Source organism: Ctenopharyngodon idella, chromosome 16, assembly GCF_019924925.1.
Source record: "Ctenopharyngodon idella isolate HZGC_01 chromosome 16, HZGC01, whole genome shotgun sequence".
Lineage (NCBI taxonomy): Eukaryota > Metazoa > Chordata > Actinopteri > Cypriniformes > Xenocyprididae > Ctenopharyngodon > Ctenopharyngodon idella.
This window is the reverse complement of record NC_067235.1, coordinates 26,344,457-26,632,814: the sequence shown is the minus strand read 5'-3', so window position 1 is coordinate 26,632,814 and position 288,358 is coordinate 26,344,457. Positions and strand designations below refer to the sequence as shown.

At 37.0% G+C, this 288,358-nt stretch overlaps 14 protein-coding genes and 1 long non-coding RNA gene across 22 annotated transcripts; 11 read left to right on the top strand and 4 right to left on the bottom strand.

Moving 5' to 3' along the window:
- Positions 1 to 19,991: 19,991 nt before the first annotated feature.
- Positions 19,992 to 31,487, top strand: LOC127497944 (ictacalcin-like). Of its 3 annotated transcripts, none has more exons than XM_051866789.1 (3): positions 19,992 to 20,158; positions 20,733 to 20,863; positions 21,146 to 21,392. In XM_051866789.1, the coding sequence occupies exons 1-3, from the start codon at positions 20,152 to 20,154 to the stop codon at positions 21,284 to 21,286; spliced, it is 279 nt and encodes a 92-aa protein (XP_051722749.1). In that variant the 5' UTR covers positions 19,992 to 20,151; the 3' UTR covers positions 21,287 to 21,392. The 3 variants fall into 3 exon arrangements, with proteins under 3 accessions (XP_051722749.1, XP_051722748.1, XP_051722747.1); XM_051866788.1 differs by lacking the exons at positions 20,733 to 20,863; positions 21,146 to 21,392 and adding exons at positions 30,838 to 30,965; positions 31,248 to 31,487 and having other exon boundaries at positions 20,001 to 20,158; XM_051866787.1 differs by lacking the exons at positions 19,992 to 20,158; positions 20,733 to 20,863; positions 21,146 to 21,392 and adding exons at positions 30,102 to 30,259; positions 30,838 to 30,965; positions 31,248 to 31,487.
- A 2,111-nt stretch (positions 31,488 to 33,598) lies between these two features.
- On the bottom strand, positions 33,599 to 36,542 carry LOC127497948 (uncharacterized). Its single transcript, XR_007925712.1, has 2 exons — positions 34,421 to 36,542; positions 33,599 to 34,294 (listed from the first exon to the last, which is right to left on the bottom strand). It is a non-coding gene; the product is annotated as an uncharacterized LOC127497948 (long non-coding RNA).
- A 7,297-nt stretch (positions 36,543 to 43,839) lies between these two features.
- snx27b (sorting nexin 27b) lies at positions 43,840 to 62,219 on the top strand. Of its 2 annotated transcripts, none has more exons than XM_051866766.1 (13): positions 43,840 to 44,308; positions 48,792 to 49,023; positions 49,135 to 49,327; positions 49,447 to 49,511; positions 53,360 to 53,464; positions 53,556 to 53,634; positions 56,343 to 56,506; positions 56,594 to 56,683; positions 57,592 to 57,741; positions 57,891 to 58,019; positions 58,095 to 58,154; positions 58,229 to 58,291; positions 58,931 to 62,219. In XM_051866766.1, the coding sequence occupies exons 1-13, from the start codon at positions 43,983 to 43,985 to the stop codon at positions 58,973 to 58,975; spliced, it is 1,701 nt and encodes a 566-aa protein (XP_051722726.1). In that variant the 5' UTR covers positions 43,840 to 43,982; the 3' UTR covers positions 58,976 to 62,219. The 2 variants fall into 2 exon arrangements, with proteins under 2 accessions (XP_051722726.1, XP_051722725.1); XM_051866765.1 differs by having other exon boundaries at positions 43,842 to 44,308; positions 58,229 to 58,277.
- Positions 62,220 to 63,425: 1,206 nt separating this feature from the next.
- adar (adenosine deaminase RNA specific) lies at positions 63,426 to 81,341 on the top strand. Of its 2 annotated transcripts, none has more exons than XM_051866736.1 (15): positions 63,426 to 63,572; positions 68,473 to 70,601; positions 70,875 to 71,073; positions 71,335 to 71,483; positions 73,849 to 73,984; positions 74,067 to 74,305; positions 74,455 to 74,608; positions 74,938 to 75,109; positions 75,196 to 75,289; positions 75,926 to 76,045; positions 76,148 to 76,278; positions 77,878 to 78,060; positions 78,888 to 79,000; positions 79,088 to 79,215; positions 79,348 to 81,341. In XM_051866736.1, exons 2-15 carry the CDS (start codon positions 68,593 to 68,595, stop codon positions 79,697 to 79,699), a joined length of 4,179 nt encoding a protein of 1,392 aa, XP_051722696.1. In that variant the 5' UTR covers positions 63,426 to 63,572; positions 68,473 to 68,592; the 3' UTR covers positions 79,700 to 81,341. The 2 variants fall into 2 exon arrangements, with proteins under 2 accessions (XP_051722696.1, XP_051722695.1); XM_051866735.1 differs by lacking the exon at positions 63,426 to 63,572 and adding an exon at positions 65,078 to 65,395.
- Positions 81,342 to 93,768: 12,427 nt separating this feature from the next.
- kcnn3 (potassium intermediate/small conductance calcium-activated channel, subfamily N, member 3) lies at positions 93,769 to 164,724 on the top strand. Of its 2 annotated transcripts, XM_051866744.1 has the most exons (10): positions 93,769 to 94,277; positions 94,907 to 95,977; positions 113,144 to 113,239; positions 131,463 to 131,759; positions 139,493 to 139,614; positions 142,583 to 142,724; positions 150,659 to 150,769; positions 156,962 to 157,089; positions 160,179 to 160,248; positions 163,364 to 164,724. In XM_051866744.1, the coding sequence occupies exons 2-10, from the start codon at positions 94,952 to 94,954 to the stop codon at positions 163,688 to 163,690; spliced, it is 2,319 nt and encodes a 772-aa protein (XP_051722704.1). In that variant the 5' UTR covers positions 93,769 to 94,277; positions 94,907 to 94,951; the 3' UTR covers positions 163,691 to 164,724. The 2 variants fall into 2 exon arrangements, with proteins under 2 accessions (XP_051722704.1, XP_051722705.1); XM_051866745.1 differs by lacking the exon at positions 94,907 to 95,977 and having other exon boundaries at positions 93,774 to 94,277.
- Positions 164,725 to 171,432: 6,708 nt separating this feature from the next.
- On the top strand, positions 171,433 to 177,580 carry LOC127497930 (nuclear pore membrane glycoprotein 210-like). The gene is made up of 6 exons (XM_051866771.1): positions 171,433 to 171,733; positions 171,815 to 171,924; positions 172,007 to 172,144; positions 176,310 to 176,447; positions 176,527 to 176,682; positions 176,772 to 177,580. Exons 1-6 carry the CDS (start codon positions 171,682 to 171,684, stop codon positions 177,024 to 177,026), a joined length of 849 nt encoding a protein of 282 aa, XP_051722731.1. The 5' UTR covers positions 171,433 to 171,681; the 3' UTR covers positions 177,027 to 177,580.
- Positions 176,971 to 185,848, top strand: LOC127497929 (nuclear pore membrane glycoprotein 210-like). Its single transcript, XM_051866769.1, has 7 exons — positions 176,971 to 177,098; positions 178,663 to 178,808; positions 179,216 to 179,428; positions 181,314 to 181,523; positions 183,670 to 183,859; positions 185,377 to 185,447; positions 185,546 to 185,848. The coding sequence occupies exons 2-7, from the start codon at positions 178,704 to 178,706 to the stop codon at positions 185,705 to 185,707; spliced, it is 951 nt and encodes a 316-aa protein (XP_051722729.1). The 5' UTR covers positions 176,971 to 177,098; positions 178,663 to 178,703; the 3' UTR covers positions 185,708 to 185,848.
- Positions 185,849 to 185,962: 114 nt separating this feature from the next.
- LOC127497918 (nuclear pore membrane glycoprotein 210-like) lies at positions 185,963 to 197,194 on the top strand. The gene is made up of 19 exons (XM_051866738.1): positions 185,963 to 186,085; positions 186,191 to 186,318; positions 186,833 to 187,028; positions 187,110 to 187,283; positions 190,452 to 190,532; positions 190,615 to 190,746; positions 190,818 to 190,973; positions 191,627 to 191,712; positions 192,019 to 192,193; positions 192,269 to 192,444; positions 192,520 to 192,740; positions 193,260 to 193,396; positions 193,505 to 193,628; positions 194,118 to 194,270; positions 194,548 to 194,831; positions 194,947 to 195,148; positions 195,579 to 195,665; positions 195,810 to 195,875; positions 196,264 to 197,194. The coding sequence occupies exons 2-19, from the start codon at positions 186,275 to 186,277 to the stop codon at positions 196,356 to 196,358; spliced, it is 2,589 nt and encodes an 862-aa protein (XP_051722698.1). The 5' UTR covers positions 185,963 to 186,085; positions 186,191 to 186,274; the 3' UTR covers positions 196,359 to 197,194.
- rps27.2 (ribosomal protein S27, isoform 2) lies at positions 197,083 to 202,934 on the bottom strand. Its single transcript, XM_051866790.1, has 4 exons — positions 202,817 to 202,934; positions 201,818 to 201,926; positions 198,446 to 198,556; positions 197,083 to 197,375 (listed from the first exon to the last, which is right to left on the bottom strand). The coding sequence occupies exons 1-4, from the start codon at positions 202,820 to 202,822 to the stop codon at positions 197,347 to 197,349; spliced, it is 255 nt and encodes an 84-aa protein (XP_051722750.1). The 5' UTR covers positions 202,823 to 202,934; the 3' UTR covers positions 197,083 to 197,346.
- A 928-nt stretch (positions 202,935 to 203,862) lies between these two features.
- On the top strand, positions 203,863 to 210,024 carry rab13 (RAB13, member RAS oncogene family). Its single transcript, XM_051866778.1, has 8 exons — positions 203,863 to 204,477; positions 205,081 to 205,141; positions 205,592 to 205,652; positions 207,264 to 207,341; positions 207,909 to 207,998; positions 208,396 to 208,461; positions 208,828 to 208,878; positions 209,131 to 210,024. Exons 1-8 carry the CDS (start codon positions 204,354 to 204,356, stop codon positions 209,200 to 209,202), a joined length of 603 nt encoding a protein of 200 aa, XP_051722738.1. The 5' UTR covers positions 203,863 to 204,353; the 3' UTR covers positions 209,203 to 210,024.
- A 708-nt stretch (positions 210,025 to 210,732) lies between these two features.
- On the top strand, positions 210,733 to 223,759 carry fam189b (family with sequence similarity 189 member B). 3 transcript variants are annotated; one of them, XM_051866748.1, is made up of 14 exons: positions 210,733 to 211,881; positions 212,786 to 212,842; positions 212,944 to 213,051; positions 213,223 to 213,339; positions 214,654 to 214,761; positions 214,873 to 215,033; positions 215,663 to 215,762; positions 216,427 to 216,499; positions 216,729 to 217,005; positions 217,084 to 217,409; positions 217,664 to 217,732; positions 220,358 to 220,440; positions 221,528 to 221,662; positions 221,776 to 223,759. In XM_051866748.1, the coding sequence occupies exons 1-14, from the start codon at positions 211,654 to 211,656 to the stop codon at positions 222,025 to 222,027; spliced, it is 2,094 nt and encodes a 697-aa protein (XP_051722708.1). In that variant the 5' UTR covers positions 210,733 to 211,653; the 3' UTR covers positions 222,028 to 223,759. The 3 variants fall into 3 exon arrangements, with proteins under 3 accessions (XP_051722708.1, XP_051722707.1, XP_051722706.1); XM_051866747.1 differs by having other exon boundaries at positions 210,734 to 211,881; positions 216,780 to 217,005; positions 220,358 to 220,527; XM_051866746.1 differs by having other exon boundaries at positions 210,734 to 211,881; positions 220,358 to 220,527.
- Positions 223,760 to 224,497: 738 nt separating this feature from the next.
- Positions 224,498 to 240,419, top strand: nbn (nibrin). The gene is made up of 16 exons (XM_051866739.1): positions 224,498 to 224,662; positions 225,584 to 225,705; positions 227,236 to 227,363; positions 227,970 to 228,129; positions 228,260 to 228,363; positions 228,492 to 228,609; positions 231,249 to 231,439; positions 231,882 to 231,976; positions 232,246 to 232,384; positions 234,258 to 234,599; positions 235,101 to 235,755; positions 235,847 to 235,909; positions 236,069 to 236,230; positions 236,335 to 236,448; positions 238,075 to 238,124; positions 240,256 to 240,419. The coding sequence occupies exons 1-16, from the start codon at positions 224,632 to 224,634 to the stop codon at positions 240,284 to 240,286; spliced, it is 2,505 nt and encodes an 834-aa protein (XP_051722699.1). The 5' UTR covers positions 224,498 to 224,631; the 3' UTR covers positions 240,287 to 240,419.
- Positions 240,338 to 250,100, bottom strand: osgin2 (oxidative stress induced growth inhibitor family member 2). The gene is made up of 6 exons (XM_051866764.1): positions 249,674 to 250,100; positions 246,822 to 246,914; positions 246,507 to 246,643; positions 246,220 to 246,411; positions 244,317 to 244,408; positions 240,338 to 243,945 (listed from the first exon to the last, which is right to left on the bottom strand). The coding sequence occupies exons 2-6, from the start codon at positions 246,886 to 246,888 to the stop codon at positions 242,661 to 242,663; spliced, it is 1,773 nt and encodes a 590-aa protein (XP_051722724.1). The 5' UTR covers positions 246,889 to 246,914; positions 249,674 to 250,100; the 3' UTR covers positions 240,338 to 242,660.
- Positions 250,101 to 255,165: 5,065 nt separating this feature from the next.
- Positions 255,166 to 266,075, top strand: gtpbp10 (GTP-binding protein 10 (putative)). The gene is made up of 10 exons (XM_051866273.1): positions 255,166 to 255,333; positions 256,572 to 256,765; positions 259,940 to 260,031; positions 260,242 to 260,386; positions 260,697 to 260,770; positions 261,672 to 261,724; positions 262,100 to 262,207; positions 262,841 to 262,918; positions 263,580 to 263,703; positions 264,128 to 266,075. The coding sequence occupies exons 1-10, from the start codon at positions 255,301 to 255,303 to the stop codon at positions 264,367 to 264,369; spliced, it is 1,143 nt and encodes a 380-aa protein (XP_051722233.1). The 5' UTR covers positions 255,166 to 255,300; the 3' UTR covers positions 264,370 to 266,075.
- A 5,416-nt stretch (positions 266,076 to 271,491) lies between these two features.
- Positions 271,492 to 281,991, bottom strand: LOC127497448 (meprin A subunit beta-like). Its single transcript, XM_051865927.1, has 15 exons — positions 281,551 to 281,991; positions 281,310 to 281,377; positions 281,175 to 281,193; positions 280,900 to 280,938; positions 280,394 to 280,425; positions 280,222 to 280,294; positions 279,998 to 280,115; positions 279,638 to 279,816; positions 279,258 to 279,476; positions 278,964 to 279,119; positions 278,250 to 278,474; positions 277,701 to 278,132; positions 277,402 to 277,575; positions 277,008 to 277,116; positions 271,492 to 272,119 (listed from the first exon to the last, which is right to left on the bottom strand). The coding sequence occupies exons 2-15, from the start codon at positions 281,370 to 281,372 to the stop codon at positions 272,029 to 272,031; spliced, it is 1,929 nt and encodes a 642-aa protein (XP_051721887.1). The 5' UTR covers positions 281,373 to 281,377; positions 281,551 to 281,991; the 3' UTR covers positions 271,492 to 272,028.
- Between the last annotated feature and the right edge of the window lie 6,367 nt (positions 281,992 to 288,358).

Genomic DNA, 288,358 nt, shown 5'->3' with positions numbered 1-288,358 from the left:
ACATAGTAATATTCTTACCAGATTCGAAGAATCGCAATCAGTCAAAACAGTCCCTGAAGACGAAAAGATACTGACTGCTTCTCTCTAACTAACATGCTATGGTCATTATGGCTTTCCTGTTACATGACATATTGTTTGCAAGCTGTATTATCGACCTCTTTCCACAGATGGAACACTGGTTGAGCGATTACATGAGACACGATACATTTCGGTAAGTTGTACTGTATCCTTCAACATACCTTCTAATGTCCATTCATGTTTATTTACTATTAACTAGTAGCCTAGTAAAGAAGAAGAGATGATCGGTTCACATGCCACTTGAACTAAGGTGCTACAGCGATCTGTCACGTCACATTTAAGCGGCAAAACAATATTTATTGTTTGAATTTCGTACTAATATTGACAGAATTTGAAAGCTAAGATTTTGTTTCATATCATAGTAACCTGCTCTGTCTTGTCTGTCAGTGTCAAGTGTCCTCTTTGCTTCACGTGAGATGTATGTGTGTGTAGCGTGAGAGCAATGTCAATTGAGTGAGTGAGTATCACGCTGAATGCTTGACAGCTGGCAGCCCTGTATGAACACATTCACGTTATGCTCTTGCACTTTCCATGCTTTGAATGAGCGGTTTTTATGCATGTTGAACTGACGTAAATCAGCTATGAGTGACAGGGCAGGGGCATTTCAGTGGGCAAACAGATTTTTAGCAGTTCCCTCTGGCCCCACCCCTGAATCCGCCAGTGCTATCCTTGGACCACTTTTGATAGATACTACAGACCACTGATACACAATCAGTGTTTCGACTGTGGAAAGACATCACTGAAACAGCTTCTAAACAGTGTCACGTAATGTTACATTTACATAGCATTTTGCAAAAAAAAAAAAAAAACCTGCACTGTTACATTACATATTTAGGTGGTGCTACAACGATCAAAAATGCAAACTGCTCATAACTCCTAAACGGTTTGTCGTACACTCCTTGTATCATTGGAATCCTTGGATCAAGACCAAGCGCAACCGGAATTGACTTAAACTGCAATTCATCGACTGGCCGCTAGAGACAGGCTCCAAAAAGGGAGTCAATCCCATAGACCCCCCATTAATATTTTAGATAGTATCTAAGATAGATAGATCCTTAGCCTGAGCTAACTTGATCACGTCAAGGTAGGCGGGCATGACTTCAGCAACCAGGCACCTCAGCTCCACCCACGTCCCGCCTCTTTGCCCATTTTCGGTTATCCGGGAGTGACGTGCTGCCAAGATGATGACGGCCGGCTCCGCCCACTTTGGGCTTCAAAAATCGTCTTCGGAAACCTATAGGTGACATCACAGACACTACATCCATGTTTTATACAGTCTATGATCAAGGCAGACAATCTCCGATTTCATTACCACCTGGAAAAAATTTTCACCATTTTGAATTTTGTCCAAAACCTACTTTTGTGAACTAGTCCTAGGTTTCCGATCGGAACCAAACCAGTGCAGAAATGTTCTCTGGAGACTGAATATCAAAAGTTATAAAAAAAAAAAGTTGAAATTTTCACTCGCTAGGTCTGAACTGTCGCTAAGGGTCACCAAAACGTTCGAAGTGGGCATGGCCACTTTTACTATAATGACTATAACTCTTAAACGCAATGAGATATTTTCACAGTAAACGTGTATGGTCGCAATCTGGATCAGAGTAAAAAATTGAGGTGAATGGACACTTAGTGGTGCTATAACATGAAAAAAACTTGAAAACAGCTATAACTACGCAACTGGTAGACAAACTGACTTGAAAATTGGCATGCAGTGTCTTGGTCCAATAAGCCATGATCGTCTATAAGGACATTGTATCTTTAAAAACATGAAATGAAATTTGAGCACCTAATAGATAAGGTTATGGGCATGTTCAATCTCATGGTAAGGAGTTTTATGCCTCTGTAATCATGTGGTGTTTCACACATCAACACAATATTCATATAATTTGTTAGATCTCCTCATGCTGAACAACTTCTGCCTCAAGAACCATTGCTGTCAAACAAATTGTTCATTAAATATTCTCAATTATGTAAAAAAAAAATACTTTTGCAAACTAGTCCTAGGTTTTTCGTTCGATCGGAACCAAACTAGTGCAGTACAATTCTCTGAACTCTCTAGATCAATAATTATCAAAAAAAAAAGTTGAACTTTACCCTTTGGGTGGCTATAACAGGATCATTTAGAAAATGGGCATGGCAAAATATACTCAAAAGCCTATAAATCCTAAACGAAAACTCGGAACTTCACGAAAATAGGTGAGCACATGCAGCATATGACTCTAAAGAAGCATGCAAACTTTTATGGAGATCAGACTATAGGTGGTGTTATAATTGTTAAAAATCTTTAAAAAAAACACACATATATTTCCAAAGTTAAATTGCCTGTATTGGCTGTAAATGGTCTTTTCCTTCTATGAGTTAAGTGGTTACATGCCTGCTAAATAAAATGTAATATCTCTTTGTGCAAGTGCTTAAAGGCTTGCAGCTATATTTAAAAATATTATTATAACCTCATTGTAAAACGGGCTTATATGCAGTTGTACACAAATCAGTTAATCTTAACCTTTAATAATAACGTACCAGCTGACAGGGTTCCCTGTATAGTTTACAACATTATTTAAGAAAGTTTGAGTATAGTATAGTATAATATCATGTACCATATAGTATACTATACAGTATTTAGTCTAGTATTTTTCCTTGAGAAATAAGTAGGCTATAAATCCATGTATATATCCAAATGAATCAATATTGAATTAAGATGGAAATTAAGCTTACGAATCAAATTAATAAATTTCGCACTCCAAGCTGAACTCAAAAGTTGGCAGTCCTGGGCTTATAATTTGAAACATGTAAGTCACTTGGCCAACTACTCTAACTAATAAATGTGCTCTATTATTAGGCGCATAACAGCGGAAACAACTTAAAATACTCAATTTTTGGTAAAATACTCCAACATTTGGCTACTTTTATTTGTGTAAACTCACAGTAACAACAAAATATTGTGCTTCTGTAAAATAAAGAAAAGTTTAGTATTCCCCCCAGTATATATTTAAGTTATTAAGGGAAGTTGTGGCCTAATTTTTAGAGAGTTATACTGGTAGCCCGAATGTTGTGGGTTCAATTGTCAATATACTGACAGGAAACTTAAGCAAGGCACCTAACCTCCATGGTCGCCACAGCAAAATGGCTGCCCACTGCTGTGTGTGTTTGTGTTCATGGTTTGCAGTGTGTATGTTCACTACTTACTACTCCTAATGTGTGTTTAGTGTCTTGGATAGGTTAAATGCAGTTAAATGCAGAGGACAAATTCCAAGTATTGGTTACCATATACTTGGCCTTCATATTTTTTTCACATTTAAAAAATTATAATAAATTATAATAAATAATTATAATATATAAACATGTGATTAGTTGAGTAATGGCTTAAATGAACGACGATCTTTAGTCGAGGACAGCCCTATAAAAACATGAATAGAAATTAAATAAATAAAAAAAAAAAAAAAATTATATATATATAATTAATATTATATATATATTATGAGTATAACAACTTGATTGAAAAATGTAAAAATGATCATTTTTAGTGTGTCCTATTATTTAATTTGTTTTCCTTTTACTTTAAAGGAAGCAGCACTTGGACGAGTTTGTGCAAGAACCTGATGATCAAGTTCTTCTGCATGATTTGAAATGATTGAAAGAGCATCAAGAACACGTGACCATTAGTGGTGTGCGGTGGTGTTTTAAGATGAGGAGGCAACGTCCTCATTTATGTCCGTTACACAATTTTCCTGCATTACATAAAAAGAGAGACCAAATACAATTCTATTTTGTATTTTTACACTATGTAATGTTCTAAAACCAAGTATACATTTCATCAAGTTAGTGTTTTTACGCATTTTTACATGTATTCCAAAATAATAACTAAAGGCAGTCACAATTTAAACAATATATATTATTTATATTATTATTAACTAATATTCAGCTTTTCATTTTAATAGTCAATTTATTTTCAGCAGTCATCAAGCTTGTACGTAGCGTCAGTGTTCACAGACACAAAGATGTACCTTTAATTTCACCACGCTGATTGCTCACTAAAAACCCCCGCAGGCATCATGTTTTCAGGCCATTTCGAGTTACAGTAGATTTTGACATGAAATAAAGCAGTGATATCTAAGTGACAGTTGTTTACTTACTTTTTAAATTAGTCTTCACATTAACGCCATCACCACAACAGGCGGGATTTATCGCACGAACCAATCATGTCCAATCGTAACCGATCATATCCAATCATAGCGCGATGGAGGCACTGCCTCCTCTCACGTGACTTTCCCCCATTCATTCTCAATTACCCCCCACTAAACCCACCGCACACTTTGGGGGCTCTGCTTTGTTTCTATGAGCTGAGGGAGGCACAAGAGACGCGGAATCCCTGCTGTAACTTCACCTGCGGGTGTCGCTGTTTCACAGTGTTTCTTTAGAAAAACAAGCGACTTTTACACTTTTTAATGTCAAATTTTGTAACCTTTGCGTTGTTTTATTTTTGTAATATCGATTATTTTCTCATCCAGTTTTTTTGAGGAGGCACTGCCTTCCTTGCCTCCTCAGAGGAAACGCCCCTGGTGACCATCTGTACAAAAGAATTAACATAATCAGTGTCACTAATTTATTTTATTTATTCAAAAAGTGCAATTTTACGCTATAATGTTTATTTCTTTCACTTTCTGTTTATTTACAAATATTAGGCCGCACATGTATTATTAATAAATTCATGAGACATGCTGCATGGAAGCTTCCTGCACCTGTCTCTCTGCAGCATATATTGTTTTTCCCAGAGTGCAGTCCCTGTCCTCTGCACCTGTACAGCAGTCTATTGTAAGAGCGAACACACCCACATGTTCCTAAACACACACAAAGCACACATCTCGATTAGGCTTGTTTACATGGAACAGATGGCATTTGCTTGGAAGAAATACTCTGCACCCCACATGATGTAACCTGGAAAAAAGTCATAATGTGAGGAAAATTGCACCTAATTAGCACCATAACAGTACAGTTGTATTACACTTACAGATTTGAAAGTATATTCTTAGCAAATGCATGAGTGCATTTACTGCGTTGTCGGTGGCGAGAATAAGTAGGTGTGTCTAATGCTTCGACTTGTAGTCTACAGTACATTGCATAATCAATTATTAAGGTTAAGTCAATAATCTCTTACTGGAAGGTCATTTGCTGTAACTCAATGTCAGAACACACTGGGTTTGCAAGTGATTGAGCGTTTTAAATTTGAAACAGTCTAGATGATTTCATGGCATGACTTTAAACCGCATTCAAATACGGGCTGGTGGTGACTCATTTTTTGCCTGTTCAGATGTCTGATAACTTGTGGGAAATAATTTCCCTTTGGCGCATTTCCATAAATCAATCATTTAAATTAGGAAGGGAGCAAAATTCAGAGCTTAAATGCAGTCACTGAAGACTTGATCTTTACAATACTGTCCCACCCTTTCATTCCTGCGGCATGATTTAGGTGTGGTTTACGTGGTGACAGTTTCAACTGTTCAACTTAAAGAATGAAAGAAAACCAGCCAAGCGCAAACAAATACACAGACAAATATACTACACGCATAAAATCACATATATTCAGAGGTGATAAATATATGCAAGAGTATAAAATGCACATTTACATATATTCATGTAGCAAAAAAACATAAACCTGCTACAACAAAAGCGATTTACCCTAGAAAGACTGTCACTGTAATATGAGAAATGCTGTAATATGAAGTTTCAGAGCTGCAATGAGAAAAGTATGACAGTACAGGCCAAACACTGACTGCAGGCTTCTGAATGGAACATGGATTTGGAGAAGTGAATGGTAATTGGTGCACATCCAGTGACTGTTCAAGCAGGGCCGCATTAAGACTAACAGAGACCCCAGGGCTTTAAGTCTCAGAGGGGTCTGACACACCTTCATTATGCAGACTCTTCAAAGACCTACACTACACCTACATCTAATCAGATTCCAAAAATCAAGTACTTGTAATTAGAGTAAACTACTTTTTAAAATACTCGTAATCAGACTACAGTTACTTTTTTATGGATTACATGATTACATATTATTTACACAATGACAGTAAGTTGTTCACAATTCATTGATTCTCCTAATTTTTCATTTTTTTAATGTTTATATTTTTTTCATAATAAACCTGCCAATTATATACGTTTGTGATTCTTCGAGTTTTTCCGGCGGTGAGGGGGAAATATAGATAATATATATATATTTGATGTAGCAGTGATATTGCTGTGAATTTCATGTTTTTTAATATTTGTTTTTGTAATGTTGCTGTTTTCTAAATTTACTTAATTTTAAGTAAATCTGTTTTAAAATCATAAGATGTGACTTTGTTTTATTCAGTGTTACTATCAGCAAACACTAACAGGTACATTAGTGTTATTATTTGAAGTATTAAAGGTGCAATATGTAATATTTTCTGTCCGCTAGAGGCCTATTCAAAACAAAGGCGTAGCTTGATGACGCCAAGTTTGAGTGCGCAATCTTGGGACATGTGGCCTTCACCTCAACGGATGGTGGAATAGAACTGTGATAGGACTCGGGAAGAAATCATGTTCATGGATGCGATTATTAACGTTATTGTAGTATGAAGCAGAGCAGGACCAAGTGTTGTGGGAGCTGAACGAGGCCGCTGGAGCGATTGCGCAACACACGCCTCACGAGCAGCGCAACTTTTATTATGCCACAATCGCCGACGCCGCTTCCGCTTTTCCGGTCATGACTATGAGGTAACACAGCTCTGTTTATCATATACATTTGAGTGCGTTGAAAATGTTATAATGTTACTCTGTGCGTTCACTCGCTGGCTGCTGTGAGACACTTGTTGCACACTGCAGTAAGCTAGATCGATTTTAGAATATCATATTAAATGCTGGATGGCTTGTGTTGATAAATATCATGCAATTAATTTGCATGAAATTGATACTGCATGTATGATGGAGAAAATGCTGTATTACTGTTACTAAAAATAAAGCTGTATCTGATTGTGCTATGTTAGTTACTTCACAAAATAGTTTTTTTTCTCTGAGGCATGGTAAAATTGTGGTACTCGCAAAAAATCAAGAAAATTAGATTTGGCCTAAACAATAAGACTAAACGTGTTGAGCTATATAACAATAATTAGTTTTCTGTCTATAAATATATCAAAACAGTTGTTCCCTTGTCTATTAAAACATGTAAATATTAAAGTGTCTTTGGTGTTTCCATGGTTTCTACAAAATAAAACTGTAAACCGAGGGTAACGCGGGTATGACGCAATTGACAGGCAACTCCTCACACGTCCCGGAGCCTTGGCTAAAATTGCAATTTTCTCACAATTTACAAATAGTTGCAAACATTTGGGATATTGTAAGTACTCAACTGAACAAAATATATAACACTGGCCTAGTGGTTTTTGCAAAATTCTTACATATTGCACCTTTAACTATCCATACATTGCACTTTAAAAAGAATCTGTTGAGGCTGTTGTTGGTGAATAGAATATATTTTTTGGAATACATTTTTTATTTGTATCTGTCAAAATAGTACAAGATTATCCTACAATATCAAATAAGGGTTAGCACAAAAGTAATCTAAATGTAATCCAAAAGTAGTCAGATTACGTTACCAAAAATGTGTAATCTAAGAGATTATATTAATGAACTGAACCGAATCAACACTAAACTGACCACAGCTGAACAATAACACAATTGTCTTTTTTAGAGCTGCGTTACAGAAGAATTGAAATCTGTTTGCAACATTGATCATTATTTTCCTGTTTATTAAAGCTGCATTGAAACAATCTGTATTGAAAGTGCTATATGAATGAAGATGACTTGTCAATGTCAGCATTCTTTAAAAACATACTGACTTTCACTGTGTACAAATGGCTCACATGGTATAGCAAGCCAAAAAAAAACTATACATCCTGTGGAAAATAGGTTGAGGACATTGTGGTTTTAGTGTTTAGTGAGAGATGACTGGATAGTTAACTTAGACAGGGACCATGGTGGAGGTGAAAGAGCACAGAGAAACCTCAATACCACTAACTCAGTCACACACACAACAAATTCACTCAAACTTTTGGCTGTTCTGTTAATAGCATGCTTGGTAGTCAACTGCTAGTGTGTCTTAAATGTGATATTAATTTCATTTGTTTGGGGCAAATTGGACAGTGGGTTACAGGTAAATGTTTCTGAACAAAGGTAATTAAACAGTCCTCCTTCCAACTGATTAGCATGTTATTCAATATTCTTTATCACCATAGTGCAGAACAGTTTCCGTTTGTGTCTAGTTGACATGGTTACAGTTTGTATTTCCAGTGTGGTGCTACAAAATCAGGATTAGTCTCTACGTAACCTTGGTGACGCAAGATTTTGGAGGATGAGCACGCTATGAAGGATAATCGCATTATATATAAAGGTAAAAGTTCAAAGACTAGCTACAAAAGACATTTACTGGCATGATGTCATATGAGTCATGTGTTAATATGAGTTTATCCCCCGGTTTCACAGACAAGGCTTAAGCCTAGTCCCAGACTAAAATGCATGTTTGAGCTGTTTTAATTTAAAGTAACTTGCACTTACATATCTTAAAATATGCCAGTGCCATTGTTGTGTCTCAAGATGCACACCAGTAATGTTTTTTTTAGTGAACATTTATAAAAGCTACTTAAATGCCCTAATTGAACTAAGGCCTAATCCTAGCTTAGGCTAAGCCCTGTCTGTGAAACCGGGCCTTAATTAGTTAACTACCTTGCTGATGACAATCATCTTCAGGCGTTCCACAAGAACAGTATATAGGACAAGTGTGTAATTGTAGCGTGCTAAACCGTGCTCACATGGAAATATAACTGGAACCGGTCCTCACCGTGTGATTAAAAAAAATGTGTGAGGAAGTTCTGTGTGCTTGCTAGGGCTCAGGTCTTAATAGGATTTTTTCTCAAAAGTAAGAGTCGACTCTGAGTGAATTAAACGAGCCGATTGTAAAACAAATCCCAAGCCGTTTCGTTGTGACGTCAAGACGAAACATTAGCATATTGCCCGCCCACTTATTGTGCGTGCAGATGCCAGGGAAAAATCATTTTTTCAACAATACCACAGCAGTATAATCTTTTGTTGTATTCCTGTCATTTTACTGACAACTGCTTCTCAAACATCGGGGAGTTTAACGCAGGATTCACAAAATGCTTGGTCTTAAAATATGGATCAGTGCCCAGTTTATTTGGACCAGCTTGCTCCTCTGAATCTCAACCTGTAAGTATGATTAATAATTGATGTTTATATTTTCTAGTGATCGTTCAAAATTCGTAATTTATGTTGTATAATGTACACCCTAGTCTGTATGTCTCCTGCTAACCGGCTAACTCTCGTTTCTGTAGTTCTGCTATTCAGATGTGGGTCCAATATTGTCTAAAAAATGTATCAATTAATGCAGCTTGTCTGTCTTATTACTTGGAGTAATGATCAAGGATGGAGCAAGACTTGTGTAATGCATTATCAGCTATTCACCTTTGTGCTCGCTAACGTGGGAGTTTACAACATACAAAACAAACTGTTTTTTTCCTCTGTGTTTTTATTATTACAGTAGTATGGAGCTCTATCTGTATTGTAATAGGATGTTAAGATGCTAGTCGGCGCTAACTAGTTGAAGTATTCTCTCTGTAAACAGTAAACACTCATTGTAATGTCAAACAATGATATAGCCATTTTTTACTTTGTTAATAGTTATGGCGAAAAACTCTGTGCACACATCTGGCCTAAACGTTTATGTTTAACGTTAGAGGTTTTCAGCTTCGCTTGGCATTCTGTGCACCTACATAATGTATAACAGTGACGCTGCTATCACGTCTTATAAATAAACTAAGGTGACACTAACCATAGAGAAACTTCCTGCTCCAGTCAGTTTCTGGTTGATCGACTACTTAAACGTTTCGGACTTGGGCTCGAATTGATACGGTAAAGTAAATGCCATCTTTTCTGTCCATACACTATATACAATGTCTTGCGAATTGATAGCTGTCATTCAGTTATGGCAATGGGCGTTATGTTTCCGGCACGCGGTGCACACAGTAGACCAATCACAAAGGATTGGGCCATCTGACCAGTCAGAGCAGAACTGCTTCTAACGAATCGTTTACGAATCATTGAGAACTGAAATGAAATGAAATGTATATTATGAGAAAACGAAAGGGTTTTTTGACCTTGCATGAATGTAAACCTGCTGTAGGAGGCTCCCAAAACAATATTAGGAACCTTAAAAAAGAAATAATAGGGGCACTTTAATATGATGAATTAGTGTTGAGAGAAATTATAAATTAAAAAAGATTCATTTATTCTCCTGTTTAAAATAGCCTACTTGATTTATTTTATATAGATAGATATGTGTCTTATGTGTCAATATACTCTGTACAGTATGTAACTGTTCTATTTGTCTTAATCTGATTGTAATGCAGCATTTCAGTTCCAGGCAGTGTACCCTGTATATGCTATGCAAATTGCAACTAAACAAAACTTTATTTGACTTTACTTCACTTGAGATAAACATAATTTTTAGTGTACTCAAAAGCAGAGAAAACATAATGGAAGCACACAAGAGAATAGAAAACAGCAAGCAACTGAAAACTGGAGGATTTCCTCTGTAAAGTTTACTATGCCAGTGTGCTATAGTGAAGAAGCTGGCAGCAGGAAAACATTTTCTTTTATCAGCCCACAGAGAGAGAGAGAGTCAGAGAGAAAGGGTGGGAGAGGAGGAAACACAGAGAGACATAGAGAGACATGAGAGGTGGAGGCCAGTGTGATGATTGTGTGTGATTTTCCATTATGAGGTACAAAAGAATAGAAGTGCAATAACAAAACACAAAGCAATTCCTACAGGAAACTCACACAATTAACACAAACAATACCCATCTAACAAAAATACATTCTAGGAATGTTTTGTCCCATAAAGTTATTTCTCTCATGACAATACGGATATGACAATATATGCTTGGTTTTGGCGGAATAGATCTGCTGCCGCTGCAGAGCAAGTATGGGACTTGCTACTGCCAATGCATACACAACACGCTGCTAAGAGCAAGTAAGACATCCTGCCAGGGGCGTGTAGCATACATGAATTACCCATAGCAGATCTATACAGGTGGAGCTGGGGAAAGTGGAGAGTTTCTAAAAGCGCACTTCAACTGCTAAAGAAAATGCTGACCGAGTATTTGAAGGTGGAGCAGCAAGCTCATTGGCTACTGATACAGCAGGAACCAATCAGCTGTGCCCTATAGAGAATGATGTGATTGCAAGCAGATAAGGACCTATCAGCCTGCACCATCTTTCATGACAGAACTTTGTATGAAAAAGTTAATACTGAATATTCTCAGTTCAAAACGTCCAGTTTTTTTTTTAGGTTATATGAACATTAGAGAAAACATTAAAGGAATGTTTTCTTTTATCATTTTGTGAGTATTATGGGAATGTTACTTTTGAATGTTCTCTGAACCATCTGAAAAAATGTAATAACATTTAAAAAAAAAAGACTAACATCCAGAAAAACATTCCATGAATGATATATAAATAACATTTTTGTGCTAATGTTTTGATGAAGTTATTAAAGACCAGATAACTTTGAACGAACATTCTATTAACGTTACAAGAAGAACGTTTGTTCAAAACTTTGAAAGAACCTTGCCAAGAATGTTCTGAGAATGTACCACTCACATCAGTCTAGGCCTCATCACACACACACACACACACACACACACACACACACACACACACACACACACACACACAACCTCAGCTGCGTGACAGGGTTGGATGCTTCCCTTCTATATTAGAAATATTTTAGATTACTGCCTGAGTCACACAAACAGGCCCTCTGTAATTAAATTGTGGTGAAAGAAATCACTTAGTGCTTCCCTTTGTAGCTGATCAGATGGTAGTGTATTTTTTCCTTTGGCAATCACAGTTTAGATTTTTGGGCTAATCTGAATTCATGCCATGTTTTCCTTATAGTTGGCACTTTGAGAAATGGCTATTATTAAAGAGAACTACAGGTTAAGAAAGGGAAGTGCAGACTAGTTGTCACACTGAATATTTGTCAAGGTAGGTTTATGTTTAGGCAAAAACCTTATTTCATGCTGGGTTGTAAAATATAACGCCCGCACACCCAGGGCCACCACCACCCGGTGGCATTAGGAAAACAGTGAATAGTGGATGACATGCATATAAGCGAGTAAATACAGGAGAGATATGGCAAAGTAATTTCGACGTCCCACACTTCCTGCTTCCAACAGGTGGGCTTTGACTATTACTGAATATTGCCAAGTAGATGTCTTCAGGCCAGGACTATTATCAAACATATGAAGTTTGGAGCAGATCGGACATTGTATGCCTGAGTTACAACAACTTCCCGTTTTGTGGCGTTAATTGCATACTTTAGCACTTAGCCAAGTGTTTCATGATTTAACGTGTTTCTAGTATGTTTGGTACTTTATGGCATATACAAATGTGTTTCTGGGAGTTAATTACAGTGCAAAGCATGCCATTTCCTGTTGCCAGCAGGTGGAGCTATGACTAACTGAATATTGGCATATAGATGTCTTTAAGCCAGGACTCTTATCACACATGAAGTTTGGGGCAGATCGGACACTGTATGCCTGACTTACAACAGCTTCCAGTTTCATGGCAAAACATCAGACTTTGTCAGGCCGCCACGGATACGCTCTCCAACGAAAACTCAAGATCTTCGCAATGTAACATTGCTAAGGCCTTTACCAAATATGATGTTTATCTGATAAAAGCTCTAGGAGGAGTTCGCTAAAGTGCAATGTTTGCAAAAAATTTTGCAGAGAAAATTCAAAATATCTCACTTCCTGTTGGGTTTTCAGATTTTGTGCGCAATAACTTTTTTGAAGGTATTGGGCTACCGAATTTCATACCTGTAAATGAAACGTAGCGCGAAGGGTGCTTAATTGAATTTTGGAGGTGGCGCTATCGAGCCATTTTGCCACACCTAATTCTGAAACCCATATCAGACGTGAATCGTCACCACTTCTGACACGTGTGCAAAGTTTCAGTTTTCGAGCATGCTTAGGCCCTCAAAATTACGATTCATTTCGGAGAAGAAGAACAATTGACTGTGCAATTACAATAGGGTCCTCACACCATCGGTGCTCGGGCCCTAAATATAAGGATTTTAGCGCAGCAGTATATTCTTTCATTCAGAAAACCTGAATGAATCATGAAACACTTCATACTCATGAAACAAAACACGGGTAACATAACACCAAATAATGACAAAAACAGACAAAGGCCAACTGAAACACAGGGCGATAATCAAAGGAACTCAGATCATGTGTGACTCAAATCAGTAACCAGGGCAACAAACACGGCAACAAAAACTGGAACAAAGGAAAAATACACAAAACACAAAAAAACAGAACATAAGCCTTACACCTTAGTCTTCACAACAGAAAACCTATTGAATATTGCCCAGGAAAAAAGGCACCGTTCATTAAACACGTGTTGACCAATAGCGGGGCATGTTGTCATTCTGTAAGTTGCCATTAAAGGTGGGGTAAGCCATATTTCAAAAACACTGTTTGGAAGTTAGTCGGCCGACACCAACAACAAACGTGTAACCAATCAGCATTAGGGGGCATATGACAGTCAAGGAGACAGAATGAGCAAGAGGGAGATTTGATGAAAGACTGCAGAAAGAGAGATGAGACAATACAAAAGAGCTCAGAGGAATATCACTGGAATAACTACTTTACATATCACTGGAATGACTGGGCAAGTGCTTTAGGACCCACATTACTATTAGAAAAGCTTTCCAGCGCTGGAGAGAGCTAATCGGGAAGGCCTGAAAACAGACAGGGAGGCTGGTTTGATTCCGCTTCACATGTGAGTAACACTGGGTTTGAGTGTCATTGATTGTCTGGAGCTGCTGTGTTGTTGGCGGCTAACAACAAACTCTTGTTTGTATTTACTCTTGTGTACTGTAGGTTCATTTTTTGTGATTCCTTGTCATTCGTTCATCATCTGCGCTTTATTTTTCGTGAAGCATTATTTTGTTGCCGGTCAGCTGTGATAAACGGACATCCACTCTCGCATTGTATGTGTAACAGAGGCCAGCTAGTAAGAAATGTGCAAGTAAACATATCTAGAGAATGTGGTGTTTTAGCGTCATTGTTAGTGCACTCACCTCACCTCGTTAGTGCACTCGCCTCGGGGTTTGATCGACCGACATTTTTTACAACTTTCCTCAACCCGACCTTTATGAAAAAGGCCTTTTGTCAACTTCCCTGTTTGACAATTTGTCCTGGACTACATCTGAAATCGTATATGTAGCAAGGTTAGTAGATCAGGGAAGGAGGAGGCGGGAACCGGCAAACGATTTACACACTTTAATAATCATAAAATAAACAAACACAAAACGAAAGTAAAAGCGGCAGCCCCTCATGGACGACTGCCGCACACACATAAACAAAACATAAATAGTCCTGGCCTGGTCCTCTCTCGTCCTTCACTGTCGTTGCTCCTCCTTTTATGCTTTCGATCTCCTCCGTGAGATACAAGATCGGTGCAGCGCGCAGGTGGCACTCATTATTGTGCCGTTCTCACAGCCCTCAGCCTCGTCCTGCTTGCCACAGCATACTTCCCTACTATATAGTGGGCGAAAAACAGTATGTGACAAAAGAATTATGTCTGAATTCACAGTATTCAAGAGTAGGCAAAAAGTACTAGGATGACCTACTACTTCCGGTGAGATTCTGAAGTGTGCATAGGATGACATTGGACACTTTACTATCCCATTAAAGGGGTGGTTCATTGCGATTTCACTTTTTTAACTTTAGTTAGTGTGTAATTTTTCTGCCTGAGCATAAACAGTATCTGCAACGTTACAGCGCTGAAAGTTCAATGCAAACGGAGATATTGTCTTTTAAAGAATTCTTTGTTTAAGGACTACAACAAATGGCTGGTAGGGACTACAACAAGCTTCTTCCCGGGTTAGTGACATCACTAACCCTGAAATTTACATAAACCCCGCCCCCAAGAACACGCAACAAAGGGGTGAGGCCATGTTACTGCATTACAGTACGTAACATAAATACAATAGCATGTCATAAAAGCAAGATGACAAAATGACAAATTATAACTGTAATTAAACTAAACTATATCTGTTCAGTCTTCATGCAGCATATATTCTCAGGCTCTGTAGGCATCTTACAACAGTTCCCACAGGAGCAATTTATAGATTATCATGACAGAATATGCGAATCAATGACTTTAGGATAGTTAACTCCACATCAGCTACATAAATTCATCAACTAACCATTCAGAAGTGTCCTGTTGCATTCCAAATGTTGTCACTTCTTCTTGAGTGTCTCCATCATTGTCCGACTCTGTTTTGAACATAAAAGGCTGAACAGTTTCTGACATTTTCAGTGAGTCTGCGTGAGGTAATGTGAAGCACTGCTAAGTGCTAACATGAGCTCCTGAAACTCCGCCCCCTTTTGAGAGCAGCAGCTCATTTGCATTTAAAGGGACACGCACAAAAACGGAGCGTTTTTGCTCACCCTCAAAAAATGACAAACATGCTATAAAAAACGATCTGTAGGGTATTTTGAGCTAAAACTTCACATTCTGAGGACATCACAGACTTACTTTACATCTTGTAAAAGTGGCATACCACCCCTTTAAGCCAAGAGAGAGGATTTGTGAATGGCGGTGACACGACGCAACTGACACTGGTAGGTCACGTGATAAGGGTTCAAAATGGCGAATGTAGTATGTCCAGATTACATTCATATTACACACATTCATACTATATAGAACATACTTTTTTAGCCATCAGGAAGTAATTGCTTCTTCAAAATAAGTACTCAAGAGATTTCGGAGGGAGCCTCAGTCTCCCTTATTACTACAGGAAGCTTTAGAATTATGCAAATTAGTGTTCTGTTGTGTATGACATTATCACGGTTTAGTCCAGATGATGATGAGCAGAGGCGAAGATCAATTAGAAGTAATTTTATTAAACAAAGTAAAACTCAAGTAATTTAAGCAAGAAACCGAAACGAAACACAAACAATACCAAACAAAGAACTGAATGAAATGAGGATCTTAAATAGCCTACACAGAGTGAATGAACTCAATGACAAACAGGTGACAACTAATTAATCAAAAACCATGGTAACAAATGAAGAGTGAGAAAATGGAACAAAAGAAAACAGGTAACTGCCAGAAACAAACCTAGGGGCTGTTTACACGACACCGTTTTCAACTAAAAATGAAAAACTTTTCATTTACACGACAACGGCGTTTCAGTGGCCTGAAAACGCCAACTTTTAAAAATGGGTTTCAAAGTGTAAGTTTTTGAAAACGGTCTCCGTGTAAACAACAAAAACGTGAATCTGTGAAAACGTGGACGTTATGCACATGCGCATTACATGTTCAGTCTATAGTGTTTCATCGCCATCTAATGGCCTGCCAGCAGAATACAGCGTTTGTAGTCATTTTCACGGATTCGAATGAATGGGGGTCGTTTTGCCAATGGCGTCGTCTGTACGCGGTAAACTCGTTTAAGCATATCGTTGTCATGTAAATGTACCCTAAATGTCCTTGAAAACGAAAACAAACAGGCAGTCTGTGGCATATAGCAACAAGGTTTAAATGAATGCTTGTTCATTATGGCAGAAAAGAAGAAAAATGTGTCTTCTGTTAAACTAACATCTTTTTCCAATTTTGCTTGAAGTTCTCGTTAGTGATGCAGCTGTCTGTATTTAACATTTGGAATGGAATGTTGTTTCTCATGATGTTTTGTGTGCTAGCTTTGCCATCAGCAGTGCTTGAAATGGGCCGGTACACAGTACAGGCACTTCTCTATTTTTACCTTTAGTGTACCGCCAGTTTTCCTTGCGTACTGGCACTTCCGACATGTTGCACGTACGGAAGCCCACCGCGTCCGCCCTTCTTCAGGAGTGAGTTTTGAACCGAGCATCAGGAGTAACAACACTTTTATTTTTTCCACTTCAAGCACTGGTCAGCAGTACAATACGTGGTTCATATCAACTGTAGCTAATTAGAGCAAAGATAATCCTTGCGTCTCAATCAGCTATCTAGGTCGGGAATCAGTATTGCGTAAATGAATGTGGCCGACTCCCTGATCAGTGCCCTGACTACTGAACTAGGGAGCTGGTTGAGAATCAGGTGTCTTTGGACAGGAATGTCTTGTTTTCATATCTATACACAATAACGTTCTTGTTTGTTTTGATATGAAAAGTGAATGTGCCATGCTTTTGTGCACGTTTATTCATAACAACATGCATATCTGCAAAGAAAGGCCAACCTCCTGCCACAACTAGTATTTCTGCCATGTCCTGTCCTCTCATGTTCTCAACCACCCACGTCACATTATGATACACTGAGGATCTGAAGCCGATCCAAACTAACACTCGTGGTCAAAATGGCGCCAGGGAGGTCCCACTAACTCAGAGATTGTTTTGGATGGTGACTCATGAGGAAACTGGCCACAGAGTGCATGAGATTTAATCATGAGCTCTTGTTTGTCTTCTCACTGCTGCTGCATCAAACTTGCCATTGTATGAACACACAGCTGTGCATGTGTGTATGTTTCTCACCCATTTAAAGGTACAGATCACCTTTGAAATTCTTTATTAACTCATTCTTGTGTAGTCTCAAACTTGTATGACTTTTTTTTATAAAGAATGGTGAGTAGATGATGATGGAATTGCCTGTTTTTAGTGGACTATCCCTTTAAGGGAAATAAACAGCGCAAAAAAAGTAGAAAAGTGATCAATTTAAATGCATTAACGTGCACAAAGAACAACTGTGGTAAAAAATAAATAAATAAATAAGAAGAAGCTGAAATTCTACTCGAATGAGTCACCAGCACTGTATTACATAAAGACAGAGGTTAAATGAGGCCAGTCATCTCTTCCGCCCCCTTTTTTTCCCCTTTTCTCCCTCCCCTGACTTCTCTCATTTCTAGCTCTGCCTTTAAATCGGTCACTGGTCCTGAAATACAAGTACTTTTGAATGCTTTTCACATGTTCTTTCACTGTTGGTTTGACATGTGAAGTCCCTCCCTTTTTCCCTTTATTCTCTCTGTTCCCATCTATTTCTTTACTTGCTTTTTCAACAGTGTGTTGCTATTAATAAAAGCTGCAACTTGTGTACAACTAGTGTAAGCGCACCCTTCTGCATCACGGCCATAAACAGGACACAGATTATATATATATTTTTTTTTTATATATACAGTATTCCCGATTTCTCCTTTTATGGAATATTTTCTGTGACTAGTTTTGTTTGGTTGTGCACTGTCAAAAAAGTAAAATATTGTCTCTTTAGGGATACAACATCTTGTTACTAGGGCAGTACCCCCAAAGAAACACATTTGTACCTTATCTACTCCTAAAGTGTTGATACTTTGCATATTGTGAAGATATTTTTTTGTTCATTCCATGAAAGTCCAAAACAACATTCGACCTACTGACTTTCATTGTATGTAGAAAAAAAGAAAAAAAAAATAGTAAAATATATTTTCTTTTGTGTTCTGCAGAAGAAAGAAAGTCATACAATTTTGGAACAACATGAAGGTGAGTAAATTATGACAGAATTTTCATTTTTGGATGTACTGTCCCTTTAAGAATCTAATGTGCACACTTTAGGAGCAGATTAGGTACGAAAGTGTACATTTCAGGATACTACCCCCAGTGACAATTAAAAAAAAAAAAAAAAAAAAAATCCACTTTAAGATGCAGATTGAATCTCTTCTAATCTAAAATGCTCTTGCAAAATGGACTTCACAAAATAACATTAATAAAAAAAATAATAAAAAAAAACACTGTTTTGTGGCATAGCAATCACTGCAATGTCAGAAATGCATGACAGGTTCGCAAGAATGCAAAAAGGTTTTTTTTTTTTCTTTTGGTCTTCCACAACATTTAGTGCAGATATAAGCAGCTTTTCAGTTTTTCTAACAAACAATGAATGACTGCAATAAGCAGACATATAGTCTCTTTGTGTTACTGCCTCTGAGCATTTCTTAGAATAATAGATTATAATCCTGTGCTTTTAAACCATGCAGGACTGGTTAAGACTGCTGGAGCAGCTCCATTATGATTGCAACACAACTCAGAGCAGTATATTCAGGGCATCTTTTTCTGATTAATGACAAATACAGTGTGCGGTTTCATTACCTAATAATGGTTTCAATTTATGCCCTTTAGCTACATGTGAAAAATTACACTAGGCCAGTTAAACACAACCGTTATGTTAAGACTGTGTCTTAAGAACTAGTCTGACTAACTAGCAGTTAGGCAAGGGCTAATAAGCCTTACTTTTCGGATTCAAATTAGACCAATCTATCTTTTTATGTAAAACTTATGACCAGTCTTAAAGAATTAAACAATTTTGGACATTGCCATTTTGATGAATACAGATGGCATCTTTTTCATTTAGCAAAAGACTACTTTACATTTTCATTCAACTTGAGCACTTTTGTATAACAGCAAACATACAAAAGCACGCATAAGCAAGTATGCCTTAAAAGTGATTTTCACAACTGAAGTTTCAACATAACCACTATCAGATATACTTAGAATAAGATTATGTCAGTGATTGCAGTTTCACTAAAGTGGTTCTCAGCTACACCCATCTTATACTGACAGTCAGGGGCAGGTATTGACAATGGATTTGCCCAAAGGCTCAAGTATAAGGTTTTGGCTGTTTGTGTGCAGTTAGGAGCTGGTTTAACCGGGTCAGTTAGAGACTTCACAAGGACGAGAGATGCCAAGCCCATCTGCTTCATTTTTTTGTAAACACAATAATTAAGTAAACAGGAGTTTCAATGGTTTAAGGGGATGAACAATAAGAGAGAGAGAGGGCATAGTAAACAAGAGAGGGATGTGAATGTAGGTGCGTTTGTGTGTGAAGGGTTGGGATGGTGGGAGGGAGTGAATTCGGGGGGTGTGGCCTTTCACTGCATATAACACTCAGTCTGTCCCTTCAGTCCTCACTCCCTCGCTCATTTTCTTTCACTTCTTGCTCGCTGTAAACTTCTAGAACACCATGTCTGGTAAGAGACTTTATATTTTTTAACTTACTGTTTTACTATCTGCTTAAAGTGAACTAATGTTCTGCACGGGAATGTAGCGCACTGCTGCACTACTGCTGTATTTGATGGGTTAAGCATTCTTGCAGCCTTCACTTTCTGATATTGAATTGAAGGCTAGTTCAGTTTACATATCTGTTATAATGTTTTTCAACCATTATTTGGTATATATGTCTTTTGTCAGTTTTAACACAACAGTTTAAGAGTCTGTGTGTTGGGAAGAGTTCTTTCTTTCTTTCTTTTACTTCTGCTTTAATTAAACGGTATGTTCAGGGTGTTGGCTGTAATTAAAACTGTCGTTTTTAATCCCTCCTTTTCTGAAAACTCCCACGCTTCAGACAAGTACAGGTCCATCCCTTCTCTCCTCCTTCTTCCATGCCTTATGTTCGACTGTTCCGTGTGTTATGCTGTTGCTGGGCGTGACATTTCATGTGTATTTCTGACATCTCCACTACTAATAATTTTGGATGTTGTGGACACATAGCCTTTGTTTGATTATTATTAATAATGACACACCTATTTTATTCTAATTTCACAGACATTCAGAAAGCAATGGCTCTGCTGGTTGCAGCTTTTCACAAATACTCAGGAAAGGAGGGAGACAAATTAACCCTGAGTAAAGGCGAGCTCAAGGACCTGCTCAATGCAGAGCTAGGAGATCTATTAGGGGTGAGAGTCATTGCTGATTTGTTTCATACATTGACCATTTCAAATACAATTTCTCTTTTCATTATGACATTTTTGTTAAAAATGTTGTTTAAAAATTAGGTATTAAAATAGCTTGTTTATAATTAAATTAATTTTTAAAATAAAAATAAATAATACGGTTAATTCTTTTGTATTCATTCTCATAATGAATATATTTTGATCTAATAAATATGGGCCGTGTGATTCTTCACTGTACTGATTGTGTCTCTGATTATGCTTTTGTGTGTGTTGTGCTTATTAAAGAAAAGCCAAGACAAGGCAGCTCTGGACAAGATATTTAAGGATCTGGATGCAAACGCTGATGGCGCTGTGGACTTCCAGGAGTACGTCACCCTGATCGCCTGCATCACTATGCTTTGCAATGATTTTTTTACTAAAAAATAACTTTGTCCTTACAGAAAGTTTTTGTCTGTAAAGTTATGGTACATCTGGAAAAAATAAAATAAAATAAAGGTTTTTAATGTTTTGAATTAAAACTGTATTCTTACAATATGTGGGTGTGAGTTTTCTTATCAGTAAATGTGTGTTTATGGTGTTTGTGGCTGCAGTTTAATTAAACGGTTAAATCCTATAGATATATTAAAACTATGCTTCATTTTCATATCGAAACATTCACCTTCACTGACACTGCTAACATAATAGCATACAATGAATTGTCAAATTACATCCTAGGAAATGTGAAAACAATACCATCTTGAGATAAACATGGCATTGACATGTTTTAAGGTATGTCAATGCAAGTGGCTTTCAGTTAAAACAGCTTAAACATGTATTTTAATCTGGGACTAGGCTTAAGCCTTGTCAGTGGAACTGGCCACCAGTCTTTGTGCATCATTCCTGAATCTCAGCCCACTGCCTCTGAACTGACTGCTATGTGGTCTGCTGCTGTTGAGAGCAGTGCCAGGGAATGCTGAAGCCAAACTCATGTCTTTCTCCCACTCCCCTATAACGGCCTCAGTAGAAAAATGTGATTGTGACCCTCTGTAATTGTATTCCTTGTGGTCACTACCTTTCATAGTTGTAAACAATGCTAAGGCAATTTGATCAATAATGGAAGATTAGTGAGCTTATATTATATTATATGGGTGAGGTAGGCTTTTCCCTTCTGTTTATCTCCTTTTCAAAATGGCATGTTAATTGCATTACAACTCCAGAAATATTATGCAAGTGTTCAATGACTCTTTTATTTGTCCCAGTTCTATTAAAATTTCAGTATTAGAATGTTTTAAATTAATAATAAGTAATAATCTTTTACTGAAAAACCGGTGACATCTTTCTATGCTTTATTACATTTTACTGCATAAGTCTTTATATAACCTTGACGAGATGGGTGTAAGGTTTGAGATTCAATAATACAATTATAATACAAGTTTTTTTTTGTTTTTGTTTTTTTGTTTTTTTTTCAGGATGTATTAAAAATCAAAAGCTCTTGTGCATGAGAAAAATGCTGAGAAAAAGAAATCACGTTCTTATTATAAAAAACATCCCTCAGGGCTTTAGTCCACAACTGTGAATAGACTAGTTAGCAGCATTTTAGAGTCTCCTATAAACAAAATTATATTTCATGAAACTCTTTTTACATATTCAGATCATTCTCTTTTACTGTTGTTATTATGATGTTGAAATTATATTGTGTGTGTTTCTGGGGATTTTATAGACTTCGTTTGGTGTAAAAAAGCATAAGTTTCCCAATTCAATGATCACACAAGTTGTAACTACTAAATATACTAAACATTAATCTTCACTGCCGCTCATGAAATGTAAATTATCATGTAAATGTCTCCATCTTGTGGACGGTGGCCTTTATAAGGGCTCTTTGAACTAATAGCTTACTTTGGCACTCTGAGCCATAAAGAATTAACTTTATCTCAAGTTCAGATCTTTAGAAAGATCTGAAGAACAAACAATAAAATTATTGTTATAACATTCAAATGTTGTATTCATTTCGGTTTCATTATTTGTGTATTATTAACCAAGTAGACACACCACATTGTTTTAAAGCTGATTTACAAAGAATAGTGCACAGTGCCTAAAATTGGTATATTTTAGACACATTTTTTTCCACTCGATGTGTGTTTTGCATTTTTTTTTTTTTTTTAAAGAAGCCTTACAAACATGTCAATAAACAAACCAAAGGTGACACATTATGCTCCGTTCTGGAAATGAAATTAATTAGCGCCTAAACAAAATCTCACAGAACCTCAAATTTAGAAAGCAGAAAAAATATCAAAAATTAATTTTTAAGCAAGTACATAACCAGCCAGTGTTCAAAACCATCTCCTTACCTTGTAAAGTGACCTGTATCTGATAAAATAAGCCACTCCCCCTGTATCTCTCACTCCAAATTAAATCAGTTTATAGTGAAAAAATTTTAGAGACAAAATTGCTCATCTTTTGCTGTTAATTATTTATTATATTTATATTAAATAAATTAAAATTCTGTATAATTCATATGACATATTCATATAATTATATTAATTGACAATATTAAACTTTGCTTTTAAAATAAATATAGTACATGCATTAATGTATAAAGCTTTAAAACAGGTTAAGCTTACATGTATTCTTTTGAGCTCTTTGTGAAGCTATAGGCTATAAATTATTTGGCCTATTTGTTTGATTCACATGCATTGATATAGTCAAATATTTTCATGCAGTTGCCTTCTCAAACTTTCACTGCAGCAGCAATGTTTATTCCTGCTTTGTAAATGCGTTTAATTTCATGATATTTTTCATAACAATCTTTTAAAGGGGTGGTTCATTGCGATTTCACTTTTTTAACTTTAGTTAGTGTGTAATGTTGCTGCTTGAGCATAAACATATCTGCAAAGTTACAGTGCTGAAAGTTCAATGCAAACGGAGATAAGAATTCTTTGTTTAAGGACTACAACAAACGGCTGGTAGGGACTACAACAAGCTTCTTCCCGGGTTGGTGACATCACTAACCCTAAAATTTACATAAACCCTGCCCCCGAGAACACGCAACAAAGGGGTGAGGCCATGTTACTGCATTACAGAACATAACACAAATGCAATAGCGTGTCATAAAAGCAAGATGACAAAATGACAACCGTATTTAAACTAAACTATACCTGTTCTATCTTAATGCAACATATTCTCTGTAAGCATCTTACAACAGTTCCCACACGAGCGATTTATAGATCATCATGACAGAATATGTTAATCAATGACTTTAAGATAGTTAACTCCACATTAGCTACATAAATTCATCAACTAACCGTTCAGAAGCGTCCCATTGCATTCAAAATGTTGTCACTTCTTCTTGAATCTCTCCATCATTGTCTGACTCAGTTTTGAACATAAAAGGCTGAACAGTTTCTGACATTTTCAGTGAGTCTGCGTCTGAGAGAAACTCCGCCCCCTTTTGAGAGCAGCAGCTCATTTGCATTTAAAGGGACACACACAAAAACGGAGCGTTTTTGCTCACCCTCAATAAGTGACAAATTTAACATGCTATAAAAAATTATCTGTAGGGTATTTTGAGCTAAAACTTCAAATACACATTCTGGGGACATCAGAGACTAATTTTACATCTTATACCACCCTTTTAATCTTCAGAAGAGGCGTGAATTGCGCGGCTCTCTCGTGAGAAGTGAATCAACTGGACGTTCTCCATGATTGGCTGTTTGCTGCACGCGTCACACTTTCAGGCGCACGCAATTCAGAGTTACTTGCAAAACTCGGTAAAGACTAGGGCTGCGTTCCAGTTCGTTTTTTAAATGCCCTTCCCTCGCTAACTTCCCTCAGTCTCGTTGACTCGGATGTACGTCATTGCTTACATTACATGAGTGCCCACTACTGGCGGAACCTTTGCAGTGGGCTGAATTGGAACGTCTTAAGCCCTTGATCACTTGGAACCCGCAATGGAGCTGATTTATTATTTTTTCCCTTTACAAAATTGTTTAATACTTTCTAACCTCTTAGCACAATCTCTCGTCCACGTAGGCCTCCGTTGTCGCTGTAGCTTGCATACGTTCCAGTCTGTTCTGTTTTTTCAATTTTTCTTTGACTACCTTGTGAATCAAAGAATTTAACTTCCAGAATCTGGCAGTAAGTTTTGGAAGATCATTTTTAGTCCATCTCTGCAAGATGGACTTCAGGAAGATAAATTCTTCAAACAGTGGTACAAGAGGATGCGGTGCTGGTCCTTCAAGAGTCACTCTCAATCTGTCTGTCTATAAAGCCTATAAAAAAAACAGTATTCATGTACACTTCACTTGTGATTCTCATTAATTAATTAGGATTCTTATAATTAATTAGTATTCTTTAATTAGGATTCTTATAATTAATTAATGCTGGGTACACACTACAAGATAACCGGGCTGATTTTGGGCCGATCTCTCCCCTCCCGACAATCCTAGGTAATGTCCTGATTATCTTGATGGTTCTACAGATTATCTTATTAGATTTTCCTGTCGTGTGAGGTGTGTTAAGAGTGACTGAATGTGCTCGGAAGAACGTCGGAGGCGCCCCGACCGCGAATATTTACATGTTGAATATTTACTATCAGAAATCCTGATGTGTGGGGGGAACCCCGAGGACAAACGCGCGCACACTCTGGAGATTATCATGCGAAACGAAACAATATCCAATCGGAAAGCGAGCTGACAGAAGACGGAAGCATAACAAACGCAGTCATGGCGCAGCACAAAGTTAAATGGATTTGGGCTGCAGGGATGGAGGATCAGCTTGTCAAGTTGTGGCAACAGCACGAGTGTTTATACAACGTGTCCTGTAAAACACACCAAAATCATTCCAAACACTATCAACGCAATTTCTTCCTACCTATCGTCCGTCATGTTTATTCTGAAGTCTCGAGAGACTTTGCGAGATTTCCCGTGTTCACAGTCGGGACTCTTGTTGAAAATCTGTTTGTGTGTGGTGTGCTGTGTTTGTCTCATATGGCACACCACACACTATAGGAGCAAAACGGTTAAATCTAGGATTTTTTTGTCCTCATGTTTGTGGTCTCTCACATTTTGAAAATCTTATACGTTTTCAAAAATCTTTTAGTGTGTGCCCAGCATTAGTCTCTGAGATCCTGACACCTTGCACTTCTGGAGACTCCAGGTAGGTTGCAGTTCTGGAAAATGGTGGTGCTGGAGACTAAAGGGTTCCTGATGGTCTCACACTTAATTCTTCAACTTAATTCTTTTGCAGTTAACATGTGTCTTTTGTTCTCCACCTGTTTTTGTCTGACCCTGCTGACCCAATGAGCATTTCACTGTCCAATGGTCATGCCTTAACTTTGCAATTTCTAGTATTGCATTAGTATTGCATCCTTCTCATGAGCATTTAATAATTTTTGACTTTTCAGTCTGAGTTAAATCTCTTTTTTTGGCTAATTTTGCCTGTAAAAGCTAATAATTATGCATACCTGAATATAAGGCGTTTTTCATTTCCAGCCTTCATGAACAATTATATATCACTTATAATTGAATAAATACAAAATTAATAGTAGTTATTAAAATTGATGTGGTTTGGAATTGGTGCTTCGAGAAAAAAAATATGATTAGAAAATCAACTTGCCTAATAATTCTGCACATGGCGTATTACATTTCTTCCGCCCTGTTTTTTTCTACTTTTCTCCCTCCCTGACTTCTCTCATTTTTAGCTCTGCATTTAAATAGGTCACTGGTCCTGAAATACAAGTACTTTTGAATGTTTTTCACATGTTCTTTCACTGTTGGTTTGACATGTGATGTCCCTCCCTTTTTCCCTTTAATCTCTCTGTTCCCATCTATTTCATTACTTGCTTTTACAGCAGTGCATTGCTATTAATAAAAGCTGCAACTTGTGTACAACTAGTATAAGCGCACCCTTCTGCATCACGGCCATATTTTACTGTGCCATCTGGCATTCAAATCAGAATGAATGCTATTTTTACTTTTTAAAAAAAAAATTTTATACAGCATTCCTGATTTCTCCTCTTATGGAGTATTTCTGTGACTAGTTTTGTTTGGTTTTGCACTTTCAAAAAAAGTAAAATATAGTCTCTTTAGGGATATAACTTCTTGTTACTAGGGCAGTACCCACAAAGAAACACATTTGTACCTTATCTACTCCTAAAGTGTTGATACCTTGCATATTGTAAAGATATTTTGAAAAAAAAAGTCCAAAGTCCAAAACAAAATTGGACCCACTGACTTTCATTGTATCTAGAAAAAAAAAAAAGACAGATATTAAAATATATTTTCTTTTGTGTTCTGCAGAAGAAAGAAAGTCATACAATTTTGGAACAACATGAGGGTGAGTAAATTATGACAGAATTTTCATTTTTTGATGTACGGTCCCTTTAAGAATCTAATGTGCACACTTTAGGAGCAGATTAAGTACAAAGATGTACATTTGAGGATACTGCCCCCAGTGACAATTGTTTAAGCACTTTTTTAAAATAAATATTCCACTTTAAGATGCAGATTGAATCTCTACTAAGAATCTAAAATGTTCTTGTAAAATGGACTTCACAAAATAACATTTAAAAAAAAAAAATCACTGTTTTGTGGCATAGCATGCCTCGCATTAATTACTGCAATATCAGATATGCATGACAGGCTTGCAAACATGCAAATAGGATTTTTTTTTTCAACATTTAGTGCAGATATAAGCAGCTTTTAGTTTTTCTAACAAACAATGAATGACTGCAATAAGCAGACATATAGTCGCTTTGTGTTATTGCCTCTGAGTATTTCTTAGAATAATAGATTATAATCCTGTGCTTTTAAACCATGCAGGACTGGTTAAGACTGCTGAAGCAGCTCCATTATGATTGCAACACAACTCAGAGCAGTATATTCAGGGCATCTTTTTCTGATTAATGACAAATACAGTGTGTGGTTTCATTACCTAATAATGGTTTACATTAATGCCCTTTAGCTACATGTGAAAAATTACACTAGGCCAGTTAAACACAGCCATTATGTCTTAAGAACTAGTCTGACTAACTAGCAGTTAGGCAAGGGCTAATAAGCCTTATGTTTCAATTCAAATTAGACCAATCTATGTTTTTATGTAAAACTTATGACCAGTCTTAAAGAATTAAACAATTTTGGACATTGCCATTTTGATGAATACAGATGGCATCTGTATTCATTTAGCAAAAGACTACTTACATTTTGTGCATACCAGCAAACATGTATAAGCATGCATAAGCAAGTATGCCTTAAAAGTGATTTTCACAACTGAAGTTTCAACATAACCACTATCAGATATACTTAGAAATATAGCTGCAAGCAGCAATTACGGGGCCAAGCACAAAAGCAGCACAAGAAGCCAGCCAACATGTTTGGGAGCATCAGACCAACTGCAACAGTGAGCAATTAAAGACCTATTATGATCATTGTAGGCAAAAGAGCTGAAAAATGATATATACTGTCAATAGTAAATATTTACTAGTTTATCACTTTTGACCAATAGGTGGCGCTGTGACTAAATTAACTCGCATTCATGTTTTGTTCAAATATAGTGCCACCAAGAGGCACAATCCCACCAATGTTTTTGTGTGTCCTCAGGGTGACCCCATACATGTGTGTGTGTCAAATTTGGTGCAAATATCTCATTTCGTTTTGGAGTTATAGACATTTATATGTATGAGATCATAAAAAATGACCCATGGATGAATTTGTTTTGATTTTTTTGCCACTTCCTATCAAAATTTTGACATTTGGGTTGTGACATTATGTAACCAGCTTAGGTTCCATGTTTCCTTCGCTGGTTTGGTCTCGATCGGACTAACGGTTTTGAAGATATTCGCAATCGTTTTTTAAGCGCAATCACCACGCCGCACAAACCGTAAGTCGAAACCTAGCATGTTTCGTATCGTTGGACTCGGGAAGGATTCAGGATTCTAAGGATATGACTCCCGTGAAAATAAGTCAACCAGATCAAAAGTTATAAGCATATGAAAAAACAATTCTCCACTAGGTGGCGCTGGTCCGAAACTTCTCAGGCTCCTTTAGGGACCCATACTGAGTTTCGTAATGATACGCTAATGCGTTCATAAAATACAGCATTTTAGCACAAAATTTAAAATGGCTGATGGCCAAAATGGCAGATATGGGAAAATTGGATATCATTCGACTCAGCATGATGCCCCAAATCCAACGAGACCAAATTTATGATTTTTGGACAAACCCATTAGAAATTATAAGGAAAAATATCCATTTTTCGTATCTCCGGACCAGTAGGTGGCGCTGCGCCGAAACTCTGCGCGTTGCCTCTGGTCATGCTTGTGATGAGATGTACCAAGTTTGGTCTGAATACGATAAAGCGTTGCAAAGATACAGCATTATGTCTATTTTCGCAAGCACTACGTAAAATTTGTTCACGTGTATTTCGAAAATGGTTTGAGAAATTAACTTGAATTCCATAACTTTTTGTCGGCATGGTCTGAAGATGATCTGGTTTAATTTTCGTGAAAATCGGAGTAACGGCCTAGGAGGAGTTCGAAAAAGTAGGTTTTTCAGAAAATTCAAAATGGCAGAAAAATTTTCATGACGGAAAATGACTTCATAGGGTGCAATCGATTCGTCTTGACCCAAGGAATCAGAGGAAAAAATTTGCTTCTAACCCTTTCGGTTCAAAAGTTATTAACATAAACATGAGTGCAAATTTGGACAGCTGGTGGCGCTAGAGGGATTGAGTTAGAGACTCCAAATTTGCTATGGACACAGATCAGACTGTCCTCTAACTGTGTGCCAAATTTCACAACTTTCCCGCAAGTGGTTCTATTGGCTGCCATAGACTTCCAGAGCAGAAGAAGAAGAAGAAGAAGAAGAAGAAGAAGAAACAGAAGAATAATAATTAAAAAGAATGCCAACGATTACAATAGTTGCCTACGCACCTTCGGTGCTTGGCCCCAAATAAGATTATGTCAGTGATTGCAGTTTCACTAAAGTGGTTCTCAGCTACACCCATCTTATACTGACAGTCCAGGGGCAGGTATTGACAATGGATTTGCCCAAAGGCTCAATTATAAAATTTTGGCATTTTGTGTGCAGTTAGGAACTGGTTTAACCGGGTGAGTTAGAGACTTCACAAGGACGAGAGATGCCAAGATCACCTGCTTCATTTTTTTGGCAAACACAATAATAACGTAAACAGGAATTTCAATGGTTTAAGGGGATGAACAATAAGAGAGAGAGGGCATAGTAAACAAGAGAGGGATGTGAATGTAGGTGCGTTTGTGTGTGAAGGGTTGGGATGGTGGGAGGGAGTGAATTCGGGGGGTGTGGCCTTTCACTGCATATAACACTCAGTCTGTCCCTTCAGTCCTCACTCCCTCGCTCATTTTCTTTCACTTCTTGCTCGCTGTAAACTTCTAGAACACCATGTCTGGTAAGAGACTTTATATTTTTTAACTTACTGTTTTACTATCTGCTTAAAGTGAACTAATGTTCTGCACGGGAATGTAGCGCACTGCTGCACTACTGCTGTATTTGATGGGTTAAGCATTCTTGCAGCCTTCACTTTCTGATATTGAATTGAAGGCTAGTTCAGTTTACATATCTGTTATAATGTTTTTCAACCATTAATTATTTGGTATATATGTCTTTTGTCAGTTTTAACACAACAGTTTAAGAGTCTGTGTGTTGGGAAGAGTTCTTTCTTTCTTGCTTTTATTTCTGCTTTAATTAAACGGTATGTTCAGGGTGTTGGCTGTAATTAAAACTGTCGTTTTTAATCCCTACTTTTCTGAAAACTCCCACTCTTCAGACAAGTACAGGTCCATCCCTTCTCTCCTCCTTCTTCCATGCCTTATGTTCGACTGTTCCGTGTGTTATGCTGTTGCTGGGCGTGACATTTCATGTGTATTTCTGACATCTCCACTACTAATAATTTTGGATGTTGTGGACACATAGCCTTTGTTTGATTATTATTAATAATGACACACCTATTTTATTCTAATTTCACAGACATTCAGAAAGCAATGGCTCTGCTGATTGCCACTTTTCACAAATACTCAGGAAAGGAGGGAGACAAATTAACCCTGAGTAAAGGCGAGCTCAAGGACCTGCTCACTGCAGAGCTAGATGTATTTGGGGTGAGAGTCATTGCTGATTTGTTTCATACATTGACCATTTCAAATACAATTTCTCTTCTCATTATGACATTTTTGTTAAAAATGTTGTTTAAAAATTAGGTATTAAAATAGCTTGTTTATAATTAAATTAATTTTTAAAATAAAAATAAATAATACGGTTAATTCTTTTGTATTCATTCTCATAATGAATATATTTTGATCTAATAAATATGGGCCGTGTGATTCTTCACTGTACTGATTGTGTCTCTGATTATGCTTTTGTGTGTGTTGTGCTTATTAAAGAAAAGCCAAGACAAGGCAGCTCTGGACAAGATATTTAAGGATCTGGATGCAAACGCTGATGGCGCTGTGGACTTCCAGGAGTACGTCACCCTGGTCGCCTGCATCACTATGCTTTGCAATGATTCTTTAAAAAAAGGGTATATAACCTAACAGAAATGTTTTATCTGTAAAGTTATGGTATATCTAAAAAAAAAAAAAAGTTTTTTTTTAATGTTTTGAATTAAAACTATTCTTACAATATGTGGGTGTGAGTTTTCTTATCTGTAAATGTGTGTTTATGGTGTTTTTGGCTGCAGTTTAATTAAACTGTTAAATCCTACAGATATATTTTAAAATATACCCATCATTCTCTTTTACTGTTGTTATTGAAATTATATTATATTGTGTGTGTGTGTGCGCGTCTCTGCACTGTAAAAAATCTTTTGTTGACTTAACTCAATATATTTTGTTAAGTTTTACTTATTTGGATAAGTTTCTGACAAATTAGTAAAGTGATCTGAACTGATTAAACTTAGTAATCATGAAAACATTACTTTAGTTATCTGAACTTATATTTTATAGTCATGAAAACTTCACTTTAGTTAGCTGCAAAGCTGCTTTAATCAGTAATGAATGCATTACTATATTCTAGGGATGTAACAATATCAAAATCTCACGGTATGATAATACCTTGCGATATTTAAAAAAAAAAAAAAAAAAAAAAAAGACAAATGAAGACTTGGAAAAAAGTGCCATAAGTGTTAAACAATGATTGAACATTACAATGATGTACAAATTAACCATGCAATATTCTGTCCTCTTTTCAAGCGTCTTTCTCAAATGTATTGCTCGTGGTTAGTTCATGTTAGTTAATACATTAACTAATGTTAACAAATGAACCTTATTATAAAGTGTTACCACAAATTCAACACAAATTAGATGCTTGAACACACATGTAAGATCCAGACAGGTGAAACCTTGTAAGTTGGATTCATATGGACTTCACTTGTTTCTGAAAGAATGATTTGGTGATAGATACATTTTTAACAGTAATTTGTTGCCACCTAGTGGCGTAACAATGCAATCAATACAGTCGTTATTTGAAGCACCAAGTTACTTTCAAAAGATGATTTATTATATTTTCATCGGTAACATAGATATCAGCGAATAATAAACTTTTGTATACTTCTGTAATAATTGGAATATTTGTAACACAGAAATAATGATACTGTGTGGTTGAAAAGACCGTTTGTGAAGCTGTTTATATCTAAACATGAAATTCCCTCTAGATCAACAGCAGCGCGAACGCATATTTGAATGTCACGATTTTATTTTTGTCAAAAGTTTAATATACACGGGCGAATTGTTGTCATTTAGAAATTAGATCATGTGGGTGATGAAATTGAGAACGCAGTCTTTTAAAGATTAATCATGCAGCTTTGTGCATCTCTCTCTCACTCTGCATTGTGTGATATTCCCCTGACTTAAAAATTCGCACCTGACTTAAAAAAAGGCCCAGTAAAAAAAAAAAAAAAAAACGTTTACTGAAGTTCACTGAACCAATATGTTGCATTATTCAAATGCAAAAAAAAGCAATGAAAACAGCAACATTAAAAACCACAGGTATATTAATAGTTACTCATTTTACCTGTATCAATTCAAACTGACATTTAATCATTTTCAAGGATTTTCATGACACTTTCCTGTATCTGATGGCGATCTGCGAGAGAGACCATGCAATGAAGTGAGATGTAGTTTCGTCCAGTCCATAAACCAGTTTAGTTTTTTGTCGAGGAGCAATATGATCCTAAAAATAAAATTTCATTAGGTTTATAGACATCATGTTGCAATGTTTTCATGGTACAATGACTATACTGTGTTTTAATTAGGGCTGAGTATTTGACACATTTCACAATTTGATTCGATTTCAGTTCATAAGGGTCTCATTTGATTCTGATCTAGATTCAATTAGATTCATTTGGATAAATATTATGTAAAGTACATGATCATTTTTCAAGGAAAAATAATCTCTCAACTAATGCTGTAAACTATACTGGGATATATTCTGTCAGCTAGCACTTAGTCAAGTAAAAAATTGACAACTAGTTTGTATACACTTGATTAAAAATGAAAAATATAATGAATATGCAATATAGTTATTCATGCAAAACGCTTTTTTTTTTTTCGAACAAGTTTAAGGACATTGAATAGCCTCCGAGGACAGAGGAATTGAATGAAGTGAAATGATAGATCCTCGCTCCCTTTAGCATCACTTCAAAGCGTCATCAGCAGGGATCTACCCATATGTTGTTAAAGTTTGGTTATTTTAAAAAATTATAATAAATATTAATAAAGCAAATGCCCCGTTGAAATATGAGATGTAAAGTTTATTTAAACTGCAAAAGTAAAGCATACATTTAAATTATTGTGACAGATATATTTTAATATATCTTCTATATTTTTAGAATTTATACGTGCGTCAGGTTTTTTGACGAGAAAGACTTCCGCAAAGGATACATCTGTGGCTGAATCCCCAATGGCACCCTAAACCCTCAAGGTCTTCCTCTGAGTCCGCACTTTCGTGACGTAACGGCGCTTTGATTGCCGGGTGAAGTCCTCTGCGTAGCTCGCAAACTTGTGGGTTCAGCCAAGCAGCAATCTCCCCCAGTTTCTCTTGAAGCCAATAAGGAAGTGACTTAAACTGCGATTCATCGACTGGCCGCTAGGGACAGGCTCCAAAAGAAAGCAGAATCTCATTGAGTCCCATGTTAAAATGCCCAACTTTACAGCAGAAAAAAACATGTTTACAGCCTGGATCAAATTGTGGTTTTGGTCTATACAGCTAATTTTGCCCTGTGTATCCTCGCTCATGACTCCTCAGGAAGCTTTCTCACTCCTCGTTCCTCGCCTCCTCGTGGTGTAATTAGAGAACTGAGATGTCCTTCAAGATGGCTGAGTTCAATCGGTTTCCGGGTCATAGGATGGAGGACGGAGGAGCGAGGAAACGAGGAGGGATATTGAGAAGTAGCCCGTGTCTGCACCACATGGCGAGTCATAGGAAATGTCGTCTAGAGAGTAAAGTTTTGGCTCGTTTAAATGCGCACAGCATGTCGTTATAAATCAATACATTAAATGGTTAATGAGATAATAATGTGTTGAATAAATAAAGTGTTTAATAATAATAAAACACTTACTGTAGGTATTTCCTTGTAAAAGAGTTTTCTCTCGTCTGCTCCGCACCACGGGTCAAAGAATATATCTCTGAGGAAAGTTTAGGCGCGCACACACAGCACATATACCAACCTAAAACAAAAACCTTAATACTGTAAATCAAATATAAAACACTTTATCTCTGTGCTTCCCATCCTCGTTTGCTCAGCATCGCGGGTGAGCGAAAATGGCATCAGTGAAAAAGGTTTCTGTCAGCCCTTTAGGTGCGCACAGCACGTAAATGTCCTGGATGTACTGTATGTACCCCGTTAGAAATTTTACGTTGCCAAAATGTTTTCAGAATATCCCCACTGGATGTTGCCTAGTACGTTCCGAGACGGTCTTTTAAGAGACGTTCTTCTTTTAAGAAGTTTGAAGTCACCATTATAGAGGTAAGCGATTGCTTTATTTGGGCTCTTGATCCTTGACATTTTAACTTTACTTTTTCTGTAATTGTTATAAAGTGCATTTGTTATAACAAAAATTGTGGAAAAAAAATTTAATCAGATGAACTTGATTGCTTATTGATATCACCATCATGCAGTGACTTGGTTCACTGATCTATATAGTATTTCTTTCATGTTATTATAATACCGCATAAAATTCTGCTCTGTTTCTATAATTTGAAAGTTCTTAAGTCATTATGCAGAAATTATTCAAACAGGGTCATGTAGACTAACACAGACATCAAGATTCAGCGTATGAACTTCAACAATGGTGACAAAATTTTCAGATAAACAGATTAACTCTGAGCAACACAAAATAAGCTACTAAAGTTACAAAATAAAAAAAAAATGTTTTTTGTCACCATTGTTGAGGTTCATACGCTGATTCATTAAGTCTGTGGAAGTCTGAAGTACACTGCTCAAAACTCTGTATAATGAATTTTAAAATCAGAACATTTGACTGTCACAAAAGAGACACAAATAATGCAAAACTAACAGTCAGAATTTAGACTCTGGAGAGAATCAGTCAACCAGGACACACCATGATGATTAAATCACCATCATTAAATAACCAAATTCATCTGATCAGAATTTCTCTTGCAATTTTTGCTGTAATAAGCTAGTTTTGAAACACAGTTACAGCAACAAGAGAAAATCTAAGGTTAAAATGTCAAGAATCAAGAGCCCATCTACAGCAAATGCTCACCTCCATAACGGTGACTTCAAACTTGATTATGTTCAATAAAACATCAACATCTAAACCTCTGTTAATTCTCATTAAGAAGTTTTGTATGAAAGAAATAAAGTCATACTGGTTTGAAATAAGTGTGGATGCTGAGATCTAGAGCAGTGGTTCTCAAACCTGTCCTGGAGGAGCAGCAGCCATCCAGGATTCAAACTATCGGTTTTGTTTAATTACGAGATTTCAATGATGGTCAGTTTTGTTCAGTTACAAGATTTCAAGGACGGTCGGTTTCGTTTCGTTACAAGATTTCAGTGATGGTTGGTTTTGGCCCGTTATGAGATTTCAATGACGGTCGGTCTTGTTCTTTTAGCCGCTTTTCCACCGTCAGGCCGAAAGGTTCTTAGAATGGTAAGAAACGATTCCAGTTGTGTTTCCACTGGAGCCTGGTACGGCACGGCACGATTAGGCCTATAAACCGTTCTCGGCCCGGAATTCTCAGCACGGTTAGACAATCGTGCTGGTAGAATCCGTGAAGTGATGTCGACACTCAGGACTGGTCACTTGTCTGTTGCCTGGCTACCAATTTCTCCATAGCTTGGTAAGCGCTCTATTTGAGTGACGTAAACACAAATAGGTTGTTTGCACATGACGTCATTGCTGCATGCGAAATGCGGCTGGAGGGCAAGGAGTGATTTTTCTATATCCTATCACAAACTCAAAATTCCTATGTTTTGCGTCGTTTATGGTTGCTCAAATCTATCAAACCGAGAAACCACGGTCCGTGTATCTTTTGGTCATTCGTTTTTTGATTTAATATTGAAATCGGAAAATGAAAAAACGGCACCTTTTTCGTTTTTCATTTTTTTCAAACAAAACAAAAAACAAGAATTCGGCTTTTTTTTTTGTTTGTTTTTCGTTCAGGGGTAGAAAATTAATAACTTGAATATTTGATCTCTACATGTAGGCGTAAATGAAACACCCCTTTCCGCTGATTGGTCAACCAAACATTAAACGGTGCTGTCATCAGGGGCACGTTCAAGCTCAAACCGGTGCGCAACGTTTTGCTACGGTTTCCGGGTTGAACGACATGTTTCCTGGAAATGGTGTGCAACAGGTTTGAGATACGTTTTCTCCAGAGCCGTTATCTTGTTTGGTGGGTGTGTCAAAAATGTTAGCCCAATCAGCAACAACATGTATATAAACCACGCAGTATTAAAGAGACAGCTCGCACGATGGGTCCATGTAAAGTGATAACTGTAACATAAAAATACTATACATATTTATATATTTTGCTATTGTATTTTGGAATGACACTTTCATAAACTTTTCTATTCTTATCTGATTATATAATGGTAAATATTACAATATCATAGCACAACAGTGATAATCAATAATGATAAGCCTAATACTCACAAAAATAATAAGGTCATATAGATCATAACACAGTCTCGGAGGTAAGAAGTGGATTATCCTTCAATGTTTGTCTTTTCATAATAGCCAACACTTTTGGCACACTGACTGTTTTATTATTGCTGACCACCTATCAAAATATCAATTTTGTATCAATTTAAAATATCAGTATCAATTTAAGTCATCATACACAGATGTCATAACTTTTGTTTTAGGCAATACGCTGAGATTATTTAATTAATATTAAGTATTGGCCGGCTAACTGATGGCATACCGAACGGTTATTTTCTCTATTTTCTATTTTCAACTAAACTTCCAAAGCAAATAAAGTCACAGAACCGTTGTGTGACTGACTCGCAGTAAGGCAACAGAGTTGTTTCATTCCTGAATGAATAAGTCTTTGAACGACCCATTAATGTAGATGATTCAATAACCAATTAATATAGACAGCCACTTGATTTCATTCCTGAATGAATCAGCGTTTTGAACGAATCGACAAATGAATAAATGACTCCTTCCTTAACACAATGACTTACCGCCACCTAGTGGCGATATTACTTTCATAATCCAAGTATCATTTCATTTTGTCATTTCATATTTCTGAATAAAATCGTTGTTTAAAATATTAATCTCATTATTTTATACAGTTGTAATTAATGTGTAAATGTATTTACTGTAAATAGCTACATCTGAAAGCATCATGCAGTTGGTTGATACTGATTGATAACCTATAGTGTCATATTATTCTAGTTTATTTGACTAAATTTAAGAATTTAACATTATAGATAGCACGCATATTTAATAAGTTTAGGAAAGAAATTCTATATAAAGGTAAAAAAAAAAAAATACCCCTGAAAATCATTTGTCCCATATGGGAAAGTTAATTTCTGACACTGTAGATGGCATTAAAAATGAAAACCCTTCATCTCTGGTTTATTGTTTAGTGTTATTTCAGGGTTTCATTCATATGACTCAAATGAGTTCACCTTAATTCATTATGTCAAATTCATATTTCACTAAAGTCAATCACTGAAACAATCATTCTGTGGGATAACGGCATTATGATATCCATCTGTTGTATGAATAAGTCATAATAGAACTATAATAGATGTGCTGTGAACATTAACTACGATACGATGTCATTTCTTTTCATATCTGTCAGAATGATTTCTGAAGGATCATGTGACACTGAAGAGTGGAGTAATGATGCTGAAAATTCAGCTTTGATCACAGGAATAAATTACAAATTGTAATACTAGTTATTTTAAATTGTAATAATTTAAATATTACTGTTAATATTGTATTTTTGATAAAACAATGATTGTACCCTTGGAAAGTAAGTGAATTCTTTCAAAAACATTAAAAAAATCTTACAGACCCAAACTTACGAACGGTAGTGTATGTTATGCACTCAACATTATAATCATGTAAATCTTTGCTAGGGTTGAAATAAAGCAATTATTCTTATATTCTTATATTTTCTTTTATTTCTTTACTCAACAGGCTATTTTCTGACTCATAGTTTTCAGTCAGGCGACTGGAGCAGAGGTCTGGAGGGCAAAACATCCATAGAACCTGCAGGACAGGCCTGTCAATTTTCCATCTGTTTCAAACAACAAATATTACATCTCGTCTCAAAAAAAGGTGAACAAAACATGTGAGTAAAATGCACGTTTTGGGCGCTTGTGATCCATATACAGCACCTGCTGCAGTATTTCAATCACTAACAACACTAGAATTGTGCCTTAAAGTAATAAAACAGTGACATTAAAAGATCAAATTCTTTATACTGCTTATTTATGATGCATACTTTACAGGTGAGCAGATGAGCCCAGAATATGAACGCCACACACTAACTGGGCAAGCAGATGAGCCTAGAACATAACTGGAATGCTTAACAACAAACTGTGCATTGCATTTATGTTCTAGGCTCATCTGCTTGCCCGACTGTATAGTATGCATCATCAATAAGGTGTATATTGAATTTGGCCTTGTTTTACCCTCCAGGTGGGTGTTCCTATAAAAACTAGCAATGAAGGTAAGCATACGCTATTTTAAGTATTTTCTTGTAAACAATCAAATGGGTCTATTAATGAATCTATTAAATTTAATACAATTAAAGATTGAGTAACAATAAAAAAGTAAGTAACACTTTCAGAATATTTTCATTTGTGAGATTCACCTCAGATCAGTGTAGATTTAATTCCTGATGCATGGATGCATTAGATAAAGTAATTACTGTGTGAAAGTGTTGTTAGATACAAAAATCTTTTTCAAAAAAATTTTTTTTTTTTTAGGCAATATCAACACCATACAGCAGGCCCTGCTCACCTCACTAAGAACAAGTAAGAATTTATCTAAAAAGATTTTTATTTTATTTATTTTTTTACTGTGAACTATAACGTTGTTGTCATTTGTCTGTAACAGCAGATAGTAGTGTTATTAACTATATGATTCTGCATACTATTTTCAGCACCCGAGCCATCACAGACATGGAAAGGTCTTGACACCTTGCCAAGAGCTGGATTTTTTGGTAAACATAAATAGATACGCAGATTTACACAATACACTATATATCAAAACTGGTTGTAATTTAGTAATACTGTATGTCATTGATCCAGAGATGCTAGGGAGGACTACGGAGCAACTATACACACATTCAGCGATGCCACAGCAACATTTAGGTCATTTCTCTTTTAAGGTAACCTTTCTTTTGGTAACACTTTAAAGGGTTAGTTCACCCAAAAATGAAATTTCTGTCATTAATTACTCACCCTCATGTCGTTCCAAACCCTTAAGACCTTCGTTCATCTTCAGAACACAAATTAAGATATTTCTGATGAAATCCAAGGGTATCTGATCCACACATAGGCAGCAACGTCAGTGCACCTTTTGAGGTCTAGAAAGGTAGTTAAACACATGGTTAAAATAGTCAACGTGACTACAGTGGTTTAACCTTAATGTGAGCAGCATGACGTATGTGTGCGATGCTGACGCAGAAGCCCACATTCGGATGTAAACACTGAAGATCTGCAATGAAAATAACGTAGCAGAATGACAGGGGACAGATGAATTTGTTGAATAAAGTTGTTATTTTTGTTTTGTTTTTGCACACAAAAAGTATTCTCGTCGCTTTATAAAATTAAGGTTGAACCACTGCAGTCACATTGACTTTTTAAACCATGTTTTCAACTACCTTTCTGGACCTCAAAAGGTGCAATGACGTTGCTGCCTATGTGTGGATCAGATAACCTCGGATTTCATCTAAAATATCTTAATTTGTGTTCTGAAGATGAACGAAGGTCTTATGGGTTTGGAACAACATGAGAGTGAGTAATAAATGACAATTTCATTTTTGAGTGAAGTAACCCTTTAAAGTCTCATTTGTTAACATTAGTTTATGTAAAGTAACTAACATAAACAATGAGCAATACATTTGATACAGTTTTTATTATTCATCTTTACAAATGTTAGTTAATAATAGCATGACTGTTCGTTGTTTTTTCTTCTGTTTGTTGTTTGTTCACAGAGCATTAACTCATGTTAATAAGTACACCAATTGATTTTAAACATGAATTTGTAATTGTTGAACTTAAGATTAACATAAAAATGTTGCACAAGTATTGTTCATTGTTGCTTTATTTTAACTCATTTAGTTAACCAGTGTTATCTAATGAAACATTAGATAACATTGGTTAAATAATTGATTAACATTTTTTAAGAATGGTATACAATTTTACAAAGTATTAACACTCAATAGCAGTCAGTTTCATTACAAGATTTAAATGACGGTCGGTTTTGTTTCATTACAAGATGTTAGGCCTAATGACGGTTGGTTTTTGGTGTTGGTTTTATTTGGTTACAAGATTTCAATGACAGTTTTTTTCCGTTACGAGATTTTAATGATGATCAGCTTTGCTCCATTATGAGATTTCAACGACGGTCGGTTTTGTTTCTTTGTGCTTTTACGAGATTTCAATGACATTTGGTTTCTTTTCATTACGAGATCTCAATGACAGTCAGTTTTGCTCGTTTATGAGATTTCAATGATGGATGGTTATGTTCCTTTATGAGATTTCAGTGACAGCCTGTTTTGTTCCATTACGACATTTCAAAGATGGTCGATTTCGTTCCATTATGAGATCGCAATGATTGTCGGTTTTGTTCCTTTGTTCCTTTACAAGATTTCAAAGATGGTTGGTTTTGTTTCATTGCGAAATTTCAATGATGGTTGGTTTTGTTCCTTTACTAGATCTCAATGACAGTCAGTTTTGTTCGATTACGAGATCTCAATGACAGTCGGTTTTGTTCCGTTATGAGATTTCAATGATGGTTGAATTTGAAACAGTTCAAACTGTCGGTTTTGTTTGTAAATAATACTTTAAAGTATTAAAATAGAAAACTGTTATTTTAAATTGTTTGGTTAAATTATGCACAACCCCTATAGTAAGTATATGTAGTTAATACAAAAATACTAAACAAATAAAGCACTTTTTGCAGTGTAATACATGTACATTACAAACCCTGTTACTGCAACATGAGATCAGGATATATACTATTTTGCAGAAAATTGTTAAAAAAAACAAACAAAACAAAAACCAAAACATAAAAACTCTAAGCTGACACACAAAGACATCAAGAATCAGCACATGAATCTCAACAATGGTGACAATCAAAAGTGTCATGCCGCAATGCATGCTGGGAACAATAGTACAAAACTCCCAGCATGCATCACAGCATGAATAAATTATGCAGCTGAATTGTCCTTATATTTTCTTTAATTCTAACTATTTTCTTTTATTTTTTTGCTGTGGATTTTGTTCAGTCTTTTAGTAGCTTTTTGTGATGTCCAGAGTTGATCTGATTGTTTGAATATTATCTTGTTACCATTGTTGAGATTCATACGCTGATTGTTCATATCTGTATTTGTCATTGTATTTTGTCATATTTTGCTCATATATGTATTTTTTTTCTTCAGTCTTCTAACTGAGTTCTACAATACAGTGTGATTTACTGTTTCAGTACAACAGACTTTGTAATTTAAATGTATTGAGGGCAACGCACAATTATAAATTTTCAAATGATATTAGTAATTCATGCTATTTCACAATGATTATGAGAGAAACATGTTAAGAGTTAAGAGCCCAACTAATGGAAACACCAGTCACCATTATGGTGACTACAAATGAAACAAACATGAGTGTTAAACTTCTGTACATGAATGACAGAAATAAAGTCAATTTGGTAAGTAATATGTGAAGCTGTAATGCTGTTTGTGGAGTTGTTTAATCCTCCTCTGGAGAGATCTGGGGCCTCATTTATAAAATGTTCCACAGAAACCGTCCTAAATTTCTCATGTGCGTACGTGTGATTCATAGAATAAACATACACAGAAAATGAGCGTAAGCCTCTCTTTCAGATGTGAAATCTATAAATTGCAAATGATCTTGAACTTGCACGCAGCTGAATGGTTTCAGTTCTTCGCGCTGTAAATGACACCTAATTAATGTCATTCTAAGATCAAACTCTAAGATCAAATCTGTGCGTTGGCACACTTTGTAGATGAGGCCCTTAATGTCTTCTTTTTTCTTGAGTTGATTTCATCTAAGACTGTGGCTGAAGTCAGTTGTAGCTCTTGTGTTTTTTGTTTGTCTCTTTTTTTTCTGTTCTCTTCTTTCCTTTAGTGATTTTGCTTGTTAATGCTAAGATGATTCTATATTAGGGGTGCCCAACCATGTTCCTGGAGATCTACCTTCCTGCAGAATTCAGCTCCAGCCCTGCTCAACACACCTGTCTGTAATTATCAAGTGCTCCTGAAGATCTTAATTAGCTGATTCAGGTGTTTTATCAGGTTTGGAGCTAAACTTTGCAGGTAGGTAGATCTCCAGGAACAGGGTTGGGTACCCCTGCTATAAATAATATAAAGATTTTGTGGTCCAGTTCTGGTTTATTTCTTTGCTTTTGGCTGACATATGGCATTGATATGGCCTGCTTGTGGCTCAGATCTGGTAACAGGAGTGGTCCGCCCAAATGCCATCAATCCACGCCACATGTGGCCCAGATCGTCATACCACTTGTGGCAGATGTGGGACAGATTTGGGCCGGCACAAAGTTGCTATCTGGGGAGTGTCATTTGGAACTCATTTATAGAGTTATTTTTATTAAAAAATATATGTTGATAATGATTAAACACTTCAGTGCCCTCCAAAGGCACCATTTTAGGTAGCCTATATAAAGGGATGGATTGTGTGTGTGTGTGTGTGTGTGTGTTCTTGTATACATGGTTTATGAGGACACAAATGTGTATAATGACATGGGTATTACAATGTAAACATGGTTTATGAGGACACTTCCTGTGTCCTCGTAAACCAAATGGCTTTAAAAACATACTAAATGGTGTTTTATTGAAATTCAAAAAATGCAGAATGTTTTCTGTGATGGGTAGGTTTAGGAGTAGGGGTAGTGTATGGGGTAGTGTAGTGTACTCTTTAAAACAAATAAATAAAAATGTTTAAGGAACAGTAGAAAAAAATTAACTGTTGACATATCTAGTATGGAATACTTTTTAATATTTCGTAAAAATAACAACTTAACAAATTTAGTTTTATTGGCTAGTTGTAAATTTGAGTAATTGACTAGGCTAATTAAATAAAAATATTATATTTTTTAGAAGTATATATTCTACATAAAATATATTTTCTATTATTAATAGAACTAGAATCTATGCAAAACATGCAGTGAAATGAAAAGTCAAAAACATCTAAATGTCCTCATTGTCCAGTAACCGCCATACATATTCCGCACTACATGTCCCATGGTGCACTGTTTTGTTGTTACGTGCTAGAAGTAACTTTCAAGGCACGCAAATGCAGCAGTGTCTCGTGATGGGGGCGGTTTGGCGTCAGTCTTTCCCGTCTGGAGTCTGACGCACTCCGCCAGCCAATAAGCTCATGTAGCACTTCGGCGCCCGAACCCGCTGTGGAGGCAGGATTTCTTCAAATAAAGATGGCAGATGTTGTCGAAGGAGAAGGCACTCGCTCCGCTGCCCCTTCCACGCTTCACTCGGCGGCTCGCAACGGCTCTGGTATGAGCTCGGGGACTTGCGCCGGCGGCCTCGTCGCGACCACGGTCACCTCCGGGCCTCGGCTGGTCCGCATCGTCAAGTCGGACTCGGGCTACGGCTTCAATGTCCGCGGGCAAGTGAGCGAAGGAGGGCAGTTGAGGAGCATCAACGGCGAACTTTACGCCCCGCTGCAGCACGTCAGCGCCGTGTTACCGGGCGGCGCGGCAGATCGAGCTGGAATCTCAAAGGGCGACCGTATTCTTGAAGTGTAAGTTTATATGTAAATAATCTGTGGACACCTCCACCGTCGTCCCTTATTAAACAGAAAGGGACCTAATTTGGTCCTAAACACCAGAGGCGAGAGGCAACAGTGTTTCTGAGTCACTTAAAGGCTTACTATAAGAGAAATTACGCTGTAATCCAGTACAACTGCAAACCTGGGTAATAAGTGGGTTGATATATATTGGAGTAGCTGAAAGTTAGCCAGCCATGTCACTGCAGTACAACATATCATCTGTTAAGTCGCGAAATATACTGTATATTCAAAATACATAACATTTATATGGCATACAAAAATGTGAATGTTGCTTCACTGAAAACATATCTGTCCACTTGGTTACAGTTTATGTGAAGGATTTCATATTCTAAACACATCAGAGCTTGTCATTCAACATCTAGCATCACAATCATCCCATATAGTTGTTTAACAAATATTATTTTTAGAAGCTGATTTTATAGACTAATTTAATAGACACCTAATTGCAGTCAGTCACAGAATTTGGCTCATTCATGATGTCATCATTCACTGACCCTCATGTTTTTCCAAACCTGTATGACTTTTTTTCATAGACCAGAATGACCGCTTCACTTTCATTTATTGTATGGAAAAAGATTAATTGAAAGTGAATGGAGGCTGTCACATTCAGGCAAATCTCTTTTATTACATTCCTCCGAAGATAGTAAGTCATATGGGTTTGGAAAAACATGAGGGTGAGTAAACGATGACATGCTTTTCATTTATGGCTAAACTATCCCTTTAACATCTCTTTGCACACAGTGTCTCTGCCTGTCATATGCATCGGTGTATGTCTCTGCGTGAATGGCTGCTTCATTTCCACCAGATAAAGGAGGTTTGTGTTTGGACGTGTTTGTCTTCATTGCAGATTCAGGTCACATACAGCACCGTGAACAGACAAGCTCTCTCATTCCTTCTCATCTTGACTGCGCACTGTTCTGAGCAATACTGGGTCAAAATCAAAATAAATCTCAATGGACAATTGGGCAAACAATAGCTTTTATTCGCAGACTCCTCAGTGATCGGCACATCCTTTTTATAACCGTGGTGATCTCAAACATTTGCAGCATGATTATGTAACTGCAGACTTGTTGTCTGTGGACTACATTATAGGATGTTAGAAGGAATGTCTGGGTTATATTTTGTTGCGATTTAATATTTGTTGATGTTATTGTGTCTCAAATCTGCACTGGAGCGGTTCCGGTTTTGCATGTTAATATTCACAGGGCACCTCATTGATGCTGGCATAGGTTGCTATGGTGACAAGTGGTTTCCGTGGCGTTGAAGGTGACAGAGCTCAGCATCAGCATCAGTCAGTGTAAACTCAGGACAGAAAAGCAGACAAAACATTGCTCATCCATCTTATAATCTCCAACTCAGATACGTGCACCTCAAATTGATAGGACTGGGTAAAAGTATACATTTTCTTCATTTGAATAATCCTGATATCTATTTGTAAACTCCAAAGAGCAAACTTTTAAACTATGCTTGCTTTTAGTGGCTGTACAGTATTTGTACAAGATGTCTCTTTGTTCCACTGAAATAATTAACTTAACTGCATAGTTTGGGCCTTATTTCATTAATAGTTTTGTAATGTGTGTGTGTGTGTGTATATATATATATATATATATATATATATTAGTTGTGAATGTGAGTTTGCATTCTCTATTTAATGGGATGCAAAAAAAAGACTGTACCTTGAAATAATCACAAGAAATGATTTGCGTATTTTGTCTGCTGATTCACAAACAAACTCTTATGAGACAATTCTTTCAATGATTTCAAAAGGCCAAGTTAAAAAATCTGAAAAAAAAAAAAAAGTAAAATCTGCATGGAGAAATTATTTGCCCTTACTTGAAATTGCAGATCCCATGGATTCCTATTGAAACAACTGTATTTAGTCTGCGAAGATTCACTGAACAATGGGAAATGTGACTGCGCCTTTAGCAGAGAGAGAAAAAACTTCAAATACACCTGACTGAATCAGAATCAATATTGAATCTGAAAACCTCTATCAATACCCAGACCTTCAAATTGCTCCCTGGTTGCTGTGTTATAAACACACACACACACACACACATATATAATATATATATATATATATATATATATTAAACTGAAACAAAGTGTTGCCATCTGCCATATCACCCTGTAGCCCAAGACTGGATTCCCACTGAAGCTAAGCAGGGCTAAGCCTGGTTAGTACCTGGGTGGGAGGCCTCCTGGGAAAACTAGGTTGCTGCTGGAAGAGGTGTTAGTGAAGCCAGCAGGGGGTGCTCACCCTGTGGTCTGTGTGGGTCCTAACGCCCCAGTATAGTGACGGGGACACTACTGTCAAAAAGCACCGTCCTTCGGATGAGACGTTAAACCAAGGTCCTGACTCTCTGTGGTCATTAAAAATCCCAGGATGTCCTTCGAAAAGAGTAGGGGTGTAACCCTGACATCCTGGCCCAATTAGCTCATTGTCCTCTGTCAATCATGGCCTCCTAATCATCCCCATATACTGATTGGCTTCATCACTCGGTCTCCACCAGTAAGCTGGTGTGTGGTGGGCGTTCTGGCGCAATATGGCTGCCGTTGCATATCATCCAGGTGGATGCTGCACGTTGGTGGTGGTTGAGGAGATTCCCCCTTCCATATGTAAAGTGCTTTGAGTACCCAGAAAAGCGTTATATAAATGTAACGAATTATTATTATTATTGGCCAGAGTTGAGAATCCCTGTTATAGAGTGGTAAAAAGAGGGAGATGCTGTAAGGACAAACTGTAGGTTGGAGCCACGGTTGAGATGCTTCCATGGGCAACACAAAACTATGATTCATTGGCGTGATATTTACCGCTCTTTTATGTACAGTAAGGAGGAAAAGTGAGCGCTCAGTGGAGCTCTTTGAGTGGCTGACTTCGAGCGTATTTGAGTGTCTACGAGAAACAGACGAGTGAGAGAGTATGTCAATGCACTGCTGATTGCTGTTGAGTAACTCTTAAGTACTTTGTTGTAGTGATTTTACTGCATTGTTTTTGCTGAAACCCTTCGGCTCACTTTGGACCACATGTTCGCTTTGGGGTATCAGTGTTTGTTTTCTGCCCTGAACGATGTCTGAAACCTGCATTACAGTCAGACCGATATCTTGCACGCATCAACCACATAGAATAGAGATTTTGAGGTCAAACTCAGGTTATCAGGGCAGAAGATGTGAGACTTTGAGTAAGTGAGACCTGCTCAGTCATCTCTTGAGAACTTTTTTTTTTTTTTTTTTTTTTTTAATCAAACTTGACTTTTAGCAGAGCTGAAATATATAGTGTTGTTGTTTTTTTTTTTTTTTTTTTTTTTTTTTTTTACTACTAATCAGTTGGGCCAGTAGTTCATATTTCTATTTGACCTGCCAACATTTTCTCTGGCCACAAAGGAAGGATTAGTTTTATTTTTAGTTTTATTAAAATGACATATTTTTATTTTCTCAGAGTATTCTTTTATTCAGAATATTGTGAAATATTATTCCAATTTAAAATATCTATTCTATTTGAATACATTTTAAAATGTTATTTATTTCTTTGATGGCAAAGCTGAATTTTCAGCATCATTACGCCAGTCTTCAGTGTCACATGATCCTTCAGAAACATACTAATGTGCTGATTTACTAATTTTGTTCTCAAGAAAAATTTCTTCTTATTATCCATGTTGAAAACAGTTGTGCTGCTAAATATTTTTGTGGAAACATTTTTTCAGGATTCTTTAAATAGAAGAACAAATAGACATTTTTTGTAACAATGTAAACGTCTTAACTGTCACTTTCAATCAGTTAAATGCATCCTTGCTGAATAAAATTATTAATTAATCTTACTGGCCCCAAACTTTTGAACAGTAATACATTTTTACAAAAATAAAACTTGTAACAAACTGGATATTATACAGTTGTAATGTAATTCTATATTGGTAAATACACTTGCTGAAAAATGGCATAGGATGCAAATTTTGGTTAGTATTTTTTTAACACTTTCTTACTGATGCTTTTTTTTTTTTTTTAAAGTAATTTTTAAAAAAAAAAGAAAAAAAAATCTACGTTAACCAGCTAGATTGATGCTAATTGAAATGTTTGGTTTTCTTGCTGGCAAGGCATAAAATGGTTGTACAGGATCAACGAATGTAAAATTTTCAGTGGCATCACAGCACTGGCTTGAAAGGGCAAGTAACTGTTCCGTCAACTGAACCAAAACTCTCCCACATCCTTATTGTTGAGTCTTGAAAAGATTAGACCATAAAATAGGAGCTCCAGAAACTCCACCTAAGTAGTAATTCAGGATTAAGAGATATCTGATCTGACCTTAACCTTCTAATAGGTCCTGGTAAGGCAAGATTTATAGCATTAACCACTGAATGTCACATTGGTATAAAGTACTGACTGAGAGTAAAAGCTTAATTCTGTAACCAGATCCTTCTCTCTTCTTTTCGATCTGCAGAAATGGGGTAAATGTGGAAGGGGCCACTCATAAGCAGGTGGTGGATCTCATCCGAGCAGGAGAGAAAGAGTTGGTCTTGGCCGTCCTGTCGGTTCCTCAGCCAGAGACGGACAGTCTTGATCCTGGGGACGATGGCTCTTCGCAGTCTTGCTATGACTACAGTGACAAGCAGGCCGTGCCCATCTCCGTGCCCACCTACAAACATGTGGAGCAGAATGGGGAGAAGTTTGTTGTGAGTGTTTTATCCACTGTGCCTGCTTACGCTTCTTGTTCAGTCTGATATTTTTTTTCTGTGGTAATTTCAGGATCATTTTTAAAAGGGTTGTGTGTGTGTGTGTGTCAGGTCTACAATGTGTACATGGCAGGCAGGCAGTTGTGCTCGAAGCGCTATCGAGAGTTTGCCATCTTGCATCAGAATCTGAAGAGGGAGTTTGCTAACTTTGCATTTCCCAAGCTCCCAGGGAAATGGCCTTTCTCCCTGTCTGAGCAACAGCTAGACGCTCGCAGACGGGGGCTGGAGGAATACTTGGAGAAAGGTAAGGGGGGACGACAGGAAGGAGATGAAAATCTAGAAAATAACTGTTTACAGATGTTTCCAACATTCTCTGTCTATTTTTTTTTTTTTTTTTTTGCTGTTCCCTCTTCATCTCACCAGTATGTTCTGTTCGGGTAATCGGGGAGAGCGACATCATGCAGGAGTTTTTGTCAGAGTCTGATGAGGTAAGGCATTGTGTATATTAGGGCTGTCAAGTTATCAGATCACAGTAATTGTAGTATTGCTATAGAGTTTGTAACTATAACTGTATAAAAGCGTACAAAAAGAACTTACTGTTGATCGTTACGTCCTGCAGACTGGGGTGTATCTCATGTATAAAAGGCAAACCGTGACTTTCCATCTGATATTTATCCAAAGTCTACCCAAAGTTTGCCCTTAGGGTCATCTGATATAGGAGGATGGATAGCTTAGAGGTTGTTTGGTGTGGTTATACTCATTGGGTGATTGAAAACAGAAATGGGAAGTATCTGTGTACCATGGGGAATGTCTGGTGCCATTCATCCTCAGTCATCACATGACCACTCTGTCTGGACATGCAGAGTTTGTCCTCTGGGGTAGGAAGGCCTGATTTTAAGCATCTTATGATGATAAAAAGGTTTTATGCCCTGTTTTATTTTATTCCATTTTTCCCTGTTTGTGCTATTTCATGCCCAACAGACTAAAAGACAAGGAGCACTGCAGTGATGTGTTTTTATAGGCCAACCCAGAAGTTAGCATCACGCTGGTTCCCTCGACAAAAATTCAATAGGATTTTTCCATTGGCTTTTGGATTAGTGTGACCATCAAAAACAACACATTTATGATTCTTACACATTTTGTTTATCATGATAATCTTCATAAATGAACACAACTTTTATGAATTTTAAAGCTTAAATACAATCGGCAGAAGTAAAAGCTAAATGTAGGCTATAAACGAACTACACTGTGGTCGCACGATTTCAACGTCACTATCATTAAGCTTCCGACAACTGTTCCAGTCTTTATTTAAAAAACATTTTCCCTGGAAGTTTGAGTTAGGATAGTTTGCAAGGCTTGTCTTTTTTTCCCCTAACCAGTTCAGCGCAAATCCCTCCCTGCAGCCAGTTTCACTGGGAAGGGTTAGAGTTTAGTGTTCAGCGTAAATGAGTACACCCCCTTTGAAAAGTAACATTTTAAACAATATCTCAATGAACACGAAAACAATTTCCAAAATGTTGACAAGACTAAGTTTAATATAACATCTGTTTAACTTATAACATGAAAGCAAGGTTAATAATATAACTTGGAGAACAAAATTTTTACTCAAATTAGGTTGATGCAAAAATGAGTACACCCCACTGAAAGTCTCTGGAGCAAAGCTAAATTTTAGACAACAAATGTCTAATTTAACAAGAATTCAACCACAGGTGAGTTTAATTATTCATTACACAGGTGTGCATAATAATAATATTGATAATAATAATATATATATATTTTTAAATTGTTAGGCTATCAGATAGCTAGCTGTGGTGGTGTAGGCCTACTATCTAGCTTTAATAACATAATCACTTAGGCCGTGTGTCCACCAAAACATTTTTGGCCAGCTGAAAACTCCTAGCTGCGGGCACTTGAGAGCTCTTTGGCAGCAAAGTGTTTTTTTTTTTCTTTCTTTTTTTAAGTTGAGACGCTTTGCTTGCTATACGGAATATCCACAGAAGTGTTACTAGTATCTCATTTCACGCATAGTTTGCTTCTGTATTGTTTCTATATAAAAATGTTGATACAATGCATTTGATACAATTGCTCTGGCTCTTGTTTTAAATTATTTTGTTCCAATTTTTGCTTGTTGCCTGTTGCAGCAGGATGTGGCGGTTGGTCGATGTGGCATTTGTCCCGCCCCTCTTCCACTGTGATTGGGTAAAAAGTGACAGTGATGAGTGCTGCGTTTTACCCAAAGTTGAACATTCTTCAACTCTCGGCGACTGCTTAAAAATGCAGAGCGTTCAGCGTGAAATAGATGCTCAGTGCCTCGTCACGCTGCTGCCGTTTTAAAAATGCTCTGCTCCCATTGAAAACTACGGAGCCCTGCACGTGACATGCAGGGAAAAAAGTAAATTGTGTGCATGCTTTACTAAGTCATTCCCTCGATTTACTAAATCGTACGCATGACTTACTGTTTCGTTCCCTCAATTTGCTAAATCGTGTACATGATCTAGCAAATCGAGGGAACGAATTAGTAAGTCATGTGCATGATTTATAAATCGAGGGAACGACTTAGTAAAGCGTGCGCATGATTTAGTAAATCGAGGGAATGACTTAGTAAAGCCTGCGCACCATTTAGCCTACTATTTCTTTTTTTCCTGCATGTCATGTGAGGGGCTCCGTAGATAACAATTGGAAAAATTTGCTAGCATTTGGGGAAAAAAAGCTTTGGTGGACACACCAAAATCTTGTGAGCAATCCATAGCAAAACAAATACTTGCCTAATATAAGTAAAATGTTCTCAAATAATCAAGTAAACAGTCAGTAATAAAATAAAAACAAAGAAACAAGTGACAATAGCAGAAATAAATACAGCATAAAGATTCAGATACAAACAGTGCTTTAAGTTTAAGTGCTGTTTTTTTTTTTTTTTTTTTTTTCCTGTTATTGTTTAACATTAACGACACAGACAGCAGCGGGTATATTAGGTTACCGTCACTTTAAGACCTACAATGTGCGGATCCAATACTGACCATATGGACATAATTATGTGTGTATTTAACCATTCAAGCACAATGAGCATAGAAAGAGAACACCATTCGGTACACACTCTCTGACAGGCGGCAAAAGCGCACAGAAATCCGCAGCCAGTCTGACATCGGTCAGTATGTCAGTACCTAATTGAGTTCTCTTTCATGGTATACTGCGCTTTTAATAACTATTTTAAGTACTATCAAGCATATCATACTTTTATTTGGTCATTCATCCATGTTTCTTAATAGCTTCGACTAGACCATGGCAGGTGAGAAAGGTTCGCTTTTGCTGTTTCACACAGATTACTCACTGACATAACGTACGCAGCATTTGTATCCTCGTCCAAATAATGCATTACAACTTGGATATGCATTATGATTATGCATATAATTCGATTAGATAATTTATTGTTTGTGAGATTGTTTAATATTTGCAGTTTATTTTGTGGTGAAATGGCGAATTATGCAAGATCGCAAAAAATGCGACATTTTGTTGATTTCGTGTTGTTTTCAGCATTCACGTAATCGCGGAAAACTGGAGGGACTGATTAGAAAACAGAAAAGTAATAAGTAATGTAAATTCATTGGTAATAAAAAGTGTAAAGCATGACTTTTACTTTCTATAAATAAAAACGTTGAAAATGAATAGCTATGCCATTATAACAGAAGTATAAGAATATCTTGAGAGGCCTTCAAATATTGCTTTTGACAGTGGGGGGCCTTGAAGTCAAAAAGGTTAAGAACCACTGCCTTCAAATGATCTTACTCCCCCTAATGGCCCCGAAACTAATAAGTCTGTCTGTCTGTCAGTCTATCCATTCATCCATCCATCCAGCTATCCTGTCAGAGAGTCACTTTTCTCGCCCTCTCTGTCTTTCATATGCATGGCTTTATTGACATGACAGCAACTCTACATTTATAATACCAAAGCATTAGCAGGTCAGCTGCAGGCAATAATAGAACATTGTTTAAAAAAAAAAAAAAGAGAGAGAGAAATTAAAGTATGAAATAAGAAAATAAAATTTCAAGGAAAAAAGTTATTCTGAACAGTCCTCCCGGGGCTTAAAAATGCCTGTATGTCTTTCCAAAACAGATGAATCTGGTCTTTTATCTGTTTAATTTGTTGAGGATCTTCATGTATTTATTCAGCATGAAAAAGCAGCATTTAAAAATGTGGCAGTCATGTTGTTATTTGTGAACCCATTTGCATGTTCTATTGCTCAGCTGTGAGTGTGAGTCTGTACTTTGTCAGGGTGTCTCTCAGGCACACAATGGACAAGCAGTACTGTATTTTTAGGTCCCTCTCTCATTTCTCCTAGAACTATAATGGTGTTTCTGATGTGGAGCTAAGGATAGCCATGCCAGACAAAACTACAGTTACAGTCCGGGTGCGAAAGAATTGCACAACAGACCAGGTCTACCAGGTACTGTATTTAATTCATTTGACAATATAGCAAATGCATCAGTTTCCAAATCCAAATATTTAATTTATTCTCCGTCTCTCTCTTTTTTCAGGCTGTAGTAACAAAGATTGGGATGGACAGCATTACTGCAAGTTATTTTGCTCTGTTTGAAGTCATTAACCACTCCTTTGGTAAGAGCTCCTCTTTATCATTTCTCCTGCATGAGTGTTATATGCCTGTTTAGTAATACTAGTAACTAGGTGTGTAATGGTTCAGATTTTTTTAATTTTGGTCAATAAAAATATTTGAACACCATGATCAGCTGGTTCCAAAGAGCACATTGTACACACTTCTAAAGGTGTTAAGCCATGTGTGGCAACAAAATGGAATGCTCTGTGAAATTGCTGACAAACATTTATGTCAATGTTAACATTTATTGCAATTTAAATAAAACAGATATGAACATGTTGTCACAAAGATCATTATGACAAACTAGTAAACACCATGAAGGTTCAGAATCACATGGCAGAAATGAGAGATGTATTTAATACTAACTCAAATCATTATTGTCTGATTAGTTTTCCCTGTGTAGGTAAAGTGTAGGTTTGATGATAAAGTGCCCCTATTATGCTATTTAAAGGTTCCTAATTTTGTTTTGGAGGTCTCGTATAATAGATTTACATGCATCAAAGGTCAAAAAAACACTTTAATATTTTCATAAAATACATTGCACAGCACCTAATTTCTCAAAAACTCTGAAAACAGTTTGTTCGAAGATTCAGTCTCACTAAACCCCTCCTTACCACAAAGCTGCTCTGATTGGCCAGATGGCCCAGTCTGTTGTGATTGGTCGACTGCTTTCAGCACGTGTCTGAAATGAAACGCCTATTACCATATTTAATTTTCAGCTCCGGTGGCTTCCTCAGTGCTTGGTACACAGAGAAAGGAACAGAAAAAATTACGTCTGTTTTTTCCTTATCAATTCCAATACGAGTCCTCATCCTTTGAAACTGCATGCAAAGTGAATTCAAAGCGTCTTTAAGGCCTCAGCAACAACTACAGTGTTTGAGGGCGGGTCAAAGTAGATGTGGGCAGCCAATGAAAACCACAGGCTGGTATTATGCTAATGTGTTATGTTGTGACATAGGTAAGTAACATCAAACTGGCATTACTGACGACTCGTTTTTTCAGTTCAGAATAGATTTTTTATTTTAGGAGAAAACTTTTTTTTTTTTTTTTTTGTCATACAGACTTTGCAGACCTTTTACATTCACAAACAGCTACATTACACATTGGATGAAAGGTTATATTAGAAAGAGCATAAAGGGGGCACTTTAAGTAAAGCAAATCACAAAAAAATGAAGCTTTTGTCAGTCAAAATAATTAAGCAATTTTTTCTTGCTCTCCTCAAGTTATATCAAGTGTACTTTAATTCATTGTTAAACAGATTTGTTGTTTCTTTTTCTTCTATCTAAATGTACACCAATTCACTGATGCAGATTTACCATAATTACCCTTGAAAATGGACACCTCGCAATTCATTCACATTTAATATTCATACTTTTAGGTGCATCCTAAGATATGAGATGAAATGCAATACAAACATGCATCGAACTGTGTGTGGCAGATCTTTTTTTATTTTTTTTAACACGAACCATTTTACCCCAAGTAGAACTGTTTCTGTCATCATTTCTTGTAACGAACTGGGTATGTTCAAGTTTTGTAGTTTTTCATATCTTTTTCATGTAACTAGGATTTTTATGGAAACCTATTTAAAAGATTAAGAAATAAATGTAAATTTTAACTTTAAATCTCACATTTGTGACTTTATTTCCCAGACTGTAAATGTATTTTGGTAACACTTCATAATGTATTCGTAATTGTATGATGAAATGCATTATATATTTTCATAAATAATTGTAACCAGTTAAAATGCATTATAATATTTACAGATTCATTGTTACATCTGAAATTGGTTGTCTTTCTAAAGCTGTATTATATGCTTTTAATATCTCATTAATCATGAGACCACACAATGCATTACATGGAATAATTAATGCATTTTAAAATACTTTAATAATGCATTATACAAGGCTTTAATTATAATTGTATTTCTTATTTTAATCCTTTATCAATTACCTTTTTATTCTGAAGCATAACCAGCCTTTGTTTTATAGTTGTTGTTTTTTTAATTATATTTAATCTTACATGTATTTAAATCAAATACACTTTTCAACATCACACACACACACACACACACACACACACACACACACACACACACTAAGTCCTTCATTGTCTTGTCTGCGCTCTGCATGTATGGGGTTTGTTAGCTCACGGCTCTTAAATTATACAAGCCTCTTTGTTTACTAATCTTCTTATCCAGTCTCTTAATGAAGGCAAAATGTGCTCGGCCAGTATGTTTGAGTTTGTGATTCATGTCAAAATAACTTCAAAGTCCCATCCACATTTTAAGATTTGATGTTTCACAAAATTTCTGTATTTGTATCTGTAATTGCTCCCAAAATATCCAAGCAGTTAGTTAGTGTTTATAGGAGGGTTTGTGGGTGCTGTGTATTTGGTGTTTTATAGAGCAGCTTCGAACATGTTTCACCAGGATGTCTCAACTCATGTGTTTAAGTAGCAGGGTCTTGTGTTCACATCAAGCTCAATTTTTAATGGTTTAGTTTTATATATATATATATAATTTCATATCTAAATATATAATATTAATGATATAAAGTTAAGTAATATATAATAATAAATGAAGTACATAATAAAATCCTTACAACTTTATTACTTTATTAAATATTCTAGAATCTTCATCTTTCATACTTTCTCTGTCCCGGTTTCTTACTGCTTATCTACGCCTATATTTCTGTCTCTCTCGATCTCTCAGCACGCAAGCTGGCCCCTAATGAGTTTCCACATAAGCTGTATGTGCAGAACTACACATCTGCTGTCCCAGGCACCTGCCTCACGCTCCGCAAGTGGCTCTTCACCACAGAGGAAGAGATTCTACTCAATGACAACGAGCTGGCTATCAACTATTGCTTCCATCAGGTCTGTGTGTGTGTTTTCAAGAAAATGTGTGTTTGTGGCAATGCGTTTTCAGCCTGTGCTAGTGTTTACTTGTGTCCTCTCTCTCAGGCTTTGGATGATGTGAAAAAGGGATTCATCAAAGTGGGAGAAAAATCCTACCAGCTCCAAAAGCTCACTGAACAGAGGAAAATGACCATGGTCAGTCACCAAACAATGCAAATTCACAGTTATTGGAGGCATTAGTGGAGGTCTGTGGGTTAAAGGAATAGTTCATCCAAATATGAAAACTGTCATCATTTACTCACCATTGTGTCATTCCAAACTGGAGTGCTGTTATGTTTTCTGTGGAAGGCAAAAAGAAAGTTTTCTTGGTATCCTTTAAATTTCGAATTATCCAGCTCTCAAATCAAATATTGCACATATGGTGAAGGTTAAATCTCATGACGTTTAAACATTTGGTTTGAGAGTGAATGTTAACTTTAAATTACGGTCTGTTTATCACACATCTATCGTAAGGATTCAGAAGACTTTAAATGCCAAACACAAGTCATGTGGACTATTTTTCTGTTTCCATAGAAAAAATAACAGCGTACAGGTTTGGAACGACATTAGAAATATATGACTGAATTTCTTTTTGAAGCGGCTTGAAGAAAAAAAGGATGCACAATATATAGGTTAACAGCAAATATTCTATTTTTGTAAGATTAGATTATTTTTTATTAGATTTTTTAAAAATAGAATGTTATTGTCACTTTGTCTATTATTACTATTAGATTATATTTGCCATCATCTAACACTCACTTAAAGTTAATCTTTAATAGCTGTAATAATTTAATTAACACTGTTAAATGTAAGATTTGCAAATCTATAAAACTAGTTTTTTTTTATACATTGCATTGTTATAAAGACATTTAAAATGCTACTAAATATTTCTAAACATTTATAATTCAAATAAATGTTGTTGTTTTTTTTAAAAAAATAATATGAAGCAGCACAACTGTTTTCAACATTGATAATAATAAAAACTTTTAATATCAGTGCATCCCTAATTGAAAAGTGATTGTGAAAAATTAATCTTAATCTTCCTGTACCTTCTTCCTCTGTAGTATTTAAGTATTCTGAGGACATGCGAGGGCTACAATGAGATCACTTTCCCGCATTGCTCCTGTGACTCACGTAGGAAAGGTCACGTCATCACGGCGATAAGCATCCGCCACTTTAAGCTCCATGCGTGCACAGAGGATGGCACTCTAGAGGTGAATGTGTTTGCTTTGAAGGAGTGAAAAGTTGCTTACTTGGTGTAATGATTATAGTATATGTTGTTGATACCACTCAGTAACTTACTTTTATAAGTTCAGATGACAGTTTTATATTGCTTAATGATTTGCCATTTGTGTCGTTACAGAATCAGGTGATAGCGTTCGAATGGTCCGAGATGCAGAGATGGGACACGGATGAAGAGGGAATGGCTTTCTGTTTCGAGTACGCACGAGGGGAGAAGAAGCCTCGCTGGGTCAAAATCTTCACTCCTTATGTGAGTCTCGTATGTCCATGTGATCTTGCAATCTGCATTTATTCTTGTGCACTAAAGATGCCTTCTCTTTTCTAGTTCAACTACATGCACGAGTGCTTTGAGAGAGTCTTCTGTGAGCTCAAATGGAGAAAAGAGGTGCGTACTTAAGTTCTAAATCAGTGTTTGCTTGCCTTTCGCTCTGTTATTATAAGATTGATATATTTTTTCAGGTTGAAGAGGAGGCCACGGACAAGGACAATAAAAACTGCAGTAAAGATGGTATGTGCGGTAAGGTAAGGCTTTGCCTGCCTCCATATTGAATTGTGGACTTTAAAGGGTTAGTTCACCCAAAAATGAAATTTCTGTCATTAATTACTCACCCTCATGATGTTCCACACCCGTAAGAACTTCGTTTATCTTCGGAATCACAAATAAGATATTTTTGGTTAAATCCAAGAGGTTTTTTTGATCCCCCATAGAAAGCAACATAATTACATATTTCAAGGTCCAGAAAAGTAGACATCGTTAAAATAGTCAACGTGACTACAGTGGTTCAACCTTAATGTTATGAAGCGAAGAGAATACTTTTTGTGCACAAAAACAAAACAAAAATAATGACTTTATTCAACAAATTCGTCTCTACTACGCAGTTTACATGACTATTTTAACAATGTCTTTACTACTTTTCTGGACCTTGAATGACGTCATTACATTGCTTTCTATGGGGGATAAAAAAAATTAAAAAAAAAAAACTCTTGGATTTAATCAAAAATATCAAAATAATTTGTGTTCCGAAGATGAACGAAGGTCTTACAGGATTGGAACTACATGAGGGTGAGTAATTAATGACAGAAATTTCATTTTTGGGTGAACTAACACTTTAATGTCCATCCATAATGTGTGCTCTTCTGAATCCTGTCTATCTTTAACAGAATATCTTCCAGCTGTTGAGACACAGAAGGGATGGAGGCACATGAATGAAGAGATCATCTCCTCTTGAATTTTCAAATACATGCACACGTACACTAAAAGCCACATACAGAGACATTTCAAACCAGTCCCATATGCTTACTTGTACTCCACCACTGATACACACATACTGAAATACGAAGATATGAAACAGGAAATGACACAACTACAGTGCAATGATGAAAATAAGAAACTACAAGAGACTTTTAAAGACTTAGGCCATCATTCCATTTCATTGGACTGGACAGAATTATGTTGGACGTACTGGAGTTGACCGCCAGCTCAGGACAGGAGAGACGACACTGAAAGGCTGCTCCAGGAGACGGACGTGGTCATTGACATGGCACCAGCATTGTGACTAATTCATGTCATGTGACTGGTCACAAGACGAGGTCTTCAGACGCAGACAACTGAGAGACTGAACTGTGCTTCTGGGGCGTGCGTCAATTTAAAGGCGTGGAAACTAATGCATCATGATGACACTAACACATGCACCTGTGAGGGCAGAGATGCTCTCTCAGAATGTATCAATTTAAAGGTACACTATGTAACTTTTGGCGCTCTAGCGGTTAGAAAACAAAACCGCATGCATCTTGCGGAAGAACATTGTGGCCGGAGCTACTTCTCTCTGTATATGTCTATAATGAGTCACACAGGTATTGGGCTACTAATAGTCTGAATATAAACGCTTATTATAGGCGTACCGTAGTGATTCAGGATAAGACAAAAACACAGTTTGGAAGATGGATTTCGCTCATTATATAAATTTTGTACATTTTCAAAAGAAGTTACATAGTGCACCTTTAAAAAAAAAAAGGAATATAAAACAAAAACATTACTTCATTTTCCACTTGGACAATCAGAGTGAGAGAGGGAAAGAGAAAAAGCTTTTCAAGCGAGTAGAAACGAGGGCAAGAGAGACAGATCAATACTTTCCATGCTTTTCCACATTAATTTGTCTCTTACCTCACTATTGCCACAGTGTTGGTAGTAGGTTTGTACAGATTTTCAGCCCTTTAGCTGAACTGAGGTTTTTAATTTAATTGTTTTTCGTGCTCTCATTTGTCTTTTATTCTCCAAAGCAGTATTTGGTTGCATTGGCCATCGCCAGGCCCAGATGGAATTTCTGTGCAGATTTTAATGGGATTTTCTCCTGGTAAAAATGTGTTAAACGGGTCAATGATGTGACACTCATTTTAAATCTGTTATTTATTCAAAATATGTTAAAAAATGCGACTCATATATACATAACTTTTTTTTTTTTTTTTTGGTTCAGGATTTAAAATGTCATGTGATGTGACTCCCTCCGAAACATAATGATAATTCATTTGAAAATGTCATAAATCAGTGGTTCTCAACCTTTTTGACAATATTCAGAAGCCCCTTGTATTTGCTATATAGGTTTTTTTTTTTTTTTTTTGCTGTAATTACAAAGCCCATATTTTGATTTCAATTTTTTTTTGTCAAAACTGGGAATGTCCGTATGTTAAATAAGTTAACCAGAATAATCTAACAATGTTAGATTATTTTAATAGGCTCATCTTGCAAACTAATTAATATATATATATAATATATATATTTTTTTTTTTTCATGGACATTCTTGCATGTCATTGACCTAAACACAGCTGAAAGTGCTTTTAGTAGCTAATTTATGATTAAATTAGGCAAAATATTTAGCAAGTGAACACTTAAGGGCTGGGTAATATGAATTATAAATGTTGTAAATCTGCAGAGAGTCTGTGTGGGTCTGGCCACCGATCTTAAACACCTGCCCACTAATCATCTGTAACAGTTCTGTGTGGGTGTTCACTCTGCTCATATATAACTTCAGCTGTATTAACAGTGTTATAAATGTGAAGCACTGAATTGGCTGCTTGGTTGTGGATGCCATGCCTTCATCCAGCAGTAGGTGGCTCTGACCACACAGGAAGCCATCTGCATCAAACCATGTGTGAGTGTGTGAGCATTTGATTTTTTCCTCTTTTCTTATTCCCCCCCCCCCCCCCCCCACCCCATTTTACTTATTGTAGCGCAGGCGCATACAAATCTGTCACTTCAGACCAGACCAGTCAGGACATGTTTTGCACTTTTTAAATGACGTATGTATGTGTGATGTGTGTTAAAAGACTGATAGCATGCCATTTCTGTCCTGCATTGTTCCATTAGTTTCATCACGTTCATTGACTTAAAAGGAATATTCCTGGTTCAATACAATGCCACAATGTTAATTACCACAAAAAGTAATTTAAAAAATCTGGGTTACAGTGAAGCACTTATAATGGAAATGAATGGGGCCAGTCTGGAAATACTGACTGTTTTAATAGTCACAAGACAAATAATGTGTATTAACACAATTTTTGTGTGTCAAATTGTTTACGCTTTCTGTGTAATTTTATATCCAGCTATACAATGTCGTAGCTATTACAACATAACTTTTAAACTCTAAAACGACTGTGATGAACAACTTCACAGTTCAAATAATACACAAGTTTGATCAGAGAAATCAATGTTTTATAAGCTTTGTATTTCTGCTTTTAAATCCTCTAAATATTAGCCCCACCATAACCTTGACTTTAGCTTTGTTTTCTGTTGTTTTTTTAAAGACCTGAATCACAATGAATTAGCTAGTATTCAACCAGGATTATTCCTTTAAAAGACAAACTGAGTGAGCAACGCCTTTGAACAGAAAAATCAGTGGATTTATGTTGTGTTGAATTACAACAGATGTCTTATATAACGGTTATGCTGGTTATCATGGGATTCATGCAAAGCCTCTGCGTAAGCGTACAGATCAAATATCTCTTCTTTCTTGTCAGATGGCTTGTCATAGACTTTAAGATGAGACTTTTAGCTTCGTCTGTGTTTATCTCTCCCCCTCTCTCATTCTTTACTCTTTCATTCTCTCCGTTTGTTTGCTCTGGTTGTTTTTCTCTATTGGTTAAAACTTTAATTTATTTGAATATGGAATTCAAACACAAATATCTCTGTGTACAGTATTTTCAGCGCTGTGAGTTTTTGGGTAACCTTTTCAAAAACAAGGCACAAGTACATTTACAAAGTGACTGTAGTAAAAAAAATAAGCAATGTAGGGCACATACTGCAAATAAAACAAAACAAACGGTATACCTGGAGGAGGTTTTGAAATCGAAATCTCAAGTTGACATGAATTAATGTAAAAGCAAAATGTTTGGTCATAGCATTATAATAAATTGTAACATATTCTTTTAAATAAATTGATTTATTGACCCAAAGCTGACCTTTTGGTGGCCTCTCTGTATGGTGAGAAACAGCTTTTCTGAACCAGTGACAGACAATATCAGAGGTGCAGGGGAATAATCAAGTACATGAAAAAGATGTGGGGACGAGGTGCCAACGAAGGAATAATTTAGCAGCCGCATAAATTGTGAATGGGATTAGTAACATTAGTGTTGCTCTCTGTGGGTCATGTCACTGACCTTCACCCCAATGATTTTATCAGGCATTTAACAATTAAAGAACAAATAGGGCCTGAAACACAAGACGGCTTGTGTCACTTCAGCAGCAGCGTGAGCGTAGGCCTAGTACAGGTTCTATTGCCTTTGCCAGCTGAGGAAGTTCAACCTGCCACTGAAGCTGCTGATACGGGTCTATCAAGTAGTCACAGAATCTGTCATGTACACCTTTAGAACTGTCTGGTTAGGTTTGCTCACCAAATCAGACAAAACAAGTCTGGACATATACCTCCAGAGCAAGGGCTTTTTAATCTTTTAGATGCCATGAACTGCCAAATATGATTAAACTCCTGCAATCCCTAGGGATGCTCATCCAAAAATTGTAAAGGCAGCTTTGTATTTTCATGTAAAAGACCCAATTAATACTGTTTAAAAAAGTATATTTTAAATAGCCTATGTGCAAAATATTATTTGTAAAATAATAAGTTTGTATGTTACATCATTGCATTTTTTTTATACTCACTATAGTTAATCAAATTTTATTTTAATCAAAATGTATTTATCTAAATTTATGTACTATTTTAATAATTTTATTTATTTTAATCAAACGTTTGTTTGTTTAGTTATTTATTTAATGTGGGCTAATTTATTTATTTATTTTAATCAATTTTGATTTACTTTAAATGTATTTATATATTTAGCTAGTTGGTTATTTTTACAGTTTTTACACTGCTTTTCTCTAAACTTGTCCACGGACCCCCCCCAACACTTCATTGGAGCCCTCCGGTTTGAAAACCCCTGCTCCAGAGTGAGGAAAAGTACAGTAAAATCAGACAAATGAATATTATTAGGCCTATTTATATTATAATATCACGTTATATTATTTCATACTCATCGACATTGGGAATACTGCTAGGTATAAACCATAACGAGCGCTATTTACAATTTCAAGTCGTGCAGCATTACACAAATCGCTATTTAATTTCATTAATAACCGAAAGTGTTTTCAGGATCACATTGCGGGTTCTTGCGAAATCCTACGTCATCAGAGAGCGTCAAAAACACCGTCGCAGCTACGCGCCACATTTCATTGTCATTCATCAGCGTTGTGTTTTCAATCTGCATGTGGCCTCTTGCAGGGACGTTGCAGAACTGTTTACGTCGTCTGCGCATGTAAGTATATTTACTCCTTGTAACTTACATAGCTGTATGTTTCTTTATGATATAAATGCGTTTCCGGAACTAGATTGTCCTGGAGGGATCGAGATGCTTCAAAGCTTCTCCTATCGCTGTTTGCCGTTGGCTGTCGCATTAAATCGCGTATCCATTGAGTCTTTCCGCCCTAGTTACCTCTAATTTTATGTTGCATGCTTGCAATTGAATTAAAGACTAGGAAATTATTTATAGTGGGTTGTATTTGCTTTCTTGCCCAGGCAGCGATGTTTTCATTTAAACCTAACATCAACCTCCGATGTCCTTGTAATTAGTTGTCGGTTTTCAGAACTTAAAGGGCTTGTTGAAACTGGACCAAGACGATCATTTTGGGGTTAGTTTAAAAAGATGTGTTTTTGTTGAGCAAGAACAAAAATAATATCATGGTATTACCATACCACTAAACCATAATACCACGATGCTCTTAAAATGTACTAATTTGCATGATGTATTTATCGCTGCGGTTAATTACTAAATACAATGTTAAAAATCAAACTATTCTAATAGAGATACCGGAAAATAACAAAAAAAAGTACCGTATGATTATTAATACAATCACTTTAAACTGTTACCACCACAATACTCCTGTATGAAGACATTTTAATTAAAAATGTGGGTTATAATTAGTAGTTTCACAGCCTAAATTTTCAAGTCAATACACACAATAAATGCAGTGACACAGAATATTAATAATAAAAAAGATAGCAGTAATATTAATAATAGATTAACATGACTTTTAAAGAATACTGTTATACATCTACTCCTGAATATGGTGATGAAAGCAGTTGTTGTCATTCTGTCTATGATGCTCTGTAGTCTGCAGCCCTGAGCTACAACTTTGCGTGACTGTGTAAATTGGATAAACTGGGTTATTAAGCGCCTCCTGGAGACATTTGTCTACACATGATCCGTATTCTTTCGGACTTTGTCTTTTAGAGAAGTGAAGTCGAGGCACGCGCTCCCTCCACGCTCACGAGCTTCTGAAGATGTTTCGGCACCTCAGGCTTTGGCGGGAGGTTATAAACTGCAGTGCAGTTTCATGTCGGTCACAGTACTGTAACCTCATGTATTATTCATCTGGGAGGGTCGCAGGTGGAGGTTTGCTTTCCGTCTGCTGGCTGGTGAAATCTGAAACGAAACCAATAGTTCAACGGCTATGATAAAATGAGTAGTGCGATGCAGTATTAATATGTCGCACTGTTAACTGATATGCAGTAATATGAATACAGTCGTCCCGCACGAGTTGTTTCACAGTTTATTCACTTAGGAATGATTTCTTGGTATTTATGTGTTTTCTGATACGTTTTTTTATTGGGATGTTATAACTCAATGGTGTAATTACCGTTTGTGAAACTGTAAAATAGGCCTATTGGTGAAACTTTCAAGCGCTTCCGACTAATGGCGCCCCCTGCTGTCATTTGGAGAAATGCGTGTTATGAGTGAATTTGCAGACACTAGTTTGAGAGCTTGGGGAAGAATAGAAAACGAAACCTAAAGAGATCTGTGCCTAGTTCGCAACATCCCGCGTTTATGCGTGCTTTCTCTTTTCTTTTATTTCTGATAGTATTTTTCCAACACACTTTCCAAAAGTGTAGACAAGTCTCTGGATCATCAAGTTTGTGGATCTAAACCATTTGCAGAGGCAAACCGCGGAAAACGCTGGAGTGCATAATCCGTCTATTTCATTTTTCATGCGGAACAGCGTTTAGTCAGTGCACGAGTCTGGGCCTTATCTAGTTTGTCTTGTCAAGTTCATCTGTCTTTTGCCTTCAGTTGTTTTTGTGGTATGTATAAGTTTTTGGGTTCGTCTGAATAGATTTGTTCTTATGTAGGTTATATTCTTGTGTCAAAGTGACTGAACCATTACTGTAGAATCTGTGCTAGAACACTGAGTGTTGTAATAAACACCCTATTATTTTCATGCTTTTGGGTGATATACTAAATTTGTTCTATAATTTGTCCCATCTTTCCATGGAGCATCTAGAACTATCAGAGAATAGTTAAAACTGTGAGTTACAGAATCCAGACCACTTTCCGAAGTCATGGGAATGTACACTGTTTAAAAAAAAAAAAAAAAAAAAAAAAAAAAAATCCTGGCAGCTATGGTTGCCAGAATAATTATGTACAAAACACATAAAAAAATGTAAACATACAGAACAACCTGTAAATTTTACAATATAAAACTGTGATTTACAAAGATTTTAACCAGTAAAACCAACAGCACACACTGCTACTAAAATCTATTTTGTACTGGCAACCACCATAATGCAGGTGGTAAAAGAGGAAGCCACGTGAAGAATCATGAATAAGTTCATCACAAATAGCCTTTCCACAAACTGAATGATACTAGTATATAGAAGGCGCACAGAGTCATTCATGCAAACACAGAACACCGTCATGGTAACACACGTGACACTAAAATGATGCAATAAACAATCAGTAACCAACAGAAGATTTAACATAAAACCCAAATGTGCATAACTGATAACAAAAACTATTAAGAAACATAATTATTTAAACAAAATACAAATGTAAAATGTCACACAGGGAATTCTGGGAATATCAGTTTACAGTCGTCCTGTATAAGTCATTTGTGTCCGGCATATGCAGTTGTTTTTTGTGTTAGTTGCTTTTTGGGAATGCAATCTCTATAAAATGTTTTTAAACTCCTTATAATGAAAATGTGGAAATTCATTGGTTAAAAGGTTAAATTTAACAGTTAAATGTAATGGTTCCTATTTTTTATAAAATAGTCATTTTCCAATATTTTCAATTTACATAAATGATTAATAACCTATCTACCTCAGCTCTCAGTTTTAAAATAGACATGTGCCGATATTCAGTAATACGATATATCACGATAATGAATATGCACAATGTTGTTATTGTGGACACTTCAAAATACCGTGAATAATTATTTATTATGAATTATTAATTTTTATAATACATTTTAAGAATACTTTACCCATCAACCGTATAAAATGCACAACACCGCTGTATGCTGCATCAAAGGGACACGCACACTCAGATGTAAACAAGCCCAATGTGCACGAGAAGCATATGGCTGAAGGAGTGAAGGAGACGTGCTGAAAGAAAGTGCACGTTCACTCTCTGACAGCAGAGGGCGCTGATGGAACAGCAGAAATGCAGCGGTTACCCCGGAAACCCAGTAAACAAAGCTGCTGTGCTAACTGTATTTAAAATGCTTCAAACAGCCATCCACTTTTCTTTTTTTTTTTTTTGAATTCGCAATGGTGTTCATCACAGCACTTAATACTTAAAGACTTAATAGGCTTATTATTTTTAAACTTAAATATTTTTATATTTTAATCTGGACTACAACATGCCCTATAATATTTGAAAATGTTCTGATTATTTGTTATTGTTCAGTAACACTTAGTGACATAAGGCTTCATTAGTTAACATGTTAATTCATTATTTAACTATTATTTATTTTTTGGACCTGAGCTAAAACTAACAATGATCAGTTGTATTAACTAACATTAACAACAACAACAAAAAAAAACCTTCCGTAACAAATGTAGTTATCGCTCATTCTTAATCTTAGTTAATGCATTAACTAACATTAAATAATGAAACCTTATTGTAAAGTGATACCTGTTGATCTTTATAATTCTTTTGCACTTTCATCTGTTTGAAACATTTTACTTTATCATTTTTATGTCCAGAGTTCTTTTTGTTATAAGAAAAAGAGTACTTAACCTTAAACCTGTTATACTATGACAACACTTTTTTTTAAACTTATTTCACTATAGTGATAATACCGTATACCGTGATAAAAGCTCCAGCAATTATCGCAACATGAAAATTTGGTACCGACATGCCTAGCTTGAAGAGTTAATTTATTTGAATGGCTAATTGGCTAAGCGTTCTACCCTTCTATCAGGCTTTTTCCAATCTATTTTGTAAGGGATGGCCACTAAAATTCCAGATTTGTATTGGGGATGTCAAAACATTAAAGTTACAAGTGTAACTTCAGCAAGCACATGGAAAGTGATTGAGCATAATCACTTTCCATCTCACTTAAGTTTATTTATAGAGTGAGCTATTATGTCTGAAGTTAAATGTGAAGCTGGACAAAGGTGCTGAATTATCTCTTGTCCATGCTAGTGTTTGATAGGAGGCTGTGAGTTTAGGCATGTCATTTTTTTTTAAATATTCATTTTAAAAATATTCATAACAAAAAGTAACATGCAAAAAGTATGTGGTTAGAAATGTAGCTCTGACATTCAGTTTTTTGCTGTGCGTCTTATGTAATGTGTGATAACTGATAACCTTTATTTTTCCGAGCTTTTGTTTCCTGAATCCATTAAAAAAATAATAAATTTGCTGGTTAAGTACGGTCTATTGATTTGCTGTATTGTGAGGACTGTAGAGTCTTAATAAGCAACTTATTTTAAACTCTCACAACAATTCACACCAGACCTACACTATGCTGTAGAGTACTGCATTTGATAAACAAGTGTTAAGTTCACTGACTTTTTTTTTTTCTGTCTTCCAATGTTTTGTCAGTCTCTTAAAACAGCTTTACTCATTGTGCTTTAGCTACTATAGTTGCTCACATTGGCAGAGAATGTCTTTCTGAAAGTGCTTTCCTCTAATACCCATGACCACTTTCCCTCACCATAAGGATCTGCAAATTACTCGCTAAGCCAGAAATAAATTGATTGTGTCACAATAAGCATGAATAATTAATCAGTGAGCCTTTTACCAAGTGTTCAAATTACAGTCCGCTGTGTTGCCAAGAAATGTGCCGACAGAATTTGTGTGTCTGCACAGTGACCTGCATTCACTTTGCATTCTTTAATCGATTTTTCTGTTGTTCTCTGTCTCTCTGCAGAAGCAGTGCACAGATTAAGCCTTTGCTATCATTGTGAAATTACATCCAGACAGTTGAGTCTCATCCTAACACGTCCACTAAGCCCAGCGCTACTCCCTCCTCACCCCCGACCCCTGCGCTATGAGCAGAGGTAGAGGAGGGTTTAACAAAGATTGTCAGCGATCCTTCCTCCCTCCCCCACAGGGAAAACCTCAGTTTCATTACTACACAACCACTGGTCATCCACGGGGCCCTCGTGTCCCAAGCCCCGGCTCTGTATCTGGCAGCTATCAGCACCCTTCTCTTTACTCCTCTTACCCGGGTGCTCCTGGCGTACCTCCACATGGTCGTCCTTTTCCCCCTAGTCCCTCTGAACCACCCCTGTGGGCATCCCCCCAGCACAGCAGTGATCAGATCTCTGACTCAAATGGTGTAAGCTTCCGACAACACCAGGTGCAGTTCCTCAGGGGGCAGAGTGCACACGCTCCACAGTTCAGAGGACCCCAACAGCGAGGGTCCCAAACCTCCAGCCAAGGGGAAGAGGTCTCAACTGGGCCTCTACATTACCAGACAGGTTATCGCGACTTCAAAACAAGCGGTAACAGTTTTGGAAGAAGAGACTGCTACAGCAGAGGCCGAGGAAACTGGCAAAGGGAGCATAACTTTGGACCTAAGAAAAAGTCAGGGTGGAATCACCCTCAACAGAAGGGACAGTATTATCCGAATCAACACACTAAGCATTACTGGAATACACAGGTTGATGATGTGTCCTTTGGCCTTCATAGTCTGAGTTTAGGTGACCGGATAACAAGGGTAGACAACTCTGACGCTTTGTCTTGCAGTAGCAGTGCCAGCAAGGTTTCCAGTTCTCCCGACTCGGTCAGAGAGTCTCTTTATTTGACCCCTGAGATCCAGCAACAAGTCTTTGCTTTTTTGAAGTCACTCGGGCCAGACGAGACCGTTCACGCAAGGGCCTTGGGCAAAAAGCTGAATCTCCCCAAGACGATTGTTAATAAGGCTTTATATGCCCTCTTAAGGACAAACCAAGCGGTGAAGCAAGGTGAGATTCCTCCTCTGTGGAGACTCTGTAAGGTAGAGGACAGTGAGCCCATCAAAGGGAGAGACCAATCGCTGTCTTCAAAGGATTTGGAGAAAGAGCCAGGTCAGAGTTCATCCATAAACCAAGAGTCTAGAGAGCATCCCACCAGCACCGGCGCTCCCTCTGCATCCCAGATCCTCTTTGAGGCTGACGGCAATATCAGTGACCAATCAGAGGATTCTGAAGGTGACGATACCTCTGACACGTTGTTTCCTGTCCAGGATCAACAGATTCTTTTACCTGCAGTGCAGTTGGAAACCTTGTCAACAATGGCCGAGTCTAAAGATAGCAAAGAGAAGATCCTACAGTACCTCTATGAAGTGGGTACGGGTAATGCGCTTGTGATCGCCAAGAACCTCGGCCTGCGCAGTGCCAAGCAGGTTAATCCCACACTCTATGCCATGGAGAAACAAGGTGATGTAAGGCGCAACACCGAAGTTACTCCACCTACCTGGGCACTTAGTGCGCACCGGCAGGAAAAGATGGACCGCCAACGTAAAGTTGCTGCGACTGCAAGACAGGACGTGAACAATGCTGAGATGTTGAACTTGGCAGCTGAAGGGATTGCAGACGAAACTTCGGTCAAGTTGGAAGCAGACGATGAATTTGATTTTGGACCAGTTCCGATGGAAGGGGGTGAAAATCCATTGGTGGACATGTTAGACAACAACAACATTTTTGGTAACACAGAGCTTGATATGCCTGGCCTTGAGCCAATACCCCCCAAACCCAGTGAGCTTTCCACCTCCACCTACCAACCTCCTCCCCATCAGTTCTCATACTATCAGGATATGGCCAGTAATGGAGGAGAACGTTTACAGTGGGCATCTGATGATATTCCAGAATTCCTGAACACGATCCGCTCCGAGGTCGCTGTTTCATTAGCTGCTCCCCCTCCCCCATCCCAAAGCCTGGAGTCAAGCAGATTCCAGAAACTGAAAGAGGCCCGTAGTAAGAACCCAGTTAGTGGGCTGATGGAGTTTGCTCAGCATCTTGGACACACTTGTGAATTCCTACTTCTGGACCAGTCTGGACCCTCACATGACCCCCGGTTAGTAGATGAAAATTTTGTTTATAGTGCATTTGTTAAGACAGTCTTTGCCTCTGGCTTTTTGGAAGTGTATGTGTTTGGAAGGCTGATACACAGCTGTGATTAATTTAAGAATTTGTGAAACAGCCAATAGTTTTTTTTGGTGATGTTACAGAAGTAATGTTCTCTTGTTAGTGAATTTTGGTGAAATGAGATTGCATGATTAAGAATTAGACACACACTGTGTTTACATGGATTTATAGCTTGAGTTTTTTCCCCCCTTTTTGTCTCCAGGTTCCGGATGCAGGTCATGTTAGATGGCCGCAGGTTTCCACCAGCTGAGGGTTCAAACAAAAAAGTGGCCAAAAAAGATGCTGCAGCCACAACCCTGAGGATTCTTTGGAGGGAGATGAAGGGAGCAGGTGGAGATGAAGAGGAAGAACCGAGCTTTGAGGGAGCTGAGTCAACTACTGACCTGGCAGAAGATATGCCAGTATGCTTGTTTTCTGTTTCTGTGTCAAAGTTGCATGAAACCTGATTATTTAGTCTCCCATAGATAATCTCTTTGATGTCTTATTTTACCTTTCATTAACTTCATAATTTATGTATGTTTTTAAAATATATTTGTTGTATATAAAATATAATATAAAAATCTTAATTTAAATATAATGTTAATTTAGTTTAATATAAAATGTTTTTGTTTGGTTGTTTGCTTATTTATTTTCTCTCTCTCTCTTTCAAATAATTTCTAAAGAGTGGCACAGATACTCCGCCCCAGGCTCTGTCTCGGTCTCTACCTGGAGGAAAAAATCCTGTTTCTGTCCTGATGGAGCACAGTCAGCGCAGTGGGAATGCCATCCAGTTTATCAAGACAGGACAGGAAGGGCCTCCCCATGATCCACGGTAAAATACATCCCACAGTAAAGGGCTTTAGGTTACACCCCTTTAATCCTGCTACAGAAAGTCACATGCTTTTTGTCCTGATGTGTCTCTATTTTCCAGGCTCTTCTGTCCCCTTGTTGTTCTCACATTCTCCACATCTCCACACCCTCTTTATTATCTCCTCTCATTCTTGCTATTCCTCTCAAATTCCTCAACTCTCTCTCTTTTTTTTTTTTTTTTTTTTTTTTTTTCTTTTACTATGACATGAACGCCAAGTATGGTAACCAATACTCAGAATTTGTCCTGTCCATTTAACCCATCCTAGTTAGTGCACACACATTAGGAGTAGTGAGTAGTGAACGCACACACAGTGGGCAACCATTTTGCTGTGGCGCCTGGGGAGTGATTGGGGGTTAGGTGCCTTGCTTAAGGCACCTCAGTCAGCTCCTGCTGGTATTGAGAATCAAACCCACAACCTTCGGGTTACCAGTCTGACTCTAATGATTAGGACACGACTGCCCCAAACATAGTGAATTATTTATTTATTTATTTTATTTTTTAAATAAGTCTCTTCACCATTTCCACTTGTTGCCGTTTCCCCTTACTGAGCTTTTATGTTGTCATTTTGGTAGCGCTATTCTTATCCCTCTCTCTTTTTCTGTTCCACTTTTTCTCGCTGGATGTTTTTCTGTGTCCTTTATTACCTTTGCCCCTACAGTGTGATTTTGCTGGCTGTGAAACACAATGCTTGACTGCTTTGTCTGATCCTGGCCCGAAATGTTGTTTTATCTGCGTATTTCTTTCTTTTCCTGGTTTTTGCTCATCTTCCTTTTACTGCTCATCTTACTTTCGATGTTTCCCCAAATTGAATTTGCTTCTTAAAAAAGTATTCGATGTGGTAAGAAGCTCTTGTCCATTAGCATTTAATCGAGTCTGCATCAAAGGAATTTGCATTGAAAAAATGAAATCATGATATGGCCTAGTGTGATTATTAAACTGAATATTTAATGAAATTAATATATAGTCTGCATGTGTGCTTCAGAGTGTTTTCATTGATCTCAGAGTGCTCCACACAAACCCCATGTTAGGAACTGGTCTAAGTCAGATTTGAAATGAAGTGCTTATTGAAAATGAGAAATTTCTGTTGCAATGTAATCCCAATGTAATTTCAGTCTGATTTTATACCTTCTGTCGTTTTTACCCTTGATATGTAAGCAGCAGCAATATGAGATGTTAAATGTGTGTTATATCACATTTCAAAACACAATTTGATTTAAAAACAAATCGTGCATCTCTAGAAGTTGTGCAAGTGTGAAAGAAAAACCTTCAGGCACACTCTAACAACAGAAAACCGATAGATCAGAGAAACTTAATCTCTGTTGAGGAAAAAAGCTTTATTTTACTTTAGGACTGAGCAGTAAGTTACAGTTCTTTAGATTATGTAGCTGTATTTTTGCAGATATCATACAAGTATAATATCTTGATGAAGTTGATGAATGTAGTTTCTTTTCATTTCTTGTTTAACTTATTAAATGAGAAATCTTAGTATGGGTTTGGTTCAGGACAGCCTACACAAACATTTATATATAATTCTGCCATGTGCCAGTGGATATTCATGGCCTTTAGCAAAAGAGCGACTCTAATTACTGGCCTTGATGTAAATGTAGCACTGCCTGCCAAATTAGTCTGGTTACTAGACAATTTTTTGGCTCTAGTAGGCAAAAGCATGATTTGACAGCATGCTTGTCTGCATAATTGCATATTTTTGTTTCTCTATCATTCTCAGTTTCAGTGTGCTTTATTGGTGTAACAAATATTGGTACATTTGAATAGCTGAAGAAGTAGAGGTAGTTTGTTGTAGTTGGGTCATAAGATTTTTAATGTTTTTGAAAGAAGTCTTTTGCTCATGCTCACCAAGGCTGCATTAACTTGATTCAAAATAGAGTAAAAACAGATATTACAAAATTAAGACAATTATTTTCTATTTTAAAGTGTATTATAAAATGGTAAGTTCCAGTCCTTGATTCTGATTGGTCAATAGCTGTTTTGTTTTATTTATGATATTTTATATAGAATACAAATAAAAAATATCATAAAATATAAAGCATATATTTAAGTCTTTTGTAAGTCAGTAGTTTGAGTCTTTTGATCAATTTAATGCATCCTTGCTAAATAAAAATATTAATTTCTTGAAAAAAAAAACAAAAAAACATGACCAATTCTGTTCTGTGCGATTTTGTAAAAACTGATTCGAGCTCAATGGAATAGAACTGCCTCAATAGATTTGAAAATACTGTGTGCACTGACTGATTTGTCTTTTTTTTTTTTTTTTTTTTCACTTCTTTCTCCCACAATCTTTCTTGTTTTTTCTTTCTTCCTGTGTCAGGTTTATGTTCCGTGTAAAGGTTGGGGACCGTCTCTTCCAAGAAGCCTCAGCACCCAGTAAGAAAGCAGCGAAGCAGCTGGCAGCAGAGGAGGCTGTGAAAGAGCTAATGGGAGATGGACTACTACATCTTAACAAGGTAAAGAGAGATTTGCAGACAGTACAAGATGAAAAAGAGAATTTTGTTTGCTGGTAGACTAAACACAATCTTTCTCTTCCAGCCTCCAGGTACTTTCCATTCTCTGGGCGACAACGAGTCTCAGCCAGCGATTCCTGCATGCCCCTCGCTACCCCCACTGACGGCATCTGAGCTCCAGGCGGCCCATGAAGCAGGTGTGGGTGACCTCATCAACCACCTGAACAACAACGCAGTGTCCGGCCTCCTCGAGTACGCCCGTGCTCGAGGCTTTGCTGCTGAAATCCGCCTGGTGGGCCAGTCCGGACTCTCACACGAGCCCAAGTAAACTTGCACTCCTACTTGGTCACGTTTTCGAGATCTTTGTCTTTATTACAGAATCAGCAGGATTCTCATCTTTGTGTCTGTCTCCCCTCTGCTCTGTCACACAATAAAAAGATCAGGTCACACAATTTTATCTCCCTTTTTTACAGGTTTACATACCAGGCTAAACTGGGAGGGCGGTGGTTTCCTGCAGTGTGTGCTAGTAATAAGAAGCAGGGGAAGCAGGAGGCAGCGGATGCTGCACTACGAGTGCTCATCGGAGAAGCAGAGAAAGCAGCACGTACTGGAGAGCTCACGCCAGAGGTATTAAACGCAGAAACTTTAATAAAAGTTCATAATAAAATTAGCAGTAACTTTTAACTATGCATTAACTTCTCATTAACAAAGTACCATTAAATATTGAGGGTCATAATATTTGAAAGCAGTACAAAATTAACTTTTTGGTGGTTTTTTGCTACATGTGTCCCTATGTTTAAAAAACTTTCTAGGTAAACTTCTGATGCTAAATTTCATTATTCAGAAGTATTTGACTGGTGAATGCTGTATTTGACCAATCTCTCTCTTTAAGATAGTGATGTGTAGTATAAATTTGTATATAGTAATAGTAGTAATATAGTTTTTTTTTGTTTCAGTTGCCGGTATCAGGCAGTACGATGCATGATCAGATCGCCATGCTAAGCCATCAGCGCTTTAATGCACTCACAGCACGCATCCAGCACAGCCTTCTGGGTAGGAAGATTCTTGCTACCATCGTTATGAGAAATGGATCAGATACTCTTGGAACAGTTGTCAGCCTTGGGACAGGTACATAGACTTGAACACAGACAGAGCCAACATGATGTGTGCACTGTAATTAGAGATGTGCTGTAATTGTTGTCTTTCGCCTGTAGGAAACCGCTGTGTTAAGGGAGAGGAGCTTAGTCTTCGAGGGGACACCGTTAATGACTGCCATGCAGAAATCATCTCCAGGAGAGGCTTTATCCGGTATCAGCTTGCAGCAGAACTTTCTCTCTCCCTCACTGTCAATCCCATAATTCATTTTTCTTCTCATTCTACAGCTTTTTCCGTCTCATTCTTCAAGATGAAGGAGTCTTATTTCACAGCAGCTCATAAATATATTGACTTTATATTCGCTGTTCTGAAGATGTTACTGTGAGACCGACAGAGCGTCTGCTCACATGCCTGCTGTCTTTCTCTTTCTCTGTCTTTCTCAATAAAATTAATTATTTAATATTATTTAAAACAGCCATTTATTCTCATATGGCAATAAATAAATGCATATATTAATTAATAATAAATTAAATTATATATTTAAATATAGGATTTTTTTTATATATATATATATATACACACACACACACACACATTTATTATAGTAGTGTTATTGTTACATATTCAAAAATAAATTATTTTATATATGTAACTTATTTTTTTTTTTTTGCACAGTTAACAGTTTAATCTAGACTTTAAAAAAAAAAAAAAGGTTATACAAATGCACAAAAAGGCACCATCCTTTAACTATTGCACAAATTTGTTTCATTTTTATCAGCCCTAGTTTTAAAATAATAAAAAAAACAATGTACTAACAAAACTCTTGTTTGTAAAATCTGTATGGCTCAGGTTTTTGTACGGTCAGCTGATGAAGCATTGGGAAAGCCCTGGTGATGAGAGTATTTTTGAGGTTGCAGACGATGGTAAGCTGAAGATCAAATCTGACATCACCTTTCATCTCTATATTAGGTGAGACATGCACTTCCTCTTATCCGAGCTAGTTTTAGAACAGAGATTCGTCTGCAAAAATGGATAACGCTGCTTTCATGTACCTTTTTCTTTGTTTCAAAGCACTGCTCCATGTGGCGATGGCGCTCTGTTCGATAAGTCGTGCAGCGAGGCCGCTGAAGAAAATGTGTCTGGACACATGCCTCTCTTCGAGAACGTAAAACAGGGCAAGCTCAGAACCAAGGTGGAGAACGGTAAGATACCGAAAAAAAACTGTAAATAACGGCATCAATGGGGTAAAAAAAAATATACAAACACAGATTTTCAGATTAATCAAGATCTGAATGATTTGATATTTATACTTAAAAATTCAAAGATCAGTCTATTAATCTGTGCCTTAATGCAGAAACTTCTGAAAAAAAGCTGTTACATGCTGTCATAGTTTCTGTTTGAAATTACTGATCTTAAAAGTTAGTTCACCCAAAAATGAGAATTGTCATTAAGTGTTCACCATCATGTCGTTCCAAACCTGTAAGACCTTTATTCATCTTCAGAACACAAATTAAGATATTTTTGATGAAATCCAAGAGCTCTCTGACCCCTCCATAGACAGCAATTTAATTACCACATTCAAGGCCCAGAAAGGTAGTAAAGACATTGTTAAAATAGTCCATGTGACTACAGTGGAGAAGAATACTGCAAAAACAAAACAAAAATAACGACTTTAAGACAACAAATGTCTTTTCTGACTTGAACTGAAGCGCCACAGTGATCTGTCACGCCACATTTAAGAGCACCAAAACAGTATATATTGGTTAAATTTTGTAATAAAATTGACAGACTTTGAAAGCTGAGACTTTTTCATCTCAGAAGTAACAAAGCTTATTGAGATTTATTGGATGGGAGGCACGCACGCTACAATGTTTGGTTCATTCATCAGCTGAAAACAGCATAGACTGAAAGATCGATTCTTGGGATTTAAGAATCGATATCGGTTTTTCAAAATAATTTTATTTTATTTATTTATGTATTTTTTTTTTTTTTTTTTTACCCAGTCTTAATGTAATCAGAGAGGAGAAGAGATGTCGTTGGGAGGGAAAGTTACTTTGATTAAAGATTGAGGGCACATGAATTAAAAAAAAAAAAAATGGTACTCATGGATAAATTATTTATAATAAATACTACAACATTAAATTAAAAAACAAGAATTGTCAGTTTTGATTTCATGGTGACTTTAAATGGCCAACTACTGTATGCACATGCTGTGGCGTAATTCCAGGACCTCAGGTACACAACTCTAGTGCGCTAACTGTCGGATTAAATAAGATGCACTCAGCAGTGTTTGTCGTGCCATCTGGTCTCTGTTATCTCGCCAAAGAGGTTCTCTATAGCCACGTGAACGTGGCCTTTTGCCAGGCAAAACAGCCATTGTCTAGTGGGATAGAAGAAAAGCAATTACAAGGCAAAAGCGGTTGGCAGGTAAGCGGAAGTATGTCTGTGAATTCAACTTGACAATTCGGCACATGATGTTGGCAGTTGTGCTTGATTAGCTGTTGTGCCGACCCTGACACTGCTGCCAAGGAAGTTAAAAAAAACAGCCTCATGATATATTGTGACAGACATTTTTCTGACAGTCCTGCGATAAGCCAGATTATGCTTCCAGCTAATGCTATTTGTCTAGTTAGCTAGTTTTCTAGAGCTACCGTAGACAGTGTTACAGTCTTCTCTTTTGGTTCTCTACTGTACATTCTATTTACATGTCTGTCACTTCATGAATTCTTGCATATTATTGAATTAACTAAGATTCCCCACCTTTTCCTTTTTCTCTTCTCATTAACCTTACCTTTTCTTAGGTGAAGGCACCATCCCAGTGGAGTCCAGTGATATTGTGCCCACCTGGGATGGCATTCAGCATGGTGAGCGCCTGAGGACCATGAGCTGCAGTGACAAGATCCTGCGCTGGAATGTGCTCGGCCTACAGGGGGCGCTCCTTAGCCACTTCATCCACCCCGTTTATTTGCGCTCCATCACTCTTGGTAAACACTGCTACCATGCTTTGAGTAATGATATCCAATGTTTTCAAGCCTGTGTGTTTGTTTGTTTTTTTTAATTTAATTTTATTTACAATAAAGGCTTTACATAGGAAGTCCTAAAGGTATTTAAAACTGATTGAAAAATTTATAATAATAATAAATTATATAAAATTGAGACAATTATATTAAAATTAGCATTTAAAATTCATTATAAAAATTATTATTATTAAATAATTATTAAAAATGTTTAAAACTTTGTTTAAAATGTTTAAAATTATGTAATGAAATTATTAAAATGAATGTATTTTTATTTATTATTAATAGTACTAATAGCAAATTATATAAATTATATATAAAACGTATAATTATATATAATATTAAAATTCAAAAGTTTGTATTATTATTATTTTTATATTATATATTTATATTATAATATATTTTATGAAGTATATTACATTTTATATTATTATTATTATTATTATTATTATTATTATAAATTGTTATTATTTATTAATAGTACTAATAGCAAATTATATAAATTATATATAAAACTTATATATAATTTTATATATATATATATATATATATATATATATATATATATATATATATATATATATATATATATATATATATATATATATATATATATATTAAAATTCAAAAGTTTGTATTATTATTATTTATTATTATTATTATTATTATTATATATTTATAATATATAATGTTTTATGAAAGTATATTAAGTTTTATATTATTATTATTATTATTATTATGCGTCAAACTTAGAGCTTCATTCATGGATTATATTTTGATATGCGTTTGTTCAGGGTATCTCTACAGCCATGGTCACCTGACTCGAGCTGTATGTTGCCGATTGGCTAGAGATGGTGATGCATTCAAAAAGAGTTTACCAGCAAACTTCACTCTCAACCACCCTGAGGTAAACACACACAACACAATGCATTTAGTACTATGAAACTTTTGTTTTTACTTGGATTTAATTGAATTTCTGTATTGTTCTCTGCAGGTGGGACGGGTGAGTGTGTATGACTCCGCACGCCACACAAGTAAGACCAAAGAGTCCAGCGTTAACTGGAGTCAGCCAGACCAGCTCAGCGTTGAGGTACTGGATGGCACCAAGGGCAAAGTGGACAGGTGAGAGACAGACCCATCCGTCATTGTAAAAAGGAAATCCAGCTTATCTAGCTAATTGAATATTTATCTGAAGCACTTCAAGACCTAGACACCTGCTTTTGTTCATGATCCATCCTTCTCTTTTCATGCCAGTCTCAAGATGGAGGTATCACGGGTTTCCAAGTCCAATCTGTTCCGTCTCTTCCAAGCTTTGTGCCAGCGTGCGGGCCGAGCCGATCTGCTGGCACTGCCGTCCTATGCCCACGCTAAGATGGCTGCCACTTCATTCCAGGATGCCAAGAGGCTGTTCTTCCTGGCGCTGAACCAACATGGATATGGCGCCTGGATCGGGAAGCCCTTGGAAGAAAAAAGTTTTGAGGGAGAAGCCAGAGGCTCCGAGCTAAGGGCAGGAAGCGGGGACGTTCGTGCTCCGTGTTGCGCAGTTGACCCCAATAGCTGCTCGAGCTCAAACAACAATTTACAGTCTGCAGCACAGGGCTTTTAGGGATAGAGAGAGATGAAGAGAGAACAGATTAAGGGATGGATGGAGTGGAAGAGTGGCCGGCGGTTAAAAGAGAGCGAGAATTGAGGAGGTACAGAGAGGGAGGAACAGGGTAAGCCTGTGGCTTTGGATTTGAACTTTAACCATCATGACAAAGCAGAAACGGGTGCTGCTATGGCAACAGAGCTGTAAACCCAAGGCAAATTGGACTTGATGAGACATGAAGTAGAATCTTGCCTTTTTTTTTTTTTTTTTTTTTTTTTTTTAGAAAGCTATTACTACAGGGTTGCATTTGTTTTAGCGGGTTTTTTTCTTATTTGCGACCATCACAATACTTTGTTGTGTGACTGCGTGGCCACATAGCTGAAGAATAATTCTGTTTCTTTCTCTCTCGTAGTCTTTTTGATTCAAAATTATACATTTAGGTATTTCTCATTTAATAAAAAGATTTTTAATGACCGCTGTATACACATTTACTGACATTCACCTCTTTTATCTGAGTTGGGTTGCAAAGGGTCATTTGTGACTTGAGGAGGTTTAAAGTGTTAGTTCACTCAAAAATGAAAATTCTCATTTACTCGCCCTCAGTGTTCCAAACCTGTATGACTTTTTTTTTTCTTCTGTAAAAGATAACATAAAAGAAAGATATTTTGTGTGTGTTGTTTTTGTATGTACATTAGAAGTCAGCTGTAACCACAAAAATACCTTCTACAAAATATCATCTTTTGTGTTCAAAAGAAAGAAATGTATATAGGTTTGAAATGTCATGAGGGTAAATTAAAAGAATTTTCATTTTTGGGTGAACTATCACTTTAAGCTGCTCGTCATGTACCAATTTGTCATTAACCCACCATTTTTTTTTTTTTTAATTCATAAAAATGCTCTGTTTGCTTTAAAACTGCGTGGAATAAACTAATAAAGTAATACTTCTGTATTACTTAAATTCAATATATATATATAATTTTTTTTTTTTTTTTGCAAGTTCCACATACCAACACTTGACTAGACTGCTTGAAATATATACATAATGTACATACAGATACATATGCACACAGATGTATATATAAGGTCTGTTGAACGAGTTTATACATATGCGTGTGTGTTTATGTATGTGTATATATTGTATGTATATATTTTGTAATGATTCGTAACTTTGAAATCCAATTTATTTTCTATCTTTTAATTTTTAGGATGTAATTTTATATGAGGTGTGTATGTTCTGTTTTGACTATCGTTGATGTGCATTTTGTTATACATGGGGGGGACTTGTGGTAGATAATGCATGCAGCCAAACACAGTCTACATTTTGAGTGGTGAAAGCTATAGCGGGTGGTTGAACGGCACAAACCAATCATATGCGCATTTGTGTGTGTGTGTGTGTGTGTACTTTTGTGGATCTGAACTGTTTCTTGGAATATTATTTTACTCTTTATATTGTAAGCTCAAGTCTGCATTGCTTGTTTAATGTGTTCAGACACTGCTAATTGATGAACTGCTTCAAGACTAAAGCAATACTAACATTCTGTTTTCTTCTTCCAGCAAATGTGAATCTGTATGCCTCCAAACATTTGTCATCAAACCATTGAAGTCTACTCCCAAATTCTTTTAAGACAAGTTCTGTTCTATTAAAAAAAGTAAAAAAGCATTTTCTTTCCATGAGCTGCAGATTAATGTCTTATGGTTTGCATTTCACTGAACGTGCGCTGGTTATAGTATAACTGTGATGGTATGTCTTTTCCCAGGATAGGTGGAAGGGAATATTTAGGTCAGAGTGTTGCTATTTACTTACATTTTCCTCTAATCAAGGAGAAAAAAGTTAAAATTAATATCTATATATGTGTATTTACACATACCCTGAAATATTAAATAATTATATAAATAATAATGTCAGACTGAAGTGGATAGCAGAATATATAATTGAAAATAAATAGGAAAAAAGTGTTCCATGATTTATTAGGAATATGTGTATGATTTGCATTTTTAAATAACTAATTTATGGTAAATACAGCATTCATTAATACTACTATCTCTTATTTTCCTGCACATTATTCATTTAAATGTAGTGGGGGGAAAAAAAACAATATATTAGATAAACTAAATAAATAACCATGTATAAAAAGTTTTTTATTGGACTAAAAATGAGACATTATTTCGCATTCCAACCCTCAAGATTGCAGCGAAACAAAATATTGTTCCTGTTCTCTCAGTCTCAGAGTACTCAAGTTTATGAGGAAAATCCTTGATTTTCTTGGAATGACGGGTTTCTCTTGACCAAAGTATCCTCAGGTTTTATTCACCTTTGGTAAATAGGCCCCTATATACATTTAATTTGAAACAAGTACTATATATTATAGGGTGGGTGTGTTTATTTTCCTCATAGGCCGTGTGGATATGATTGGACACCTAACTACACATTTCATCAAATTTCAACTAATTTAACTCATAATATCAGGCAGTTTTGTAATTAATGCATTGTATGAAATAACATTTAAAAAAGGGTGACTGTCTGCTTTGGCCTATCAATTTAATAAAGGAAATGTATGAAATACTTGCCTGAATGTACGCCAGTGACGTTATTGTTTACCCAACAGCTAGGCTAGGCTAGGCTATAGCATAAATATGAATATAAACAGCGTAAATGTGATATTGTATTTTTTAATTCCACTTTCAATCTCAAAACTTGTCACAACACACACTGTAATTTTTAAACGGTTTTATTACCGCTGGATGGCGACCTTTCCCTGTTTCGTGTAGTTCACAGGTGACAGGTTTGAGAATGATCAAACCCGTGGACGAGATTGCTGCAAAAGAGAGAACATTAGTGTGAAATTTTTCATTTTCCCCTCACTAATTTCACTGGCAAGTCTGCTGATTCGGTCTGAGAGCATTTTTATAGGATGGATAATGAGTAAAATACCACCAGCTGTGGTAGTTAACTTTATTGATAATTTCACACTTTATTAAAAAAGCATGTGGAGTCTCGATATTAACCTGAGTTGAAAACGCAGACTGACAGCTGACACGTCCACAAAAAGCTTTCATACACCGTGTCTTGTCGGACGCATGCAGTATAAACGGGTCTGTCAGACTCAAAAAAAAAAAAAAAAAAAGTCATTATACTCCGGGTCCGCGCGAATATTTCGACGGATATGTCAAACAAGCGCACAGCGTGTACATGAAATATTAGTTTGGTCTATACACCGTGTAAATGAGGTGATCGATGCTTCAGAGAAGAATGAATGAGAAGAGGGAATACGTGAGGGGAAAGTGTGGGTAGCAGGAAAGCCTCGGTGAAAAGAACAGGGAAACGCAAGCTAACTGCCATTGGTAAATGAGTATACTAAAGTAAAGGGCACAAATCGCTAGTAGGCTACTGTGTGTGTTTATGGGTGTTGCTCCCAGTGCTCGTGGCATCCAAGTGATGCATCGCAACAGCTGACACTGTTTTGAGCCCTGAAACAAAACATTTAAGACAGCTAGCACATTGTAGGTCATCACACAGCTTTTACCCTCCCATGAAAAACACACACGGTCCTTCCACCAGCTGAGTCAGTAGAATCAAAGTTGTTAGGCCTGCCTAGGCTAAAATGACAAATGCACTAATGTAATGTGAAATGTGTGTCTGTTAGAGAGTGTGTGTGAGAGATCAACTTCTGAGGGCTTTCCCTTCTAACTTCCACCTACACACCAACTGTCGCGGCACAAGTGTTATTACTGTATTTAGAATTCTGTGCATATCTGTGTCTTACATAATGAGGTTATAATGTGCTGCTATACACAGCGCATGCCAAATATATGGAGTTTCTTTCATAAATTAACCGATTTTATATTGACTTTACCTTAATTCGGGTGTCACAGAAACATAGCTACCAAAAGATTTGATGGTAACACTTCACAACATAACATTTAGTCAGTCTATTAGGTATCATGAACTATTAAGTAATATACTGTATATTTTAAATATTATAAATACAACCCGAATTCCAGAAATGTTGGGATGTTTTTTTAAATTTGAATAAAATGAAAACTAAAAGACTTTCAAATTACATGAGCCAATATTTTATTCAATATAATAGAACATAGATAACATAACAAATGTACCATTTTATGCACAAAATAAGCTCATTTCAAATTTGATGCCTGCTACAGGTCTCAAAATAGTTGGGACGGGGGCATGTTTACCATGGTGTAGCATCTCCTCTTCTTTTCAAAACAGTTTGAAGTTTCTGGAGTTTTGGTGTTGAAATTTGGTCCCATTCTTGCCTGATATAGGTTTCCAGCTGCTGAAGAGTTTGTGGTCGTCTTTGCTGTATTTTTCAATTAATTTCGTTTAATTTTGTTTGTATTTTTCGTTTCGTTGCCTAATGTTCTCTGTAGGTGAAAGATCTGGACTGCAGGCAGGCCAATTCAGCACCCGGACTCTTCTACAATGAAGCCTTGCTGTTGTAATAGCTGCAGTATGTGGTTTTGCACTGTCCTGCTGAAATACACAAGGCCTTCCCTGAAATAGACGTCGTCTGGAGGGGAGCATATGTTGCTCTAAAACCCTTTCAGCATTCATAGTGCCTTCCAAAACATGCAAGCTGCCCATACCGTATGCACTTATGCACCCCCATACCATCAGAGATGATGGCTTTTGAACTGAATGCTGATAACATGATGGAAGGTCTCCCTCCTCTTTAGCCTGGAGGACACGGCGCCCGTGATTTCCCACAAGAATGTCAAATTTGGACTCGTCTGACCATAGAACACTTTTCCACTTTGAAACAGTCCATTTTAAATGAGCCTTGGACCACAGGACACGACGGCGCTTCTGGACCATGTTCACATATGGCTTCCTTTTTGCATGATAGAGCTTTAGTTGGCATCTGCAGATGGCACGGCGGATTGTGTTTACCGACAGTGGATTCTGGAAGTATTCCTGGGCCCATTTAGTAATGTCATTGACACAATCATGCCGATGAGTGATGCAGTGTCGTCTGAGGGCTCGAAGACCTTTATTGGATGCCCATGGTCTTCGGCCTTGTCCCTTATGCACAGAGATTTCTCCAGTTTCTCTGAATCTTTTGATGATGTTATGCACTGTAGATGATGAGATTTGCAAAGCCTTTGCAATTTGACATTGAGGAACATTGTTTTTAAAGTATTCCACAATCTTTTTAAGCACTCTTTCACAGATTGGAGAGCCTCCGCCCATCTTTACTTCTGAGAGACTCTGCCTCTCTAAGACATCCCTTTTATAGCTAATCATGTTACAGACCTGATATCAGTTAACTTAATTAGTTGCTAGATGTTCTCCCAGCTGAATCTTTTCAAAATTTCTTGCTTTTTCAGCCATTTGTTGCCCCCGTGCCAACTTTTTTGAGACCTGTAGCAGGCATCAAATTTGAAATGAGCTCATTTAGTGGATAAAAGTGTAACATTTCTCTGTTTAAACATTTGTTATGTTATCTATGTTCTATTGTGAATAAAATATTGGCTCATGTGATTTGAAAATCTTTTAGTTTTCATTTTATTAAAATTAAAAAAAAAAACGTCCCAACATTTCCGGAATTCGGGTTATATGCCCTATATTATTTTAAAACATTAATGTTAATTTATACTTGTTAAACTTGGATAGTTCACCCAAAATGTCTTGCTTTTTTTTTCCAAACAATGAAACGCCATTTGCTTCCAAAACAACACTGACTAAGTCATTCGGTTTGGAACAACATGAGGGTGAGTAAATGATCATTTTACATGTACATGTATTTGACGGATGCTTTTTTCAAAAGTGACATACATTTCATTAAAGATACACATTTACATTTGATCAGTTCTCACTTTCCCTGAGTCGAACTCGTCAGCACCTTGCCGTTGTTAGCGCCATGCTCTGATGTTTTAGCTGCATTTTTTATTTTTTGTGTCAACTATCCTTTTAACATGAATAAATCATGTAAAGGTTTTATTAATTGATGATACTTAATGAATTAACTGATGTTAATGACTTGAATCTTATAATAAAATACTTTTTTGATGTTGTGACACTGATAAGGTGAGAAAAGAGATTGAGTTTACAATGAGGCTCAATAAAAAAACTAGAATTAGAACAGAGAATATGTATGCAAATGAAAAAATATGATTTGTAGGCATAATGCAGGAGCAAATGAAAGACAACATTTAATAGAGGTTGAAAGCAAAAGTAAGTGGCTGAAAAAGAGGAGCACTGAAATGGAGAGAGCGGGGAATGAAAAGGTGAGTAGAAGGTGAGAGTAGAGGGTAGGGATGATGGACTGGTATTTAGGTAGTAATCTGTTTATAGTAGGCTAACCCTGACCGGCTTCGCCTTTAGTTTAGGGAATTTTCCAGGGGCTGCAGGTGGTATGTGTGTAATGAGAAAGCTTTAAAGGTTTCCAGTCCTCACAAATAAGGCAGAGAGAGAACAGAGTAAATGTCCTCACACACGCCAAAGAACAGCTGGCAGTGTTCAAATTGTGGCAAGGGTTATGGTGGAGTCCCTGGTTTATTTTCTTTTAAACCTTGAAGGGGGTCAGGAGTGAAGAGCCTCAAAACGTATGATAGACAGAGTCTAATTGCTTTCGTTTTTTTTTTTAATTTCCCATTTTTTGTCTGCTTCAGTATAGGCTAAAACATAAAAATACTCAAGGCGTTTACTGCAGTGAACCTTCCCACAAAAACGTGGTTTAGCCTTTAAGCTGCCGTATTACAAGACCACAATAACAGGCAGAAAACAATTGTTATAGAATTATAATGTGATTTTCATTGCTTTTACTTTTAGTGAGTGGTTGAAAATCCTGACAGATATTTTCTGCCTAACATGTGTTGACTATGTTAACTCATTTATTCCAGTATTAGTACATCTTATTGGAATGTACATTCAATTAGAATGTCTGTAATATTTAATTAGAGTGAAGAATAACAGTCAGCTCAATGCTGAGACTCAAGCACAATGTTTGCAATATATGCTCATTTCAGAAACAAAATGCAGTCAGGCAGCTGTCATACATCTGATTTTCTAAATCATATGCAGGTCGGCAAACACAGTTTAAGTTACAAAAATGATTTGTTGTAGATCTGATTTAAAATTTTTGGGGGTGAGTATATTCATTAATACTGGTCTATAAATTTTTTTTAGAAGTCATCTGCTTCAGAGATAAAATGTGCTATTTATTATGTATTTTGATGTGCTGAATTCAAAAATTTATGTTTTTACATTCATCTGTGTATATTGTGTAAATAATACCTGTCTAAGTAACACATTAAAATCAGCAAAAGGGTTATATACTTAATAGTCTGGAAGCATTGATGGGCTTCCATTTGAAGTTATCTGCACTGTTCACGCAAGGCATCTTTGCTCACTTTGGCTCAACAGAAATGTGCCCCTTTGCAAAATCAAACCCTGACAAATAAGAGAGCATGAAGCTGTATGACAGGGGTGCAAAATTCAGTTTCTGAAGGGAGACAGCATGCGCTTTAACTTCAACCCTAATTAAACACCTGATCCATCTTATCAAGTCCTTCAGGCTTATTTGAAAACTACAGGTATGTGTGTTGGAGCAGGGTTGGAACTAAACTCTGCAGGGCTGTGGCTCTCCAGGAATTGGGTTTTGCACCCCTGCGTTATGATTTCTATAGCTGATATAGGGCAATTTGTTTAGCAGAGGGATGTAAATTTCTTTATGATGGCATCATCCAGGACTTCTAGCATGCCATGATGCAATTGACTGTTCGCAAAGACCTGACCCTTTAGTTACTGTTGCTACATCTGACAAGCCATGCCACGAAAAACACTGACACTGACAACGCGTCGACAAACAAGACAGAGCAGGTTACTTTTCATATGAAACAAAGTCTCAAATTTCAAATTTTGTAATTTTTAAAGAAATTTAAACAGTAAATACCGTTTTGTGGCTCTTTAGATCGATAGATCGCTGTAGTGCCTCAGTTCAAGCGGCTCGTGAACCGATCATCTCGTCCTACTAGTTAATTTATAGCATCAAATAAACATGAATGAACATCAGCAATGTTGTTTCAACCGCGGAAAGATGTCAGTACACACCATTTTTCAAGTTCAAGTCCACCTACATTAATCTACTAACTCCCCTAACTGCTTTGTCAGACAAAACGAGAAAACAGCGGATTCGGCATTATAATTGGTTAGATTGCCGGTCAACCAAACTCCCGGCGAAGGGTCAATTCATATCATGTATGACACAATACCAGCTTCAGACCGCATCATTCATTGTTTTGCCTAAAAAGCAAGTAGGCCTACTGTCCAAAACCAGTCATCGATTTATTCATAGATCCAGTCAAAGATGTATTGTAGTCATTTCTGTTTTAAATTGAGATCCATTCCCTTTATAACTCACTTATCCTCTGCCATTCCCAAGTCAAGGTTCGTATACTGACCCAATAGCATATCTTGAAAACTAGAGCCAATCAACAATTTTAAGCATCATTTTTGTTCTCAGTGACACAGAATTAGTAAAGTTTGACTACATTTATTTCAGAAGCATTTTGGCTGTAGACCAGTTTAATCATGAATTAGATAATATGGATAGCAGCAGTTATTAGGCTGATTGTTACATCACCATCATTTAAAACAAAAAACTAAAAAAACTAAAAAAAAAAAGATAAATAATGCAACACTGTGTCAGAATATGCGTACTTCCATACTATATAGTAGGTGAAAAACAGTATGTGAGCCGAGTAGTATGTCCGATATCACAGTATTCATTAAACAGTAAAGGAAAAGTATGACCTACTACTTCTGGCGAGAATCTGAAGTACTCATTCAATGGCACTTTATCCCATGAGGCCACGGGAGAGGATTTGTGAATGGATTTGAAGCAACTGATGCCCTAGGTCACACTGACAACATGGCGGATGTAGTACATGCACTCAATTTTTCAAACCAAATGGAATACCTACTATATACAGTATGTGATTTCAGATGCAGCAAAGGATCCAACATAATTTTTCGTGACACACACACAAAAAGAAAACAAACTTGCAAACAAAACAATACTCAACTTGAAAACAAAATCAAAACAAACAAAAAATATTGCAATAGTCATACATTATAGAGAAATTGTATATTCACTCTTATTAGTACAAGACAAGGATCCAAGATAATTTGTTGCAAAACAAAACAAAAAACTTAAAAAATACATAACAAAACTTGCAGCAGTCAGACATCAAAGATGAATTGTATCTTATAAGCTCTGTAAATCCCTGCTTTGTACTCTTGGGCATGTTTAGAACATTCTGATTGAAAAAAGTTGGATCTTTTTTTGAAAACTGGGACAAAAGTCAAGTTGTGTCAATATTTAGACAAAAGAGTCTAGCTTTTGCTCTTATTGGGGCAACAAAAGTGATACCGGCAAAGATGCCAATGACCATCAATCATTCAGTGAGCGCATCACAAATTGAGAGCATCTTTATATTGCCAGACATTGATCGAATTCTCCAGCGTCACAGAGCCACGTTCCCAACTTCTACTCTTTTGTTACTCTGTCCATTCAAAATTGTCTTTCAAAACACTTAAGACATGTCTCATCATTTAGCCCAGCCAAGTTGGAACAGTAGGGGAACATTGACCAAACCCTGCTAGAACATTAGGGCCAGATGGGATGCTGTAGAGTGCTGATGTAGCGCTGAGCCTGAACGTGTGGGCAGTAAGGAAGTCCATTAGTGAACATGAAGAATACTTCTATCTGAGTGTGTTTGTTTCGAGAGCGAGGACGTCACCGCGATTGTGTTGCATTTGTCTGTGTGGATTATTTAGACTTGCACCTGCTGTTTTAGAAGCCTGCTACTTATTTATTTATTTTTTTTTGGCCATGTATATTTTTAGTCCAACTGTGCGTGTGTGTTTTCTCTATGTCTTTCCATTAAAGGTTACAGTTATTTGTTTGGAAAAGGGATATATGGTGTGTGTGTGTGTGTTCATACTTGTATGGGATCTAAAGCAAAGTGTTTGACGTAACGCCAGACTGTTACTGTGGCACCCCTCTCACTTTCTGTTTACTTGTCTCTGTTTGTCCATCTGTCTCTCTTCTCTTTCTCCCTCTGCCCCCCATCACTCACACTCTCTAATGTCTGTCATTTCTTCTCCTTATCTTCTTCCATTCTCTTATTATTCCTTGTTTCTCTCCTTGCTTCGTCCTTCTCCCACTCTCACCTCTTTTATCTCGCTCTCAAATTTCTCTGCCTCTGTCAGTCCCGCGAACCCTTTTTGTTCATTACCATCAAACAGTGTGGAAGTATGCGACTGCAGGAGCAAGAGTCGTTGAATGGCTGGAAGGAGGAAAGATTATGGGCCGTGACTCAATTTGATGGATCGTTTCATGAGTTTAGCATGTCCACTGAATCATAGGGGTCACCAACGCCTCCCACTGACTTCGAGAACACGGTGTGTTTTGAACGAACCGGCGGATGATGCATAGCTCAAGTGTAGTATTGCTGAGTTCACATTAGCAGTAAATAAGGTGGGTTTGTTTTTGCCCCGCTGCCCACTGAGTGATGCTGTTCTGCTATTGATTAGCATCCATGGGTGTGTGTGAGTGTGTTTCACTCCAGGTGGAGATGATGGGAATTTTACGGCCTGTTTAGATGCGTGGACGCGGTCATCCCCTCCGCGCACTCGTAAATCAAACGCACTGGGCCTACACGTCTATTAGCGAGAAGTGCAATTTAAAATAAAACAAGATCAAGGCGAGATGGAGAGCTCCTCCTCCTGTGTCGATGCAGACTGTATGGCATTTAGACAGAATGGTTTCATCCAACAGGGGAAAAAAGAGAAGACAACTGTCTGTGTACTCTGGTGTTGGCATGGTAACCACTCTGCCTGTGCTCATTCTGTTGTTCGGTCATATATATATATATTTATCAGACCAGTGTTTTTCCAGCATTTATCATTCTCTCTCAAACTTTCACGCTGTAATACACCACTTCATAGGTGTCCTTCAGGAACGAGCTGACCTTTTCTCTTCAGAAAAGGAACAAAAGCACTTGTTTGGTGTCACTCTCCCCATCTCTTCGCATTCATAACCTTCCTTGTCGTAGAGACTGAATTCGGCATGATGAATTTCTCCCTTTCTTTTTCTTTTTCGTGTCCTCTGAGCTGTGCTCTTAGCTGTCATGTCCGTCATCTTCTCCAGTTAGAACTGGACAGCTGTGTCCCATTTTGTCACTGTCCTCGCATGGTCACCTTTGACCTTTCCAGTGGACCGCTAGCTTTCTGCTGTATCTTTCCTTTCTCTGGAGTTCCCTTTCAAATGTGGGCGGTTTGATTTTTCACTTATTTCTTAAAAGGTTAGTTCACCCATTAAGTACTCACCCTCATGCTGTTTCCAACCCCCCAAGACCTTCGTTCATCTTCAGAACACAAACTGTAAGATATTTTTGATGAAATCCGAGTTTTTTTTTTTTTAATCTCCCATAGAAAGCAATGAAATTACCACATTCAAGGTCCAGAAAAGTACTAAAGACATCAGTAAAAAAGTCGACGTGACTGCAGTGGTTCATCCTTAGTGTTATGAAGCGATGAGAATACTTTTTGTGCACAAGAACAAAACAAAAATAACGACTTTATTCAACAATTTTTCCTCTGTCATTCTCCTACGCAGTTGGCGCAGTGAACGCATTGCAACCTCTCGGATTTCATCAAAAATATCTTAATTTGTGTTCTGAAGATGAACGAAGGTCTTGCAGGTTTGGAACGACATGAGGGTGAGTAGTTAATGACAGAAATTTCATTTTTGGGTGAACTAACCCTTTGAGTCTGCCCACTTTCCACTCTTGTTTTAATATCTGCTGGATTGGCCGCTGGGGAATTAAGCCTGTGTCATGCCCCTAGATTATATGATACCGGATACATGTACGGAAATAGCGTGACCTTGCATCATCACCATGGCTACCGCACGGGACCACAATGACTGAGCTTGCTGCCGATGATGATGTCACTGGGCGACATATGGCTTATGCTGTAATAGTCACTAAATCTGCGGAAATCGCCTTTCCAGCTGACATGAGTATTTAATTTATTCGTACCTGTCAAGTAAAATATTCTTTGTCCACGTTGATGGAGCGCCATCCTGCTATATCCGGTTTAGGGAGCCTGAAATGTTGGATTTTACATGGTAATTACCGGAGCCAGAACATAATGACATGATGGAGAGGACGCTGTTGCCGTGAGATAGCAAAGTGATGAGCCACTTTCACCTGGAAGCTCATTTAAACTGCTTTTTTTTTTTTTTTTAATCCCTTTATTTCTAGATCTACCATGCATTAGCAAGGGTCAGCATCCTGTGCGGTGGACATATGCGCTGAATGGGCAGCTGTGGTTTGTGCTCATAAAAAGCGGATGTCAACATTGGCAATGTGATCACTTAAAGGTTTGCCTGAAAGGATATCTTAAAGGGATACTTCTCCCAAAAAGTTCACAAAGAATGTTGAAGAATATTTTGAAGAATGTTGGAGACTAAACAGTTTTGGTTACCATTGACTGTGGAAACAAACAAACAAAAAAAATCGCTGTGACATTGCTCAAAATATCTTTTGTTTTCCACAGAATAAAGAAAGTCATATGGGTTTGGAAAGACATGAGGGTGAATAAATGATTTTCATTTTTGGGTGAACCATCCCTTTAATGAATACAAAATTGTCAGTTTAAGGGATGCCTTTTAGACCGGCATCAGCAGCAGTGTATTTTCCGGTGACAGGTGTTGTTTCTGGAGACAAAGGGTCAGTTAGGTCTACTTTTGTGGGAAAATGGCTAGCAACTGTGCCCTTGGCCACCTGTTGGTGGGATTTCGACCTGTTGTGGCAGCTGTGTGTTTATACCCCTATGTTGATGAGACATTGACAAGATATGTCATGATTCGGGGACCTGAAGCAAGAGTGCAGACTACACTGCAAAAATGGCAACCCACTGAAATTGAAATCTTAAGTTTAATTGCTGCCTTAAATTTTTGAAGTGAAAAGTTAATGGAACTTTTTTAACAACTTGAATTTAATCACTGATGAAGAAACCAAGATGAATCTCTCTCTCTCTTTCAAAAAAAAAAAAAAAAAAAAAAAAATCGAGTAGAAAACGACATATTAATGATGACAAATTAAAATTATAGCTCAAACAGTTATTGTTACTGTAACTTGGTTGTGACTTGGTATTATATTAGCTACAAGTGTCTTAATTGCATTTGTTTGTTTGTTTGTTTAAAAGGGCACTTTTATGTGAATTAGCCTACCTGAGTCTGTGCGTCTCTCGCGGCAGCAGTGTCTCTACTAATAGCGAAACTACAAGTTTATCTACCTCAAGAACCGCACAGTTATTACCTCGCTGGTGAGAAATATCATGCAGCTTTTAAGTTGATAAACTATTTTACTGATTATTTCGTCAGAGCAGCGCTGACAACATTTCTGTGCGAGTGTGTGTCTGTACTATAGCTACAGTTTGTGTGCGTTTGAAAGAGAGAGAGAGAGAGCGACACAATAAAACGTATTTTCTGGCAAACACCATGACAATAATTTGTCGTTTACATCCTATTGTTTACTATATTTATTTGCTTGGTCAGTGTCATTGTGGGTTTTGTTTCTTTTGCGGTTGTAGGCTGTAGGACCTATTGAAATAACTGAAATCATTTGGCGAAGTGATATGGAACTGCAACGCGGTCAAGACCTGCCTAGAACTACTTTAGCCGCCATCTCGTGCATTTACCTAAAAATAATTGAGAAAATCAGATTCGAGCATTCAGCAGCCCCCGTAGTATAATTAATCATTAATTATTCTTTATCAATATTTAATTATACAATAATACAAATTCTATTTATTATTATCATTATTAAAAACTATAATAATAATTATTATTATTATTTATTTAGTCCTATTTATTTTCAAATGTTATGTTTTCTTGAAAAATCTTTGTGCTAGGAAAGCAGGAAGAGGAGTGGAGGAGGCAGGTGTTTTTTCTAAATTAAATGTTCTTCTCTAGTTTTTCCAGAGCTTATTTGCTTGGTTCAGCGATGTGTGTCCAATGAGAGGAGCAGAGAGGAGGGACTGGGGCGGAGAGACGGAGCCCAAAAGAGAAGTTGAGAGGGAGAGAGAGAGAGAGAATGAGAGACGTGCTGTCAGAGTGAGAGCTGGAGGACATGCATCCATTTCCACACAATATCAGACTATCGCTACTTTCACCTTTCCTCATATCCAGATGCTACTTTAAAGCGCTTTTCTTCACAGGAGGCTAATAATGCTAATTAACGCAACGGTTGGATATATTTCCTGAAATATTTAACAGCGCGCTAAATCCTTTCCCCGCAATTTATTTTCCGCTTTTATTTCGATCATTGTTCAGGTGTTCAACGCAACAGCTTTCGTCCGTAGGAGTCTCGTTTAAATAAATAACGCTTTATACTTCTTGTCATTTAGAAACCTTCAGTCTGGAATCACAGCTTGACAACGAGCCTTAGAAGAAATGATGGCATGATTGTGACAACATGAAAAAGAAAAAGTGTGGAGGAATATTGTTGCACTGCTTTTGAAATCACCATATGAAGGTGGAGAGAGACTGACAGGAGAGAGGTAAGTGACAGAGAGAAAGATGTCTGATGGAATCAAAATCAAACTATAGTATATCTTCACTGTAATTATTCATACATGATTATAAATGTACTAAATGATAAAAATGATGCTCTCCAGTGTGTATTTTAGAGGCAATACAAATGCCCAAATAGTGCAGAGCAGTGATGGTAATATGATGAGTTTTGGATTTGTCACAGGTCAGTCTAGAGGCCACAATTTGACTATTGCATAAGTTTCTTAAAAATACAGAGACTCTTGCATGCATTTATGTGACAGATATTGCTGGAAGGAGCGAGAGGAGAGGAGGGGGTGTCAGAGAGAGGGAGGAAGAGAGAAGGCGATGGAGAGAGAGAAAGCTCAGAGCGATTAGTAGATATGGATGGGTTCATAGGTTCATCGGTTTTCTCTATTTTGACTCACAAAGATCTTCCATGTAAACTCCTCGAGCACAATGCAACAACTCAGTTTCACCGAACACTTTCAATCCATCCTTTGTTTATTAATATAAGGGGAGTCCCCCATTTAATCCAGCCTCCTTTTGCACCTGCTAATTTTATTCGGTTATAAATAACGTAATGATCCGTTCTTCACTCTCTCTCTTCCTTTCTCTCCCTCCAACTAAACTCCAGAGTTGAGGAGCAGAGCACAAACAAACCTGCTGGAGCCTGGTTGCCATGGATCCCCCTCCCTCTCTGAGTCTGGCCCTTCTCAGCGGGAGCGAAGACGAAGAGCAACGTCTGCCCCTCCCTCTCGGTGGTATCTCCCATGCTTCCCTTTCTGGCAACTACCCTGGGACCAACCACTCAAATCATACGGGAGGCAACAGCAGCCTGGAGCGTCTTAATGGCACCCCTTCTCCCACCACGCCGAACCTTCCCCCGGCATCGCTGCCCAAGTTGCCCCTGTCCACGACGCCTCAGCTGTCCACGCCAATCCCCAACGCGCTCCACCCCACTAGCACGCCGCTCTCCTCCTGCTTGGGTAGCCAACACAGCCTGAGCGGGGAGACGTCGCCTGTCTACAATGCGCTATTCTATTCCTCACATTCACCTTCCACTGAGCGAGATCGGGAGCGGGAGAGGGAGCGAGAGAGGGGATGTAAGCACAGGCAGGCCAGTCCCCTGGTGCACAGGCGGGACAGTAACCCCTTTACAGAGATCGCCATGAGTTCGTGCAAGTACAGCGGTGGCGTGATGAAGCCGCTCAGCCGCCTCAGTGCCTCCCGTCGGAACCTCATCGAGTCCGACAGTGGAAGCGACACCAAAGAGGGCCAGGCGAGTGCGGGCCAGGTGACCACGGCCTCCTCTCAGCACAGTCAATCCCAATCTCAGAACCCCCCAGAGATCGTTATCTCCTCGAAAGAGGATCCGCCTTACGGACACGCTTACGAACTAGAGGCCTCGGCCAATCAAATGTCCATCTACCACCAGAACCACGCCCTCTCCGAGAGCAGGGGCATGCTGGGTGGAGCGGCAGGGGGCGGGACTAATGGAAGGAGGGGCGGTGCTGTGGGAGGGCCAGGGAGGACCGCTTCTAAAGCCCCTAAACGTAAGAATCAGAACATTGGCTACAAACTAGGCCACAGGAGGGCACTGTTCGAAAAGAGGAAGAGACTTAGTGACTATGCGCTCATATTCGGCATGTTTGGCATTGTTGTCATGGTGATTGAGACCGAGCTGTCCTGGGGTGTCTACAATAAGGTGAGGACTTTGTGTACCGGGGACTTGGGTGAATGGTCGGGCACGAGGACACATCCTGCTGGTTCTGCTCTGTCTGTGTGAATAAGAATGAGAGTGCATGTGCTTCCCATATTATGTTCCTGTAATAACGGTGGTAAAACTTGGATTCAGCCATACATATAGTAGTGCAGACTATTAAATAAAGCAGTATACAAGTTATGTAATGACATTCAACAAACAAGAACATATGCTTGACCAAACAAAAATCACTTAAAGTGATAGTTCACACAAAAATGAAATTCTGTCATCATTTATTCACTCTCAATTTTGTCCATCCACGCATCAAAAAGCATGCATCAAAAAGTATAAAATGAGATCAGAAAAGTAATTCCCATGAATCCAGCAGTTTAATCCAAGTCTTCTGATGAAACATGATCGTTTTATATTTATATTTATAAAAATTGATCAATGCACATACATTGAGCACATCAAATATGGTAAACACGGCAGCCTAAGGGGCTTATCACACAGAACGCGTTTTTCTATTCCAATGCGCTACTTTCCCATTGTTTTTGACGGACGTGCATGACCTTTACGCTCGCGTCTTTTGCAGCGCCTCGCACATGAGCGCCGTGTTTTTAAAACGCCGTGTCAAGTTAAAAGAATTTCAACTTTTACACGCAGCGCCGCTCATCAATGTCAGTTCCAAAACAGTGGACCAATCAGAAGAACTCGGAGGCGGGGCAAGCGTTGCGAGCTTCTGTTTACAGTAGCAAGTTCGCATGACAACTGTTTTATTTTATGGCAACATGGCGGAAGAGGCGCTCATCATTATCTTATTTTCTTTTTTTCCATGTCAAAACTCGTATCTATCAATTCTGCTGTTTGCCTACTTCCGTTATTAACGTTACTGCATCATGTCTCAAAAGTGCGTCTCGAGACCCTCGCATGCTTTTTTAAAAAACGTTCCTGAGCGCTGCGTCTCACGTTTTTAGACACAAAGACGCATTCTGTGTGAATGGCCCCTAACAGTGCTTGCTTGACACGTGAAAATAAACCTCACTGGTTCTTGCATCCCAAGTTTCTGTGCTTCCGCATTTACCCGTATAACAACATTGTTCAATTTATAATTGTAAAAGAGTGGTCACATTTTCACAGATTTTTTGTGGGTGAAATCCAGTAATTTCAGTAGGAATCCATACAATTTACGATTGGGAATTTCATGTGATGGCAAAACATTTAAATCATGCATATTTTGCATCGACTTCATGGGGACCAACAGAAAGCTTCTTGATTTGAAAGTGACTTCTGTGTGAATGGTGATTCATACATTGCTACACTATTGACAATAGACCTTCCTCACAAAATTTTACAGAAATGTGACAGCACCATGCCATAGTTTCTGTTTAGTGTTGTTGTTTATTTTTTTTAAATAAACGAAGCTAATTTTTTAACTGACTTTCAAAGCCAATGATCATGTGCATATTCGTTTTATGAAAAATAGCAGCTTTGACCTTTATTATAGTAACCGCTCATGTGTTCCACTGGAAAAAGTCACAGGTTTCGAGGGACGTGAGGGTGGATAGATGATGACAGAATTTTGTTTAAGCAAATGATCTGCGAAAAGTGTGACTCATTTGGAGTGACCAAATTTAGATGTGCAATGTGAATGCGTGATTTTTTGCCACAAACACCAACAATAATCCTGCAACTTAATCATCAGAGATATAAATAAATGTTTTTCGGAAGTTGCGTTCAAAGCCGTCTCAGTTTGAATGGGCACGAAGTGTGTGATCACAGGGACCCATCACAGGAACTTCTGTTATTTAGAGGGTGCAAAGCCATATCATGTTACACAAGCTAAACTGAAAATCAACTCTCAAAACAAACATCCATGGAGAATTGCTATGGCATTTGTCACCTTTTTGGAACAGAGGACAGTAATGATGCACCTGTGTATATGGCGTGAGCATGAATGTTTTAAATAGTTGTCTATCTATCTTAGTAAACATACACATGTGCAGTAGACATTCAAGGTTCGTAATGCTGCTGCGGTCAGAAAAGGACTGACAGGATCAGATGTCTGTAGGCTCAGGAAGAATTTTGGACAGCTGAGATTTTTTAAATGGAGTAGAGATCAGTAATGTTTGTGTGAATAAGAAATGATTAGAAACTTTCTTCAAAGAAAAGAAACAAGATCCAAAACAAGTTCCCAGAAGAATATTTTGAATCATCCCTCACAAACGCAGGCAAAAAATGTTTATGCAGAAAAAAATAGATATCGTGACCAGTGCTGGGTAGATTACTCACAAATTGTAGTCAGTTACTGATTTGAAACGACTGAAATTTTAGTTAGTTACTTACTGTAACCCATTACATTACACATTTAAGGTAATGTAATCTGACTACTTTTTGATTACTTTTAGATTACTTTTGACCTACTTTTATCACATTGATTTGAATGGGATTATCTTGTAACATATTGATATAAAAATACAAAGAGAATATATTCCATTCTTTGTTATCAACAATATTAAGTGCATTAAATAATACTTTACGTCAGGGCAAGAGGGTTTGTGAGTTTAATGAAAAGCTATTAAGTAATTAAATCATAAAAAATTAAATCAAAATAGATAATTTTAAAATGAAAACAATCAAAATAAAACACTAAAAAAAGAAAAAAATATTTAAAATATTTTATTAATAAAAACTACTACTTTATTTGCATGTCATGTGACCATTAACCAACATCAGAGAACCGTGAAGTTAATTTTATTTATCAATTAATTTATTATTATTATTATTATTATTATTATTATTATTGACTTAATTTTATTACTAACCCAACTTATTGACTTTAAATCTAAGGGCTTTAAGTAAATATATTTGGTTAAAGAGGTTCAGCTGACAAAAAAGTTGGGGAATCCCTGCATTGAATGTAAATATGACATGACATAAATTTGTACATTTTAATGTATTTGAAAGACAAAAGCCTTCCAAAGACAGTAATACATGGTTAAATGACTCACTGAGTGATAATTCAAATAATAATCAATGTGTTCATCAGGACTTGATTAAATATGCAATGTTGAGAAAACACTTCTTAAAAGTGAAATGATTTCTGTAAATCCAGTGATCAAATGCTGTGTGGGTCTCTGTTTTCACTGATTGGCTCATGATTAGAGGCTGGCCTGTGTGTGCAATTCAACAAACCTGGAAGACCTTCTGAACATATAGAAGCAGTGGGCTATTTTAAAAGAGAAAATTTAAATTATTAAAAGGAAGTAGTAGAGATAATCAATGAATTATAAATAATTTACTGCCGTTGTGAGAATAAAAAAGTAACTGTAGTCTGATTACGAGTATTTTAAAATGTAATGTAATCTAATTACAAGTACTTAATTTTTTTAATCTGATTACGTAATCCAGATTACATGTAATCAGTTACTACCCTGCACTGATCGTGGCCATGCATGAATTAAGAATTTGTTCACATAATGTTCTACTAATTTGTTCCCTCATTTTATTTCAATCGTGGCCATGTTGTACTTATTCGTTCTTTCATTTTAGTTCAATCGTGGCCATGTTCATCCTCCTGGAACAGTATTACGATGCTAAAATGATGATTAGGACATTAATGTTGTACAGAATAATTCATATAATTGGTGTAACCAACATTTGAGCTACACATTTCTGCTTTTAAACCCTCCACATTGCCTAGAGTTACATTGTGTTTCACTGTAAAGACTGTAAAGAACTGAGAGATGAGTCAAAATTGTTTGAGGAAACAGACAGCTTGTTAAGAGGATAGAGCTTAATAAACCCAAAACTGAAACTGTTTAATACAGAAAGTGGTGTGGGTTGAGTGAATATGTTTAGCTTCCCTAAAACAGATTTATACATTTTGGAGGAATATACCATCTCTTTATTTATGCATAACAAACCTCCATTTTGCTCTGCATAAGTTTTGAACCCATGGGAGGCGAGAACACACATTCTTGCAGTCTGCTCTTTTGCTAAAAATCAAGTGTTGCTTGATGATCAAAGTAACTGCCATTACAGCCTACAGAGTGTTACTCAAGAACTGACGTTTACTTCAGCTGAATTACAGACTAGTAACATTTTATATAAAGCCAAAGTCTCAAAATCATTGTGAGGCTAAAGTTAGGTAAGTGACTGATTCTTGTGCTGTTACGTTAAAAGGATTGAATGTAACTGACACATCATGTCAGGGTGAAATATTTTCCACTGTGAAAGCCACAGTCTCAGATTGAAGGCTGAATGTGTGTGCGGGTGAGTAAGAAATGGACAGAAAGAGCTGAGCTCATTGTCAACTTATTTAGCTTTGGTGTCAGTTGCCTGGTTTTTGTTGATGACAGGAAGCTAATATGCTAATATTAGCTAATATAATCATTATTGAACCTTATAAGTGACTGATTTGGCATCTTAAACGTACAGTAGGCAAACTCAACTCTCAATTGATTCAGTTTGAAGTTAGTATGTTAACAGCTGGATACTCTTAAAAGCCTAAAAACACACAGATGTTACATCATGCATGATTTGGGGCGCTAAATGTTGGCATACTCAACTCTAAATTGCGTCCAATAGAGTTTGACATTAGCATGTTGCTAAGCTAACAGCTGGACACTCTAGTGAGCTTAAAAACACAACACATAAATATTGGGTAAAATTGTACATTTTAATGACACTGTAAGGTTTTTATTGATCATTTTTCATTATTATAATCGATAGTTATTTTGCATCATCCACCATCTTGAATTTATTTTTTGCTGAGCTTGCTGCAGTGTATTCTGGGATTACATTTACTTTGAAGGCTACATGCGTTGAAATTTGTCTAAAATGAGGTATCTTAGGAGGCAGAAAAACCGTGTGGCATATTTTTCGTAAAAGCCTTTGTGTTGCTTAAAATGCTCAGGAGGTTTTGGAACAGCACCGTCGTCTGAAGTGTGTGTCTGTGCGCGAGTGGGTTTGTGTGAGCGTTATGAGGTGTTCTCTTGCATCTGGCACTGTTCTGAATGGATCTGTCTCAGCATGTATTCTGGAAATCCCTTGTACGTGTGGTTGTGGTCCTTGTTCTGCACAGGTGCTTGTGATATGGCAGATATATAGGAAATTTGTTATGTCTCAGTATCTCTCTTTCGCTGCCTGTCTTCCCTGTGGTTTTCTCTTTTGTCTCTCCCTCTTTTCCACTTATGCTTTATTTTTATTTCTCTCTCTGTCTCTCATACACGGTTTCTCCTACTTTCTTGTTCTTTCACTCTCTCTTGTACTCTTTTTCCTTTTCCTCTCTCTGGCGATTCCTTTCCTCTTCTCTCCTGGTAATTATTCTGGGTCTGGAAATCTTTTTCTTTCTTTCTTGTACTCTCTATCCTTAGTGCTCTTTCTCTCTTTCTCTCTCTCTGTTATTGTAGTGGGCGGTGAACGGGGGAGTGTTATTGGAGAGGGAGAGAAAAGCGAGTGAGTGTTAGGAGAGATGAAATGAAAGGCTGTAATAAAATCTCTTTATTTGAGATGGAAAACGGGTGAGTGAGTCAAGTTTGTACATGAATAATGGCCATGCTGATTGTATACCATTATAGCCATTATAAAACAGCACAATAGAAGCCTGTTAGTGCTGCATCGCCCCTCAGAGCAATTAAAGGGCTTTTCTCTCAGTGCATTACTGTTGAAGGTCCAGAGGCATGAGATACTGATGCTCTTCCACATCCTCCAGACTGCTTCAATTTGATTTGACTCATCTAATGGGGAATTACCTTTCCTCAAACCCCATATATAGACAATGGTAACTCCCATATGAAACAAGTTTATTTGAATGGACAATTGAGTTATGGCGGAGGGAATAAATAAGGAAAGTGACTACTTAGATGCTGCCGGGCTATATCGATTATTGATAATCACCTTTGCACACCATCAAGCGCCTATTGATGGCTTTACTGCACTGCTTGAGCTCTGTGTGTGTGTGTGTGTGTGTGTGTGTGTGTGTGTGTGTGTGTGTGTGTGTGTGTGTGTGTGTCTGTGTGTGACAGCTGCTTTTGAAAGGATGAAATCAGCAGGAAATTCCTGATGAGGCATCATTATGTCCAAAACATTTTCCTAACCTCTTAACGCTCTCGTCTCTTTTGAAATGGCAGTCGTGTGTACACATTGATGCAAAGAAACTGAAGAATGCTGCCTATGTTTGAGCATATGAAAATGAAGATTTCACTAGTTTGGTTTGGTATGTGAAGTGTTTGTGCTGATCTGGATGGGGATATACAGTATGTGCATATTATGGCTGTTGATTTAATATATTGATTTAGTGCATTACTCATCTAAAAAATGCAATAAAAAAGAATGCAGAAAATTAAAAAAGAATTAATTTAAAGAATTAAAAAAGAATTAATCACAACTCCTGAACCATACACTGATTGGGAAGTCAGCATAAAACGTAAGTTGTGATTAGTCTTTAATTCTCTATTGTGACATATGTCTGAGTGAAACAGCTTCTCGAACAAGAAAAAAATGTTGGACGGGACTTGATTTTGCCCATCAGGAATTGATTGGATGGCTGTGGTTTGCTATTGCTGTGATCTCATTTGAGTGACAGGTTGTCCGGCCCTCCTGCCAAAAACGTCTTCAGAGAACACTGTAAACCCTAACGCTCAAAATAATTAATTGTTCTGAGTAGGACAAACTTAAATTAAACAAATTAGTTCAATCAAATTAACTTTTATGAGTATTTATAACTTTCTTTTTCTTTCAAGTTCATAGAAGTGATATATTTTAAGTAAACTGAACTGTTTCATTGTTTTGACTTTTATGAACTTATTTCTTTTAATTTAGATGAACTTAAAGGGTTAGTTCACCCAAAAATGAAAATTCTGTCATTTATTACTCACCCTCATGCCGTTCCACACCCGTAAGACCTTCATTCATCTTCGGAACACAAATTAAGATATTTTTGTTGAAATCCGATGGCTCAGTGATGACATTTCCTCTCTCAAGATCCATTAATGTACTAAAAACATATTTAAATCAGTTCATGTGAGTACAGTGGTTCAATATTAATATTATAAAGCGACAAGAATATTTTTGGTGCGGCAAAAAAACAAAATAACGACTTATATAGTGATGGCCGATTTCAAAACGCTGCTTCCTGAAGCTTCGGAGCGTTATGAATCAGCGTGTCAAATCATAATTCGGATCGCATGTCAAACCGCCAAACTGCTGAAATCACGTGACTTTGGCGGTCCGAACCGCTGATTCGACAGGCTGATTCATAATGCTTCGAAGCTTCAGTAAGCAGTGTTTTGAAATCGGCCATCGCTATATATTTTGGTTTTTTGCCGCACCAAAAATATTCTCGTCTCTTTATAATATTAATATTAAACCACTGTACTCACATGAACTGATTTAAATATGTTTTTAGTACATTAATGGATCTTGAGAGAGGAAATGTCATTGCTGGCTATGGAGGCCTCACTGAGCCATCGGATTTCAACAAAAATATCTTAATTTGCGTTCCGAAGATTAACGAAGGTTTTACGGGTGTGGAACGGCATGAGGGTGAGTAACAAATGACATTATTTTAATTTCCTGGGTGAACTAACCCTTTAAGTTTAACTGAAACTGGGCTGGGATTTCTATTTCTCAGCATGCTTTGCCCATGGCACTCGAAAGGGAGAGGAAATGCTAAAATTAAGCGTTATATAATGTTTTTTGTGCAAGATTAATGTTAAGTGGTAGATTTAGTAGTAATTAATGTTTTGTTATGCTAATTTAGAAGAGTTTCTGTACCATCATTGTGACAAGTGGTGAATGCGGCTTGGTTTGAGAGCAAGCATGTTAAATGCTTTATGTTGCTGTTCTCATTCAGCAAGTGCTATACCATGCTATTGTTAACATGTTAACAAATTAGCAAGTTAGCATTTTTTTGAATTAGCTGTTGTAGCTAGCTAATTTTACACTAATAAAAATATTTACATTGGGGTTACATGATAATTTTAAGTTAAATTAATGTGTACTCCAACATTTTAAAATAAGAACAATTAACATGTATGAGTAGTACAAAATAAAATTATGCCAGTTCTGCTTACTTAAATTTTGAATTTCTTAACTTAAAAATGTTGAGGCAACTGATTGCCTCAGTTTTTTTGAGTTTTGCCAACTTATTCGGTTTTACAGTGAAGAGATGTTGTTGCAAGAGGAAGAAGTTTTTTTGATTAAAGATTATGAGGGCACATAATTTAAAAATAATATTAAATAATTATTTTCACTACACGGATAAATCATTTATAATAAATACTGCAATATTCCATAAAAAATAAGAGTTTTGATTTCATGGTGACTACTATCGAACATTCCTTATATTCATAAATGAAATGAGATAAAACACAATTGACTTTATTGTTTGCTTATTCAGTGGTCCGGTCTGCCACAATTATGTCTTTCACTTATCTTTGTTTGGGGGCTTTTCTCTGAAAATATTGATATGCAATTAATTGCAATTATTTTAATTAATTAATCCTCAAATCATGTATATATCATTTATACAACTGTGCAAAGGTATTGATGTTGCATGCAAATGTTGTGGATGTGTATAGGTGTTTGTATGTGTGTGTTCCTTACACACTCAGCTGTGATTTCTCAGGAGATGTCTGGTCCATTTACACTCCGTACACATCCTTCCTTCCTTAAATAGACAGGTAAAAGGAACAGGAGAGAGCGAGAGCTGATAAGAACAGCACGAAAGAGTGCAGTGTGAAATTGGAGCCATTGTGTGTTACTAGCATTGTTGTATTTCATCATATATTTGCTCTTTCATATTGACTTTTTATTTGCCTTCTGCGTTAATTAGTTCCACATGCAAAACAACTATATTGTTGTCCTTTGACTAGAAGTAGAGCAGAATATCCAATATTTTGATTTCTTTTATTAGGTCATAGCATTTAAGTCGTTTAAGTTGTATTTTGAGGCATTTTGAGTGTTCAGTGTGGTCAGATTGGTCAGTATTTGGGTCCCAAACATGAAGAGGTCATTTTAGGGCTTGGTAAAACTGTTCAATAGCATGTAGAGTTGCACGAGGCAGCATGCATTAAATCCATCCTTCTCTTGCCTCACACACCTGCTCGACCCTTAACAGCCCTAAATACCTGGAAAAAGCTTCTGTCAAATCAATACTTAATTTTCACACTCTCCTCACTCTGTCACACGTCCCTGGGGAACATCTTAGCTTGGACTTGTTTATTAGATGCAAGGAAGCGTGCAGATGCCTTGGCTGATCAACCTGTTGCCAGTGCACAAGGTCGTGGGGCACTGTGTGTGTGTGTATAAATATCTTGATTTTTATTCAGGAAAAAGGGCCGTGTGTACAGACGACAAAGTTAGAAATTCAACTGTAATTATAAGAAATGTTTCTTGAGCAGCAAACCATCATATAAGTATGATTTCTGAAGGATCATGTGACTGAAGACTAAAGCAATGACTGCTGAAAACTCTGCTTTGCCATCACAGGAATAAATTACATAAAATATATTAAAATAAAATTCTGACCCCAAACACACACACATACACACAAAGTTTCCTGTGAGGATTAGATTTACTTGAAGAGGGGATAGAAAATGTATTTTGCTCATTATTAAAACAATACGAGTCAATGGAAAGTCCACACTATGTTAGAAAAAAACGAACCTGTGTTTATGTGTAATCCATCTCTAAGACATATATAAGGGGTGATCCAGTGGGCTGCTGGACCCTAATCCCACTCCTGCCACAATAACGCTTTTACAGCACTCTCACAGGAGCAATAATCATCAGTACATAGAGAAAAAAGAGAGAGCGAGGGGGAAGAGGAAAAGAAACAAGAGAAGAGATGGACAGCCTGAGAAGGGGTCAGTTAAAAAGAGAGAGGGGAACAACAGTGCACTGTATTAAAAGGACCTTCAAATGGCCATTAATGCTAAGCTTAATGTATGTGTGTGTGTATAACTGTGTGCATGTAGGTGAGGCTCTGTGTGTTTCCATTTTTTCCTTGGCCTCCAAGTATGTAATTGGGTTTTCAGGGGTGTAATGGTGTATGTCAGTGTGTAATCAAGTGTGTGTGTGTGCCACTCGGTGTGTAATTGGGCTTATCTGTGTGTGTGTTTTTCATTAAGTGAGATACATTACTGTTTTTGTAACATTCGGTTTTGGTGGTGGTGTGTGTTTTTGTAGCATTTTTGTTTTGTGGTTTAATAAGACAGTTTGGTTGGTAACGCTGAGGAATATGGCAAGCCAGTTTAACATTTATTCATTTGCCGGAAATGATTTATAGCAGAGGTGTGCGGTGGTGTTTTAAAATGAGGCAAAAATTTTAGGAGAACACAGTTGATACTTTAAAAAAATAATAAATAAAAACTCCAAGTATCTGGGCAAGCAATGAGCAACCTCTGAGCAATAAAGTTCCTCTTGTAAAGGCGACACAGATCATGTTCTCATATTACCAGCTGGGGTTGGGTGTGTGTGTGTGTGTTGGTGTTGTATTTATTGGCTTATGTGTGTGTTTATAGAGGTTGATTGTGGTTTATTTGCTGTGTGTTTCTGTATGGGGTGAGTGTAGGTCTCATGGTGAATGATAAAGTGTGGCGTGTGTGCGATTGGTTTGGCCAGAAGGTTCAGATCATTAGACTGCTTGACTTAGACAAAGTGCTCTGAATGAAGGGTCACACACGCAACACTGCACATACAGTGACATTAATCATCTGAAAATCTGTGTTTGTCCAGGACAAAGTCCCTTTTAGGGACAGTCCACACGGCGGCCATCTTGGTAGCAGCTATTTTCTATGTCAGTAGAAGGATATGAATACATTTTCTGTCTAATTGAAAGACAGAAAAACTGATATCTTCATTTCAGTAACACATTTCAAATCAGCAATGAGATCTGATACTGATGGTATCAAAATTTAGCTTCTTTAGTGCAAATCATGCTAAAATGGCTGGTTAAGCCTATGCAGAGATGCAAACATACTTTATCAAAAAGGAGATTAGCCTATACGTGTGGTCCATCTCCTCCCCTTTTATACTTTCTCTGGTCTTGGATGTCAAAATATTCTTGAAGGATTTTTGTGTCATACTTGTTTCCTTCCCAGGGTTGCCAGGTTTTCACAACAAAACCCATCCAATTGCTACTCAAAACTAGCCCAAATCTAGCCCAGCCGCGTTTCAAAGGGGTCCCCCAGTAAAAATCACTTTCCGGGGGGGTAAAATCTGCATTTTTGGTGGGGTTCCCTGGTAAAATTTGCATACCAGGGCCTAAATATCATGTTATTTGAGGTCGCTTCAACCCGCGGACATGAAAAACAACCCGCGGCAACAGTATTAAAGTATCCCAATTCCGACTGAAAACCGGGAAAGTAACTTGCCCTCCCTTTTTACAATGAGTTGTGTTCTCTGATGACGTGTTTACTGATGCGAGGGCGGGACATCCCGTCACACGAGATCAGGAGCAAACCATAGCGATGCAAAAATCCAATTAATTCCCGATAGACAAAAAGTCCCACCCTACATTTTTTCTTGTTCAAGAAGCCTCGGATATAAGTTACAATAGGGAAGAAATGACTATCGCAACTTTCGTTTCATGCCGACTTTAAGCTGTGAGTCTTGTTTGTGTTTCAGGATCTGAAAAAATCTCACGTTGTGTGTGTGCATGTTGTATATGGCTTGTATTTGAGATTTTTCAAGTGAGTCACTTCATCCAACATCAGCGGTAAAAGAAGAAATCGAAACAAGAGGAAGTAATTACATTAGAATCACAGATGACTGTGTGCATTTGTGGCGGTACATTCAACTGTGAATGTGTGCGTGCGTTTGTGCGCGAATGTGTTTGTGTAACTGCGTGACAGACAGAAGGCTCGAAGATGACTGTGTATTCAGACGTCAGAGCCGATTTGCTCGGTGTTTATAAAAGGACCAAGGAGAAGTAAAGAGAGGATGCTGAATAGATGGATGAGAAATGAAAAAAAGAAAAGCAGATGGGAGATTTTGAGCGTGTGAGAGAATGCTGATGGAGTTAATGGAGCTCGGAAAGCCTATTAGCTCTGCATGGTGTCCATCATGACCTGGATCAATAACTGCTAATCTAGCCATGAGTCTGTTCGTCATACTCACTGTTCACACGCTCGTATATAACATGAGATCTGATAGTCATGTCACAGACACTGAGGACTTACTTAGGAGGATGGTAACACATCATCAAAAAAAAAAAAAAAACTCAATCACAGGCAGGCAGAGCGAGTGGAGACGGTTGGGAAAAGTGAGAAGAGAGCGGAATTAAAATTCTGACCTTCATGACCGCATATGCATTAAATATAGTTAGCATGCTCAACAAGCCTCTAGTAAAGATCTCTCTCAATTTTGTGTGATATCTGACATGGCATGTTTTAACTTCTAGGCTCACAGTGTTCATTTTTAGGCATTTTGTTGTTGTTGTTGTTGTTGCTGTTGTAGTTTTTAGAAATTTCCTTTACATTTAGAAAATTATTAAAATTATTAGGGATGCACCAAGCTCGTGTACTTGTACTCGTAAAAATACCCCCGATACCAAAGACCGATACCTCACGTGATGTAACTGACAGAATTTTCCGTGCACAGAGACACCGACGGCAGCAGCAGAAACAATGTCAGCTTCAGGGGTGTGGAAATACTTCAAATTAATGACGACAACACACACATTGCGAACTGCATGCTTTCAATAAAAATTCGTTATCGATTAGTGAAAGCGGGATAGGCGGAATCGCGCTGGATGACACAGACCGGAAGCGCTCTCTCTCGTTCTTGCGTGCGATCCCAGTTCTCTCAGACAGCGGGCGATCAGTTCTCCTCAAGCCTGAATGGTCAACTGCACACATAGTTGTCAAAATGTCCATCGTGTGGAGTATCTCACGTAAATACAGTCGGTTATGGCTTAAGTGGACGTAAACATTTGGGTGAAAACAGGATATGTGTCAGTATCCATGGATTCGGTCTTAAAGGGACCGTAGCCTGTATTTGTCATTAATGTTAATAAAACAACAAAAGATGTTAAATAAATGTATACATGGCAAATAAACCTACTGTATCTGAAAAACAAGTTTATTTAATTTGTATCTCTATAGTATTTGTTGTATTGTTTGTAATGTGTTTGTAAATTTCTTTATATATAGCAACAATTATATATATTGGTAATTATGCCCTTTGAAGGTTATTGGACACTGTGAAATTTTTGTTCTTTAAGTTTGTGACAAGCACATAAAAATTATTACTTTTTTCATTAGAGTAATAATAAAAAAGCTGTCCTACATTCATTAGTCTCACTGTGTTGTGCTTGGAAAACTGCAACGTCAACAAAAAAAAAAAAAAGAGAGAGAGAGAGAAATTAATAAACGTATAGTCATCGGTATCGGCGAGTACCAGAAAAAAAGTATTGTACTTAAAAATTATAATATATTATTTAACATAATTAATAAAGGCAAAACTATTTGTTTATTATATTATATTATAATATAATAATATAGAAAAGTATATAGGGTAGCACTTTATTTTACAGTCCTGTTCCCCAAGTACATACTATGTACTTATTATAGTAATTACTATAACTGGGTAATAACTACTAACCCTGAATCTACCCCTAAATCTAACCTTAACCCATGTAGTTACCTTATATTAACCAATACTTTCTTGGGTAAGTACACTGTAAGTACACGTAAGTGTGCGTACTGTAAAATAAAGTGCAACCGAATAGAGTATAATATATTATAATTATCAGTTAGTTTTGCCTTTATTATTTGTTAAAAATATTATAATTTATATTGTGTCATATTATATTATAGGCTATAAATAATTACATTTTAGTCCATTTTACTTAATTTTTATTTTTATTGGCATATAATTTTAGTGGACAAAAACTATAACACCACATTTTTAAACATTTTGAAAAATGTATCAAACATATGGGTCAATGACGTGACGGGTCATTTTTTTTTTGTCCAAAGGCCTTAATAATAATGAAAAACAAAGATATGACATCCAAAGTATGTAAGGTAGTACAACTAGATCTCTTTTACTGAATCCAAAAGTTTTTAATTATATTTTGCACATATAAAGGTATTTTAAAGATTTTGAAGTGTCAAAAGGTTATTCGGTTTAACCATCCAAAGGCCAATACAGCCATTTCAATTGTGATTAAAATATCTTAAAATGTAATAGATGCATATATATATATATATATATTTTTTTTTTTATTCTGGCATGATTTTATAACATCATATATCAACATAGTGCAAAATGGTATTTAAATTATGTGTAAAAGTCGTTACTTTGTTATGAGAAAGAATGTCCGGAAAAATTAATTTCATTGATGTCATTCGGAGTAACCAATATAAAGGGACCATTTTGGATCAAGTCATGTGTTCAATATGTGACAGGATGTGACATCATTCAGACATCTGCAAAGGACCAAATGAAGCAAAGTAACTAACTCTCGCTTAACTATTTGAAAAATTCATGTTTTCACTTGCTCATACGCATGTCCTGAAACATCGTCATTCGGTTCAACTGCTATAAAACATGGAAAATGTTGTAATATTTTAAAAACTTACTAAATATAAAAAGGTTTGATTGTCCTTTTGCTAGCTAGCTAGCAAGCTAACTAGCTAGTTAGCTAGATATCAGCATGTAAGCGTTGTTTGAAAATATTGTCATTCGGTAAAACCAAAAGTGTCATTCGGTAAAACCGAAATTTTAGTTAAACCGAATTACTTTTTTGGAGACAAATTTTGTCCATCTTGTAAAAAATGACAAAAGCAGTGTTAATTGATTATAAAAACCACATAATCTCATTGTTAACACTTCATAAAACTTCAAAATTAATTATATCTCCATTATGTTTTTTACACTTTTAAAAACCTTATTCGTCAATGACCAATAAACACAAAAATGGTCCTTATTGCTCCTGAAATAATAGCATATAATGAGCATACTGAAGAATTAGCTACTTTTTTTATAAGGAATTCTTCATGCACGTGATTTTTTAGAGATTGTTGAGGACACTGCATTGTATGTGTTGTATGTTTTTAGGGCAACAGCTTATTCACAATGTGAGTTATACATTTTGACTGGTGTGTAACTTTAGTACAAGTTTACCTGTGCATATTTGTATGTTTTGGGTGCGTTTAAATGAGTTTGGGTGCGTTTAAAAGAGTTTCCACCCAGACAGTCATAGCTTTAGCCATAATAACCCTAACCAACATCTCCAGAATCCCTGATGTGGTTCCAGGACCAACATTAGGGTTGATGAAGGAACATCTACTCGGATAAATCACGTTGAGCATATAGGGCCAATTTCCGCCTATCAGAGAAAATCATCTTTAGGACTTGTTTGGAAGCCTGACAGAGAAGGAAACACAACAGTTGTTGTATCGATAAGCTGTTAGCTCCTGGATGGGTACAGTGTGTATGTGCTCCAGTTAGGAGCCCTGTGTATTTATATATATGTGTGTGTGGGTGTGTGTCAGTGTGAGAGTGAGAGACTGAAGAACCGTTGGTCCCCCAGACACCACTGTCTGTCTGTCCATGTAGAATAATGCTTCCAGTATGGAGCCTTAAATTAGACCCACGGGTGGCCAATCTAATAATGTGTGTGGTTCAGCTGGACAGCATCGAGGCTCAGGCTGGAAATGATTTAGAACTTTTGCTTTTCAGTCAAGGGAGAGTTTAAGCAAGCTGTGTGTGTTAATTAAACTAAATCTGTGCAGCAGGCAGTAGTATATAGTATATCTAGGTGTCAAGGTGAGATCCCTGCAGAAACACATTTGAGTAACCATGACATTGTGTGTTTGTGTGTGGTGTGGTGAGATTTGAAGTGCATGTAATCCATAGATTATGAAAAGACACTAAAAATGTCTTGGCAGACTATATGGCACAGATGCACATGGTGTGATTGTGCTGTTCATTTTTTATTTAAAGAGATAGTTGACCTAAAAATGAAAATTCTTTCATCATTTACTCATCCTCATGTCTTTCCAAACCGGTAGGATTATTTGGCTTCCATGGAACACAAAAGGTGAATTTTTGAAAGATATCATATTTTTTTCATTATAATGATAGTGAATGAGGACTGAGGCTGTCAGGCTTCAAAGAGGTTGGAAAAGGCCTGTGGAGGAATCATGAAAGTGGTTCATACATCTCATGAGGTGAAAAGTTTGTGGTTGGTAAGAATTTTTAATGTTTTTGAAAGAAGTGTCTTATGCTTAACAAGGCTGCATCTATTTGATCAAAAACAGTAAAAAGTGTAATATTGTGAAATATTATTACAATTTACATTTCTGTTTTAAATATAATTTATTTCAGCCATGGCAAAGCTGAATTTTCAGCATCATTACTTATTAGTCTTTAGTGTCACAAAAGTCATTCTAATATGCCGATTTGGTGCTCAAGAAACATTTCCGATTATTATCAATGTTGAAAACAGTTGTGCTGCTTAATATTTTTGTTAAAACAGTGATGCTTTTTTTCCAGGATTCTTTGATGAATGGAAAGTTCAAAAGAACAGCATTTATTTGAAATAGAAATCTTTTGTAACATGATAAATGTTTTACTGCATCTTTGATCAATTTAATGCATCCTTGCTTAATAAAAGTATTCCTTTCTTTAAAAAAAAATCTTACTGACCCCAAACCACTGAACAGTAGTGTATATTCCAAATCTTCTGATGAAATATGATAGTTTTGCATGAGAAATGGATTAAAATTCCAGTTGTTATTCATGAGAAAAGTAACATCTGACAGACTCTGATCTGATGTCATTGCAGGGAATTTTATCACATAATTAAAAACTTCCATCTGTTCGTCACACAGATCTATCGTATGACTTCAGAAGATCTGAAATGTAGTGCACGAGTCATTTAAACCACTTTTATGATACTTCTATAGTACTTTTGCATCCTTCTGGAGCTTGAAAAAAAACAGTCTTCATTCATTGAAAAAACAAAAACATTCTTCAGAATTTCTAATTTTGTAGCTCACATTAAATCAGTCACATGAGTTTGTAATGACATGATGCGAGACATTGTGATTTTTTTTTTTCCATATACACAGGGTTAGCACCTGTAAGTGAATATTTCTCTGTGAAATAATAATGGTGTGTGTACTGACACAATTTGCATGTGTTTTACAGAGCTCCATGTATTCTCTGGCGTTGAAGTGTCTTATCAGCCTTTCCACCGTCATCCTTCTTGGACTAATCATCGCTTACCATGCTCGAGAAGTGCAGGTAAACACACAAGTAATGTTCTCACATTAGTATCAATTGTTAGGGTGTGAACACATTCACTATTGTTCTACAAATTTTCGTGGGCAAAATCCAATTATTTCAAGTGGAATCCATGTGATCGGGAATTTTGTGGGAGGGCTTAAGATTTCCCAACGCAGATTTCACAACAGGTTCAAGTTGGTCACACAAATTCGCTGCGTTGACCAACAGAAATCTTTTGGTATGAAAGTGACTTTTGTGTGAGCTGTGCTTCGTACTGTACATCACTACATTATTTTTTGTGTACAAAAATAAGTTTTTGTTTATAGTCAGTATAGTCAGCTATCTATCACCATGAATCTTTTCAAATTATGTTAAAGCACACAAAGAACGATAACTTTAATGATAGTGATAAAGATTTTTAAAAATCATTATAAATGTAAAAGAATAGCAGAGTCCACATCAAAACTTTAACGATGATGGCATTGTTATTCTATGCCATCAGTTATTGTTATAGTTACTTTATAGTTATTGTTCTTGGTGTGAATGTTGCTTTACACTGTGAAGGCATTAAGGAGAAAATTGAGGAAAAATCACATTCAACATTCTTCTGTTTTTTTGTTTGTTTGTTTACAACAAACAACCCCCCCCCCCCCCCCCCCCACACACACACACTTTTAGTGTCGTGTAAAGAACAGATGAGTAATGTTGTTTTAGGCTGTTGCCCTCAGCAAGGGGAGCTGAACTCAACCGCTCATTAGCATTATGCTAATAGGAAGGTTAGCAGTGGAAAGTCGCTCACAACAGCCTCTGTAGCCAAATACACACACACACACACACACCACACAAACAACACTTTCAAATCCTTTTAAACTCTCTGTCTTTCTCTTCTCTTTCTCACAAACTTCTTTTAGACATGTAGCAGATATTTTTGGGTCCATTTCTGTTTGTGAATGAGTCATTTTGTGACTGTTTGACAGTTACTTGATAAAAGAACTTGTCTGCCCTTTTATCAATGAATACATTTCCAACGCATTTCCAATGGTATCATACACACACACGCGCGCACACACACACACACACACACACACACACACACACACACACACACACACACACACACACACATTTGTTTTTGTGAATTGTGGGGACATTCCATAGGCGTAATGGTTCTTATACTGTACAAACCGTATTTTCTATCGCCCTACACTACCCCTACCCCTAAACCTACCCATAACAGGAAACTGTGCACATTTTTACTTTCTCAAAAAAACTCATTCTGTATGATTTATAAGCCTTTTGAAAAATGGAGACATGGGGTAATGTCCTCATAACCCTCTCCTTGTAATATCTATGTCATACCCATGTCATTATACAAAATTGTGTCCTGATATGTCACAAAAACACGCGCACACACACACACACACACAGGTTTGTTTTGCTATCAAAGTGAGGACATTCCATAGGGGTAATGGTTTTTATACTGTACAAACTGTACATTCTCTCCCCCTACACTACCCCTACCCCTAAACCTACCCATCACAGAAAACATTCTGCAGTTTTACATTTTTAATAAAACATTGTTTAGTATGTTTTTAAAGCTATTTTAAATATGAGGACTCATAAAATGTCCTCATATTTCATGTTTACATTGTAATATCAGTGTAATACCCATGTCATTATACAAATGTGTCCTCATAAATCACAAACACACACACACACACACACACACACACACACACACACACACACACAACATGCCTTAGAAAAAAACATTACTGATGTGCATCTTGAGACAAAACAATGGCACTGACATATTTTAAGATATGTCAGTACAAGTTGCTTTCAGTTAGAACAGTTCAAACGTGCATTTTAGTCTGGGACTAGGCTTAAGCCTTGTGTGTGAAGCCGGGGGATATTTGGAATGTATTATGGTTTCCACAAAAAAATATTAAGCAGCACAAGTGTTTTCAACATTGAAAATAATAAAAAAAAATGTTTCTCGAGAACCAGATCAGCATATTAGAATGATTTCTGAAGGATCATGTGACACTGAAGACTGGAGTAATGATGCTGAAAATTCAGCTTTGCCATCACAAGAATAAATTACATTTTAAAATATATTCAAATAGAAAACATTATTACAATTTCTTTTTAAATTATAATAATAATTTGCAAAATTACTGTTTTTACTCTATTTTTATTAATTAAATGCAGCCTTTGTGAGCATAAGAGACTTCTTTCAAAGACATTTAAAAACTCTTACCACCCCCAAACTTTTGAATGGTAGTGTTTGATTTGTATGTTATATGTGCATTATATTTCGATATGTATATCATAAAGTTAATTGATGTATTATAGGTGTAGTTAGGTGTATTTTTGCAGTGTCAAAAATTTTCACTGTCAAAATTATCCCTATTTGCTTGGATCTTGGCAGGGTTAGCTGTACAGGGAGGCCTTGGGGGGCTGTGATTTCTCTTCCAGACCACTGTGCTCTCCCAGCCCAAATGTGATATTTGACCAAACCATTATATCTTTCCATTTGTTTCACTCTGTTTAACAGCCACAATATGCAACTCCATCATAAAATGAGTAGTTAATTAATAATTAAAATATTTGCTTAGAGCAGTGGTGAATCATGGCACGTGGGCATTCGAGGGCAGTAGCGTTCTTGAGGGACGGCACGGGGACGCTGTGCACAGAGATCTCTCTCAGTCCCGCGGACCATGTTAGGGACAGTTTTATGTGATTGCGTCTGCTATCCGTTCCGCTTGCCCCCATCATTGAAAATGAGCAGTGATGTAGCAGGAAACATTTTCCGAGGGATGTTCTGTGCTTTTACTTTTCCTGTCTCACTTTGGCTGCTATCTGTCTGCACCATAGGAATAAGATAAGCTGCCCATGAAAAAAGTCTCCTTATCTGCTAGAGGCCAAAAATGAGGGATGGATGATAATAGCGATGTACAGCTACAGGTTAAGTTAATCAAATCACAAAACATACACTACTGCTCAAAAGTTTTAGGGTTAGTGGAATTTTATAATTTATTTACTAATATTTACAATAATATTTACAAAATATTTAGTTTACTATTTACTATTTTAGTTAAATGCTATTTTCTATTGATCATAAAAATCCATCATAAAATAATTTCTACGAAATGTTAAGCAGTACAATTGTTTTCAACACTGATGATAATAAGAAATGTTTCTTGAGCAGCAAATCAGCATATTAGAATGATTTCTGAAGGATCATGTGACACTGAAAACTGGAGTAATGATACTGAAAATTCAGCTTTGCCATCACAGGAATAAATTACATTTTAAAATATATATTATAATAGAACAGTTATTTTAAATTGTAATAAATAGAGAAAAACATTAAAATATTTTGATCAAAGAAATGTGTCTTTAATGAGCATAAGAGAATTCTTTGAAAAACATTAAAAAATCTTCCCGACCCCAAAATTTTGAACGGTGGTGTACCTTTTGCTTTTTCTTAAAAAATTTAAAATGATAGATTTAAATGTCCATTTATACATATATTTTGCTTCTTATTTTTAAGTTGATTTTGAGCGAGATACAAAGATATATGCACTGTTTATTTGGAACATTTAGTATGTTTTTAGGTTTATGCATGTCTGATAAAGCTGTTTATCATCTGTCATTCCCTCCATTTTAGCAGCATTACATTTAATAAGGTTAAACATGTGCCCCCTCTGAAAAATACAATTGTCCCTTTAAGTAATTCGTCATTGTGAATGATTCAGAATGAATTGAACTTGTAATAATTGCTAAATGTCACAAATATCTTCCATTTTTTTAAACTCCACCTCTCTAACCTTCTCCATTCTGGTATGTAATGCCCACTTTTCACAATTCAATCAATTCCCAATGAATATGATCTAATCCTACCCTTCTTTTTCATTGAATATCCTGTTTCACCTTTAAATACTACACATTATGGAAGAAAAATAGGCTGTGAATGGTCAATGTTGACTTTAAGCTTACAGTTTGTTGATTATTTTGGGACTAGCACACGTGTGTTTCTTTACATGGTGAAATCAGTTCACACATCTATCCAACAGAATATTATTACATGCTCACACATGCAAACAGCATGTTCTCCCTTGTTTTCACTTAATCGCTGTGTATTCCGCCCACTTTGTAATTTCCCTCATCACTCGCCATCTAACACTCTCTTCTCTATCAAATTATGCCTGTTCCTCTCTCTCTCTCTCTCTCTCTCTCTCTCTCTCTCTGCTCAAATCAATTCATTGTGTGCTTTCTCTCACGCCGTGTTATGTTTTCCTCTCCTTCCCTCCATCCCCCTGCTTCCCTCTGGTTTTCCTCTCTCTCTTTCTCGCTCCCACCTTAGTTGCATGTTTAGTTGCTCAGTCTCTCTCTCTGGTTGTATTTTTACCTTCATTCAACCTTCCCTTGCCCCCTCTGTCTGTGAGTCTGTGAATTATTCGTCTGCTTCATGCTCTTTTAAGATGCTGCTGTTGAACACATGCACAGATATACAGCGTCGGCACTCGTTTTGCTCTCCGTTTCAGGCCAATGTGTGTGTGGTTGTGTAAAGGTGCAGACGGTGTTTCATTCATTTCGCTGGATTGAGAAGTTTCTCATGTACGCTCGGCGTTATGCAAGTGTTTTCGTGGTGATGAGACTCTCTTCCTGTGTGTGAGTCAGACTTCAGCAGCTCTTTCCTTGACAGAGACTGTCTGTGTGTGTGTGTGTGTGTGTGTGTGTGTGTGTGTGTGTGTGTGTGTATGAATGTGTGTATTTTTGTGTATCAACGTGGTTTAACGGAGATAAAAACATGATGTGAGTAGGTGTTGATTAAGGATGTTTTTGAGGAGAGGGACAGAAAGGAATAAGACTGGAACGACTGTTTCTTCTTCATCCCTACATTCCCAAATTTACAAAGGTAGCAATACTGATAAATTATCTGCCACATTAAAGGGATAGTTCACCTAAAAAAGAAAACGTTGTTCCAAACCTGTATGGCTTTCTTCTGTGGAACACAAAAAAGATACATTATTTTGAAGAATGCTTTTGCCCCATACAATGAAAGTCAATGGATTCCAAAACAAACAACATTGAACCCCACTGACTTTCACTGTATGGAAGAAAAAAAAAAAACCTGAAACAGTTTTTTAATATCTTCTTTTGTGTTCCACAGAAGATACACTGTAAAAACGAACAGTGAAATTAATCAGTGAAATGAGTTTGTTTCACTCAAATAATAATGAAAGTTCATTGTACTTAATAGAAAAAAGTTTAGTGAACTCAAAATTGAGTATTCTGAACTTACTGAGTTTTACAGTGCAGTCATAATGATTTTGAAATGAGGGTGGTTAAATGATGAATATATTTTTTTTCTTTTTGGGTGAACTATCCTTTTAAGTCCTGCGAATCTCTTAACAGATCCGATTTTTATTTTCAGTTCAGTCAAAATACACTTTACCCCGTATGTTTGAAAGCGCCTCTAAGGTAACGTTTGAACTCAAGTGTACCTGTTAAAGTGAGTGCATCTCTTCCTGAGAGCCAACAGGCTTCATCCTTGGCAAAAGTTTGTAAACTGCTTGGCTCATCTAGAGCCACATTAAAATGATTCATGGCTGTACAGCTTCAGCTAAGATCCATTAAAGAATTTGGTGAATCACCAGTATTACATGAAGCCAATTTTATAATTATCTTTAGTTCAAGGTTGGACTGATTCTAGAAACGTTTTGCTTGAGTGGTTTTTATGATGAGCTTTTGGAAGCTGTTTGGCCCTTAGAGACTTAACATGCAGCGCTTTTTTGTTAATGTATTAGGTCGGCGACACAACATGAGACTCTGTGAAAGACTATGTAAAAGGATAAATCATTGATGTGGAATTTCACAGGTATTTACAGGAATAAAACATTGATTAGCCATTGGAAATTTACTGTGGAAACCATATTGTCAATGGTAAATTTACAGGCGTTTACAGTTATTTGTTGCTACAACAAAACTGTGGTAACTTGGTATTATCATTGCTACATCATGATCAAAATAAAAGAAATTGACAATGACAGAAATGGCATGACTAAAGAGTTCTGAAAAAAAAAAAAATGATAGAAAGAATAACAGTATTTTGGTATATTTTAGCTATATTGTGGCAGAAACTAAAGTATGGTAGTTGACATGTTAAATGTTGTCCTATTGTATAACATGTTCTACACTTTTGCTTAGTTATATAAAGGCTAGTTGCCACGCTATTTATTCAGTTAATAGTACTCAGGGTAAGGGTTATTTTTTTTAAAACATTTACTGTATCTTAGAGTCTATTAAACATTTTCACTGTTACTGACCAGGAAAAAAGATACAGTTCATATAATGTGACAACATGCCCCAATAGCTATATGGAGTAAGTGGTCACAAAACTGCAATTAAACTGCCTGTTAGAAGCTTTCAGCTAAATTTAAACTGTAATATAACATTTACAGGGTTCCCACGGGTCATGGAATTTCTGGAATATCATGGAATTTTAAAAGGTCTATTCCAGACATTGAAAGTCAGGGAATTCTATATTTTTTTTTGTCCAAGTCATGGAATATCAGGGATTTTTATTTGTCGCTTTAAATTTTAGTTTCCATTTATTAAAATGTAATTTTTCGATACCGTATTTTTTATTGCGTTTTTTCATGTATTTTGCATATTGTTATGGTTAGGCTATTTTTCAGCGGCATTTTATTCCCTTCCCGCTCGTCAACTTAAGTCAAATGCAGTCACCTGTACCTGTTAACTAAGGCAAACATGCCAGGAAAATGTAAATTTCAAGAGCTTTGGCTACAAAATGACCACTTCAAAGACTGTCCTTTTGAAAATGGTTTCTATATTTCTGGGATTTTTAACTCCTGAAAGCATGAAAACTATAAATTAATTTCTGTAGAAATAGTACAGAAAAATATCAAAGTGCATTTAACTGGTAAAAGCGCAAAAAAAAATGTGTTTAACTTAGTTTTGTACTAAAAACGTCTGTAAAACAAGTAAATAAAGCTTGCAAATGGATGGATTTAAAATACTGTCTGTGGCTGCTCAGTGCTCAGCACAACAGCAGCCTGTTTTTCCGTTCATTAGGTCATGGAAATTCAGCTTTTTAGTCAGTGAAAGTCAGGGAAAAGTCAGGGAATTTGACATTTGGCTTAGATTGGGAACCCTGCATTTAAATATACAATTAAAAATGTAATATTCAAAAGAAAAAAAAAAAATGTAATCAATAAATTGAAATAAATTAAAAAAAAAAAAAAAAACCATTTAAAACATGTCCTAATTTTACATTTATGACATGTTAAAATTGCCCAGACATGACATTTATGAAACATACCAAGTCTTAAGAACTAACAATTCTTTTTTACCAGCTAACTTATCATAATAACAATTAGTATCACATTACCTTTATTATTGTATGGTCCATCATTATTGTAGGGGCTTTTATTTTGTATTAATTATTTAAAGTTTATTATGGTATTTTATTCTAAAAAATAACATAGCATTGCATGCAATGTAGTTTTTACAGGAGACTTTGTAAATCTTTTCCTCCATTGTCCTGCGTTGTTTCATTCTGTGTGAACCTCACCTGAACTCATGCCAATGCTAAATCTGAACCGCAAGCGCTGCTCCACAGCTGACTTCAGCTCAAGTACTGAAATACTTGGATATATACTTTGTCACAACTTCCCTGTGTGACAGCTAGCCTTGTACTACCATAATAACCTACGATCTTGATGTTGAAAGAAAAAAATCCATTATATTTGTCAGCTATCCAGTTACGATACAAAAATTTTGAAAGGGAGTAGCAAAATATTGTGCTGTATGTTAATAGGCTAGAAAGAAAAGGCATTAGTTAGCAAAGCGTAAGCAGAATGCTAATGTAGAGTAGGTCACCTCAGGGTTCTGGAAAAGGAATGAGGTGTCAGTGACAGTCCTGTACTTAGAGCTGAGAGGTTACTGTAGTATTAACCACGCAGTACAGCTCCCCTGCTCTGACATGAAGGAGCTAATGCACAGGGAAGGCTTTTAACTGACAGCATGGATAGTGCTGACAATGGAACGACAAGGAAACGTTTCCAGAACATTGCAAAAGCACCATGACAGCACATCTCGTCTCTCAGGTTCATTGTGTGAGAGTTGTAGCTTGGTGGTAACTAAAGGGGTTTCCTGCTGTTTTTGCTACTGGCTACACACATGGGAGATTGTGTGTATGTGCGAGAGAGAAAGTGCGCCTATAAATGTATTTATTTTAAAAAGAGAGAATTCCAAGCAGATTCCGCTGCTTTTAAAAACACTGGAGGCAGATTTCCTAACTTATTTAGCCTGTGTGTGTGTGTGCAGTGTTTTGGGCCTGCCTCAGTGGTAATTTGAGTTACCTGCTGTTCTCTTCATTTTTCCTATAGGCTGCCTTAAGCCATTTTTTTTATGTATATATATTTGCCACTATTTTGTTCTGTAACACATTTCAAGGATTATAATAGATTCACCATAAGGCAGAAGGATCATTATGCGTGACATACTTACAGACAGCCGATTAATTGCCTTTACGATTAATTTCTGCCTCTGATGAAGTTGATCAGACTTTTTGGATTGCAGTCTTACAGTGTGATTGCTGCTATGATGCCTGGTGACTTTAACTTGTCTATGGGGCATTTACATTTACACTTTTTTTTCTACCAATTTGGTGCTTACCCAAATCATGTAATTGAGTTAAAGTACATATCCTAATGAAGTTTTCCTCAAGTAAAAGTACAAAAGTACTTATTTTTAAATGTATAATAATCTTCACAGGGGATTTATTATGCCCCTTTTCACAAGATGTAATATAAGTCTCTGGTGTCCCCCAAATGTGTCTGTGAAGTTTCAGCCCACATAATTTATTATAGCTTGTCAAATTTGCCCCTATTTGAGTGTGAGCAAAAACGTATAGTGTCATAATGTGTCCCTTTAAAGGGAACCCCGGGAATTAAGACTTGTATGGCTTAATATAATGTAAATTATGTCTCTTACTGAAATATGTAGTAGAAAACCCATGAAAGATTTATGTTATATAAAAAATCCACAACATATTTTGGACAATGGGGGGCGCCATTTTGTTTAGGTGCACAGTGTGTTCTACGTTGATGACATTAAATGACGTTAAATTTTTACCGCAACACAACTCGGAGTATAATATACGATGCCCATTTTTGCAGCTTTTGGTTGTAATTTCCAGTCACTGAGCCACAAGAGAAGCGATGTAAGTCTTCACTGCTTTACTTAGCAATAAGAGGAGAAAAGAATGGGAAGTTGGAAGAATGTGGACGAATAAAACTTCCTAACTGCGTCTTTGTTCTCTCCACTTTAGCCCTGGTGCCTTTGATACTTTTCATCTGTATGTTTTGGGGCAACGGTAATCTAGTAACGCACACAAGTCTTAATATCCGCGGGGTTCCTTTTAAAACCCGATCAGCCTTTTCAATATGAGCCAGAGCGCAAAATTAATGAGGATGAAAACATTGAAGACGTGCGATGTCTCTGTGGCTATTCGAACTGTTGTATGATTGACATGTAAAAATCGTCTGATATGTCACCTGAATGCATACACACAGTTAAACATGCTGAGAAGATGGTACCGTTTTATGCTATCACAGATATCCCGTGCATCACAGCGCAAGCTTTGAGGCAGTCTGTCTCAATTGAGATGTGTTATAGGCTGCCCTCGTCAGCCTCCACGACAGGCGCGGCATTTGGTTAAAGCATACACTTATATCCATCGGCAACTGTAAGCTCTTTCAGTAGCTGTGGTCTATTAAAAGCCTCAAAGGCATCAGGCTAAAGTGAAGAGAACACAGACGCGGTTCTTTAGGAAGTTTTATTCATCCACATTCTGCACAACTTTTCTCCTCTTATCGCTAGTAAAGGAGTGAAGACTTACATCGCTTCTCTTGTTGCCCATCAACTGAAAATTACAACCAAAAGCTGCACAATGTGGCATTGTTTATTATACTCCGAGTTGTGTTGTGGTAAAAATAGCAATAGGACAGTGTCAGTAGCTCACCGACTGCAACCATTTGACGTCATCGATGTAGAACGCACTGTGCGGCTAAACAAAATGGCGCCCCCCATTGTCCAAATATGTCATGGATTTTTTAAATAACGTAAATCTTTCATGGGTTTTCTACTACATATTTCAGTAAGAGACATAATGTATGTTATATTAAGCCTTACAAGTCTTAATACCAGGGGTTCCCTTTAAATGCAAATGAGCTGCTGCTCCCAGTTCCCTTTCCAGAAGAGGGCAGAGCTTTATCAGCTCATGCTTCAGATACTCAACAACAACAAAACTGGAGAATATCACGCAGCCAAAATGTTGATTGCCAGTAATGGTGTTCAGCCTTACTTTGTTCGAACAGGAGTCGGACACTAATGGAGAGATTTAGGAAGAAGTTACAACTTTTAGAATGCAACTGGACGTTTCTGAATGGTTAGTGGATAGTCAGTAAAGACAAGCGTCTGAGTATAAATGAAGAGTTTGGTTCGAAAACGCGATAAATGCCATTTAAAAAAAAATTGAGTTTCCGCCAAAATCAGTATTGTATCTGGTCGGTATTGAAAAGTCATTTATTAATTTAATCCGTTGTGTTATTCTGTCATGTTTTCTCCCTTTCTTTCCAAAACATGACAAACGCCAGTCTCCCTTCTCTGCAGAATGCGATATATCCGCTCAACTAATCACAGCGCACCATTCCACGAACTGTAAACAGTAATGGCGGTGCTCTGAATACACCCGGCATCCTAGTTTTCCTTATCTACTATGTAATTTGTGATCAACACAAACAGAAAACACCTTTTTACTCAAATTAATCAAAATGGAGTTATAGCGTTTTGGAATCAAACTCTTCAAATATACATAAATGTTGTTAAATAAATTGTTGATAAACGTGTTATTATATATATATATATATATATATATATATATATAATATTATTTATTTTATGACTTATTATTTTGAATTAGATTTTATTTCAATATTTTCAGTTTTCATTTCAATTTAAGTTTAAGTGTTGTAATTTTGTTAAATGATTTTGTCATTTTTTATTAGTTTTTTTTATATTTATTTAGCTTTAATTTTATTTCAGTTTTGGTTTGAATGATTTTAATACTTATTTTATTTCAGTTAGTTTAAGGTAACATTTCCAATTTTCATTTTAGTTTAAGTTTTTTTTAATCTAATATTTATAGTTTATTTTATGTCAGCTTTATTTCAATTGACAAAACAATTTGTAATAATCTAGTTTTAGTTAACAAAAACAACACTGGTTGTCAGTTAGCATTGCCCTCACATTATGACACTATAGTGTTACGATTAAAAATTACCATGAGTTTGCTCAGAAGAATAAGCAGTCTACATTTTTTTTCTTTCCAAGGCAAAATATAGCCAACATTGCGGGTCTGCCAGGGTTTGTGCACTTCAGTTTTTTTGTTTGTGAGTGAGAATGTCAGAACAGACTCAGACTGCCCAGTCAAAGCTGTCAGTTGTGACAAAAGTCTGCAGAACTGTGCATCACACAGTCTGACATAAAGACAGTTGATGTCTGCCTTGACTTCTACTTAAGATCTCACTTGGGTCATATGCAATCTGACAAGCAACAATGATAAAAGACAGAAAGAAAAAAAATTGCACAATATTATCCGGGACTTCCGTGATTGTGAGTAAGGGTGGTGATCTGAATTAAGCATTTGTTTGTGTGCGGTGTGTATGTGTGCAACTTATAATGCTATTATCATAACAAAGGTGTTCATCTCTGACAGGACAAAACAACACAACAGACACTATTATTCTCGCTTGGCTTCACTCTTTCCCTCTCTCTCCTCTTTCAACTTCTGTCTTCCTCCTGGATTTCCCTTTTTTTCTAACCTCTGCATTTTTCTCTTTCTCTCGTCCTTCATTCGTCTGCTCTCCTATTCATCCTTCCTTCCTTTCCTAATTTTTCCTAATTGGCTCTGGCCCTCATTTGTTGGGAGGTTCTGGGTTTCTCTCTCTCTCGTCTTCTCTCTCTTTCTGATGGGTTTAGAGAGGCTGCTCGGTTCAGTCACTCATGTTGACTGATTACCTTAACTAATGGAATTTAATTATTCAGCATATCCTGGTGGCGATTTAGCCCAAAAAAGAACGACAGGATGGGTTGGGGGGCGAGGTAGTGGAAAGATGAATTAGGAGTAACGTGCGGAGGAGGAAAGGGAGAGATGATGATGGAGAAAAAGGAGATTTCAGTGCTTTTAATTAATTTTTTCCCCCCTCAGTTACATGGAACATTCCCACGATTACTCATAAACGCAAAGCTTTACAGAAATAAGAACCATTTTTATGCAGATAAAGATTATGATGATTTTCAGGCAATATCAGAAATATGGAAGGAGCCATATAATGAAAGAGATATATGATATTTGGCTGTTTTGAGCTGATATGTATTTGTAATGAACTGATATATGGACATTTTAAGCCGATATTTGTCTAAATATGTTGAGCGTAACCAGGGTTATTAGTTAACTAACTTAAACTAGAGAAAACACTTTTCATTACTTGTTGAAATAAAACTAGTAAAAATGACAAAACACTCAACAAAATTACTAAAACTTTAACTAAAATCAAATTGAAAACAGAAAATATAAAAAATGAAAACTAATTCAAAATATTTATAAAAAACTAGTGATGCACCAATGTATCAGCCAATAATCGGTATCTCCCGATAAAAGCAATTATTTTCACGATCGGCCATCAGCTGATTATTTAAAAACAACCGATGATCTGCTGATGAATTCAGGGTTGCCAGGTCTGTGATTTTTCCCTATACACCAAACATTATTTGTTGCACGTGTCCCATCTATAATCTCAAAGAGCTTTGTGCTTTGTTACTTGTAATAAGAAACAAAGTCTCTGCTTTCAAATTTTCAAATTTCAAAACAATAAATGGCATTTTGACGCTCTTAAATGTGACGTGACAGATTGCTGTAGTGCCTCAGTTCAAGCGGCAGCTCGAAGCACAAAAGTCTTCTTTCACTTTAATACAAGTTATAGCTCGAAATAACATGCATGAACATCAGAAGGTATGCTGAAAGATACAGTCCATCGTAACGAAATTAATCATGTCTTGTGTAATCACTCAATGACTCAATCACTGTTGTTAATTTTAACCTCTAATATTATATTAATGTACCAAATGAGAAGGTTCCCTGTATAGTTTGCAGCATTTAATTTGGGAAAATCAAATGAGAAAATTGCAGCATTTAATTTGGGAAAATCGGTTTCGGCAGATATCATTCTGAATAATCGGCAGTATTCGCTGAGAAATAAAGTATTGGTGCATATTAATAAAAACTAAAATAGTATCTAAGTGACACTAAAATAACACTGAGTGTAAGATTACTAAACATTGTTTTTTTAATTAATTTTATTGTTTATTATTATGTTATTAAATGTTTAAACATTTTACGTTTTAAAAACACCGTTTTCAAATAAATGTTGATTTGATTAATTTAATGTTCATAAAATGTTTAAACATTTTAACATTTATTAAACGTTAACTTTTTCAAATATTTTTGTTAATTTTGTTTAAATATATGAAATGTGTTTTATTTAATTTAATCAATTTAATGTTTTTAATAATGTCAATTTAAATTTTAATAAACATTCTAACAATAAACAATATTTTCAGATGTTTTTAGAGAATTTTGAATAAATATTGTGTGAATTAAGTTTATCATCAATTTAATGTTTATCATCGCTGTTTATTAAATGTTTAAATACTTAATATGTATAATTTTAAAATATTTTATAGTGAATTTTGCATAAATATATTCTGAACAAGTGTTCATAAAATGTTTAAACATTTAACATATAATAATCAATGTATCATTTTAAAATATTTGCAGTGAATTTTGTGTAATATTATGTTAAATAAATGTTTAATTTAAGTTCATCAGTATTCTATATCTCAATCTCCTGGATTATTTAGAAATAAACCAACAATGAATCAGCCGCAGTTCAGATGTCAATGGCATCAGTCATTAAGACCCATATTGGTCAACCATTATTCATAAGTCATACAGCCATCCATACAAGCCTCTCACAGATTCACATGCACTCTCATACACACACTCACACATTCTCTTTCATTCTCCTTCCACCCACCCACACGCATGTATTTTTCCCGCACATTCATTCTCTTTCTCAGCTTCTTTCCCTGCCTTCCACCTCCTTTCTATCTCGCTCCCTCTCACTTTCCTCACGCTCTCTCTCTTTTGCGATCGTGTACACACACACACACATACAAACACACAGTCATTCTCTCCCTCTCTCACCAGGGGACCCTAATTAAGCTTGGCTGGTCTTTGATGTTGTCGCCTAGGCAACAGTCACCATGACGAGGCTGGCTTTTCCAGAAAAAAAACCATGCGCATTTTACAGCCATACGACATGCACGGTGCCCTTCGCACACACAGAGTCAGATATGCCACACATGCACGAGCAATTAGACAAACAAAGCAATTTCGTCGGATGCCAGAAAGACCTGTTGCACCGCGACACAACCTCGCGATGAATATAGGCGAGCGCGATATATCGCGGAAGAGATATACGACTTCATTCATGAGTTCTCAGGATTCCCGTATAATCATTTGCAGCCCTCCTGTGGGTGTGTGTGTGTGGATGTGTGTATGTCTCAGTGGGGAAAACCCTGCTTGCCTTCTGCTTATCAATTAAACAAACCTCGCCAATCTAACACTTACAATTAACATTAAACACATCTAACACCGCCAGCCAGCACAATTAGCTTCCCGTTCCGTCGTTAGGCTCTGCTGATATACCGCCTGACATGAAGTTGCATTGGGAGAGAGAACGAGAGAAAGAGAGAGAGTCATATAACTGTCAGTGCACATTATGCCAGCGGAATTCTGTTTGCTTATTGCTCTGTCTGTTTGGCGTTCCTGGCAGGATAAAATGACTATCTGAGCGTGTTCTCATTGTGGGGCTCATCAATCTGTTTCCCTCTCATTTTGCCTCCTGCGCTGCATTTGAGAACACACTTTACTCATTCAGTTAGTCGAACAGCAGCTCTATTTATTAGTTGTTCTAATGAGCTAATCTGAATTATTAATTTGAAATTGAAGTTTTTGATTAAATAGATGATGAATGGTTGGTCTTGAGTGGTTACGCAACTAGACTTTATTTTTTTCGTTCCGTTTGCTATGATGGTCTCGCACGTACTAAGAGGTGCAACGTGACAAGCAATTTGTCTTTCAACGCTAAAAGCAAAAATGCTTTGCAACGTAAAACAATTTTACCCAATCAGAGCATTTTTTTTATTTATTTAATAGAGCTGTTTGGTCCTAAAATCAGGAAGAGAATTTTACATATTTTGGTGCCTCTGGAAATTCTAATGAGTTTTTAGATTAGCACTTTTTGATTTATGAATACATTTGTGATTTGAATTGATTGTTTATGAGTACTTTCTTGTTTTGTTGACTATAAATTTTCACACAGACATGTCTCACATAAAAAAACTCATTATAAATTTCTGAGGGAACACATGGCAATGTGAATTCTCTTATGGGTTTTAGAGGTAATATGTGGAGCAGGATTTTTGACCAATGAGATTTTACTGTGGACAGGGCTGTGCTGCAGAAGTGGAAACCAAGGACAGACAAAATGTTCTGTCCCTACGTTATGTCTAGATATTAAAGGGTTCGTTCACCCTGTCATTAAGTACTCACCCTCATGTCGTAAGACCTTCGTTTGTCTTCGGAACACAAATTAAGATATTTTCGATGAAATCCGAGGTAGGGGTGCACGATTAATCAGACGATTAAGTTCAAGTTCAAGTTATGAACAAAATCAAGTTATTAGAAAAAAAAACATTGAAATCGCGCTTAAATGATTTGGCTTAGTGTGATTATGTAATCGCAAAGCTGCGATTATTTTTTTTTTTTATGTACGGCTTGTCAATGAACTATGACTCCAAATGCTAATCCATCTGAAAGCACTGCGAGTTTGAATCGCTTATAATGTGCATTTGAAAAAGCAACATGCGTCAAACATCTTTCCAGACACGAGAAGCATATATTAACATCTTTTCCAACAAAAGACAACATTTAATAACATGTTTTTACTCCAAACTCATAACGACAGTTGAGCGTCCTTCTGTGAGATGATGTGGCTTCTTACACAGAATAAAGCAGTTGTGTGTTTATTAGTCATGTTTAATCAATCAAAACGTTTCAGTCTTCTGTTTATTCAGCTACAGCGATAGTATGGGATTTCGGCAGCAGGGCATATTTGCAGTTTCTGCACGAGAGCACCCTCTGGCTTTCAGATAGAGAAGCATTTACTACTGATCACAGAGCCATACAGGTCTGACAAGCTGCGCATAAAATAATCGCAGTCTTTGCCAAATTGTGTGCGATAAAATTGCGATAAATCGTGCAGCCCTAATCTGAGGGCATCTGATCCACACAGATGGCATTGCACCTTTTGAGGTCCAGAAAGGTACTAAAGACATTGTTAAAACTGTTGACGTGACTACAGTGGTTCAACCTTAATGTTATGAAGTGAGGAAAATACTTTTGTGCGCAAAAACAAAACAAAAATAATGACTTTATTCAACAAATTCGTCTGTCCCCTTTCATATTGCTACTCTATTTTCATTGCAGAGCTTCAGTGTTTACATCCGAATGGCGGCTCAGTATTGGTCGTTCAGACCTACATAAACACTGAAGCTCTGCAACGAAAATAGCGTAGCAGTATGACGGGACAGATGAATTTGTTGAATAAAGTCGTTATTTTTGTTTTGTTTTTTCGCACAAAATGTATTTTTGTCACTTCATAATATTAAGGTTGAACCACTGTAGTCACGTTGACTGTTTTAATCGATGTCTTTAGTACCTTTCTGGACGTCAAAAGGTGCAATGATGTTGCTGCCTAGAGTATGTGTGGATCAGATACCCTTGGATTTCATCAAAAATATCCTAATTTGTGTTCCGAAGACAAAGGAAGGTCTTACAGGTTTGGAACGACATGAGGGTGAGTAATTAATCACAGAAATTTCATTTTTGGGTGAACTAACACTTTAAGCCAAGTTGTGAGTTGTATAATTATAAATAATTAAATAATACATTTAAGTATTTTTTAGAAACTTTTAGATACTATTTTATTTTGTTTTGCCCAGAAGAGTATTTGCCTTTTTGAGACATAGTTTTCCTCTGGAATTTTGAAAGATGTTTTTTTTTTTAGCAACTTTAAATTATGATTTATGAGGGTTAAGTTAAGTTGCAATAAATTAAAAAAAAAAAAGAAACATGACTCCCCGCCCAGTTGTCAGACCAAGAAAAAAGAAAATAAATTCACATAAACAAAAAAGTTTTATTCAGAGTAACAAAAGAAAGACCAGTGGGTGCATAAACTTTCAGGGTGACCCACGGCCCAAAACAACAAGCAAAAAAAAAGACAAAATAACTTCCCTCGAAAAATCCAATTAATTAACCTTACGTATAACAATCATGTAACAGTAACATTGTTGGTCTGGCGGCTGGTGGGGAGACAGGAGAAGTGCGATCGGCCTGAAGTCGCAGCAGCTCCTTGAAGAGCGGAAGAGATGGTTTTAAACCTGCCGTAATCAGTGCTATCCAATCCAATGAAGACAGGCAGAGCCATCAATTAGCTGCTTAATGTGTCCTACTCGAGACAAACAGCGAAAACAGCATAGACACACACACTCAATTCAAGAATAAATGCATAATATAAAAGAACGCAAAAAACATACATCCGTAACAGTACTTTACTTCAACACATATTACACATAGTCATACCTTGATACATTTATTAGAAGTTCCTGAGGTCATTTTTGGATTTTAGCAGGATTCTGGATTTTATTTTATTTTTCTATCTGTATTTTTTTTCACTCTCGTGTAAAATTAATAAAAAAGAAATGTTGGGGCAAAACTCAAATGTGCATGTTTAATTATTTAATGACGTGAGATTAAAAGAACAGTTTTTATGGGGGCTGAGTTTTATTTTGTGTTATGATGTCACTGTTACAGACGGTGACTGCTGTGTTCCCTTGAGCACTTCTTTACATTTCAATACAAATTTGATATCCATTATGCAAATTGAAACTTTGCTGGCCCTGGGAAACTGCTCAATTTGCATTGTTTAACATTCCCATTCTGACTTTTTCCCTTCAGCTCTTCGTTATTGACAATGGTGCGGACGACTGGCGGATCGCCATGACCATGGAGCGAGTGCTGCTTATCGCTCTGGAGCTGATCGTTTCGGCGGTTCACCCGGTGCCGGGGGACTTCAAGTTTATGTGGCGGGCGCGGCTGGCCTTCTCCTATGCTCCCTCGCAGGCGGAGGCAGATCTAGACATGGTGCTGTCCGTACCCATGTTCCTTAGACTCTACCTCATCGCCCGAGTCATGCTGCTACATAGCAAGCTCTTCACTGACGCCTCCTCTCGCAGCATAGGGGCACTCAACAAGGTCAGAGGTCAACACAACAATTCAAAACAGAGAATTTGGGGTGTTAATTATATATGTGTAGCATTTATTCCTGAGTGTGGTTTTCATTTTCTTGCCTTTTACATTAGCTAGTTAACATAGTCCCATTAGCCACTGCTGGTTGATAGCAGTGTATTCTGACTAAATAATATTTTTGCAAGTAACACACTTCGCCTGATTCCTGTTCAAAGGTCTTTTAAAAGTGTGAAATCACATACTTCTGGAGGGTTCTGTGCTAGCCAAGCAACTGCCATTGAGATGAATGGGAATGCTAACCGCTAGTTTTCTTCAGGTATTATAGACCAACTAGTCCAAACCTCATCAACTGACCAGCTTTTCCCTTTCTGTCTGGCTTCAATGGCCCACTTGCGCCCAGATTCAATAAACACATCCTCTCTACAAAATGTGGCTTATGGCAGTAAAGTTCACTTTTATGTGGACGGTCATGAGCATTGAGGCCTGTGGTTTTCTGCGCTGGAGGAAGAGGTTTTGTGTGGATTTATGTGTGTTTATTCTCTTGAGAAAGATGAACCTTTCAGCTTTACTGACAGTTTAAAGATTCTACATTTATAGGCTGGTTCACACTGAACCACCAAACAGCAACAGGTTTCACACACTGATCCAGCCAGTGTTGGGGAAGATATTTTAAAATGGCTACAAGCTACTAAAAATGAAAACTAGTTAAACTGCAGTCTAGTCTAATAGTCAGCTAAACTGTTAGCTGTATAAACGTGAAGAGAAACAAAACTAGGGCTGTTTATAGAATAAAATATTTGTGATTATTCTTATGATTTATGACTAGTCTTTAGAAATCATTATAAAACCGTAATAATGTCAAATTGTGTACATTTTTGCTTATTTTAACATATTTTGTTTGTTTGTTTGTTTGTACATTTTTTTTTTATGCAATTTTTCTTTAAACATTTTGGTGGACTCCCAAGCACCATTTTGTAAACCTTAGTTTCAAGACTCATAAGCAAAACTATTAATATGAAGTAACTGACAACATCGAAAATGTTTAAAGAGATAGTTCACTCAAACATGAAAATTCTGTCATCATTTACTCACCCTGAAGTTGTTCCTGTATGAGTTTCTTCATTCTGTGTAACACAAAAGAAGATATTTTGAAAAATATGGGTAACCAAACAGTTGCTTGTCCCCATTGACATCCATTGTATGAAAAAAACATATACTATGGAAGTCGATGGGGACCAGAAACTGTTTGGTTACCCAATATCTTCTTTTGTGTTCAACAGAACAAAGAAACTCATACAGGTTTAGAACAATTTGAGGGTGAGTAAATAATCACCCCTTTAAAGGGGTGGTTCATTGCGAATTCACTTTTTTAACTTTAGTTAGTGTGTAATGTTGCTGCCTGAGCATAAACAGTATCTGCAAAGTTACAGCGCTGAAAGTTCAATGCAAACAGAGATATTTTCTTTTAAAGGGGACCGATTATGCCCCCTTTTACAAAATGTAAAATTAGTCTCTGATGTCCCCAGAGTGTGTATGTGAAGTTTTAGCTCAAAATACCCCACAGATAATTTTTTATACCATGTTAAAATTGCCACTTTTTGGGGTTGAGCAAAAACGCGCCGTTTCAGTGTGGGCCCTTTAAATGCAAATGAGCTGCTGTGCTTGGCATAAGAGGGCGGAGCTTCAAGAGCTCGTTCTCCCCTGTCGGGATTCAGTCAGGACGCACTATAATGTCAGTAACTGCGAATATATGCTGCATGGAGATAGAACAGGTATAGTTTAGTTCAATTACGGTTATAATTTATATTGTCGTTTTTATCCACTATATGAAGCGCCTGTTTTCACTCTAGAAAATCACTGTAAGAGCTTAAAACACAGTGCAAGTGTGCATTAAAATATTATCCATAAACTCTCTCTCTCTCTCCCTTGCATTATCATCAACATACATAGCGAAATACACAGAAACACTCGTTACAACTAACAGTAAACAAATATATAAAGACCTTATGCCTTTTTGGGTGGTGCTTAATAAACTGGTAAACTTTATATCCGTAAATCAACTCCGATGAACTGTAATAAAGTGCTCTCACCTTCATTACTGCTGTATCCAGTATCACTCTGGAGACTGTAATTACAGCTTAAGCTGGATCACGAACAGTTACTGATCTATCCTTGAGGAACAACTTTTTAGCACAACCTCTGTTTTGTATTGTCCCTTTGTATTGACATTCGTTCACAAAGCAGTCCGATGTGAAATGATTTGCGCAGACATAAACGAATTTCGGTAGAGTTGAGGGAGTATTTTCTTCGAAAGCAAAATTAATCCACCTTGTCTTCAGCGGCTCAGATTTCAGGAGTAAATGGAGAGAGCTATGTGGATTAATCCATCCAGCTACAGAACACCTAAAACGCTTGGGAGACGTTCTAATCAGTGGAGCAACGGCGGACTGTACAACTGGCTGTGAACTCGCTCAGGGCCGTTCTATGTCTGTCAACATTCGTGGGCGGGGCCTGTGGCTAATGTGACGTCACATTGCCAGGGATCTGGAAACGGCTTGTTCTGAGACACTGCTTATGATTTATGGGGATTAAAAAAAAGGAGTGGTTGTGTACACACACTGCCAACACAAATTTATGTCCAAACACCATGCAAAAGTGAATTTTGCATAATAGGTCCCCTTTAAAGAATTCTCTGTTTAAGGACTACAACAAACAGCTGGTAGGGACTAACAAGCTTCTTCCCGGGTTGGTGACATCACTAACCCTAGAATTTACATAAACCCTGCCCCTGAGAACACGTAACAAAGGGGTGAGGCCATGTTACTGCATTACAGTATGTAACACATATACAATAGCATGTCATAAAAGCAAGATGACAAAATGACAAATTATAACCGTAATTAAACTAAACTATACCTGTTCTATCTTCATGCAGCATATATTTTCTGGCTCTGTAAGCTTCTTACAACAGTTCCCACAGGAGCGATTTATAGATTATCATGACAGAATATGCTAATCAATGACTTTAAGATAGTTAACTCCACATCAGCTACATAAATTCATTAACTAACCTTCAGAAACATCCTGTTGCATTCAAAATGTTGTCACTTCTTCTTGAGTGTCTCCATCATTGTCCGACTCTGTTTTGAACATAAAAGGCTGAACATTTTCTGACATTTTCAGTGAGTCTGCGTGAGGTAACGTGAGATGATGCTAAGTGCTAACATGAGCTCCTGAAACTCCTCCCCATTTTGAGAGCAGCAGCTCATTTGCATTTAAAGGGACACGCACAAAAACAGAGCGTTTTTGCTCACCCTCAAAAAGTGACATTTTTAACATGCTATAAAAAATTATCTGTAGGGTATTTTGAGCTAAAACTTCAAATAAACACTCTGGGGACATCAGAGACTTATTTTACATCTTGTAAAAGTGGCATTATACCACCCCTTTAAGGTGACAGAATCTTTTAAAATATAATATAATTTTTCGATCATTCTTAATTTTATCAGACAAAATTTCTCAAAAACAATGAGTGGTTTTAACTGAATCTTGATTACAAGGTAAATTAACAGGTAAATTTGCCATAAATAAACAACAATATAAATGAGTTGAAAACAGCAGCAGATTTCATTATAAAAAAGACACAAAGGCTGGAATTGCCCTTTGGCACAAGAGAGACTTGAATCTGTGAATAGTTTCTTTTGGAACCGATTGATTTACATGCACCTTATGACTAAACTGTACAACACAATGTGACATAAAATGTGACAATATGACTGCTACTTATTGGAAAAAGTGGCTTGTTACTGGAAAACTACATTATTATGTAAACAGCCAAGCTACTGTCATGCTACTAAAAATAATGTTAGTAATGTTGCTACTTTTACTTAGTTACTCCCCTGGATCCAACAAAACCCATTTGCTGTTTGGTGTGTATGTTGGCATTTGTTGGGTCAGAGTGAACTAGCGGTAAGACGTAGCTTCATTTGAAGGTCAGTGTTGGACAGGAGCTTAATCTAATTGTTTTTGCATTGTTAGGATGCAGCATCACAGCTCGGTGTCAGTTGATGTGACTGATGAATATTCTGCTGTAATGGATTTTATGATCGATGGCTGTTCGTTTTTCAAGCAGGTTTATCTCTGCTCCCCTTTAGATGGCTGATTGATGTCTCTGAATATTGTGTATCTCTTAAGAGAGGCTGAAGAATGACTGCCGTGGCTGTCAAGTGTTTGATAATAGTTCAAAGTTTGAGTTTTGTCCTTTAGTGCCATTGAAATAACCCAAAACAGGTGAAAAGAGTCCTGATGTACTTTAATTTGAATGGCTGATTGGAGAGGGTAATCACTTTGTCCTTTGAGAGAAGCTCTTGTTTCAAAGAGATGTAAATGCAAATTCTCTTTCCTCTCATGTGCTGTTTTATCATTAATGATCGTGTGGCCCATCTTAGCTCAGAGATCTCCGCCTTCCCTCTGGAGAGCTGCCCTTTATGTGACTTTTCAGTAACACAAATCAATAGTAATGATGATGATGATGAACATTGTTGTTTTCAATGAAGTATAGATAAAATTGTGTACAAACCGACAATGGCAACACATCTATTCTTCAGACGCTTCAGAAAAGAGCTGCATTAGATTCAAACTGAGCTGAAAATGAAAATAAAATAAAATAAAAAAAAACTGTTGATACTAATACTAAATGAAATTTGGGCTTCTTGTAAATTTCAGTCAGGATAGCCAGTATTTCACATGGATTTCAGATCAGGTCACAGTCTTTACTTTTGCACAAAGACACTGAACAACCTTTGATCTCAAACAGCTGTTTTAATTTCCAAGTGCAACCGGTGGGATAAATATAAGGTCAGACATGATCTTTTGATGGTCTTAATTTGAATACGACCACCATAGGGACCTATTTCACCACCACAGCAGCTTTACTGTCTGTTTTTGAGAGAAAATGCATATAAAAACATTCACTACAATGCAAGAATAAATCTATTTGAAAAAAAGCAGGGCTATATATATATGTATACACAGTGCTCAGCGTAAATGAGTACACCCCCTTTGAAAAGTAACATTTTAAACAATATCTCAATGAACACAAAAACTATTTCCAAAATGTTGACAAGACTAAGTTTAATATAACATCTGTTTAACTTATAACATGAAAGTAAGGTTAATAATATAGTTTCAGTTTTACTCAAATTAGGGTGATGCAAAAATGAGTACACCCCACAACAAAAACTACTACATCTAGTACTTTGTATGGCCTCCATGATTTTTAATGACAGCACTTCTAAGCATGGAATGAACAAGTTGGCAACATTTTGCAACATCTATCTTTTTCCATTCTTCAAGAATGACCTCTTTTAGAGACTGGATGCTGGATGGAGAGTGATGCTCAACTTGTCTCTTCAGAATTCCCCATAGGTGTTCGATTGGGTTCAGATCAGGAGCCAATGAATCACTTTCACCCTGTTCTTCTTCAGAAATCCAACAGTGGCCTTAGATGTGTGTTTAGGATCATTGTCATGTTGGAAAAGTGCACGACGACCAAGGGCATGGAGTGATGGTAGCATCTTCTCTTTCAGTATAGAGCAGTACATCTGTGAATTCATGATGCCATCAATGAAATGCAGCTCCCCGACACCAGCAGCACTCATGCAGCTCCACATAAGGACACTGCCACCACCATGTTTCACTGTAGGCACCATGCATTTTTCTTTGTACTCCTCACGTTTGTCACACCATACAGTTTTGAAGCCATCAGTTCCAAAAACATTTATCTTGGTCTCATCACTCCAGAGTATAGAGTCCCAGTAGTCTTCATCTTTGTCAGCATGGGCCCTGGCAAACTCTAGGCAGGCTTTTTTGTGCCTGGGCTTTAGGAGAGGCTTCTTTCGTGGACGGCACCCATGCATGCCATTCCTCTGCAGTGTACGCCGTATTGAGTCACAGGAAATAGTCGCCCCAGTTTGGCTTTCTACTTCTTTAGATAGCAGCAGTGAACCTGCATGCCGATTTTCTTCAACCCTTCTCATCAGAAGACGCTCCTGTCGAGGTGTTAACTTCCGTGGACGACCTGGACGTCTCTGTGAGATGATTTCAGTTCCATCTTTTTTAAATTTTTGTACCACTTTTGCTACAGTATTCTGACTGATAAGTAAAGCTTTGCTGATCTTCTTGTAGCCTTCACCTTTCTGGTGTAAAGAAATTATTTTCTGTCTCAGGTCTTGTGACATTTCTCTTTCATGTGGTGCCATTGCTGACAGTATGAATTGGGAAGGGGTTTTAACACCCTTTTATATTCAACTGTCTGCTGGACACCTGTGTAATGAAGAATTAAACTCACCTGTGGTTGAATTCTTGTTAAATTAGACATTTGTAGTCTAAAATTTAGCTTTGCTCCAGAGACTTTGAGGTGAATTGTACTCATTTTTGCATCATGCCAATTTGAGTAAAACGGAAAATTTTGTTCTCTAAGTTATATTATTAACCTTACTTTCATGTTATAAGTTAAACAAATGTTATATAAAACTTAGTCTTGTCAACATTTTGGAAATTATTTTTGTGTTCATTGAGATATTGTTTAAAATGTTACTTTTCAAAGGGGGTGTACTCATTTATGCTGAGCACTGTATATGTATGTATGTATATTTAATTATATATAATTAAAATTTAAATGAAGTCATTTTAAAATTAAAACAATCAAAAAAAGATTAAATGTTTTATTTGTTTTACTTCATGTCATGTGACCAATAAGCGACATCAGAAAACTGTGAACAAACAAGTTTGGGAATCCCTGCTATAAACCATAGCTATACTTTTTAACATTCATGGTATAATGCTTAAAGGGTTAGTTCACCCAAAATTGAAATTTCTGTGATTAATTACTCACCCTCATGTCATTCCACACCCGTAAGACCTTCGTTCATCTTCGGAAAACAAATTAAGATATTTTTGATGAAATCTAAGGGCATCTGATCCACACATAGGCAGCAATGTCATTGCATCTTTTGACATCCAGAAAGGTAGTTAAAAACATGGTTAAAATAGTCAACGTGACTACAGTGGTTCAACCTTAATGTTATGAAGTGACGAGAATACTTTTTGTGCGCAAAAACAAAACAAAAATAACAACTTTATTCAACAATTTGAACCGTTGTCATAAGTAGTGAACTCAGTACGGGCTTCCTTGTGTACGTCTGAACGGCAACTCAGTATTGGCCTAAGCTGAACACGTGAGCAGCATGACGCATGCATGTGATGCTAACACAGGATCTGGCCAATAAGGAGCCGGCATTCGAACGTAAACAAGGAAGCCTGCACTGAGTTCACTAGGTATGACAACAGTTCAAATTGTTGAATAAAGTTGTTATTTTTGTTTTGTTTTTTGCTCACAAAAAGTATTCTCGTCACTTCATAACATTTCTGGACGTCAAAAGGTGCAACAATGTTGCTGACTATGTATGGATCAGATACCCTCGGATTTAATCAAAAATATCTTTATTTGTGTTCCGAAGATGAACGAAGGTCTTACGGATGTGGAACAACATGAGGGTGAGCAATTAATGACAGAAATTTCATTTTTGGGTGAACTATCCCTTTAACTGATCATTAGAAGCTGCTCATATCCATCAGTAAAAGCATCTTGCAGCTTGCTGTTTGTTTAACTTCATCTACTGTGACAGTGAAATCCAGACTGAAAGTAATCACACAACTGCTTGTTTTTCTCTTATCAGGTGCACTTTAACACACGGTTTGTGATGAAGACCCTGATGACCATATGCCCAGGCACAGTGCTGCTAGTCTTCAGCATCTCCCTGTGGATCATCGCTGCCTGGACCGTAAGAGTGTGTGAGAGGTGAGAGAGAGAACGAGCATGAGGAAGAATGAACAAATGAATCATTGTGTTTCGAACTGCACCATTCTGTCTAGACGCTGTCAAGTTTCTTATGCTTAATGAGGACTCACCTGAATTCCCACCAATAAGTGGCACTGCCTGGATGACAACACACCACATGAGGTGTGCAAACACTCACTCTACACATCCGCTGTTCTGTGAGCAGGAAAAGAGACCAGAGAGAGAGACAGAAAAAGAGCACTTTCATTCACACCCTTGTTTCCAAAACCCCAGACCTGTCTATCTAAACAGCGTTCCCCTTTTTCCAGACACATAGGCACTCCGGGTAGCAGCCAATCACGAGGTGCATCAACAGATTTCCCATGTTGCATCTTAAAAGGGTCGCGGGATAAACTAGGCCCTCAGGCCAGTGAGTGGGTGTTACCGAATCTACCAGGCGTGTTGTCATGGTTACAAACTCTGGATGTGTGTTAGTCTCGGGGTATACGCTTTAAAATATTGAGGGTTCCCCAGATTGGGGACCTGAGGTTTGATGATTGTTTTGATTGCGGCAGGCTCGAGCAGTGTGATATGAGTGACGGTTTGCGCGTTTGAATTGCCACATGTGATCAGGGCAGCATCGTTGTGAGAGGAGCCTACAGGGATCTGCTCTATTTTTATGCACTGCACTCAAAGTCATCATGTTAAAGGCCCTTTCCAGAGGAGGAGTCTCCCTGCAGGCTGTATGCTGCTCTTACTCAGTCCAGCACGCACACAGTGGGATTTAGACCTCCCCCTGACTGGATGAACTTGTTTTGTAAACTACATTCTTGGGAAGTTGCTATGATGCCTTAAGAGGACTTCACAGAAACTGACTGATGCTGCTGTACAAATAACAAAGAAGGCTTTGATTTTCTTCTGTTGTTGTCAACATGAAATTGGCCCTATTTATGTTCTTAATACACATCCTTGGTCTTATTATGGCCATTTCATTACTTCAAGTTAATCACAAAAAAAAAAATCACATTATTTACAATTTTATTTTTTAGTTTTTGGGTTTTCTGGGAATCAAACCTACGACCTTGATGTTGCTAGTGTCATATTGAGCTTCAGGGAGTCCTTAATGTATGCCTGCTCTCTTGCTCTCAAAATGCTCTGTAGAGAATTTGTGAAAGCATTTCTTTCCAAATGGAAAAAATATGTGTCTTATCAAAATAGTCTGAAATGTCATACCTTTTTTTAAAGGTACTGCATGTAATTTTTTGACTGTACTAAAGCATAAAATACCATAATATGTTTGCAGAGATTTAGGAAACATGCTAAGTTCAAATACTTGTTTCTCTAAAAAAAACAATGATACAGACAGTTATTCTACTTTGAAATGTGTGTTCCGTGTCGGAATGTCGTTTTTTTTTTTTTTTTTTTTTGGTCTATGTGATCCCGCTCACTGCCAATTTACCTAATAGTATTTTGACACCCCAGGTTGCCAGTTGGCGGAAAACACAGCATATTGTTTGCAGCCATTGAAGCCAGCAAATGAACTGGGTCAGAGATCGCAGATTTTACCTGACCTAAAAAGCCTTGGCAAAAAAAAAAAAAAAATGAAAAAAAAAGTATACATTAGCTGATTAACTTACACTGTAAGGCTCGCCACTTTTCATTGCCAATTGTGCTTGTTCATATTGTGTGTTATTAATCTGGCAACCCACGTGAGCGTTAAGTCTGAGGAGGATGTGTAGGGGAAACAACTCTCCAATATTTCGAATTTGGACTGCAGTACCTATTTCAACCACTAGCTGTCAATATTACATACTGCACCTTTAAAGGGTTAGTTCGCCCAAAAATGAAAATTCTGTCATTAATTACTCACTCTCATGTCGTTCCACACCCGTAAGACCTTTCTTCTTCTTCGGAACACAAATTAAGATACTTTATTCAACAATATCTAGTGATGGGCGATTTCAAAACACTGCTTCATGAAGCTTCGAAGCTTTCCGAATCTTTTGTTTTGAATCAGTGGTTCGGAGCACGTATCAAACTTCCAAAGTCATGTGATTTCAGTAAACGAGGCTTCGTTACATCATAAGTGTTTCGAAATTTCAGTGGTTCACCACTGGGGGGTGTGACTTTGGCAGTTTGATACAAGCTCCGAACCACTGATTCGAAACAAAATATTCGTAAAGCTTCGAAGCTTCATGAAGCAGTGTTTTAAAATCACTCATCACTAGATATTGTTGAATAAAGTCGTTATTTTGTTTTTTTGGCGCACAAAAAGTATTCTCGAAGCTTCATAACATTATAGTTGAACCACTGTAGTCACATGAACTGTTTTAAATACGTCTTTAGTAGCTTTCTGGGCATCTGAAAGTGTTAATTATCTTGCTGGCAATAGAGGCCTCACTGAGCCATTGAATTTTATCAAAAATATCTTAATTTGTGTTCCGAAGATGAACAAAGGTCTTACGGGGACATGAGGGTGAGTAATTAGAATTTTCATTTTTGGGTGAACTAACCCTTTGATGTTACCTTGACTGAACACTTGGATATGAGCGGGATCGTTTGCAAACATAATGTTTTTTTTTTTATTTAAGTTTGTTTTATTTTATTTAGTTAAATCTTATTTTATTAAGTTTTATTTTATTTAGTTTTATTTTTTATTTTTATTTTTTGGTTTTGTTTTTGTATTGTTTTGCCTTTAGGCTATATTAAGATGTTCTCAAGGATGATAAGTAAAGTTTTTTTTTTTTTTTTTTTTTTTTTGCATCAAAGGTATAACAAACATTTAAGAACCTTCTCAAAGTTTCTCGACAAGCCTCTGGGCAAACACTTGACGTATGAAAGAATTTGATGTGAAAACGATGTGATATTTGTGCCTATTTCACATCCAGTTATTGCTTCTCCATACCTTTCACAGCCAGAACCTGTTCAAAGTTGCCTTCAAAAATCAAATCTTTCCAGACTTAACTTGGCTTCTTTATTTCTCTCTCAGGTACCATGATGCTCAGGATGTGACCAGTAATTTTTTGGGTGCCATGTGGCTCATCTCCATCACCTTCCTCTCCATTGGATATGGAGACATGGTGCCTCACACCTACTGTGGCAAGGGAGTGTGTTTGCTCACAGGAATTATGGTACAAACACACACACAAACATAGTTTCACACCCACAGTGACAGGGGACAGTCTAAAGATGTTTCTACTCGTTATCTTATCTAAAGATATGTTTTTCTACTTGTTATCATATTTCTAGGAACCCAAACATGCACATCAACCACATTCCCAACAACCATGTCTGTTAGCAAACACCAGGACACACCAGCTCGCAAACATTCAGTGTTTTTAGGACGAATCCCCTTGTGTATTCTGGGACGGCACATTTGTTCAGCTTTGAGGCTGTTGAGGGCTGCCATTGTTTTGCCTGATTACCTTATGATGGTGATAGCTTAATGTAAACCCCAGGTATTTCTTGTTGTAATCTCGCTCTCATCAAGCCTTTATGTCTCTGCTTGAGGAATGCTTGACAGGTGGTGCAGAGCAATGGTTTAGCAGTGTGTTTATTTTGATATTGTGAGTTTGCAGATGTAAATATCTGTTAGTAAAGGTCACTTTCTCTTGTTTCTCTCCTCTATCTGTTGTTCTTTTTGGAGCATTTGTTCTTCCTGTTCACATGCTGTCAGTTTCTGTGTCTCTAAATATCCTACCAGAGAAACTACAGAGAAGAAGCGTGGTTAACTTGACGTGACAGTTCTTTTTCTGTTTATTTTAGTTTTAGGAGTTTTTTTGAGATCTTCATCTCTCTCTCGATTGTACACAAACAAACACATACAATAACATAACAGGTGTGTCAATGACAAATAAGTGTGTCAATGATAAAGAAAAGGAAACATCTTTTAAAGTTCCCCTATTATGCTTTTTCAAATATTACCTTTCATGCAGTGTGTAATATAGCTGTCTGTGAATTTAAACGGTCTGCAAAGTTGTAAAGTCGAAAGTGCACTATAAATAAAGTTATTGTCTCCCAAAGGAATATATGTACAGTATCTCACAGAAGTGAGTACACCCCTCACATTTTTGTAAATATTTTATTATATCTTTTCATGTGACAACACTGAAGAAATGACAATTTGCTACAATGTAAAGTAGTGAGTGTACAGCTTGTATAACAGTGTAAATTTGCTGTCCCCTCAAAATAACTCAACACACAGCCATTAATGTCTAAACCGCTGGCCACAAAAGTGAGTACACCCCTAAGTGAAAATGTCCAAATTGGGCCCAAAGTGTCAATATTTTGTGTGGCCACCATTATTTTCCAGCACTGCCTTAACCCTCTTGGGCATGGAGTTCACCAGAGCTTCACAGGTTGCCACTGGAGTCCTCTTCCACTCCTCCATGACGACATCACGGAGCTAGTGGATGTTAGAGACCTTGCGCTTCTCCACCTTCCGTTTGAGGATGCCCCACAGATGCTCAATAGGGTTTAGGTCTGGAGACATTCTTTAGCAAGGCAGTGGTCGTCTTGGAGGTGTGTTATGGTCGTTATCATGTTGGAATACTGCCCTGCGGCCCAGTCTCCGAAGGGAGGGGTTCATGCTCTGCTTCAGTATGTCACAGTACATGTTGGCATTCATGGTTGGCATTCGGTACGGATTCGGTACAGCAGGAGGGAGAAAACTAAACATAAAATTGCTTTTTTTCTAAACTGGTTTAGTGAACAAATTGTGTCTCTGTCTTTAGTTTAAATAAATTCAATTATAATTACAGTTTTCTTAAGGAAAAAAAATATATCTCTGCTAATGCTGTAAACTATATATAGGGAGCACTTTCTAGCACATTACTATATATTCGATGTTAAAATGTGTTCTATTACACAGTGGCCGTCATAACTTATTTTCATGACAGATTTATTTAAACATTAAACATATACATGAAATAATCAAGACACGTTAAGTAAAATATAGCCTAATGAATATAGCTAGATAATATAGTGCATATATGTAGCGAAAGAGTGAATTTCTCTAGCGAACTAACAAGCTGTAGAAACTGAATGGCATTTCTAAAATAAATGCTACTGTAGCTACGTGACATATTGTTTACAAGCTGTTTCACTGATGTCTTTCCGTGGTTGAAACACTGATTGAGTGATTACACAAGATACATTTCAGTAAGTTGTACTGTATCTTTCAACATACCTTCAGATGTTCATTTAAGTTTATTTTGTAACTAGTATTAAAGAGGAAGAGATGATCGCGTTCACTCGTGCTCCGCCTCTGCGCTGCCGCTTGAAATGAGGCGCCTGTACAGTGATCTGTAATACCACATCAAAGAGTGTCAAAATGGCATTTATTGTTTGAATTTCATGATAATGAATGAATGCCAACATTTGGCATAATGGACAGAATTTGAGGGATGACACTTTGTTTCTTATCGAAAGTAACAAAACACAGAGCTTATTTCGATTATTGGTGGTTAATGGTGATTAAAAGTGGGTAATGGGCTATTCACATCTGTTTTCGTCGTTAGACGCGTACCGAAAATTTTCAGTACAAATACGTGTACCGTTACACCCCTAATATATATATATATATATACGCAAAGCTGCTCAGTAATGATTTCTTTATTTTAATGAGGCTTTTTTCTTCATTATGATATCAGTAGACTTGTATCATCTTGACATTTTTGGCTCTATGCTCCCCAAAATGAATTTTAATTAAAACCTGCTTATCATAGAACAGGTGTATTCAAGTCATTGTATGTTTGAACTGCATTTTTTAATATGTTTTGAATATTTATGAGATTCGACCAAAAAATAAAGAATAATAATAATAACAATATGTCATTGACCCAGATAACACTGATATTTTGTCACATTCTTAACTGTTTGAAAGGGCAGCTAATGCTTGTGTTCCTTCTGTTTTTGAGCTGCTGAAGAGATAAAAATTCTACAGAATAGGAATTCTAGAAGGAGAGAGAGAGAGAAAGAGTGTTGGATGTGATTTCTTTTACTATTGAGAGTGATTGTAATGACTTTCTATAGGCAGAATTATGGGACTTGTTGCTATGACAACATCGAAGGCCAACTCTGTTAGACTGTACCACTGCCCTGCGGGAGCAGGAGTGTTTGGGCAGGGCTTTAGTTTGCCAGTCGCTTGGTGCAGCTCGAGGATTTGGGGATGCAGCAAGCACCTGTCTATCCTGTCTGCAAATGTAGATGTGGAATGGACAACATTATCTATGGTCATAGTGTCTTAAAAAACTTGCTTTTTCATTTAAACACCAGCTTAAGTATTACAACAGCTGAGTATTAGCCTTTCTCTCACATCATAACAGTGAAGATTCTGCGTTTTAAACTGGAGCTCTGACACTATGGCCTGGTTTCACAGACAGGGCTTAGATTAAGCCAGGATTAGGCCTTAGTTCAATTAGGGTGTTTAAGTAAAAAAAAGAAAAAAAAAAACATTACTGGTGTCCATCTTGAGACAAAACTTAATTTTAAGATTTGTATGTGCAAGTTGCTTTCAGTTAAAACAGCTCAAACATGCATTTTAGTCTGGGACTAGGTTTAAGCCTTGTCTGTGAAACCGGGGGAATATATTTTGGTCTGAGGCCAGGTGGTTTTTCTTATTTTCTCATGATATCAATAACCGTCAGATCTGGAAAAAGGGCAAAATATAAACTGCAATGGAGGACGTTTGCAGATAAATAGATCATTGTGACACTCTTCTGTCACTTTAAGAGATTAATGTTTTGTTTTTTTGTCTGGGAATAGTTTTATACAAGTTGCCATATGGAAACACACATGCACATTTTGTCAATGTCCTAGAGGGGTTTTCCGTGGATGCTCGTCATGTTTTATTAAGTGGTGAATATGGGCAACAAAAGTGCTTCTAGAAAATGGGCTTTTTTGTTTTATTTTTATGTCTTGTGAAATGGCTCTAGAGTATTTTTGGGCTGTATGTTTCTCTTCTGTAAGTCCTACAAGTGGGTTTAAAAACATTCCATTAGCGTCTCTCTCACACACACATACACTATACACATATACTCCACATACACAGTCATAGGAAGCACACACACACTTTCATTAGTCACTTTTTAATTCCAATTCATTTCTTATTAGTAGTTCTCTGACCTCATTAACACTTCCCCTCCTCTTCTCGTCACTTTACACTCCATTCTTTTTTTCCAGACCTCTTCTCTTTCTGCATTCAAGCTATTGTGTTTCTCTCCCCTTGATCTGAAATTGTATTCCTCTCTCCCTGTTTTCCTCACTCTACCTCTTCACCTCTAAATGGGCTTATTTCTTCATTTTCCCTCAACCTGCATCAGTCTCTTTTCTCTGTGTACCTCTACCACTTCAGTGTAGTCACTGGTGATATCTTCAGTTTACACGTCTGTGATGTGTAAATGGGAGTAAACCTTTGTGTGTGTGTGTGTGTGTGTGTGTGTGTGTGTTTTTGTTTGTTTTTTTGTATCATACTAGTCTCTCCAGTGATGTCTACACTGTTAATGATTCCTAGTCTAATTCAGTACATGGATGAATCTCAGGAATCTCAGGTCAGGGTCATATTTCTTCCCAGTATCAAAATTTTTTTTAAATGTAAATTATTTAAAATTATATTTGGTTACTCTGATTAAATTCACATTACTTTTATACAGTAATGGCAATCATACTCATTATCATACTGATTTTTCATCTATATAAATTAGGAAAAGGCAGTACAACAATATGAATACTTATTTTATTTGCATATCATGAATGAGAGAACCACATTATGGTTCATTCAAATGTTTGTGGTCAGTAAGATTTGTTTTTTAAGAAATACTTTTATTTAGCAAGAAATCAATTAAAGTGACAGTAAAGATATTTATAATATATTTATATATATATATATTTATATTTATATTTGAGCATCAAATCAGCATATTAGAATGATTTCTGAAGGATCATGTGACACTGAAGATGAGTAATGATGCTGAAAATTCAGCTTGGTCATGACAGGAAAAAAATTACATTTCAAAATAAATTAAAATAGAAAACAGTTATTTTAAATTGTAATATTTCATAATATTGGTGTTTTTTTTATATTTAAAATCAATGCAGCCTGGGTGAGCATAGGGACTTTTCAAAATCTTCCCCTCGACCCCAAACTTTTGAACAGTATCTCAAAAGGAGATATTATTAAAACATAATGTTCATTTCATCAGCTATTTTTTAATTTAGTCTTAATCTCAGTCCTGTATCAAATGTACTTTTTTGTTTTTATCATATTTAGTATATTTTATCATATTTAAAAGCTACTTAAATGTCCTAATTGAACTAAGGTATAATCCTGGCTTAATCTAAGCCTTGTCTTGTCCTTGTCCCTAATTTATTATAAGCTATTTATCATATGAATTAACACACTCTCTACATTATGAAAACTGGTAAAACAAGAAACTTCTCTCAAAAATTAAAGCAGTGAAATTCTTATAATTCCAAATTACGTTTATGTTTTTCTATTAAAACAACAACAAAAAAGACTTTGTATCGTCACACAGAGGTTAAGTGTGTTTATTCAGCATGGATAGTCGAGATCCATGTTTGGATTTATTATAGTTCATCACTGTGGCCCTGTTTACACCTGGTATTAAAGGGCTAGTTCACCCAAAACTGAAAATTCTGTCATTAATTACTCACCCTCATGTTGTTCCAAACCCATAAGACTTTCATTCATCTTCGAAACTCTGAAATCTGAGAGCTTTCTGTCCCTCCATAGACAGCCTAGGCAACTAAAAATTTGACGCTTCAAAAAGTTCGTAAAAGGACTTTTCACACTGCGCTTAACCCTGGTTATTGTCGTTCTAAACACCGTTTATGAATACCCACACTGCAAAAAAATGCTTTTCTTACGTTTCTTAGAGTTTTTGTCTTGTTTCTAGTCCAAATATCTAAAAATTCTTAAATCAAGAAGCATTTTCTAGACAAGTAAAAATTATTGTCTTGTTTTCAGAAAAAGTCAAAATTAAGTGAGTGTTTCCTTAAAACAATCAAAATAACCTGCCAATGGGGTAAGCAAAACAATCTTTTTTCAAGCTAAAAACAATGCACTAGTATGCACTGTAAAAAATAAAAAAATAAGTTGAGAAAACTTAAAAGTTTAAGGCAACCAGCTACAGGAAATTTTTGAGTTTTCTCAACTTTTTGTTGTATAAAAAGTTCAATTTACATCAAGTTGAGAAAACTCAAAAATCTCCTGCAGCTGGTTGCCTTAAACTTTAAAGTTTTCTCAACTTTTGATTTTTTACAGTGTGGGCTGCTGCTGGTGCTTGAGACTTTTTTTGGTCATTTTGTGTTCATGTAAAAAAAAATAATAATAAAAAAAATAACAATAATGTGGTCCAGAATTAAGAATATACTAAAAGTTACCTAAGCTAAATTCAATTTTCATTTTTCTGTAATTAATCACGATTAATCACACATTAAAGTTTTATATTTTTGTTATAATATATATAAATATATATGTAAGCAGTCAAGTCTAATACTTAAGGCAGCTGAGGGATGCTAGACGGTGCTTGTTAATGGACGCGCACGCCCTGCTGATATTTACTGCAATGTCCACACAGAAGTTAATATGCTCAGTCGTAGATTTATTTTACTGTAACTGGTCTTCTTTTCATGTAAGCAAGAATCCAAAACAAACAATAAATCCACAGTTCCAATACTTCAATACAGATTTCTTAGTTGTATAGCGTGGTATAGTATAGTGTTAGCTTAGCGTAGCGGTCAAAAAACTGTGTGCACCTTCCCTCCAGCAACACCTGTTCCCACCTATATTCTGTACCCCATTACCTAAGAGTGAACAGACAGAAACCTACATAACAAACCTTCATAACCTACATAACTACTGGACCGAAACCTACATAACAAAGCTTAAACTAGACAATATGGCTCTAACAATATAATATAAATAATGTAGAAACAATGTAAAGATTGTATATTTTAAATATTTGTTTAATGGCATCTTTTTACTAAGCACAGTGAATGAATGCCAAAAAGTGGCAATTTTAACATGCTATAAAAAATTATCTGTGGGGTATTTTGAGCTAAAACTTCACATACACACTGGGTACATCAGAGACTTATTTTAAATCTTGTAAAAAGGGACATAATAGGTGCCCTTTAGGAGAACTTAAAATAATCTTCACATGAACCCATTGCAATAAATGTCACATTTAGTTCTGATTTTTACTTGCCCTGCTAAAATGCACAAAAAACACTTTTTAACTCATTTAAGACTGTGCTTACAAGGACACTCGACAAAATGGGAATTTTGACATAATTTTGTGTGTTTGTGTCCGTTCAAGCGCAAAAGAGAACTCTGCGGCGCTGGCGTGCTGTCTGAAGTGGCTTTCTGTGCGCGCGTTTCGGGTGTTTGTTCACAGAGAGCCGCTTCACAGACAGCGTGCAAGTACAGATTTGAGTTCTTTTTTTGCATCTTATTATGCTTGAATGGTTTAATAGCACTTGAATGACCACTTTAAAATTTTAACATACACACAGAGATATATATATACTTTCACACTGAATAAAAAAACTGTACCTCTAGAGACAGTTTTTTTTCTTTTGGTCGTGCCTTGACTCCCCTAGGGCACCAAGTAAACAGAAATGCCACTGGTTCCTCTTGAAAGAAATAGCTGCATGACGCCACAGAATGTAACACTGCAAGAATCCTAATAGTGCTAAAACTGTTTTCATTTTCCTGAAGCAACATATACATTTTTATAATTCCATTTTTTTCTCTTGATTTTGCGTGAAATATTAGTAAATTATGTCTTTTTGCTCAAAATACTTCACATCCGCCGTCTTTGTGTTTGTTTTGTTTCTTTCTCTTTCTAATGCTCTCATGTACTGGGGTTAATGTTTACCTGATCCATCCATGGATCTCCCTTTATCAATCATCATTTATTATCAGTCATGCTCCCCTGTTGCTCTGCTAATGATACCTGACCTCTGCTAATGATACAAGTATGAAGTATTTTTATGCTTCTGTGTGTTTTCACACCTTGACCTCGTTTCTTGTCTCTCGCAGGGAGCAGGTTGCACTGCATTGGTTGTTGCCGTGGTAGCCAGAAAGCTTGAGCTGACAAAGGCGGAGAAGCATGTGCACAACTTTATGATGGACACACAGCTCACCAAACGGGTAAACACACTTACACACACGCTTCAATAAATGGGCACGTAGGCACAGCTTTATATTTAGAGAACCATATACATATGCCAGTTTTCTTTCTCCGTAGTTCCTTTTTAATTTTTCATGCACTTGAAGGACTCAGAAATAGCTCTCTGTATCAAATATGTAGGCAGCATCATGGCTGACATTAGTGACTAGAAGGCTGGTGATCAATAATTGCAACACAGATTAAAAAAAAGTCACTTTAGCTGTGGAGTGCTTCTTCAGATGAGCAGCTATAGTAAATGCCTTCCTCGAGTGAGGGAGCAAGACAGAGGATGGAAAACGAGCCTCTTTTTGTTAAGTTTATTACCTCAAGCTTACTCAATTGCCTCAGCTTAACAGGCTGTTGGGGGACAAGAGAAAGAGAGATTGATAAACGCTGTAGCGTTAGCGTGCCGGTCATCCTCATACATTGAATTTGCCGCTACTATGGTTACAAACCTCTACAAAAAGCAGAAAAATGTTCTCGCAACTTTGACCTCACAAACCTGTTGCCGTGGAGACACGGTGACAAAAGGTTTACCTTCAACTGGATGGAAGGGTGCAGGTTGTTCCTCCGTCTTCTCATCAGGAGGAACTGACAGTGCAGTGAAGATGGACAGGTTTCTCAGGCCAGAATTGTTTATCACAAACTGTCCTTGAATAGAAATGCTAATGTGCTCTTTCTAAAGTATTCCAGTTTTCTAATCACGTCGGTACCATTTTCACAATTTTTCATAAGTGGTAAATAAATTCTTCTGAACTGATTACACTTGTAACAGCCAGTCTTCAAGAATTAATGTACATTCATGAGGGTTGTAAATGTTTTCTTTCATGCAATTATTGTTTTTAAAGGTTACTGTGTAATGAACACAAAACAGAATGATCTGCTTTCAATTTAGTCATCTATTCAGTAGACTCTTAAAACAAATGTCCTTTATTGGCATCCTGTTCCATGTTGATCCTTTAACATCCATGGAACTATTGCGTTGCACAAAAGATTCTTTATAGTGGAAATTTGGTTCTTCAGATTAATACAATTTTCTTCACACTAAGAAATAAAAATGGTTCTTTTAGGAAATGTTCACTGAAAGGTTCTTTCGGGAACCCAAAATGGATCTTCTATAGCGTCACTGTGACCCCCCCTCCTTTTAAAACCTTTATTTTTAAGACTGTAGCAAATAATGCAAGATACAAGTTTCAAATCATCCATACACATTTAAAAATAAAGGCTTTTATTGGCATTTATGATTCCATAAATAACCTTTAACACCCATTGAACCTTTCTATTGTGCCGGTGTTTTGTATGGCATGGTGTTTTCGTTCGGCCAATCAACGTACACTTACATCACTGGTAGTCCTTATTGTGCTGGGCCTACTCTGACCCTACTCTAAAGTCTGAAGTAGGAGCTAATTTAGTTCCCCCAAAAGGCGTTCCTATTACTAAAATAGGAGTATAGAGTAGGCCCAGAGCAGAGTCCTGCACGGGTCCTGTTTGATAAACCCGCACCTGCCCTGTACCCGCAGTTATTAACAGCACACCCGATCCGATGTCCGACAGAAACACTAATTTTAGCCCGTACCCGACCCGTTTGACATAAAAACCACGACCTGTACCCGCATTAAATCTCCTACGTGAGGTAGACAAAAATAATTTTCTCATGTAGCCTATAGCCTAACACAAGCAACCAACATTAGGCATTCTATGTTGCTGCATTAAACAACACAAGTAAAATGATAAAACAAAGAATGTTTTAGTAGGCCCTAACTGTAAGTTTAAAGCTAGTAAATATTTTAGCAGATTCACTCGGCATTGAAACATGGTTGTCTCTTCTGAAACTCAGCAGTGGCCGCTGGTCCTCTTTGTAGCAGAGCGAAAAATATTCTAAAACATTTATTCAAATTGTGAATAGCCTATATTAAATACATAACGCGAGCAAAGCGTGCTCCCTTTAATGTAATCGCTATAGCTTTCAATCAGATGCAGCGATTGGCTACAATGCTCAGCGCTGCAAATCCTGCTGTAAGTAGAAGAGCACGGGACCATTTGAAAGCATCTGTCAAATGCACCGAATTGAGTTGTTATAGTCTTGGCTATTGGACCCGCAGTCCGCCCGTACCTACCGCGCGTCCGACCCGCACCCGCACCGCACATGTAAATATTATTCTACCCGTTACATAAAATTTGGCGGGACTCTGGCCGAGGGTAGGCCCAGCCTGTTAAGCTGAGGCAATTGAGTAGGCCCAGCACAATAAGAACTACCAGTGATGTGAGTATACGTTGATTGGCCAAATGCATGCCATGCGAAACACCGGCGCCCACCCTTTTTAAAAAGCCCGGCATATGTTAGTGGATAAAGGTTCTTTAAATTTTTAATATGTTGTTCACACTAAGAAAACATTTTTATTTTAAGAAATGTTTACAGAAAGTTTCTTTGGGGAACCAAAAAGTGTTCTTCTATGGATGCTGGAACTGAGAACAATTTTAGTAATAGGAACGCCTTTTGGGAGGGACTAAATCAGCTCCTACTTCAGACTTCAGAGTAGGGTCAGAGTAGGTCCAGCACAATAAGAACTACCAGTGATGTAAGTGTACGTTGATATGCATGCCATACTAAACACCGGCTCTCGCCATTTTTAAAAAGCCATTTAAACAGTTTACATATGCCTACTCCACGAACATGAAAAACAATGATAAGACATAAACATACAGAAAACCACAACACACAGCAAAACACACACTGTCCTCCAGTTGACACTGTCGAATGCCGCGCTTAAATGACGTCTCTGTCAGCCAGCTTATGTCACTTCAGAGTCTCTACTGGTGGTGCGAATGCAACCAGGAAAATGGCCCTAGGGGAACATTTAGTCCTCTGGGGACCGCCCTGGTGGCTAGTTCTTATAATTGAGTTCCTATAACTACCTGGTTCGAAAGCTCCTATAGTGCATATCCCATACGCCTTTTTGAACGAAATGTTCTATGATTGAATTGACAGTTGTAGATTGAGGTGAGCTAGTCTGGCAGCTGTTATAATGGTAAGGCTTCAGTTTACCACATAATCAACAATGATGGCCCAGACTTCATTACAGTTCCCTGCCCTCTGCCTTCTCCTTTCTGACGTCCACTTGCAACTGCTTCGACCTCTCTGACAGTCTCTTTCTCTCGGCCTCTTGTCTTTGATTGATTGTACAGTACCTAGTAGTGACTGCCATGTGAAAAAATGCTGTATGGCAATACTGTAAGAAAGAGGGCATTTTCGATTAAATCAGTGGTTCTCAATCAGGGGCCTCAGCAAACTTCAAGAATAATGTTATTTAAAATAAGACAAAACAAACAATAAAATAAGCTAAAACAACTAAAAAAAAAAAAAAATTTAAAAAAAAATCTTAGGAAACCTGTATATATAAGGTACTTTCAGGACCTGGAAAAGTCATGTATATTCATAAAAACTTAAAAATCCACGTGGATTTTGCGTTTTATATAATGAATATACAATTTTCTAGTTATGCCAAGCTCTAAAATATTTTATAAGGTAGAAAGGGAGTACAAAAATATTTTTTTAAAAACCCTTATCCTCAATCCAGTAAGTCACAAACAACTGGAAAAGTCATTGGGCCTTTGAATATTGTTGTAGACTTTGGGGGGCCTAAAGTCATAAAGGTTCAGAACCACTGGATTAAATGATGATGGTCATATGTTTTAAAATATACAATGCTAATTAAGAAGCTAATTAAATGGGCAATTTCTTAAATTAAATACTGCATACAGAAATGCTGGATGTGATTTTTCAATTTAAAATATGCTTAAATAATCAGTTCAGAAATTAGTACTTAGAGTTTTGAAAATTAACCACTTTTGAAAATGGTACAAAAGTGATTAAAAGACTATACATTGAGACACTGTACACAATGATTGCATTTTTATCATTTAATGCATTTTAAATAAGTTTTATTAGTTCTTTAATTATTTAGGATTTTATCACTTGTTTTATTTTTATGTGGGGAACAACAACAACAACAACAAAAAGCTTTGCTGTGGTATTAAAAAATACTGTCCTTAAAAAATGGTACAAAAAATATATAATAAAGTGTTCTGTTCACATTTGGAAAAACAATCAAAAGGCTCTAATATTTGGAAAAAACATAAAATTTTCATCACTCAAAATCTGCAAAACTTTCATCTCTAAAAAATCTCAGATATGCTGAACCATGACAACCAGTGTACCAAGGGACTGCATGCTGAAAAGAAAACCTACTTACACAAGTACACAAGTTGGGGAATAATTTCAGTAATTGAAAAACTTTTGAATATAATTTGAAAACTATCACATCAGTGCTTAAAAAAGTGGACAATGAGGATCTTGCCATGGGCGCCAAAATAGTCAGAAATGGCCCTGTCTATGTGAATAAGTCTACTTTGTATATTTAGGAGATATACTGGAGCTGTTCTGAACCCAGTATTTATAATCACTTTAATACTCTTTCATTGTCATTTGGATTCCAGATTCCAGAAAACTCCACTTGTAGTCTGCTATGAGCATCCCTGCCCAAATTATATCTGGTATTATCGTTCTCCCTCTCTCATTCTCTAATTTGCCCCATCTCTGGCTCTTCTCATAAGTGAGACCTGCATTGAGGTTGGGCCAGAGCTCCTACTCTTGTATTATTAAATACACTGACCACTGTTAATTAATCAGAGCTGTGCAGTGCTAAATCCAGACACAGCACTTAAAAAAAGAGCCTGGTGCTGCCCTATGGGTGGAGGAATACTGTCAAATCAGGAGCTTATTAAAAGCGGGAAGGTTCTATCATCCCTCCGTTGCCCACAGAGGATGTAATTGTTCTTTCCACCGAAGCGGTGCCCCTTTGAAGTCTCCTCATTCATTTTTCTTCAGCAGATTTTCTTATTCAATTTTGTCCTTTATTTGCTCTCCCTCTCCCTTTTCTGGTGCCATATGTGAGATTTACAGAGTATTCGTTGTTTCAAGACCTCACAAATGAATTTTTCGATGCACAAGGAGGTCTTCAAGAGTCAAGAGTTAAAAATACTAAAAATATTTGAAACTCAAAACATTCTGTTGTGCCCCTCTCAGTGCAAAAACTTGCATCTTAATTGCTAACCACCTGCAACCCTCTTTAACCAGGTGCTAAATGCGCTAGCATAGCCCTGCGCTGTATTTAAATAGGAAAATATAGTGAATCAAGTGCTAAAAAATGCAACACTAACTAAATGCATTATCATTTAATAAAATATACAGTCAAACCAAAAATTATTCAGACATTTTTGATATTTTTGATATATTTTTACTAGTGGGTGCAGGACACTATAGTTCATTTATGTAAGTGAGGATAGCAAAATAAAGTAAACTGTGACACATTATACCCAAAAATTCTTCATACAGTGGACTACCAGTAAAATTGATAAAAATTTGGAACCAAAAATTTTTTGGACACTTTGACCTGACCATGTTTTGCTTAAGTGTTAACTGACATAATTAAGATTATTTTTTTCTGACACAGTTTAACTCTGAGATCTTGTCATATTTTATTACCATTTTTTTAAACTATAGTGAATAAACTGTATTAATGAATGAAATGTTCAAGGTGTCTGAATAAATTTTGGTTTGTACATTTGACAAAAGTGGTCCTGACTGAAATATTGGTAACTCTCAACTTACACTGATTGTTTTAATTAGAATACATCACATCCATTCGAGTGGTCACATATGATCTTGCCGTTTGAAATATTTTTAGCACATTCGAAGCTCAAATCAGATCCAAAAAAATCCATATTCACAGATGATTGCAACTCCACGCAGCTGCAGTACTACTCCCCAACTTCCGGTCTGTTGTTTTTTGGGGATATTTAAAAGGTGGCTGTATTTCAACTAATATTGCCCTTCAAAACTTTACCACAAAGACATAAAGATGTCTTGTAACAGCTTTAAAGTTGACTCTCTCTTATTGGACATCACTTGTCTGGAGCCAGATGACAGAATTATGGGCTACAATGTCCGTTGTCAGGTCACTCTGGAATATTTCCCAAAAAGACCTTTAATTTGGCAACCATTTGGGGTTGTGTGCGTGTATTGGCAAAGCAGAGCTTATACTTGTCATTACTTTCTTCTGAGGTGTTTTTCCTGTTGCTAACATTGTTGTTATGGCGACATGTCCCCTCAGATAAAGAACGCAGCAGCGAATGTTCTACGAGAGACTTGGCTGATATACAAGCACACCAAGCTGATGAAGAAAATTGACCACTCCCGTGTACGCAAGCATCAGAGGAAGTTCCTTCAAGCCATTCACCAGTAAGAAAAACAGCCTCCCTTCACAGATGCACAGCTTTACACCACAATTTCACTTAAGCCCTCATCGATGCACTTTTTACTTTAAACACACACATAGACCAATAAACAACAAGAGTACTTAGTGAGCTTTAGTGATGTAAGCTAAAACTGCACAAAAAGCATTTGGAGTGCTTCACATTTGGGCTGAGTGGCCAGTTGTGCGATGAGTGTGATTGTGGCAGTTAGCATGTCTGACCTGCCCATGGACATGATACCTGAGAGAAAACATGACAAATACATACATGAACTGATAATGGTTACCTGTAAGTGCTAATTTATCAATCTTCACGTTTTTTTTAAATCTGTGTACAAGTGTAGTGATGGTTTTCTGTACCATTCATCTCTCCAGAGTCAGACCTGTTTAGAAACCTAGAAACGTGGAAATTGAACTTAAGCTTTTTGTTTTAATTCAGTATTTTGTATCATCCAAATACTAATTTCTTGACATTTTAGTATTTCCATGCCTTATCAATGATCTTGATCCTACTGACCATAAATGCAACCATTGTACAACCCAAATTCCGGAAATGTTGGGGCGTTTTTTAAATTTGAATAAAATGTAAACTAAAAGACTTTCAAATCACATGAGCCAATATTTTATTCACAATAGAACATCGATAACATAACAAATGTTTAAACAGAGAAATTTTACACTTTTATCCACTAAATGAGCTCATTTCAAATTTGATGCCTGCTACAGGTCTCAAAAAAGTTGGCACGGGGGCAACAATTGGCTGAAAAAGCAAGACATTTTGAAAAGATTCAGCTGGGAGAACATCTAGCAACTAATTAAGTTAATTGATATCAGGTCTGTAACATGATTAGCTATAAAAGGGATGTCTTAGAGAGGCAGAGTCTCTCAGAAGTAAAGATGGGCAGAGCTGTGAAAGAGTGCATAAAAAGATTGTTGAATACTTTAATAACAATGTTCCTCAACGTCAAATTGCAAAGGCTTTGCAAATCTCATCATCTACAGTGCATAACATCATCAAAAGATTCAAGGGACCTTTATTGGATGCCCATCGTCTTCGGGCCCTCAGACGACACTGCATCACTCATCGGCATGATTGTGTCAATGACATTACTAAATGGGCCCAGGAATACTTCCAGAAACCACTGTCAGTAAACACAATCCGCCATGCCATCTGCAGATGCCAACTAAAGCTCTATCATGCAAAAAGGAAGGCATATGTGAACATGGTCCAGAAGCGCCGCCGTGTCCTGTGGGCCAAAATGGACTGTTTCAAAGTGGAAAAGTGTTCTATGGTCAGACGAGTCCAAATTTGACATTCTTGTTGGAAATCACGGACGCCGTGTCCTCCGGGCTAAAGAGGAGGGAGACCTTCCAGCATGTTATCAGCGTTCAGTTCAAAAGCCAGTATCTCTGATGGTATGGGGGTGCATAAGTGCATACGGTATAGGCAGCTTGCATGTTTTGCAAGGCGCTATGAATGCTGAAAGGGTTTTAGAGCAACATATGCTCCCCTCCAGACGACGTCTATTTGAGGGAAGGCCTTGTGTATTTCAGCAGGACAATGCAAAACCACATACTGCAGCTATTACAACAGCATAGCTTCGTCGTAGAAGGGTCCGGGTGCTGAATTGGCCTGCCTGCAGTCCAGATCTTTCACCTATAGAAAAAAATACGTCAAAGACGACCACAAACTCTTTAGCAGATGGAAACCTATATCAGGCAAGAATGGGACCAAATTCCAACACCAAAACTCCAGAAACTCGTAACCTCGATGCCCAGACATCTTCAAACTGTTTTGAAAAGAAGAGGAGATGCTACACCATGGTAAACAAGCCTACGTCCAAACTATTTTGAGACCTGTAGCAAGCATCAAATTTGAAATTTCTCCGTTTAAACATTTGTTATGTTATCTATGTTCTATTGTGAATAAAATATTGGCTCATGTGATTTGAAAGTCTTTTAGTTTTCATTTTATTCAAATTTAAAAAACGTACCAATATTTCCGGAATTCGGGTTGTAAAGGGCCATTCACATGAACGATGTTATCTATAACAAAACGGTCTTAATAATCGTTCTATTTTTATTTTTTTTTAAATACTGACATCCAATCAGAATCCACCTGGCTTTAAAGTGCTTGAGCACTTAAAGAGGCAGACTTATTATAAACAGAACGTTATTGTCTATTGGTGTATAGTAATCTTTATATATATCGATCTTTAACAGGCCTTAACTTACACTTTTAGAAATTTCAAACTTTGCCCTCCAGTGCTTATTGCATTTTTAGTGGTGCAAATTAAATTTGTGAATATAATTATTAAAACAGCTTTAAAGGGATAGTTCACCCAAAAATTAAAATTCTGTCATCATTTACTCATCCTAATGTCCTAAACTTGTATGACTGTTCATTTTTTAGTTAACTATCCCTTCAAGACCAATCAGAAGCCTCTGCCAAACAGTTGTTTTGCCAGTGGACTGGACAAATACGCAAGCACTAATGCTAATATGGCTAGAGCCCTCTTGCCTTTTAGCAAATTAGTTTAAACTACTGAGCAAATGTTACGTCACCTAATTCAAATTCATAAGCCAGCCCAATTTGGTTATGTCACTCTAACTTTTCAGATCGTCGTCATGCAACTGAAGTGACCAGGTTCATTCGTTTGGCCAAACTGTGACTGCTGTATCAGCTTCTTTGACTGTTAGCTCGCTAGGGCTAATGCTATCCTCTGTCTCTGTGTGGGTGCCCACCACACACATACTCATCATTTTAAGAACTCTAATCCTCCTGTCACTGTTTTGTCGTGGCCCTGGCCGCCAATTTTAAGGCCTCCATTCAAACCGAAGCCTTTCTTTTAAAGAAATCCCACACTTATGGAATCCTTTTAAGTCTGAAGCTTTTAGGAATCACGCCATAATTGCTTATTCATCTTGGGGGATTCTCATCAACAACAAACAAATAAAGAAAACAAGCTGATTAAGTTAATTAGCTAGTTGAGGTTTACAATTGAGGGCCGTTGGTGCTAGTGAGATCAGGAGGAGGTCTAATGGGCTGTGTGTGCATTTGTCCCTGTTTTTGTAGATTGCGAAGTGTTAAAATGGAGCAGAGAAAACTCAGTGATCAAGCCAATACTCTGGTGGACTTATCAAAGGTAAGACTACTGTCCATGCACACACATCAACACAAATCACAGACATGGTCGCACATCAGAGCCCACGCATATGCACGTTACATCTGTTAGGAAACAGTAGACACCCACACACACTTTCATTGACATTGTGTTCCCTTTCCTGCAATTTTGCCATGCCCACATACACACAAACACTTTATAATGCCCAAGGCTGCAAGTACGTCGATGGCAACACATAATACCCGGTGACACACACATACCTTTGCTTTCCCAAATATATCTCAGCATTCAACTGTTTCCATGCTGACCCGTTTGTTTCTGTGGCTTTGTGTCTCCTAGCAACCTGAACAAGTGTTAAAGCAGGGATGACAGTGGGAGCGAGGAGATGGGGAGAGGGAGAGGGTGGGAGGGGAGAGAGACAGGAAGCTAAAGAATGACAGAAAATGTGTGCAATTCAAGATATTTTTCGTGATGGCGGTGTGTGCCTGTTTGGGCTTTTTTTTCTGAATGTAACTAGTGTTTTTATTTATTTTGTGCTTTTTTTGTGAAAGAGAGTTGTGTGTTCCTGGACTGTGCACCATTTTCTTTAGAAATGTGAAGATGTAGTACAGTGTACATGTCATGTGGCGGTATCTAGTTGCATAAGATATTAACACTTGTTTTCGGTAAACTTGTCTGGTAGGTTTTTTTCTTACTCTATTGGCAAATTGTTTTTTCTTATTATTCCTCACTAAATTTTACTAGACTCATGCCTAAAGACAGAAAAAAAATTCCAATGGAGCAAGAAAAATAAACTTCACTCAAGACATGTTCTCTGAAAACAAGTCTTAAAGGGTTAGTTCAACCAAAATTGAAAATTCTGTCATTAATGCTGTCATGTCGTTCCACACCCGTAAGACCTTCGTTCATTTTCGGAACACAAATTAAGATATTTTTGATAAAAACCGATGGCTCAGTAAGGCCTGCATCACCAGCAATAACATTCCCTTTTTCAATGTGCAGAAAGCTACTAAAAACATATTTAAAATATGTTGCGTTCATGTGACTACAGTGGTTCAAACTTAATATTATAAAGTGAAGAGAATACTTTTTGTGCGCCAAAAATAACAAAAAATCGCCCATCACTAGATATTGTTGAATAAAGTCGTTATTTTGTTATTTTTGGCGCACAAAAAGTATTCTCGTCGCTTTATAAAATTAAGGTTGAACCACTGTAGTCACATGAACTGTTTTAAATATGTTTTTAGTAGCTTTCTGGGCATTGAAAAAGGGAGTGTTATCGCTGGCGATGCAGGCCTCACTGAGCCATCGGATTTCATCAAAAATATCTTAATTTGTGTTCCGAAAATGAACGAAGGTCCTACAGGTGTGGAATGACATGAGGGTGAGTAATTAATGACATAATTTTCATTTTTGGGTGAACTAACCCTTTAATATTTTCTTAAAATTTTGGTTCTGAAGTAACAATATTTAATGTATTAAGGTTCTAAAGATTTTAACTCATGTTTAGACTTTTTTTTTTTTTTGTAAATACAATCCAAAAATAGTGAAATAGTTTTTATTATTTATTTTTACCTATTATAGTATTTCAAGTATAATTTCTCTAGACTACTGTAAGTTCTCTCCTTCCCCAGAGGATATTTTTTTTTTGTCAGATGGTGCCCTTTCAAAGCTTGGGAGACCTCTTGGAGATCTCAGTTACATTTTATTCAGGAATCAACTTTGTCTCAGATGTTTTTCTTAAAATTCCAGAGAATAAACAGAAAATGGCACACAAATGAGACAGTTGTTGATACACAGTATGACGTTAGAGCTATGAAATGAATAAGAATTTCATAGTTTAGATGATTTGGTCTTGGAAAAATATTTGATTGCAGACTTTGTGCACAGTTTGATCTTGTTGAGAATCTCAAAAGGAGAAACAGGGAGATTACTGGAGTCTTTTTCTCGTAAGAAAAATTGGAGAAGCTGGAGACTCAAGCAAAACTCTCCATTTAATCTCCATTTAGTTTTATTGCAGTCTAGCCAAAGAAACCAAGACATTACAGATGAGATCAAAATTGACCCCATTTACTTAATGCACTTGATGCACATTCCTGGTTCTATTATACAAAATTGTTTGTCATCGTAATCTTTCATCAAAATGTAATAACTCGCTCTTCTTCTGCTTTCCTTTTCCATTAATGACACTATTTAATAATGCTAGCCAATAACCAAATAGCTACTTTTTTTTTTTAGCAAACTCCATTCTGGAGTGTAACACCCACTGTTCACAATCCGATCAATTTCTGATGGATAAAAGCCCATTCACACCAAGAACGATAACTATGAAGATTACCATACCAACATACGATAACATTCTGTTTGTTATCTACCTCCTTAAATGCTCGAGCTCTTTAAAGTCAGATGGATACTGATTGGCTGTCAGTAAAGTTTTTGGTGTTCATCAGCTGGAAAAAATCATTCTGAAAGTGTTTCCAATGATATATTTCTTTTGTGTCGTTACAGTTACTGTTATAATTGTGGTGTGAACTTCCATGTTTTCATAGATTTTATGCTCGTTCACACCAAGAACGATAACTATAAAGATAACAATAACGATAAATATATTTGCATCCACACCAACGCACGATAACGGTCTGTTTATATTGTTTCTCTATATCATTAACGTTATAGCTGTGGTGTGGACAATGCTATTCTTTTATATCTAGAATGATTTTTAGAACTATATCTTTATCGTTATCTTTATGGTTATCATTCTTGGTGGTCTTTAAATGATTATTAAAACTTTATAGTTATCATTATAAGTGTGAACAAGGGACCTTGATTCCCATCAAAGTCCCATCCAACATTTTTTTAATCACTGAAGATCCTGTTTCCCTCGAAAACATATGACATTAAGAAGTAAAATGGATTATGTACACCATGTTGACTTTAAAGAGATCTCATTTGGGATTTTTATTTCTTAAGGGTATTTATTGCTCCATTTGTTATCTCTACTCTTTCTATTTAATGATTCTTATGGTCTTGTTTAGTATTTGTATTCCTTTTCCATTCGTTTGACCGTTTTGCATCCCTCCCTTTATTTTACAACAGTATTTTTGTCTAACTACGCTGTCATTCTCTCTCCACATAGATGCAGAGCGTCATGTATGAACTGATGTCTGAGCTGAACGACCGCAGTGAGGATCTGGAGAGGCAGATGTTAAGTCTGGAGCAGCGGGTGGAGCAGCTGACGGCCGGCTTTAACGCTCTGCCCGCTCATTTGTCGGCCACGCTCAGCGCCCAGCATACCGCACTCATTCAACTGCTGCGTGAGCGTGATGCCAAGGTCCTGAGCCCCACTGTGCCCTCTGTGCTCTCACCCACCGCTGCCAGCCTGCCTCTAGCCAACCCCCCCTCCGGCTCCGTCCCGGCTCAGCCCACCGAGGACAGTCCCAACACCAGCAGCTCCAGCTGCTGAGAGCACTGGTGCGGGAAGTTCCCTCCAGGGCGGAGAGTTGGATGATTAGTCATAACGAAGAGAAGAGATGACATAACCATATACACGCATATACATACGATGCACTGTAACTACGAGCATTACGCAGCTTAACGCCACAGAATATATCACAATGGAGGAGACGCTAACATTTGCACAAAAACCCTATGAAGAAACTGCCATATTTCATGTAGTCCAAACAAAGGACGTACTTTACTGTTACCATGAATGTATACATTTTAGAAGACACTGACTCAGACATGTTAACATGCATGGACACTCATAAACACACTTTCTCTAATTCCCTCTTTGCTACCAAAGTGCTTTGTCTATAGTTGACTGAAAAGGACTAAGGTGTGTGTTGCAAAACAAGTGATCGGGGTGGCTGGGATTAGAGAGAGTATAAATAATCAGCGCCCGAGAATGTTATGATGGCGAATCATCATAGAGATCTGGACAGCACTTTTTTACAGAGACTAACAGCCATTTGAGCAAAGTATTATTTCGAAGAGCGACGCTGACGCCAGTCGATACATTATAAAAACCACCCGATCAAGGTGGAACAGCTGCTCACACAGAAATAACTGTAGAATGAGTGATTATAGTCATTTTCTTAGTGGAATTGCTTCTATTATAATGGTGTTGGAATAAGAGACTATTTTACTTCTGACCCCATTTCAATGGAGAGACCATTTTGAAAACTGACTAATAGTGACATCCTGTGGCCGGAATACTGAATTACATCCGCTTGGAATATTGTACAGTATGCTATTACTGAAACTTAGCTTTGTATCGCTCAGTTTTTTACCATTAATTATTACTAACGCAGTTATAGCTCATATTTATTATAATTATACGATAGCATTCTTCTCATTCGTCATGGAAATTATGATTGCTGTATAAATAACGATTTTATTAATATTAATTATAGATAAGGGAGGTGCCGTTTGAGGTTGAAATTATTTTGTAATTTTATTTTACCAGAGAGAATTAATAAAGTATATATCTATACTTGACTGTGTCTGTGTGTGAGTGTCATTGTGTGACTGACAAAACCAAATGGTGTTTGTTTTTGTGTAACTGGTGCAGCATTCGCGCGCAGCCTTGAACGTTCTTGTTGTAGGGTATAGATTTCATAATGTATAGTTTATTTTTTTTTAATTATTATTATAATTTTATCTTCTTATATTCCTAATAAAGAATTAACACCATAAAGGAAGTCAAAGGTTGGGGTCTTAGTACAAGTTTTTTTCTCTCTCTATCCATACAAGTGTATGGGTATATATTGAAAAGGGCTTCAAATGTTTTAGTAGGCTAATTATAAATCTTAAATGCGCGGTAGACTAACGAACAGACGTTGCGGTCGGTAGAAAAGGAACGGTACAGTATATGCTACTCCTTCGCTATCTATTAGCTATTTCGGGCGGTATACAAGCCTATGTCGATTAAAGCACCTCCATTATAGATTTATTGTAACTTCAGGCCTATATATTACAAGCGTATCACCAAAGAAAAAGTATTTGGATATAAATCCACAGTGCGTTGTCGTAGACATGTAAATACGTAACGTGGTCCTCTGGTACAAAATCGCTGGGGTTATTTTCGTAGCGACTGCTAATTTTATGAGTAGGCTATCGGTCGCGCGAGACGAACTTCGAGTGCGCCACGAAAATTACTTGTTTACTTTTACATTTAATAACTTAGCGGACGTTTAAATGATTAAAAAAAAAAAAAAACTATATAATTGCCCCCCCCCCCCTGTCGACTTTAATAATCCTCACAGCTCCATTATTTTTTTATTAGGCCTATACTTTTTTTTGAAAACAGATGACAATCAAATATATCCTGCCTATATTGTTTCAAAAATCAACATCGACAGGCGTCGTTGTAACGACTAGTGCTGTTTACCAGTGCCTAGCAAAACTCTTAATTTAGTTCTTACAAATGAGATTAACTGATTTGTCTTGGCTTCGATGTCAAAATAATTACTTAGCCACCAGCAGTATTCAGTTGTGTATTGTAGTTGATTTTAGAGCTGCAGTTTCAGCATGCCTATGATGGAGAGAGCATTTTGGGTGATTTTGCTAATGGGCTCATTGATTACACTCAGTAAGTCGACTAAACTGAGCGTTCCCAAACTGCTGTTACCTCTCAGCATTCATGTCCCTGTGAACATCACACTGACAGCACAGAGAGGATGCTACAAATGGTGAGTGACAGGGGCTGTGGAGCATACTCAGCTTAACATGCCATTCTGTCTTATTAGGAGCTGCCATGTCTGAAACGTAATTAATTCAATCAGTTCGTTTCTCCTTGCTGAATAACAAAATTCAAACAATCTTGTTATGAAATCATCTCCAGGGTGAAGTCTGTTTTGCCTAGCCATATAGACAGTAACTAGCCTCGCTGCCCTGCAAATCAGACTAGTAGTAGTATGATGCATTTACTGAACGATACAGTGTTTACATATTTGCACAAGAAGAATGTTAAAGCTGGTTAAAGTAGTGTGCTGTTTTGGTGTGGTAATGATAGTGTGAAAAGCTGAATATAGATTGAGGGAGAAAAGGGAAAGTGAATGATTGACTGAGGGACCCCAATAATGGTTCACTGGCCTTTCCCTTTATAAATGGAAAAATAAGGAAAAATGTAGTCTGATAATGACAATTCAGAGTGCAATTTACAATTAGTAAATATTACAATCTGTATACACATATCAAAATAACTTAAGTTAGATTGGATTTTGAATTCCTCTTAATAGACATGAGATGAAACGTCCCACAAATGTACCTGTTTATTCATTAATTAATTAATTTATTTTTAAATGTGAAATGATACGCTTTACTTTGGAAATGAGGAATGATCACTATAATGTCCTTAAAGGGATAGTTGACCCAAAAATGAAAATTCTATCATCATTTACTCACCCTCAGGTTGTTCCAAACCTGTATGAATTTCTTTGTTCTGCTAAACACAAAGGAAGATATTTTGAAGAAAGTTTGTAACCAGGCCGCTTTGGGGCACCATTGACTTCCATAGTAGGAAAAAAAATACTATGGAAGTCAATGGTGCCCCAGAATTGTTCAGTTTCCCACATTCTTCAAAATATCTTCCTTTATGTTTAAAAGAACAAAAAAATGTTTGGAACAACCTGAGGGTGAGTAAATGATGACAGAAGTTCCATTTTTGGGTGAACTATCCCTTTAAATGTCCTTAATGTAATGTCATCCTTAAAAATGAAGACATTACATTATGGACACATTCAAAAGTTTGCGATCGGTTTGATTTTTAAATGTTTTTCAAAGAAGTCTCTTATGCTCACCAAGGCTGCATATATTTGATAAAAAATACACTGAAAATAGTAATATTGTGAAATATTATTGCAATTTAGTATAACTGTTTTCTCTTGTACTATATTTATGGCAAAGCTGAATTTTCAGCATCATTACTTCAGTCTTCAGTGTCACATGATCCTTCAGAATCATTCTAATATGCTGATTGGTACTCAAGAAACATTATCATCAATGTTGAAAATAGTTGTTCTGCTTTATATTTTTGTAGGAACTTTAATACATTTATTTTAACACATTTATTTGAAATAAAAATATGTTGTTACAATATAAATTTTTACTGTCACTTTTATTTAGTCACTAGCCTCATTTTGTCCTAAAAGTGTTTCATATTCTAATCATATTCTTCACATTTAAAGTATTTGTTTTAAAAGAAACGCATGCCTGAATTATTTCCATAAAAGTATAAAAAGAATAATATAGGCAATAGAGTGCTTTACTTGCAGTCATATGTCTAACTCTATTGCTGCCTGTCTGACTTTAGGGTGTCCTCTAAGCCTGAGACTGTCAGGGTGTATCCTCTCTCTGCACTCAGCCCTCCGGCTCTGCTGCCCCTCTCCTCCTGCAGTCAGCAGTGCTTGGTGTCAGCTCTGTCCTCCCCCCAGGCTGTCCCTATCCGTACTGCCGTTCAGGCACAAGACCCTGGTGAGCGAGAGGAGGGGACAGTAATAAATAGACATGCATTTTCTTTCTACAGAAGGACATACAGAGCCATTACAGCAGTATAGGTTATTTTTCCGCAAGCAGTTCAAATGAAATATATAAATCATGAAATCATTTTCCATATTTTAATTAACAAATAAATGCTGAATGCAGTCAGCCTGCTCAGTCTTTGCCTCACTGACTGCTTGAATTAAAATGCAGTGCACACTATTTAAAACTCATTATTGTTCTTAATCTATTAAAGGGATAGTCCACCCAAAAATGAAAATTCTGTCATCATTTACTCACCCTCATGTCGTTCCAGACCTGTAAGACTTGTGAAACATAAAATAATTATTTTTGAAGGATGTTGGTAAACCAGAATGTTTTGGTTCCCATTGACTTCCATTGGATTTCTGTCATGACAACTTTCAGAGTGTTTGACATGTTAAAATGACAATGTTGATATGTTTGGTCTTGGCCGAATAGATCTGCTATGCTGCTGCTTCTGAGCAAGTACAGGACTTGCTACTGCCAATAAATACACAACATACAAAAAAGTAAGACATGCTGCTGCTGTACAATATATCGTACATTAATTACCCGTAGCAGATCTATACAGGTGGAGCTGGGGAAGGTGGAGGGATTCTGAAAGCACGCTGTAACTGCTATAGAAAATTCTGACCAGTATTTGAAGGCTGAGTAGCGAGCTCATTGGTTACTGATACAGCAGGAACCAATCAGCTGTGCCCTATAGAGAATGATGCGATTGCAAGCCCATCAGCCTGCACCATCTAGAGTTTCATGACAGAACTTTGTATGGACAAAAAATACCATAGAAGTCCATGGGAACTAAAATTGTTTGGTTACCAACATCAAATAATCAACTATCTTCTTCTATGTTCCACAGAAGAAAGAAATTCATACAGGTTTTGGACAACATGAGGTTAATTTTAGATGAAAATGATACTGTTTTTATGTTTGGGATCCTAAATAACACATGAAGGGTTCCAAAGCGTGACTTCACCCATTCCCATTTTAGTGACAGGACACATTTTGCGCTGTGACGTCATCATTGATCGGATTGAAAGAATTAAGATCATCACAACTGCTCGCCAAATTTTTACTGACGACCCCCCACTGCAGTTATCTGTCCAGGCATTTGACTCTGAAGGTACTTTTCATTTCACAAATTTCACTGGGACACTAAAGATGCATTTCATTGAGAATGAGAAGGTTATGACTGTGCTCTGTTCTTGGCTTGATCCACAGGAAATACTTTTAGCAGTCTGGCTGGCTTGAAATTTAATTGGCGGCTGGCAAAGGAGTCTGATGCAGTACAGGCAGTGAGGTGAACAAGGGTCTTTAAGTGAAGAGACCGGGAGAGAGATCGGGTAAACACATCAACATAAAGCATGTCTTGTTTTCTGTAATTATCATAGGTTTGTGCGTCACCATGATGCCGGGTACGTTCCCCCACCTCATATTCAGTCTCTAGAGGATGTTGGTCAGAGGGGTGAGAGTGTCCTACTGTATGGGATTCACAGTGGTTTAGGACTTATAAAAGCGTCTTTTCTACACCCTGAACATAAGGTATGAAAGCACATAAAACACTAGGCAGAATTATTAAATATTACAATAAATAAAATTATGGCAGATGCAGATAAGCCAATAATAGTGGCTGGTAACCATTTAATGGCTGATATTAAAATTTTATACTATATTGTCTAAAAGGCTGTTTACACAACACCGTTTTCATCTAAAAACGGAAAACTTTTTATTTCATTTTGGCCGTTCATTTACATAACAACAACGTTTTTGTGGCCTGAAAACGCAAACTTTTGAAAACGGGTTTCAAAGAGCAAGTTTTTGAAAATAGTCTCCGTGTAAACAACAAAAACGCGAATGTGTGAAAACGATGACATCATGCACATGCGTATTACATGTTCAGTCTATAGTGTTTCATCTAATGGCCTGCCAGCAGAATACAGCGTTTTAGTCGTTTTCACGGATTCGTATGAATGGGGATCGTTTTGACAAAGGCGTCGTCTGTACGCGGAAAACTCAAAGGAAAAACTTCTCTGTTTTAAGCATATCATTGTCGTGTAAACGTACCCTAGGAAAAAATGAAATAAAGTATACTAGAGATAAAACTAATAGTTTAAATACAATGTTTAAAAAGCGAATTTAGGCATCACAACATAATATTAGGTACTGATGCCGCACAGGTCATCTTAATGTAAAAATGGAAAAGAATGTGCAAAATTACATATCAGATATCAAAAGTGAGAGTAAAGACATTTATAATATAGCAAAAGATGTCTATTTCAAATAAATGCTGTTCTTTTGAACTTTCTATTCATCAAATAATCCTGAAAAAAATGTATCACTGTTTCCACAAAAATATTAAGCAGCACAACTGTTTTCAGTACTAATAATAATAAGATATGTTTCTCAAGCAGCATATTAAAATTATTTCTGAAGGATCGTATGACACTGAAAACTGGAGCAATGATGCTGAAAATTCAGCTTTGCCATCACAGGAATAAATTACATTATACAATATATTAAAATAGTAAACAGTTATTTTATATTGTAATACAGTACTTACACTATATACTGTTTAACTGTATTTTTAATAAAATAAATGCAACCTTGGTGAGCATAAGAGATTTATTTTAAAGACATTAAAAAATCTCAATGACCCTAGACTTTTGAGCAAAATATTAATATGTATACAGATAAAATAAATAAATAAAACGATATGGTACTGACATATTTTGCATCCCTAGAGACACGTTGTCCATAGACAACAAAACATGTAGAAATTGTTTTGTTATGTATGGGCTGATCAATCAAATATCATGATGGTAATGATAATAAATTCTAATTTGTGTATTTTGTGTGTATGTGTGTGTGTGAATGGGTGGGTGTTCAGCATGTAGAAGCAGCCAGTGTGACTTTGTTTGTGATAGACAGACTACATTTGAGTCCAGCGGGAGATACATATCTGCTACAGGGATCCACTATCAGATACAGTCTGTGGAAAACAGAGCAAGAAGGAGAGACTGGTACAAATCAAATCTGGTTCAAGCTGTTTTAGTGCTGGTTTATCATAGCCATGTTGTTCACTAGCAAAAATGCTGATGAAACTGGTGAAACTGATTGACCAAGGGCAACTTGCTCATCATAAAAAAGCAACCCATCTCTCTCTAATAAGGACACAAGCATACCAGCATCCAAAACCAGCAATGCTGGTCTTTTTTTATCATGACATACTGATTCAGATACAATATTGTGCTTTGTAAGACTTGATATTAAAGTTCAGGACTCAACTCTTTGTCATTGACAGAGAAATGTTAAAAATGTATGCATGATGTTTATTATTCAAGTGCTGTGTGATTGTTGTTAAGGTCATGGAAAGGTTAAGCTCTGGACTGTGTTGAACTTTCCTTTAAAGCCAACTGAATGCAAGAATCTCAAATGTCTTCAACACCTCTTCACATAAACACACACCCGAGATTACCAATATGCCAGTAGCTTTTATATGCTTATACCAATATGGCTTTTAAATGGCATGTTAACACTTTAACACCCTAACCAAATGGCTTCACACTTCTAGACTGATTATATACCATCGCATGAACACATTATTGCATATGTCAAGAGAGATATGTTAAATTTTTTACACCTGCATCTAATGACTCACTCTCCTGTCTGTTTGTAGAGGTCACTTTCTCTGAGGAGGGATACCGTCTGGTTGTGGATGGATACAGGGGCAGAATGTACCATCATGACATCATCTGTGTTGAGCAGGAAACAGCTACTGTCACCGCCCTCAAGCCGGGTCATGCGACACTAACAGTTGCACACAACAGTATCCGACGCAACTGTGTTTTTCATTGAAACATTGTGTTGTAGGGCATATGAGTATATTGTTATGGCTCCAAGCTCAAATGTGACTCAGATCTGCCCCCTGAAATAATGTCCCAACTCCCTTGCACTTCTGTGTATGTGGTGAAGCCCAGCTATATGAGTGAGTTACACATATTAAATATCTTAAACCGCTCACATGTATGAGAGTTTATGTTTATTTGCATTTGTCTGTGTGTTTCAGCAGTGAGTGTTGAGGAGGAAGAGGACAGATGGGTGTTGGAGACAGGGCGGCAGTATTATTTGACTGTTCGTATCCATGACAGCAAGGGCCATGTGGTTCACCTGTCACAGGTTGTGCTTCATAGTTTCTGCACTGTTTGCTCCACTGCATCTCTTGACAGGAGCATAACGTCTGAACTTTAACCCTGCGCAGAATGTGGTGATTGTTGTGGAGGAGACTGAGGGGTTAGTGACACTCGAGTCTTCATCTGATCCATCCTGCCATCTCTTGCAGACCATCATGAAAGGAAAGACTTTAATACAGGCCTCACTTTATAGCATCTTCTCCAAGGTAACATACTTACGCACATAAACACACTAAAATTTGACAATCGATCGGTGTACAGCGTTATTCCAAGGAAAAAATGTGTTTGTTTTTGTAATCTTCAAAATGTAATAGCTTGTTCGTCCTTCCTTCCTTTTGCAATGGTGTCCGTTCTGGAAAATGTAAAAGTGCCCCTAATATGCTATTTTAAATGGTTAGTTCACCCAAAAATGAAAATTCAGTCATTAATTAATCACCCTCATGTCGTCCCACACCCGTAAGACCTTCGTTCATCTTCAGAACACAAATTAAGATATTTTTGATAAAATCCAATGGCTCAGTGAGGCCTGCATTGCCAGCAAGATCATTTCCTTTTTCAATGCCCAGAAAGGTACTAAAAACATATAGTATTTAAAACAGTTCATGTGACTACAGTGGTTCAACCTTAATGTTATGAAGTGATGAGAATACTTTTTGTGCGCCAAAAATAAACAAAATAGCGACTTTATTCAACAATATCCAGTGATGGGCGATTTCAAAACACTGCTTCATGAAGCTTCGAAGCTTTACGAATCTTTTATTTCGAATCATTGGCTCAGAGCGCCAAAATCACATGATTTCAGTAAACGAGGCTTCGTTACGTAAGTATTTCGATATTTCAATAGTTCACGTGACTTTGGCAGTTTGATACGTGCTCCGATCCACTGATTCGAAACAAAAGATTCGTAAAGCTTCGAAGCTTCATGAAGCAGTGTTTTGAAATCGCCCATTACTAGATATTGTTGAATATCTAGTATCGAATATCATTTTTTTTATTTTTTTGGCGCACAAAAAGTATTCTCGTCGCTTCATAACATTAAGGTTGAACCACTATAGTCACATGAACTGTTTTAAATATGTTTTTAGCACCTTTCTGGGTATTGAAAAAGGAAATGATCTTGCTGGCAATGCAGGCCTTACTGAGCCATCGGATTTTATCAAAAATATCTTCATTTGTGTTCAGAAGATGAACGAAGGTCTTACGGGTGTGGAACGACATGAGGGTGATTAATAAATGACATAATTTTCATTTTTGGGTGAACTAACCCTTTAAATGTTCCCAATTTTTTTCTTTGGACGTCTCCTACAATAGGTTTACATGCATCCAAGGTCAAAAAACATGTATTTTTTTTTTTACAGTTTGTTGTGATTGGTCTGGAAAAGGTTTGTAGACCTTTTATATTCACAAACACCTATATTACACACTGCATGAAAGGTAATACTCGAAAAGCATCATAGGGGCACTTTAATCAACAGTCAAATAGCTGATTGGGCATTATGTAACAGCCACTTTTCAACTTCATGATGGATAAAATTACATTTTCTCTTGTTGAATATCAACTCCTACCTTAGCAACTTTTGCCATCTGTAATTATCTTTAACTAATGTAGTTAACTAATGAACCTTATTGTAAAGTGTTACCAAAATAACTTATCTCTGAAGCAGACGACTTTGTTATTAGAAAAATAATGCACATGCAAAATAATGCGGTCACGACACGAAGCCTTCGTTGCTAGTTTTAAAATGTAATTGTAGAGCTAGTGACTGAGGATTAAGCCATCGATATGCAGTTAGAGTTAGAGAGAATTTAAGTGTTTGTAAATGAGTCTGTGCATCACTCAACAGTGTTTGGCAACAGCGTCTCTACTAAATAGCGAAGTTTACCTTCTTCAACGATGTTACCATCTCACTATAGAGAAACGTCATGTAGCTTTTGAGTTCTGAAACTATTGTATCGATAAAATCACGGGCCAGCGCTGACTCCAGTTCACTCCTGTGGGATGTTCTGCAAACCTTTTCTGAGCAAGCAATTGTAACTCTGAAGGATAAATCTTAGCAAGTTGTCTATTTGTCATGGTGACCTGAATGTGTACAAGGATGGTTATATACTTTCACATAGACATCAATATCAATGTTTACTACATTACCAGTACCTTAAAAAAATGGTTTACTGAAACCATTATTTTTGTGCTGGTCTTTGTTCCCTGTTGGCCCATGGGTTTAATTACACAATACCACTGTCATCAGCAACATAACATGTCAAATATCCTACTTCTGGGATTTTGTTCAGTTCATTGCTCAGTTTGAGGGGTTCAGTAGGGGTTATTTCACAAAAGTGCAGTTCAGTCTTATTTGAGTAAATGGCACAAGCTGTTTGCAGATCTAGAGGGGAGCCCCACCTGAGGGGGCATGATAGGACAGAGAGCAGGAAATGAGGACACACACAGTGTGAAGTGTGAAGAGAGGCATGGGGTTTGTTGGGAAACCCATTGTTTAAAAAGGAAAAGACAGCATGTTCCATCTGTGGGAGGCACTGTGGTGGCAGAAGATGAAACACGTCTAAGAGGGGGGCAGTTTTATCCGATCGTCATGCAGCCGTTATGGGTTTGTAAGATGAGCTACGGGGGAAACGTTGCTCATTAGTTTCAGTCTGCAACTTCCTGTCGATCCCTGCTCACTTATAAGGATCATCCATTAGATTAATGGGACAAAAAAGGAGGGAAAACCTTCCAAACTGCCTCCAAGGGAAATCATCCTTTAGGCAGGCGTAAATTTTCCTGTCAGACCTTCACTGCGTACGCTGTGGTGCTGCTTTGTGGTTTGGCTGACTATTGAGCTGATTAGTATCAGCTACATCAAGTTGGGATTTCCCAGCCTTCTTAATATGATATTTACCTAGAGTTTGTGTCTGTGACATGTTCTGTTATATTATTGTAAAAGTACATTTACATGATAGTCAAGGAAAAGGTCAGTGAGAGTGATTTTGTGCCTCTTTGGGATGGCACCACAAGGCGCCGTTCACTCGCAGAACACAAGCTTCTGGAGGGTGCATAAGTCTGAAGTAGTGAGTTTAGGTATAGGAGCCAGTGGTTGTCTTGTAGGCAAACATCAGAACCTTGAATTTAATATGAGTGGCTATTGGCAGCGAGTGCAAACCGACGAAGACAATTGTGACGTGCACTCTCTTCGGCTTGTTAAAGACCACTCTTGCTGCTGCATTCTGGATCAGTTGCATGCTGGAAGGCCTGCCAAGAGAGCATTAAAATAGTCCAGTCTGGACAGAACAAGAGCTTGGACAAGGAGTTTTGTATCATGCTCGGAGAGGAAGAGTCTTATCTTCCTAATGTTGTATAAGGCAAATCTGCAGGACCGGGCCATTGTAGCAATACGAAACAGTAGCATGTGTATATAAGGTCCAATTGGTTATCTGATTTGTGAGTAGCCGCAGTGGACACTTGCTTGAGTTCATACGAGGCAAGCAGAGTGTGGAAGTCAGCAGCCTGAGGTTTTCTAGATGGATGTTGAAGGCTCCAAGTACTACCAGAGTAGTACCATCCTCTGATAGTAGTTACTTAAAGTCTTTCTTTCTTCAGTCGAAAAGAAATTAAGGTTTTTGAGGAAAACATTCCAGGATTTTTCTCCATATAATGGACTTCAGTGGGGTACAACAGGGTTGAAGGTCCAAATTGTAGTTTAAATGCAGCTTCAAAGGGCTCTACACGATCCCAGACGAGGAATAAAGGTCTTGTCTAGCGAAACAATCGTCCATTTTCTAAAAAAAATAAAAATTTATATACTTTTTAACCACAAATGCTTGTCTTGCACTGCTTTGTGATCCGCCACGCATTACGTAATCATGTTGGAAAGGTCACGCGTGATTTAAGCAGAAGTACTGTGGTAGGGCGAAAAACTGCAACTGACGCGAATCTGTACTTTCACCTACGTCACGCGTGACCTTTTCTAACATGATTACGTCAAGCGTGGCGTATCGCAGAGCTGTGCAAGACGAGCATTTGTGGTTATAAAGTATATACATTTTTTATTTTTTTTAGAATTTTTTTTTAGATAAGACCCTTATTCCTCGTCTGGGATCATGTAGAGCCCTTTGAAGCTGCATTGAAACTGCAATTTGGACTTTCCACCCGTTGTACCCCAGTGAAGTCCACTTTATGGAGAAAAATCCTGTAATATTTTCCTCAAAAACCTTAATTTCTTTTCGACTGAAAAAAAAAAGACATGAACATCTTGGATGACATGGGGGTGAGTATATTATCAGGAAATTTTAATTCAGAAGTGAACTAATAGTTTAAAATAACTTTCATGTGTTAGATTTTTTATTTTATTTTATTTTAACAACAGTCTTATGTAACAGGGTGGTGAAGAGTGGCCTGTCATCCCACCAATCAGAGTGCGACAGGAAGTCAAAATCTACAACCCCCTTACCCTGCAGCCCTCTGTGATTGTGTTTCCATGGCAACCCCACAATAAGCTGTATCAACACAATATTCAGGTGGCGTTAAAATCAATATTGTTATCTATATATGTTGGAGCATAATGACTGTTTGCTATTATTGACTGTGTGTTTCCAGGTGGAGGGAGGAAGTGGCTCTGTGAAATGGGAAGTGTCTGATAGTGAAATTGCCACAGTTACAGTAAAAGGGGTGGTCCTAGCAGGAAAGAGGAGGGGCCAGGCTGAAATTCTGGTTTCAGATTCCAAAAACATCCTACATAAAGTAGTCGGGAAGGTAAAATTTGTGCAGACTATCACACAAACATATATATATATATATATATATATACTCATGTGTCAGTGTTTCTTGTTATGTGTGTGTAGGTGATGGTTGTGAGGCCTGGCCGGTTGCAGCTGATTCCTCAGAGGGGCGATTGTCATGTGGGGGACAGGATAGACATTCCCTTGGCTCTTTGGGGCATTCAGGACCCACCAAACATTTGCTCTCAGACACATTATGTCTTTGATGCACATTCATACACTCACAGAACACCAGTACAAATTCTCAGGCAAACTTCTTCTCCAATACACACAATCCTCAGTGTGGAGAGCCCTTACTGGAGGACACAAATCTTGTAGCAGTCACAGACTGCTCTCAGCTCTCTCTACACGTCCACACTGAACCTTCCGGCATCTTTACACGCATATCAGGTGCAGCATCTTCGCCCCCTCTCCATCTCTACAATTGCACATAGTTCATCCATTCACACTCTACTGATTCCTTCAATATTATCTTGCTCTGATGGCCCTTTCATTCACCCTCCTGCTCTAATTGTTTACCTAGGGGCATATCGAACATGAGGAATAAGTGATATACTCCCAGTCACACACAGAGACCCCCTCCCAGCTTACTTTTTCTTTTTGTCTCCCATCCCCCCCTCCCTATTTAGGACTTCCTCTCCACTGCACGCACAAATTAAAATAGGATTAATTAGTTCATTTCTCTTGGTTTAATTTAAAGCACTAGGAAAATCAATACGTGCTCTCTCCGTGTAATCCGGTTAGTACATTAGCCCGTAAACATCAAGTTGATGGAGTGTATGCATCTTTGTGTTTGACACAGGATTTATGTACAGATAACTTGCACAGCTGTCCAGCACGTGAAGCCAATACTTGGATTGTGGAAATGTGAATCAAGGCAAACATTCTTAGAGTAAAACTTTAGCGTATATTCACAACAGAGACTGCGTTTGTTCCACTAGAATAACAACTACCAGTAACATCACAGTTTAGATTTGTTCTGAATAGCTTTTTTCTTTTTCTTTTTTATTAGTCGTTTGCTTTCAGTCATTAGCATAGTTGGAGCAACTAATTCCACTACACTGTATAAATAAATAAAATAATTAATTTGTGAGATGTCTACAAAAATATATGTAAAACAGTGTTACTTTTTTACTTTATTTATATACTATTATAGTATTTATTAATATTTTAAGCTAGCTTTTGTTTTTATGTTCACTTTTCATTTTAATTTTAGCAATTTCTTTTTTTTTTTTTTTTTAATATTTCTATTTATTTAGATTTAATTTATTTTTATTTCAGTTTTAGTTTTTGTAATTTTAATACTTCAACCTAAACTTATTTTAGTTTCCAAGGCAACATTTCTAATTTTCGATTAGGTTTAAAAGTTGAAGTTTAAGTCTAAAATTTTTATTTTTTATTTTATTTTATTTTTCTTCATTTTATTTTATTTTATTTTATCTTATTTCAGCTTTATTTCAATTAACAAAAAGAAAAAAAAGTATTATTCTTACCCCATTTTCAATAAAAAATTATGATATAACAAAAACAATTTGTCAACTGGGATATTTAAGGCTATATTTAGATATACTTGAATACTAGAAACAAGATCAAAATTTAGATTTAGCTCCCTGAGATGTTACATTCCATCTCAAAAGCAAACCAAAATTATTTTGATTTATTTTAAATTATTTTAATTCTTTCCTGTTTTCACTGTAAAATTTGTTGGATTTAATGAACTCAATATTTCATGAAATGAAATCAAATATGCTAAAGCAAAATGTACTCATACAGTATGGATATGCCATATTAGTTATGGTGGTTTTCCCGAACCTACTAATGTATCTACCTTATTTAAACCAGCAAGAACATCACATAAATATTCCTTATCTGTTTCTACATTTCTCTCTCTCTCTCTCTCTCTCTCTCTCTCTCTCTCTCTCTCTCTCTCTCTCTCTCTCTCTCTGTCTCACAGGATCTTTGTCTCCAGGTGCTGAATTCTGTGGAGGGGTCCGTATGGAGGCTCTTTCACAGGGACACACTGTTGTTACAATCACAGTTGTAACGGAGGCATGCAACATCAGTGAGACGACAACACTGGTGGCCTACAGCCCTCTTAAAGTATGCTGTATGTGTGTGTATGTGTACAATTGTGTGTGCTCGTATGATTTGTGGTAAGTGTCATGTCTGTATAAAGGGTGATTTATCAGCCTTATGGTGGCTATTTATTAAGATAATGAACTGTTTGGATGTAGCAGAAGATTAATGTGAAACTGAGCGCTCCTGATCACTGATGTATGACTCTGTAGCATGTCAGGGACATAGAGAGCAGTGGAGCTCTCTGGTCCAGGGCAAATGCTGCCAAGTACACTCATGAGAGTTTAACAGGACATTGTGATGGATCAGTGCTTTGCATTTGTCAGTCAAACACTAATGAAAGACAACAATACCTTTAACAAGGACATTATCGTCAGCTTTGGATTCCACTTAGCCTCTCAGTGACATTGTTCTCTCCTTCTTTCCCTCAGTCGCTTGCTTCTGAGGTTCTTCTCTCAGTGGGCTCATCTCGTGTGGTTATATTCGAGGGGGGGCCTCAGCCCTGGCCCTCGGCCCCCTTCCATTTCTATAGTGACATTGAGGTGCATCCAATAGGGAGTGTTACCGTGGAGGCACTGAGTCCGACCGAATCAAGGACACCTCGACATGCGTATCGGGTCGTGTGCACCGCCGTGGGAAAACAGGTTAGGAAATGTCCTCAACTGCAAAGTATCACTCATATGTACTGCATATGTACACTAAATACTAGGGATGCTACCAGTATCGGTATCGGGCCCGATACCAAGCTCATGTACTTGTACTCGTGCTCATAAAAATACCCCCGATACCAAAGACCGATACCTCACTATTGTGCTTGGAAAACTGACACATCACCAAAAAAAGCTAAATAAATAAATAAAAAATAATAGAAATTAATAAATGTATAGGCATCGGTATCAGTATCGGCGACTACCAGAAAAACTATTGGTACTCGGCCCCTAAAAATTTTTATCGGTGCATCCCTACTAAATACTGTTTTTTTTCCCCCCTTTATATTTATTAAATACACTTTGTTTTTTTTTTTTTTGTTTTTTTATGAAATCAGTACTTTAATTTAGCAAAGATGCATTAAGTTGATCAAAACTGACAGTAAAGACTTTTACAATGTTAAAAAAAAAAAACTGTAAAAAAAAAATGCTTTCCACAAAAAATATTAAGCAGCACAACCATTTTTACATTGATAATAATAAGAAATGATTCTTGAGCACCAAATCAGCATAGTAGAATGATTTCTGAAGGATCATGTGACACTGATGACAGAATGATGCTGAAAATTCAGCTTTGCCATCACAGGAATAAATTACATTTTAAAATATATTGTACAAGACGGTTATTTTAAATTGTAATAATGTTTTTAAATATTACTATTTTTACAGTATTTTTTTATCAAATAAATGCAGTATTGGTGAGCATAAAGCCCAGAACACACCAAGCTTTTTGTTCGTCGGCCGACTAAGTTTTCTCAGTGTGTTCCACACCGTCGGCGGAAGTTGGTCCTCGTCTGCTTTTTTTCGGCCGATTCGACATGTTGAATCGCCGTCGGAGCTCGTCGGTCAGTCAGGCCATCTGATCGTTGATTGGCTGTTCAGCTACTGCCACCTGCTGGTATGGAAAGGCATTTCTTCTTACACAGGCTCAGAACGGACGTGCTACTTGGCCGTCGGGTGTCGAGCGTTGGTTTGGTGTGTCAGGACAACTTTGGACTCAGTCACAGCCAACGTGAGCCAACCCCGCAGTCTGCTTTCGTCGCCACTAGTTCGTCGGCGTCAGCTTGGTGTGTTCCGGGCTTAAGGGACTTCTTTCAAAAACATTAAAAATCTCTCTCACTCTCTCTCCTCTCTCTAAATATATATATATATATATATATATATATATATATATAGTGCTCAGCGTAAATGAGTACACCCCCTTTGAGAAGTAACATTTTAAACAATATCTCAATGAACAAAAAAACAATTTCCAAGAGATAGATGTTGCAAAATGTAGCCAACTTGTTCATTCCATGCCTAGAAGACTTGGTGCTGTCATTAAAAATCATGGAGGCCATACAAAGTACTAGATGTAGTAGTTTTTGTTGTGGGGTGTACTCATTTTTGCATCACCGTAATTTGAGTAAAACTGAAAATTTTGTTCTCTAAATTATATTATTAACCTTACTTTCATGTTATAAGTTAAACAGATGTTATATAAAACTTAGTCTTGTCAACATTTTGAAAATTGTTTTTGGATATTGTTTAAAATGTTACTTTTCAATGGGGGTGTACTCATTTACGCTGAGCACTGTATATATATTGATGTCAGTATTTATTTTTCTAATGTTGTCTGAAAACAACTTGGTGGATATTTTGTGAGTTTGTATGCCAAAAATAAAACCAATTGAGATGTATTCTTCATATGAAAGAATAATGAAATAATTCTAAATTTGAAATTTCTTTGCTGCACAACTTCTTTATGCTTTGAGTGGTGAAGTGCTGTAGCCTTGCAGTCATGTAGTCATGTTTTTTTTCACGTGTGTGTTTATGTGTGCAGTGGTTGGTCTTCAGGTGTGGTAATACTCCAGGTCCGTTCAACAAGATTCCCGCAGTCGAGGAGAGCAGAGTTCAGGTGGCATGTGGCATTCCCGCTAGTCTCTCTCTCTCTCTTCTCTCGTCGACCACTTCCTCCCCATCCTCACCTTCATCCATCCCTCTGTACTCCCATCACTATTCCTGCACTCAGCCTCAGTACCCCTGTGGACTGGTGAGTAATGCCCACTTTATCCTCTCTCTTTCTCTTCTTGCCCCTTCCTGGTGTTATGTCCTCTCACAAACTCTTTTATGATTCACTCATTTTCCTCTTTTCCCTTCACCTGCCCAGACCTCTCTTTTTTCGTTTCATCTTTTCATTTTCTCGCCCTCCAGGTGTTTCTCTTTCTTTCTGTTTCACCCCTACACCCACACTAGACCTCCGTCTCTCTCCTTCCCTCTTTTCGCTGCTCTCATTTGCCATGCAATTATGTGAGATATGCAGGGTGAAGTGTTATGGCAGTTTCCATAGTAACCACATGCATGGGCCCTCAGTGTGTGTGTGTGTGTGTGTTAAGGTTGTGTGAGGGCTTTTCCTCTCCTGACATAGATGCTCTAGAAACCAAGTCTTTGATCAATGTCAAACCCTTGCAATCAATATACCTTCAGTAATATACTAAAACCTTTTCTGAGAATGAAACATCACATCATATCTCTAATTGAAACTGAAGAGCACCCATGAGTGATGAGGAAAACTTGAATTTGTGGTCATAAATATTTCTTTTTTGGTCACAGCACACTGAGAGAGGCAGAAATTGCATTAGATTTACCAATTTAATGAAGCATATCATTAGTCAAAGTGAAACACACACACAAAATGGAAAGAATAATTACAGGCAGGCAGAATGCCAATAATTGCATGCTCACTTATTTACACACATTTCTACAAACCATGATGAGTTTAAAGGGTTAGTTCACCCAAAAATGAAAATTCTGTCATTAATTACTCACCCTCATGTTGTTTCACACTCGTAAGACCTTCGTTCATCTTCGGAACACAAATTAAGATATTTTTGATAAAATCCGATGGCTCAGTGAGGCCTGCATTGACAGCAAGATAATTAACACTTTCAATGCGCAGAAAGCTACGAAAGACATATTTAAAACAGTCCATGTGACTACAGTGGTTCAACCTTAATGTTATGAAGCGACGAGAATACTTTTTGTGCACCAAAAAAAGCAAAATAACTACTTTATTCAACAATATCTAGCGATGGGCGATTTCAAAACACTGCTTCATGAAGCTTCAAAGCTTTACGAATCTTTTGTTTCAAATCAGTGGTTCGGAGCGTGTATCAAACTGCCAAAGTCACGCCCACCAGTGGTAAACCATTGAAATTTTAATACACTTATGACGTAACGAAGCCTCGTTTGCTGAAATCACGTGACTTTGGCAGTTTGATACACGCTCCGAACCACTGATTAGAAACAAAAGATTCATAAAGCTTCAAAGCTTTCTTTTCATTTGAAAGTGTTAATGATCTTGCTGTCAATGGAGACCTCACTAAGCCATCGGATTTTATAAAAAATATCTTAATTTGTGTTCCAAAGATGAATGAAGATGAAACGACATGAGGGTGAGTAATTAATGACAACATTTTCATTTTTGGGTGAACTGAACCTTTAAGTGTGTGCAGACACCAAAATGGTTATATGTTAAGGACTAACTGACAAGTTGGCAAAGAAAAGAGTACATGTGTGTATACTTTTTTTTTTTTTTTTTTGAAACCATGAAACATTTTTTCAGGATTCTTTGATGTATAGAATGTTTGATGAAAAGAACAGCATTTGTTTGAAATAAAAATCTTTTGTAACATTATGAATGTCTTTACTGTCACTTTGAATCAAATTACTGCATTCTTGTTGAATAGAAGTTTTATTTTTATTCCAAAAAACAAAAAAACATAACATCTTCATATAAACATCTTACATAAATCTTACATAAATAAATAATGTGACTGATATGGTCATGAACTGACGTATGGCAAAGAAGGACTATTACTGCACATTCCTGTGACTGATATCTCTGCTACCTTTTGTTCAAAGATTCATTCACGCATTAAGTTCCCAGTTTCATTTTTGTGATTATAGAGCACCAAATCAATAATTTATTGCTTTTCTGCTCTATTTGAAGAATTTTTTCTTGCGTGCCTTCTATAGTGAGATAGGTTAAGCATGATTTTATCATTATTTATTTAACGAGGTCACGCTTTATCTCTTTCAGTGTTTGGACTTCCTTTATTCTCTTAGAATTACTCTGATGTAATTGAATATCACATTACCATATTCTTTCATGTCATTTTTCTCTTTCTCTCTCACAGTTATCTGTGTCCAGCACTAGGGATGCTACATTGCAGTTGTCTGTGTTTGACCAAAAGGGGGTGCAGTTTGATAATTTCACTTCCTGTTCAGTGAGGTGGACCTCCTCTGACCCTGGTCTCCTCTCACTGGGGCCCCAGTCCACAATGACAGCGGCTGACAGACCAACTCAGACAGGCTACAAACTACATGGTGTTTTTGCTTTGCACTGTATAATTTTGGCATTTTTTAGTTCTCACAATATTGTGCAAATTGGTCAATTGTTTGTCCAAATCTATTAAGTTATTTAAAAATAGATTAATACAATTCATGCATCAAATGAATACACCATTCCTATTATGAGTATGTTTTAAATTCAGATACATATGTCATATCTTTGTTTTTTATTATTATTAAAGCCTTTGGACAAAAAAAGTGGGTCATTTTTTTTGTCCAAAGGCTTTAATAATAATAAAAAACAAAGATATGACATATGTGTGGTATGTAAGTATGTAAGGTAGTACAACTAGATCTCTTTTATTGAATCCAAAAGGTTTTAATTATATTTTACTACATATAAAGGTATTTTAAAAATTTTGAAGTGTCAAAAGGTCATTCAGTTTAACCGTCCAAAGGCCAATACAGCCATTTCATTTGTGATTAAAATATCTTAAAATGTAATAAATGTATATATTTTTTTTATTCTGGCATGATTTTATAACATCATATGTCAACATAGTGCAAAATGGTATTAAAATTATGTGTAGAAGTCGTTGCTTTGTTATGAGAAAGAATGTCCGGAAAAATGAATTTCATTGATGTAATTTGGAGTAACCAATATAAAGGGACCATTTTGGATTAAGTCATGCAGTCAATATCATGTAACAGGATGTGACATCACTCAGACACCAAAGGGCCACATGGTCATGAAGCAAAGTAACTAACTCTCTCTTAACTATTTAAAAAAAAAAAAAAAAAAAAAATTCACTTGCTCATACGCATGTCCCGAAACATCAGGTCATTCGGTACAACCGCTATAAAACATGGAAAATGTTGTAATATTTTAAAAACTTGTACTAAATATAAAATTATTGATTATCCTTTTGCTAGCTAGCTAGCAAGCTAACTAACTAGCTAGCTAGATATCAGCCTAGTAGCATTGTTTGAAAATATCGTCATTCGGTAAAACCGAAATTTTGGTTAAACCACATGACTTTTTTGGTGACAAATTTGGTCCATCTTGTAAAAAAGTGACAAAAGCAGTGTTAATTGATTATAAAAACCACATAATCTCATTGTTAACACTTAATAACACTTCAGAATTAATTATATCTCCATTAGTTTTTTTTTATTTTTTTTTAACATTTTTAAAAACCTTATTCGTCAATGACCCATATACAGTACTGTGCAAAAGTCTTAGGCCACCACCAGCTTTGTTGTTTTAGCAATGTTCTTATGACCATCCATATTTATTATTTTGTGGTCTTTAATATGATACAAACAATATACAGGTAATATGTACACAAAATGTAAAAAAAAAAAAAAAATTCAGAACAAAATGGCTTCTTTAAGCAAAAATCAGTATTTAGTGTTGACCTCCTGGAAAACTGTATAAATGTTTTATACCATATGGAACCAACATATAAGTACATTTATACTTTATTTATTCTTTATTGTGGACACTCTTATTTGCCATTGACCGTAATCTAATCAATTAGTCTGTTCTACAGCCTGGCAGGTTCTCCAATCCCACAGACAGACAGGAACCGTGACTGTCAATGTCACTGTTACATGTCCAGAGGTGTGTTTTTATGTGTTTATTTTTTATCTATGCTGTAATGTGTCTATATTTATGTGTGTATGCCTGAGTAACATATGAACTATGTTGCACTGTATAAGATGGTGACAGCTCCAGCATCTCAGTGTGTGAATCTGCGTTTGGTAGATGACGTACAGTGGGCCAGACACTCTGTCACTTTATTCAACCATCCAAAAGTCACAGTGAGCAAATTCATCCCTCTCCATCATATTTCATCTGGCCTGTTTTTTATTGTATTTTAATGACTTCTTGGTCAATCCATTCATCTCTGTAGGAAAATCTGACCTTGATCAATGGTTCAGGTTACTTTCATGTCCATCTACAAGACAACCAATTGGCCAGCATTAACCACATGACGAAAACAAATATATTACAGGTGGGAGTATAGTCTTACTGCAGGATCAAATATTTCACCACAAAGTGAGAGTACAGCACTAACCTGTAGATATTTTGCAATACAAATAACTAGTTCACTTATAATCTTTCTATCCCAGGTGTCCCCACTTCAGTCTGGTTCTTCAACTCTTTTGGCTCAAGACCTCTGTCTGACTTCTGATCCTGCTGTGGCCTCCATTCTTGTCTCTGACATCACAGATTTCCAAATTGACTTCATTAATATTGTATGACAAATGCTCCTCATCTCTTGCGTTATTTTTTGTAATTTTACTACACTATATTACTTTTTATCGTCTCATGTTCTCTGAATCTTTGTTGATGGCTTTTAGATTGAGGTCAGACATTCTGCTGTAGTGCGAGTGCGTGTTCTGGACTCAAAGAATCAACCATTTCTTCATAATTTCCTGTTGCTCATGAACCTCATACTTATCCCTTCTTCATTCATCATTTCTGTGGAGTGAGTCCAAACCATGTGTTTTGTATCGGTCTTATTTCACTAGTTTACATTTTCATATAAACCTTGCATGTGATAAAGGTTTGCTGTCCATAGTGGAAGGGTTCAAGCTCTAAACTCTGCCCTATGACTACTGATTTAATAAATATTATGTAATATTTAATACATAATAGAAATTAATAAATATGATGGAGTTGAGGTGCTAGAAAAATTGTCAGGATTAAGACAAGCGGCTAATGCATAGCTGAAACTGAATTTAAGCAGCAAACAGGATGTAGAATTATAATTCTGTTTGAAATGATGGAAATATAGTTAAAATGGAATTAAAATTGAAAGAAAAGCATATAACTACTGTAGGAGTAATTTTTATTGTAAAGTTTCACTATGAATTACAAATAAACCTTATACATATGGGATATTTTATTTTCAAATTATTTGAATATATAATTTTTTTCACATAAAAAATTTGTGTTAAAAGCAGAAGGCTTTTGAATTGTATTTTACTGTATGCTTACAGGGAGGCGGGGCCAGTGGACGAGTACAGTGTGGGATTCCATGTGACAGGCCTGGCAGTGGGTGTGGTCAGTCTCCACCTCTCTGCAGTGGACGGTCATGGCCGTGTTATAAGCTCCTCCTACAAGAATATGCAAGTTTACCCTCCATTCAGACTGCATCCCCGTAAACTTGCTCTGGCAGTTGGGAGTGTGCGACAGGTGGGTGTGACAGGATGCACCAAACCATGTTAGTTTCCACAGAAATGCATTTTTGAGTATAAAGATGTATTTGATGTTCAGGTGAAATGGGAGGGAGGGCCTCATCCTCAGTCCAGCGTCAGGTTCTCTGTGAGTGACAGCTCTATCGCCGTGGTAACAGAGTCAGGACTCGTCAGAGGCATGGCAGTGGGTCTGGTAAAACTCAGAGGAGCTCTCCAGACACAAGATACAGAAGCACCGCTTACCTTTGTACAGGTAGTATACAGATTACATTTGATAAACCAGGATTTGTTATAGATTTACTGCCATCTGAAGCCATACATAAAAAGTTCATTCACTTGGGTTGTCTTTTGTTTTTAAACACAAAACAAGTGTTCTGTTTGAAATGCCCTTTAAATCACAAATTGATCATTATAAAGGGGACTCAAGAGCAAACATATATGCATGATTTCATTTTCCATTGCCATGGCACCCAGCATGAATAATTAATAGGCCTAACTATTGCAGCTAATCCAACCTTTCATCCCATTCTGCCTTAATTATATGCTGTAACCTCTACAATCACTAACGTCATTCTCAGACACACACATCATGTGCTTACATGGTCTCATTTTTATACAACAATCTTTTTTTTTTAAATTGTATTAAAATAATATTACTATAATAAATGTACACATTTCTAAGGGTGTGTACACACTTGGTTCTTTTTGTCCGGAGCAAATACCGGGGGGTATGATATGTACTTTGCGTCAGAACAGAAACGGAAACAGAGAACATCCACTTGAACATAGATGAGATCTGACAAAGACCGAAACAAACACAGGGTTATATATAGTCAGGGAACATTAGGGACTGAATGAGATAATTAAAAAGACACAGATGTTACACATCAGGCCAAATCAAACACTATGGCAACAGATGAAAGACATGTAACTGAACAAAACCAACTCAAAGTCCAACTGAAACACAGGCAAAACATCACAGTATGTGCATACATATGATGGTATTTTTACCACCTGAGAACTCACAGAGCGCATAAATTGCGTAAAGGAGTCAAAACAGCACCAGGAATTCCTCTGTTACACACAAAGATCTGCTGCAGGGAGACGCTGTTCTGACGCCTGTACTGAGCTGTAATGGGCAATGTAGCTCCTATGACAAGAGGAACCAGGGCTGTATCCAAAAGCACATACTTCCCTACTATATAGTAGGCGAAAAAAAAAGTCATGTGTCAGAAGTAGTATGTCTGAATTCAGAGTTTTCATAAAAGAGAAGGTAAAAAGTACCCGGATGACCTACTACTGCTACACGATGAAGATGATAGACTGAATCAAAATATATGATAGACAGGATCACAATATCATCATAGTTTAAACAAAAGGGTAGACAAGCATAACAGTACGTAACACACACAAGCCTGGGTGATGCCGCGGCGACGAGTGTCTGAGGAGAAGCCAGATTACCTGAGGACTGAGGCGATGCCGGTGTGATGGAGGATCGAGGCATAGCCGAAGGGAAGGAGGAGCCCGCTGCAGCCGTAGGGGTGGAGGAACGGAGTATAGCGGAAGTTCCGCAAGTCCGTGGCGGAGGTAGTGTGACGACTGACCAAGGGGGAGTCGGTGGGACGAGGGAACCCGGTAGAGTCGAAAGGCAGAGGGTGTCTGGTGGAGCCGAAGGTGGGAGGAGCCAAGGTGAAGCCGACAGGTCGACCTGCTGTGACGGAGCGAGGTGATCAGGGGCTGGAGGCGGAGCCACAAGATTCACTCGCTCAGGCACTGATGGTGGTTGCTTGACCTGCGGCTCGACATCACAGCATGGTATTGCAGGAGATGGCAAAGGGCTGCAAACTTCCAGCAGAGGCGGGGTTGGAGGACTGGCTAAGAAGGGTGGTGACGGAGGCAGATGGAGACTTGACAGGGTTAAAGGTAATGGTACATAGTCCAAGCATGTCTCTGTGCTGTTTAGAAACTGTGATGACGATTCAGGGGAAAGAGGAAGAGAGTTCATACAGTCTACGGTGCTGTCTAGGAACAGCGATGAAGAATGAGAGATGGGGTGGGATGGGGTGGGAGACGATACCTCTGTATTGAAGTCCATCAGCCAGTCCTCAGTCTCCATTTCCACCAGTATACCCTCGGCCACAGATGTCGTGCGTTCACACCCCTGGTCAGACTCACAGGGGGGCTCCTCTTCCGGGCGAGGGTCAGCGTTGTCCACTTGTCCTCGGGCCCTGGCTGACGCGTCACAGCGGGTGGTAGCTCTCCATCTGCGGGGGGCTCACACGATTTCTCCGTGATCATAGGTGGTGAAACAGGCTCTGGGTCCGGCTGTGTTCTGGACCGGGGGTAGACACTCTGGAGACACCGCATCCCTCCATCCCGCTGTGTTCTGGACCGGGGGTAGACACTCTGGAGACACCGCATCCCTTCAGTTTAATCCAGAGGTGTCTGGGAGGTCTGTAGGATGGTGGCAGTTCACCCCGATCCAGAATAATGACTTCAGGGTCTCGTCATCAAAGGGGCAGGTGACGGCAAGAAGACAGAAGTCTTTAGTGAAAATAAAAAAATCGTGGCTCTCCTGAGCCACAGCAGCAAACCTGGCTGCATATTCCATTTTTGGTTGGTCGATCTGTTACAAGATGAAGATGAAAGACTGAAAACAGGATCAAAATATCAACATATTTTAATTAAACAAAAGGGTAGACAAGCATGTAGCACACACAAACATTAACCGATGAACTGAATGATGAGCAGCTGTGATGAGGATTAGTGTCCACGGTTACTGATGAGTGGCAGGAAAATCAAACAAAGGAACACGTGATGAATGAAAACAAACTGAAAGTCCATGAAAACAACACTAGGGAAAAACACAACTGAATATTTGTGACAGATACTAGATTCTGAAGTGTGCATACAATGGACACTTTACTATCCCATTGGGAAAGGATTTGTGAATGACAGTGAAGTGACGCAACTGACGCCGGTAGGTCACATGATCAATCTAGTACGTTCGGATTACATTCATACTACACACACTCATACTATAAAGAAAACATACTTTTTTAATGGTCATGAAGTAATTACTTATTCAAAATAAGTGTATTTAAGAGAGTATGGGATTTCAAGGGCAGTTGTCGATTTTTCTGTGTGCTTGAGTATTCGGACATTTTTAGGGTTGCATCTTGTGACATCATGTCCTTTTTGTTTATTTAGATCCCTTTGATCCGTGGTGCATTCATATTTCAGTCAAAACGCACAAGAGTTCATTTAAAAATGGACTGAGACCCCCTGAAAAGCTGCGCCTCGTGCACTCAAGTTCATTTTAATCAAACCAAACCTACCAAGCGTGAACACACCTTTAAAGATATAATGCTTTCACATAAACCTAATTACTGCGTTTTAACTGTATGTGACCTGTGATTAGGATGAAGTGGAGGTGGAGGTGTTTAATCTGACAGCAGTGAGGATACAGGCTCCTTTAGTTACTCTCTCTGTAGGAACAGAGGTTTGTCCTTCCTGCTCATTATTATTGTGTGCAGCCATGTTTTTTGCTGCCTGTACAAAGAGGGATGAATCTTTCATTTTAGATGCCGGTTTACGTGATGGGGAGGGACAGCGGTCAGAACCCTCTGTCTCTGGGTGGTGTTGAGTCTGGCCTTAGGTTCCACTGGAGTCTGCACAAACCGTGTGTGCTGGAGATCAAACCCAGGCATGCACAGGTGAGATGCACACACACAGTATAAACTGACTTGTATGAGCACTTGTTTGTTCATTATGCTGTCTGTTTTAGGTGGGCGTTAGTGTGTCTCCCTCTCACAGTTTCTCTGTGCTGGTGAGGGCTGAAGCTCCAGGCAGGACCAGCCTCAAAGTGTGTGTGCAGCTCGAACAGATACACGCCAGCAATACTTCACTCTCTGATCATCTCACTGATGAGATACAGATACTGGTAAATACATCCTCCACAAAAGAAACAACAATGACAAGCTATTTACAGGAGTCACATCGTGAGGAAGCAGATTTTCCTTGATCATCTGAGATAAAAGTGTTCTGTACTGTACTATAAAATCATACTGTAGAGGCTTGTTTTTATTATTAGATTTAATTAAATAAATAATACTAATGTACTATAACCCACACATTCTCAGAATACATAATTCATCACAGATTATTTTTGTAAAACAGATTCAACAAGGCCAGTCAGCAAAACAGAATATCTAGATGTTTAAAATACTCAAGATTGAGTTAATGGAAGAATAATATTTAAAGTCACCATGAAGTCAAAATTGAAAATGGATTGTTGCAACCCTCTCCCTCTTCCAACGACATCACTTCTCTGATGTCATTTACTGGCATGAACAACCTGTCACTCACATGAGATCACAGCAATAACAAACCACAACCATCCAATCAATTTCTGATGGACAAAATCAAGCTCCACCCTACATTTTTTCTTTTAGAAGCCATTTTACTTGGATAGATGTCACAATAGGGAAGAAAACACTATCATAACTTATGTTTCATGCTGACTTTAATTTTTTTTTACAATTTTGAGTTTGCCCTAAATGTATATATTTTCTTTTGTTCTCCCTCTTTTCTCAGGTGTTTGAAGAGATGCAGTTAACAACAGGAACTCCAGGTTCCATCCTCATGTCTCCCCTTTCTCAGTACACCCTGCAGAGCAATAAGTGAGTTTGTATGTTTCATGTCAGAAAACGTTATTTAATTTTTTTTGCCCAGCTTGAAAAAATAAGTCAGCATCCACTCCATTAAGTCTGTTCCGCATCATTGCAGTTCTCATAATGACTTGGATGAATAATGTGCCTGATCAAAATTATTTTTACATATTTTTTCCCCTATATTTTACTGGAGAATTGGCTAAAGATCCTGGCTGGTTTCTTATAATCTCAAAAACAACCACAGATATTTTGCTGTTTAATCAAAGGTCTGGTTACTAGATAACATCATACAGGTTTTAAAATGTTTGTTTTCAGAGACTCAGTCTGTCCAGTCCGTTACACCCTTAGCCGGTGTATCTCAGGGGCAGGGCTTGTAACTGTTGACGATCAAGGGGTGTTGAGGACAGGGTCTGATACAGGCGTGGCTCTTTTGGAGGTTTTTGCAATGGACATTTGTGGTATCAACCAAACACTGTTGATCAGTGTGAAGGTGAGTGTTTATCATGATAATTACCGTAGGTAACCCTAATTTTAGATCCTCATGTCAAACTTTTTCCTGCCTTAGGTGTCAACAGTGTGGTTTGTACGTGTTTTGACTGTGTCCTCCGTGAACAGTGATGGTGAGAGAGCCTTTCCTGCCTTCCCTCTGGGCTGGAGCATCCATATCAAAGTGCTATATTATGACAGCATGGGACAACAATTTCACTCCCATAATATGCAAACACTGGCCACCACTAACAGGTAATTACACAGATAGACATATATGACTCCAAGAACTTGCAGTAGTGGTCTAACCTCTTTTTTTCTTTATCCCAGAGATGACCTGGTGCAACTGATAGTTGACAAAGACAATCATTCGTTTCTGGTTCAGACAGTGTCACCCGGTCTAACTGTTTTGAGGGTGCAGGGAGACCCTATAAACCCATTTCTGAGCGATTACACCCCTCTGTTTGTGGTGCCTGCCATGTCAGAGCCCCCAGGATTATTGCGCCCTGGGGATATCATCTGTTTCAGCTCTCCCATTACAGACCAGCAGGGTAAATCAGTAGGTTATGTGCAAGTAGAGCACTAGTTCTTATCTAATGTCTTATCTCTTATCTAGTTAAGTATACTCCATGTTTGATGTGAACACTTCATGTGTGCATACAGCCGAGTGCGTAACCTTTCAAAGTATACTCCATTTCATAGCTTGTGCAAAAACAGGCGCTTAAACGTGCACTACAAAGTTTCATTTTTGTCCAGTGTCTGCGCTATTTATCTCCAGAAGTTACAACTGATAGAATACTTTTGTACTAGTTTAAAATAAGTTGTTCTTTCTCATGGAACATGAACAATGGCCCAGCCCAGTTTTGCCACATTGTGGGCAAACTAATAAGTGCAAAACAATTAAGGTGCATATGCGAGCTGAACGTACAGAGTACGCATGGTTAGAAAAGTCTGGCTGTGTTCCCATGTACACACTGTATGCATATACCCTTGTGTACACATAAAAACCAATGTATACTTTGAGCATTAGAGTATAGATCATTTTTGCATTTATTTTTTCTTCTTTAAAGGTAAGCGAGGGAGATGGGATGTGTCATCAAGTCAGATCCTTCAAATGAATTCTGAGACTGGAGTAGCATTTGCAAAGAATTCTGGGACAGTAGTGGTTTACTACAGGCTAGAGGGAGGGCAGCAAACCTTCAGAGAGGTAATCAGTCTAATGCAAAATTGTATTAGACAGTGGAAGGCTCACTAAGTTTTGGAACATTCACAGCTGGTCTGTTTTGATTTAAAAGACTCTTGTGGTGTCATGCAGGTAACAGTGGAGTCTGCGTCCATTCCTGTGATCATTCTTCCTGCTGATAGGCTCCTCACTAACTGGCCTGAAGCTTCAGAATTCACAGTCAGAGTGGATCTTAACACCTCTGCTGCCAACATAGGTGACTCCTTTCACCTCCACATGAGATTCAGGAAGGCCACTGTTCATAGTCATGAAAAACATCTGACATGTCATTAATCCAAACTGTATAAAGATTATTAAAGTACAATGAGGAATATTTAGACCATTATGAAGTAAAGAGATTAAAGAAGTTAAGAGATTATAATCCAAATATTCATTTCCATCTGGAGGATCCACAAATCCCCCTTTAATCGCTTAAACACTTAATCCTTAGACTAGAAATGATCCTCTATCTGTTTATCTCTAATGATCTCTAATGAAATGATTATCTCTAACTGTTTAATATGTACAATTAAAACAAGTAGTGGGTGGGAAGTTTTACTTGCGTATCTTCATTATCTCAACTTTATTTGATCTTCCTAGATCTTGGATCTGAGCAGGATTTTCACTTTCAGAGACATGGATAAATGTCTGTGCAGATGGAATATGAGGTTGTGACTGACTCTTTCTCTCCCTTTCTGCATTGTAGCTCAATGCAGTATAGACCAGTGGGAAGCCATAGACAAGAAACTACATCCTGAGGCAGAGCTATTGTGCTCGTTATACTTTGGCGCCCCCTACCTAGAGATAAGAATACTGCAGGATATCTTTCGCACAACACCCTTCTACAATACAGAAACGGGTAAAACAAATACTTAATCTAGATGCTGTCTTTTTTTAAAGCCTCATGTTATCTTTGGCATCTGAGAGACCCCAAGGGTGTTTTAATAATTCAAAAAACATAATTGAAATAGCTTGATAATTCATGGTTTTTCCCTAATCTTCTAAGAATGGATTATAAACAAATTTTCAAACTTGGTAACATGTTTAAAGCATCCTTCAATAAATTTTAATATTATTTTGACCATGATGCAACCTTTATGACTGACTTTTAACCTGTCTGTCATGTCCTGTTTCAGCTCAGTACAGCTGCAAGATCTCTGTTCAGCCCCAGCCAGACTCCATCCTCCATCTTCTGTCCACTCTGCCTCTCTCCATCTATCTGTCTGCCTGTCTGCAGACTCAATCACCCCCAGCTGCCCTACTGTCGCTTCCTAACTCACCCCCTTCTTTTCAACCCTCCGTTCGGCTCCAGTATGTGCCGGCGTTCCATTGTCCTGTCACCAAGATCAAACTGTCCTCCCAGCAGCCTGTGGCTGAAATCACAGTGTTTGGCACCACAGATATGTTCAGTACATTGAGGGTGAGAATAAGATGGATCATGGGAGAGATCGTTATACTGCTTGACTAAATTAATTGTATTTAAAATGCATTTGAAATGAAATCACTTTTTTATTTATTCACTCTTATCTAATTAGGTTCAGTCAGACACCCCAGACATTGTGTTATCTGATCCAGTCCGGTCAGAGAAAGACCCCACCCTCCTCCTTGTTAGAGTCTATTCAGCCTCACATTTCCTGGATCAGGTACCGTCTACTGCAAAAATTACCCTGTATACAGACCTTTCTCTACAGACGCACGTCGTAATGGTGACTAGAGTGATGGACAGCCAGGAGTCAGGTTAGAGAGCAACAGAACCTTCTCACAATATTCTACATATACACTACCACTCAAAAGTTTGTGGTAAGATTTTTTTCTCTGTAAGCAGCAGCACAACTATTTTAAACACTGATGATAATAAGACATGTTTCTTTAGCACTAAATCAGCATATTAGTATGATTTCTGAAGGATCATGTGACACTGAAGACTGGAGTAATGATGCTGAAAATTCAGCTTTGCCATCACAGGAATAAATTACATTTTTAAAAATATTTTAAAATAGAAAACAGTTATTTTAATTTGCAATATTTCACAATATTATTTATTTACTGTATTTTTAAACAAATAAATGCAACGTTGGTGAGCAAGAAACCCCAAACTTTTGAGCTGTAGTGTAACAGGCATCTTTGTTTCTGTAATGACTACAAGGCTCTTTATTTGTATGTTCAGGTGACCTTGGAACAAATTTTGGGCTTTTGTTCATTTCGATATTTGCTCTTTTTGCTGTACTGGCCACCACCGCTGCACTTTTCATAGGTAGAGTCACACACAAGAGGTTTAATTTCTGATTCTGTGCAACACTGAATATGTTTGCTGATTCAGTGCTGTCCGACATGTGATTCAGACGCTTTGGCCCTGCAGATCTTCTTATATTCTCTTAAACATGTTAAATTTCCACAGCGTACAATACCATGCTGTCTCTCAGACAAACTGTACCTGCAGTCCTCACACCCTCTACTAATACAGGTGTGTTTGACCCTTTAAATAGGTGCAGGACACCCCCTCTCACATTTGGTTTGATAGACCTGCTTTACCTTAAAGGTGCACTCTATATTTTATGTTAAAGTCAGCATGAAATGGAAATTTACCCTATCTGTTTTCTAAATGTCAATGACTTATTGTCAATGCAATATAATGCAAAATATGTAATGCATTTTTTTTTTTTAAATGACCTAATTTTTAAATTGTCTGGCACCTCATTTTAAACATGATTGCTTTTCACTTCTGTGTTAAACCTTTTTAATGAGGAAAATATTGAGTGCACCTTCATTTGCATATTATGGTTTAAAAGTGCTTCCAGACTGATATGCGTTTTTTTTTTTTAAATCAATGTTGTTTTCTAACTTTCTTTCAGAAGAGGATACAAAACATTTCTATCTGTGGATCACACCTTCACTGCCAACACAAAAAGTCGTGCAGAGAAAACAGTTGCTCTGGAATACTAACTAACTTATTGCACCTTCCCCCATGAAGAACCACTTACTTGAAAGTTTTGTTACAACAGATGCTAGTCGTGGTTCAATCGATACAGTTCAGCAGTTAACACGTGCAAACTACTTCAGGTTCCTGACGAGTATCATTTCTCAATTTCAGACTATTTTTACTTTAAAGTTTGGGGGAAGATTTTTTTAAAGAAATTAAATGTATTCAGCATGGATTCATTACATTTAGCAAAAGTGACTAGTGTATTTTAATGTATTACAACTGATTTTTGAAGGATCATGTGACACTAAAGACTAGAGTAATAATGCTGAAAATTCAGCTTTGCCATCACAGGAATACATAACATTTTAAAATAGAGAAAATATTTTAGTGTAACAAATTATTTACAGTATTACTGTTTTTACTACATTTTTGACCAAGTAAAGTATGTCTCGGTGAGCGTAAGAGACTTAATAGTTAATATTAAGAGAAATTTATTCAAAACATCTTACTAACCCAAAACTTTTGATCAATAGTATATAATGCCTATTACACGAGTACAATCTGAATGTTGCCCGCCAAAACAACCGACAATATTTCTAGAGAAAAATGTTTTTATTACCTAGTGATGACATCAAGTCAACAGACAAGCATGACACTAAACCACATCAAGCTGAATTTCTTAAATATAGTATTTATGTGGCTGTGACAATGCCGATTGGCTGGCAAATAATCTACCACAACACACACATAAATGAAAAATGAACCTTTATTTAAAGTAAGAGAGGGAGAGAGAGACAGGTTTGGTGGTTATACACCTCACACGCTCTGTGTTCAGACAGCACTTTGACAGTTTTGTAGCACTCTTCTCGGTTTAGCTTTCATCTCCATTGCCCCATTATAGATCAGAAACACGGCTTCGTTATGGGCGGAGTCACTGAAATCCCTGTGGAGTGGCCAATCCTGTCTCTCCTCCCGTGGTCTCCCTCATCCTTGCATACTGGTTAATGAGAGACTAGTGCTGCTTTCTCCTGAACGAGCATCCTGTTAATAGAGAAGGAATTCAGTCAAAAAATCATTCTATATTTCGTCACACTTCACACGTGTCCAAGATGCTTAAACGTTTTAAACAAGGTCACAAGTGTATCATTTCATGTGGGTTGCCATCAGGTGCTTGTTTAATGCGCTTGGTGTTTTCACCAGCGCATTACTTACATTTTACTGTTATTTTCTTATCTATAATGCTAAAAATTCATGAAAGTGGTTTCATTTTGAAAAAAGTATCATCCTGACAGGGCTCCTGCACTTCAAAGACTTAGAGCGAGAGTGCGACAAACAGAAATGCTTTCATTTTATATATATATATATATTATATATATATATATATATATATATATATATATATATATAGAGAGAGAGAGAGAGAGAGAGACTTAAATTTACACATTGTTTAGAGAAGAACTTTGCTTAGGACATACATTTTTTTTCCCCCTCTTTAATCCCAACAACAAATGACCAAAATAACTGAAGCAAAATTCTCAAAGAATAATAAAATCAGTCTGTTTTATAAATTTGTGCTACAAAGTAGTAATTAAAATTCCTTAAATAATAGAAAATATAAATGTCAATTTGTGGATGGGGAACCAAATAATTAGATAGTGTTGAGTGAGACTGTGAAATCTGCTACTACCTCTCTTGCTTTCTGCTGAACTGTGCCAGCAGGGCAGCGAGTTTCGAAGCTTCACCAATCATCAAGCTTTAGCTCAAGAAGAGAACAATGATCAAGTAGGAAACACTAGGTTGGTCTGTGTGGGCGTGTTGCCATGGCGCTGCAACATTTACAAGCACATGTATGTGTATCTCTGATCTATGAGTGCACTTCCAGCCATATTTCTCCCACACGAACACATGAAATCATTAGTCATCTTCTGAAGGCCATATTTTAATGTGTTAGTGTGACATGTTCTGACTACTCTGCTGCTGGAAAGAAGAAAATCCCACGGTGAGATTCTGATCACGGGATCATGTTTATCAATAATTTATGCTAGATTGACAAACTAGGTTCTCTCATGCTTTGGGTCGTGTGCACTGGTGTCCATGTATACAAGTGATACCTTCTGTGAGGCGTGCCTTTCCTCCGGTAGGCTGGCACAGCACTGTAGAGCATCCTACACATAAGACGACCGTCTGTGCGTGACTGAACACCGTAGTGATCTTATAACAGCCTGCAAAGAGAGAATGGCGAATAGTTTCAAACATACCATAATACAGAAGTCAATGTCCATTTTAGGAACCAGCTGCCTTGGTTCCTAAAGAGTTATAAGCCATGAACCAAACCAACCAACAATGAGGTGAATCACAACATTACAAAGTTTGATTTGAAACAAAAAATGTATTTGAAAATCATACAAAAAGACAATGATTCAAGAATGTGTACTTTACAGCTTTAGTGAGGTCAATAACTACAACCACATGAAGCAGTGCAAATCTATAAAAATATACACACATATATATATTATATATATAGAATATTTAAGTAGTTTGAGAGAGTAGGAAGATTTCACTACATTCTCAGTGTTTTATGGGAGTTGAGGGTAAATAGTTCTTCTGCTTGAAACATTTGCTTGTTTTGATTCTCTGATTGGTGGAGATTTCTTTGCAGAATCATGGGGTGTAGCTTTACCACCAGGAATTCAACTGATAAACTTGCTTTATTAATAAAGCAAGTTGAAATAATGCAAGTTGATAGCTTCAACAAAAGCATATCATTGATTAACAACCTTGTAGCTCAGAATAGGTCTGTCTTTAAATCTCAAGTTATCTGTTCAAAATTTCCCTATGAAGAAAATAAATGGGATTTTTACAATGCGGAACTTGACTGTTGCACTTTATTAAAGTGACATCCTGTTATTCAGCAGGCACTGTACAGTGATCATAATGACATAATCCAAAGACAATCTTTTTCAAGCCAAGAACCCTTGTTGAATATTAAGATGGAGTAGGGACCCTGTTACAAAAAAAACTGATTGTTGCATTTAAGCCTGGACTAAAACATTAGGACCTGGTTTCATAGACAGGGTTAAGATTAAGCCAGGATTAGACCTTAGTTCAATTAGGATATTTAAGTAGCTTTTATAAACACGCCTTAGAAAAAAAAATATATATATATATTATTAGTGTGCATCTTGAGACAAAACAATTTTAAATATGTCAGTACAAATTGCTTTCAGTTAAAACAGCTCAAACATGCATTTTAGTCTGGGACTTCATTTTTACTTCATAAAATTAGGGTTGAACCACTGTAGTCGCGTAGGGCTATTTTAATAATGCCTTTGCTATTTTTCTGGGCCTTGACAGTGGTAATTAAAGGAACACTCCACTTTTTTTGAAAATAGGCTAGAGTTAAACAGTTGAGTTTTACCGTTTATCGTGTACTAAGCCCGACGGAAAATGAAAAGTTGCAATTTTCTAGGCCGATATGGCTAGGAACTATACTCTCATTCCGGCGCAACTTTTCATTTTCTGTTGGTCTTAGTACACGATGTAACTACAGAAGAATCAAGTTTTTAATAGGAAAAATATCGAAACTAACGGTCTAATCAGGTTCAATGAACTATGCTAAACTATGCTAAAAGTGGTACCGCCAGACCCAGAGATTGGCTGAATAGATTCGAAAACGGTAAAACTCAACTGTTTAACTCTAGGGGAGTTGGAAAATGAGCCTATTTTCAAAAAAAGTGGAGTGTTCCTTTAAATTGCTGTATATGAAGCAGACAGAGAGCTCACGGATTTCATCAAAAATATCTTAATTTGTATTCCGAAGATGAACGAAAGTCTTATGGGTTTGGGATGATATGAGGGTGAGTAATTAATGACAGAATTTTCATTTTTGGGTGAACTAGCCCTTTAATGATGACTTATAAACCTTTAAAAAGACAGACCTATTGTGAGCTCCGAGGTTGTTAATCGATGGTATATACTTAAAGCTGTCAATCCACATTATTTCAACTTCATTTTTATAATAGACTGTGCTTACTGGTGGAATTCCAAGTGAAAAACTACATAACTCTTCATTCGGCAGAGAAATCTCCACCAATCAGAGAATCGTGGCAAAAGAACACTTTAGCACCTGCCCACTCCCATGAAGCACTATCCCTGCGTCCCAATGTCCAAACTATCCATCCTAAATAGTAAGTGAGATTAAAATAAGTGTGTCCCAAATCATAGTACGTTTAAAAAAAAAAAAAAATTATTTCCGGTAGATTTTCAAAGTGTGGATCCGTGCACACTATAAAAGGCTAATATTGCCCACAACCCATTCAGGATTCAGTTCAGAACTACAAACACGAGTAAAAAGTGTTAAAAAAAAAAACTACAAAACATGGTGGATATGCGCAACCAACAGTAAGAGGTTTGAGTGACTAATAACAAAGACTATAGAATAACACAAGACATGTCACTCGTATTGTTTTGAATGGGAGAAAGTGTAACGCTCAATATGACGGAATAAGTCCCGCCTTCAAAATAAGAGCCAATCGCCGACCTGTAAAGTCATCGCGTCACTGCAGCGGCCATTAGAAGCTCCGGTTTCTATAGAATCAGTGAGACGCGCGCCTCCGAAATGAGGCACAAGAGACTCGCATTTAGGTCTGCGCATGCGCATTAGCTTGATCCAGCCTAAATACTGTTTTTTGTCATGATTTGATCGTTTGGAAAAAAAATTTATGAGACAGTTGTTGTCAGATTTCATTGGTGATTTCAAATATGAAATTTAATGGAAAGCTTGGCAAACAGCTTTGGAGAATTTGATGTTTCCCCATTCAAAGAGATAGGAGCTGCATGATGCCCAGGATGCCCAAGAGGCGTTTCAAAGATGGCCGCCGAGTGAAATGACTTGTCTTAAAGGGACTTTGCTAATAATCAGTTTAACCTGATAGAAAATATTTATTTAATGTTATCCATGTTATATCTCATCTGCAATACCAACGTGGACTTTTATAAAGATCCGATTGGCCATTAACTTTTAAATGCATCATTATGCATATGAGGAGAGTTCTCCACATGAAAGACCCGCGACTGCAGATCAACGTGCTACTGCATTTCTCTCCGATACGGTAGGAAATTAACTAAATGAAATGTGGTGGAGGATGTAAGATGATTGACAGGCCAGTTTACGGCGACAGGATGCGACAGAGAGCAAAGACGCAATTGTATGATGTATGTCCCAAAGCTTGTCTACTCTTTTGCTACACACTCATAAGTATGTACTTTTTTGTTCACAAAAAGAGTACATACTTTTAGGTCGTAGTAGAAGTAGGCGAATTGGGACGCAGCATCAGTATTAAACAGACAATCTCCCTACGCTCTCAAAATATTTAAAATTCCGATATGGTCAAAAAATCTAATCTATGGATTAAGACTTGCAGTGTAAACGCAGCCATAGTGCCCTGCTTGCTTACACAGAACACCTAGTCTGCAGATGTTACCTGGGCATTTGACATCCATAAAGTAAGAGTTGGGACTCTGTACGAGACGCTTCTTCTTGTGTCTTCTCTTCTCCTCCTCTGGCGTTGGGTGCAACAAGTCCTTCGCGAGCTGAAAAGTGATGAGATGTGTAAATCACTTTTGCCAACTGGAGTAGAGAAACTTAGCTATGATATATCTACACTCTTAGAAATAAAGTTTCCAAAAGTGGGTTTTCATAGTGATGCTATAGAAGAACCATTTTGGGTTCCCCAAAGAACCTTTCATTGAAAAGTATTTTTTCATTAAAAAATTTTGTATTAGTGTGATGAACATTAATAATCCAAAGAACCTTTTTTCCCCCCCACTATATAGAACCTTTTGTGCAATGACAAGGTTACATATTTATTAAAGGTTCTTCATGGAAACATCATTGCCAATAAAGAACCTTTATCTTCAAGCAATCAGCAATGTTATGGTATTTCACCACAGCTACAACGGTAATAAAATATGAGCACCCGTGTAAACACTAACAATTTAACAAAAAAAGTGTTCTTTACAAAATTGACAATAGCATAAGCTTGATGATACACCTGATCAGCTGATTGTCAAAAGATGGACAGCACTGACACTACAAAGGGTGATGCGATTCATGACACTTTCCGTCTAACAAAATATAAGATGGGACATCCAAGCAATATTCCACGTATTAATTCTATTTAACCTATTATTTATGTACTAAATCTCAACTACTTATAATCGTGACTGTTTTATTTGTATGCTAAGCGCGATGCTCTCCACGCGTTTTAACGCACATGCACGCGGCCATCTTGTTCCTATACACACAGCACGCACTTCGCTCTTTTCTACTAAGTTTTAACCTAAAAATAGTTGAAATTAATGTAACGTGGCCAGAGACATCATGAAGACAAATTCCTCCCCTCATCAATCGATGCGATTTAATGCACACATCGGGCGTGATTACGTTTTAAATGGACTAGATTGTAATAGCACGCACTTACAGGCATGTTGGCGACAGTGGAGCAGCAGCCGAAAAGGGGGGGCTAGCGGAAATACATGGCGCATATGAACGGGGCTCGTGAGCAGGGGCAGGAAATACTTAACTAACATTTAATAAAAGCATTTCTTCTTAACTTATTAACTAAGTACTGAACTAAGACAGGCTGTGGGTTATGTTGGAATGTTCAAAAGTGTTACATGGACTCTTACATATCATACTTAATGATACATAATCAAAGGCAACCTAACAATGTAACGTAAGGGCGGCGATCAAAAGCATAATTTGCTGTATTATAATGTATAAAACATAATAATAATTTAATAATAATTATGATATGTTTAACATATATTTGTTATCATTTCAATTACTTTTGGCAATTAATGTAATGAATGAAATTACAATTAATTTAATTATACCACATATTATACTAATATACATATATATATATATATATATATATATAAAGGTAAATAGAAATATTAAAAAATAAATTAAAAAATGACAAAAGTATATAACAAAATTACTAAAAATTTAAACTAAAATTAAAACGAAAACAAAAAATATAAAAATAAAAGCTAACCCAAAATATTATTAACTAGTATAATAGTATGCAAATAATACTAAAATAGCACTGCTAAAAACTGTGTTATTCTGCTATAGCTACATATCTATAGATAGCAGCTTTGAGTAGACTACTTAGTCCGGGACTGCTAAACAGTCTATGGGCACAATTTGCACATTTATAACAACAAATTCACTCATCCCTACTTAGCCTAAGCAAACATCTGGTTTCAGTACAGTGTTTAGAAAAGTGACGTAGTGTTTTTGGAGAAAATTACATCTGAGGAGCCTTTAGACCCACTATAAGCCTACCCTATCATACAGTAGATAATACGTTTTAAAAGTATAATATTTTATCACATGTACAATAAAAATATTGAGTTTGTTTAAATAGTTTGACAACGGCCTGCTTCCAATTTCAAACAGACCAAAAAAAATGACCTAAAAACAGACGAGTTTCAGCATCTTGTGTGCCAATGGCGCCCTCTGTTGATAGACGCTGTAATCGGTTCTCCTCGGCACTGCTTTATTAAACCTCTCCCTCCCTCCCTCGACGTCAGCTTTTGGGAACTCGGGCAAGGGAAAGTTTAGGGAGAGAAAAAAAGTCTGCTGCTGTTGTCTATGTATGGATGAATACCTTTAAGTATCTCGTACAGGAGAGAAAACCAGCGCAGCGTAGCCAGAAATGGAGAATGCGTGGCATCCGCATTAAAAAACCCACCGCAGACGCGTTTAAAGGGCTGTAAGAAAACTTTTCTACTTAAATGGAATTTTTTACCTCTTATCCGGACGGACAAAGGCAACGAAGCAAAACTGAGATTACCGGTGATAGTTTTCCAAGGAAAGAAAACCCATGAAGTTTCAAACGAAGACACTTTTCAGTCGGAAGGATTTTAAAACGCTGCGCGTGACTGTGTGTTAACAAAACAGGAGGAAAATCTTTTAAAACGTGCTAAAACCTCTAGGCGAAACGAACAATGGCAAAGAAGTACGACTTCCTCTTTAAATTATTGCTTATTGGCGATAGTGGTGTTGGCAAGACCTGTCTGATCATACGTTTCGCAGAAGACAATTTTAATTCAACATACATATCAACCATCGGTAAGTGTAAAAAATTGAAACTGTTTGTAATACTGTTTGAAAAGGCAAGATGTTTCGCTCTGCTGCCAAGTTTCTACCTTGTAAAGCAAGTGCTACCCCAAGTGTTTGTTCATGTCAGTACTAGTCTAAACGTCATCTCATTCCAGCCTGCCCCAGTATAACTCAATCAATCCTGCGGATCATCCCGTGCTCTGTGTATCCTCCTCCCTGATTGCATTTCCGGCCCTCTCGCGCTAGTTTACTTTTACCAGCCACAGCCTGCCCCTCTCTGTATCTCATTTTTCAATCTCTCGTCCACGAGTTACACCCCCTTCATTTCTGCATCAGATGGAGGCCATTCTCTATGGCATTTAGTGCATTCACCCAGATCTTCAAAAGACCCCATCCCTCCCTCCCTCCTAATTCACTGAAAAACAAACCACGGTGTTTATTAAACCATTAGAGCAGTAATTGTATCTCATTATGCCTGCTCCTGTGTTTCTGAATGTAGCAAATGTATTCATTAGTCCACTTTTATTGAGCCTCTGGGGGTTAAAACATGTTCACCCTTCCTTCCTGCCCCTCCTGTTTCATCTATTTCCTTTTTTTCCCCCATTTTCCTAGGTATTGACTTCAAAGTGAAGACTATTGAGGTTGAGGGGAAGAAAGTTAAACTGCAAGTCTGGTAAATATAAATAAAAAAATATGTAATTAAACAAAAATTAAATATTTTGCTGTGGGTCCTATTTGGTTTGTAAATCGGGGGAGTTAAAATGTATTCAGCTGAAATTCTTTACATATGTACAGAATGTCTAGGTAAATACAGTGGCAGTGTTATGTACACAAGAAATCTTCAGTGTGTGTTTCTGTTTGACAGCTGACTGTTAAAACAGTAAGTTTAGTGCAAATGTGCCAAAGGTGGTGTCTGGCTTCTCACAGACCTTCTGACGACTCAATAAAGTCATTTATGTCCAACGGCAGTGACAGCCAGAAGTACAAAGTCCAGTTGCTATTAAAGATGTATATTAAACATGCCAAATCAGATTATTGTTGCATAAGTCACCAACAGTTGTTTTACTGACAAGCTTTCTGAGTGCTAAAATGTCTTATGTGTGCAACTGGTTTTATTTGCTAGGGACACAGCGGGACAGGAGAGGTTTAAGACCATCACTACTGCATACTACAGAGGGGCCATGGTGAGACAAGACACACAAATGTCAACACAAACTAATCTTCTTGGTCCTATATCTTAAATAGCTATAAACATATATATGTGATTATTGTGAAACCAAGATTAATTCGACAGTTATTTAGGTATTGAAAAAAAACTATACCAAAATGTATTTAAAATACATTTATTTCACACTAAGTGTAGTACAACAAATCCATTAACATGTTTACTGACATATCACTTGAAACTTACTGATATAAATATTATTATTAAATATAATTTATTGCACAATGCACATTTCTTAATATTAAGCATGAAATGTTTTAATATCAATATTAGTAAGGATATGATCACTGTATAATTTCAGTCATTAAAGGGTTAGTTCACCCAAAAATGAAAATAATGTCATTTATTACTCACCCTCATGCCGTTCCACACCCGTAAGACCTTCGTTTAACTTCGGAACATAAATTAAGATATTTTTGTTGAAATCCGATGGCTCAGTGAGGCCTGCATAGCCAGCAATGACATTTCCTCTCTCAAGATCCATTAATGTACTAAAAACATATTTAAATCAGTTCATGTCAGTACAGTGGTTCAATATTAATATTATAAAGTGACGAGAATATTTTTGGTGCGGCAAAAAAAAAAAAAAATCATGATTCGACACGCTGATTCATTTTGCTCCGAAGCTTCCTGACGCAGTGTTTTGAAATCGGCCATCACTATATAAGTCGTTATTTTGTTTTTTTTTTGGCGCACCAAAAATATTCTCATCGCTTTATAATATTAATATTGAACCACTGTACTCACATGAACTGATTTAAATATGTTTTTAGTACATTAATGGATCTTGAGAGAGGAAATGTCATTGCTGGCTATGGAGGCCTCATTGAGCCATCGGGTTTAATCAAAAATATCTTAATTTGTGTTCCGAAGATGAACAAAGGTCTTACGGGTGTGGAACGCCATGAGGGTGAGTAATAAATGACATTATTTTCATTTTTGGGTGAACTAACCCTTTAATTACTCACCCTCATGTCGTCCCAAACCCATAAGATCTTCATTTGTCTTCAGAACACAAATTAAGATACGTCTTTAGTACCTTTCTGGATCTCAAAAGGTGCAATGACGTTGCTGCCTATGTGTGGATCAGATACCCTCGGATTTCATCAAAAATATCTTAATTTGTGTTCCGAAGACAAACTAAGGTCTTACAGGTTTGGGACAACATGAGGGTGAGTACTTAATGACAGAAATTTCATTTTTGGGTGAACTAACCCTTTAAATGCAAGATATTTAAAGTGTACCTAAAGTATACTTGCAATAGTTCAATTTTACCACAATCAAATATACTTATGTATATATTTAGTTGGACATCAGCACTACTTCCTCACACTTAAAGTGCATTAAGTACAAAATTAGTTGTTCCAATTTAGCAGACTTCAAGTAAATCAATTTAGGATACCAAAAGTACAACTGCAGGGTATTTACATTAAGTAAATAAATATGTAAATGTACTTGTAGTGTACTTAGCATAAAATAATTGTATTTCAAATACATTTTGATGTGTTTATTTTTTCACTAGGGCATACACATTATGTTAATGGTGTTTTATTTTGATCATCTCTTTCAGGGCATCATCCTTGTGTATGACATAACTGATGAAAAATCCTTCGAGAATATTCAGAACTGGATGAAGAGCATCAAAGAAGTAAGAGAGAAAGAGGAAAATAAAATCTGTCAGTCATTTATCGGAGTATTATAAGTAAAGGCTGACATGTGACCTTTAACATTTCTCTGTCCCATCCCTGATTAGTTTGGACAGCTTGACACATTTTGTCTAAACAAATCATTTTGTCTATTTGTGTTGTTTGTAATGTGCCATGGTGGCAAATGAGTTTCCCCTTACAGGGATTAATAAAGTTTTCTAATCTAATCTAATCTAATTTAGTCAGGGAAATTAATCTCATAAAATCAAATATGTGGGGAGTTTTAATGTGCCTTAGTTGTTGATTTCAATTGTTTTTTACAGCACAACAATTTATTCTTACTATCGTATATACAGCGATTATAATGAGATATTTTCTGTCAACCTTCAGAAAAGCATAAAAAAATGAAACTGGCTTTATTAAATGTGAGTTTCAGTTCTTGATAAGATGCCATAGGAAGCAGAATCCTGCACAGGTTACCAGAACAGAGATGGTATACGACACAAATGGGGCCTTTTGTTAAAAGAAAATAAGGAAGTGAGCGCGTTTGCATTTTCTCTGTTTCCCAGAATGCATCAGCAGGTGTAAGTCAGATGTTACTGGGTAACAAGTGTGATATCGAGGCCAAGCGGAAAGTGTCAAAGGAGATAGGTGAGAAGGTGAGCGTTGTCAAACACTGGTTTGAGAAAAGATGCCTTTTTTTTTTTTTTTTTGTCCATCCAAGTGCATTTGAGGAGTTTTTGTGCTGCTATGAATGACATTTCAGTCATTTGATTTATAGCATGTGCTGTTTCTTTCTTCTGCTGAACACAAAAGAAGATATTTTGAAGAATGTTGGTAACCAAAAACCCATTGACTTTCATAGTATTTGTTTTTTTGTTTTTTCTCCATACCATCAACTGTTTGGTTACCCGTATTTTTCAAAATATCATCTTTTGTGTTCAGCAGACGACATGAGGGTGAGTAAAGGATGGCAGAATTTTTATTTTTGGGTGAACTATCCCTTTAAATCCTTTCATTATAAAAAATGATTGCCATTTTTCTTTTTTATTATAGCTTGCAAAGGAACATGGTATTCGATTTTTCGAGACTAGTGCAAAATCGAGCATCAACGTTGAGGAGGTATGGATTGATTCAATTATGTTCACTTAGCAAACAAATTAGCAGGCAAACAGAATTTTTTTTTATTATTTTTTTTAGTATAATTAGTTTATAGGGATAGTCAATCTTTATCTGTTATCTATTATATCTATTATAATCTATTATCTTCCTCAGATATTATATCAGTATTATGTATTATTATATTAATATTCTTATAGATGTTCTTACAAATGTACAATATAATGATTGTTTTGATTTTGAGATACGTTTTATGAGTTTCAGTGGCAGAGACTTCCATAACAAGAAATACTGAATCTGTGCATTTTAATATGTTGAATTTTATATAGTTGGTCTACTTTTTGACAAGATTTACCTTTCTCTCCATAGTCTTTTGCTTCTCTTGCTCGAGACATTTTGCTGAAGTCAAATAAGAAGTCGGTGAGTTTCCAGTATGTGTATACATAGATAAAATGAATAATTATGCTTATTGTCTGTGCGTGTTCAAACTGAAACAAACACAAAACCAGTTAAAGTTATGTAAATAAACTTATTTGTAGATTTTATCTTGACTGGTATTACATGTTTTTTTTTTTTAATCAGACAGATCTATAGGGTAAATTATCATGAACTGTAACAAACCTACAAGGCTGCAGGCCTTGTATTAGATTTCATATATTTACTGTTTTACAGGGTCCATCTGGTCGAGAGGTTAAAATTACCACCAGCACAGAGAAAAAGGCCTCCAAATGTCTTCTTCTTTAGATATGCCTTTATCCAGAGGACAGGCTCACTACACACACACACACACACACACACACACACGCACAAACACACACACTTACATAGAACTGTTTTGTTAATTCCCGAAAGTCATTTGCAAAGTGAACATGGAATGCTAATAGGAAGGGGTTTCCAAGAATGATGGAACTAGTAAGATATGAAATACATTATATGAGATATAAAACAGGGTCCAGCTTTCATGTAGTTAGAGGAAAATCACATTTTTTTTATTTCATGTTTATATTTTCGCACTACACAAACTATAACTAGGCTACAGTGGAGACAATGTTGGTTTTGCTTGCACAAGTCTTACAAGTTTTGCTCACTTCAGCATTATTTCAGGTGTGGATAGGCATGGAAAAAAGCCCTTTCAGTCAAAATGGAAAATGAGTACCCATTGAATCAGTGTTTTTTTGTCATGTCAAGTTAAAATATAGTCCAGTTTGACAGTTAATCTGCACCTTCTGACAAATGGTTTGAATGTTCGCTGCTATAAAAGGTGAATAACTTCAATTTTTAAAGACTTTGACCTCTTAAAATGGATGGATGAGATTTTAGGATGTTAAATGAGTTGTGTGAGAAAAGAATTGATGGGTTATTAGTGGGAATATAATAATGTTCTGAAAATTCACAGTGTTTCTCCAAAGGGATTATGATCAGACATAATACACTTTTAATCTTGCATAATTTTTGCATCAAGTTTCTGTCTAAATGCATTATTACACTCTTTTTATATTCTTTTCCACAGCATATTTCTCAGATATTTTACAATGAACTGCTTTTAATAAAGTGAATAATGTTCAACATTTTGTGAGTTTTTTTTTTTTTTACTGGTAATAATTTGATAATAGTAGAATATTAAGTATCAAAATTTAAAGTACACTTGTGGCCAAAAGTGATGTCCTGAGGGGATATTTGTTATTAATGACTCTACAAGTTTGATTAAACCATCAAATATGAGGAATATATATATATATATATATATATATATATAAATAATAATAATATGTATGTATGTATATATATATATATATATATATATATATATATATATATAAATAATAATAATATGTATTTATATATATATATATATATATATATAAATAATAATAATATGTATGTATATATATATATATATATATATAAAGGCTCACAGGAAAAAGCATACATTGACATCAGCACAATCAGTTAATATTTACTCTTGTTTTTGCATGTGCTCATAATTTCTTTGTATGACAACCTGGCCAAAAATTGTCTGGACAATTTGGCATGTTTCATTGCGTTATCACAAATAAAACAATTAACTCCAAGCACAACTACGCAATATGCTTACAAAATCTTTAACAAATTTTGAATAATATTTGAAGGGTGAAGATGTCAATCCTGGGCTGGACATCACTTTTGGCCACTACTGTATTTCTCACCTCTTTTAGTCACCGATATATTTGTGCAAAGCCATATCTACTGCGCATGCGCGGAAAGGTCTCCAACCGTTGCGACTGTCGAAGTAGGTTGCCAAGCAACCGCCCATTCAGTGCAGCATCAGCACCTCGCGCTGGGTGAATGCGGTGCCGCATTGAACAAATATTACGGACACGTGCTACCACAATGCGCTGCCTATTTTATCTTTCTAAAACCGAGTCACGCTGAAATGGCGTCGGATATCGTTTACGCGACGTAAAGATATTGTGTGTGTGAATAACACACGTAAGCTAAGACACTTAAAGTCTGGCGCGATTACGTAGTGATGCTCATGTCCGGGATACGGACGGGACGGGAGTCCTCGTGACTGCGGGAGGAAAAGGGGGAGACTGGATCTAGGATAAAACTCCCTCAAAGGGAACACCATGGCTTTATAATTATTATTCAAAACAAACGGATGCATCATGGGCACAACATAGGGAGTGAGCGAGGCTGCTTTCATTTCCTTTTTCTGTTGATTGTTCCCTTTTCTCTCCTCATACTGTTTTGCTTCATGAGACGTCTTTTCCGAGCTCAGGCGGGGGCTGTGAGGCTCTCTAGTGGAAACCCGGGGAAGATACACTTCGATGTGAGCTGGACTGGGATTGTTTCTTTAGTCCTGCTCCGCGCATTCTCCTCCGCGGAGTAGCCAGAAGGCCAAAGGCGGATGCGGCAGCCACTCGGCCTGCTAAAGGCTCTGGGTACCGCAATGCCGCGGGGATGGGGAGAGAGACACGGCAGGTGGGCGATGGAGCGAGCGAGATCAAAGGATATTGGAGAATGCAGTTGTACGACGTCAAGAATAAATGTTGACACAACATAAGAGTGTCAAGTTCAGTTTTAACAGCTGTGAAATTAATGTTAGGCCTATATTATAGACCATAACTGCATATTTAAAGGAGTATCTTCACATCCCATATCTTTTGAACTGTTACATAGCCCCATAATTTAAGAGGTATTTCAGTAGCCATCATGCCCTCACCATCGGACTCCAGTAGCGTGGCCTCGATGTCAGGGTCTCGAGCTTTGTCTGGTAGTCGCAGAGGAATGTCTGGGAGGACCAGTGCGCGCCTGCTGCTGTACCTGGGCTTGTGTCACCTTGCGCTTGGGGCCATGGTGCTGGCCTTCAGCTTCACAAGCCTAGCCTTCACCTCATCACCCCGTGTCAGACAGTCCTGTCCTTTCTGGGCTGGCTTCTTCGTAAGTTTCTTTGAATATATTAACATTGGCATGACGTGTCAGCAGTATGCTGCAGTGGATCATGCTATATTTAATGTGCTATATTTAATGTTTTATTATTATAAAAATGATTATGCGTGCAGTATATGCAGACTTCTTATTATAATGAGAAACTATATGGAATATTTGTACTTAAAGAAATAGTCGTACCACAGGGCCATTTAAATAAATTGTAATAAATACATAATAAATAAATACATAAATAAATAATAAACAAAGGAAAAACTTCTGTCATTGTTTACTCGCTGTCATGACATTCGAACCCAGTATGACTTTCTTTCTCATGTGAAACACAAAATAAGATATTTTAATGTAAGTTGGTAACCAAAAAGTTTTCATTTTGTAGACAAAATTACAAAATATCTCAAAATATTGTTTTTCTCAAAATTTTGGTGTTTGGAACAACATAACGGTGAGTAAATGATAACAGAATTTTCATTTTTAGGGTGAACTATCCCTTTAAATGTGACCAGTTACAGCATCCATCCATCCGTCCGTCCGTCCGTCTATCTATCTATCTATCTATGTATCTAATTTTTATTTATTTATTTTAAAACATTAAAAAAAAAAGTTTAACCAAAAAACATTACCCCAAAATTTTTAAAATTTTGTCATTATTTTCTATAGATTTTTTTAAACAATATATACCAGCAACTCTTCAATATAATGAAAGTGAGGTGTGGTGCTGTTGAGCTCCAAAATGAAAAAAGAAAGAAGAAAAAAAAACTACAGAGTGCTCATAAAACATACAAGTGCTCCATATGACTTTTGATCTGTGATCCAAGTCTGCTGAAGCCCTCTAATAAAGATTTGTGTGAGGAACAGAAAATATATCCCTTGAACATGTCTTTTTCTTCTTCTTCAGGTTGTGGCATCAGGAGTAGTGGGTGTGATATCATGGAGGAGGCCCTTCACTCTTGTCGTATGTACCTTTGTCATTTTGACACGATGAGTGGCATCTGAGTGTGTGTGTTTGTCTGTTCCTCTTAGTTTTTGCAGTGATGCTGTTTTTGTTTTGTTCAGGTGTCGCTGTTCATGCTGCTGTCTGCAGTGTGTGTGATTCTCAGTCTGGCTGGTTCCATGCTCTCATGTCAGAATGCACAGATGGTCAAATCTTATGTTACCTGTCAGGTACTCTCTTCTCTTCTCTTCTCTTCTCTTCTCTTCTCTTCTCTTCTCTTCTCTTCTCTTCTCTTCTCTTCTCTTCTCTCTCTTCTCTTCTCTTCTCTTCTCTTCTCTTCTCTTCTCTTCTCTTCTCTTCTCTTCTCGTCTCGTCAAATAATATCTGTGTGTTTGTTCCAGATGGAGAATCGCCTGTGTCTTTGCTGTGACCCAAAGCAGACATGCTCTCCAACAGAAGATGAGACGCTAGTGCTCTACCAACATTCAGATTGTCACGCTGTGCGTCACCAGCTCAAGGTGTGTTTTTACAGATTGTAAACAAGTTTTGCAAATTTTTCATTTCAAGTCAAATGAAAAGTTATCAAAGGAAAGTTATGTTATGTCAGGGCAAAGATTCAGTGACTTTTTAAAAATATATATATTTTTTAAAATCAATAAAATACGAAATGAGACCCCCGAGTTAAAAGTGCACTACGCAATTTATGCAATGTCTTAAGTGGCGCAGCAGTAGCCAGTAGGCTTGCAGACCTAGCTTTTAACGCGATCGACCCGGGTTCGCATTTATTTTCAATAAAAATGAAGATGATCTAAAAGTGGAAATAAACTGCGAATGAGTGTTTAATAATATTAAAAGTGTTTATTGGGTAGGGTTAGGGGAAGGTGTAGGGAGGGGTTTTATTCTCCTAATAAGGCAGCATCCATTTAATAATTTTAATAAATATAATCATTTACACTCTATGATATTATTGCATCCTATTAATGTACAAAAATACTGAGGTGCAAATAGTATCTTCCAATATAAAGTATAGATAGCATCTAATTACTATTTACTCTTACTGCAAAGAACTGTTACTTACACTTGCATGGTGTAAATAGAATCTATCGCTATTTTCACCTAGTGTAAATAGCATATTGTTCATAAACTTGTAAAGTTTATGAATTTGGATTATTCTACATGAACGACTGAAGGTTAGTAATTTGCATAAAACACACCCAAACCATTTCTGCGCAACCTTTTTTTCAGCAAACATCTGACGCGCTCTCACGACACAAAAATATATTTATGATTACTCATCTACGTTTAAAGTTTCAGAAGTAACCCAGAGTATGATATTTTAGCGTATGCATGGTTTCAGTTGTTTTTTTCACGTAAATTTAGAATAAATTTTAGTACAAAAGGCATTGAAGTGTCATGATTTGTTCGTAAAAACGTTTGTACGCACATTTCGCACACAAATTTGTGCATATGCACGGTAAGTGAAAAGACCCAGTGTTCCTCTCTGAGTAACTTGCAGTTTCATGACTCAACTGTTTAAGGTGCTCACATAGTAGTCACTTTCAAACCAAGCAGCCTTCTGCAGCGAATTTGGTTGACCAACCCAATGCAAAATCTGCGTGGGGAAATATTTCGCCCTCGCACAACATTTTTGATTGTGTGGATTTTTGCCTGCGAAAATTTGCCACATAACAGAAAGTGTGACTGCATCTTGAGATGGCCAAAATTTGCATACTGGACCTTTTTTGTTCTTATGGGCATCCTTTAACTTTATGCAAATAGCTGAGGTGCCTGAATAAGTTTGAATTTAACCATGATATTATACGTGTGTGCAGGATTTGCTGTTCAGTGCCTGTGGTCTCAGTATTCTCTCCACCATTATCTGCACTCTTTCCACGGTCACCTGCAGCATTCATATCTTCTCTCTGGACCTGCTGCATCTAGTGAGACAAAATGCACTAAATCTTTACACTAAAAACAGGTTTACTAGTAGTATTTTTCTATCAAATGTTTCAATGTAATATGTTTCTCTCATTCAACTTTATTTGTTATAGCTGGCTCCTCATCGCTCCCGTTCAGTAAACCCAGAATGCACCACTCCTCAGGATGCATTTCTCAGTAACATGATGGACTTTGAGGAGTTTGTTCCGCCAATTCCCCCGCCACCTTACTACCCTCCTGAATACACCTGCAGCTCCGAGACTGATGCACAGAGGTGAAAACACAAACACATTTGTTTTTCCATCATTTTAGTTCACTTTAAAATGAACATTACCCCAAGCTTTACTCACCTTCAAGTAATTCTAGGTGACTTTCTTCTGTCTGATGAACACAATCTGAGTTATATTAATAAATATCCTGATGCATCCAAGCTTTGTAATGGCAGTGAATGGGACCAACGAGCTCAAGAAAGTGCATACATGCATCATAAACGTACTCCATATTTAACAAGTTATAAAGTAAAATATCTAGCTTCCGCCAGACCGCCTTCTGTTTTCAAGTTACGAAAAAAGCGATGATGATGGGTGGATGCGCTTTCTTGAGCTTCATACTCGTTGGTCCCGTTCACTGCCATTATCTTTTAGGAAAGCATCTTTAAACATTTTTCTAAAATAGTATTTAGTATGTTTAGTATTGAAGTTTACATACTAGAGATGTTCAGTTAAAATGTTCTCAGTGTTCAGTTAAATGTTTTTTTTTGTCCCTCTGAAAATATTTTTGCAGTTTCTCAATCTTTTTTCATTCCTTTAGGCATCTGTCCATTGTAACTACACTTTTTCTGTTTCTTGCCTTTTCTTTTTTTAATTTCTTTTTCTCATGCCTCATTTTTCTGTGTACCTGCAGTGTCACATATAATGGATCAATGGAGAGTCCCGTGCCTCTGTACCCAACTGACTGTCCTCCTCCTTATGAGGCAGTGATGGGTCAAAGGGCTCCTAGTCAGGTAATTTTTATTTTTTTTTATTTTTGAAAGAAGTCTGCTCAATGCTCAAAAAGGCTGCATTTATTTGATCAAAAATACTGTAAAAAAATTGTAATATTGTGCAATATTATTAAAATGTAACCCTTTGACACATACAATCACACCAGTGTGATCAGTCTAGGCTGGTTCCTGGAGTGTACGATGACACTGGTGCGATTAGAACGTTCATTGCATCATGTGATCGACTGCTAAATTCAAACGTGCTTTCTCGCTTTGGCTGGCGCTGAGTCGAAGACAGATGCGCTCAGCGCTTGTTATATATCACAACTATTCAGTGTTTTTAACCACATATTGTTTATTTTAGGTTTCAGACATTTAAATTCACATAAGTACTAGCAAAACAATACATTAATAGTTTGTATAATGCACACCGGTGTCTATGGAGGTGGCAATAACAATCCTTTCAATTATAAATTGACTACGTGTTTTATTCATAAAAGCGCTATATTAGTGTATCAAATTCTTTTCATGTAACGCATCCTTGTTGAAAAAAAGTATTAATTTCTTTAAAAAAAAAATCGTACTGACCCCAAACTTTTGAATATTTTATCATGCTTTGTAATCATTATCAAATCATCATTATTTTGTAATACTGTGGTCATGATGACACTCTCACTATCCATAGGCCACAGTGTTTGACACTCAAGCTGGTGAGCTGTCTGGAGAGAGAGGAACATCCACGAATTTCAGTGGTGAAGGTGAGTCTTCAGTTTCCACTGAAGACTGTTTCCACCTGGTGTTAAGATGCGTTTTTAGTGACATTCATTTCAAATGTGTCTTCTGTGATCACTTATGTTCAGATTTTGTCAAGACATCCCATCTTTTATGTAACATCCTACAACATGGGTGTGCCTGAGTGCGTATGGATACTATTGAATGATTGAATCCATGTGTATATGTGTACATTTTGTATATTCTCTCTCTCAGTGTCAATGGACAGTGGCTCTCTGTTGATGTCTGAGATTGTGGATATTCCAGATGACAGCTCCCCGTCCGAGGACTCCTGCCTCATGGAAGTGGGTGTCGGTGTGCGGGCGCGACCACGGGGGGACAGCGAGGGAGGGGAGGAGGGAGAATACGCCAGCTTCCGTTCCGCACAGCATCCTGAGGGTATGGTGGTCGCTCCTTCCGGCAGGCATTGTTTCAGAGGCGAGAGATCGAACTCCTGCTCCTCCCCGAGCACATACAACACCTCTACCTACAGGTGGGAGTTAAATCATTAAAAAGTCGTTAAATAAAATCCCTTCTCAGGTGTAAATTTCCTTCATTATTTTCTCCATAGGTCTCCATTGCTGAGGCGTCAAGCTTTGTTGGCTAGTAGCTGCTCTCAGTTGGAATTCTTAGCGGGATCTCAGCATTCATTTATCCCGGAAATCCGAGTTCGGCCCTGCCCGCCCTCCCGTCGGGACTCCTCATCCGCATTTAGCAACCCCCCTACCACAGCCCTGTCAGGTCCTGCTCAAGACCGCACGGACCACACGCCCGGACCGCTCCTTCTGAGGCCATGTTTACGTGAGCAAATTGGACGTGATCGGAAAGACAGCGATGGGTTCTTACCCCTTGTGAGGTCACACAGTGAACCAGGGCTTAGCTCTTCAACTGACACAGGTATAAACATATGTAACAGACTGCATTTCCTGGGATTAATGTGAAAACTTAAATTTTGTCTGTTCCCGCCTTTTTTAAAAACTTTTTTTTTTTTTTTTTTACAAAACTATACTTTTTTAAAAAGTAACTCAAATATTAATGTGTAAATTTATGAAGTACTTGTTACATTAAAAAGTAATCTGATTACTTAATGCACATTACTTGTAATGTGTTTGACGTCACGTGTGTTTTTGCATTTGCTCTTCTGTCCTCAGGTGATTTCAGTCTCTCAGGACGCAGTAAAGGAGTCAGTGAGGGGGGATCGCAGACCTCATCTGAAACAGGTAAGAGTTTAGCTCTCTCAGGTCACAGAGATGTTTATTATATACAGTTATTATGATTAAGAGTAACATACAGTGTTATTTTAGTTTTATTTATATAATATTTTGAATTAGCTTTTATTTTTACATTTTCAGTTTTCATTTTTCTAATTAGTTTTATGTATTTAATTTTGTTTTTCAGCTTTAGTTTTAGTTTATTTTTAGGTTTTATTTATTTCCAGTTAGTAATTTTAGTGCTTCATCTTAAACTTATTAAAATGTATATCTAATATTTATATTTTATTTTAGCTTTATTTCAATTAACAATTTAAAAAAGAAAGAAAAAAAGTTTAAAATAGTTTCAGTTAATGATAATAACCCTGGTAACACATAATACATGTATATTGTAAACATGTAACTATCCCTAGTAAATTTAAAGGGGTCATATAATGAGAAATAACATTTTTTCAAGTTCATTTCAAGTTTCAAAACTCATCACTTGCTTCCCATTTCAAAAAGACCATTTATTGAGTTTCTTGTGAAATCCTCAAATAAAATGAATGCATGACCACCTGCATTTACACTTGAGCAGCAGCTATTGTTGTTTAGTAACATGACTCACTCAGTCACAATGAGGTAATTGTCACAGGTGCAGAGTGTGGTAAACACAAAGAAGAGATGTGTGATGCAGGATTATGATTATTAATACAGTTAAACTTTAATAAACACTCAGAGAAAAACACAACCACCATAAACATTATTCAAGACAATGAACAGAAGAAACAGAGGGCTTATATACACAGAGGAAGATCATTAACGGAACAGGGAACAGGTGGGAACTAATTAGAAACCACAGCTAATAATGAACTAGAACTAAATGTAAACAGGAGGAAGTTGGATAAATGCGATCATTCCTAAATAGTGATAACAAAAGAATGTGGTCTGTCAAACTTTGTGTTGTGTTTGGCTGTGTGAATCACCTGCTAAACTGCATATCCTTCTGAAGAAACCCAATGTTACAAAGATGCATCTGTTTTTTATTTTTATTTTTAACAAGATCCCTGATCAATTCAGTCATTTCAAAGCTGTAATGCTGGTATGGCAAAAAGTCAGATTTAAGGATGGAGCAGATAAAAACTATATTAGACTTGCCAGCAAACCTCCATCCCAGGCAAAGGAGTTCATTTCTCATGTGATATGTACAGAAAGTTACTTAGTTATTGTTAACTAAAACTATAAAAAATATAGATGTTAGGTGGTAAATAATTATATGAAATGTTTAGACGAAAAACCTAAACTTAAAAAAACTAAACGAAAATTAGAAACGTTACCTTGGCAACTAACTGAAATAAATATAAAATTAAAAATTAGTGCTGTCAATCGATAAAAAAAATGAACTCGATTAATCACAAATTTTTTCTGTGATTAATCACGATTAATCGCAATTAAAAACACTTAAGTTTTTATACGTTTTTAATATATTTTATAATGTAATAATTTCACAGTTAATCTCCAAATTAAAACAACATAAAGAAACAATATGGGAACAGTATATTTTAAATACTTGTTTAATGGCATCTTTTTATGAATAAAGGCCAGTATCACTGATACTAATAGCCTACAGTTATTGATGTCTCCATGAAATAAATTTTTTCCCCAATTTTAAACATGAATTATAGCCATTCAGCATTACAGTGTAATTGAAAGAAAGCTATATCATTTTGTACATGTATTAGGCTTTTAATTTAAGTAAACTTAGAACAAGCCTCACATAAACCCATAATAAATGTCATATTTACCTGTGCCTTTCCTACCTGTCTAACAGATAATACAGAAATTGAATAAAGTTACCTGCACTGCATAATTTATAGCCTAAATTAAAGATAGATAATCATTATTAAAGCTACAGAAGTTCTTTAGTCAAGAGCAGTGAGTAATTTTCTCTGTTACCTTTGTTCTTTCATTATCTTCAATGACAGACAGCATTAGTGGTTGCTGTCACTTTAAGAGCTGCCGCTGCTGCACATGACGCAGATCTCGCACACGTCCCACTTTCTCACAGCTCTTTACTTTCATTTTAAGACTTTATTTAACTCATTCAAGGCTGCTCTTATGAGGATACTCGACAAAACATGTTTTTGGCATTATTGTGCGTGTTATTGTTCAAGCGTGATTATTCTCAGACAGTGCGTTCTCTTTTTCTCTTTTGGTGCGCTTAAATGGTTTAAAATCATTTGCATGAATAAGAGCGTGATCATATATTGTAATGCTAGCTAAAGGATGACAGAAAAAAATGGATGCTGCATTAATTGCGTTAATATTTTTAATGCGTTAAACTGGAAAAAAATTAATCGCATGCTTTAACGCGTTAATGTTGACAGCACTATTAAAAAGAAATATATTTTTTTTTAAAATGAATAAAAATGACTATTACATAACAAAATTACTGAAACTTGAACTAAAATTAAAAATGAAAACTGAAAACTGATCATTTACATTAAATCATTAATAAATACTATAATAGTATATATAAGTAATACTAAAATAACCCTGTTGCAAAGGTAGAAATATATAATATATATATAATAATAATATAATATCTCTCTATCTCTCTGTTTACATTTTCTTTGGTTTATTTTTGTCACCCAGGGGTATCGTCTGGAGCTGGTTTGTTGCCTCGCTCCTCTCTGGCACTTCCTGCTTCCCTTCCCAGAAAGGGCAGCATTAAGGCTGTAAGTAGCCGGTTGCCCTCAAAACAGGTTCCAGCCACCTCGCTGCGTTTACCCAAAGACTGTGCACGCTCACTTGGAGACCTCAAGGTTAGATCCTGAAATATGCTGATCCCTCACAGCCATATCACCCTGTAGCCCAAGACTGGTTGCCCACTGAAACTAAGCAGGGTTGAGCCTGGTCAGTACCTGGATGGGAGACCTCCTGGGGAAACTAGTTCGCTGCTAGAAGAGGTGTTAGTGAGGCCAGAAGGGGGTGCTCACCCTGTGGTCTGTGTGGGTCCTAACGCCCAAGTATAGTGATGGGGACACAGTACTGTAACAAGCACTGTCCTTCGGATAAGACATTAAACCGAGTTAAAATGTTAAACTACTCCAAAGTCCCTTTCAAGGAAAGTCTGTTCACTCGCAGCCATATTTGCAACGCCTCCGGGCAGCTTTTTCAGGCATCCAAGACTAAGTCCTATCTATTTTAATGGGGGAATCCTGAAATCTCAAAAACTGCTTGGCGAACTTTCAGTGAAATTACATATTTCAAATCAGTAACAAAATCTGACATGAATCGTCCCATAAATGTTGTTTCTTATGCTAAAATAGCATTAAAGAAGCTTATTAAAGCTACAGTGACGCAATCAATCAGCGACTGGCTCTTTTACTTAGAAGGCGGGACGTATTCCACCATATTATGCGTTGCAGTTTCTCCCATTCATAACTAATAGAAGTGAACCGTCTTTCTATATCTATACTCTTTGACTACACTCTGTGGTAATTAAAAAACCAATGGTACTTCTCGTAAAAAAGTAGGGATGTAACCCCGGTGTCCTGGCCAAATTCCCTCCATTGGCCCTTATCAATCTTGGCTTCCTAATAATCCACTGAACTGGCTCTATCACTCTCTCTCTCTCCTCTCCACCTATAGACCCCCTTGTAAAGCTCTTTGGGTGTACAGAAGTCATAGTAAAGCACTTTATAAATGCCTCATTCATTTCTACCATTACTGTAATGTTAGATGTATAAACAAGTAGACAAACATTTCAATTCAATTCAAATTTGTATTGTTCACAATTATCATTTTCACCTTTCCTTTCAGGTCACCAGAGTTTTAGTGCAACGTTTTTTGCAAAGATCCAAACGTAATTTGGCCCCTGCAACTGAGCATGCTGGAAACTGTACTCAGGGTCCTAAAAGAAGGACAGGAGGAGAGGGAAATCTGCCATTAGAGCAGGTAAAACATTGCCAACACCATAAATAAAATCATTTAGTTCAGCTAGAATTTTATGTTGTAGGCCTACAATTTATGTCTAAAGTAACCCACTACATGTGTGTGCTTCTATGAAGGTGCTTCGTAACTCTCTGGCAGCCAACAGAGGGCAGCAGCAGCATGTCCACCACCATTGCCGTGGACACTACCACTCCCATAGCGACAGTCGTCACAACGCCCGTCGCCATGATGATGACCCTGTAAGGGCTGGGGGAATCCACTTGCGTAGCTGCGGAGACCTCAACTCAACATCAGTCGCATCACTGCGCAGGCTCCACCCAACGCCGCACGGATCATCAGGGGCTCTTTACTCAGAATCTGCCCTCTGAAATGGGAGACAGATTCTGGATTAAATCACTGCGTGATTAGGGAGAGGGGGCTCAGAAAATTAGAGGAAAGAGTAACAGGTGGGAAATAGGTTTGAGATGAGGACTTTGTCTTGCAGACGGGGTTATGCGAAGCTACCCTTGTAGCCTTGATGAGGTTTTTAGCTGTTCTTACTATAATAAAAGACTGAACACTACACCCAATGTAACCCTTCAGATCCACTGCTCTCTGTGCCTGACAAACACTATTCCATTTTGTTTTTTCATTTATTTTTTGTTCCATCTAGTGCTTCTTTTTCTTGCTCACTGTGTTTACATGGATATGGAAAGAATGCAGCCACCTCTGACACCGCGTCTTATCTTCACAGCTCACTACAATGCAGACATGCAAATACAAACATACATGGCCGTAACCTTGTCTTGAACAAATATTTAAAATATTTATTTTAAAATATGCACATATTCTTATGCTTAATATGTCAAAAACACAAAACAGCATCACATTGTCATGAATTACATGAATCACGCAAATGATTCAGCCTATATTTTCAATTCAAAATTGCGAAATTGGACAAAAAAAGTCAAATAGTTTGCATCATTGCTTATTACTGTCTGTCATTTAACATTTCTGTCATAAAACAGTTGACCTTTTTGACCGCTGTGGCAGACCAGCCTAAAAATGTACCTTTTTAAACCATTTTGTCATCCTAACAACAAACAGAGCAGCATCAAAAATACGGCCTTGCAAACATGCACATGCAAAATGCATGACCATACACACTCAAATGTTGTAACCAGCCACTAAATGCTTTTCACGAATCGCCCATCTCACTTAGCATAGCTAAATATATCCAAACATCATCTTACATGTGTAATATGGCTTTAACCTCACATTGTCACAGCAGCTGAGGTTGATGCAGCAATGATTTTTTGGTTCATTGGCATTTTCTTCTTCTTTTTTTAAACAACTAAGATCATTCATTTAGAGCTTTGATAATTTCTTGTGCATCTGTCTGTCTCTCATAGTGGAGTCTAGCTTCCCAGTCTGTGTGCTACTATCATACAGAATGTTTCTGCATGTATTGAGAAGGCTTGTTTTCTCTTTTTGACAAAACACCAAATGCACCAACACACACAGATACACAAACATGCTTGTGACAAAGCTAGAATGCAAAGAAATGTGTGAGGGAATGTAGGATTTTATAATACAAATGATTCTCTGGCAATAAACATACTTGTACAGTTATATTTGTCAAACTTGAACTATTAAAGAAAGTTGGGACCTTATTTTGAAAGATACCTATGAAAACTGAACTTTCACTGGAAGTGAGACTGAACACTGTCAAACTGATCAAGAATTTTTCAATATTCTAGACCATTTGACTTTGGGAATACATTGGAAAGACAGCCATGGACTTCTGGTGTATCTACTTTGTTGTATTCGGAAATGGATGTACATCTAAAGGAGTAATTGCAGTTGTCAATTGTTTAGAAGTGCTTTGGAATGCTAGCTAATGGCTTTGAATCGGTAGCAATGTTGCTAAATAATGCATTAATACAATTACTCTGTATGTAAATAACTTTGATGCACGGACCCTTACGCTCACACACATTCTGCAACTTTTTGAAGCACTGAAACCAAGTCTGAAAAGAGCTTGATATTCTACCTCTTGTATTGCATACACTGACATGTTATGGCCCAGTGGAATATTTTAATTAATTTAAGGATTTTATGGGCTATTTATGAAAAGAAAAAAAAAATCTCTACACTGACTGATGAAAACACTGTTATTCTGTAAATATGATGCCTAAAAAGAACATTTAAAAACAGCTCTACTTCATGAACTTTTAATGCAAGTTATGTACTATATAAAAAAGAACACATGAATAAATGTATACACATCAAATTTATTTGAAAAGTTCTCTAAAATCCTTTATCACTTTCACTGTCATTTCTTCATGCGCTGTGTCTAGTTTTTCAACACTGAAAAAATATACATTTAGATTTAGTTTGAAAGGTAAAAGTCACTGGTGTGTCTGATTCGTGAACAAATTATTATTATTTTGGTCATCTTTTTAATGAATTGGTTGAACTAGTTCACAATACTTGGCTGAACCATTCAAAACGTTTTTGACAGCCTTTTATACGTAAGTATCCCCTTATATTTTAAGTTAATATTTCATATATATATATATATATATATATATATATATATATAAATTGATATATGCATGTACAGTTCTCAGATGTCGGTTATGGTCTCATACGTTTGCTTTAATAATCACGATTTTAGTTTTATTTCGGTTAATCGCAGCCCTATTTTTTTTTTTTAATGTTACATTCGATTTAGTTCATTATTAGATTCGCGAACTCCCGTTAAGAATCGCTATTCTTTGAAATGAACTGTTCGAAAGAATCGATTCTCAGAAATGAATCGAAACGTCCATTGTTTGCGCTGTAGGACTTTTATTTTGAAACTGAAATTTATTACGTCGCACATTAAGATGTAAATGTGGCGCGCCAGTTCATGCAGTTCAGTTTTACAGCTGCAGTAAGCCTAAAAGATTATTTAAGTATTGATTCGCTAGAAAGCGACAGGTATTGAAATGTGGAAACTGCAACCAACTGAAGCTGGAGGTAACGTCTTATGTGGAAATGAGTCGGTTGTTCGGTGTTTTAGTGTACTACGGCATTACGTATAATCCAGACCAAATGAAAGCTATAAAATTGTCTGGTAATATATTGCTGTTTACATAACATGTCTTCCTGTTTATGGAACGACTTCTAAAGACTTATATACCGTCACGGATAGACATAGAGAGGCAGGGTTATAGTGTAAAAGGCTATGTTATTAATGTCAAGACTTGCATTATGCTAACATCAAATTAACTAATTTAATTTGACCAGGTAAGGGTATTTTACTCATTGGATATACCATTAAAACAAACTGCATGGTTTAAAAAAAGAAAGACAGCAAAAAGTTAGTGTGAATATTTGTTTTATTTCTGGTCACGATTGTAACCAATAGGAATGTCGAGTTGAGATTGACAATTTTCTCAATAAGAAGTAGGAATAACTGATTTTATGATGTGAATCAATCAAGTTACTTATTCAAAACGTGTCTCTGGGTTTCACAATCGTCACAAATGTCACCACTGACATGTTTACATTTTTTATGATTATGATTTATATTAGACAGAGCAATCTTAATAATACATCAATAACAAACCCCTGAAGTATTATATGTACCAGATATGGTAGTTGTATGTGTATTATGACATGTTTTACATGTTTTATTCTCACGGAGCTTTGACGCAGACATCTTTCTGACATGTAAAAACATTGACAATGCAAGGCAGTTAATGGACAACTACAGCTCAACAACACATTTAGACCCTTTAAAAGTAAATAGTGATTACAAAAATGTGATATTATAATAATATATATTTTTTAATTATTATTTACAGACAAAAATTTTGTCATATAACAAGAAAAAGTCCCCATTTTCCAGTAATTATTGTCTGGATAGCTTCACTTCATTCCTTTCTTTTTCTGAAGGGGAATGTATCGTTCTGCTCCCGGGTCAGGAGTATGTGGTCGGCCGTAAGAATTGTCAAATTCTGTTGTCCAATGATCAGTCCATCAGTCGTGTGCATGCCAACCTCACTGTCACTGAGCAGGTCAGTAACTCTGTGCTGTATTATGTTGGCTAAAAAACAATGAAGAGATGTTTAAGCCCACTATGAATGCTTCTGTACTTCCTCCCACTGTTATTCTTAAACAGTATGTACCAAACCACAATGAGAGGTGTTTGTGGAGCTGCTTATATTGTTAAAAAAACATTGGCACTTTTTTTTCCAACATAAAAAAGTAATCTTTCTTAGAGTCTGTCTATAAATATCTTAGGTTGCTTAATGAGAGTGTCTCAAAAGCAAAACTGTGGAAAGTATTTCACAAAGTAATCAAATTTTAATTACTACTTATTGTTTTTTTTTGTTATTTTGCTAATTAGTCTGCAGAACACTAATCATATGCATTATTTCCCTTAGTCATTCTTACTGTGAATTCAGTTAGTCATTCTTGCTGTGAAGTCCATATTTAAATTCAGGATGCGATAAATTATATTTGTATATTACTAAAAGCTTGTTGGAAAGGGGGGGGGGGGGGGAGAGATTTATGAGAATACAGCGTATACAAATATAGGTTTTTATTGATGTATGCATTTAGCAATAAAATCTATATTTGAAAAAAAAACATACAGTGATTTGATATAGGTATTTTAAAATAGTAAAAAATTAAGATATTATCGCGGTATTGAATTACATTACAAAAACATGTTGAAAAGATGAGCAAACTATAGTGCTATCCTCTTAATAACCAGTTGAATCTTTTCTACCCAGTATTTAAATACAATAATAATACACAAAACAAATGTAAAAAGCAAACAAATGTTTCAAACTGATTAAAGTTCAAACTACACAAATATGAAGAATTATAGTAAAGGAACACCAATAATAATTTTCAACCAATATCGAGAAGATATATTTTCTGGGCTGGTATGTTTTAGTACAGATTAAAATGTATGTAAGCCAATGTTTGAAAATGATTATTAAGTATTTGGTGTTGTTTGATAAACACCATAGCAATTACACAAATCTGAATGGCTCGTCACACCCCTAGTATTTATTAACATTTCTGCCCATTTTCGTTCATTTTCGTCAGCCTCTACTTTATCACTATACAGACTGAAGCGCCTTGTGAGTGTATCACGCGCCGCTACTTTCAGCTAATAAAAGAAAAATACTGCAATTTTCTGGTGTTATTTTTTTTTTTTTTTATGTGTGTTGGGGCATTCTACAGCCCTTCATCAAATTTCTCAACACACAGCCCACCTCAGATTGTTTTTAATTAATGTACAAATAAAAAAAAGAGAGAGATTAACACTATCTGTGACTAAATTCTGATTGCGTGGGCAAGACAGAGCCCACCCCTGCCCTGCCCATGTCTAGAGCCGGCCCCGGATTTGATAGTTAAGTCTATGTATTATGTTCAACTTGAGATAGTATTGTGTTCTGTAAATGTGTGCTTGCAGGTGTCATGCCCTAGAGGGCCCCGTTTCCCTTACAGCTGTATTTTAGTTGGATTAGTTGACACTAGTTCGTGGTAAATCTTTCTGACAGGGTGCTTTCTTGTTTTTATACTGTTGGCAGGCGGTCACTCTGAAGGACAGCTCTAAATACGGCACTTTCATCAATGGTGAGAAGCTTGAGACTGGCTCCACAAAGACCCTGCAGGCAGGAGACAAAATCACATTTGGAGTCTTCCAGAGCAAGTTCAGGTTTGCGTGTGACTACTACGCATTCATTTGTATATGTGTGGATGCTTCAGAAGTGACTTATAGTGGTAAAGGACTTGTTGAGCCAAAAATAAAAAATACCCTCATGTTGTTCCAAAAGCCTATGAGATTACTTCTGTGCACTACAAATGGAGAACCAATTGAGTACTGGACCCCTTTTTCCTTGTTACTACAATGAATGACTGTTAAAGATTTCAAGCAAATTCAACTTATCTTTTCTTCACACAAATCATACGACCTCCGAAAAACAGTGCACAAGTCTTATAGAGTCATAAGACTTGTGCACTGTTTTTCGGAGGTCGTATGATTTGTGTGAAGAATAGATAGTTGAATTTGAGAACCACTTCAGTCCAATTTGTGAATGAATCAATTAGACCAGTTTTGTGATTCGGATCAAACAGTACTTGAGAAGATCCAAAAAAAAATGTATTATTTGTTCACAAATCTGACATTCTTGCTTCATTTATTTGCTTTAGGCTATTGTCTCATTATGTTTCATGTGTGTTTGTTAGTTAGATTTATACTGTTTTAATGTATTACATTTTAATTTTATGAGGCCGATAATAAGCCCGCTGTTTCCCCATTCAGTTTGGAGAAAGAATGTGTTGTGGTGTGTTCCTCGTGTGTCGATAACGAAGGGAAAGCATCCCTCTCTCAAGATGTGCGCTCTATCGGAGGGCGACTTGTCAACTCCTGGACACTTGACTGCACGCATCTCGTCATGCCCACTGTAAAGGTCACCATTAAGGTAACGAGGCCATTGACCTCTTAAGCACTTCGTTTGATCCTTGAGGGTTTATTCAGTTCCCTGAATAACTACAAATGACCCTTCAAGGTACACTTAAACATCCACTGAATCAATGTCTCTCTCTTGGCAGACGATCTGTGCGTTGCTGTGCTGTCGGCCTATAGTAAAACCTGAATTCTTCAGTGTGCTTAGCAAGGCTGTGCAGCAGAAACTGCCACTGCCTAAAGCTGAGAGGTACAGAATGTTTCTTTTTTTTCTCGCTCACAGTTTCTTGTTCTGTTTCATTTAAATAGCTGTGAGCTAATGGTAATATTTTGAATAGACATTATAGATCAGATGTTGCTGTGTTTTGTGTTGATCAGATTTAGGCCTCAGATTGATGAGCCCAGCCTGGCTAAAGAGGACGTGGATCTGAGTGCACGACCTGAGAGAAAGAGCCTCTTCAAGGGGAAAACTTTTCTGTTTTTGAACTCTAAACAGGCAAGAGGGATTCTTTAACTACTACTATTATAATAAATGATATTATACTCTATCACTGTAACTTTTGCAACAATTAAAGGGTTAGTTCAGCAAAAACTGAAAATTATGTCATTTATTACTCACCCTTATGTTGTTCCACACCCGTAAGACCTTCGTTCATCTTCGGAACACAAATTAAGATATTTATGATAAAATCCGATAAAAGGCCTGCATCGCCACACTCCTTTTTTCAATGCCCAGAAAGCTACTAAAAACACATTTAAAACAGTTCATGTGACTACAGTGGTTCAACTTTAATATTATAAAGCGATGAGAATACTTTTTATGTGCCAAAAATAACAAAATTACGACTTTAGTCCACAATATCTAGTGATGGGCAATTTCAAAACACTGCTTCATGAAGCTTCGAAGCTTTTTGAATCTTTTGTTTCGAATCAGTGTTTCGGAACACGTATCAAACTGCCAAAGTCACGTGAACTATTGCAGTTTCAAAACACTTACAATGTAACAAAGCCTTCTTTACTGAAATCATGTTATTTTGGCGCTCTGAATCACTGAATTGCCCATCACTAGATATTGTGGAATAAAGTCGCTATTTTTTTATTTTTGGAGCACAAAAAGTATTCTCGTCACTTTATAATATTAAGGTTGGACCACTGTAGTCACATGAACTGTTTTAAATATGTTTTTAGTAGCTTTCTGGGCATTGAAAAAGGGAGTGTTATTGCTGGCGATGCAGGCCTTACTGAGCCATCAGATTTTATCAAAAATATCTTAATTTGTGTTCCGAAGATGAACGAAGGTCTTATGGGTCTGGAACAACATGAGGGTGAGTAATTAATGACATAATTTTCATTTTTGGGTAAACTAACCCTTTAACATTGTATAATTATTCATTCAAAGTGTTGTTTTGGGGAAAATTTTTTTTTAAAGAAATTCAAGTTTTGTTTATTAATTTATCAAATGAATACAGTGAGAATAAGAGATGTTAACATAAATAAGAGATGTTAACATAAAAAAGAAAGAAAACATTTTTTTTTTTAAAAAATCTACCAACCCCTTTCTTTTGAACAGTAGTGTATATATGAATTATAAAACATAGTCATAGGTAGTACAATACATAGAACACACCACATATAATACAATAAATAGGAATATAAGAAAGTCATACTATAATGTTGCTTAATTGTCATGAAAATAGTGTCACCAGTGCAAGAAATCTTACTGAGACCTTCTATCTTGTAGAGCAGGATGTATAAGCTGGTTTGGCTGCTGGCGTCGCACTGGGATGTGGCCTATTTCACTAAATATGAGGCCAAAGGATTGTGATATTGTTCGCTCACTTTCATGTTCCTTATCAAGTCACGTGGCCAGTTATTACATAACAAAAAGATGTTACCTTTGAACCCAAGTCTGTGCAGAAGTGTTTTTTCCACAGCCCACCCACAAACTGCAGCAGCTGTGTGTCATTAAGTATCTCCACTACCAGACCCTATAAGACATCTTCATTTTTGTTGACTTACGAAAAGACTCCTTCATTTCTGCTTTATTTCTTTATTATACTGCAATGTTGGAAAATATCATCCGTTACAAGCACTCTGACCTTTCATACCTTCTTTATCTTCAAGCTTTTTCCTCAGAAGTGAAAGTTAGACATGCATCAGGTAATTCATTAGGCTGTTATATACAGTGAAAAAGTTAGATGTCACATAGGAGTTCCTCCCTGCTGTTCTGTATTAATCAGGAGATGTAAAACAGTGTTGATTAGCACAGAGTAAGAGCAGACCATGTGAAGTCGAACAGCTGGTATATTCTCTGTAACCAGCAGGTTCGTTTGTAAGCGAATACCTGCTGATAAAAGCTACAGCAGTGCAGTGAAGTCACATGGTCATTTTCTTTTTTCTGGTTTTGTGGGAGAAGTTTTTAAGCTCTGGAGACCCATAAAGAAATTTTTTTTTCCAAAAAACGTTTTAGTTTTTGGAACAGTGTTATTATAGTATTATTTACATATTATTATCGTATTTATCAATATTTTGAATTGGCTTTTATTTTCAGTTTTCATTTTAATTTTATTTATGTGCCATTGTAATTTTTATTATTAGTTTGTTTTTGTTTTTGTTTTTTTCAAATATTCCTATATTGCTTAAATTTATTTTTTATTTCAGTTTTAGTTTTACTCATTTTAATACATCGTTAAATTTGTTTTACTTCAGAAAAGTTGCCAGGGCATTTCTAATTTTTAATTTTAATTATTTACATTCTAGTTTTAAATTAAAAGTTTTTTTTAATCTTATAATTATATTTTATTTTAGCTTTTCTATAATGATTTTTACTAAACTAAAACTTTAACATTTTTCAATGTATAAATGTTTAAAGCATAAAAAAAATTCAATTTCTTGTTTGAGTTTCTTACTGAAACAAGAAGTTTGAGTGGGGCAAATTAAAGGGCTCACCCTTTTCTTTTTAAAAGCCAGAGGCTTCAGTTACATTAGTTTAGTTTTAATTTGCAGTTTCATTTTCTGTCATGCAGGACATATCTGTAATTAGGTTAAAACAATTTAGAAAATGCTTGTAATCCCAGCTGAATTACAGTCAGTGTTTTATTGTTGTAGTCACTGATGTTTTGTGTATCTTTTCAGATGAAGCGTTTGAGTCAGGCAGTGAGTTGTGGAGGTGGGGTGTGCCGGCTTTTGGACGAGGGCTCACTGCCCGTTTCACTCTTGGAGTCGAGCAGCACTTGTGTGGTTGACATGACATCAGGAAACTCCCAGGCTGTCATCCCTCCAAACTCCAAGAAGTGGGTGGATTCTGTGGCCCAGATTCTGCACAGGTGTGTGTGTGTTTTTGCTAATGCGCACTGCGCAGTCTATGCTGTCTTTTATTAGTTCAGACAATGTCTATAGTAATTATTCTGTATATTGAGTAATATGATAAAGCTGTTCCACCTACTTGTTTCAAAAAAGAAAAACAAACAAACATTTTTTAAAAGTTTGTTTGATTGATTCCATTTTGTATGAATGTGTTGTGTTTTTGTTCTGTGTTTGTTTGTGCCAGAACACACATTCCTGCACCATTAGTACAAAAATGCCCATTTTAAAAAAAAAATGAAATATTCAATATATAATTAATTTTTATATAAAATTGTAATTTTGCATATATTATAGAAAATATATGAAATGTTGTGCTTTACTGATTTTTATGGTTCTACTCAGATAGCTTTAAATTCTTTGTTGATCTTTGTTTCTTTCTAAAGTTTTGCCTTATTTACACAGAAACGGCTTGCGCTTTATCACAGAATCTGAGATCGGATTGGCTGCCATTCATCTCAATAATCAAACATACTGCAATCCCTGTTCTATTCAATCTGGTGGGTTTAAATACACTTACATACACATCCGGTGCAGGCGGACTGTTTTAGAACATTACTCATTCTTAGTAATGTTTTTTTTAAGTATGATAACAATGACTGCATAATGATGAATATGTTGATGATTGATTGTACTTTTTTTTTTAATTGTGTGCATAATAGACCTTTCATGGCAGTGAATTTGAGAGGTGGACTTCCTGTTGGCCAAAAAGATTGGTATTATGCACAAACTGACACATCAATAACAATTTCTCAACATTTCTTCATAGAATCTGTGAAAGTGAAGCCAGTCATTACTGCAGCAACGCTTTCTCAGAACACTGCCGTGGATGAGACGGCGCTCGCGGCACCTTCCCAGAATATTACAGCCTATGTGGTCAACACTGAGCTTTCTCAGGACCAGAGCAGGTAGAGGTCTCTGAATGCTCTGAATCATACAGAATACCTGTGTCAGTTGGTGGACATCTTCAAGAATAGAAATAAAAAGCAAACTGGAGCACCTAACATCTGCAGATCTGGGTAGGGTTGCACCAGCCAAAAGTTCTTTCTTAAATTGGAATGTAAAGTCCACACTAGAGGCTTAGTAACTACTAGCTAGTTTGTAACTAACTCTGTACTTTATTTGGTTGCACCATTTGTTCTTAAGGCAGAGCGTAGCTAGTTGGTCGTAAGCTCTCCTTAAAGTAATGCGTAGTTGCATAATGACGTTTAGCCTTAAAGGATTAGTGCACTTTATAATGAAAATTACCTGAAGATTTACTCACCCTCAAGCCATCCTAGGTGTATATGACTTTCTTCTTTCTGATGAACACAATTGAAGTTATATTAATAAATATCCTGGCACATCCAAGCTTTATAATGGCAGTGAATGGGACCAACGAGTATAAAGCTCAAGAAAGTGCTTCCATCCATCATAAACATACTCCACACGGCTCCGGGGGTTTAATAAAGTTAATAAATATGGAAGGTGGTCTGGCGGAAGCTAGATATTTTACTTTATAACGTGTTAAATATTGATATTTTTCTTACACAAATGCATCGCTTCGCTTCAGAAGGCCTTTATTAACCCTCCGGAGCCGCATGGAGTATGTTTATGATGGATGCACTTTCTTCAGCTTCATACTCTGTCCTGTTCACTGCCATTATAAAGCCTGGATGCATCAGGATATTTACTAATATAACTCAGATTGTGTTCATCAGAAAGAAGAAAGTCATATACACCTAGGATGGTTTGAGGGTGAGTAAATATTGGGGTAATTTTCATTTTAAAGTGAACTAATCCTTTAATGATCCAATAGCAACCTTCAAATACGTGAGCAGAAGATGTGTTGAAAGGCCGTGAATTTCAGCTTATCCTTCATTCTTACTTCTCTTGCCTCATGTAACTGACGGTAAAATAAGTTTCCATTAAAGTACAATACTGTTTAATCATGAATAACATAATAGGGATTTTGTATATATATATATATATATACCATTAAACTATTTAAAATAAGGATCAATAAATAAATACTGATACAAAAAAAACAAGAAATGACATTTATTATGACTGACTTATTTGACATGCACAACACGAGTGTAAATGCCAGCATTATATATTTGTTTAAAAGATTCAAGTCTGTCAGGTAAAACGAGCTAATTGATGCAAATCAGTCAGTCTGCTTTTTTATTCCAACTGTAACTCCTGTAAATATTTAGTTTATAAATTGAGTTAAGTTTCAACAAAGTTTAATGGTGCAGTGTGAAAATATTTAGTAGTGCGCAAGTTATCACTTAGTGTCCATTTAAGTCAAAAATAGGCTAAGCTGTAATGTACGCATAACTGGTGCAACCGGCCCCTGAACCTCAGAACAATAACCTAAAATTTTAAGTAGTGTTCAGATTATTCTTAATTTATACCTTATAACTTGAAATAGCCTTATTTTTACTGATCTGTAATTTAACCAGACTGCTGTTTGTGCTTTGAAATAAACTAGACTGCTACTTGTAGCAAATGACGTAACTTTGAGTTATGTATTTGGAAGCGAGACAACAGAAATGCAAATTAAAGCACAAATTAAAGTGAAGAACACAATCAGTTAATTGAGTTGATTACTCCATCTATCCAGTGTTGGTGTGTTTTTAAATGATAATTATTGGATTTATTTGGGTATTTATTTATTTTTTTTACAATGGTTTAAGTTCAAAAACCACTGTTTTACAGCAATACTTGCAAATAATGATAACAAGTAGTGTTAATATAGAGCTTTCTTCTGAAGTGAGTCAATGTTCATATTTTCAGGATGGTTACAAGTGGGATCAGTGCAGTTGGTGAGACTCCTGAGAAGACACGTCCCACACGGAAGGGCTCCACACTGTCAACAACCAATAAATCCTCATCCCTCGGCCCGGAACCTTCTGCTTCCCGCGTCGTCAGTGAGACGGTGAGGTCATCTGAGAGCTTTAGCATGGTTGAGCCTAAGCAGAGGATGAAGAAAGGTTCTGCTCCTTCGGGCAGTGGGCAAGTTCAGTTAAAAGGTTCTGTGAAAATGACAGCGCCTCCCAATGGCAGCACCACACTAAAACAGTCCCCCCAGAAACAGACAGCCCTCACAAACTTCTTCCAGCCTGCCGGCAAGAAAAGGCAAGTCTGATGCCACACCACATCACTAAGGCTACCTTCATACTGCAAGCCTTAATACTTAATTCTGATCTATTGCTCAGATCCGATTTTTTGTTTGGCTGTTCACATTATCTTTTAAATGTGCCAATATCAGACTAACCCACATACCAAAAGCAAAAAATCGGATTTGGGCCACTTTTGCCTGCTGCATGAATGTAGCCATAGGCATTTTAAAATAACTTTTTCATTATTATTTTTTTTATTTTACTTTTTACATTTGTTCTTTATCAATATGTAAAGTAATAACACAGAAAATGATGCATGTAGTCAAATAAATGTGATTAAAAGAAGTCACAAGGCCTTAAGTACAACAGGCTAATGTGTCTCAACTGACCACTTGTAATCAGATCACTCAGGATGGACATTAATACCAGATGTACAGGGTCATGTGACAGTATTTTCATTTGAAATGTTGCATGATGTGAGAACCATTTTATGAATATGTGTTGTTTATGGTTGCAGACCACGTGAAGACAGTGCCAATTCTGTCCAGTCAGAGACCAAATTCTTAAGAAAAGACAGTGAAGATAAAGAAGATGAGATCCAGCAAAATTCCTCTGCCAGTAGATCTTACAAAAACTCACATACTGCCCAAAACCAACACAGCTCAGTGTCAAGATCTGAGTTCAGTGCCAGTCTGGGTCAGGCTTGTGGGTCCAGTCAAAGCTCTGGCAGCAAAAAGAGAAAGGAACCAGAGCAAGACGTCCCATCAGGACCAGAGGAACCTGCAGTAGCTGCTGATTTAGAAATGTCACTTGAAGAGCTTGAATCCATAATGTCCGACGAGATGGATCAGCCTCCATGTGCTGCAGCTAATAAAAAGCAACGTCTTGAGTCAGGACTGAACAGCACAATCAATAACCCACAATTACCCAATCAGCAAGAGGGCACTGAGTCCAAAAGCAGAAAAGGCACAAAGAATCAGCAAAGTACTGCCAACAACATTCAGAAATTGCAGTTGGACAGAACAGGCCCAGCTGCAACAAATCAGGGCTCTGAGAGGCAGTCAAAAAGGTCACCCAATCAAACTCCAGATCTGGAAGCACATTGCTCAGCAAACAAGGGGAAAAGACCAGAACTTGAAGAGGTCAAAGAGGAGGAAGTGTCTTTTGTTGTGGTACGAAAACAGCCATCATTTGTTTCATATAAATATCTCTTCTGTTTTTATCTGCAGAACAGCTAGTCCCATGTTTTTGTTTTTCTTTCAGAATTCAAGGACTCAAAATGGCATTTCCCAGCACAGCGAGGCTGTAGCCAAACAGGAAATGCAGGTGAGAGGTTTTAGACATTGGTTGTGAGTCGCTTTGACCTACGCTACCTAATAATATCTTTTCAGGGTTTTACAAAGGTCATGATTACTATATTCACACTGTTTTCCCTCAGAGTGTCTTTTAACATGTTGGTGTAATAAAATCTCTGTTGATCTGAAGGCCTCGACCTCCAAATCTGGATCCGAGAATGACCCTGAGCTGCCCAGGAGGCTCCTACAGGTTCAGTTTAAGTCCCTGACAGTGAACACCTCTTCCAGATCAAGACCCAGCCCACTACAGACCCATGACCCCAATGACAAAAATGTCAAAAGGTTCCGCAAGGTCTGAGCAAGTGTCTCGTGCACCCTTCTGTAATATTATGGAAAAGTATCACCGTGTCCGTTTATCAGTGTATATGTATGACACTTCTGTGTGTGCATGTGTAGACAAATGTCCCTGGATTTAATGGGCTTCCCAACATTATCGGAGGCTCGGATCTGGTGGCTCACAATCGCAGCAAGAACTCTGAACTAGAGGAATGGCTTAGACAGGCTGCAGAGGTGAGAGACCACAGAAACAAGGAAATGAGTGGCAACAAACCTTGGGAAATGGGGGTTATACTTAGTTGTATTATATTTATGTTACTGGCTGATATTGGATATTCAGTTGTGCATGATCATTTCCCCTTTTTTACACTCAGGTTATATTGTATTTTTTTTACACTCACTTAAAGTTCATTTTTAAAAACACTAATAATTTAATAATGGTTCACACCTAAAGCTTTTTGTTGTTGTTGTTTTATGGCTGCTGTTTGTCATTGACCATTTAGCAGTGGTTTTATTCACAACCAAAGGGCTTTTAGCTTTTTATGTCATCAAAGTACAGCATGAAGGAGATTTTTTACTTTATTTTTTTTTTATAATTATTTCTGTTCAGATTGAAATTTAAATAATTTGGAGTAATCAGCTTATTTTTGCTTCCATTGAAACAGTAGCAAGCATCGTGTTTTTTTTTTTTTTTTTTCAATCCACCTCGTGCAAAGCTTTACACTTATCTCATACAATATAAAAATGCCCTTTTATACAGATGATTGCCAGAGGGGCGAAAGCCTTTTGTCATGAAATGACATTTTTAATTTTTCTTGTTAATCACTGTGCCATACCCATTTATTAAGAAATTAAGCATTAAGTTGATCAAAAGTGACAGTAAAGACTTTTACATTTAATAAATGTTGTTCTTTTGAACTGTCTATTCATCAAAGAATTTAAAAATGTATCACAGTTTCCACAAAAATATTAACTGCTTAAAAATATTAAGGATAAGGATCAAGTGACACTGAAGACTGGAGTAATGACTGCTGAAAATTCAGCTTTGCCATCAGAGGAATAAGCTACATTTTAAAATTAGAAAAAAAAAATCTTTTAAATTAATAATTAGATTAAACATTAATAAATTAAAATCAATAAGATAAGCTTCTGAATACCAGATTTCCTCATTGAATTTATATGATCTTTTCCCTTTATGTTGTAATTTGTACATAACTATCATTGTGATTTGTGCGTGGAATGTTAAGGACCCCGGATACTGAGTTGAATATCAACACTGATAGCAGCAACTTCTTTTTTCTAAAAAATAAAAGGAACAAATAGCAGAACAAACTGAGCTGTCATACACACAATTGTGCTATGCAGTGGATGCGAAACTTAACTTGTTAACTTGCATCCTTACTTTAGAGCACAAACGACATACAACTGTCCCTAGTAGATATAAATGGTCATAAGTTTAAGTGCAAGTTTTTTTTAAGCTTTCGATTGATGTGTATTTTGTCATGTTTTGATTTAGTATATACAGTGGTTAACTTTTGCAGTAAATGACAGTAAACATAGAAAGCGATCACTGATCTGCACTTTGACAAGTTCTTGCACAATTCACTTAAAGTAATATCAGCAACTCGTAATGCAAGACGGTTGTGTAAGCACTTTGTTAGAGCTGTGCACTTCTGTTGACTAGTGCAGTTTAATAGTCACATTTTAAAGGTACCTAACTCCTAAATAAAAGGGGCTGTGTGAATTAGAGGAAGGACTACTTCAAAATGTACATTTTTTGATTGAGTGACTTCATGTAATTAAAATACATTCGCCTCATTAGTGGTTGCCAACCCGTGACATATATTCTCTCTCTTTTAGGAGGAAAAACAGAATGAACGGGAGGAGAATTTGGGAGATGATTTGTTCAGGTATGCAGTCTATGTGCTTGTGCAGACAGTAGGGCATAAAAAATGGATGAGGGGAGGGGCATAGATCAAACAGACAGAATTAAGTAGGACGTCCAATGACGTCAGCACTTTTAGTGCTCTTTTGAACCCTGACTGATATTGTTTGATCCCAGTACAGTTCTCACCCTCATCCAGACAATCGCCACCTGCCTAAACTAACACTACATTCAACAAGACACTGACCTCTGACCCCAGATATCAAGGCTCACAATGAGACAATAACCTTTGTGTCGGCACACTATGGGCTTAGCCTGGAGTGGACAGGCTGAGACCGGTTTAAGCGACGGGAGAGTCTTACGCACTGAGGCAGGCAGGGCAGAACAGAGGAATCGGATTCAATTCCCAGTATCATGCCCCGCTTTGAATCTTCTGTCAGACAGGCGCTCAGATATTTGGCAGTAGACTTCTACAGCTTTGACATATGCACTAGTTTTGACTGACTTTGAAAAACTTCACTCAACCACAGGAAGTTTCTTTCTTAAAGTCACGCACACTTTTTTATGAACTGAATTCATGAACTCATCAACTGTGTTCTGGCTGCTGATGAGCTACTGGGCCTGATCCACCAGTGTCAAGGCATCACGCATGAATTCTTGAAGGGGGTGTTTTCTCCTTTTAGCAAATCCTTCATTTTCACAGAGCACGCTTGGAAAGTATGACGTCAATGAGTTCCCAACTGCTTTTAAGTCATTGTTCACAGTTGAGGTCACGCCGGTCTGTGAAGACCCGTTGATATTTCTAACAAGCTCCTGCTGTTTAAACACTAAGTGATTAGGACAGAACATACAGTGATTTGAGTTAGTGGTCAGTGTCTTGAGATTATTTCTTTAGTAGATTGACTTATCTCATATATATTATATATATATATATATATGATATATAAAAAGAGCATGTGAAACTTGTTGAATGGACTTTTGCAAATAATTGGCATATCTTTCGACCACAATGTTTGGAAGCTTGCGGATATTGGTGTAGACTTTGTCCTAATACAACTAAAACGCCAACACACTCTTGCGTCTTAAGGTCCGGGTATGCTTTATTTTCCATGGTCCGCAGATGTCTGCGCACAGTCCTCATGCAGCCCAATTTTTGTGTCTGCGCAGACGGTGTGCATACAACAACGCATGTGTGAGTGACTTGAGCAGTAGACGTACCAGGCGCATCTTTCCACGCTCACGGCCAAAGGAGTATACTTTGAAAGGCTTGTGCACTTCACTGTCCACACAGACACAAAAATTAGCACGCGGACATCTTTGGACCCTCCTGATGTCGAAAATTACGTTATGTGTAGCTACGTGTACACTGTACGTGTGATGTAATGTTCATCGTCAGGATTGTCCACGCACATTGTTGATATGCAGCCAAGTTTTTCTGTCTGTGCGGATGATGAGTGTACAACAGAACAAAACAAAGTCCACTAGAAAGTGCGCACATGCCGAACGCATCTTTCTCCACTTACGGCCAAAGGAGTATACTTTGAAAGGCTTGCACACGGAGCAGAACTCGGAAATGAAGAATACCCGGGCCTTTAGACTTGCATCTTCTTAGAAAAAGAAGAGTTAGACCTCGTCAGGCACAGAATTGTTGCCTGGAGACTGAACCTGGTTAACAGGGGACTTTCAAGTGGTGCCATTTCTCCTGCCAAAGCAGAAAAACACACACTTGCGCCCTTAAATATACACACAGTCACGGCTGTGTGGTTGTGTCCAACACAACTGTTTGATCTCTGAATCTGCTCAGCCAGTCATGCATGGGGTGGGAACATCACACAGAAAATAAAAAGAATGGAAGGAAAACAGCACCTCTGTTTTTCCAACATCTTCTCCAACTCTCTCCCCCAGGCTAATGAAGTGTCCCAGACATGTTTTATTGAAGGGGATGTCTGGTTTGATGACTTTTAAATAATGTCTGATTTTTACAGCGTACCAGTTTATATCAGTTTGCTCAGTTATTCAATCATTTAGACATTGGTTACTAATTGTCACCGTAGGGCAGGAATGTTAAAAGCCTTTGTGGGAATGATGGTTGGACTGTACAAGTTACTTGCTTTTGTGTTGAATCTGTTTTGTTTTTCTCTTTTTTTCCCTCTCAGATACAACCCTAAACCTGCAAGGAAAAGATAGTTCATAATGTTGCAAATACCTGTGATAAGATTGCAAAGCAAAACACGTTCCCATTTTTATAAGAGATTTATTTGTCTATAATAAAAAATACTGTGTACAAAACTTATATGTAATAAAAGTTTTACAAAATTGAGCAGTCATATTTCACCTCCACACTAACATTACATTACCTTGTGAAGCAGCTTCAACCATTCTGCACTGAATTAAAGGACTTTCTTCTTTCTTACAGCTCAGATTTGTCTTAAGCTTTTGGTTTCTTCAAGTGTTCCATCATGTTTTTTGATGATATCTGCTGTCTAAACTGTCACTCCACACAAAGATTCCCTCAGCAATCTAAACTTACAGTATGAATGGCTGAGGTGAAAACTCAATGCTTCAGAAGTTATTTATTATTATTTCAAAGCAATATAACATTTATTTGGCACTATAGATAAGTATGAAGTAAAACATTTCACTATTCAGTGCTGTGAAATACCTTATTGAGGAGTCAAAACCTGTTGCAAATCTCAAAATCATCTCACATTGTATTAATCTGAATTCTCTGATCATTTATTTACTTACAAATTACCATAGGGACTGACAAACACCATGGTTACTATAAATTACAATGTACTGAAGGTTTGGCACTTGTTTTAGGTTACAGTAAAAGAGTAAGGTTGATTTGGATCTTGACTGATAGAAAAGATACACATAGTCCAAGTCTTATGGACCCCTAATTTTCTTCTTTTAACAGTAATCCTTCTAAAGACTAAACTTGTCCAGATCATGAACTTGTGGCTCTGTTGCTGTAGTGACACAACACATTAGCTCTTGGACGTGGATTGGGTTGCAGTGATGCATTGGGCCAAAGAGATGTTTCTAATTTTTATGTTTAAAGTGCTATAATATTAGGGTGTACTCACACTAGGCACGGTTGCCTTGAACCAAGACCGAGCGCGATTATCCCCCCTCCCCACTCCCCCGCTGGCCTGCACTCACACTTGCACTTAACGTTCCGGGCCGGAGCATGCTTACGTCATATATGATGCAGCTTTTTGAATGGAAGAAAACATGAAGAAATACACTTTCGCTAAGATACTGCCTAATATATTTATCATTTATGCTGCGCAGCGATTTTCCCTTGCACATATCAGCGGATTATTACGAACGCAGCTGACGTTAATGGAGGAATTTACAATTCCTGTTCATCAATAAGGTGAGAATCAGACCCGTTATAAACCCAAATACACTCAAATTAATTACATGAATTGATAAGTGTACAATCAGAGTAGTAATAAAGATGTTTGCCGTCGTAATGATGACAGTGCACACAAAGTAGTAGCTGTTCTGTGCTCAGAACCGCACTCGAGCCCAACCAAACCATGCTCTGACCCACCTCTTCCATGCGGGCCAGGGACGGCTAAACGAACCGGGCACGGAACGGAGCGATCACACTAGTCAAACGAACCGGGCTTTGGCGGTCAAACACGCTCGGCCACGGGTTCAGAGCGCCTAGTGTGAGTACACCCTTAGAATATTTATCCAAATGTACAGTTTTCGAGGTAAGGCCATGTTTGTGCATCATTAATTATTAGGTAAAGTAATGCATTAGCTCATTAGGTCATCAAGGTTTTTGAAATTGTGTGCATATTTATATACATAAACTGTGCGTTAACTGGCATTTCACAGCAAAAACTTCCTAGTGCAGTCTGCAACATAACTTTTAGGAATAAGGCCTTCCACCTAATTCATCTGCTCTTTAGGTATTACTTTCTTTTACAGCTTAGTGTAGGCCTCCTTGACTTATGCTGCATTCACACTGACAGCAATTACATCACTGAAGATCGCTGAGCCTTTGGTGTCTAGTAGGCGTTCCTACTCTGCCTCTATGTCCAACTCAGGCTGCATCTATTCACTGTGCTCAACCTTGTCACTTCTCAACAGCAACAGTCTCTGTTGCTTGTGATGCCAACTATGAATGATGTTCAGTTGCTTTGCCGTCTACAAATCGCTGTCAGTGTGAATATCCCTGTAGGCACTTCGATCATGACTGAGAGATATGCAGTCTGTAATGTAATGCAAGAGCAGATAACTAATTACAAATAACAAGGCAACTCACAGCAACAAGAGGTAAAGCGTACTCCATCTAGACTTTAAATAACATTGACATATTGGCACATTATTTCTGACCAGCAAAAACCTCATTTGTAAGACAGTCAACACAAGACTCCATTGGGAAGAGAGTATTTTCTCCTACCTTCTGCTCATTTTTATAAATGTACTTTCTCTTATAAGTGGTTGGAAAGTTGAAGTTTCATTAGTATTCACTGCATACATATAAAGATGAGATGTATCCCATGATGACTACTGGCATGAAACACCTTCTCTTGGAGCCTTAGACAAATCCTCTTCTTCCGCCCCCACTTCCTTCTCTTCCCCGTCCTCCACACCCTCCTTCCTCGGCGATCAATTTCCTGTTTTTCTTCATCCTCTGTTTCAGTCTCTTGAACAAACAGCTAGCAATGCCAAGAGCGCCACCCTTCAAGAAGCGTACAAAGTTGTCACCAACAAGGGGTCCCATGGCAAAGAGCCCAGGCTCAGCATTGCACTCAAACGTATAAGGGTTTATGTCGACAGGATTCTGTCTGCAGGAGATTGGCCTACTGGGATCCAAGCCAAGGTACTGCCCTTGCTCCTTTAAGAAAAACAAGTTGGGATAGGCTCCGATCAGAACTAGCACCATAGAGACTTTGAAGACTCTAAGGACACCATTGGATCCCTTCATCACACAGTGCATGTCAGGCTGGAAGGAGAGCACACAGTGCTCAGGGAAGCTGGTGTAGTCTGGGAACAAAGATGAACTAGGAGCTGTTGGATTGGCAACAGGGGATGCTGGGTAAACTTGGGAACACATCATGTGGTAGACCCTGTGATATTCAGGGTAAAGTGTCTTTGGCAACTGTTTGAAGATGAGACCTGGGTCATCAACACGCTTTCGGAATGCATGCAACACGGAGACCCTATGGTTCAGGGCACACAGCACTGCGTCAGCTGCGCTAAGCCCCGCCCCCACTACCAGCACAGGGTCAGAGGAAGAGCCCAGGTTGCCGTGACAGCTGACAGCCACCCCAAGGTCACGCACACTGTGAAACACATAAGGGAGATCCTCCCCCTCTACTCCCAATCGAGCAGGAGAGTCAGATGCCCCTGTTGCTAAGACTACATTCTCGGCAAATAAGCTAAAAGGGACATGAGTGTCACCTTGGAACTGCTGGTAGCCCCTGACCTCCCAGAGTCCCTGTGAAAGCCCTTGGGACACCCCAGTAGTCTCTTTCACTCCTTCTTTGCCTCTTTTATCATCTTCCTCCCCAATCTCTCCCCTTCTACTGCTAGTCTCCATTCCATTTTGTAAATCATTACTAAACCCATTTACCACTCCATTCTGACCATTCTCTGTGCTGTTCTTATTGCAATAATCAAACCCATTTTTCACACCATTCAATTGACCATTTATAGTGTCCTTTTCATTCCCAAGACTGTTTTCATGACTGCGGTGAAGTTTTTGAACAGAGGTGACATAGGTATTGTCCACAAAGTTCTTTTGGAGACCCATGAGCTTGACATAATTTTTGTAGTAGGAGGAGATCTCATCTGGAGTGGCTCGATCATTGGACACCACCCTATGAGAAAATCACACATATCCATCAATCTCTGAACTTTCTAAAACTTTTGAAAAATTAGACCATATTTCTGTTTGATAAGACCCCTAATATCTTCTTGATATCCTTGAGAAATACCTATGCAGAGATGTCCAATCCTTCTCCTGGAGGCCCACCTTCCTGCAGAGCTTAGCTTCAACCTGTTCCGACACACCTTCCTGGAAATTTCTAGTAATAGCAAAGACCTTGACAAGCTGGTTCAGGTGTGTTTAATTAGAGTTGTAAGTTAACTAAACTTTGCAGGAAGTGGTTCTCCAGGAGTGGGACTTGACACCCCTATACTAATGGAAGCTGCCTTATTCATGTATGCAATTCTCCTCCATAGTACATACCTCCTTTTGCCTGGAGTCAAATCTCTGTAGTTGACTCCTGGTAACTCCATCCATATACCAAGACTAATAGTCAGCATCGATCCTTCCATTGCCTAGGAGACCAGAAGGACAAAGTTTGTCAATAAAGGAGATTTATACAAAAATGACTGTTAGGGTTATAGATCCAATTTTCTTCACATTATGTAAGTTGTACTGGACAACTAGTATGTCAAAACTCTATAATACTACCCTAACCTTAGAAAATCCTCAAATCTGTCCTGACAGTTAGAGAAGGTTCTTTTTTCAATTGATAATTTTTTTATACAGGTGCATCTCAATAAATTAGAATATCATGAAAAAGTTTTTTTTTTTTTTTCTCTGTAATTTCATTCAAAAAGTAAAACTTAAATATATTCTAGACTTATTAGATTAAAGTAAAATATTTCCAGACTTTTTTGTTTTCATTTTGATGATTACAGCTTGCTGCTCATCAAAATAAAAAAAATCAGTATCTCAAATTATTAGAATATTTAATTTCAAGTTCTATTAAATTACCATTCTCAGGGTATAAATACTGGGTTTAGGTCAGTAATCCCAACAGCAGTCATGGGGAAGTCTGCTGACTTGACAGTTGTCCAGAAGATGATCATCAAGACCCTCTACAATGAGGGTAAGCCACAGAGGGTCATTGCTGAAAGAGCTGGCTGTTCGCAGATTGCTGTGCCAAAGCATATTCATGGAAAGTTGACTGGAAGGAAAAAGTGTGGTAGGAAAAGCTTGAGAAGATTGTCAGGCGAAGCCGATTTAAGAACTTAGGAGAGCTTCAAAAGGAGTGGACTGAAGCTGAAGTCAGTGCATCAAGAGCCACCGCACACAGACGTCTTCAGGAAATGGGCTACAACTGTCACATTCCACGTACCAAGCCACTTCTGAGCCAAAGACAACGTCAGAAGCGTCTTACCTGGGCTAAGGAGAAAACGAACTGGACTGTTGCTCAGTGGTCCAAAGTTCTCTTTTCAGATGAAAGTAAATTTTGCATTTCATTTGGAAATCAAGGTCCCAGAGTCTGGAGGAAGAGTGGAGAGGCACAGAAACCATGTTGCTTGAAGTCCAGTGTGAAGTTTCCACAGTCAGTGATGATTTGGGCTGCCATGTCATCTGCTGGTGTTGGTCCACTGTGTTTTCTGAAGTCCACAGTCAACGCAGCCATCTACCAGGAAATTTTAGAGCACTTCATGCTTCCTTCTGCTGACAAGCTTTATGGAGATGCTGATTTCATTTTCCAGCAGGATTTGGCACCTGCCCACACTGCCAAAGGTACCAAAAGCTGGTTCAATGACCATGGTGTTACTGTGCTTGATTGGCCAGCAAACTCGCCTGACCTGAATCCTATAGAGAATCTATGGGGTATTGTCAAGAGGAAGATGAGAGACACCAGACCCAACAATGCAGATGACCTGAAGGCCGCTATCAAAGCAACCTGGGCTTCCATTACACCTGAGCAGTGCCACAGGCTGACTGCCTTCATGCCACGCCGCACTGATGCAGTAATTCATGCAAAAGGAGGCCCAACCAAGAATTGACTGCATAGAAATGAACATATTTTTCAGAAGCCTGACATTTCTGTTTAAAATATCCTTTTTTTAAATTGATCTTATGAAGTATTATAATTTGTTGAGATAGTGAATTGGTGGGTTTTTGTTAAATGTGAGCCAAAATCATCACAATTAAAAGAACCAAAGACTTAAAGTACTTCAGTCTGTGTGCACTGAATTTATTTAATACACAAGTTCCACAATTTGAGTTGAATTACTGAAATAAATGAACTTTTCCACAACATTCTAATTTATTGAGATGCACCTGTAGTTTAGGCAGTTGTAAGTAAAAAAAGCATAAACCCTACAATTCCAAAGAGTTCACTCACATGCCATGCACCGCCAGGTGTAGCTTTGCCCAAGACCAGATGAGGAATGTGATGTTTTTTTTCCAGCCTCCACTGCAGTACAGAGGGGAACTCAAAGCCCAAATCTGCATTTGGATGGAGGAGTGTGTCAAAGAGCACTGCCACAGGGTTCCCTGAACGCCCCTCTAAACCTTCGCAAAGATATTCTAAATCCTACAAGAAGACACATCGGGCAATATTTTTATTGCACATTTGACCATAACATAAAGTTAAACTCCACAACCTGTTTCGCCACTCATCTTTTTTACCTGTTCAGTGATGGGAAGATGCTTGGCTTCCTGTAGTTTACGAAAGAGAATGGGGTTTGGGTGCACAGCCATGGGATCTAAATAAGGAGTGTACCCATTCAGAAGGTATGACAAGCATATACCGGAAGGGCCATTACCTGTAAAAGGGGAGATGGGAGAGAAGGTAACTATGGAATGTTATATTTCTGGGCATCTTTTTTTCTTTAAATACACAATATTGTTATGAAATATTTCTTTATATTCATACTAATTAAAAGCCATCAGGATTGGCTGAATCTTGATGAATCTTATAATGTTTGCTCCTTGATGACTCACCAATGATGACTACTGGCACAGTTCGAGTACAGTCCCTCGGCACGGAACTTTCTTCCAGCAGAGGCATAGTGGCAGCCAGAATTAGAGCTGGCACTGATAAACACAAAAGACATCTGTCAATCAACATAAAATTAACCCTGACTGCAACATCTTAGCATATTACAGTAATGCCATATGTAAGAAATAATTGACGATGGATTGTTGAATTATTAAAAAAATAATGCACACCCGAGGTGGTGATGCCGCCCCGACGGGAAGTGGAGTTTTCTTTGTTTTTCAATAATTTAATGGCCCGGAGTCAATTATTCCACTTATACTACAGTTACCACACCTCAAAACATTGTTCAGATGTTGTATTACAAGACATTTGTCAGGTTTTTGTCCTTAAAATGCTTGTGTGTAGGACTAATTTCTTACGCATCTAATCCCAAGCCTCCGTTGCTTATTCCAAAACGTCATTTCAGAGCTAGTAACGGAGGCTTTAGCCATTTATAGCAGAATAATGCAGTTAGAGAGAGAGAGAGATTAAGCATATGCGATTACCTGTGTGTCTCTCAACAGTGTTCGCCAACAGCGTCTCCACTAATAGCGAAACTGTAAGTTTATCTGCTCCAAGAACAGCGCCATTATTACCTCACTAGTGAGAAATGTCATGTAGCTGTTATAGTTGTTAAACTATTTTACTGATAAAATCATCAGAGCAGCGCTATCAACATGTTTCTGTGCGAGTGTGTGTCCTTACTGTAGGCCTATGTGTGTGCGTGTCAAGACCTGCCTGGAACTACTTTAGCCATGCGTTTCTTTGAAAATAATTGCACGCCTTAGAATGTTCGTCAACCAATCAGATTCAAGCATTCAACTGCCCCGTAGTATAAATGTGGATATTTGCACTGAATTACTCGCACTGAATGTCTGAAATTGATTAATACACAACAAATACATGGTAACCAACTTATGATAGCCTGCAAATTCTATTCTAAATCTTTTGTCTTGTCTATTGTTGTTGTTTTTTTTAAGCTTTAGTGATTGCTGATGCAATTTTAGAGTGTACATGATTTTATTTTATTTGCATATTTACTTGCAATTACAAGCTATTTTTTTCCACATAAGGGCTTAAAATGTATGAAAGTTTTTTTTTCCATGGAACCAAACACCAAACTAACAGCAACTTCTACCCACTTGTCATATCTCATGTGCAAAAGGTTCTAATAACAAAAATGTCACCAACTATGTATGCAAAGATGGCCTTGCTCGAACACTTTACCCTGCTGAGCTAATGCTAGCATTAGCTCTGCCACTGCTTCCTGACAAAAGCAAATCATAATCAGTTTTATGGAGTGAGGCACTGTTATCTGAGCACACTCATTGTCTCGACCTGACGGGTGTAAATCCCCCCTGATTACACCTCAGTTTGGCCTGTAATCCATGCTGCCCGTGTTTATGTTTTTCAAAAAAAGTGGACTTGGCATGCTGACAGTCGGCACATCGCAGCCACCCATCACAACCTGTTTTTCTTTGACCCTGGTTGTTTACTCTTTTCAGAGAGAGTGCGCGGGATTCCAGGCATAACCGGGGGTGAGGATGGCGGGACAGGGGTGTGTAAGGGGCGGAGGGGAGCATTGGCAGGGTTTGGAACTGGCATTTCCACCCCACTGCCCCATTTAACAGTCTCCTGACCACATTCACAAGGGGTACTCACATGGGCTGACCAACCCCTTGTTTTTCCACACTCATTTGTCTCTGTTTTCAAAAAAGACTCAATCCTCATAACATGTATTGCACCGCTCTCTAGAATATTTGATTCTGACTGGTCAATCAAAAAATTCAGCGGTCAAATATTTCTGATTAATGACTGCTGTCCAGGGAAAAACAGTATAATTGACAACTCATCCATAAAACCAAATAGCTGTGCTCATGTTCTGATCTTTTCAGTATTTTTTCAGTTATAATGACTGTACATTATCCCTTATATATTTAACAAAGTCAACAGTAAAATCAATAGTATTGTATGCTGCTGTTTTGTGAACAAACACTTTCATTGACGTTAGACATTCAAATCTCCACATTCCAGTTGTTTAAATTCTTAAGACCCTCTTCAAATATCTGGTATCATATGATGGAAAACCAAAACATCAGACATAAGCATCTCATAACTGTGTGAAAGTACATTAAAAGTGTGAAGAGAGTTGTACAGCCGTGTGTGCCATCTAGACAGGGCTATCAGTGAGTTTAAAGATCAGACTGGATTGTATGTCAGTATGTACACATGAGTGCACGTGTCTGTGAAAGCATGTGTGTGTATGCATGTTGCATATAAGTTTGTACGCCCCCAAAATCGTTGATGCACACTGAAAATACTGGCAAATACCATTTAAAACAATTTCATTTAGAACAGTTTGAACAGTATTCGGACAACACTAATTTCAGATATTAACTAATGGAGTGACAATGTTTGTATGTTACTTGCTCTGAATATGTACATTATAAATCTCGTAACGTGCCTGTTAAAAAAGTATAGGCTACACAGTCTCTGTTTTTGTCTTTCTGGCCTATGTCTATTCATGCACAAGTCTGAGTATCAAACACCTTCCTGGGGCACAATGTTAACGGCACAGCAGTGTTAACGTTAGTTGTTTTAATCTTCCGTTGTAGAAACTTCATTTCAGGTAGAGATAAAATGACAACACTGGCTGTAACTTTAAGCAGACTAAAATGTGTGTCAAAACGAAATCAGAAGCGAATATGTGAGAATGATGTTTGATATTAGTCTGGCATAATTTAGGTCACATATCTACAGTCGCATGCTACTGTTCGGAAAGGTAATAACGACGTTTCTGTAGTTATTTTCTTACCTCCAAGCGAAAAATCTTCAGATTCTTTTTTTCAGATTCGCGTATCTCTAGAAGGCTCAGGATGCTGCACGCGGTATAAATAGTCCGTATCCCTAGTGGGAGGTTCCAAGCGGAGTCACCGGATGACATGGACGAGTGATTTTCTAAAGATGCTGACTGTTTTCTGGGAAAGCGCTGGATAACTAAGGCGTATGAATGATAGTGACCAATATTAAACCGACGTAGCACGTCGCTGAATCATATGCGTTACTCCAGAGTAGCAGCACGGAAAAACTGCCAGGCGTCAGTTTCCATCCAGCATCATCCGTGCCTCCCTCGCGCCGCACCGGCAGGCATGTGGAGCGAGCCCAGATACGCGGAGTCTGCCTCGCGCACATGGTATCAGAGAAATAACAGCACGCGCTTTTTCCGTTAAACGGGAGGAAACTCAATCGATCATTACTCGATGCGCGCGTCAGGTTTGCTAAAACATAACCTTAAATGCCAGTATGTCTTTTATCTTTTATTCAATATCCTGTTTTTGCCTTTTAACTCAGTAAATGTGTGAGTATTGGTGGGTTTTATTCTAAAACGACTTTTCTAGACTTCTTTTTTTATAAAAGGATATAAAAGTAGAATTATAGGTTATTTTGGTCTACTGTACGTCAACATCCGTCATTTGCGTGGTTTTAGTGTCCTCGTTGGAGCGCTTGCTAGATTGGGTCAATAGCCTACATTTAACACTTGAATCATTAAATGACTCTCATACGTAACAAAGCTTCTTATTAATTTAGGTCAGCTAGAAAGTGCGTTACTGCTTCGATGAAACTCTTGTAAGAGATGAACAGGACAGGTGGATGGTCAGAAGCGTCCACTGCACGAACTCTGATGGTGTAGTTCATGTAATAGGCTACAGTGTTTCCTAAACTAATTTACAGTAGCCTATGTTATCTAACCTCTCAGCCCTAAGACTCAACCCTTTAGTGAACATCAACCAAAACGACGTTCCTCCCCATATTAGACTGGATATCATGTCATTAATATCATAAACAGACTCACTAAGTAGGCGAGTGTCATCATCCATGTCACTGTAAAAAACTGCACACATTAGGCCTATTTTGTTGCCTTTTTTATTAAGGGAACCAGAAAAAATCTATTAGTCATCTATTTCTTATTTTACTTTATTAGTTTATTTTTCATAGGTTTAACAGACATAGGACCATAGGACATAGCCTATCATTGATACAGCCTACTATTTTAGTTTTTATTAATATTTTGAATGAATATATATATAGAGAGAGAGAGAGAGACTATATTCATCAATCCAACATTAACTGTTCAAACACCACCTCCTCTGCATTCTGGAAGATGTAGAGTGGTTCTATACAGCTGCAAGAAAAAGTATGGGAACCACTTGCAGAATATGTGAAAATGTGATTAACAAAATAAAAGAAATCATACAAAATGCATATTATTTTTTATTTATTACTGTCCTGAGTAATATATTTTTCATAAAAGATGTTTACATATTCAGTCAAACCAAAAATTATTCAGACATTTTGTGATATTTTTGATATATTTTTACTAGTGGGTGCAGGACACTATAGTTCATTTATGTAAGAGAGGATAGCAAAATAAAGTAAACTGTGACATTATACCCCAAAATTCTTCATACAGTGGACTACCAGTAAAGTTGATAAAAAAAATTGGAACCAAAAATTATTCAGACACTTTGGCCTGACCATGTTTTGCTTAAAGGGTTAGTTCACCCATGAAATCATGTCGTTCTACACCCGTAAGACCTTCGTTCATCGAACCGAACACCGATTCGAACAACTGATTCGAATCGAAAGATTCATAAAGATTCGAAGCAGTGTTTTGAAATTGGCCATCACTAGATATTGTTGAAAAGTCATTATTTTGTTTTTTTGGTGCACAAAAAGTATTTTTGTCACTTCATAACATTAAGGTAGAACTACTGTACTCACATAAACTGTTTTAAATATGTTTTGAGTACCTTTCTGGATCTTGAGAGGTTCGGTGACAATGCTGGCAATAGAGGCCTCACTGAGCCATCGGATTTCATCAAAAATATCTTAATTTGTGTTCCGAAGATGAACGAAGGTCTTACGGGTGTGGAACAACATGAGAGTAAGTAAAAAATGACATAATTTTCATTTTTGGGTGAACTAACCCTTTTAAGTGTCATCTGACATAATTAAGATTAATTTTTTCTGACACAATTTAACTCTGAGATCTTGTCATATTTTATTACCATTTATTTAAACTGTAGTGAATAAACTGTATTAATGAATGAAATGTTCAAGGTGTCTGAATAAATTTTGGTTTAACACAAGACAAAAAAATAGCTGAATTTATTAATATGACCCCGTTCAAAGGTTTATGAACCATTGGTTCTTAATACTGTGTGTGGTTACCTGGATGATCTACGACTGTTTTTTTTGTTTTGTGATGGTTGTTCATGAGCCCCTTGTTTGTCCTGAACAATTAAACTGAGCTCTGTTCTTCAGAAAAATCCTCCAGGTCCTGCAGATTCTTCAGTTTTCCTGCATTTTTTGCATATTTGAGCCCTTTCCAGCAGTGACTGTATGATTTTGAGATCCGTCTTTTCACTCTGAGGACAATTGAGCGACTCAAACACAACTATTAAAAAAGGTTCAAACATTCACTGATGCTCCAGAAGGAAACACGATGCATTAAGTGCCAGGGCGTGAAAACTTTTTGAATTAAAAGATCAAGGTAAATTGTATTTAATTTGTCTTCCGGGAAACATGCAAGTATCTTCTGTTGCTTCTGAAGGGCAGTAGCCTACTAAATAATAATAAAAAAAAGATATTTTAACAAAATAAGAAAAATTCATCCTGTTTAAAAGTTTTCACCCCCAGTTCTTAATGCGTCGTGTTTCCTTCTGGCGCATCAGTGAATGTTTGAACCTTTTTTAATAGTGATAACTATTGTAATGAAAATGTTTTTTTTAATAGGTCTATAAAAACTCTGTCTGAAACCTGTATACTGCACATAATGATAGCCTACTAAACATGAATCAGTATAAGCAGGAAAGAACACGACCTTCTCACTTTTCTATCAACTTCAAACATGCAATCAGCTTTTACATGGTCTACAAAGGCAAACATCATCTTTCATCATGTCAGTCTTTCATCATAGACAAAAGTAACAAATTTACTACATGAAGTAACCTTCTGCACAGAATGATAAATTGGTAAATATTAATTAAAGTAAATCATTCTCAGAGAAAATGTAAGTTTAACACAATAGGCTACATGATGATACACCTGCCCTTTCCTTACCCCCTTTCAGAGCTTTGTATTAAATTAGGTAGGATACTGTTTACTTTAACAAATGTTGACTGCAATTGAGCAGCTGGTACCTTAATTGGATGTTGATTTGTGGTATTGTGATTGATTGTGTTTATTGTCTGAGACTGTTGTGGCACTGCATGGGATCTGCCAGAGTGATAGTGTTACTGATGACTAACTGAACTCAAGGGACATTTTGCTGTTGCCTCAGGTAGCTGTGTAAAGTTTACTGTAGACATCCAAACGAATAGGTTGTGTGTGCTTAAAAATCAATAGGGCTATTATTATACAGCTCCCATATCACATAATAAATTAGTCCTATTCTTTTGCACTGCATGTAGGCTATGTAAAATGTAACAGTAGCCTTTTCAATGACTATTATACTATGTATGTAGCCAACTCTCATTTGTAAATGTAACTAATAATTACATTTCTAAGGTGGTTGACATCTTGTACATGGATAGGTATAGAGTAGACAACACGTTCTTAAAAATATTATTGTTTTAATACATAGTGGGTTTGCACGTATTATGACATAATGACACCGCACTAGAATGAGCGACATTTATTTCTACAAGCTAATTTAGCTTACGTTTGATAGACGAGAGTCACAAAATTAAATACATTCTATCTCTACATTTTGACAGACATGAGAATTTAAACACAAAGTGACTAGATTTGCATTCCTTTTGAATGATAAGTTAGCACTTTGATGATCTCTTGCCTAGAAGCACTGGCCCTTCTGCCCAGTCCGTGCGCGCGTGCGAGCACACAGTCCACATACCGCTCCCAAAAGACCTGCGCAAGCTCCATGAACATGCCTTGATGTTTGGGTTGATTAGACCCGCTCAAGTGTGTCATGAAGTCCCAGAGACCAGCAACCGTATCGGCAACGGGTAATTTACGCTCTTGTATTACCGCTAGTGACGATGCGTCCCAGCATTCACGGTTTATCTCGCCCAGGTGACCGGGAGTCTTGCCGCCTCCTGCCCTCTCAGTATTCAGCATCTCGAGATTGGGTACGGAGAACGATGATGCGGTGGCGAGCATCAGCAGACTCACTGACAGAAAGCGCCACCACTGGGCGTTAATGAATCCAATTAATCGTTCCATTGGAACCTATGGAATTAACAGTGAAATCTTTTATGACTTGAAACCTGTTGCGGTTTATATGCTAACCATAAACACGTAATGCCACGTAAAACAATATTAACATTTTAGTAAAGCAACAAAAAGTCATTTTTCTCCTAGGAAGTGAAGTAGGCTATTAAAACATTAGGCTGCTCAAAATGATTTACTTACAATGTTTAGTTCAGTCGTTTCTTTTCTGCGATTTTTCTGCAGACCCGTTTCCTGTCATACCAACGAGGCGAATAATTGGCTTTGATCGAGTGTTTTACGACTTATGGAGACTTTTAAAGCTCTGCGCGCCCACGTTTCAAGCGTCATACTGTTTGACTAGCCCATTCCACTTACTTTAAAAACCACTTGACGTGAAGAACATAATTAAATTACAATCTAAAGAACACAAGTAGACTACTTAGACCTCATGATTAGCCTACTATTCTTTTTTTTTGCCAGCTGGAGAAAACCTCATTTTTTCTTCTTCTGTAGCCTATTTGATTTTATTTAATGCAGCATCTTTACTTGCTAATCTATTTAGCTAAGCTAAATTATTAAATGTAACGTTTCTTTTGAGGCACAATTTGTTAATTCGTCGATCTGGCGCAACATGAAATGTAATTTGGCGACTTAGCGTTATTTTTTCCCCCCTGGTATTCAATTCTAGTTACTATGTTTTATTAAGTTCTTTCGACGTACCGCCCGAAACTTACAAAAGTTATCTCAAGGGCAAACAGCGTCTGCTGTTAACGTCTTAGGCTACTTCCTGCCATTAGCGTTTAGTATAACTTGCTTTAAAAATACAAATAGGCCTACTTTATTATTTCTGATTCTGATTATTTCTGATTATATTTCATGACAAGGAGAGTCATTGCCTAAAACTAGTATATATACCCACTGTGTCATACAACAAAACTGGCATAAGACAAGCTCCCTTAGAGAGATCATACGGTTATTATTACGATTATTGAAAATTACGACGTTCTTATGCTGACTGGCAAAGGCGGAAACATGTATAATGGACAGCACTTGCAGCCAATCACTGCACACATTGCCATGTTTCCGGAAGCACACACGTGTTTGGTCTTTCACTTCAGCAATGCAGAATTAGTAACGCTGTAACTTAAGACAGATAGATTGTGTGCCAGTTTACTAGCTACAGTCTCTGACTTGAGGAGTTATTTCGGGATGGTCTGGGCAAGCAGAGCTTGCTTCCGCAAGGTTAGTAACGTTGGCGAGTTTAGAGAATGACGTTTAGGTAGTCATTGGTAGCCCGACCTTCACATGCTTAGTTTCTGTGTCATTAACAGATCGTGTAACAAATTACTGTGTGGCTTTTACTGTTACAAACATGATGATACACACTAGCGTGTTTAGCATATTCGGATTGTCATCTTTTGGGGAAATGATTAGTAGAAATCAAGCTGACACACGTCTATTCCAAGTAATCAGCATAATCCATAGTTCTGATTTAAGAATTCCTTATTTTGTCTTTTTCAAAATGGGCTATATGACTATTCCATAAATTGATGATTAATGCTAAATGCGTTTTATATCTCACTATGGGTTAGCACCTGTATGATGACATGAATAAATAGCCTGTAGGTAATTTTCCTGATGTGTTTCTGCTGTAATCTTGACGTTTGTCAAGACCCCAGATGGCCCAGACACACTTAAATTAATGAAACTGAGTATGCTGCAAAGTGTGTAATGTTGACGAGGTGTTTGTCGAATTCTTGAGTCTTAGCTCCTCCAGGACGCAAGATGTAGCCTGTTTATTAAATGGAATTTCCCTCTCACTCAGGATCACTTCAAAGGGACATCATTGAGTGCTTTGCTCTAATGCTTTTAAAGGTTCATTTAGGTTGGGTTTATTAAAACATTCTTAATAAACAAACAAACACTATCAACATAAAATACTTATGTGAGGTATGTGAAATGCATGATTTTATCTAAACCACAAAAGCAAAATATGACTTAAAACTGTTTTGGAATAGTTTTCAATTCTTGTCCTGGGGACCCACAACACTGCACATTTTCTCTGTCTTTCTTATATGACAAATTTATGCATTCATTTTTCAACAAAATTATTGAAATGTGTTTTTTTTTTTTAAGTCCATGTCCATGTTTAAGTCCATTCATCACCTCTTCGAAGTAAATTTAAAGAATTGGTATGCATATTATGCATATTATTTAAGTGCCAAACTTTTTAGTATTTATTTAGTATCCATATTGAAGGTGCAAAGACAAGTAAATCTGAAATTATTGATACCATAATAGTCAAAGTAGTAGGCCTACTTATTCAAATAGTGGCACAGCAGTCTCTGCAGAAAGATTGTACTCTCAACACCAGAGAAATGTAAAATGTTTTTATACTTGAAAATTTCCATGCATTCGAAAGTGAAATACCAACAGTTTCACGAACTTAACCTACTAACTCTGTGTTTCTTTTATTTCAGTATGGCAACTTTGTGGATAATATACGGCTGTATGTGAGGGGTGGGAGCGGAGGAATGGGTTTGCCTCGTTTAGGGGGACATGGGGGAAATGGTGGAGATGTGTGGGTGGTGGCCAAAAAAGGCACTACATTGAAGCAAATCAAGGACAAACACCCTAACAAACGATTCACTGCAGGTGTTGGTTCAAACAGCAGGTGGGTAATTTTTTTTCTTATAAAGAGTATAATGGGTGAAAGAAATGGGAATTGTCAGTAATACCTCTGAAAGGCAATAATAAGAATTTCTTCTATATTAAAGGCATAATATAATAGTATTTTTGCATTTTTAATATATTATTGTGTTTTTAATACATAAATTCTCTTCTGCTCACCAAGGCTTTATTTATTTGATCCAAACTGCAGCAAAAACAGTAATATTGTGAAATATTTTCAAAATTTAAAATAACTGTTTTTTATTTGAATATATTTTAAAATGCAATTTATTTCTGTGTTGGCAAAGCTTAATTTCCAGCATCATTACTCCAGTCTTCAGTGTCACATGATCCTTCAGAAATCATTCTAATATGCTGATTTGCTGCTCAAGAAACATTTCTTCTTCTTCTTCTTCTTCTTCTTCTTATTATTATTATTAGTGTTGAAAACAGTTGTGTGCTATTTTTTTTCAGGATTATTTGATGAATAGAACGTTTAAAAGAACAGCATTTATCTGAAATAGAAAGCTTTTGCAACATTATAAATGTCTATACTGTCACTTGTGATCGATTAATCCATCCTTGCTGAATAAAAGTAATAATTTCTTTAATTTCTTTCCAAAAAAAAAAAAAACCTTTTATTGACCCCAAACTTTTGAATGGTAGTGATAGTTACAAAAGCTTTCTATTTCAGATAAATGCTGTTCTTTTGAATGTTCTATTCATCAAATAATCCTGAAAAATTCTACACAACTGTTTTCAACATTGATAATAATAATGTTTCTTGTGTGTATATATATATATATATATATATATATATATATATATTGTAATGTATGTTTGTATGTACACTGCTCAAAAAAATTAAATGAACACTTTGAAAACATCATTTCTCAATGGGGAAAAATATTATGCAGGATATCTATAACGGATAATGTGTTAGGAATGAAAGGATGTCACATTGTTTGATGGAAAGGAAAATTATCAACCTACAAAGGACTGAATTCAAAGACACCCCGAAAATCAAAGTGAAAAAATAATGCAGCAGTCTAGTCCATTTTGCTGAACTCATAATGGCACTCAGTAATTGTATGGCCCCCACGTGCTTGTATGCATGCCTGACAACGTCGGTGCATGCTCCTAATGAGACGACGGATGGTGTCCTGGGGTATTCCCTCCCAGATCTGGACCAGTGCATCACTGAGCTCCTGGACAGTCTGAGGTGCTGGCGGCGTCGGATGGACCGAAACATGATGTCCCGGAGTTGTTGTATTGGATTTAGGTCAGGCAGACGTGGGGGCCATTCAATAGTATCAATTCCTTCATCCTCCAGGAACTGCCTGCACACTCTCGCCACATGTGCCCGGGCATTGTCGTGCACCAGGAGGAACCCAGGACCCACTGCACCAGCGTAGGGTCTGACAATGGGTCCAAGGATTTCATCCCGATACCTAATGGCAGTCAGGGTGCCATTGTCTAGCCTGTAGAGGTCTGTGCGTCCCTCCATGGATATGCCTCCCCAGACCATTACTGACCCACCACCAAACCGGTCATGCTGAACAATGTTACAGGCAGCATAACGTTCTCCACGTCTTCTCCAGACACTTTCACATCTGTCACGTGCTCAGGGTGAACCTGCTCTCATCTGTGAAAAGCACAGGGCGCCAGTGGCGGACCTGCCAATTCTGGTGTTCAATGGCAAATGGCAATCGAGCTCCACGGTGCCGGGCAGTGATCACAGGGCCCACTAGAGGACGTCAGGCTCTCAGGCCACCCTCATGAAGTCTGTTTCTGAATGTTTGGTCAGAGACATTCACACCAGTGGCCTGTTGGAGGTCATTTAGTAGGGCTCTAGCAATGCTCATCCTGTTCCTCCTTGCACAAAGGAGCAGATACCGGTCCTGCTGATGGGTTAAAGACCTTCTACGGCCCTGTCCAGCTCTCCTAGAGTAACTGCCTGTCTCCTGGAATCTCCTCCATCCTCTTGAGACTGTGCTGGGAGACACAGCAAACCTTCTGGCAATGGTACGTATTGATGTGCCATCGTGGAGGAGTTGGACTGCCTGTGCAACCTCTGTAGGGTCCAGGTATCGCCTCATGCTACCAGTAATGACACTGACTCTAGCCAAATGCAAAACTAGTGAAAAACAGTCAGAAAAGATAAGTAGGGAAAAAATGTCAGTGGCTTCCACCTGTAAAACCATTCCTGTTTTGGGGATCGTCTCATTGTTGCCCATCTAGTGCACCTGTTGTTAATTTCATTAACACCAAAGCAGCTGAAACTTATTAACAACCCCCTCTGCTACTTAACTGACCAGGAGTTTAACTGTCTTGATACTGTTCTCTAATTAAAAAGTGTTCCTTTAATTTTTTTTGAGCAGTGTATTTAGATGACATTGATGTGTGTCACAGGGGCCTATTTTTGCAGTAACTGATTGTGTGATCACTCCTATTGATCCTAGTAAATTTGATGTAAGGAGATCTATATTGTTCTGATATTATGAAGGCTTAGTAGTTCCTTGCAGAGGATATGATGCATTCCCAATCTTTTAAATAGTTGCCATAAAATAGTCTATAATTTTCAAGAGATCTTTAGCAGAATGTCCAAGCTTGTTTTTTTTCCCATATAAAAAAATAGCGAACCCAAATGTCAAGCTTCATAAAGGCCAAGAAAAGACCGTTAAATGTACTGTAATGTCATACAATTTTTTTATGTGAGGAACAGATTGCTGTTATTCATTAAATAATCTTGAATTATTCAATTCTTAATAATAAATGCAAGAAATTTCATTGTTTGCATGCAGCCAGAAAATCAGCACATTGAACATACCAGAAGGAGATGATTTTGTGAACAACTTCTTTGATTTGCATGTGTATCATTTCAGATTTAAATGTGCAGGTGTATGTATCATTGTATGTAATGTGCAAGTATATGTATCAGATTGTGCACAAGTCAGTGAATAAACACTTATTTTTCAATTACTTTTCATGCACTATAATGCGGGCATGAAAAATAATTGAAAAATAATGCGCTTTTCTGTAAATTGTCATAATTACTTTTTGATAACCTTGATAAAAAAAATAACACATAATAGCTCTGATATTTAACACAATGTAAAAATGTCTGATTTTGTAGTATAGAGACTGTAAGTGAACTATTGTGTGGTATGTTTGTCAGTATTCATGCTCTGAGAGGGGCGAAAGGAGAGGACACCCAGGTCTTTGCACCTACTGGGATCAGTGTAACAACGGACGGTGGGAGAATACTAGGTAATTTCATTTACACCTCTCTATAACATATAGATTATCCAGTGTTTTTTCCTTTCACATCCGTCATATCACTTCACTTCTTTTTTTGATGTGTTTCTACACATTTTCTCTCACATTTGAACTTTTATATAAAATGCCAATTTGTGTTGTTTGTTCCCTTTCATATTGTACTCTGTGTCTCTTAAGGACATTTTATTCTTTTCACTTTAGGGGAGTTGAACTGTGAAGGAGACAGACTTTTGGTGGCTAGAGGTGGTCATGGTGGCTCTCTTCACTCGGGGTTCTTACCCAGTAAAGGTCAAACCAGACAGATTCGGCTGGACCTTAAACTCATCGCAGATCTTGGACTTGTAGGGTGAGAGAGTCTCTACACAGAATGTGGACTGGGGTGGGAAGTATTGCTGTCAAAATTACAAAGTAAAGCACATAAAGAGCTAATCATGATGTAGGAAAAGTGCACAAAATAATGTATAGATAATTGTAAATAAAAATTATAATGCATAATTAAACTATGCTTGGTTTTTCAAAACTTTATTTATCATGGTGTTAAAAAAAACTGCTGTGTCATTCTTTGACCCTCCTTGTTTTACTGTTTTTTCTGTGTATTTCACTTACACACATCAAACATTTTTTAAAGGTTTGATAGGCTTGTATTATTTTGACAGGTTTCCCAATGCAGGCAAATCCTCCTTGCTGACTGCCTTGTCTCATGCTAAACCAAGGATTGCCAGCTATCCCTGTGAGTACTGAACATCAGTATAAAAAAAATTTGTTAAACATCGTAGCGAAGTTTGATTGCATGTAAATAAAGAATATATATATATAAATTCTTTAACATGCTATGTCTCTCTGTCTGTCTGTGTGTCTGTGTGTGTGTGTGTGTGTGTGTGTATATATATATATATGTGTGTATAATATTGGCTGATATATCGGTGCATCTCTAATATATATTTATATATACAGATGCACCGATATATATCGGCCAATAATTGGTATCAGCAGATAAAAACAAATTTAGTGTAAAAACAGCTGATAGTCAGGGCCAATATATCCTGTCAATCAAAAGAGTGCAGGAAAATGCACTGAATTTGTGCTTTGTGTACAGAAAATGCTAAGAAAACAGTTTGATTTTCAATATTAATAGTAATTAGAGGAATTAATAACATTCAGAAAGTTAAGTAATATTAATTTAATCTTCAGAATTTAGTTAATGTGTGTTAATATTAATTTGAGTAATGTGTTTGTTTATAACTGATACCAGTTACTCTAAAACAAGTTGATAAAATGGAGAGAATAAAGTTTTTATTTGCATGTCTTTCAAAATATAATAATTAAACATATAATGATAAATTATTATTTATAATGAAATTATCATTCATTTAAAAAAAGACATAACCCCCAAACTATCGAAATCGGTACTGGCAGATATCACCCTGAATAATCGGCTATCTATGGAAAATTTAGTACAACAGTTTACAGGCGGTAGACAATTAAGGTCACAGTTACCATAACTTGGGACATTAAAGACACCTTTTCACTGACACTGAAAAACACCAGGAGAAAGTTGATTCTTTTTTTGCTGATTGTATATCTATTTAAAATTGCTATTTTTACAATTATCCCTTGTTTTTTCCCCTCAGTTACAACTTTAAGACCTGAAATCGGAAAGATCATGTATGATGACCACAAACAGGTAGGATGACAGGCTCTTCAAAATGTGTTGAACTCATAACATTCACTCAGGAGGATGTTGTCATGTCACACAACTTATTGTAGTTATAACACTGGCATGCCTGTTCAGAAGACCACATTGTGTGAAGGAGTCTTTGTTTTTAATTTATGGATACAACTAGGTTAATTAGATTTATTCTGTATATTGCTTGTAAAGAGAATTAAACCAAAATTACAATATACAGTTAAACCAAGATTTAAACCAAAAATTACAATATACAGTTACATTTTTGATAAACAGATCTTTAGCAAATATGATTTTATATGTTGTGTCATATAATAAACACTTCTTCAGACTGATGTCAGAATGAGTTACAGAAGTTATTTTTCTCCAAAGGTTTCAGTGGCAGACTTACCAGGACTCATTGAAGGTGCTCACGTGAATAAAGGCATGGGACACAAGTTTCTCAAGCACGTGGAAAGAACCAAGCAGCTCATGTTTGTGGTACTGCGTTCAGTGTGTTATGTTGTGAACCTAATGTTAAAGTCCCCCTGTAGTAATTTTATCCCTTAAAACTCCACCAAAATGACGTATTTAAATGTTTTTTTTTCTCCCTGTGAAAATAATTTCTTCATACCTTAAAATAGCTTGAATGTAACTCTACACCCTTGCTTCATTTAGTATATGCGGATCCATGAATATGCATATTAGTCCCCGCCTCCACTCAATCACACCAGCTCAGAATATCCACTCGGTCAACTTTTCTGCAGTAAGCGCTACACAGAAGTAGTGGAAGAGCAAATTATACAGGCTCATTGATATATCAGAATGGTAATGCATTTTATGTATTGCTCTCTACGTCAGACACAAAACGAATTGGTATGATTATCCTTTGGCTGTGACGTAGAGAACGGGTGATTTCAAATTGCGTTTTTGAGACTGTCTTTGGTAAACTGCAGTTTTAAGGAGAAAATACTCAGCAATGGTGTTGACTTATGAATTTGCACAGGGTTTGTCTTAAAGCATATTAAAAACACCACAAAGACATATAAACAACATTAAAAACTTGATTTTCACCACAGGGGGTCTTCAAGGCCTGGGAGAGTTGTACATTAATCTCATGTTCTGATGTTTCAGGTCGATGTCTGTGGGTTTCAGCTAGCTAGTAACACCCCGTTTAGGTCTGCATTTGAAACCGTACTGCTTTTAACCAAGGTAAATATATACACTACTGTTCAATAGGGTGGGGTCAATTTTTTTTATTTTTTTTTTATTTATTTTTTTAAAGAAATATATAATTTTATTCAGCAAGAATGTATTGAATTGATCAAAAGTGACAATAAAGACATTTATAATATTACAAAAGATTTCCATTTCAAATAAATGCTGTTCTTTTGAACTTTCTAATTATGAAAGAATCCCAAATGTATCCACAAAAAGATTAGGCACAACTGTTTTCAACATTGAAAATAATAAGAAAATATTTCTTGAGCACCAAATAAGCAAATAATAGCGGCTGAAAATTTAGCTTTACCATTACAGAAATAAAATACATTATCAAATATATATTAAAATAGAAAACTGTTAAATTGTAATAATATTTCACAATATCACGGTTTTAGTGTATTTGTTTCCAGTCATTTTTTTTATCAAATAAATTCAGCCTTGGTGAGCATAACAGACTCCTTTCAAACAAATAAATAAATAAACCTTACTGACCCCAAACATTTGAACAGAAGTGTACGCACGCACACATACATACACATATATGTAACCTAGATGAACCCATAAAAACATTACTGCTTATCTACAGTCTCTATACTGCTTTTTCAAGATTGTGCTGCATAACTTTCACATGATTTTCTTTGTTATTCAGGAGCTGGAGTTGTATAAGGAGGAACTGTTAGGCAAGCCAGCCATCCTGGTCATAAATAAGATGGACCTCCCTGAGGCTCAGGGCCGGCTCAGAGAGCTGGAAGCTCACTTGGAGAACCAGGAAGGTAGGTATACAAACAAGCTATTTAGGGACTATTTGTTATATAGGAAACATCACACATATTAGTCACAGATTATGTTTAGACTTAGCCTTTGTTTTGTGTTATTTTAGGTATATAGTGGGTGTATCAAATTTCATATCATGACATTTATCAATAAAGTGGTTGCATTATTTTTCTTGAAATTGTGTTTAAAAAGTACTCTTGAGAATTACCATTCTTTAAAAAAATATGTACTGCAATTTTTCCCTGAAGAGGGGGTCAGTAATTTGTATGTACCATTTTGGCAGTCTCAAGTTTCTGCCACAAGTACTTTTTGCTGAAATGCAGGCCTAATGTGATTGTTCCTTTGACCTGACCTTTAAAGAGTTCTTGATGACATGCATTTATCCTCAAATAATAACTTTAGAGTGATGCTCTGCTTTCATAGAATCAAGCCACATCTTTCCTGAGGACTTCACCCCTAAAACACTAATGCGTTTTACGCATATCGTCCCAGTCTCTGCCACGACTGGCCTTGGACTGCCCTTGCTCAAGTCCCTCATCCGTCAATCACTTGAGGAGCAGGATGCCATAGAAAATGAGGGTCAGCGCAGTGAGAAGCTACTCAAGTTGAGAAGAGATATTCCTACTTCATCCATACCCAGCTGGGGGGGTTCTCAACCAACCTGAGGTCCCATATTCAGGTCTGGGTATGGCAGTCCATAAACAGTCCTCAGGGATACTGTTGAACATTTGCAGACCTGTGAAATATGCAATGTGTGGCTAAAAGGAACACAAAGGGCATGTTTTTCACTTATCAAATCAGTCTAATTTGTATAGACTAGTATCTGTGCCTTATATGTGTTTACAGTTTAATGTAATTGTGCATTCATGTAATGTTTGAAGTTGGTTTTAGCTGGTCTCCCAGTTTGATCAGGCTGGTCTGGTTTGCTGGTTTTAAAGGTGTTTTTGGAAATTTTCCGTTGAACAGGCTGGGAGACCAGAATAAAAACCAAACAAATTATCTTAGGCTGGTTTAAACTTTTCCCCCCCAACAACGTAGGAAGACTAAAAAGACAATAAAAAGGCATAAAGTATAAAACATTGTTCTATACTTTAACAATCATCTAAATTTGATTTAAAGGATTAGTTCACTTTCAAATGAAAATGACCCCAATCTTTACTCACCCTCAAGCCATCCTAGGTATAAATGACTTTCTTCTTTCTGATGAACACAATTGGAGAAATATTAATAAATATCCTGACGCATCCAAGCTTTATAATGGCAGTGAGCGATACCAACGAGTATGAGCTGAAGAAAGTGTCTCCATCCACATCCATCTATCATAATCGTACTTCACACTGGGGTGTTAAAAAAAGTCCTTCTGAAGTGAAGCAAAGCATTTTTGTAAAAAAAAAAAATCCATATTTAACAAGTTATGAAGTAAAATATGTAGTTTCCGCCAGACCGCCTACCATATTAAAAAAAAAAAGGACCTGCCGTCGCATCTGTTCCGTAAGTTGAATAGGGAAGGCGAAGGACGTACAGCGTAAGCTTTTTGAAGAATACGGAAGGCGGTCTGGTGGAAGCTACATATTTTACTTCATAACTTGTTAAATATGGATATTTTTCCTACACAAATGCATCGCTTCGCTTCAGAAGGCCTTTATTAACCCTCCGGAGCCGCGTGGAACATGTTTATGATGGATGGTTGTGGATGGAGACACTTTCTTCAGCTCATACTCGTTTGGTAGCGCATTACTGCCATTGTAAAGCTCGGATGTGTGAGGATATTTATTAATATTTCTCTGATTGTCTTTGTCAGAAACAAGAAAGTCAAATACATGGCTTGAGGGTGAGTAAAGCTTGGGGTAATTTTCATTTGAAAGTGAACTAATCCTTTAATTCTTTTGAGAGTGACCACCCAGAGTTTTATCCATTACTTATTACCAAGTTAACGTCACTGTTTTTCAAGGTCTTGCATTTTGTGGAGAAATTTTTGACAGAATCAGAGCTCTACTGCCATCTGCTGATTTTTCGTGCTGTTGTTTGTGATGTAGGTATCTCATGCCTTCATTGATTTGTTTCATACTAGATCATACTGCATCAGATATTGTCAAAGAGTGAGAGTGAATGGAAGGATGAACTGAGAAGCACAAAAAACAAAACAAAAAAAAAAACAAGTCACATGTTGACTCATATTGAAAGAATAAGAAAATCCAAGTATGAATCAAAAGTTTGGTCAAAAATGTCAGCAAAGCAGAGAAAAAGATTTGACTGTTTTTTTTTTGTTTTTTTTTGTATGTCAGCAAGCTGAAATTCTGGAATCATAAGTTCAAAGGGATTTTTCCATTTCTTATAACTGTTACAATAAATATAGAATTCCTTGTTATTATTTCTATGGTAACAGTGGAATGGCATTGTTAAACAAATCACCACTTGACAGAGCACTTAAAGTGCAAATGTTCTCTCTGAGTTCTCAAGTGGTTTTTGTTGTTGTGCTGTTTTTCAGAAAACCTTCCTCACTAAATTTTTATTAACATAAATGTATATGTCCTGTTCACCTGCAGACAAGTGGTAACTCCACCATATGCCTCTAGATGCCACTAAAATCTTGCAGGTGGTTTCAATTGCAGGCCAAACCAGGGTGCATAGGCTCCTTTTCATTATAAACTCAGACAGTGGTCTGTTTCAGTGTTTGCAGTTTTCATCTGTCAAATTTGTAAGCATATTCTCAAACACACTTGAACATTTTAGTCATATTTATTAAACTAATTTCTTGCAAAACTGTTTCAAACATTTCAAGGTTAGATTAATATTTTACAGCCAGTAGTATTCATTCAGTGATTAAACACATTGAAAAGACTCAAATATTTACCTTAACCACTACAGAGGTTTGATTCACACATTGTTACAGAGTTTGACAATAAAATGCTTATTTATAAATTACAATTAACTCAAAGAGTAACACTGATTGTAGATAAATGAATATAAACTTAATCTGTTCAGCTCCTTTCATTAACAATACACATTTAGTTATCACATACCAGAAATCTGCAGTTCTTTGGCACTGAACTCTTGTGTAGTCAGACACAGGGCTGTGATAATAGTTATTTCTCATAATTAACTTACTAGCAAATAAAAGCAAAACATCAAGATGATCAGAGAGGAAGCAGTCTTGGCACTGGAATTGCAAAATATGTCCACACACCCACTAAAAGAGGAGAGGTAAAAATATGAAGATAAATATTATTAATGCAATAGAATCATTCGCCTTCATGTTTACGCTCTTTTGGTTGGTGTTTGTATTCCACTCATGTTTAACAATGCTTTACTCAGTGTAAAAGGCATTAAAAGGTTTGAGAATTTTTAATTTTCACTGATAATGTTGAAAGCCAAAGTGATTGTAACTTTCATTATCTAAATGTTCAGGTTCAATCCCATGTTTTCCAATCAGTTATTTTTTTACATTTAAAAACATCAGAGGATAAAGGTTAACAACTTTAATGGAGTCAAATTAATTTTATTGGAGTCAGATAAATAACTGAATTATGCATACAATTATATCATCCTTCAACTGCTTTTTGTTACTATTATTAGTTCAAAATAGTAGAGTAAGCTTCCAGCCATACTACTATATTCACTCAGTATAGCACTATTTTAGTTTTCTGTGTTTTGAATAAGGACACAACAGAGCTTAAAAGGATATTCACTTAGCACATGGTCCTTGCTGAGCACTCGCATCAGGAGAAACTTTGATGTTCTTCACTGTCACTTTAGGGCAGGGTAGAGAGTCATTCTGAAGGAGCCCGCTGATATCTGGATTGGAAAACAACATTTACAGAAATGAGAAAATGGGACACAATAGAAATGTATCATAGCCGCCCAACTGAATCCTTGACATCATTCTAGTTAATGCCCAGTTTGCTTCAAGTTAAACTTGTTCTCTGAGGTTACTTCACATAACCTACCTTGCATGGTGAGGAGAAATATGATGTCACCACCCTTGATGAACTCTCTTCTAGTGAGCTCATCTTTTGTTATGATATATATATATATATATATATATATAAACCCAAGTACCCACAAATACAGACTCATTGCCGATGACAACTTGACTTCTGTTTCAAGGATTGTTCCAGTAATAAATATCTGTAACAACAAAATGTTGCTATTAAAAGGCCCTTCAAAGTTACAGATAATAACTTTGATTCTCAACTGCGTAAAATGTTGCATATAAAAACATGGTGTTATGGAAAAATAATAAGATTCTCACTGGAAGAAATCGAAGGGTCAGTGGTGATGCTTTGCTCAGAGGACATGCGCCTCTGTATGTGTGGATTCTGGTCAAGCGTCTGGAAGGTTATTTGTCTCCATGGACAAGGCCACTGCAACTGGTCATCATATGCACCAGATACCGGACGAACAGACATTATAAGGAGATTCCAATACATCAATAACTTAGCCTGAAAGCGATAACCATCACTGGAGTAATACAATGGACTCGTCAAAATCCCATTGTTCAAAAACTTATCAAAGTTGCTTATCTGCCATGTGTGGGGACACTCAGTCTCTGAAATATTGATATCATCCAGTGAAAAGCCTCCACTGGAGCTTCCAGCTCCTTTACGGGCTTCAAATACAACTTGGAAGGTTTTATTTGCATTTAGTGACACATGATGCAGCTTCCAGTAATTACCAGGAAGTTCTGCAAGAAATTAAACATTTTAGGAACATTTTAAAAATATAGGCTGACATACTGTATGTTTTTTCCCCTGTAATATGTACAGTACTTGAGGAAGAGACAGACCTGTGATCTGATCCATAAGTCTGAGAGTTCCTCTGTTGTCTGCTTCATTCTGGTACTCTCGGATCCAGATGTTGAGCTGGTCAGACTCATTACCACTGTGATAGTAGTAGAACTGCAGGCACTGGACTTTGCAGTCTCTTTTAGGGGTCATTGTCTTCTGGCAGCAGGCTCTCCATTCTGGCAGCAACCCTGATAGCACACGTACATCTCGGAGACGTCTATTTGAGGTGTGTGTTTACGTCTGGAAGACGTATTTTTTAGAGTGTTTGCTCATCTGCAATACGTCTAGGACGTTTCCTGTCAGATGTCAAATAGACGTTTAGAAGATGTCTTTAAGATGTTTATGATTTAGAATGTATGTAAAACTGACATCTAAAAGATGTCTATCAGATGTTTGTAAACAGCAGATGTTTTCCAGATGAAGTGATCTTTAACAGACGTCTTGCAGATGTATGTGTGCTATCTGGGAATGATGTTATCTAAATGAGACTATTTGGGAAAAATATCGATATTTGGAAAAAAACATCTGTTATTGTTTGTGATCTTTATTTTATTACCTCCAACTGTGTTTTATCCCTTAAAAACATTTCTACAGTAGTGCCCACGAGAATAAGGTGGATATCTTGTACATGTTCATCACCATAAACCGGAGAAAGTGTTACCAAAAAATCTATTACCTAACAAAAATATAAATAAAATAACATAAAATACCTAAATGCAACAAGTCATTTGACAACATTATTTAGACAATAAAGAAACAAAATGCATGTGCCATGGTGGAATAAATAATTGGAAATAAGGAAATGATTTTAATCAAACCATATGTTGATGAAAATAATACGAGAACAATACAAGTCCTAGTTATTAAAAATAATGCATTGTTTTTTAAAAAAATATGAAACATTTTTAATATTACAGTAATAGTAAATATCTTTAATGACTGTTTGAAATATCATCATTGCTGTTAGAGCTGCATACGCACGCTGAAGCTGAAGAGAATGAACACCCATAAACTGAAGCTAGAAGGTTAATTAACTCAACGGAACACATCCTACATAAGATAATTCAGATATTTATACAAAATAAAAATATTACAACTATTTGCACAAAATCACGCATATGAACTTGAACTAAGTAGTCAGAATGTAGCTGTTGTGGATACGTTCTTCCTGTAACAACACGCCGAAACACAGCAACTAAACCCAAAGAATTCACAACGTTTAATTACAATAGTGTATACAATTATAATGTTATGAATAAGACAGCCCCAATCATAGTTATTAATGTTTTGCGTTGCTGTTTGAAAGGAAGATGATCAGTATACTGAATCAATACAATAAATCTCTGCAGGTTATTAACCTCAACGAAACGCATCCTATATGAGATTAATCAGATATTTATAGGCTACATAAATTTAATATTACGACTTTTATCTGCACAAAATCACACGAATGCACAGGTGAAGCTTGAACTAAGTTATGTGCTAATCAGAATGTTTAACTTCAGTATACGCGCTCTTCCCACAACAACACGCTGAAACAACAACACAGTGTTCTCATTATAATGTTATGTAAATGACAGTCCCAATAGTTATTAATGTTGTGCATTGCTGTTTGGCTGCCAGTGGTGTGGTCCCTTCTGATTGAAGCCAACAATTCCGCCGAGCTAACTCCTTTGGGATCGAATAAAATTGTAGTTCGGGGTTTCTCTGACGACTGTTTAAGGATAATTTTCCGTATTCTTCAAAAAGCTTACACGTCCTGGACTGAAGAAAGAAGGACATGGACATCTTGGATGACATGGGGGTGAGTAAATTATCAGGAAATTTTTATTTGAAAGTGAACTATTCCTTTAAAACAGCTAACAGCACCACATTTCCCAGGATATTGTAACCTTGTTGTGAACTTTCTGAGAGTGTTTTGTTGATCTTCCTCTGGTAGCTGTAGCTGCTGTGACCATACACTGAAACAGGTCGCGCAGCTGTGACTGGACACAAAAATGGCGGCGATAAAACACAGTGACGTCATATGAAACCCATGGATAGGCCACAACTTCCAGTGGCATGTGCCTCTCAAAACCAGGTATGTCACAGCATGTGCCAGTGGCGCCAATACATAAGTTACCATACCACCAAATGTTAAAATCCGATTAATCTTTGATTTAACCCTTTCAAGCGTGAGTTTAAAATATTCTAGCTGACCCTCCAGAGTGAGTTTTTTTTTAAGGCGACCATTATTTTAGAACGTTTGCCCTTATTGGCGATGCGTGGCGACGCGTCATGCGTGTACGCTGTATGACAGATGGATCGCTATTATTTTGTTTTTCCTTTTTTATTTAAAATATTCACAAACTTGCTTACCATGTCATCAACTATCTGATATTTCGATTCTCAAATATGTGTAAGTGAGTGTGCTTTGTCGTTTAAAAACCTTTATAAATGATCTTTATCTTGATCTACAACGCGAGATGGGCGCCGCCATCTTAGTTTGCACCGCAGTCCTGTCAGTCGGATTTTTGCTGCTTCCATTGATGTCTGACATCAGTGTGTGTTTTATTAACTCTAAATGTATTGCTTTACTGGTGCTTATGCATATTGAAATGTCTGAAACCTTAAAAGAAACAATATGTGGCTGAAAACGCTGCACAGCTGTGATATATGACAAGCGCTGAGCGCGTCCGTCTGGCAGCCAAAGCGCGAAAGCACAGTTTGAATCTGGCAGTTATGTGACGTTGCTGAACGTTCTAAATCCCATATGTGGGTCCGTACCGCTCAAAGGGTTAATTCTCACTTTAAATATCCATAAGGAAACATGGAAAATTTGAGTAGGCTTAATAAGGTTACTTCTCCAATATAGAACACAGCATGTAAACTCTATGTTACGAAAATGTTGCTGTTCTCGGTGAAATCATCATGCTGCCCAATTGATTTACAGTTCTACCATATGACACCACTAGATGTCACCAAATGACTCAATAATTTGGCACTTTGGAAAGTCTCAGATATTGCAAAATTTTAATCAAAGCTTTAAAGAGAGTGTGAAACATTGAAGAGATATACAACTGTAATCACTGGAATTACAGTTAAGATTAACATGTTGATTGCTTTATATAGATACAGTCTGTGTAAAAAGCTTAATTAAATTGCACATTCAATGTTATCAAGCCCAGGAACTTTACATGCTCTCCCCATCTTAGCATGGGTTTCCTCCGGGTATTTCGGTTTCCTCCACAAGACATCTAGCATACTTGAATTGGAGACAATAAATTGTCTATAGGCATGGGTGAAAAAGTGAATGTGTCTAAGTGTGTGTTAGCCCTGTGATGGACTGGCCATCCATCCAGGGTGTTTCCCTGCCTCTGACCTGAGATGCTTGGATAGGCTACAAAGGGATAGTCTGTGCAATCCTGAAAAGGACAGTTGCCTTGGAAAATGGATCAATGGATTTAATGGTATCATAGATAGATGCAGTGCTTTGACAATGATTACAACTCTTGTGTAGTCAGACATTGGATATTGATTAAAAGTGGCTTCCCGTGTTTAATTCACCAGCAAAAGGAAGCAAACCATCAAGAGGATCAGAGAAGAAACAGCCTTGGCACTGGAATTGCAAAGTTTGTCCAGACATTCACTAAAAGAGGAGAGAAATACAGATGTGATGATAAATACAAAAACTTAAAACACTGTCTGCCTATACACAATGGCCCCTCAATGGAAAAATATTCATTTCATCACATTTTGGAGAGTTCATGGAATAAGTAATACAGTAATAAGTTTCATTTTACTTAATGTATCATTATAAAATGGTCCTGGTTTCTGATTGATAGTAGTATGCTATTTAGAATATATCTTTGTATATCTTATAGCAGAAGAATGTAACTTGTGTAGTTTTATTAAAATGTGTAGTTTTAACATTTGGTATCTGTTGAACTTGTGAATACTGTATATGCTACTGTGAATCAATCCTCACAACACAGTTTATTTATGATGACTATATAGCCTACACATTGTAAGACTGATGCTGGACTGTCTAGACCAAGAGAGGGCTACTCTTTGAGAAAACAAAGGAAATTAACATTTGAACTCTCTCTTGCAAAATTAGCATCCCCATCCGAGACTCAATCACACTGAGTCAATCACACCTCAGCATTGCCTTAAGCCCGGGATACACTGCACGATTTTAGCAATCCTATAAGTTCATTACTTTATCACACTGTGCAACACGGATCTACTAAACTTGGGCACGACATGCATGTAGACTGTACGATCATGACACCTATTGACTCGTAGGCTACGATGCAAGTTTCTATAGAAGAATAAAACGTCATCAGCATGCGCTACTGGTAAACAAAACACTAGGTGCATTCCAATTCGCGTACTTATGCGCTATTCTATGACGTTTTTAAGTACAAATAGTGCGAATAGTGCGTTCACACAGAGAATTCCAAAAAGAAAAAGTGCACTTTAAATACCCGGATGATGCTCTAAATTAACGGAAAAAACGAAGTGTGGAATGTTGGACACTTCGTGCACTTAACTGTCGCAGCTTTAATTACGTAGCGGAGAGGGAGAGGGTATCAGACTTCGATGTTAAATGACAAAATAACGTTATACAATTCACGCACTACATGGATGAGTACATAGTGCATAAGTACATAGTGTATAAGTGCATAGTGTATAGTGTGTCATTTAGGACACAACTATAATGCTGAATCACACTTTGGCAGTTGTAGTTTTTATGTGTGCTGAAAATAAAAAGGAAACAGCAAAAGAAGAAGGGAAAAGAGCTTGAGGTAAGTAGTTTTAAGTTTTAGCGCCATGTCGCGTTGATTTCATGTCGCATTTTTTATTGGCTGGTCAGTAGACGTAGGTCGTAGCAGCAAACACATTGTGCGTTGATTATGCTGAATTTCTGACACTGTCAGAAAATGATCGTAGGCTATCTTTGTTTCACAATGCCAATCTTTCGTCTGGGACAGCCAAAAATTGTGCAGTGTATCCCGGGCTTTAATCTACATTTCCTTTCCTTCACCCTCTCTTCCCCCATGTCTTCTCTCTACATGCAGAGATGACCTGAAATTCACCCAAAATCTATATGGTTTAATGTGAACAGTTATCATACAACATTATACATGTTTGGTATCATTTGAAATGTCTCAGTGCGACTGGTACAAAGGTATCATTCCCATGGAAGTAAACCAGAAGGTAATAAAGGTTTTAAGTAAGGATGCACGATACCGTTTTTTAAGGACCGAGTACGAGTACCGATACTGATACCGATGCCTATATATTTATTCATTTCTCTCTTTCTCTCTCTCTCTCTTTTTTTTTTTTTTGATGTTGCAGTTTTCCAAGCACAGAAAGACTAATGAATGTAGGACAACTTTATTATTACTCTAATGAAAAAAGTAATAATTTTTATGTGCTTGTCACAAACTTAAAGATCAAAAATTTCACAGTGTCCAATAACCTTCAAAGGGCATAATTACCAATATATATAATTGTTGTTATATAAAAAGAAATTTACAAACAAATTACAAACAATACAAAAAATACTATAGAGATACAAATTAAATAAACTTGTTTTTCAGATACAGTAGATTTATTTACCTACATTTTCATTGTCAATTACCTACATTTTATTTACATACATTTTTTTAACATATTTTGTTGTTTTATTAACATTAATGACAAATATAGGCTAAGGTCCCTTTAAGACCGAATCCATGGATACTGACACATATCCTGTTTTCACCCAAATGTTTACGTCCACTTAAGCCATTTAACCGACTGTGTTTACGTGAGATACTCCACACGATGGACATTTTGACAACTATGTGTGCATTCAGGCGCAAGAAGAACTGATCGCGCGCAAGAAAGAGACAGAGTGCATGCGAGAGAGAGCGCTTCTGGTCTGTGTCATTCAGTGCGATTCCGCCTATCCCGCCTTCACTAATCGATAACGAATTGTGATTGAAAGCATGCAGTTCGCAATGTGTGTGTTGTCATCATTAATTTTGAAGTATTTCCACACCTCTGAGGCTGACATTTTTTCTGCTGCTGCCGCCGGTGTCTCTGTGCACGAAAAATTCTGTCAGTTACATCACGTGAGGTATCGGTCTTTGGTATCGGGGGTATTTTTACGAGTACGAGTACAAGTACATGAGCTTGGTATCGGTATCGATATCGGTGCATCCCTAGTTTTAGAGATATTTTGCTCGCTGTAATGGGTGTGTCCACCTTCACAGGGTCTTTCATGCAAATGGCCTTCTGTCCCCAAAAGGTGTAAACTACTCAGTCTAGGACCCTGATTAATGCAAATTCCCATTGTGAACTGTTTCCATTTGAATGAAGTTTCTGTTTTGATCTGAGTATTTAAAGAGATGTTGCAGGAAGCTCGGGGCGATTCTGTAATCAGATCAGCCCACATTGCTTAATGTCCAGGACATTCAGCAATGTGCATTTTTCTAATGTCAGGTATGCATCTTTTACTCTGTTTCTGAGCATTTGATGTTTTGTATTGATCATCTTTGAATTGATTATGTAATTGGCATGATACATTTACCTGACTAATAAATTGTTATTTTTGACTTCATTCTGACTTACTCTGAAATTATTGACTCTAGTATATTATAAATCCATAATCCCACGAATCTACGCTCAGATTAGTAACGGACTAAAGTACATCTTAGGTGGAGCAGTGGGGCACACCAACTGATATTTTAGAGCTCCGACTAACATATTGGCATTAGTTATGTATACTTAGACTGTGTAGGCTAATAATGGTTCAGAACCATTCCGTTCAGATCAACATAGGGTTGTCGGACCAGTCTGAATAGGGTGAGCCTCAACCTCTGATTATTGTAATGTTATTCTAACTAAGTGTACGGGGGAAACCACGTAATGATTATATAAAGTTGCCATTAGAAAAGTTAGATTGGTCAGCTTGGTTCTATGGTAATGGTCATCATGACCTCTAGTTAGATAGTCTTGCTTTAATTCAGTGTGTTCAGATCTATGGGGACTAAATAACATACTTTTAGAAATAAGCAAGCATGGTGTGGCGTCTAAAAGTATTAGTCATCGCCTCTGTCTAATGACCAAGACTGATGAGTTTGTGTATATGAGATCGTATACCCGGCCGGTGCAAGACTCAAAGCGTAATAAGAATCAGAATGAACGAGTACAGTAAGAGAAAAGAGTTAAATAGAATAATCAAATGTATAGCTAAACTATTATACAAATGACCAATAATCAGTTGACATTTTAAACAAAATTCGAGTCAGATAAAAGTTTACTTGGAATTAAACTACTTTGCCACACTGAAAAGACAGAACACGCAAGAAAACCTTCCCTGTCCTGTGGGAAACTGCTGTTGGGCCGCTTACAACATTATAGCACAGCCTCCCGAATCTTATTTCTTAAGAATTGCAGGCAAATAATAAAGCAGTTTTAAAGTGTTTTAAACAATGATTATTCAAAATTACAAAGCTCCGACCTTCTATTCAAGAAACAATTTCCTAAGAATATCACTTAATGAATATGATTAATAAGTGTAATATTTATTTATTTATTTATTTATTTTTTTGAAGGTATGCTATGTAGCTTTTTATTATTATTATTTAAAATGCCCTTAAAATGTTATTAATGAGTGCAAAAAACGTCTTTCAAACCATGTCTTCACTTAATACACTTTGATACAGAGATCCTAAAGTGACATGGTGGTGGAAAAAATATGGGATGGGAGGAAAAAGTATTTTCCAAAACTTTTGTGTTCTTTTGCAAAACTTTTGCATTCCCCCGAGAAACTTTTGCATTCTCTAGCAAAACCTGTTGTGTTCTCAAGTGAAATGCGTGTTCTCAAGAGAGACTTCTGCGCGGTGCTTCGCACTTGTATTTTTACAGCATCACTTAAGTGAACTTTACGGAGCCCTTAAAAAACATGATATGGGAAGAAAAAAAAATATGACGTGAGGAAAAATAAGACAGTGCCTTTGTATTCTCTCGCCAAATGTTTTGCATTCCACCGAGAATGCAAATGTTTTTGGGAGGGAACACAAAGGTCTTGTGAGCAAATGCAAAGTTTCTTGTGGGAACGCAAAACATTTGCAACAGAATGCAAAAGCATTTTATTTTTGATTATTATTTTGATAATTTTTCCTCCCATCTCATTTTTTCCCACCACCATGTTCCTTTAGGGGCTCCATACTATGAAACCATGTTCTTCTTCAGTTTTATTCTTCTTTTGGAGGGCCAAAAGTTACATTGTGTAGCTTTAATATTTTGTGGTTACTATCTTATAAAAGCTATTAGTCAATTGATGCCTTGCTGTATTGTGAATATAATCACAGCTAAAGGGTTGCAGCACGTTGTTCTTAATGCCATTTAGTCATGATTATATTCACACAAATATAGCACATTCTCTCATACCTTATTTCTTAAATATAGTGTTTAATTTTTCTTTAGGCCTACCTTTGAAACTTTTTTTTTAGTATAACAAAAGTTAAAAGGATATTCACCTTGTAGCACATGGTCCCTGCCGGGCACTCGCATCAGGAGAAATGTTGAAATTCTTCACTGTCACTTTAGAGCAGGGTAGAGAGTGATTCTGAAGTAGCCCTGAGATATCTATGAAAAAGTATTCAGGATTAGTAGACAACATTTAGCTAAATGTTCTCAGAACGTGAAAGGAATGGAAAAAATACAGTGTTCCATGACCAATTTTAGGAAGCTGAATTTCACATAGCATGGCATTAATGTGAGATGTGGAAAAAGCAATGAGACAGAGCGGTCACAGACATTTGTCTAGCACTTTCCATTAAAAAACAAAAAGTGTTCTATGTACACTGGCCATTATTCTGCCCATTTTGTTTTTAAAACAGGGTTTTTCTGAGGTTACTTCACAAAACCTACCTTGCATGTTGAAGAGAAATATGATGTCACCACCCTTGATGAACTCTCTTCTGATCAGATCATCTTTCATAATGAAATATGTATAGCCCCAAAAAAGACCCACATATACGGTCTCGTTGCCAATGGTGACTCGAGCTCCATTTTTTCGAGGATTGTCCCAGTAATATCTGCCATCTGTTACAACAAAATGTGTCTTTTAAAAAGCCCTTTAAAGTTAGAGATAACAATGTATTTGATCTTTAGCTAAATAAAGTGCTGCATATAAACGTGATGTGAGAGAAAAATAATAGGATTCTCACTGGAAGAAATCGAAGTAGGGTCAGTGGTGATGCTTTGTTCAGAGGACATGCGCTTCTGTATGTGTGGATTCTGGTCAAGCATCTGGAAGGTTATTTGTCTCCATGGACAAGGCCACTGCAACTGGTCATCATATGCACCAGATACCAGACCAACATACATGCCAAGATTATACTGATTCACTGATAACTTAGCCTGAAAGCGATAGCCATCACTAGAGTAATACAATGGACTGTAATGTTCTGAATATTCCATTATTGAAAAGTTCCTTATCTGCCATGTGTGGGGACACTCAGTCTCTGAAATATTGATATCATCCAGTGAAAAGCCTCCACTGGAGCTTCCAGCTCCTTTACGGGCTTCAAATACAACTTGGAAGGTTTTATATGCATTCAGTGACACATGATGCAGCTTCCAGTAATTACCAGGGAATTCTGCAAGAAATTAAACTGTCATGAATTAAACATTAGACATCTTAAGAACATTTTAAAAGCATAGGCCGATGTGTTTTTCCCCCCATAATATGTACAGTACTTGAGGAAGAGACAGACCTGTGATCTGATCCATAAGTCTGAGAGTTCCTCTGTTGTCTGCTTCATTCTGGTACTCTCGGATCCAGATGTTGAGCTGGTCAGACTCATTACCACTGTGATAGTAGTAGAACTGCAGGCACTGGACACTGCAGTCTCTTTTAGGGGTCATTGTTTTGCTTTCCATTCTGGCTGCGTCCCCCTCCTTTCTGCCCTCAGTGCTGAAGTGCATGAAAAAAGACGTCCCTGTAGGCATGAAAACAGGTAGTTGTGTGAGACTGGGGGGTACAGTGACTGCAACTGTGGATGAAAGCATTTCTTTTTGGGCAGTTAGTATAAGTAAAGTCACTTCCTGTGATATCAAAACTGACACTTTCCACTGACTGACTGACTGACAGTAACAGTTCTACCAGAAAGACTCGGGAGGCAAGATAACGTAACAGTGTAATTTATTAACAACCAGTAAGCTACGAAATGAGATAAAGTTCTTTGGCGTAGGCCCCATCCGTAGCACACATCCTAAGGGTTGTAGGCTTTGCATATCCTGCCTGGAGATTAAGGCAGGGGCGTAGCCGACCCCCTGGGAGGTATGGACAGGGACCATCCTGGTGGTGGGGAGGATGGAGGTGGAGGTTGGCCCAAGTGTTAGATAATGATTGGTTAGATCTAAACTGATGAATGACGTAACATTAGAGTCATCCCGGCAGAACTTACGCTAGAGCTTTTATTTCTCACCATTCTGTTCTTTGCCCAAGTAGGTGTGGTCAGTCACACTGATGCCACTCACTGACTTCACTCTCTGCCAGCCATAATCAGCAGCAGAACAGATGCTCATCTGACACAGAGATTCATCATCAAAACTGCAGTGGTCAAGAAAAGAGATGGAGGAATCTGTAATGCAAGAAGACAAACATTGAGGCAAAATCATTTCCTTACATCTTCCCATTCATGACATGTTTTCCCTGGTCTCCCTTACATCAGGCTTTAAGTGAAAGTGAAAAATGAAAACAATATGTTTAAAATACTCACTGCATTTATAGAGTTTGTTGAGCTCAATCGCATCATATTCACTGATGTCCATTCGTTGACCAATCACATCCTGGAACTCAGGACGCTTGGTGATGATCGTGGATCCATTACCGTTACCGAAGGCATTTTTATCATAATGCATCACAGAGTAATGGTCATATGGGGTGCCTTGGGTGGTGGTCACATTCTCACCGTATTTATTGAAATTGCTCTCCTTCCCTGAAAATAAAGACCAGTTGAGTTATTAAGATGATTGTTCATACAGAATGGCTTACTTAAGAGCTGATTAGTTAAATGGGCGCTGCAAACAGTATGTCAGTGTATGTCTGTATTTAACTGTTTTACTCTATTCCTAAAAAATAATAAAAGTGCAGGGCTACCTTTTATGATGTTTTCAAATTTGATGGTCACATAATCATCTCTGTCATATCTTGACTGCTCATGCCAAAATCCTAGTGCATGGAGAAACTCATGCTCAACAATGGCTTTTATTCCACAGCCATCTCCAATGGAAAGAGTCTGACCTCCAGAAAATATGCGCCCAACATATGACCAACACCTGCAAAATAAGTGAGAGATAACAGCACATTCATGTAGCACATACTGTGTGTGCATTAATATTTTGACTGGTAGTGTAAAAGGCCTTTATACTATTGATTCAGTATAGCATATTTTAATATATAGTCTATAATACCATATATTACTAATATTGTGCATTACTAACTGGAACCATACTGTACCCTTCACGACTCTCCACAGAGATGTAAAAATTTTCTGCTGCTCTGGGCTTGAAGTCAATACATGATTTCAGTCTGAACTGCTCAAAGGCTCTCAAAATGACTCCTTTATAGTTCATATCTATAACCACAATCAAAAATACATGATGGATGAAAAACATATAAAAGTAACAATAATTTAAAAGTTGATTTAGTAAACTGTAAGTGATAAATCCATCTTTTCTTACTTAGATTCATACTCAGCTCATATGGGACGGGAATATCCCACCGATTCCCAAGAATGGCGTTCCTTTGATTAGGCTTTAAAGCAGATTGTTTTACGTATAAATATAATACTGACTGATTTCTGAATTATCCAGTATTCAATGTACATTTAGAATTTCTTAGAACAGAACTCACCATCATGATGTCTCCTTCTCTGAGATTTAAACCTAGCATTCAGTTTAAAGTAAACATGCTTGTGTTCAGTTTACAGTAAACATGCTTGTGTTCAGTTTACAGTAAATATGCTTGTGTTCAGTTTACAGTAAACATGCTTGTGTTCAGTTTACAGTAAACATGCTTGTGTTCAGTTTAAAGTAAACATGCTTGTGTTCAGTTTAAAGTAAACATGCTTGTGTTCAGTTTACAGTAAATATGCTTGTGTTCAGTTTACAGTAAATATGCTTGTGTTCAGTTTACAGTAAACATGCTTGTGTTCAGTTTACAGTAAACATGCTTGTGTTCAGTTTAAAGTAAACATGCTTGTGTTCAGTTTAAAGTAAACATGCTTGTGTTCAGTTTACAGTAAATATGCTTGAATAAAATAGGAGTAAAAATAATGATTTATGAACAAAAACAGATACAAGGTACCTTACTGCTTATATAAATATATTTGAGTTTTTGAGATAATACAGTAATTTTACCTTTGTTTATATCAGGAATGTCCTTACATTCCTCAGTGCCTTTGTATAATGAAGAAAACAAAAGAAGACAGAGAGGTGAAGTTGGAAAATAGAACTGAGTGCTAGACAACAACAATTTTAGTGAAACAGTCTGAAAGTTAAATGAGAAAAAAAAGGCGATTAAAAACTTCACACAGTAATGACAGCAAAATCAAAACAGGATCTTTTACACTGTACAACTGAGAGATTACAATAACTTTACAACAGATTAATGTCAGTGAATGTGCTGTACTTACCATTTATATCTGGTGGGAGCTGAGAACAAGAAATATGAAAACAATACTCAGACATTACGAAAATATTTTTAAAAAATCAATATATCACCTTCAATGACAATGTATATAACGTAAGCCTTCTACTATCCAACTTACCATTGGTGATGCAAGACAAAGAGCCACAGCCAAACTCAGCAGAAGAAAAGCACATAACTGCATTTTTACTGGGAATCATAATGATCACATTTTATGAATGATGTTTTATCATTTGCATTAAAATTTGGAAGCAGAATTCAAGGGATACACAAAGTATTTAATATTTTTGAAATACTATTATTTCACTTACATTTATTACCATGAAAATATGTTATTAAAAAAATAAAAGTAGGATACATACCAGTTTTCAGCCATTAACGGCTAAAGTTAAAACATATAACTGCTTGACCACTGAGCTTGGCAGGCAAAAATGAGATTCTCTGGACGTTTGACAAGTTATTTACTTATGCAGTTAGTACAGTTTTGTACTTCCTTATATTGAGCTCTCATTGGAAACAATGACACACACACACACACACACACACACACACACACACACACACACTCCTACGAACAATTTTTGGCGTATATGGATTACATTTAAATAATAAATATAATTAAATAATAAATATATATAAATAAATATATCATATTTTTTAAAAGATTTTGGAAGACCCTGACCAACTCTCTGAAGTTAAAAAAAAAAAAAAAGGCTAGTTCCTGATTCAGTTGCATAAGCGCTAACTTAGGCTCATATAATTTAGGCTTCTTCCGGAGACCTTTTCTAATCATGACTAATGGTATTCTTATAGTAGAAAATGAACTGCAGTCCTTACTGGTGAAAATGACTGATTATCTAATTGTGAACTACCCCAGCCATCAATTTACCATTAACTACAGAATAGTTCTATTATTGACTGAGGAGTAAATGATTAATTCTTCTTTTGCTCTATAATAGTTTCTACATAAACTATGAATCGGAAAAAAATGATATAAATCCACTTCAACTCAAAGTGAAGCAATCTTGATAACATCTTTTAAAACCATCACAAATGGAATAAAACCATCCTGAGGTTTTTGTTTCTGAAATTACACATAAACCAGCATCTCTTCATCATTCCTCGCATGCAGAAACAAGGGTGAATGACGTTCATGAACAAATGACAACATTCCAGATATACCTGATTATGATGTTGTACTGTTAGCTATTTCTCTCTAAAACTGTTATGCTAGAAGAATCTCTGTTCAAGATTGTAATAGGAGAATAATAGCAGAAGTGATTGAGTGAGTTTCTGAATCTCTGAATTATATGACCAAACTTTTTATTTATATAATTTATATGATTTACATTTTTTGTTCAACTGCTAACATACTTTTGTCCAGGGCTCTGAACCGTTTCAAGGAACGAAAACGAAAACCGGAAACGAAAGAAATTTTGACCGGAACGTAACCCGAAACGGAAACGAAATCAAATTTAATCGTTCTGAACAAAAAAGCTAATTTGAAATGGCCATTAACCGGTTAATAACGTTATTTTATCGTTCTGTTAAATATTTTGATTTGGCAGTCAACCAATCACGAATTCAAATAGTACAGCCTATGCAAATCTGACGCTGACGCATCCAAAGTGTGTGAAATGCCCGCGCTAACGCGCTCAGGCTCAGCTGTTAAGTCATCATAGGTTAGGTAACCTAAGTCACAATGTCAATGCCCTGGCGTTAGTTTTTCCGATGATATATGTCACCAACCGTCAAGCATTAGGCCTACATTTAAATGAAAATGAATGTCAAGTAATATGCAGCTTGTTGTGCGTTTTGAAACCAGTGAAAATCGCAAGATATGTAGAACATGAGTAGCTACACACAGCCTCACATCACGCACAAGCAACGCTTCTGTGAACGGAGAAAACAGAATAAAACTATAGGCCTACATAACACATATAAAATAAAGGAATATTTAGGCTTATAGGCTACGTGAAATATTTCACTTAAATAATTAGATCTACAGATTAACAAAACGAAAGTGGTTCATTGTGGCACACTCCAAAGTTCCAGAAAGGAAACAGACAATCTGCTTTGTTTTCGTTGTTCGAGTGTATTTTGTAAATGAATTATGTCTTTCTTTTACCTGTATGACCATAAATTACGCAGTACAGTTTAGGCTACTCTAGGGGGAAAAAAAAAATCTAGTGGTCGCGCCGGCGCCTCACGCGTACACACACAAATTCTTGCATTGCCTGTTAAATAATTAAAATAAAATACAGTCAACCAAACATATAAAACGTTACCCTGCTCAATTCAGTTCTACAATAGGCCTACAATCTGCCGTTTACCACCCGTGACCACCGCCTGATTGTGCTGTTATGGGAAGGATGATGTCGATAATGCGAGTGAAGCACAAAGCTTACATAATAGTTTAGCATTAGTCTCGAAAATGGAAACAGTTGGATTCATGCCGAATGAGAAAGGTAGGCTTCAGATTCACTTTAAATTAATTCGTTTAGCATCTAATTAGGTCTATTTCTAATAAATAAACCTGTTTCTTGCCTTGAATAGCAATAGAAGCTGGAATGGCGTTAAAAAATAAGATTTTTTTTTTTAATTCGTTTTGGCTTGACGTTTATCTAGCCTGAATAGGCCAACTGTTAACTTTAGAGGTTTTGTGGTAAAATAAAATAAGTAAAATAGGGCAGTTTTGTTCAAAATTTATGTTTACAAACATTATAAACAAAGCTATGTAGGCTAGGCTATTTGTAAATATTTTACTTTATTTAGCTACCGATAAATCACATTATTTCTGAATAAATGCGACGTATACGCGACTTATCTTTTTTCCTCTCAGCAATATCATCGGTATTTTTAACCATGCAACAAACATTTTAAAATATCTTGAAAAATACTTTAATTTATAAACCGTGGTTTTTCTTTTTGTTTAGGTTTACATTAGGACAGAATCTTGTTATAAAGATAATTGTAGGCCTATTGGCTAAGACGGCACTCTTTGTTTTTTAATAAATAAAATGCTGTACGTATTATTATTATTATTAAGTAGGCTACATGCAAAAAAAAAAAAAAAAAAAAATCTTAAAAAATAACGTTATTAACCGGTATTTTTTCTGATCAAACCGGTTTCGGAACGTTTATAATACAGAAGGAACGCTGGAACAGAAACGCTTTTGTCCAATCTGTAGTTACATTTTCAAAACTCTAAACACAATTAGCACAACATCCGTCTGCTGTAACCATAGGCTACTATTAACACAATTCATGTCGTTTTTACACAAAATGCAGTCAATCAACATGTTTCTAAAATGCTTAAATTTTCTTTTATTACAAGCTTACTCAATACTAAAATCATGGATCTTTCTGATCTCATTTCAAATGCTTAAACACAGCATGACAGAAATGAAGACCTAATGTTCTTATTTAATAAAACCTCTACTTCTGCAACAACAGCAGCTCAAAAGTATTGAAAAATATATAAAATAAATCCTGAAACAATTGATAAGCATTTTTTAAGTAGCAGATCATTAAAATATTCAGAAATAGCAGATTGCAATCTCAGTTGGAGCGTCAGGTGTTGAAGTTCTTTTCATTACAAGGACATACAGTAAAATAGGACTCCTTCAACTGGTTTTGTTCAGTGTGGATACAAAACAACTCAGAGGAGCAGACAGAGGAAAAAAAAATGTCTGGGCTAAGGGAAAGGAACAGTTGGAGGAGAAGAGTAGTTGGACCAGGACAAGGGAGAGTTAGGGTAGTCAAGTCAAGTCAAGTCACCTTTATTTATATAGCGCTTTTTACAATGTAGATTGTGTCAGAGCAGCTTTACATTGATAACTGGTACATTGTTTGGCTGCACAGCAGCTCTTAAAGAATAGTGTCAATGCAGGCAGATCAAAGCACTGTTGAATATCAAATGTCAAGTCAAGTGGTAGAGGAGGAAGAATGTGTGCTGGATTGTGCTTCCGGGTCCAAACGCTCTATCTCATACCACAAGAAAAACAACAAACGGTGCTAATATACACACACAGTGTGGTGTAATACTACAAAAAAATTATAATCATAACCTTTATCTCCATACCAAAATTCCAGATGGCCAGACAGTGATTCATCTTTTATAAATCGTTAAAATATTAATGTCTGTGACGCTGTGAGCATGGAGACTTGTGTAGACTGTAAGTATTTAAAATGTTTAACTTTTTAAAATGTTTGATGTTGAATATGAATAAATAGAGCTCACAAACGGCTGTCGATGGCAAATGCAAGTGAAACGAGTTGAGGCTTGGACCCAGAAACGGCGTTCCTTACGTCACGACTTAACAAGTGGATGAAAGCTTATTTCTGCCATAAATAGAAAATAAAAAAAGGTAATTTTGACTTATCTCACAATTACGACATTTTTTCCTCTCAATTCCTATTTTATATCTCACAATTCTGAGAAAAAAAGTCAGAATTGTGAGATGTAAACTCAAAACTGCAAGAAAAAAAAGTGAGATAAAAAGTCACAATTACCTTTTATACTTTTTTTATTCTGTGGCAGAAAAAAAGCTTCCATATTAACCAAAGGCCATGTATGTTGGATTTGTTGTTGATCAATGGCAGCAGTTTCATGTTTTTATTTCAGCGTTTACTACAACAATTCCACTACCACTGTTCCATATACGCAGAATATGTGGTCTGAGTAGGGCACTAACTACAAAGGGGACACCATCAAAACCCCACCCCACCCCCAGAAAGAGATTTCAACCAAGGGGGCAACTGAAGGTCTGCATAGGGGACTCATTTGACCAATGACTTTCCTGAGCAATTCTGTTACTTTCTTCTTCTTTTTTTTCTACTGTACATTCTATAAAGTATTAACTCGTTTACTTTTAGATTTGGTTCGTTCACTCAACCAAAAATGCAGTAAAAGGAAGCTGAATGGTAAAAACTATGGATTTCATAATTTCTGTAGGGCAGAACTGAAACATGACAAGTAATACAGTTTTCATAATGCCATCAACTGTTAGTATTTTGACAGTCATTGTGCTATGATTGACTATATGTTCATGTTGGATAGAAAACTAGTGCCGGTGTTTTGACAGAATGACTCGATTTTGAATCAGGTTTGCTGTGTTTTGATAGAGTTAGTATAGAAAAAGGTTTTTAGCATTTTGAAATGAGTTTGTATTTATTTAACAAAATATTGTTTTGGCCTGAAAATTAACTATTTGAAAATTAACTAAGATTAAAAATCTTTTATTTTTCAGAGTAAGGATATGAGTACTCATTTAACATGATGACATTGATTTAAGTGTATAAATTTAACGTGAGTATTGTGATGTATATTCTAAATCCTTACAGTGGATTGCCCACATAAAACCCTCCTCCTGTGTTTCACCCATGCAGCTCCCACAGCTGTTTTGCCCTTTGGGGCCACCATGAGGATTTACTGGGGCAAACCCTTTGAAAATGTTGTGACAAGTTCAATTTCTGCCATTGCTGGCTTCATCTGTAGTCTTTGTAATTGAGGCTGGGTTCACACTGGAGCTGGTGAGGTCTGTAGTAACCTTGAGATGGGCATCCTGAGATAGAAATGGGGAGCAAAGGGAGAAAAAAACGTATCTGACTTGCTGCACCCATACATTCCGTTGAGATCTCTTAGATCTGGTGAATCTGAATTACTTTGCGTTCCCAGGTCCAAACATATTCATATTATTTTAGGCAAAGATGATCATTTGTTATGATTTTATCAGACATAGTACAGCCCTGAACATTTTCCTGAAGGCTTTCACAGAGTTTAGGAGCCAGAGATGAAAAAGCTAACAAATAGCAATTTGATATGTACTATCAATAGTCCAGAGTTTGTTGACTTTAATGAGCGTGATAGATTCTAGCGTGGTACAAGTTTGGTTATGTACAGTGGAGCTAGACAGTTTAGGATCCTTTAAGTCAGTGCTTCTCAAGCCTGTCCTGAAGGACCCCAGCACTCATTTTGTATGTCTCCCTCATCAGCTCATTAGTAGAGACTGCAAGACCTGAATTAGGTGTGTCAGATAAGGGAGACATGCAGCCCTGGGAGTCCTCCAGGACATGTTTGAGAAGCACTGTTGTAAGCTAATAAAATAAAATTAGCTGTTAAAATTGGGGTGATATGATTACATTTTCTAAGGACTCTAGCAGTTTTATTTTGAACTAATTATAGCTTGTTTATGGAGGATGCAGGACAACCACCAGTAGTGTATTACATTTATCCAGTCTTGAGGTCATGAATACATGAACTATAGCTTTTCTGTATTGGTAATAATTAAAATAGTTTCATAGTAATAGCTTAAAGGGTTAGTTCACCCAAAAATGAAAATAATGTCATTTATTACTCGCCCTCGTGTCGTTCTACAGCCGTAAGACCTTCATTCATCTTCCAAACACAAATTAAGATATTGTTGATGAAATCTGATGGCTCAGTGAGGCCTCTATTGAGAGCAAAGCCATTGAAACTCTCAAGGTCCATAAAAGTACTAAAAACATATTTGAAACAGTTCATGTGAGTTCAGTGGTTCTATCTTAATATTATAAAGTGACAAGAATACTTTTTGTGCACCACAAAAACAATATCTATATGGGCCGATTTCAAAACACTGCTTCAGAGCTTTACGAATTGAATCAGTGAATCGGGGCACCAAAGTCACGTAATTTCAGCAGTTTAACCGTTTGATAGGAGATCCGAATCACTAGTTTGAAACAAAAGATTCATAAAGCTCAGAAGCTTCATGAAGCAGTGTTTTGAAATCAGCCCATATAGATATTGTTGAAAAGTAGTTATTTTGTTTTTTTGGCGCACAAAAAGTATTCTTGTCATTTTATAATATTAAGATAAAACCACTGAACTCACATGAACTGTTTCAAATATGTTTTTAGTACCTTTATGGACCTTGAGAGTTTGAATGGCTTTGCTCTCAATAATAGAGACCTCATTGAGCCAACGGATTTCATCAACAATATCTTAATTTGTGTTCCGAAGATGAACGAAGGTCTTACGGGTGTAGAACCACATGAGGGTGAGTAATTAATGACGTTATTTTCATTTTTGGGTGAACTAACGCTTTAATAGCTTGGCAATGTTTCTTAGGCGGAAGAAGGCTATTTTAGTAAAATGCAAAATATGATTTTCAAAAGACAAGTTGCTGT

What these genes read in the sequence shown, in the direction of transcription:
- LOC127497944 (XM_051866788.1), top strand. An exon ending in CAGAGCTAGATGTATTTGGG is followed by an intron (nt 30,966 to 31,247) that starts GTGAGAGTCATT and finishes TGCTTATTAAAG; the next exon opens with AAAAGCCAAGACAAGGCAGC.
- snx27b (XM_051866765.1), top strand. Translation starts at nt 43,983, where the DNA reads ATGGCAGATGTTGTCGAAGGAGAAGGCACTCGCTCCGCTGCCCCTTCC. An exon ending in GGAGGAATACTTGGAGAAAG is followed by an intron (nt 49,328 to 49,446) that starts GTAAGGGGGGAC and finishes TCATCTCACCAG; the next exon opens with TATGTTCTGTTCGGGTAATC. An exon ending in CAGAGGATGGCACTCTAGAG is followed by an intron (nt 57,742 to 57,890) that starts GTGAATGTGTTT and finishes GTGTCGTTACAG; the next exon opens with AATCAGGTGATAGCGTTCGA.
- adar (XM_051866736.1), top strand. Translation starts at nt 68,593, where the DNA reads ATGAGCAGAGGTAGAGGAGGGTTTAACAAAGATTGTCAGCGATCCTTC. An exon ending in AGTTGTCAGCCTTGGGACAG is followed by an intron (nt 75,110 to 75,195) that starts GTACATAGACTT and finishes TTTCGCCTGTAG; the next exon opens with GAAACCGCTGTGTTAAGGGA. An exon ending in CAGAACCAAGGTGGAGAACG is followed by an intron (nt 76,279 to 77,877) that starts GTAAGATACCGA and finishes ACCTTTTCTTAG; the next exon opens with GTGAAGGCACCATCCCAGTG.
- kcnn3 (XM_051866744.1), top strand. Translation starts at nt 94,952, where the DNA reads ATGGATCCCCCTCCCTCTCTGAGTCTGGCCCTTCTCAGCGGGAGCGAA. An exon ending in ACCATGCTCGAGAAGTGCAG is followed by an intron (nt 113,240 to 131,462) that starts GTAAACACACAA and finishes TTTTCCCTTCAG; the next exon opens with CTCTTCGTTATTGACAATGG. An exon ending in CTCTGGTGGACTTATCAAAG is followed by an intron (nt 160,249 to 163,363) that starts GTAAGACTACTG and finishes CTCTCCACATAG; the next exon opens with ATGCAGAGCGTCATGTATGA.
- LOC127497930 (XM_051866771.1), top strand. Translation starts at nt 171,682, where the DNA reads ATGTCCCAACTCCCTTGCACTTCTGTGTATGTGGTGAAGCCCAGCTAT. An exon ending in TTTATAGCATCTTCTCCAAG is followed by an intron (nt 172,145 to 176,309) that starts GTAACATACTTA and finishes CTTATGTAACAG; the next exon opens with GGTGGTGAAGAGTGGCCTGT. An exon ending in TGTATCAACACAATATTCAG is followed by an intron (nt 176,448 to 176,526) that starts GTGGCGTTAAAA and finishes GTGTGTTTCCAG; the next exon opens with GTGGAGGGAGGAAGTGGCTC.
- LOC127497929 (XM_051866769.1), top strand. Translation starts at nt 178,704, where the DNA reads ATGGAGGCTCTTTCACAGGGACACACTGTTGTTACAATCACAGTTGTA. An exon ending in GCACCGCCGTGGGAAAACAG is followed by an intron (nt 179,429 to 181,313) that starts GTTAGGAAATGT and finishes TTATGTGTGCAG; the next exon opens with TGGTTGGTCTTCAGGTGTGG. An exon ending in CTCAGTACCCCTGTGGACTG is followed by an intron (nt 181,524 to 183,669) that starts GTGAGTAATGCC and finishes TCTCTCTCACAG; the next exon opens with TTATCTGTGTCCAGCACTAG.
- LOC127497918 (XM_051866738.1), top strand. Translation starts at nt 186,275, where the DNA reads ATGAACCTCATACTTATCCCTTCTTCATTCATCATTTCTGTGGA. An exon ending in TCAAACCCAGGCATGCACAG is followed by an intron (nt 190,747 to 190,817) that starts GTGAGATGCACA and finishes TGTCTGTTTTAG; the next exon opens with GTGGGCGTTAGTGTGTCTCC. An exon ending in CACCTCTGCTGCCAACATAG is followed by an intron (nt 193,629 to 194,117) that starts GTGACTCCTTTC and finishes TCTGCATTGTAG; the next exon opens with CTCAATGCAGTATAGACCAG.
- rps27.2 (XM_051866790.1), bottom strand. An exon ending in TATGGATGTCAAATGCCCAG is followed by an intron (nt 198,557 to 201,817) that starts GTAACATCTGCA and finishes CTCTCTTTGCAG; the next exon opens with GCTGTTATAAGATCACTACG. An exon ending in AAAGGCACGCCTCACAGAAG is followed by an intron (nt 197,376 to 198,445) that starts GTATCACTTGTA and finishes CTCTATTAACAG; the next exon opens with GATGCTCGTTCAGGAGAAAG.
- rab13 (XM_051866778.1), top strand. Translation starts at nt 204,354, where the DNA reads ATGGCAAAGAAGTACGACTTCCTCTTTAAATTATTGCTTATTGGCGAT. An exon ending in AAAGTTAAACTGCAAGTCTG is followed by an intron (nt 205,142 to 205,591) that starts GTAAATATAAAT and finishes TTTATTTGCTAG; the next exon opens with GGACACAGCGGGACAGGAGA. An exon ending in CATACTACAGAGGGGCCATG is followed by an intron (nt 205,653 to 207,263) that starts GTGAGACAAGAC and finishes CATCTCTTTCAG; the next exon opens with GGCATCATCCTTGTGTATGA.
- fam189b (XM_051866746.1), top strand. Translation starts at nt 211,654, where the DNA reads ATGCCCTCACCATCGGACTCCAGTAGCGTGGCCTCGATGTCAGGGTCT. An exon ending in GGAGGCCCTTCACTCTTGTC is followed by an intron (nt 212,843 to 212,943) that starts GTATGTACCTTT and finishes TGTTTTGTTCAG; the next exon opens with GTGTCGCTGTTCATGCTGCT. An exon ending in CACGAATTTCAGTGGTGAAG is followed by an intron (nt 216,500 to 216,728) that starts GTGAGTCTTCAG and finishes TCTCTCTCTCAG; the next exon opens with TGTCAATGGACAGTGGCTCT.
- nbn (XM_051866739.1), top strand. Translation starts at nt 224,632, where the DNA reads ATGTGGAAACTGCAACCAACTGAAGCTGGAG. An exon ending in GCAACCAACTGAAGCTGGAG is followed by an intron (nt 224,663 to 225,583) that starts GTAACGTCTTAT and finishes CTTTTTCTGAAG; the next exon opens with GGGAATGTATCGTTCTGCTC. An exon ending in CAGCCTGCCGGCAAGAAAAG is followed by an intron (nt 234,600 to 235,100) that starts GCAAGTCTGATG and finishes TTATGGTTGCAG; the next exon opens with ACCACGTGAAGACAGTGCCA.
- osgin2 (XM_051866764.1), bottom strand. Translation starts at nt 246,888, where the DNA reads ATGCCTCTGCTGGAAGAAAGTTCCGTGCCGAGGGACTGTACTCGAACT. An exon ending in TGTGCCAGTAGTCATCATTG is followed by an intron (nt 246,644 to 246,821) that starts GTGAGTCATCAA and finishes CCCCTTTTACAG; the next exon opens with GTAATGGCCCTTCCGGTATA. An exon ending in ATCTTCCCATCACTGAACAG is followed by an intron (nt 246,412 to 246,506) that starts GTAAAAAAGATG and finishes GTCTTCTTGTAG; the next exon opens with GATTTAGAATATCTTTGCGA.
- gtpbp10 (XM_051866273.1), top strand. Translation starts at nt 255,301, where the DNA reads ATGGTCTGGGCAAGCAGAGCTTGCTTCCGCAAG. An exon ending in CCGTACTGCTTTTAACCAAG is followed by an intron (nt 262,919 to 263,579) that starts GTAAATATATAC and finishes TTTGTTATTCAG; the next exon opens with GAGCTGGAGTTGTATAAGGA. An exon ending in TCACTTGGAGAACCAGGAAG is followed by an intron (nt 263,704 to 264,127) that starts GTAGGTATACAA and finishes CTGCTTTCATAG; the next exon opens with AATCAAGCCACATCTTTCCT.
- LOC127497448 (XM_051865927.1), bottom strand. Translation starts at nt 281,372, where the DNA reads ATGCAGTTATGTGCTTTTCTTCTGCTGAGTTTGGCTGTGGCTCTTTGT. An exon ending in TGAGCTGAGTATGAATCTAA is followed by an intron (nt 280,116 to 280,221) that starts GTAAGAAAAGAT and finishes TTGTGGTTATAG; the next exon opens with ATATGAACTATAAAGGAGTC. An exon ending in CCCTACTTCGATTTCTTCCA is followed by an intron (nt 277,576 to 277,700) that starts GTGAGAATCCTA and finishes TTGTTGTAACAG; the next exon opens with ATGGCAGATATTACTGGGAC.